This window comes from Molothrus ater, chromosome 8, assembly GCF_012460135.2.
Source record: "Molothrus ater isolate BHLD 08-10-18 breed brown headed cowbird chromosome 8, BPBGC_Mater_1.1, whole genome shotgun sequence".
Classification (NCBI taxonomy): domain Eukaryota; kingdom Metazoa; phylum Chordata; class Aves; order Passeriformes; family Icteridae; genus Molothrus; species Molothrus ater.
The window spans coordinates 22180811-22460049 of NC_050485.2; the positions used below are offsets into that span (position 1 = coordinate 22180811).

The window sequence follows — 279239 nt, forward strand, 5'->3', positions numbered from 1 at the left end:
ACTGTGCCAGAATAGCAGTGCTCAGACATCCGCTGACAAGACAGAAAGCAAATTTCCATATCGATTCAGTATAACATAAAACACAACATCATTTCAGACACAGCTTCACTGAATGGTAAGCCTGCTCCATCAGTCAGGGAACAGACCTGTAGGGAGGAGCAGCCACCAAATGTACCCCTGCAGGGAGAGAGGTGAGGGGAGAGGAGACATGAACCAGCTGCAATCAAACCCCAAAAGTGGGTTTAACTCTGTTTCAGTAAAAGTGATGAAGGGAACATGGGGAGTGAGGAGATACCTAGTGAAACAGGAACAGCACAACAGAAATAATCCCTTAGATGGGGCTGCCAATTTCGTAGACTGAGGCACTCAATTCAAAGTAAAGGATGGTGCACTACAAATCAGAAGAAACTGCTGCTAAAGGTGAAGATCAGTCCCAAGGCTGGAGAGGAGATACACGAAAAACTGGCCAGGCTGCATCAGACACAAGCATGACCAGGCTGCAGGACAGGTATTAACCACAGATTCTGAGAATAAGTTCAGGCTAGTAAATCCATTGGTAATTTCAGAAGAGCCATGTGCAAGCTCCCAAAATGCAGAGGGAGCAGACGGTTGGGAGTTATTGCAAGTGCTGAGAGTAATAGTTCCTCGCAGGGGAAGAAAGGGACCTTGACCTTGTCAAGGGATGAGGGAAGCAGGGTGAAATTTAATGGCAGAAAGGGCAAATTAAACACTTGGGGACCAGCAGCAAGGACATTTGCTACAAACTGATGAAATGAAAGCTCTGAAGGAATAAAAAGACCTTACTGCACTGAAGGATGAATATGAAGCTGCGGCATGATGCTTCTGTAGAAAAGGAATGGCACTATGCTAGGATGCATCAGACAAGTTATTTTTAGCAGAGACAGAAACATTATTGCCATTGCGCAAGGCATTGTGAGACTTCCTCCAGAATATCCTTGCAGCTCTACATCCAGGAAGGATAAATTTCCACTGCACAGAGAAAAACAATTTGGATGCTGAGACAAACAAACACCAGCTGATTAAGAATCTACTAAAAGAGTTTGGTTTCTTCTAGCCAGACAGGCTGAGAGGGGACAGATGTATTTCCGAAGAACCACCAAAAGAAAATTATAAATAAAATTGTTATGAAAATATGCAAGATGTACAATAATGGCAAAAAATATTTAATAAGTTTAGATGGTGAATTAGAGAGCTTATACCCCTGCCAGGATTAATGTTCTGGACCAGCCTTCTGAGAAGGGTAATGAGGCAGAAAAACCTGCATCATTTTAACACACACTTTGTTAGAATTCCCTCCATTAATTTGTAAGTGAAGGAACCCTGGAAATGGGCGGCTCAGCCTGGGATACAGATCCAGGTTGGCCAAGGAGTCAGCAGTACTAAGGGTGTTTGGAGGAGATGCTGCTTTACCCCAGGCTTCTGGGTTTCTGCTGGGCATTGTGATGATGAAGAATATAATTTCCCCTCTTAATTTGCTACTAAAGGTACTGAGGTTTTCCTTCCTTTGGGAAACTAAAGGCAAGCTCTAGGTCTCATGCATTGGTGCTCAGCATTACAGTCCCAGAGGTCTGCTCACACATCAGGCTTAATGCTATTGCCAGATTAGGGTCAGGAGGGAATTTTCCTAGATTGACAGAAAAATTGCGGTTGCATTTTTTGTGTGTGTGTGGTTTTGACTGGGGCCTTTTTGTTTTGTTTTGGTTTGGATTTTTACTTCCCCAAGTTCACATCTATTTTCTAGACCTTATGTAATTTTTTTCATTAATTCTCTGCTATTGCCAAGCTGCAGAGCAGTGGTCCCTTAATCTTCCTGCCTGCTTCCTGTAGCATGTTACAGCTGCAGGTCTTTTTCTGAGAGGAGTCAGAAAGCACTTGTAGCACCTGGTTTGTGAGGTGAGGGGAGCAGGTGTCCAGACTAGAGGCACCAACAGGATGTTCACTGCATGTTTACTCCCAGCTGCAGACACTGGACTACAGGGTGACCCTGGAGGACTTCCCAATGCGAACACAAGCACACACAGTAACTGCAGCAGCGGCTGTGAGAGGGAACAGGGGCATTAACCCAGCCTCTCAGCTCTACAAGCACAGATTTAAAGGACACACAACCACTGGCTGACCTCCAGGGCTTATTTACAAGCAGGCAGGCAGGGATTTAGGATGAGGAATGTGTAAGAGAGCAGAGAAAGTGTGGTGAGTGAGGGAGCCCCAAATCTGAGGGTGCTACATGCCAAAGTGGGGTAAGCACCTCTCCCAGCTCTCTGTGGCTCCTCTGAGCCCACCTGCATCAATCCCAGCACCAGACTGGGATCGATGGCCACTCTCAGCAGGCACCCTGGAGCTGGGTACCCCTGTGAGGCTCCTGGTGGAGGGAACCCAGGTTGGGGAGGCACAGATGTGCCACAGCAGCAACCTCTGCTTTGGGTCAGGAGCCCTGAGTCCTTGGGTGTGTTGAGTAAGTCTGAATCTTGAGGACTGGTGGTCCCAGGGTCTGGAATGGGTGTCAACAGCAAGGACCATAGCCAGGTTCCTGCCTGGCACCTCTGCCCACAGGGGTCCCTGTCAGCTTTCAGGATGAGTATGCTGAACTTCTAAGTGTGAGTATCCTAAGTGTGAGAAAGCACACCCACCTCACAGAAATGTGGGTACTCCACACCCGGCAGCACCCAACTCCATGGACCCGGAATAAACTTTCCTGAGGATATGGGACTGTGCTGTTGCTGAGAAAATGTTGAGCTCTGCAAAGAAATGAAGACAAGGGCTGTGCAGTCTTCAGCCCTGGGCAGAGATGTGCAAGGAGTGCTGCTGTCAGACTCTTCTGCTGCCCCACTGCCTTCTGCACATAGGCTCCAAAACAGCTTATGCACAGAACACAAGTCCCTCATCTTGTGGGTTTTACCCACAATGAAAGACCAATTTGGATGCCCTTCTAGCTGCTTTCTAGCTTGGAGATCATGTTGAGAACATACAAATGCAAGAGAGAATTAAAATGGAAAGGGAGAAGGAAGATATGATATCAGCATCAATCCCTTAGAGATTTGTTCCAGAAGAAGACTGTAGATAACAGGGCCTGGTGCAGAAAGGGACAGCTGCTGGAGATTAGAGTCTGTAGCAGGAACAGAAAGGGAAAAGCTGAGAGTGCTTTGAAGAGAAACAGAGTGAAAACCCCAGCTCTGCTTAGTGACCTCTCATAAAACACCCTCTGTGTGGTTCCCAGCCATGGGCTGCTGCACCTCGGGGCAGAGCCACTCGCACAGGCAGCAAAGGCAGCTGCTGCTTGCAGGAGGAAGGTTGGCTATCCTATGGTAAAGTGGACTTGTTTCCAACAGAACTGGGGTTCCTACAAAACCTCATCTTTGCTCCTCACCTCTGGCTCGCCTGCCTGGATGAAGCATATGCTCCAAGTGCTGCTCCTTGCCACTGTCCCCAGTTTTCTCCAGACAGCTTCCACCAGCACTCCTGCTACCAGAGAGCTGCTGTGCACTGCTTTCCATGCTCCTGCTCCTGCCTCCTCTTTGCAACAGTGCCTTTGCCGCTGGCTGGACAGCAGGAAAACACCTTTCTGCAACTCTCACACCCTCCACAACAAACCTTAAATCAATAACCAAGAACACAGGGATAGGTTATTGCTAACGGAAACCATTAAACTGTAACACAGGGGAATAAAGCCAGCCTCTAACACTCAGAAGATTTATAGGGCACAACAGCAGGGTGTTAATTCTTTTGGCAACACAAACACTTTCATACCCCCTGCCTTTCGTCACCCACAGGAGCAGTGGGAGGAGAGGGGACCATGTGCAGCCCAGCTGTAGGAACACAAGGACACAGCCTTGTTCATGCAACAGTCAGCAGCACACATATTTGGGGTGATGCCATGCTCACAGGGCTGCCCAAGTGCATGGAATAGCATATACTCAGGGGTTCCCAGGGTTGCTGACAGCAGACATCCCCAGTGTCCAACTCCTCTTTGCCTATAACACTACCCGCTCCTGCCTGCCTCTTCAGATGCACCACAGTTTCAAGGAAAGGCTGTAAAGAAACTTTCAGATCACCTAAAGTATTTGTAGAAACAAGCCCAGCTCTAAGGCATACAAGAGTTTCCTCAGGTCTGAATCACCCAGCAGCTGGAGAGTGTTTTCACAGCTGATTTAAGAGATGCTCTCCCTGTAACGCTTGGATCCACATCTGCCACTCCTGTGGCAGCTCTGAGACCAGGGAGATGCTGGTCAGCACCACCATCAGCCCAGCAGCTCTGGGCAGGAGAGGGGCTGCAGGTATGCTGCAGCCACAGGGCTTTGCATGAACTCACAGAAAGGGACACACATCCTCCCCACAAGACCCCACTGGGCCTTGGCTGTCACCCCCTCCTTCAATGTCGCTGGAAGAACTGCATTGCTGATTAACAGCCCCCTGCCTGCCTCCCTCCATCCCACTCACACCCTTGCCTGCAGCTGCCTCCTTGGACCCTCCCTTGTGCAAAGTCCAGGGCCAGGAGGAAAGAACAGGGTGGGAGCTCACTCAGGGCCCACCTGCAGGCAGCCTGACTGTACCCCACATCCCTGCATACTGCAGAGGCCTCCCTGGGCTGAGCAGTGCAGCAGCACAAGTCACCAGTGTGCAGGCAGGAGCACCTCGCTCCACCTAGGAGAGCAGCGAGGGAAGAGGTGGGCTCCAGCCACAGTGCCAGTCCATAAGAGTGCTGCAATACACCCAGGCACAGCCACAAAGGGCTCAAAGCCTTGAACATGATCCAAGTGGCAACATCAGCATCAACTTGGCTGAACCCCCCACCCTGGGTTTATTGCCCCTATTCCCCTCCCTGATCTCACACTATTGGAGTGGGTGCTGCCTCCACCAAGTAAGGGATCTCTGACCAGCCCCTGTCCACCCCAAACACCATGAACAACCCTGGGAATGGCATGGGGGTCCATCCCCTGCCCATCACTTCCCTCCACACCTGGGCAGCTGCAGGCTTTCCTAACCCAGGGTGTGCCAAGAGAGGGCTCAAACACTGCACCCCACCCCAAGCCTGTCCCAGTCCTGAAGCCAGGGTACTCGATGCCATCTCAGCATTCCAAATCAGCACTGCCACCTGCAAGGGATGCCCAAGCTTGTCCCAGCCCAGAAACAGTCCAAGGCACAGCTTTTCTCTGACTGCCAGCACAAGAGCAGGGAGCAGAAAAGATGCTTGGCAGCAGGCCCAAGCCTGCTCCCTTGGGGGCTGCCTGCGATCGCTGCTCTCCTCCAGGAGCTGCAGTGCACTGAGAGGGCCCAGACAGGCACCATCCATCCCTCCCTGCCTGCCACTGGCCATCCTTTCCTGCCAAGCACCATGCCCCTGCAGACAGCTGTAATCCCTCTGCAGTCACACAAACAGCTCTCCCTCAGGGGAAACCCAGAGATGAGATGTCTCCCCTCTGTTTCTGGCGAGCCGGAGCAATACCAAGAAGCAGGCTCGAAGGGCAGTGGGCTCGGAGCGAGCAGAGCCCTGCCCGAGCTCTGGCTGAGGGCTGAGCCGGTTCCCAGCCCACTGCTGGGAGCGGCGGTGGAGCATCTTGCACTGCCCCCCCGTGGCCATTGCGGGCGGTGCAAGTGGCCCCAAAACGGCTGGGAGCCTCGGGGTGCCAAGTCCTGCAGTCCAGCAGAGCCCAAGAGACTGTCAGAGGGGTCCTCAGAGAGGCATTCACCCCGTGCCAGGCCATTGCAGGCTGCCATGATGACAGTCACACACTCGGTGACCTCAATCCTGCCCCACTCTCCCCAAAAATCCCACTCCTGTGCCCAGTCTATGACCTGTGCAACATTTGATGGGGCCATACCACAGGCAGAGTCCCTGGGGTCTTGAGGGGGGCACAGCCTAAGCCCACACCTGGGAATAGCCCATGCAAAAGAGGAAACAAGGCAGTGCTGCTGTTTGGGCATCCGTATTTATTATATGTCTGGGGCAAGCCCAGGGCTGCGACTTGCCTGGACTGCTCCAGTTGAAGGCCAATGAACCATCCTCCTTAAATATTGGTTATAAAACAAATTTTTTTCCTTTTTCATTTTATTAAAAATCTCATCTCTCTCTCCATTCTTTTTTTGCCTTTTGTATTTGAGTATAAAAGTGGGGGCGGGTGCTCCGCCTTGCCTGCCGCTACCTCCGCAGGCTGCGCTGTGCCTGCCGCAGCAGAGTGTCAAAGTCCAGGGAGTCAAACTTGCTCTTGACAGGAGCTGGGTCAAAATCCTCACGGTTTGAATCTGGAAGAGATGGGGAGAGGCTGTCTTGAGCTCATGGAAACAATGGCACAGTTCTGGCCATTCCCACAGCAAATTTCTTATCTTGTTTCACCTGCCAGCCTCTAGACCCAGAATTGGGCCGGCCTCCAACACAGTGCTGGAGAGACAGGGAGCCCCCATTCAATCCTTCAGGGCAGGACAGTTCCTGGATGCAGCTCTGCTGCCAACTCTGACTGACCCCAAGGATGGGGACTCCTATGCCTCTGGAAAGAAGAGAAGGACCCAGGGAGGCCAACCCCCAACTTGGAGGTTGTGCAACTCACCCAAGTCAGCATAGTTCCTCCTGCAGAACTGCCTGCGGCCACCAAAGCACAGGTCGAAGGGCTGCTCATCTGGGCGCCGCAGCTTGTGCCCACTCTCAATGGCAGCAAAGGCTTCCTCAGCATACCGGTAGGTGACAAAGCCATAGTTATCCCTGACATTGGAGGAGACCAGCAGCAACAGTTATGTTTGTCCCCCCTTGGTCTGCAACATCCCCTTGAGTAATGGGAAAAGGGCCAAGAGGAGTCATCCCTGAGAAGGGACTGACCCATCTCCCCATAGCTCTTACCCCTCGGAGCGGAAATGCAGGGTACACTCCTCAATGTCCCCAAAGACAGAGAAGCGGTGCCGCAGCTCTGACCGTGTCATCCTGCTGGGGATCTTGCCGATAAACACAACTCGCCGCTCCTCCTGCGGACAGGGATGCCCCATCCATGAGCAGGACCTCTCGCACAGAACACCCTCCCTGCATGGCCTCCCACCACACTGTGCCTTGGCCAGGGCCTCCCAGCAATGCTGCTGGCAAGGCTGCACCCCCATACAGAAACCCCCTGTTTCTGAAGTGACGGGGGGCTGTGAACCCCCAAATTTCCAGTCCCAGATTCCCAGCCCTCCATCACTCACTATTGCACGTTCCTTCTGGAGGATCCTCTGCCTTTGGTAGTGGTCCTGTGCATCATAGCTGTATCTGTCAGGGCAGAAACCAGACACATGAGCTATGGAATCATGGGGATGTCAGAAGAGTGATCCCAAACACAAGGGAGATCTTGAAGGAATGGGTCTATCCTTCCTCCACAGAAGGCTGGGAGATGGGTTGGGGAGAGTTCACACCCCTGCAGGATGGCCACGCTCACCTTCTCCACCTGCTACTCCTCCCACGGGGCGAGGGGGAGCGGGACTGGCTGCGGGATGTGGACCTGGATGAGTAGGAGGATGTTGATGATGAGGATGAGGACCTGTCCCGGGACCTGCCACATGACCCACAGCTGGAGCGACAGGAACTGTGGGAGCTGTGGGAACATCTTGAGCGGTACCTGGGGGAAGAAGAGATACAGCTGAGCCCTCCCTTTGTCCAGCATCATAAGGCTCCAAAGCAGGAAAAGATATCCATTGTCCCCACGGTATTCAGCATCCCAGTCGGACAGGACCCGTCCCCAGCATGGGGAAGCTTCTGCCCAAGACTGCCAGAGCAGCAACACTACAGAAATGTTGCTCCATTTGGTTCCCAATGCCACAGAGAAAAGAGAACAGGCTCATAGGAGGCACAGCTTCCAAGAAATAGTCATGGGGAACTGTGAAGCACAGGGCTGTGCCTGGGAGGGCTCAGAAAAGGCTGGGATTTCTGTGCTGAGCCCCACACAATGCACAGGACAACACTATATCCACCTCGTGCTCAACAGCCATGTGGACAGACTGCAAGAGCTTCTCCAGCAGGGCCAGGGAAACCTTAAGGACAGCAGGACCAAAACACAGCTGGGATTAAGCTCTGCTTTGTCCAGCCAGGAGCACAGTCACTCTCCAGACATGCTGGCCATAAGTGGTCCCTGCCACGGGCAAACCCTGGCAGGGCATGCTGCCTGGCTTGGCCACATATTCCTATGCCACATTCTCCTGGAAGACAGCAAATCAGGGTGGCACAGTACATGGGGACATTTTCCAGCACATGGCCAGCTGATTTGCTGGAAAGCCAAGCCAGATGTGTTGCTTCACAATCCCCAAGCTGCACATCCATGGAACATGGCACTTTTATATCTGCTCTTTCCAGATCCAGCCTCTGCATTTACTGGCTATCAATGAAGAGGTCTTGGTTGGACAGGCCCCTCATGCCCAGGGACATCTCCAGAACTGGCTGAACACCAAGAGAACGACAAAAAGAGAAACCCTTCACTACCTCCAGTGCCTCCCAGCCCAGCTGGACAGGCTACACATCATTCAGATGCACAAGGACTCCAAAAGAAATGCATCCCACAGAATCCAAGCTGTCCCACTTTCCTACACAGCCACCTGCATAAAGAGAACAGGGAGCCCCTGAGGCAGCCAAGCCAGACAGGTTTTTCCCTGCTTGCCTCCAGCAGCTCCTTGGGGAGCTCCACTGTGGCTCCTCTCACTTCTAATACCAAGGGCTGCAACAGCCCCACAGCACAAATATGAACACTTGCTGTAATACTCCAGAAAAAGCATCCAAAAGCAAAGATGCAGCCAAGGACTTGTAACATGGTTTGGATGTTCCAGAAGTAGGGAAGTCTGGCTCAGTGGTGGCTTTGCAGGCATATGGGCCCAGATGTGGGCTTCAGCCAGAACTGGATGGGCAGCGTGTTGCTGCAGCTCCCCCACCCTCTGTGAGCCAAACATCTCTTCAGAAGGGTCACAAGGACAAAAGCATCAAATCCAGCCATCTAAGTAGGACCATAAAGATGTGTCTGGGCTCTTGCAAAAGACCAGCCACTGGACAACTGCCTGGTTTAGGTTGCAGTGAAAGATGTAACCAGAAATACTACAGGTATTCTATCATCACCTGTTGAAACCAGGTGGAGCAGTGTTCTTTATCTCCTCCATGACCCATCCTCCATCCAGGGAAATATCTCCAGTTAATGGGCCATTGACTCGCTGCATAAAATTACATCATCCCATTGTGAGATGCTCCACCCAGGGGGAGGAGCCAAGCATTCCTACCTAAAGAAAAATCTGATATTTGGAAACCCAGGGGAGCCTTTTCCCACAGGATTCCCAGAGGAAGACCAGGCCCATCTACACCACCACTGGACCTTCAGAGGAAAACTACACCCTTCTACAGGATCGCTGCTTCAACAGAACCACCCACACCTGTCACTCCAGGAGGACAGCAGCCACCATTCAATGAGGTTGTATTCTGACTCTGTCAGTGTTTTTTTGTATTACTGCATTTTTATTTTAATTTTCCTAGTTAAGAACTGTTATTCCTATTCCCATATCTTTGCCTGAGAGCCCCTTAATTTCAAAATTATAATAATTTGGAGGGAGGGGGTTTACATTTCAAGAGAGGCTCCTGCCCTCCTTATCAGACACCTGTCTTTTCAAACCAAGACACTCCTCAAGAGCAAGCAACAATCTGCTGCTTACCTTCGCCACCGCTTGGGAGGTGGGGAGAGCGACCGTGACCGGGACCGGGAGGACGAGGATGAAGATGAAGATGAGGACTCGCTAGCTCCATCCGAACTGGAGCTGAAAGAACGGCTGGCACGGCTCCGGCCAGCCCTCCAGCTGTCGGTAGAGGGGCTGGGTGAGTCCTGGGGTCTCCGGTAGCAGCGCAGGGACCTCTTGGCAGCAGCATGGCTGGGCTGGGCACTGGGAGTCCGCACCTCCTGCTCCCGGCAGGGGGATGCAGCTGGAGACAGGAGCACTGAGGTGGGGGGACTGCTGCACCCAGTGGTGGCCTTGTTGGGGATGGTAGTCCGATAATCCAGGGGAGCTGGGCAGGCCATCCCCAGGGGCTCCGGGCTGTGCCCCATGGCGGTGTCGGGGGCTGGTGGGGTGGGCTCAGGTTGGTCCAGCGTCCGTTTGGTTAAGGAGGAGATGGGTTTGATAGTGATGTCCCAGTGGTGTTTGACATTCCAGCGGGAGCCACCTTCGGCAGGGGGCTGCGTGCCAGGGCTATTGCTGCTCTCGGGCTGCGGTGCACCCAGGATGCAGTAGTCGTGGTCTCCCGAGCAGACATGGCTGGGGGCTGTGCTGGCAGGGGCTGGCACCATGCTCTTCACCTGGATCTTGTTTGGGAGCAGTGGCTTGGCTTTCATTAGCTTGGTTGACTTCTGGGGCCCTTCCTGGGGCATGGACCCAGGTGACTTGGTCTTGGCCAGCAGTGAGACAGCAGGCAAAGGCTTCCAGAGCTGGTGAGGAGGTGTCGCTGGGGGCGTGAGGCCTGGGAGAGCACCAGAACACTTACAAGAGCAGCCCTTTGCTGCAACCCACCAGCTGGGGCTCCCTCATATCCCAGCCCCTCTCACTCCCCAAGATGTCCCCCCAGACACACAACAGCCCTGCCACGACATGGCACACTACCCTCCCTTGTCCCAAGTATTCTTTACCTGCCACATTGGCCAGCTCAGAGGCCTGCAGCCCATCTGGGGGCTTCCTGTCCTGCTGGGTTGGTGCTTCCTGCTGGGTCTCAGGTCTGAGAATGGGAAAAGAGCTTTGTCAAACACAGCAAGCAAAACCCAGCCCCACTCCCCAAGCCTGGGGCACCCACTCAATCTGCCCCACTGGCCAGCTCACGAGGACAGAGGATCCAAGAGAGCTGCAAGGATAAAACTTGCACAGCCTTGTCATGCCCATCACTGCTTGTCCCAGTTTTTCCCTAAGTGCCAGCTCTGTCCCAGTCCAGCAACAAGCTCAGCCCCTCCTGGGCCAATGGACACAGCGCCACCACACTTCAAATCCTGCCAGGACTGAAAGCTGCCCTGTGCCCTTGCTCTGCTGGGCTCCATGCTGGGCACCAGCTGCCAAGGTTTTGATACTCACCCAGAGCTCCCTGTCAGCTGCCTTTCCTCAGGGGGCTGTACAGGAGTTTCCTCCTTCTTGGCTGAAAAGAGAACAGGTAGGTGAGAGTGGCAACAAGTAGGGCTGAAGGACAGGGTCAACAAAGCACCCCAGGAAGAGCTTGGAAGAGCACAGCTCCTGAAACTCAGCTCCCTCAAGATAGGAGCTGCACATCCTTTTTCCTTCACAGACTCTTCACCACCCCTTTGGTTGCCATGGGGACCCCCAGATATTTCCACAGGCCAAGGAGATGGAGGCAGAGAGAGCCGCAGGACAAAAACACCCAGGCAGGGTAACACGAGCCCACAGGCAGCAGCATCACAGCCCTCCCACTACCACCCTGACACAGGGAGCATGGACAGCCCAGGGAGGCCAGCATGGCACGGAGGGAGCCCTGCAGGGGATGGCATGCCAGATCCGCACCTTCAGACTTCTCAAACTGCTCCAGCAGGCTGGACAGGTCGGTGGCTTCAATCCCTGAGCCAGGGAGAAAGCACAGCAAGTCAGATCAGCTAGAATTCCCCCAGCACCACAGTGATGCACCCCAAACCCATTCTCCCCCTGCATCAGCCTCCCTGGATGGTGGGACAAACACTGGGGAGGAAAAGCAGTAACAGAGCCTGCAGCAGCTCTGTGTCTCCCAGATGGACAGGAGCTGCCAGCTCTGCAGTCCCAGAAGGAAGTAGTTTCAGGACAGCCAGCCCAAACCATCCATTGCAGGCAACATCCCAGCAGAGTACTGGGAAGAGACTGCAAGCCTGTGGGCAAGGCTTTGCCACCCTCACCCCCAGAAGTGCCAGGAACCGGTCCTGCTACCCAGGCTGCCGGCAGCACTGCAGCCTTGCTGGCTGCTGACACTCAACCCAGCGTCCTGCAGCCCTCCCACTCACCGATCTCGCTGATGAAGGCTTGCACAATGTCCTTGCTGCTGTCTCTGGGCTGGGCTGAGCTGAGGAGTGGCTGGTGCCTCCATGGCCGCACAGTGGGTGCCTTGGTGGGAAGGCTGCTCTCTCGACCTGCTTTCCGTGGTGGTGCCACAGCCTGGGAGGTGGATTTTTGGCCAGGCACCTCCTGCCCGGCAGCTGCCTTGGGCTCCAACGGGGCTTTCTCCGCTGCCTCCTTCCCTGGCTCTACAGCCTTCTCTGTGGCATGGGTGCCAGGGGACTCCCCAACAGGGGCAGGAGACACCTCTGCTGGCAAGCAGACGGCAGCTGGGGGGACCTTTGGGAGCTGGTTGGGAGTTGCAGCTTGGGACTCCTCCGGAGGCTGGGTGGGGACAGCCTGGGGGACTGGCACTGCAGGAGGGACCCTGCTGGGCTGGGCAGTGGCAGCTGAGGGGGCTGGCAGGGGCTGGGCTGGGGCTGGGGCCAGAGGGGCCTTGAGGAGGGAGCTCTCTCCTGCCAGCCGTGCCTGCCTCCTGGGATCTGACACCCTGCCAGCCGCCGGCCTGGCCGGGCCACCTGCAGGCCCCATCTCGCTGCTCGGGGCAGCAGGTGACTGGGCAGGGAAGGCTGGTGGCTCTGGGCAGCTGAGCATAGGGGCAGCAGGAGACTGCCCATGCAGAGGGCCTGTGCCAGGGTGGCTGCCAGCTGGGAAGGCAGTGGTGGCCTGCACGGCTGCTCCAGGGTCCCTGTACGCAAGGGAAGGCACCGGAGGTGGCACGGGGATTCCAGGCCAGTAGGATGGTGGTGCCCACCCAACTGGGGCATAGGGGCCACCTGGGCCAAATGGAGGCGGGGGTGGCAAAGGTGGAGGGGGCCAGGCCATGGCTGGAGGCGGGAGGCCAGGCACCACGTGAAAAGCACTGGAGGAGCTGGCACTGGGTGGTGGGGGCAAACCATGGCAGCCCATGGGCTGCGGGCTGAAGCAGGGCCAGGAAGGCACTGGTGGGTAAAGGGCATAAGCACCGGCAGAGGCTGGCGGCATCCCAGTGGGAGCCACCCCAGCAGCTGGGGGCACGTTTGGTGCGACAAAAGGCATTGGTGCTGATGGCGGTGGTGGAGCTGTGGCAGGTGCTGGGGCTGAAGTCAGAGCGGTGGGACCTTTGCTGGCAGGAGAAGGGACAGCAGCAGGGCTGGTGGGTTTGTCTGGTCCCTTCTGAGCAATGTCTGCCTCTGTGGCGGAGCGCATGGGTGACACCAGGCAGGGGATCTCCGCCAGCTCTGTCGGAGGCTCGGGGACACTGGGCCACTTGCTGGCCACTTGCTTCTTGCCTTCCTGGCTGCCACCCGCGCTGGGCTGACGGTGCAGCATGCGGATGCGGTACTCACGCAGGCTCAGGGCCTTGGGTTTGGCTTCCTTAGGCAGGCCCTCACTTGGCTCTGCTGCTGGCACCCTCTGGGCAGGCTCCAGCCCAACACCTTGCTCTGGGAGCTGAGAGGCAGCCTCCGAGACCCCACTGCTCTGTCCGGCAGATGGCTGCACATCTCCCTGGCCCTCAGCCTGGTCTGTCGGGCTGGGACATGCAGCTGCTGGCTGCCCCTCCACGCTTGGTGCAGTCTTCTCCAGGGACATCAGAGTCTTGTTCTTCTCCAGGGCCACATTCACGGTTTCTGGTGCCGGCTCCTTCTGCAGCTCCTGCTTCACCTTCTTGGGCAGCAAGGCCCCAGCTGTGCTCTGAGGCCTGCCCCGGGGCCGAGGTGCCCGCTCAGCATGCAGCTCCATCTGCCCCTCCTTCCGGGCTCGCTCCAGCTGCTGTGCCAGGAAGTCTGAGACCTGAACAGAGGGACACTCTGCCCGCTGCCTGCTGACGGCTGGCTGGGCATGGGGCTGTCCAGAGCCAGCGGAACGGAGCCGGTGGGCTACACAGTCCCTGCCAGGCCTGGCCTGCTTGCTTTGGTCCTCCTCTGCTTTCTTTTTCCGACTCTTCCTTGCTCTCTCACGGCCCCGCCCCTTCTCAGAGCATTCACGTTTTCCACCTGCTGGGGCTTCTGTGCTGTGGCAGGAGCTCTTGTTGGGACCTGAGGCACCAGGTGCTGCTGTCTCCAGTGGGGAGGTGGCCTCTGGGGTAGTGCGTGAAGGCTCCTTCCCAGGCAGTTTTTCCTCCTTCTCCTCTTCCAACCTATTTTCCTGGGTTGGAGCTCCTGGCAGCTTCCCACGATCTTCTGGGATTGACTCACCGGTAGTCTCCTCTACTCCCAGGAGTTGGGGCTCCAGGTCAGCGGAGTTGGGAGTCAAGGGCTGCAGAACTACAGGGATCTCCACACTCTCTCCCTCTCCAGGCACAATTTCCAGCAAGACAGGACTGCTCAGAAGCTCCTTGGCCACAGGCTCTGTGTCAGGGTCCAGGCACACAGTGAAGGTGGGCAGGCAGTAGGGGTGCATGGACTTCACCAGCTCACTCAGGGATACATCACCTGTGTTGATGATACAGGGGTCTTCATGCTCCTCCAGCACTGCCCCTGCCTCGCTCACACAGAAATTCACAGCTTCCATGCTTCTGTCTAGCTCCAGGCTCAAGGCAGCCTCTTCCTCTTCTTCCTCCCCATCACTGCGCTGTGGCAGGGGCTGCTCTCGGGCTCGGTGCCAGCTCACCTTCCTCTCCACTCTCGGGGTACTGCAGACTTGCTTCTTTGGCAGCACTGGGTCCTCGAGGCCATGAGTAGCACGGTCCCAGGCCACATCTGTGTCAGTCTGGGAAGGGGGATCACAGCAAACATCAGCTCCTGAGTTTTTAGCAGCAGTCCCCCAGGAGAGCCAACTGGGTCTGCTGCAATTTTACAGCAAAGCCCCATGGCTGACAAAAAGCTGGGACACATCTGACCTGCCCAGTAAAACACAACAGAGCTGGAAATCTGACGCTCCTATGGGAGCATCCTCAGTCCCTGGCACCCACCACATGAGGCAGACCCTGCTCCCACTGCCACTGGTACCTTGCAAAAGCATCGTCTCAGGGAAAGGATGCCTGTGCCAGGAGGGAAGGCCAGGGCTAGGGGCTGCAGCAGAGGCAGTTATCCCAGCACCACCCCAATAGTGCTGCTTCAGCTTGCCCTGCTCAGCTGCTCACCTTCCCAACCACAGAGACACTGCTGCTGCTGCTGAGAGGCCTGAGAGCCTTAGGCTGCTCCAGGGTAGGGCTCTCACACTCCAGCAATGGGCGGGATAAGGTGAGAAACTTCTGAAACTGGAAAGATGGACAGAAGATTAGACAGTGGCAGGTCTATGCTGCTGGAGAGGACAGGCCACCCCCAGCCCCACAATGCTCACACACTTCACCCCACAAAGCCCAAGAGCAAACAGCCCTGTTTCACCCACACTGCACACAGCTCCCACTGGGGACATGCTGCTCCTCAAAGCCTCTGGCACAACTCCGGCTCTTTATAAAGACTCAAGGGGGACGCATGGCCCTCCAGAGCACTTCCTCACATTGGAACTGTCATGAGAGTACATCTCAGGGTACTGGGGACCAGGGTCCTACTACTTCAGGACACCGTCATGCTAGGACCTAGCAGAGCCCTGCCAGAGCATCTTCCCATGGGCTCTGGGGTCAGGCTGCATCTGCCCCCGACTTACCGAGGTATTCTCCCGCTCACGAGGTGAGGTCAGCAGCTCTGCATCCATGATGGTGTCAAAGGGGGACAAGGTCTCATCATCTGTGCTGTCCAGGATCTCTGTGATGGCAGTCAGCAGGGACAGCTCGTTCTGTGCATCCAGGCAGGCCTTGCTCTGCTGCAAGGGTAGGGACGGTCTCAGAGGGCGATGGGACACAGCCCTAAGACCTGGACACTGAGGACACTGCCATCACCCCCACCCATGCCACATCCCACATCTGTGTGTGAGCTCCCACCTCACTCAGAGAAAGATCCTCAATGATGGAGATCACAGAGGAGTCAAGATAGTTCTGCATTGTGCCCAGGATCTCTTCAGCCTCTAAGATGGTCTCTGCATCCAACGATGTTAAGTTCAGGTCATCGTCCTCAAGGGAAAAGCACTGTTGAGGAGCATGGGGAGCCAGGTAAACACTTTGCACAGCCCCACTACCAGCACTGATTTCCTCACAGTACACACGGGCTGTGAACAGCCTGTGCTGCAAACAGTGGCTGGGGACCCCCAGCACCCTGAACACGCAGGGGAAGCAGGTGGGACGCAGCTGCAGGTCAGAAGGTGGCACAGGGGACCTTCCTCCTTGCTTTCAGGAGAGTCCACTGCACAAAGGCCTGTGCTGCTTTCAGCCCAAGACCCCTCCAATTACCCAGGATGCCTGCACACTGAAAATTTCTGCCTGATTCACTCTGCAGCTGCATGACTGGGAAAGATGAATGGATAAAACACCAGGCTCTACCCAACACCACACATGGTCCTGCAGGACAGGGAGGGGACAGGCCAGCTCCAGCCACCTCATGGACTGTCACGCGCTCCTCCAATTCCGGCTGTTGGTGCTTCAGATAAGCCCAAAACCATTACGAAACTCATAACAAAAGTGCAGGAGTCAGCAAGAGGGGTGCAGCCAGCTGCCACTGCTGGAGCCCTACCCCAATACCTCTGCTGCAGGCTACGAGAGGACATGGTCTGTGCTTGCAATCCAGGACCAAACCAGCTTTGTTACTCTTCCTCCTCCAAATTCCCAACCCCACATCCTTTCCAGTCCCCCAGCCACCTCCAGGGATGCTTGGGTAACTTCAAGAAAGTTTTGCACTGCACTCCAGGGTGTCACACAGCCATGCTGCAGGACAGCCAGGAAAAGCCAGATGCTGGGCAAGGGAAGGGGCTGCAGCCCCCAGTTGAGCAGAGTCACAGGACACACAGAGCAGAGCAGCGGCGCAGGCCACCGGCACGAGACAGGATGCGAATTCCTGTTTGTAGATGGGCTTAGGCTGAGAGATAATGGAGGCTGGGAAGATAAGGGCACCAAGGACAGAGCCCTGGGAGAGTACACCTCCCTCCCAAAGCTAGCCAGGAGCAGGCTGTGACCCATCTTCCTGCCCTTGGAGCAGCACCAGCACCGTGAGAATACAGCCGAACCTTGGGGGATGCACATATGATGCAGTTCACCTCTGTTTCATGTAGGTACCAGAGCCTGCGTGAGCCTGTGCCCATGTAGAACAAATTGTACCTTGTCCCTAGAGAGAATCTGCTAATACTTTGAAATCCTCTTCTAGCAAGCAGTAAACTGCACCAGAGAGACAGCAGGCATTTCACGAAATAGATGTTTCTAAAATACAACAGCACCAAAGCCACGTGCCCAAACCCCTGGTCCCTGGGGCTCTTCAGAGACTTCCTCTGATAAGACTAAGCAGCAGCTCCTGGCCACAGCACAGCCAGGAGCCCTGTGCAACCCCAGAACACAGGCACCCCAATACCAGGCTGAGAATCAAAGCCAGGACATCCACAGCAATGCCCCAAAGCTACCTATCCCAAATTCCCCCAGTCTGTGACATGACACCCTAAGGACCAGGAGTCTGCAGTGGTTTGGGGCTCAGCAGACAGGCTGCCAGCCCAGACCAGCCTGTTCCAGGGCCCTCTGCCTGGAAGTGGAGCCCACCAGTGACACCAGGGCACCACTCCAGCCCATCATGCAGTTCAGGCTATGGAGCAGTTTTAGAGCAGTTTCCCTGCTCAGCATCCCCAGTCCCCTCCCTCGCCGGTGCTGGCTGCTGGTCAGAGCACAGCGCAGAGCCTGCTGGCAGCCCTCTAGGCGCAGCCTGGCTGCGATTCCCGACCAATCCTCACGCAGATACTGGGAGGACATCCAGGCTCACACGCCCAGCCCCGAGTGCAACCCTGAGTCAGCGGTGACCGGCAGGCAGAGGTACCCGGGCCACCGAAGGAGCCAGCAGGATGGAGCATCAGCAACCCAGGGACGCAGGGACCATCTGACCCCTGCCTGTAGATGGCAAAGGGATCCGAAGGACACCCCGGGGCTGCACAGCCCTGCTCATCTGGCCACAGGGCGGCTCTCCCCAAAGAAAACATGTAATAAAAGGTTTCCAGCTGTGATCAGCGCTGGACATTAGGAGGGAGGGAAGTAAAACCCTCCCACTCAAATGGCCTCTTCCTGTGGCTCCTTCCCGCAGCCCGGGAGGGAGGGCGGGCAATCTCCCATGCCTTCCTCGACTCCCTTGACTCAGCGCCTTGCAACAAGGAGTCTCACAGCCGTGAGTCACCGGCCTGGGCTGTGTTCCCCCAGGATTCCCTTTGATCCACCTGGGGACGGGCACCTCCTGCAGCCGTCATCACTCGAGCATCGCTTGTGCGTCGGGGCGGGGGTACGAACCAGCCCAGCCTGCTCCAGCGTCCCTGCCCGCGCTCCGCCCTGCCAGAGACCCCTGTCACTCCTAGCCCGGAGGGAAGGGGGGAACCCGCCGTGCCTTCCTTCACAGCTCCCTGTGCTTGCTTTAAGCAACGCTGCAGGGAAAGAGGGTCACGGGAATGTTCAAGGACAGGCTTCGGCTCTGGCCACGCTGTGGCCAAGCAACCAGCACTGCCGGGGAGAAGGGAGGATGCCCACAGCCCCAGAGTGGGTACCGGGACTGGAGCTGACTGCTTGCAATGGACACAGTCTAAGCGAGGCCACCAGCTCCTCCGGCACCCACCCGGCGCAGGGTACACTGCGCTCGCTGCTCTGCTCCCCGGAAGGGACAACGGAGGCCCCCGCAGGCCGCTGCTGACACGTGTGCCCGGCGTGCTGCGGCTACGCCCCGAGCACAGGGCGGCCATGGTCCCCGGCTGGCTGCCAAGGCTGCTCCTACAGCGCCAGAGCTGCCGGCAAGGGCGCGGGGTAAGCCCGGGAAGCCGGGGGGCTCCGCCCGGCCAGCGCGGCACAGCCAGAGGATGCTCCCTGGATTCCCCCGCTGCTTTCAGAAAGCATCAGGCGGGAACACACCTCTCTTCCCCCATACGCAGCCCACTCTGCTCGCGTCGGGGAGGGGCGAGGCGGGCTTGGCGTCCTCCAGCTCAGGGTCGGGATGGGGGTGTCTCCCCCGCAGCCCCTCAGGACCCTGACGGAGGCAGAAGCCTAGGACCTTCCCCAAAAAAATCCCGACAAACGCACAACGCAGGTGCCCCCGCGTCCATTCCCGGGGTGCTGCATCCCCGCGCTCCCCACCCAGACAGCAGGGCACCCGCGCCCAGCCCGGCCCCGGCAGGCGCCCACCGGGGCCGGTGACAGCGGCAGCGCTGCGCCCCACACCTGCCCCGGCGCGGAAACCTCTTACTAAGAATAAAGCCCCGCTTCCCGTGGATAAGCTCTCGGTACGGCTGGGGGAACCTCCTCCGGCCCGGGCCACGTTCTGCAAATAGAGCTCCTGCCACCGAAACCGGCGGGTGTCCCAAACCGCGCCAACCCCAGCTCCCCGCGGCCGCAGGTGGCAGAGAGCGGCGCCGGGATGGAAGGACCACGGGGGAATGACGCGAGCGGCATCCCCCTGTCCCCCACTACCCAAGGCCGGGGTGTCATCTCCCGCAGGGGACACCAAGCCACCCGTCTCGCCGGGTCCCGTGGCCGTGCCGCGGCCCCTCTAACCCCGTAATCTCCCCGCGCCGACGCCCCACGCCGGCGGGAGAGCTGCGGGCACCCCATTCCCCCACCCAAAGAAAGGGCGCCCCACTCCGGGAACAGCGGAGGCGCCGCCGGCCCGTGTTGCGACCCCTGCCCGCCGCCGGTGCGGCGGGCCCGCTCCGGCACACGTGGTGCAGCGGCCGCGGGAGCCGCGCCCGGCCTCCACGTGTCACGGCACGGCCCGCCGCGCCCCGCCGCCCCTTACCTGCAGGGGACTGCCGGCGCGGAAAGGCGGCTCGCGCAGGGCTCCGCCGTTCGCCAGGCCCCGCGGAGCGGCCGCGGCGGCAGCGCCACCGGCCCCAGCCCCGTTGGCGGCGGGCACCGCTCCGCCCCGCCGCGCCGCCATCTTGGCGCCTCTGCTCCCAGCGCGGCCACTGCCGAGAGCGCCACGTGACCGCCGCCCACCCCGCACTACAGCTCCCGGCGACCCCCGCGCCGCCCCGCCCGCGCGCGGCACGCTGGGAGCGCACCCTTTCTCCGCTGGCCGCGCGCCGAGAGGCGGGCAGCAGCCTTAGGGGGCGCCCGGCCCCGGCAGCGCGGGCGGCCATCTTGAGGGCGGGCAGACCCCCGGGCTTCTCCGCCATCCTTGCGGCGGGCGAGGGCGAGGAGGGTCGGCCCGGCCCCGCGACGCGCGGTGGGAGGGGCGGCGCGGGCGGGACTGGCGGGAAGCGCCCCCTGGGGGCGGGGCAGGCGCGCATTTTCCCGCGGCGCCGCGGGCCCGCCCCGGCCCCGCCGGCGCCGGCGCACACGTGTGCGCGGCCGACCCGCGCGTCCCCGCGCGTCCCCGCGCTTTCCGGAAAGCAGGGGCAGAGCTGCTGTGGGCTCGCCGTCTCCTGGCTGTGAGCAGCGTTCCCTCTGCCTGAGGTGCCTGTGCCATGGTGCTCCATTGAGCCCGACCTCGTGTGGGGCTGGTGGAGGTGAGACGCACGTGTGGTGGGCACAGGGTGGATGAAAGAAACTATCGGGTATGAAAGGAGGGATGGGCACCGTGAGCTGCCGTGCAGCCTCCTGGCATGGCAACGGGGCAGGGTACCCAAGTCACTTCTTGTGTTTAGCTGTGCACTGTTCTCCAAAGCTGGCACACAGAAGATCACCTGGAAAATGTGAGGGAGCCAAACTGGGCTCACTGGACACAATTGCTATCCAGCCTGGCTCCTCAAGAAGACAAGGGATGCTGGTGTGCACAGGTGCTTGGCCTGGCCCTGCTTTGTACCCTCTGTTCAGGAAGCCCAGAGTCCCTTTGGGGACTCTTTGTCACTTCCTATGGCTCTTCTGGCTTCCAGACGAACAGTAGGATCATCTCATGGAGTTCAGGGATGTGCTTACAGCAGCACAGGTGCAGTGTGGACATGTCACTGGAGCCCTGAAGTGCACGATTTACCTGGTGGGGAGCAATTGCCCCTTCCTCTACATCAGTCACTGGAGCACAGGCCTGCCCTGGCCAGATTCCCTTGGGGATCCACAGGATAGAGCTGCTTTTCTCAGCCCTGTGTGCCTGCTCATTGGACTGAACTATGTCTGACACATGGAGCCTCATCCTGCTCTCCTTCCTTCCATCCCTGCCGCAAGGGACTTTAAAGGTGATCGCTCGTCACTTCCTGCCTCGCAGGGGTTGCTCCTCCCTAGCCACAAACAGGCTCTGTCCAGGGGAGCTGCTCCCCTCCACCTCCTCATCCAAGGAGCCCATAGTACTTCTCACCAACACTTGTATCTGGCCAAAATGCTGTCTGAGCAGCAGGTGGCTGTGTCCTTCTCCGGGGCTATGGATCCATGTCTGAGAGCTGCAGAGCACACCACTGCAGTGTGGGGGATTTTGCTGGATGTAACTGGCTCCTCAGGCCAGCACCTGCTTCTGGCACTGCAGAAGAAGCTGGGGAGGCTGGGCAAGTGTTCTAGGTTCTCTGCAGCTCAGGTGTGGTCAAGGAACAAGTCACTTTTCAAATGTCAACGTTTCTGTCCACTGGCCTGAGGAGAAGCTGCTGGCACACAGAGAGCTGCTGACAGGGATGTGGAGCAACGTTCCCCTTGGAGCCCTGCAGCTTTCCTTATCCTGCTCCACACCCTCCTTCCCTGTCATGTCCTCTCCCCTGGGCACATCCAGGGCATGCAGTGACCTGCCTAATCCCTCTGTCCCTGCGTGTGGCAGGACCCTGCGGCACAACAAGGCTGATCTGACAGAGCAAGCCTGGCCTGGTGTGCATCCTGTAAAGTGGAACCATATTCCTTGCACATAGGGTCCCTGGAGTGTCACCATAGGGAGTCCCACCTGCACTTATCTCCCTCCCCCAGTACAATCCCCAGCAGGGATGCACTCCTGGCACAGGGCAACACCAGGCATTCCTGCTGGTTTACAAGAAAAACAAACAACAAGCCAGAAAGGAATATGCGCATTCTACATCCCTGGCTCCCCTCCTTTCCCTCTCTGTGTTGTGACCACTCCCTGGCCAGGCACAGCCAGATGCTGCTCAGGGCCATCCAGTTTCAGCCTGTGCAGCACCCAGGGTGGCAGCTTGCTCAGGGCTAATAGGCACAGTGTGAAAAGGAGAGCCCAAAACCCATGTGATGCTTAAAGGACACTCCACTCAGTAAAGAGGAATGTGTGTCCCAACCAGGCAGGAGCAGATGGCCAAAGTTGGCCCTTCAGAGAGAAGAGAGGGCTTTGGCTCCCTTAGGCAGTTTGCTCAGCCCAGGACACTGCTCCCATCGTGGGGCTGGGACTGCATCTTGGCAGGGCAGTAGAGGGACAGTGCTTGCCTTTGCAGACTGGGCTCTGGCCCTACAGCTGGTGTGCAGGAGCAGAGCTGCGTGGGGCTGGGCCAGGATTCCTGGTGAGGTCCTCTTGGTGGGTGTCCCCCAGAGAGACCCTGTCCGTATGGCACTCTGCTCCTTCTGCCCTGGCATCTCTCTGGCCCCCAGCCTCACCTGGGATGCTGTCACATCTCTCCAGCATAGGGTACAGCACAGACCAGAGCAGCTCCCAGCCTCCTGTCCAGCAGCCTCTGCCATCCCCTGCTGCACAAGGCACAGCAATCGCAGGTCACACTCTCTCTGACTATGCAAAGCGCTGCTGCGAACCCCCTTCCTTCCTGCCCTCCGGCCCTCTCTGCCCCCTTCCCTCCCACCTACAACCTCCACAGCGCCGTCTTTCCCGTGCCCCGGGGCTGGGAGACTGGCAAGGTCCCAAAAAGCACAAGCCTTCAGCAGGCTCCTCCATGCGGAACAGCCGTGGCGTCCTCTCCTCGTCCCCACGGCCTCCCAGGTGGAAACCCCAACGAGCTGCCCGGAGACACTCGGGGCGCTCATCGGCCACCCCGGGCGTGGGTCCCTGAGCACTCGTCCCTCCACTTGAGTCCCTCTCAGGCCCTGGGAAGAGCAGCCCCGGCCGACGGGGGGGACGGAAGCCTCAGCCCTGCGCTGCCCCCGGGAGCCTCGCAGCCCTGAGAACCCTCACCCACACACGGGGCTCAGGGGAGAGCGCTACCCCCGCTCCAACGGCCGCAAACCCCAGGGGGCAGCGCCGAGAGCCTCAGCAGAGCGGAGGGGGGAGCCTTCACCCTTCCCTTCATGTCCTCCCTCACGGACCCCCCCCGGTCACACACCGGGATCCCCCCGCCCCTCACGGCGAAGGGGGGGAATGGAGGGGGGGGCGCGTGCGTGCGAGCGCGGCAGCGGCGGCAGCGACGAATCGGGGGGGCGCGCACGCACGCAACACGCACGCGCTCGCGGAGGGGGGGAAAACGGGACGCCCCGCGCACGCGCAGAGGCGCCCCCACCCGCCCGCCGCCGGCGCAGCCGCCCCCGCCCCGCTCCCGCTCCACCGCCGCGGCCCCCGCCCCGACCGCCCCCGCCGCCGCTGCTCCTGCTGCCGCTGCCGCCGCTGCTCCGCCGATTCGCGGCGCGCCCGCCCGCCCGCCTGCCTCTGGCCGCGGCGCTACCCGCCGCCCGCCGCGCCGGAGCCCGCGGCGCGCCGCCCATGCGAGACCCCCGCGGCCCGGGCAGCGCGCAGCGACCCCCGGCCGGGCCAGGCATGTGAAGATGTCAGTGGGCTGTGCATGCCCTGGTGAGTGCGCAGCGGCGAGGCGGGGGCTGCCCCTCGGGCTGGGGTCCCCGCGGCATCGGGCTGGGTGGGGAGCTGGGGGCCACCTACGGGGTGGGGGCCCCAGTGGTGTCGGGGTCTGGCTGTGGGCTGGGGTCCCATGGTGTTGGTGTTGGGGTCCGGCTGTGGGGCTGGGTCCCCTGAGAATGGGCGCTGGGGTCCGGCGGTGGGGCTGGGGTCCCCACTGCATTGATGTTGCTGTCCTGCTTTGGGGCTGAGATCTCCAGCTACGGGACTGAGGTCTCCGTGGCATTGGTGTTGGGGTCTCCGTGGCATTGGTGTTGGGGTCTCCGTGGCATTGGTGGTGGAGTCCAGCTATGGGGATGGGTTCTCCATGGTATTGGTTCTCCATTGGTATTGGTGGGACTGCATGGCATTGGTGCTGGGATCTGGCTATGGCGCTGAGGTCTTCACGGTGTTGGTGCTGAGGTCTCCATGGCATTGGTGCTGGCATCTGCCACTAGTGCTGGGGTCTCTGTGGTACTGGTGCTGGCGTTTGGTTATGGGGCTGGGTCCCCGGGGCATGGCTGCTGGGAGCTGACTACAACACAGGGGGCTTTTCAGTGTCGGTGCTGAGGTTTGGCCATGGTGCTGATGCTGGGGATAAGCTATGGGTGTCAGTAAGGTGTGGGGACTGGAGTCCTAGTCACTATGGTGTGGGTGTTGGGTTCAGCCATGGGGGTGAGGTCCCCATGGTATGGGCTGTTGGAATCCAGCTGAAGGGCTGGAGTCCCTAGAGCATGGACGCTTGGGTCTGACTGTGGGATTGGAACCCCATGGCATCAGTGCTGGGATGTGGTTGTGAGGCTAGGACTCCATGGCGTGAGTGCTGGGGTTCCTCTGGCATGGATCCTGAGATCTGTTGGACTAAGAGATCTGGGACCCAAGAGCACATGGATGCTGGTACCAGCCTGGAACTGGGACCCCACAGGCAGAGTGCTGCAGGGGCATTGGGCAGGCATGCAGGTGGCGCTGTGAAGAGTGACCCCAAAGCACCCCTGTGGCCAGAGCAATAGGTCTGTGGGGTGCCACAGCTCCCCATGTAGGTGTGAGGCACAGTGTCCCTGCAGAGGCTTTGCAATGATGCTGGTGGACATGGATGCTCTATGGCCCCCCAACATGGCCATTGTGGGGTGTCTGTTGGAGAGCTTGTTCCTAATTCTGGAGCCTGCGGGCTGGCAAGGCTGCAGGACTACATAGGAGGTGTGATGAGTTGGTGAGGTCTCAGCACCTAGGAGGGTGCTGCCGCAGGGATACTCATCTGCACGCCTGGGCTTGGGGGCAGGTTTGGGGCAGCTGGCCCGGCTGCATCGCCTGCTGCTGTGAGCAGAACGTTGCTGTGCCAGGAACAAGGCAGGGCAGGGGTCCCGGAGGGCTGCTGGAACCTTGTCCAGCACCAGGTCCCCGTGGCGCTGGCCAGCAGACAGGGAGCCAAGTTTGGGGGGCCCTGGGGAGAAGGTTGTGCCATTTCCCTGGGCATCTGGCACATGGGGTCCCTGTGCAGGGACGCCCCTCAGCCCAGTTCCCGTGGCAGCATCCCTGTGGTCCCGAGAGAGCCTCCTGCTAGGCCAGAACCCCATGCTGGGGGGCTGCTGGAGGCAGTAGGGCGCTGTGACAGCACACGGTCCCCGTGCCTCCCCCGGCGCCGCCTCTGCCGAGGGGTCTGCAGCTGGATGAGCGGGGTGGGGAAGGGGTGCCCCTGCGCGGCGGCCCCCCGCCCCTGCGCTGCCTGCGCCTCGCCGCCGTGTTTCTATGAAGCCAGGCGGCCCCTTCCCCCATCCTCCTCCTCCTCCTCCTCCTCCTCCTCCATCTCCCACTGGAAGCTGCCAGAGCGCTGCTTCCTCAAGCAGAAAGTCACGTGAACCTCCCTGCGAGCCAGGCCGAGCAGCCACAGCACCCGCCCCGCAGGCACCCCGCACCGGGGGCACGGCACCCCTCCGACACCCGCAGCCTCGGCGGGGCTCCCGTCGCGGCGGGGCAAAGGCCGTGTGACGGCCAACGGGGGGTCCCTTCATATTCCCCGGGAGCTGGCCCCACGCCACTGGGAATATCATCGGCATGTTGGTGGGTGCAAAGAGGGGGGTCCTCCCTCGATCGGGAGCCATGGGGTCACCCCTCACCTGAGAGTATCCTTCGGGACGGCTTCATGTGTTGTGTCCCCCCCACGCCGCCCCTGCCCGCCGCCCCAGGGCAGGGAGGACACGAGGCTGCTGTGCAGTGTTGCCGTGCAATGTACATGTGCCCCCCGCGTCTTCCCCCGCTGGGGCTGGGTGGCACATCGAGAGCCTGCGCCCCCCTCCCCCTTCCCCTCCCCGGACTGTTTATCGGAATATAGAAAAAACAAGCTCTGCCGCTGGCCTCCCGCCAGCCAGAAACATTTAATGAGCCTCTCTGCCCAGGCTGCTCTTCAGGGCTGCATTAACTTGGAGGAGTTTCCTGCTTGGGAGCTGCTGCCGGGGGGGGGTTTGGCTGCCCCCCTTCCAAGTTGTGCCCTCCCAGAGGGATAATGTACTCCTTGCCATCCCTGGGGGTGCATCCTGCCCCGCTGCAGCTCTTCTTGCATCCCTCCAGAGATGTTTCCCTGCTCCTTTCTTCCCCTCTGCAAGAGCTTTGGAGCAGGGAAGCTGCTCAGCTGGGAAGCTGCTGCACTCTTGTCCCCGAGGATAGTGGGGAGCTGCTGGGGCCAGTGGAGGCCTGAGGGGGCTTTGCCCCCCACCTCAGATATGGAGAGGTGAGCAGCAAGAGTGCAATGGGCTCAGAGAGGAGGTGGCAGCGGCTGGGGCAGCAGCTGTCTGGTGCTGGTGCCGGTGGTGCTGTGCCCAGGGCTGCTTGGAGCAGGGCCGGCAGACAGGTCTTGGCATCCAGACCCCAGCGGGGCCCTGACCCCTGGGGGCACCTCTCACTCTCCCAGCATGCTCTGCACTTTCTTCCTTAATTATTTTTGTTATTATCATTGTTTTTCCCCCTGTAGTGATGGTGTCAGTGCAGGGGGGGAGGAGGGAAGCAAAGCAGAGTGGAGCTGTTCTCCCTCCCTGCGGGGCTGGCTCCAGCTTCATGGCAGGGAAGCAACTTTCCCAAGGTCAGCCCCTTCCCTGGGATACCTTGTAGAGAACTAGCCTGTGCACCCCTCTGGCTGGAGGGAGAGCTTCCCAGGGCACATGCTTTGGGTCCCGGGATGGACACGTCCAGCCAGGGCACGGCCCATTGCCGTATCCCTCCCTTCTGCCGAGCTGGCGCCGTGCATCCCCCACTGTCACGAGGCCGAGCTGTGCCACATGCCTTCTGCGACAGATGCGCTGGGAAAGGGATGGCAGCGAGCGGGCTGAGTGCCGCGGCGGGGGGGCCAGGCAGCCCTGACCTCTGTGGGCTCTGGCTCCCAAACACCCCCGGGGGTGCCTGGCACCTTGGGGTGCCCCTGGGCCTGTTGGGGAGGAGGGGAGCAGTAGGGGTCCTGAGGCCTCATTGTGCATATTGGTGTGCTCTAGTCCAGGCTTTCTTCACGTTACCAGTGATGTTTGGATGAAACGCCTTACTTGCCCTGTCCCCCTCAGCAGCACAGTGCCTGACACTGATACAGTGTGTGCTGCGTTGCCTGCCCGCTTATGGCATGCTGTGGCAAGGTCGTGATGGGTTTGTGGCTGTCTGGTGCTCAGTGAGGGGATTCCTCAGGGGTCCTGTTGTTGGTGTGAGGCCCCATCACAGCGCTCCTTGGGGCCAGTGTGAGCTCACCCAGGATATGCCTGGAGAATCCTGCATGGGTTAGTGCCACACCAATGCCAGCGGGTTCAGCACTGTGTATTTGCACTGGGCCCCAAGTTTATTCCAGGAATGTTGTTACCTGCTCAGCACAAACTGCTGTGAAAGCTGCTCCCTGGGGAGTGAGGGGATGCCCCTGGGGGATGGGACCTCCAGGACAGAGAGGTACCCTTGTGGCCAGGAATGCACTGGCCAGGTGGCTGTGTGCCCCCAGGCAGGGCAGGAGCTCAAGTGTCCCCTGCCCATCCCTTTCGGGTCAGATCACTCGATTTCATGCCACCCTCCCCCACTCTGCTCTGGGATTCTCTCGCCATATCCATGTTGCTAGAGCACGCAAGGCATGGGTCTGCATGGTATGCCAGGAGCATGCTGGGACACTTGGGAGCATGGTGCCCATGCACAACAACTGTTGGTGTGTCCTGGTGCACCAGCTGCACTGTCAGCAAGAGCCCCCAGCTCTGTGCAGGGTGACACTGGGCCCTGGGGCTGCTGTTGTGCACGGTGTGGGTGCACCCATGGGGCTGGGGAGCAGTGGGTGTGGGGACAGCTCCCCGGGTGGTGGGGTGCAGGCAGGATGGGGCTGGGTGACCGTTATCAGCTGCCCGCAGGCTGCGGCTGTGGTTTCCTGCTGGTGCTGGGGGGAGGGTGCTGGGGAGCAGGCAGGGCTGCCAGGGGGCTCCTGTGCCCCACCTGGAGCAGGGATAGTGGCAGTAGTCTGCCCCTCTCCCAGGATCACTGCTGGGCACGGTTGGGGTGGCTGCAGCAGGGGTGATGCTTGGCAGGTTTTTGGGAGGTTCACTGCTGCGTGCTCATCGGGGTGTGGGAAAGTGGGCTGTGCACCATTGTTGGATGTCCCTTTTGAGCAGGAGTGCTGGCGGGGCTCAGGAGTCTCTAAAGCTGTCAGATCAGCCTCCCAGTACAGCTCACCCCCTTCTCTCCTGGGCAGGTCATGGATGGGGATGAACGTTAAACCCGAGGCGTAATCTCCACTGTGGCAGGCGCTGGCCCCTGTCCAGCCCTGACCCGCCCTGCCCGCAGGGTGACCGATAACACCCTGCCCGCACCCCTCTGCTGCCACTTCCTTTGGGGGGCCCTGTGGCATGTAGCTACAGCCCCCGTTTTGCAGGGTGTCTCTCTGCCTCGGCTTTGTAGAACCCACAGTCAGGTAGGAGAGCTTACCCTGCACCAAGGTGACGGTGCCTGTGCCCCAGGATGGACCCCTGGTTGAGAGGGGGGCACGAAGGGGGTGGGAGGGCCCCTGCTCTCTGCCAGGAGCAGCAGCCTCAGGCCCTCTACTACACACCAAGGGACAGGTGTTGTGTATGCAGCCAGGTTTCTGCAGTACAGCTCAGGTGGCTGTACATAATGATTGCAGCTCAAGCCAAGCTGGGACATTGGTGGTGTTGGCTGGACTATTCTACACCAGCCAGTTGCACCAAATTCTGCTCTGCTATGTGCATTCTCCTCCAACCAGGGTCTTGTGCAGCCTGGGGGTCTGCCCTCCAGGACAGAGGTTGCCCCTGCTTGCTCTGAGTAGCAGCAGGGTGGTGGGTGCCAGCTTTTGCCTACACCAACTCCTGCCTCCCTACTAGGAGCCCATGGCAGCTCATGGCATTGCAGGCACGCAACTCTGCTGGGCATGGGGCAGGTCCAGGCACCCTGACCTGCCTGCTTCAACTGGCCCAGGGCGGGCCCGGGGTGAGCCCGGGGCAGCTGCGGGCAGGGGCAGGCAGGAGCACAGCAGCGGGAGCTCTCTCCCTGCCGGGGATGGCAACGCAGAGCTGCTGAAGGAGCTGATGTGGTGCAGCATTGCATGGAGTTGGGAATGGGGGTGCTGCATGGGTACAGGGAGTGCCAGGCTGCCAAAAGTCCTTGCAGAGGGGCATTTCCCTGCTGAGGCTGGGGAGATGTCCTTATGCTCCTCCCAGCTTGGTGCCCCTGCCAAATCCTTTGGGCAGCCACGGCATGCCATCGTCGCTGCCAGCGCGTGCGCAGCAGGAGGCTTGGACGGTGGCAGGGTTCCCCCCCAGAACCCCAGCCTGCCCCCGAGTGGCATAGATGGGGCTCTGTGTCAGTCCCTACAGGAACTGGACCTGGAGCTGTGGGAGCTGCCATCACCATCCCACCGTGGCCGTGTCCCTGCTTGGCCTAGCTGGTGGGGAGGAGGCAGCTGCTAACAGGAAGGACACGCATGTTAGCAACAAAAACACGGCAGTGAGAGGAAGCAGAAGCAATGCATTATTGATGGAGCTATTTGATGCTGCTATATTCGGAGAGCTGCTCGGGAGTGTTCAGCAGCACCGTGTGGGGGGGTGGCTGAGGGTGGGCTCAGCTGCTGGAGTTACCTGCTTCGAGTCAACCATGTACAGCCATGGCCCTGTAAGATGTCCCTTACCTTCTCCCAGGGGAGCTTCTAGTGTGGGAGGGCACAGTGACATGTGTGTACCAGGAGGGATGGCTGCCTTAGTGGGGGGGAGGGGGGGGTTTGGTGGGTGGCAGCTCCTGGCTATGTAAATCTCTTATGGATGCCAAGGGTCCTCTGTGGCTTGGGAGACAAGAGTGGAGGAAATGCAGGGGGAACAGTGGGCCAGAGACCAGGATGCTCTCTGACCAGGGCTGAGTTCCTGTAGTTGCAGGGCTGGGTGTTGAGGATTCTGCTTTGGTTGTCTTTGAAGCGGCAGTGCCTGTCCCTTGTTGGTCTTCTTGAGGGACAGAGGGCAGGCACAGGATGCTGGGGCTGTGCAGCCATGCTGCATGTCACCCCCTCCCTGCTGTGGGTTCCCAGGCCAGGAAAGGAGCTGTAAAACGAACCATTCTTGTAACATGAGAGAATCCACCTGGAGGCTCTGGAGGAGCCTTAAAACCCTGCAGCTCTGGCAGGCTGGCCCCGGGCTTCTGCAGAGGAACTGGGGCTCACTGCTGTGGGTGGCTATGCTGGGGATGAGGTCTTGCAGGACGTGCATTGCGATGTCTCAGGGACAGGAACACTGTGGGGCATTTCTCTGTGCTAGTGCCACGGGGAAACCCCATTCTAGCAGGATGTGCCAAAGCTGGCTTGTGGACTGCACCTTCCCCTTGGAGCCTTTGGGCAGCCCAGTGGTGCTGAGGCTGACCCATGCCACCAGAACAAGGTGTGATGTGAGGGTGGACACCCCATATGAACCTCATGCACTCTGGGGTTCTGCACCCCACAGTAACCTTTCTCCATATCCTCTTGTTTTGGAGAGGATAGGCACCAATATATGCATTTGGTTGCTGCTTGTCCACTGCTCACATATTCAGATTGATTTCTCTGTCCCATGCAGGATGCTCAAGATGTGGCCCTGTAACTTCTCATTCTGCTCTGGCAGCTTTTCCCTAGCCCCTTGGTTTTATTTCTGCCTCTGGGTGTCTGGAAGTGGTTCTGGCTTTGAAGGGTTAATCCCAGGAGCCCCCAGGATCTGCTGCCTGCCTGGCATGACTCACCATGTAGTTTCCAGCCTCCCCCAAACCTCCTCTGGAGAGATGGATCTGTGGCTTCTCCAGCCAAAAACAGGGGCCCCTCCTGCTCCAGAACTCCCTTTTTATCTGGTCTTGCATAGCTTTAGGGAGGAGAGAAGCCCCTCCTTGAGAAACAGGGAAACAAAGCATATTTCTGTTTGAAGGATGGTAGGATTTGCAGGGTTGGCTCTTGTGTTCTGGAAAGGGGGGGCTCCAGGACGCATGCAGTGCTGCAGGCTGCATCTGCATGCGTGCAATGGTGCCCAGGTCTGGCTGCTCTTTGGACAAGTCCGTGAGGTTTGGAAGTGCCAGGCCAGTCCGTCTCCCGGTGCAGGCTGTGCTGTTTGCAGAGCTAGCAGATTTTTATTATTATTTTTTATGTAAGCGTGTGTCCGCGGCCCTGCTCTAGGCCTGCTATTGCCAGGGCCCCAGCCGGGTGTCAGTGTGAGCATGCCCTGCCTCCTGCCCTGCTTGCCTGGGATCCCTCAGGCACACTCTGCAGGCACACTGAGCCATGGCACAGGGATCAGAGAGACCTGGGCATCCCCTGGCTACCCTGGTCCACACCGGGCTCTTCCCATCCGTTTCCCTGGGAGGAATCCTCCTGTGCTCACTCCTGCTCTCAAGCTGCTGCCAGCTCCCTGGGCTGAGACCTGTACCAGGTGTTGGATCAGGGCTGCACTTTGGGGAGACCAGGCAAGCATGGGGCCCTTGCTAGGAGGAGAGTGGAGGCTGTGATCTGGGGCATGGAATGCCCTAGCACAAAAACTGGGTAGCCCTGTGCTCCCCTCACATGAGCACTTGGTGAGGAAGGGGCTCCCCCACACCGTTGCTGCCACACACACTTCCCAGCTGCATCCCAGCCCTTCTGCTCTCCATCCAGCATCTATTTAATTATTAACTCGGCTATAACCATAAACAGCTGGGGCTGCTGCAGCCACGTGGACCAGTCCAGTGCTGTCGTCAGAGCTGAGCAGGGACACGTGAGCAGTCCCAAAGGGCTGCTGAGCCCCGGGATAAATTGCTCCAGGCATGTTTGCTGGGGATGCACAGGGCCTGGGGATGAATGGGGGCTGCTCTCTGATCCCCTGGCCATGGCACTGGTGCCAGGAGTCTCTAACATGGGGACAAAATGACCCTTTTTTCAACCCTTTTTTCACTGTTTTGCAGTATTTTGCAGTAGCAGCGTGGTGTTCAGTGCTGGTGGGTGGTTGTGCCTTGTGTGTCTTTGTGCCTTGGAGTGGGAATGGGGTGCGGGTGGACTGCGTTTAATGGCAATCTTGGCCAGGAGGACTGTGCCATCCCGTAGCTGTCACCAGCATTGCAGCTAGCACTCTTTTTGGCCTAATGATGGTGGGGGTCAGCATGCTGCAGGCCCATCTCACCCAGCACCACAAGATTTGGGCTGTCTGGAGGACAAGGCAGTGAAGGGCTGGCGTGCTGGGGCACTCACAGCATCCCTGTGCCCAGTTATCAAGGCACTGACAGCATGGGTACCTCCAGCTGCATGTGCCTTTCACAGAATAGGGTGTCACAGAGCTTTTTAGGTTTACAGTGAATTGTTTTCTCTGTAAATCTGGGGTTTACAAAGAGTTTTGGTCTATTTAGCCATGTGGCTGTGGAAAATGATACTTTCAGGGTAGCCTGCAAGAGGAAGGGGAAATCATGGTGGTGCAATGTGGAGCAGGACAGGATTGGAGGCTACTCAGCCGATGAGTGTGAGGGACAGGAGTGAGGGGATGGTGCCTGTCCCTCTGCAGTGCTGGTCCCAGACAGCCACATGTTTGGGGAGCAGGGGGCTTCCCCTGCTCTTCTGATGCAGGGCTTTGGGGGTGCACAAGCACGGAGGGGAGGAAGCCCCCAAAACCTCATGGATGAGGTTTTGTACCAGCCATGTCTGCTCTGTTGGGTGGAGGGGGGGTGGGGGGAAGCAAGTGTGCTTGGCAGGATCCAACTGGTTGTACTGCATTACCCCAAGGCTCGGGGAGGCGATGAGGAGCGGGCCTGGCCCTGCAAGCAGGGGGATGTGGGAGGGTGTGCATGCCCCAGGCATGGGTGCACACCTAGCCGGGGCTGTGCCGGGAGGCCTTCGGGAAGGCATGCAAGTGCATGCCAGCCCATCGGCCTGAACAGCAGCCCATGTGTGCAGGGTGAGCTGTACCAGCACACGTGTGTACGTGTGTCTGTATGTGTGTGTCTGTGTGCATGCACTGAGCCCCTGGGCTTGCCGGCTGGGCTGGCAGCAGAGGTCTGTGCCAGTCTGACTTACCAGGGCAGGAGAAGCTGCAAGGGGCAGATGTGGGGCAGAAGGGGAATGGGAAAAACAGAGTTTTTTATAACGGAAATTTTCATAATGGATTTTTTTCCCTAAAATCTCCTAACTAGAAGAGGTTGCAGTTTTATCAAGGAAAGGAGACCCTGGGAGTATGATGGCAATTGCAAACTGGAGCATTTTATTTTTCATCCCTCCTTCACAAACAAACCGGTTGTATTTTTCTTTTCTCGTCTGAAACTGGGAGAAAGGGAAACAAGTTTCAAAAAGAAAAAAAAATCCTGAAAAAACTTCAGATACCCCGAAACCAAGCTAGGGAAAAGGTGTATTTTTATTCAAACTTTCGCAGTAGGGAAAGAATCCTTGCCCCGGCTGGTGCCGAGCTCCTCAGCAGGACGCGGCTCCCTCATCCCCATCCCGGGGAGTGCCTGTACCGGCACCGGTCGGGGGGGGGGGGGGGGGGACGGACAGCTCTCCGGGGACCCCCATTCGGGCGTCAGCCCTGGCCCGTGGGCCCCCGGGCGGCGCGGGGCGGGGGAGCCGGTGCGGGGGGAGCGGGCCCCGCTGCCGCCGCCGCCGCAGCCATTGTGGTCCCGGCCGCGGCGCAGACAAAGGAAGCGCCCCCGCCCCGCCCCGCGCCCCGCCCGCCCCGCCCCGCGGCGGCCCCGCGCCGCCCGCCCGCCGCCGCCGCGCCGCCGCCGGACCCCCGCCCGCCGCCGCGCCGTGAGTCACCCCGCCCCCCCGCGCCCCCCTTCCCCCCCGCGGAAGTTTCCCGGTCCCCCCCACCCCGGTGGCGGCCCCGCTCGGGCGGCGGAGGTGAGGGCCGGGGTCCCGCCTGCGCCGCCCCCGCGTCTGCGAAGTTGTGCGCGGCCGCACCGCGCCGCCGCTCCCCACCGGGGCCCCGTACGGCCCGGGGTCCCCGCGGCAGCCCCCTGCCCGCTCTCTGTTCCTCCGGCCCGGTTCTCCCTGTCCTCAGCTCCTCTCTCCTTCCTCGGCTTCCCTCTCCATCCTTACCCAGTTCTCCCGTTCCTCATCCCTCCCCAGCTGCTCAGTGCATCCTTGGCCCCTCAGCTCGTTCCCTCCCCTCTAGCTCCCATGTCTGGCCTCCCCCTCCCTGCCTGTGGTGTTCCTCCCCTCCCCTGGCTCCCCTTTCTTTCCAGCACGTATTGGCTTTTGGAGCGGCACCCCCAGCGTGGTGGGGTGCTGCCAGCAGCCCCCATGCCCTGCTGTGCCCTGCTCCATCCCAGCCTGCAGCTCCCTTTGTTCTTCTCCGGGTTCCTTCCCCTGCCGAAGCCCCTTGACAGCTGCCCCACGCCCTCCTGGTCCCCCTGCCTGTGCTGTCACGGGGTTTACGGGGCCAGTGCCTGGCTCTTGGGGCTGCTCGCCTGCCGCACCTCACTGCTTGCTGCAACTTCATCCTTGCTCGCAGCTCAAAGGGTCCCGCCAGCCTCCCACAGGTGCAAAGGGAATAAAAGGTCCTCATGTGCAAACACATGAGGGCCACACATTTTTCAGAAGCTGCCTTGCTGGGTTCAGGAGGCTCAGGGGGGTGTGGGCATAGGGTGCTCATTCTCCCTGGCAGACAAAGCACTGGCTTTACCTGGGCCAGCCAGAAGTGGGGACCAAGCTGAGGGTGAGCACAGCATCCTCGGGAGTGGGGAAGCCTCAGCAGCTCCAGTTTAGGAGTCAGCATGCATGCCAGAGCTGTGGAGGGGTGTCTTAGCTTGGCAGGTGTTTTCCTGGAGCCCCTTTGGTAGAACCTGGTAGGTGGTAGGCTGCCCTGATCTCGGGTGTCTGGCCTAGTAGTCCCTGCCAGCCTGCCCGCTAGGGATGGGTGATAAGCACTCCTGGTGCTCCCTTGGCTTGGGCAGTCTCCAATCCCATCCCTGCAGCCTTAGCTGGCAGGCACCATGGCAGGAACCTGCTGAGCAACTGCTGTCCCTAGCCAAAGCCAGTGCTGCAGCAGGAGCCAAAACCAGAGGTGTCAGCCACTCTCAGGGTGAGGTGTGAGCAAAGGGTTCCAAGGCTGTGGGGTCTAACAGGGAGCCACCTTCTGGGGGCACACAGTGTGCACTTATCCCACACTGCAAACTGTCACCTGCTTTCTTCTCACCAGGAGGGTCTGAGCCTGCTCAAGGCTGGGCCGGGCAGGTGTGAGAGCAAACACCCCTTCCCAGGGTCTTCCCAGTTGTTCTCCACGTGCTTTCTGTAGCACCTTGTCTGAGCAGTTTTGCAGCGACTCCTCCAGTGCTGGTCAGGTATCAGCTCTTACTGCTTCTGTTGCAAGTATGGGTAAATATCAGTGTCCTTGTTCCTTTAAAGCCTTAGGTTTTGGAGTGTTCTCATTGTGGGGGAATTATGGTTTGAACTGAATATGGTCTTTCCACTCCTGATGCTGTAGAAATCCCAGGTTTGTGATCTCAGCACCCCTTAAAGACTGAGTAGTGCTGAGCAGAATGACATAAAGTTGTGTTGCCTCAAACTGCAGAACTTGTGATCCAACGGGACAGGCTGGTGCTGGAAGGTTTGATGACAAAGGTTTTGCTGCCGTTTGGTGACTTTTCTCCTCACCAGGAGCAGGTCACAATCCATGTAAAATAGGAAAAGGGCAGTGAAAAGCCACAGAAGTTCAGTTGAAGCAAAGGTTCCCCAGGCTAGGGACCTGGAGCCTCTTTCAGCTTCTTTTCAGAGAGCAGCGATAGCTGGAGGCCCTGAGCTTGCCCAGCTCCTCAGGATGCGGGAGCAGAGGGTGATATGGACCAGTCCAGCCCCAGGACTCCATTCCTGTTCCATGGCTGGTAGGGTGGCAGCAGTGCTTGGCCCTGAGTGGTCTCTCTCAGTGTGCCCTCTTTCATGTGCTTGCGGCTCTGCGCTGGCGTGAGCTTGACATGGCCATTAACAAGACAAACCTAAAGTGTGGTGGCAGAGCAGGATACTGCTTCTCCTGGCCCTCTCACTTGGAAACCTCCCATCCTCTGAGTGATCTGGGGACAGAGTGCTCCTGCTGTTGTTTGCTCTATGTGTGTTTGTGGGTTGTCACGCTTGCCGCAGTGAGGTTTTGCTGCCCCGTGGGTTACTGTTGTGTCGGGTGGAGTTGTAACCAGGGATGTCGGGGTAAGAGGGTTTCCCTGGGGCTGGGTTCCTCGTGCCTTCAGGAGCACTGGGTAGGTGTGCTTGACCATACCGTGTCCTTTTTCTTCCTGGGGTTTTGGCCCTGTCTTGCACTGGTTGTCCAAAGGCCTGACACCAGTGGCAGCTGCCTGTTCAGAGGTGGGAGTCCTGCAACCACTGCATTTGCCCTGTCCCCAGTGCTGCCGGCAGCCTGCCTGTCCCTTGTTCAGCAACTCCCAGGTTGCCTTTGAACCAAGTACTGAGAAGAGAGAAGTTGCCTGAGCAGGAGGGCAGAGGCTTGCCTGGCAGCTCGAAGAAGCAACGGAGGTGCTTTGTGAGCTGCACTGAGAAGGTTCCTGCTATGCCCGCACTGTCCCTCCTCTTCATGGGCATGTGTGAGCTTTCCAGACCTTGTTGCAGGCGCTGCACACCAGCGCCATGGTTCGCCCCCGGGCGCATGCTGCCCCAGCGAGGCCAGCTGGATCCTCGCCGCGGGAGTTATCCAGCTTGTTTCCCCCCTCCGGAGCGGGCGTCTGGCCGGCTGCCAGGGCTGCGGGGCTCCACCTAGGAGGCAACATGGAGCAAGGCGGCCGGCGGCGGCAGGGCCGCGTCTCCGGAGACTACGCGTCCCAGCGTGCAGCTCTCGGCGCCTGGCAGCGGCAGGGAGCGAGGGGAGCGGTGCATCCCGGGATCGCGGATCTCCATGCGCCACGTGGGGCTGACAGCCTCCTGCGCTCCGAGGCAGCGGCGCTGGGGGTCCTGCCGGCCTGGAGGGTCACTGTGAATCCCCCTCTCTCAGTGTAAGCACAGACCTCAGCCTCTTGCTGTCACTTCCCTGCAGTGTGGCTCTCGGCTCCACCTCTCCTGGGCAAATCTTGTCTCTGTGGAGGGCTGCCCTGACCAGCAAGCTCACAATACCATGCAGAGCTGTGTAGTTTTGCTCCACCATGTGCGTGGCAGGCAGGCAGCTGTGAGCGGGGATGTTGGCTTCATGTTCTGCAGGGCCATCGGCATGGTTAGCTATAACTGAATTATTCTGTGTTGCCGCAGAGCCTAGAAAACCTTTGATGATGAAAATCCTAGTTTGTCAGGAGGCTTTTATTCTAGGTATGCTGACAGGGGTTTTTTTCCAGCCCCATAGTTCCCACACGACATTGTTTGCCAGGGCTGCACCGATGCGTGCTGCAGGAGGGATGTGAGAGTGGCAGGGCCCCAGGGTGAAGGGGTCTGGGAGAGAGGGAAAGTGTCTGAAAATTTGAAAGTGCATTTCTGAGGCTGAAACCGACAGCGTTTGATTATGGATCATCTTTGAGACAGTGAACTGAAAGGAGTAATTAGGGACTGTGGGATATTTCCCTGAGAGTTGCAGGAAATGACTGCCTCGTGGTAAGTTGATAGTAGTGGAGCTGAAACTGGGTTATCTGTGGGATTGCATCTGGGGCTTGCAGCCGTGAACGTGATTCAATTTTCTGGCTGTTTTGCAATTGGCAGGGTGTGCTTTTCTCCCTTTTTCCCTCCTGGAGAATTCCCCGTCTACGTGTCTGAATCATCTGAGGAAGAAAATTGGAAGGGGGAGACTCCTCCTGTCCCTAGACACTGCAGGAGACCATGAACCCTGGCAGAGCTGAGGCTGTGGGACTGTGCTGAGCCCTGACCTGTAAATCCACATCCCGGACAGGTTCTCTTCACCTGATGCTTTCAGATAGCACTGCTTTGCAGCCTACATCAAGATTGTCACTTTGTCATAATTAGCTGCAGGTAATTGTCCCTTCTCTGGCTGTCCCCCTAAATTTGTGACCCTTTGTGCAGAGAAGAGCACCCTTGGGTTCAGATGCTTTGTGTGCTGCTGTGGGGGACTTTTGCACTAATATTGCAGGATTTGACCTGGGGCTGGGACACCATGCATATGGTGTGGTGTGGGCAGGGAGGCAGCTTGTGGTCCAGATAAGCTCTGTGGATGGCTCAGATGTGCAGCTTGGGAAAACAGAGAGAGCAATCCCTGCATGCAGGTGGCAATGCAGGTTTTGCTCTCAGACAGGTCAGGGCCAGGCAGTGTCCTGGCTGGGGTCAGCCTCTGGATGCCACTGAGTCCGTAGCACATGGTCTCCTCCAAAAGTGGTATCTCCTCTTCCCTGGAAAGCCCAGCCTCGTGGGAGTTTCAGCTTCACCAGTTGTGCATTTTTAAAGCATTTGGGGTTTCTGCAAATTGATATTGTCACTAATAATGTCTCAGGCTGTGTCTTGGTGGGTTCCACCTGGGCTCCTGTGGGCTTAACAACAGCATTGGAGTTTGCAACTGGCCTCTCCCAGTCCCCTCTATTCCAAAGAAAAGGAGAAAGAAGAGGTGAAGGCAAGCTTGTGGGGGCAGACCATGGTCTGCTCCATGTGCCTCTGCCTGTCCCAGTCACTCTGAATACTTCGTGTTTGCCTCCCAGCCCTGCCAACTTCCTGGACACCAGGCACTGTCACTGGGCAAAACCACGTGAATTCTTTGAGACGCTGCCCTGCACCCAGTCCCAGATACCACCCTCATGCCAGCGGTACTGGCCTGGGAAGATGTATTTCTTCCCCTATCAGGGCGCCCACACCCCATCGAGGCAGCCGTGCGAAACAATGCCGCTATTTACACTTCAAAGCCTCGTTAGGCAGCACGGAAGCAGGCACGGAGCATTCCGGGAAGCACCAGCCCGGCCGGCCTTTTCTTCCCGGGCTGCTGGGCAGAGCAGGACACTCCCCAGCTGAGCTGTAACCCTGCAGCCCCTTTCAAGCCCCACTTCTTCATTTTTTTCATCATTGATGTTTTAGCCTCTGCCTTGTTGGTGAGCTTTGCTGCTTACACAGAGAGCACACTGACTGCCTAACAGGGGACAGACAGGGGTGGCTCCTGTCTGGTAGGGGGGCACCGATTCCTGCCAGCAGTCACAGGTATAGGAGGAAGAAGATGATGCTGCTTTGCCTCTGTCCTCAGCAGTTCTTTGCTCTTTGATGGTGAACTGAAGGTATGGGAGTTCAGGCAGGGCTTTTCTCCCTGCTTTCCATGTCCCTTGCCCAGGCAGGCAGCTCCAAGGTGCTGCTCTCAGCTCACAGTACCCTGCTATCTCCTGGCTGTGTTGGCTCTGTGAGGTGTCCACCGTGCTTTTGGTGCCTTGGGAAATCTGATGTTCCCCAGCTCTGTGAGCTTGGCTAGGATGTGAATCATTCCTGCTCCAGCAAACTGGAGAGTGCACCAGAAGGGCTGATAGTTCACAGGCAGGAACAGCAGAGGAGAAGGCATATGGAGGGTTGGGCAGTGCTGGGCTGTACGTGAGTCATGGGCAGAGCACCTGCCTTCTGTTCCCTGGGTGGGTGCCCACCTGGACTTGCCCACGCTTTTGTGGCAGGTCTGTGGACCTGGCCTCGGCCAAGGATGCTGAGCTGTGAGATCCCTTCCCGGGGTTCCCTTCTGCACCTCCATGCTGAGGAGGAGCCATGGAGCCTCCCACCTGGCCACGAGCACTGTGCTGTTTGCCCAGACCTGCCTGGGCTGGTAGCTCACCAGCTGCAGCGTCAGCCTGATTTTTTCCCTTGCTGAATGTTTTTGTGTCGCTAGGGCCAGCACCTGTGAGCGGCCACAGGAAGCATCTCCTGTTGCCTCATGTTCCACAGGGGCATTGCATGCTCAGCCACCAGGCAGCACCCCTGTTTGCACCAAGCCTTCCTGCATCACCAAGCCTGCCCTGGTCCTGTGCTCACTGCAGGAGGCAGAACAGGGGCATGCAGAAACAGCAGCTAGGGCCAGGTGCTTGGGACGGGCCACATCTGCGTGTCTGTGTCACTGCACCTGGCTGGACAGGGCTTGCAGGCAGCTGGGGCAGTATGAAGGAAATAGGTGGTGATGGAGGGATGTCCTGGACCAGGCAGCATGGCCTGTGTGTGAGTAAAAGTTGGTGTTCCTGCTGCTGTAAAGTAATTGTGTTACTTCATGTTATGTGTGTAGTGTGTCTACAGTGAATGTAGAATTTGGACAGTTTGTATCAAATCCTAAGGCTGTTGTTAGTATTATTTCAAACCACTGAATCCAGTGACATATTTTACACTGCATTAAAAATAATACTTGGTCAGGATGCCAGTCTTGCTGAGGTCACATAACAGGCTTCTCTCCACTCCTCTAGATCCTGGCACAGGTCACTCAGGGCTCCAAAAGCAGGGTGTCTCCATGTTCACCTGCTGGGAAAGGCCCAGGGTAGAAATGGAGGCTTGGGTAGAAGTGATGGCCTGGCTTGTCTTCTGTCCTGTCTCCAGCAGCATGGAGCTAGGGAAGAGCATGAGAAGCACAATGGATGGAGAGTGATGTGTCTCCCTGGTCTAATCACACCAGGAGACCTTCCTGCACCCTGAAAAACAAGATGGGGACTGAGGATAGCAAGAAGCCTTGGGAATTTAGTTTTCCCATGTCTCATCAGTGAATAAAAACAAAGAATTGAAGGATGAGACCTGCTGGGTCTGATTTTTTTTCTGCCCCTCAGGACATGATGACCAGAAACAAGCAGTGCATCAGCCACTGCTGTCTCTGCCTAATGAATTGGTTTGTTTTCAACAGAAGTTTGGGAGTTTTGGGAAGTTTCCTATGTGCTGTACATGCTTCAGTGTCATGTTGTATAACAACAGAATGGAGGAAATAGAAATGCTGTGTTTCTAGTACAGTTTGGGGTGAATTATTGTCTGTTAGGCACAAATGGATGTGGATAAAGCAGAAAGCAAAAACTCCTCTGCAGCAGCAACTGACTAGCACTGAAGTCTCTATTAAAAATTGTTTTATCTATGAAAACATTCAGTAAGAGCAAGGAGCCGACATTATTAGCAGCCGTATGAGAAATTGTGCCATGTCCCACTTATCCTCACTGCAGGCGGGCAGGAGTGGGAGCAGTGAGCCATGGCTGAGTGGCTGGGCTGGCTCCAGCCCCACAGGACTGGTAGATCCTGGTGAGTGCTGGAGAGAGGCTGGCTTCAGCTGCTGTGGGGAAACATGGTGAAAAGGCCCCCAAGAAAACCAAGAAGTAAAAGCATTCCCACATTGCAAGTTGGATTTAATGCTCGGGAGGTGACCCCTTCTATTTTTGACCAGCCCTTGCTCAGCAGTGTGTGCAATCCCTGTGACTGCTGACTTGGGGTCCCAGATGGCTCGGCAGGGGTGAAGGTGATACCTTGGTTGTTCACCTCTGTTGGCTAATGAGCTCTTTGTTGCAACAAGCTGGACATCTTGGGTCCCTGTGCTGGTGGCACTGCTTTCCTTGACTCTGGTGCTTTTTACTCCCCTCCTGTATCCATCGTGGTCGAGCTGCTGCTCCGATCCTGTCCCGGCACCCTTCTGCACAGCGTGGCCGTGGAGCCCAGAGGGGCAGTGGTGTCTGGCACCTCTGGGACCCTTCCCTCCGCTGTCGGGTTTGCTTTCTGCAGTACCGGGTGGCAGTCCTGGCGGTTGGTGGGCGTTGGGAAGTGCCTGTCCCAGGGCTGTGTGCGGGCGGGAGCCGATGGGGATCCTGCCTTGGCCCCGGCTGCCGCGGTAGCCCGGCACGGCCGGCTCCGGGGCCCCGCCTGCGGCGGGACGGGGCAGACGTGTCTGTGCTCGGCAGGGCCGGCTGAGCCGGTGGAGCCGGAGCTGCCTGGCAGCTCGCCCACTGCTGCGCCCCATCCAGGTCAGCCCGTCTGCCCGCCTGCCTGCCGGCAGGGAGGGAGCCGCGTGCCTCAGCAGCATCCTGGCGCAGCGTGCCGGGTCCTGCCGGCCCCGCGGGGCTCGGGAGCAGCGCTGGCAGCCGCTGCTGCCGGGAACCTGCCCTTGTGCTGCCAGTGGGCTGGTGAGTGTGGGAGCCCCTGGCTGCCCCTAAGGAGCCTGGATGGGGCTGGCTCTGCCCGGCATACCTAATGTCCCCTACTGGCAGGTCTGGGGACCCCCAGGTTGCTCTCAGAATGTGTGCTGGTTTTGCACATCGTGTGCTCTGTTGCAGACCCCATCACACCCCATGCCCCTCTCTGGGCTCTTTGTCCTTTGCCCTGGTGGGCAGTGAGGCTTTGGGGTGGTTTGATCACAGCTGGGGGCTGGCGTGTGGGATCTGTCAGTCCGCCTGGATCCGGGTGGCCACTGGCTTGCCTGAGCGGCAGATGGTGGCTGCCTGGGGACCTGCCATCCATCCCTCTGGGCAATTATTCACCCGTCACCATGACGATAGAAAGGTCAGCAAAAAGATCCTGTGTGATTCCCGGGTGGGTCGGTCAGTGGGATTAGGAGCAGTGTGGGAGGGAGGGCTAGGGCCCAGCCAGCCCCTCTTCAGGCTCACCAGCTGGACTGTCCCCCTCGGGCACATCCCCAGAGCCCAGCCAGCTGAGAACTGACAAACTTGGGGTACCAATGAGAAACCCTTGGGATGCAGGTTGGGCCCCTCTGGCTGCTGATCCTGAGAGCTCAGCCTTGACCCTGTGAGTTCCATCCTGCACAGGGGAGGCCTGGAGCTGTGTGTGGGATGAAGGGAGTAGGCTGACATCCGGGGGGAAGCACAGGAGGGATGGGGCTGTGCTGATGGAGTGCATCCTTCCTTCTCCTCCTCCTCCTCCTCCTCCTCCTTGCAGCAGCAGCAGTGTGTCTCTCCTCACAGGGTGCCCCTGACTGACCCATGTCCCCTCTCTCTCTCTCTCTCTCTCTCTCTCTCCAGGCTGTTCCTCTAAGTCATTCAAGCTGTACTCGCCAAAGGAGCCCCCAAACGGCAACGCCTTCCCCCCCTTCCACCCAGGCACCATGCTGGATCGAGATGTGGGGTGAGCTGGGGCCCAGGGAGGGGTCTGCAATGTCTAGGACACTCTGCAGTTTGCACCCTAGGGTCTCTGTGTTATGCTTCCCAGCAGCAAACAGAGACTGCAATGCATGGAGTTCAGTTAGCACAAGAGCAAAGAGGGAATTGGAGCAGGCGCATATGATAGTGGGTTGAGAATGAGTGATATTTGGAATGAAGGAAGCCTCCAGGTCCTGAGCTCTGTGAGGCCAAACCCTTTGCCTGACTAAGCCCCTGAAATGAAAGGGAGCCCTCCCAGCTCCTGCCAAAACAGCCCCTTCTTCATTGTCTGTCCTGCCTGGCACCAGTCACTACTGCAGAGGAGCTGGGTATGTCCCCAGGGAGCAGTTGGCTAGGTCTCAGGGGTGAAGGAGCCAATGCTGTGGGATCAGAGCCCAGTTTTGGGCTACAGCTCGCCCCATGGGGCTATCAAATATTGGCAGCCAGAGTACAGTCTGCACTGCGGGGAGTCACTCAGCTCCAGTGAGCCTGACTGCCTGCTGTAGCCAGGGAAGTAGGAGATGTGGTGAGCAGGGAGATCCCTGCTAGCCCTGACATGCCTGCATCTCTTTCCACTGCTAGACCTACACCTATGTACCCACCGACGTACCTGGAGCCTGGAATCGGGTAAGCATGGGGGGCTGGTGTGGACCCTGCTTGGGGGGAGCTCATGCCTGTGGTGGGGGTGCCTCAGCAGGTCCAGCATGCTGGCTGGCTGGGGCTTTTGAGAGGATTGCTCAGACTCTGCCAGCCCTGGAGGGGCTGTATGTGTTCCCCCTGTGGGCTCAGGAACCCTCCACACCCTGTGGCTGTCTTCCCCTCTGATGGCTTGCTGTGCTCTCTGGGCAGGAGGCACACGCCGTACGGGAACCAGACCGACTACAGGATATTTGAGCTCAACAAGCGGCTGCAGAACTGGACAGAGGTAGGCAGCTGGGAGCGTGAGGGTTGGCCAGGGCAGTATTTCAGCAGTGGGGGCCCCCGCTGCCTTCTCCCACATGTGGCCGTGGGACAGGGCTTGTCACCCCCATCTCTGAGCACTTGGCTCGGTGCACAGTCTTCCCTGGGTTAAGCACATGGCTGCTGTGCCTGGCAGCCAGTGTCTGTCTGTCTCTCTCTAACTTAGCATCTCTCTGCCATCCCCAGGAATGTGACAATCTGTGGTGGGATGCCTTCACCACAGAGTTCTTTGAGGATGATGCCATGTTAACAATCACTTTCTGCTTGGAGGATGGACCAAAGAGATACAGTGAGTACCAGCTTAAGTCCTCCTTCCTAGGGGCATTGCAGCAGTTGTGTGCTACGGGGGATGTGGGTAGGGTGTCAGAGCTCAGCTGTTTCCAGCCAGAAGGTATGGGGGGACCCTCTTCGTGTACATTTCAAGGAACATCTGGATGAGCTGGGTTTACTGACCTTATTTTCCTCTTTCTCCTGCTGCAGCGATTGGTCGGACTTTGATTCCCCGTTACTTCCGCAGCATCTTTGAAGGGGGAGCCACAGAGCTGTACTACGTGCTCAAGCACCCCAAGGAATCCTTCCACAACAACTTCGTCTCGCTGGACTGTGACCAGTGCACCATGGTCACCCAGCACGGCAAGCCCATGTTCACCCAGGTACTGCCAGCACCCACAGCTTCTGCTGCTCTCCTGCCTTGGTTTTTTGTGCCCTCTTGGTGACTGCAGTCCCACGGGCTGTGCATTTTGGGCTCGTGGGAATGGCTTCTGTGAGAAGCAGAGGCAAGCCACTGTGAGTGTGTTCCAGTGTGCAGCAGGGGATCTGGGCTGGGGGAAGCTGGGGCAGCCTGTGCCTGACCCTGTGCCCTGCCCGCCCAGGTGTGTGTGGAGGGGCGGCTCTACCTGGAGTTCATGTTTGATGACATGATGAGGATAAAGACGTGGCATTTCAGCATCCGCCAGCATCGAGAACTTATTCCCCGCAGCATCCTTGCCATGCATGTGAGTACAGCTCCATGAGCTCCCCTGGGCATGAACAACACAGGGCTGCTGAGCTCCTCACTCCTCAGGCTGTTCTGCAAGTGGGGGACCTCAACCCAGTCCTGCATCACAGGCCAGGGCATGGGAGGGCTGTTCCCAGCCTGGATGCAGCTGAGCTTTCTGTCCCTCTCACTCCTAGGCACAGGATCCCCAGATGCTGGACCAGTTATCCAAGAACATCACACGCTGTGGGCTCTCAAACTCCACACTCAACTACCTCCGAGTAAGTGTGCGAGAAGAGGGGAGTTGCAGCTTTGCAGCTCTGCCACGTCTTGTGCTCTCAGCTGCCTGAAGCCTGGCTGCCCTGGGGTGTGGGTAGGCTGCAAGGCTGGCTTTGCAAAAGGGATCTTGCAGAGGGGCTGTAGAGGGCTATGGGTCTGTCAAATCCCACAAACTCACAGCGTGGCCTGGGGTCGTTGCAGCACAGACGCCTGCCAGTAGAGGTGTAGGGTTAAGGTTATGGGGTCTCCCATTTTGCTGAGGCTCAGAGCATCGCAATCTAACCCAGAGTCTGTCTGCTCTCTGCAGCTCTGTGTAATCCTAGAACCAATGCAGGAGCTCATGTCACGGCACAAGACCTACAGCCTCAGTCCCCGGGACTGCCTCAAGACTTGCCTCTTCCAAAAGTGGCAGCGGATGGTTGCTCCTCCCGGTGAGTCTCACACTGCCTGCTCTGCTGCCTGCTGGGACTGCCTGTGAGTGCAGGCTTCTCACAGCCCCAGAGCTGTTCTTGGCTTTGTTTCATAAGGCTGGGGGTGGTGATCAGTCATTTGGCTCCTTTCTGTGCTGGTCTGCCTTCCCCGTGGGGCAGAGCAGGGCTGCAGGCAGCCAGTGCCCCCTGCCTTGAGGCTGCCAGCTGCCAGTGGAAAGCAAAGCAGGGATGGAAATGACCTGCCCCTCACCTGTCCTCTGGTCTGGGAGGACAGCAGAGCTGTGGAGGTGAGGAGGGTGGTGATACAGCCTGGAGGAGAATGTGTTCTTTGAAGAAGTAGGGTTTGCATAAAAGGGGCTAGGGGGCACCAGCTTCCTCTTGCTGGTACTGACCATGTATGTCTCCATCCTTCACCAGCCGAGCCAGCACGGCAGCAGCCCAGCAAGCGCCGGAAAAGGAAGATGTCGGGGGGCAGCACCATGAGCTCTGGTGGGGGAAACACCAACAACAGCAACAGCAAGAAGAAGAGCCCAGCCAGCACCTTTGCCCTGTCCAGTCAGGTACCTGTAAGCATCCCGTTTCCATTCTCTCTTCCTGCTCTGGGGTGGAGGGGGGGGTTCTCTGCCCCTGCCCCTGGGAGCTGCTAGGGGGAGACCCCCAGGGACTGCCTATCTGAACCACCCCAGTTCTTCCCATGTGGTGGGGAAAAGAAGGAAGGGATGTCCCAGCTGCCTTCCATGAGTCCCTTTGCTCTCATGCACGGGAGTGAGGATGTGTTTGCCCCACTCAGTGCCCAAGCTCAGGTTCTGCAGTGGAGATGAGGAAGTGGCCCTACAGCTGGGCAAAAAGGGGCTGCGTTGATGAGAGGGGGGTCTAGCGGCCCAGGCTCCCCCCACCTCGATTATGTTTCGGGACCGTCTCCCCTTTCAGGATGTGATGGTGGTAGGCGAGCCCACGCTGATGGGGGGGGAGTTTGGGGACGAGGACGAGCGCCTCATCACCCGGCTGGAGAACACGCAGTTTGACGCCGCCAACGGCATCGACGACGAGGACAGCTTCAACAACTCGCCCGCGCTGGGGGCCAACAGCCCCTGGAACAGCAAACCGCCCTCCAGCCAGGAGAGCAAGTCAGAGAACCCCACGTCGCAGGCGTCGCAGTAACGGCCCCCCCGCCGCCCCGTGGACTCAGTCCCAACCAATCTACCTGTACATTTGCAACGGAGAGTGACTGGGAAGCGGCGAGGTACCGGGGGCGGATCAGCGCCACGTGAACGATGGGGTGCACGGCCCGGGGTGCACGCCAGGCAGGCAGCCCCCACCGTCACCCCCGCCGCCTCCCCGCACCCCCACACCTGCCTCCCCGACGGACCCCAGGGCAGGGTGGCTTTCCGGGGCCGTAGCTTCATTATTCCCCCTCTGCTCTTCTTTTCTGCTTCTTGCCCAGAGAGCTTCTCATCCCTGTCCCAACATGCCCAACCCCTCCCTGCCGACCGAGGGGGAATTAGTGGGGAGGTGTTGGCAGCGGTTGGCGTTACCAGATGCCGTGTGTTGGGGTCTGGCACAGCACAGAGACCCTCCTCCTCCCTGGGCCCTGTGGTTGGTGTTTGCTGAGCAGCCACTTGCAGTGGGGTTGCACATCCCCTGTCCAAGGTGGGGCTGGTTGGGAGGGGCAGTGATGGAAAGCCTTCCCTGTGCCTCGGGCTCTGCCATGGAGCTTCCTCCTGCCAGGGTCAGATCCTGCAGTGCTGGGATGGTGTTGAGGATAGGGTCCCGTCGCATTTTCCCACTCTCCTGCACCTTCCCCTTCCCCTCGCTCCCCAGAGCGAGGGCGCAGCACAGCCATGGGGGGACTCTTGTATATAGGAAGTGCGTGGTGGGGGGCTGGGGGGGCATGGGGTCCCGCGGCTCTGCTGGAGCAGCCGGTGCCCTTGTTCCCTGCCTGCAGCCCCTGTGTTTCCCTCCACCCTGCGTGAGTCTGCCTGGGGCCCCTTTGCAACCCCTGGCTCCTGGTACCTCCTACTTTTGTCTTTTTTTAAGAAAAAAAAATAATATTATTAAATTGTAAGTTTAAAAAAGAGAAAGAAAAAAAAAAAAAAAGGAAAAATACCCCCTCAGCCCCCTTTCCCATTCCCCCCCTCCTGTCCTGAACCCTTTCACCCTGTCCTGACTTTTGTACAGGCTTCTTCTCATGGAAGTCTCATTTTATATCCAGTTCGGAGAGCTTCAAACCAAGGAGAGACTTTGCAGACTTCCTTTCTAATCCCTCCAGAGGCTGGGGAGGGCAGCCCCTGCCTCCCTTCTCAATGTAAATCTTGTGTGCTGTTGTCCCTGCTCCCCCCTCGGGTTCGTGTACCTCGTGCTTGTACATTTCCGCGCTGTAGACAGTGTGTACGATACTGTTCTTTCAATGTGTTATCACTAGAGCAGGTGCCTCCATTGATGTTAGGGGAAACGACGAGAAAAATAATAATTTTTGGGGTTTTTTTTTGGTTTAAAAAAAAAAAAAAGAGAAAAAAAAAATCCCTTCCAAGGCTTTTTCCAAGGAGAAGATGGGAGGTGCCGGGGGAGGGTGTTTGTGCTAACTAACCAGTTCATCCCAGCAGCCTTGGAGTGGGGTTTTGGGGGAAAGTGGGAGTCTGGGCTGCCTGTGGGAACCCCGTGGCATGCCCCATGGTGGGGTTGCAGCAAGTGCTGCTGTGGGAGGGGACTGCCCTAGTGGGGGTATAAGTGTGTGTAAGAGTGTGTGTGCGAGAGTCTGTGTGTCTGTCTGCGTGCGTAAGGGAGCCTGGGGCAGGCAGAGCAGCCCTGAAGTTTGGGGGAGTGAGAGGTGCACTCCATTCTCTCTGTCAGACACCCCCAGTTCCCTGCTGGGGATCCCACAGTCTGTGTCCCATTGCCCCATGAGGCTTGGGGCTGGTAGGTGTCACTGAGGGCCTGCCTGTGCCTGGGGCTCTGGCTGCTGCAGGGGTGCTACTAGCACTCCATGCTTTGCCCACTCCTGGGTGAGACTGCAGGAGGTTGCTGAGATGGGGTGGGGGTCACCCTGTGTGTCCTCTCCTTCTGCTGTCCATGTGGTTGGGCAGGGAGACAGAGCCTTGAGTCAGCCCTGGTGTGATCTCAAGCTGAAGATCCCTGGAGAGATGCCTGTGTTGGCTCCTGGGCCCCTCCCTGGGCAGGCCGGAGCTGGGGGGCTCAGCCCCTCAGACCCCCAGGCACAGGGGTCCCCACAGCCCCTTTGCAGGCAGGGGTGAGAGCCCAGTGTGGCAGGGAGGGGGGCTCTGCATCACAGTTAAGGTACGATTCTCCATGCCATGCTGCACGGCTGCTGTGGAGAGTGCAGAGCCCTCACTGCCATGGGCACACTGTAATGCCTTTTTGTTTCCTTTTTTTTTTTTTTTTTTCCCCTTTCCTCCCCTCCATAGTTTGTGCCATTTATGAGTCATGTATGGTACCAATAAAATGACTTTTCGGTTTGAAGCTGTCCTGATCACTTACATCTGAGCATAGGACCAGGCTGATGTGGACAAGGCAGAGGGGAGTTGTCCCCTCATGTCCCTGGTACCCTGGCAGGGAGTGTGGGCACAGGGCTCACTGTGTTCCCTGGATGATGCTGGCCTGCCTGTGCCTGCTGGTTCCCAGGCACGCCACAGTTGGCTCCCTGCCATGCCATGGAGAGCAGAAATCCCAGCAAGGGTAAGGTACTGGGTTGCTGGGAAATGGCCTCAGTCCCCCAGGCAGAGCAAACAAGCAGCTCGAGGCCTGCCAGGACACCAAGGTGATGGGCACGTTCCCTGGGGAGCAGTGGGGGCCGTGTAATCCTGCCTGGGAGCAGGGCAGGAGCAGCTGAGCACCATGGAGGTGTCCTGGGGGGAGCAAAGGAGGGACAGGGGACTATAACAATCTCCTTCAAGAAGCTGGGGTGCCCTGTGCCAGCTTTATAGGGATGTGGGGGAAACCATGCTTGTAAAACAGGGCTGATGCAGCAGAGGGTGAGAGCAGGATGGGCCTGTATCTTCCAAGTTGGAGCAGGGGTTGGGTCGAAATCTGCAATGAGGGACATCACCAGGCTGTGACGGGGCTGAGGTTGGGGGGCTGCAGGACCCAGGTGCTGTGGTAGGAGCTCATGGATGGGCAGGTGAGGGGAGGGTGGCCCTGATGAGTCCATGGTGTGGCACCCAGAGCTGAGGCATCAGTAAATACCCTCGTTTCTGACATGCCCGAGCTCTGGCAGGCTCAGTGGGATGCCCTGGATGGGAAGGGAGCAATGCCCTGCAGGAGCAGATCCTGCCATCTGTGATGGATCCTCCATATGCCTGGCTGGATCCTGCACGTGCACCCGAGAGCTGCTGGAGGGCCCCAAGGCAACACTTCAGGCTTGAGGTCCGAGCTGGAAAGCCCAAGGGTACCTGTGAAGCTCCCAAACCTCCTTCCCCCACATCAGCTCCAGTGCTGTGGGAAACCCACTAGTTGTTGCTTTTTTTTTCCTCTCTTTTTTTTGTTGGGATGAATCTGTGCCCGCTGCTGCTCTGCCCAGTGCCAGTGCTGTGCCAGAGGGTCCCACATGACACTAGCACCCAGCATGGGCCAGACCAGGAAGAAAACCTGAAGCAGGACTGCCCTCCTCCCTGGGCCACCTTCACCTAAGGTCACGGAGTGCAGTGATGCCCGCCTGTGCCAAGGAAAGTTAAGCAGTTACCGGGAGGTGGCCACGGGCAAGCCGTGAGTGCTGGGGAGGCAGGGAGGCCCCCATGCAAAGGTCATGCAGGTACAGCTCACCCAGAGTCCCTGCTGGTCCCGTCCAAAAGCCTGGGGACACATGCAAGGACACAGGGCAGGGGCCAAGGACCGTGCTGGGGGCTCCAGCTACTTCGGGGCAGGAGGTGGGGGTCACAGCAGAGGGCTGTCACAGGGGCAAGGTGGGCAGCGGAGCAGGTTCTCGGCAAGGGTGCTGTGGCGGGGGCGCCGCCGGAGGGGCCAGCAGTGGCTCTGGCAGTGTGGGGTGAGTGCTGCTTCTCTTAGACAAGGAGGGAGCATCCCCAGGCAGAGGGCTGGTGGGCGGCCGGCTCTCCCATGCGGGACAGGGCAGGGGCCGGGGTCTCTGGGGGAGATGCAGGGTGTCAGGATGGGCTGGGGCCAGGAGCGGGGCTGCCCCTCGGGTGGAGGAGGGCTGCCAAGGTGCAGCGGGGAGGGGTGGGCAGAGGGCTCCCCCTGGGCAGAAGAGGGGCCCGGCGTGGCCGGACAGACCCTGGCGGGCCGGGGCGGAAGGGGCGGCTCTGTCCGGCCCTCCCGCACCTCCCGGAGCCACCCGCGCCGCGGGCTCGGTGCGGAGCCGTGCCCCGCTGGGGAGCTCCGCCTGCCGGGACGGGACCCTCGGGCCACCTGCCCCGCGTCCACCGGGTGCGTCCGCGGCACAACCGGGAGCGACCTCCGGCCCCTCCCGCCCCTGCCTCCGGCTGCGGTTCCCGGAGCTCCGGCGGCGGGGCGGGGGATGGAGCCACGCGGCGTGGGAAAGCTCCGCGGGGAGCGGGGATGGAGCCCAGCGGGCGCCCAGCCTTTGGGGAAAAATGCTGTCTGGGGACCCCTGAGGCTGTTCCCCGCTTGGGGGGACCGGGACGCGTCTGAAAAATGCCGGGTTTGCCGCAGTGCCCCATTTCGCAAGGTTTTTAGATGCAAAACCTGCTTCTGTGGCTACAGCTGGTTTGTGTTGAAACTCTGAACGGCTCCACGCATCCCATCCCGAAAGGATGCAGATGGTGTGGGGCGGAGCGGGCGGGACGGCTGCCCTCGGGATCACCCCGGGCCACCCAGCTCCTGGGCTGGGGCAGGAGGAAACCAGCACGGGCAGGGGAGCTTAGCGGAGAGGGAGGAGAGGGACTCTTCCCCATGCCTGCGTCAGGACAGGTCGGTGGTGACCCTGACCCCGGTATAGGGAGGCGGCCCGAAGCGGCCGAGTGCCAAGAGCCGTAAGGGGCAGGGTGGGGCGATCCCGGCATCGCCGCCTCCCCCGGCAAACAGCTTGTCAGCAATCACCGCTGAAACTTAAACCACAGACCTGGGCGCTGGCACGCTGCGGCCGGACCCTGCCGCAGCGGTGGGTGCAGAGAGGTGTCAGAGGACTGGGTGAGTGCTCTGAATCCACTCCACCCCCACAGCCCCCCGGTCCCTCGTGGGCACCTCCTGCTTGGCTTCCCACCCCACTGCTGACAGGGGTGGGGATGGGTGCACCCATCCTTCCTCGGTGCTCTCCCGCAGCTCTGTGCTTCCGGGCAGGAGCGGGCAGGTGCCTGATATTTTTTCTCTCTGCATTTCCTGGTCGGAGGCAGGGCAGGCTGGCTGGTCCCGAGCTCCGATGACACCGACAGCTCCTCTCGGTGCCCAGGTGTCCACAGGAGCTGCTGCGATGGAGCTGGGGAACATCTGGAAGCCCACGTACGGCCCTGGCCCCGAGGCGCCGGGGAGCAGCACGCCGGGGCTGGTGGCGATGGCACACGGCTTCTTGCGGCTGGTGCAGCCCAACGCCTTGCCCACAGGTGGGTGCATGGCAGAGGGGGCTGGCAGGGGTGCAATGGCTGGGGTCATCAGGAATGGGATCCCAAGGATTGCCAGCTGTGTCCTGCTGATGTCCCATACAACTGTGGGGCCATTAGCTGGGCCCCAGGACAGGTGTTAGAGGTAGTGCCACCTTGCAGAGTCCTGCCCCATCCTCCCTCCAGGTAACTTAATCATAGGCTCCCAAAAATGTGCAGAGCAAACCCCACTCTGCTTGCAGGCTGTTTGCCTGTCTTGCAGCCCTCTGTGTTTGCTGGCCACCAAGAGCAGAGTATCCTGGTGCCAGGGGCAGCACCTGTGTGCTCTCCCTGTGCACTGCCCTGCTTACCAGCACTTGCTGTTCTCCTGTCGCTGTCACAGCTCTGTCCCGATGCAGCTGCAGGTTTGCACAGGTGATACCAGGACCCTGCAGCTGCTCCATATTCATGGGGGAAGTGCTGCCCACCTGGAGGGAAATGCCACTCTGGGTACTGCCATTGTGCATCCTTCACTGGCTTCGACCCCTGCTCACAGTGAACGTGCTGGCAAAGGTGTGGCTGGCAGCACAGGTCCTGCTTTGTGGACCTGTGTCACACAGACACCAGGGTACAATCAATTTCCCCATGTGCTATCAAGGCTTGTAATGAGGGCATGTGGTACAGGGAGAGAGAGCCCTGGGAATGAAAGAGGCAGTGTGGCAGTTGGCCTTTGCCCCCAGTACTCACTCCTCACTGGCAGCGCCCTTGGGTTTCTCTGCAGGAGGGCAGCCCCAGGGCAATGTCCCTTATGCCCACAGTGGTGAGGAGCTCCCTTGTTCTGTGAATCCCTGAGAGCCTGGGAGCTGGCAGAACTTTTCCTGGGTGCAAAAATGCTGCATGATGTGATGGCTGGGGAGGGGAGCTGCAAGGGAGAAAAATGCCATACTCAGAGCTGGTCTGAGCTGCAGGTGATGCCTTGGGCTGGGAGGGTTGAGCAGGGTCTGGGGCCCTCTCGGAGAGCTCCATAGGGCCCAGCACCTATTCACAGCCCTCTGTGCTTCTTGTCTCCCAGAGCTGATTAATTTTGAGCAGTCCCAGAGTGGGTTCAGCCAAGATAACATCAATAAGGTGAGCAGGCAGGTGGGGTGGGGAGCTGGCAGCCCCAGAGCATCGTGGACTGGGGGATGCTGGTGGGTGCTGCTCTGAGGCTGAGCCCTGGATGCTGGGTGGCAGCAAGGGGACATGTTCTGCTCCCTGGGGGACCCATTTTGTCTGTTTGGGTCTGGACAGGGTGTGCAGAGCTGAGGGACCTTTGGGGACACCAATGTTACGCTGCTTCTCATTCTTCCTATCCCAGCTGCTGCTCTATGAACTGGGTTTCCTGGTCTGCGTGGCCATTGGAGTCCTCCTCATCATCCTGGTGCCGCTGGTGGGATGCTGCTTCTGCTGCTGCCGCTGCTGCGGGAACTGCGGGGGCCGCATGTACCAGAAGCAGCGCCGGCGGATGCGCTGCCGGCGCCGGGCGCTCTGGGCCTCCGTCCTGCTGCTCTCCGCTTTCCTCCTGTGAGTGCGCGGGCCGGGAGGCTCCGGATGGAACCCAGGGGTGGCTGGAAATGCCGGCGCTTGGCGGCCGTGCCAGGAAACTGCCATTGTTCACGAGTAGATCGCGGCACGGCGGGACAAAGGAGAGGAAGCAGCGGCGGTGGGGAGCTGGCCCCGGGGGGCTGCGCACTGCAGACCGTGCAGCCCTTTCCCGACAGCTTCCCCACGGCTACCGGGCTCTGCCGTGCCTCAGTTCCCTGCGTCCCTCCTCTCTGGTCCCTCGGGGCAGGGCACGGGCTGGGATGCACTGGAAGCAGGAGTCACTGGTGTGCTCCAGACCCTGCAGGCTGGGGTTTGTTTGGGTGGATTTGGAGGGTGCTGGGGGGAGCATTGGGACTGACCTTGCCACCCGTCCCTTGCAGGGCTGGTGGTGTCTGTGCCCTCATCAGCAACACCCGCTTCTCCCAGGCTGTGAAGAGCACCTTCCCCAATGTGAACAACACTCTGGACAACATCCACACCTACCTGGCCTCCATCCCCCAGGCACGCATGGCCCCCTGCCATGTCTTGGGGGCGAGGGGCCGGGCGGGAGGAGCAGCCCAAATAGCCCCCTGGGGAAGGGCAGCAGAGAAAACTCCCCACCCTCACTGACACCACACCTCTGTCCCTACAGCAAGTTGATTTTGTCATCGACAAGAGCGATGTCCCACTGAACTATGCCAACCACAGCCTGCAGGGTGAGGGTGTGCGACGGGAGGGGCTGGAGCATCCCCAGGGCCCTGTGGGAGCTGCCCCAGGGCTGGGGGTTCTTGGGCAGTGCGAGTGTTGTGTGGGTTTACCTTTCTGCCCTGTGGGTGGTTGCTGACCCTGCAGGCCTCTGGGCTTGTTCTTATGGGGATGTCTAAAGGGTCTGGGCCTGGAGGCTCTCCCAAGCTCCAACTCTGCTCCAGTTTCTGCTTTCCCCTATTCAGGCTCCTCTCTGGGAAGGGTGATGTGGGTGGTGGGAGAGTGAGGATATTCCCATTGCCCCCCACCTTGGGGGTGGGTGAGGGAGGGCTGCTGATGGTGTCAGTGTTTTCACCAGCTTTCCTGCAAGCCCCAGGACCTTGCAGGGATCCTGTTTTTGACACCACCTCTCCCATCTCTGCAGACATTGGGCCCAAACTGGGCAATATGATCACCTCCCACATCAGGAGCAGCACGGATGGGGCTCTGGGATCTCTCCAGAGCCTCTTGCAAGGTACTGGCCCTATCCCTGGGAGACTGGCAACTCAGGGGGATTAAGAGATAGGGTGGGTGCATGTTTGGGTAAGAATCCCATGGAGGTGGATCCCTTTGGCCTCCCAGCTACACCCTGGGACAAGTGCCATGACTTTGGAGGTGCCCCTATGTTGCATTTTTTCATGAGTTCCCAAGGTTCAGCTGGATGAGAAGGAGTCCCTGCCACAGTGGCAGGATGAGGCCCTGAGCTCCCTGCTCTCTCCCCAGGGATGGAGACACTGAACGGCACCTTTGCCAACATTGCCATCAGCCGCTCAGACCTCGAGGAGCTGCAGAGCAACTACAGCCAGGGGCTGGTCAGCCTGAGGGACAGGATCAATGGCACCCTGCAGAAATGTGGCCTCCCCTGCAGCCAAGTGTCCCTGGAGGGGCTCACCTTCACTGCCAACTTCAGCACGGTGAGGAGGGGCAGGGTGTGGATGAGGGGCCCCCTGCCCCAGCCCCCACAGCTTCCTCACTCCAGGCTCTTGCCCACAGATCCCAGGTGTGGTGCAGCAGCTGGAAGCACTGCGTGAGGTCTCCGAGTCAAACATAAAGTCTGATTTAGAGGAGGTATGGGGTGTCTCCTTTGCCCAGGCACAAAGCTGGGTGCTCCTGCAGCTGCTGAGGCTGTGCTGACAGGCTGTGGGTTGGGAAGAGCTCTGTCAGGAGTTCAGTGTGTCACACGGAGGGAAGGGCTGGCCAGAGGTCTGCTCGCTGTCCCAACCATCCCTGCACACTGGTAGGGTGGACTGGTGCTGTGGGGAGCCTGGCTGTTGTGTGCTACTAGTATCTGGGTTCAAGGGGATGTGTTGCTCAGCCCTGGATTGCAGGCAGGGATGTGAGTTTCATGCTGTGCTTCCCTGGATGCAGGTTAACAAAACACTGGGCATGACCCCTGACAAGGTGCAAGAGCAGTCCCAAGAAGTGGTGGCAAGTAAGCAGGGCTTTGTGTGCTGGCTTCTCCCTCTTCGAGGATTCCCTCCTCCCTTCTCAAGCCATTCTTTCCTGGAGGCCTGCAGCCCTGGCTGTCCCCAGGGGCCATCATGCCAATGTCATCCTTGGCCATGACTGCCCCTTTCCTATCCTTCCTGAGTCCCCTCTGCCCTGCAGGACCTGGGCAGCAGCTCAGAATGTCAGTGTGTCCCCATGCCTTGCAGAGAGCCAGAACCAGCTGCTCCTCATCAGGCAGGAGATCAGGAACTTGAAGGGAAGGTTGCCACTCTGGGATGTGGAGCAGAAAGTTGGGGCCTTTGTGAACAATGCCACATCCATGCTGGAGAAGTACAGGGAGCCGATTGTGGCCTGGGACGGGCTCAGGTGGGCGAGGGGCTGGACTCCATTGTCTGGGGGGTTTTAAGGCTCTTCCCATTGCTGGAGGTGGGGCCTTGCTGGGTGGTGGGGTTGGGGGTGCAGGGTACTCAGAGCTGTGCCTTGCAGACACACATGCCCCTTCCCTACTGTGGTGTCTGGGACCCTTTTTCCTCCCCACGAAGGCAGCCAGTGGGCTGCAGGGTGCTGCTCAGGGTCCAAGGTTCTGCTGCCTGACTCCTGCCCTTTGTCTTGCCCCAGGTTGATCGTGTGTGCCCTCCTGTGCTGCACAGTGCTGCTGGTGGTCCTCTGCAACGTTTTTGGGCTGCTGCTGGGGCCCCTGGGGCTGAAGGAAGGTGTGCTGCCCACACAGCGCAGCAGCGTCTCCAATGCTGGCGGGAACTTCTTCATGGCGTGAGGCTCAGCTGGCTGCCAAGGACACGTGTGGGAGCGGTGGGATGGGTGGGCAGGGGTGCCCTGGGAACACTCGAGCTCCTAAATCATCACTTTACTGCAGCTTAATGGCCTGCCCCGGGGTGACTCCCCGTGCAGGTGGTAAATTGGTCAATCGTGGTGCTGGTGAGGCATTTGAGGGGAGCCTGTTTGCCCTGTAATGGCAGCGAGGGCTGGCAGTGTGAGCGTGGGTCCTGCAGCTCTGCGGGGCAGCGCTGGCTTGCAAAGCTGTGGGAAGCCATTCTGGAGTCCAAGCTCCAGGGCAGAGCCTGGTCATGCTCTGAGGTCTGAAGGCAGAACAGAGACAAGCTTGTGGGAAGGGTGGTGTTCCCACAACTGTGGGGTGTGCAGCCCCTGGGCTCTGCGAGCTGGGGGCAATGCCAGCATCAGTGCTGGGCTGCTGGTGGTGATGGCATTTCTGTCCCGGCAGAGGGGTTGGCTTCAGTTTCATCTTCTACTGGCTGCTCATGCTGCTGGTGATGATCATCTTCGTGCTGGGGGGGAACATTTACATGCTCTTCTGTGAGTCCTGGCGCAACCAGGAGCTCTTCCAGGTAAGCTTGTTGTGGGGAAACTGCCTGGAGACACTGCTTCCTAATGAGGGCTACTGGTAGAGCAGAGGCAGCACTAGCCATTTAAGATGCTCTTCCAACGTGTCCTGTCCTGCACTATGTCTAGTTTCTCCATCTCTTTCCTTGCTTTTAGCTCCTGGACACCCCTGGCAAGATCCCTAACTTCAATCTCTCAGAGCTGCTGGGCCTGAAGGGTGACATGACAAATTTCTCAGAGATATACAGGTGGGTCCCAGCCCTGACATTGTGTCCTTGGTGGGGGTAGAGCTGCTCAATGCCCTCAATAATCTCCAGGAGCAGGGCAGCTTGCCCTACCTTCCTAGGCTGTGGGTAGGCACTGATCACAGGGAAGGAGCAAGGTGCAACCTACCTGCACAGGTGAGGACATGCTCTTGAGAGAAGGTGGCCCTCACCTGCCCTGTTTTACACCCCATGCCCCCATCCTGCAGGCAGTGCCAGCAAGATGCTTCCCTGTGGCAAACTCTGCACTTGGACCAGAGCGTGTCCCTGGATGAGCTCCTGAATATCAGCCAGGTGAGTGTGGGGGTGCCAGGGTCTGGAGGGCAGGAATCCAGAGCAAGGGCTGAGGGGACAGTGAGGGGCGAGCACATGTCCCATCATGGCCCCCTTTGCTCTGGCAGTATGCAGGAGACATCTCCACAGCTTTTGAGAAGATGGACATCACCTTAAGCCCCATCTCCCTGCTCAACCAGAGCCAGACAGACCTGCTGCTGAGGGCCAGTCGGGCTGCACAGCCTCCCAACTTCACCCTCACCCTGGAGCAGGTGTGCTGGGTGTAGCCTGGTCTTGGGATCAGGGTGGGGGTTTGGATGTGGGTTGAGGAGGTCTATTGCACTCTCCTTTTTGCTGCTGTGAGAGTCCTCTGCCATCTGTGCAACCTGTTAGGGTAACAAGGCACATCCTCTGCCTAGAAGGCCCTGGCTCCACTCTGTCCCAAAAAGAAGGGGTATAGCTCCCCTTGTGAACCCCATTCCTCATTCTCATGGCTCTGTCTCTGCCTTTTCCAGCTGGATCAGAATATGACCCAAGGAAGCCTCCTGGATCTGGCTGCAGAGTTGGAGCAGCTGGTAAAAAAAGTGGTGAGAGACCATGAGACCCCAGGGCCATAGCCACCCTGTCCCCAAAGCCACTGGTTACTGGGCTCCTCTGTGCCTGCCTGGGTGCTGAGGGGAGCACAGAGCTGGGCACTGCTGACTGCAGCACTTCCAGGGCACAGACGTGAAGAAGGACCTGGAAAATAATGCTGGTGAACTGAGGGAGCTGGAAAAGGAGATGCAGGCGAGCTTCTCTGGGCCACTGGTGAGCGACGCTGGGGCACGTCCTGGGGAGGCTGGGCTGGGCTTCCCTAGAGCTCAGAGCCTGCTGGCACGGTCTGGGGTCCGCACCTCTGATCCCCCTTCTCTCTGTCCCCAGCAAAGTCTGAAGGAGAACATCCACTCAGTGCAGAGTGGGGCTGCCCAGCTGGAGGTAAGCTGCACAGGGGGAGTGCATGCCAGTCCCGGGCACCCTGCAAAGCATCCTCGAGGTCCTGCAGTGGAGGTGGTGGGGCTAACCTGCAGTCTGGGGGCTGCTGTGGCACTCTTCATGTGCTGCAGGGGCTGTTCATGGGGTAGAGGGAGGGAGGCCATGGACCCTGCCAGGCACAGACTCCCTCCACCTGAGGTACCTGGCACTACCAGCGTGTCACTGCTGGGAACACCACAGCTCTGAGAGGATCTGCCCCAGGGAGTGCTGCTAGCAGGGCTGGTGAAGTGCAGAGGCCCCGCTTAGATCACAGTGCTGAGAGCAGCTTTCACCTCAGGGACAGACAACAGCTGCGCTGGACAAAGCCAACAAAACCCAGGAGTTCCTGGAGAGGGAGATGCCAAACATCATCAAGAACGTGAGCTTGCCTTGCCCTGCTGTCAGGTCACACACCATACCCCCTCACCAAGACCTCCCTCTATACAAGGAAGCCAAACCTTGTCTGGCTGCTCATCCTGCTTGCCTTCCTGAGTGTCTCTTGCACCTCTGGGTGCCCCCTTCCCTTATGGCATCCCTGGCAAGGGACTGGGGTGGGGTGAAGCATTCAGCCCTGTTGCTGCTGGGCTGAGGTGGTCTGAGAGTCCTGATCCTGACATGGAAGGGACATGGGGCATGGAGGGGGCTGGTGGTGCAACATCTCCACTCTGTTCTTGCCCCTCCAGGAGACATTGGCCTTCCTGGAGCAGCTGTTGGATTTCTTTGAGACCTACATTTCATGGGCCAAGAGCAGGGTAAGCTGAGCCTTCCTCAGTGAGGTGCAGAGAAGGGGAGAATGAGCTGCAAGGCTTGGTGGATGCTGACATATGCTGTCCCCATCATGTCCCCAGGTGACAGAAGATGTGGCACGTTGCAAGCCCATAGCTCAGTCCTTGGATAATGTGGAGGTCATTGGCTGTGACTATATCATGGACTCTGTGGTGAGTGGGGCAGTGGTGTGTAGAGTGACACACACATGTGGGGTGGCAGTGAGGTGCTCTTGTCCTCCTCATGCACAGGATAAGGGATGCAGGGAAGGATCAGGGATGCACAGGAAGCAGTGCTCAGCTTCTGCCCAGCAAAGTGCTGTGGCTAAGAGGAAAGGCCAGGCTCTGAGGTGTGGGTGGTCATTGGGGAGCACTGGGAGCAGAAGAGATGCTCCTAGTCACTCTCTGGACCTAATAGCTCTTCCTGCACCCTATGCAGAATGCCTTCTGGTTCAGCCTGGGCTGGTGCACCTTGTTCCTGCTGCCCAGCATCATCCTGTCTGTCAGACTTGCCAAGTTTTACCGCCGCATGGATACTGCTGATGTGTACAGGTGAGGAGCAGCCCCACCCCCTGGCACCACACTGGGTCTGGGGTCCCCCTGCCACCTGCTCCTTCATGTCCTGTGGTAGCCTGTGGGGCTCATGCTAAAGCAATGTGGGCTGGGGAGAATCTGAGAGGTGACTTGGGGTCCTCAGCCTCTGAGGATGGGGATGTTCTGGAAGGAGCCTCTAAGAGCCAGTGCTCTCTGATCAGATCAGACAGCCAGGATGGAGGGACACAGCACCCTGAAGCCCATTTGCTCTCCTTTTGTGACCCATGGGACACCCTGTCCTACTGTGAGATGTTGTCCTGTCCCACAAGGCATCTTCTTGCCCCACTAACACTGTCCCCTCTTTTTTCCTCCCCTCTAGGAATGAAGACTTTGAGATGTAAGCAACTTACACTGCCAGGTCCCTTTGTGGGGTGGGGGGCAGCCCCTGTAGGTACAGGGGGGTTAGGGTCAGGGGTGTAGGTACAGAGGGAGGGGGTGGGGACCAGGGTGAGTGCAGACCAAGGAGTGTGCTGGTACCAGGGGATGGCTGTGAAGGTGGGACTTTTGTAGTGCATGCAGTTGTGGTGTCCCCTATCATCTTCCCACACTCCCAAGACTGGAGGTGCTGCTGGTCCCACTCTCCCAAGCTGGTGGGTTTGGAGAAGCTGTCTCCATACCCTATTTCCTATGGGGCTAGGTGATGGGAGTGGGATGATATTTGACCATCCCAGTGCATCCTCAGCTATCCCTTACCCCCCTCTGTGGTTAGGGGTGACATATGTGACCTTGGTTTTGCAGGCCACCAACATTCAACTCCTACAAAATCCCCAGGCCTTCCACAAGGCATTAGTTCCCATCACCCACAGATGGAGGAGGAAATGGACAGACTCCCCCCCACTTGAAAAATGTGACTATTTATTTTTGCAGGGAACCTGCCTCTTTCCAAGGCTGTAATTTTTGGTGTCAAACAATAAATGGTGTGTTTGTGTGCACTGTGGGATGTGACTCTGCTCCTCAGGTCTAGCAGTGATGGAAGTAAGCAGGGTTAGGGGCTGGAGGGTTCCCCACTGCTGGCACAAGCTGAGGCTGTGCCTGGGACCACAGGGCTCTTTCTGGTGTTCCCAAGTGTGCTCTGCCCACAGCCAGCCTATGGGTGGATACAGGATCACTGCTCAGTGTCACCAAGACTGGGTGATGTCCCCTCACTGGGCAGCCCTTTGCACCTCTGACTGGGTGCCAGGTCCCTCCCTGGGACAAGCCACACAAAGAGCCTCCTGCCTATGAAGTGCCACCCCAAGCTGTCCTCAGCACATAAGCCCTTCCCTCTGGCAACCCTAGCATGTATCATCTATGGATTTCCAGTGAATTTGGGGTGAATTCCAGGGGTGCCTGCAGCCCACACCTCCTTCTCTCTGCACCGGTGCCATGGGTACTTTCTCTGCTCACCCCTGCACACACCGTGCTCTGCACAGATAAATCAAGGGTGACGTGGTCTGGAGCCTTGGGCTGAGTTCAGGTACTGCTTTGTGCTGCCCTTTGGAGCAAGCGCAGGGCCCATCCCGAAAGCTGTGTCAGGCACAGGGGATATACGTGAGCAGCTTGACTCATTTCCTTTGTTGCAAAGTCCAAGTTTCTCTGGAGCAGAGTGAGAGGGCCAGGCCAGCTCCCCCTCCACTATGTGCATCTCTTACTGTTTTTTCCACTTGCCTTAGGATCTAATTGCTAGTTTTTCCTTTGGGCTTTATCTGAGGCTGCACCGGCCTTACCTCCTGTCCCCCCCCAGCAGAATCTGACTGCAAGAGAGAGCCCTGTGCTTGCCTGTAAGTCAGCTCAATGTTTCCTTCAGATTGCTTTGGCCCCTGCTTCCCCCAAGGATGCTCACCCTTCCTGGTTCTTGGTGTGAGATATCCAGCAACCCCTTGGAAAGCACTCAGCTCTGTTTTCTGCCCTGGACCCTCAGCCTCCAGAATTCTATTTCCTGTTTGTGTGGGGCCCATACATGGAGGCTTCTGCCCCCAGGCCTCAGGCTGTCCCTACTGTGTCATGTTCCCACTTCCTCTTCCCTTGCTGTGCCTCGGGGATGCTGTGTCTTACACAGCACTGCTGCTGGCTTCACTTTCTGCTTGCTGGCTTTGTGGGCTTTGCTTCTTCCCTGCTCTGTTTTCTGCAGAGCCAGTGCTGGAAGGCAGGGAGCTTCACCCTCATTCACTGTGTCACTGTGGCTACCTGCATCCAAACCCAGCCCTGGCAATGAAGATATCCCCCCCAAATGACTGCACAGCCTTTGCCAAGGTGTGGGGCTTGCTCTCAGCGGCTCCCCATTCAGTGCAGCTCCAGGGCAGTGTTCCAATCTCTGGAGCCAGGGCTCTAAGAGGTGCTGGGCTCCATCCATGACCTCCTCCCAAACAGCCCTGGGAGGGGGGTGAGACCAGAGTCAGGCAAGGCCACCAGCTGCCTAGAGAGGAGGCAAGGACAGTTCTATACAGAATGCCCACAGTGGATGCCACCAGCTCTCCTTTCAGGCCCCACTCCCTCTGCACATGTGTGGCAGCTGCCAGAGTGAGAGGGAATCTCACAGCGCCCCATGGCCACAGCACAAGGACCCCCCAAGGAAGGTCTCATCAAATACCACCCAGTCTCTAGGGAACCATTGCAGCACTTCCTCTTAGTCAGGCCTTTTTCCACCACAGGGACTTTCCACAGCCAAGCCTTTCTCTGGGGGAGACCCTGCCACATCTTTACAGTGGTTTCACAAACAATAATCTCTCCAACGGCAGCTCTGACACTGTGCCTGGCAGCAGGATTTTGCTGGGCCAGCCAGGTGCTCTCTGTTGCTAGTTTTCCTAAAAAATAGAGAATTTGCAGCTCTTGAGAAAAAAAATCCTCCCTTCCTCAACTCTGTTGGGCCCAGCCACAGCTGTGTATGGCCTGGATGGCTCTTCCCTGTGGCACACAGCTGCAGCCTGCCTGTGCTGACTCTGCCTCCTGTGGCTTCATAGTGGTAAGCAGCTAAGTACCACAGAGGGAATGAGCTGCCTGGGCATGCTCTCTGAGCCCAGCTCTACCAGTTGTGAGCCATGCTGGGCAGCACCAGAGAGATGAGCCTGGCCACTTTTTGCCAAAGGCAAAACAAGACTGCCCTCCTCCTAAGGGTGTGTACCCTCATAACATCCACCACCACCTCAGCAGTGCTTTAGGAACCTTTATGTTTAAAAGGAGTCTGTCTTCCACACTTAAGACCACTCTCAAGAGGATTAATGCAGGTCAATCTCCACAGCCCAACAAGGCACCAGACAGCTCCTTTACACCAGAGCCCAGAATGCAGGGGCAAAGCCACAGCGAGGGTCTCCCTCCTGGCGGAGGGGACCAGGCACGGGGCACCTGAGAGAGGCTGGAACCTGGATCTTCCTGCACAAACTGCTCTCAAGTTACATCGATTTTGCAAACAGAGGCACAATATGAGCCAGACAACCCTGACAAAGCCCCTTTGTATGCAAAGGGCAAAGGTAGAGGAGATGGGAACAGAGAGCTCGGGTGTCCTGCAGCATAATCTTAGCTTCCACAAAGGAAAGGGAAAGGCAGGGCCAGCCCCAAGCTCTCATAGCCTGCTGCAAGCTTCTCAGCTCAGCAGAGAGTTTGGGTACTGTCTGGGACAGAGAGATAAGGGAATTAGGCTGCTCTTTTCAGCTAAGTAGCTGCAATCAGTCACAGCTACAGGACTGATCCCAGAGGAGCTGTGGCGAGACGTGTGGAGTGCTGCAACTGGCAGTGTGTGTGCTGGGATCCCCAGTGCCATGGAGCTGTGCCACACTGGCCTTTAGCATCTGACTGAGCCCAAAGCAGCAGCACTCAGTGACCCAGCTGCAGGAAACATGCCGTTTCTCACAGGCAGAGCTTGGAGGTACCACCCAGCTCACTGAGCAGAGAATGGGGAGGAAAGACTGTGTACTGCCTACCACTCCACCACCAGTACCAGAGGATCAGGGAAGTAGAAGTGGAGCTAGAAAGGAGCCAAACAAACCGAAAACAAAGTGCTTTGGGCAGGGAGCAGTTCTGTAGTTTTGTAGTGCAGCCAGTGTTTTCATCTGCCAATGCACCTGGCATTTGCTCCTCCACTGGCACATACACAATTGCACTTGCTAGGAATAACCAGAAAGTCTGCCCTTCCTCAGAGATCCCCCAATCTCAGCCACCCAACAGGCTCTTCGAGATGCTGCAGGGATGCTTCAAAAAGGAACAGGCTTCTGTACTGCCAACACAGGTAGGATTTCCCTTCCTTGTGCACCCAGGGCTTAGGATGAGGATGACATTGTCCGTCCCCCCTTCACACAGTGTCATCCTGTAGCAGTGCTGAGGGTGAGGAAGTCCTTGCCACAGATGGCTGAAGAATATCATCAGCCGCTGCTTTTGAGGGGATTTTGTGCTCTCGGGGTGGGGTGGGAGGGGGGAAGGTGCTGCTCTGCAGGGCATCTGAGTACATCTCGTCCTGGACACTGGGACGCTGCACAACCCTTTGCAGCAGTGGCTTAAGCAAGCCCACAGTCAGCTGGTTTCCCTCGGTGGAGAAGGGCACTGGGTCCTCCTGGGAATGAGGGAGGTGCTGCAGGACCGTGGTGAGGATGTCTGAGGTGGTGAGCTCAGCAGGGCACAGCGGCCACAGCCTGTCCAGGTAAGGGTCCAGCTCCCGGTGCTGGGCAAACTCAGCCAGCAGTGTGATGAATATCTCCTTGTTAAGCAAGGGGCTGAGTTTGGAGAACTTCTCTGCCACCTCCACCACCCGCTGCCACTGCTTCAGATGGATGAGAAGGTGCAGAGCTTGCAGAACAGCCTTAGGTCTCTTGCTGCAGAGCAGCAGTTCCAGCTCCATCTCCTCATCTGCCTCGCCGTGTTTGTTCTTTCGGGCCAGCACTCCCAGTGCTCTCTTGTACAGCGGCACCCGGCCCTCTGGGCCCTCCTTGCTGCCGTATGACCAAGAGCTGCTAACGTACTGCTGGGTCAGCTCCACAAAGCTGGGCAGCCACTGGGGTTTGAACCTCAGGAAGGAGGCACAAATAAGCTCAAAGAGTGGGACCATCCCATTCTGACCCACCTCCTCCAGCTGCGGCTGACACAGGACCTTCTTCCATACTTCTGGGGTGGCCCTGGCTACCAAGAGGCCATCCCCATTCTGCTGCAGCTGCAGGCAGCTCCTTGTGGCCTTCCAGGCAGCCTTGGGGAAGGAGGCAAAAACAGAGTTCAGGTAGGCCAAGTTGTCTTTGTCCATGTCAGACTGCAGAATGCGGCTGACCTCCTGCTCCACCAGCTCCTTGCAGTAGCTTTCCACCTCACTCTCTGGGGCACACACCACACAAGTCTTGAGGAGCTCCAGGCTCATGTAGCTCTGCAGCTCCAGGCTCACTGTGCTCAACAGCTTGGCGTAAGAGTCTTGTAGGCTTCGGGCTGGCTTCTGCTTCTGGTGGAGGCTGTGCTGCAGGATGGCAGCGAGGACCACAGGAGCCTGGAACGTACCACCTTTCTTCAACTTCTCCACCGTCAGCTTGGAGCTGCTGAGGCTCCTCCTCTGATAATATCTGCAGGCCTCCTCAAACACCATCTCCACCAGGCATGGCTCAGGCCTGCTGTTGTCCTCAGGTTTGGAAAAGCTAAAGCTGTAGATGCCACTCTGACTGAGGAGCTGGATACTGTCCTCCTCTCCCTGGGACTCCAGGAAATGCACTTCTTTCATGCTCAGGACTTCCTTTTCTACAAGCCTTCCACTGTTCTGGTCGACAAGGTACAGTACTCCAGCCAGCACACAGGCCAAGATGCTGCCAAAAGTCTTCAGCTGGACAGGACTCCCTTGGGCCAGAGGGCCACCCTCCAGGTCAAAGATATGCCTCTGTGTCCCATCTGGCTCCACGATACTCACAGAACCCTTTGTGCTCACCAGCAGCAGACCCCCACTGTTGGACACAGTGGAGGTGTGAATGTCCAGAGGGGCAAAACCTGAGAGAAGACCCACAGAACCCAGCAGGAGCTTCTTGAAGTCTGACTCACTGCTGGAGCGCAGCACCTTGCTGTGGATGAAGCCTGCAGAGGGGGCTGTGATGGTGAACTCTGCCTTCTCTGGATGCCAGATGAGGAGGAATTTGGAAGTGGTGGCAAAGCCGGCAGCAGCAGGCACTAGGAAGACATGCTGGGGAGAGGCCAGGACCTGGTACTCGGGGCTGTTGTGCAGGACTATCCTCGCAGTGCCCAGCCGCACGCCTTGCTCCCCCAGCTCCAGAGCACGGGCACAGACACAGAACCTGAAGGCGCACTTGCTCACGTCCGAGTGAGCGCCCAGCGGCGGCCTCTCCTCACACCACACCAGGCTGGCTCCCTGGCTGCACACGGACACCACTCGTGCCCGGGCACCCTGGCACAGCTCCAGCGTCTGCAGCAGCTGCCAGCCCACGGCCACCACAAAGTGCCACACCTCGGTCCGGCCGTGCTCCCACACCACGGCCAGCACCCACGAGTCCAGTACCACAGGACTCTGCAGGAAGAGCAGTCCCACAGGGGCTGGCTGGGGCGGCTGCCAGCTCCTCTCCAGGTCGGCTCCAGCGATGCTGTGGCGCTGGAAGGCCACCACCCGCGGCAGGGCGGGCGGGCCGGCTCTTCTGCAGGAGCAGGACATGCTGCCCGTCGGGGCTGGACTGGACGTGGCTGGGCTCTTCTCCGCGGCACAGCAACTCCCGCAGCCAGTGGCCTCGGCTGAAGTCACTCAAGTCGGAGACCTGCCGCAGCTTCATCCTGTCAGCGACAGCGTGCAGCAGGGCGAGCTGGGGCCCGGAGCCACAGCCAGCACTCAGTTCCCTCCCGGAGCCCCGCCACACCCTGCTCCCGGCACCCTGCTCCCTCGGCTCTCTAGGAGGCCCCCACGGACACCTCGGGCACCTTCCCCCCACGGCGAGCTGGTTCCGCGGCAGCGACTGCCAGGGACCGGCCGCGCCCGGAGCTCTCCGCACACCCAGCGCCGCCCGGGAGAACTCCGCGCTGCCCCGGGCACACGCCGGGTCCCCCTCCCGCCGGGACCCACCTGCCGCGGCGGCAACTGACGGGCCGGGCCCGGGCCCGGGCCAGTGGCAGCTCCGCTCGGCGCTGCGCAGTCACGGGGCCGCGGGTTTCCGGGCGGAGCCGCTCCGCGCCGCCACGGGCCGGCCCGCTCCTACTTCCGCCGCCGGTGCGGAGCGGGCTGCGGGGCCGCGTACCGAGGGCGACCGGCGGGTCCCCGCGGACAGCGGGGCCATTTGTTACCGGCGTGCGTGTGTACGTGCGTGTGTCGGTGCCCGCGGGGCGAGCCGAGCTCCAGCCGGCCCGGGGAGGAGCCTCCCCCGCCCGCCCCGCCTGCGGGAGCCGCGGCCGCGCGGGGAACCGGCGGGCGCACGCGCGGCGCCTGCGCGGTGTGCGGGGAGCGGCTGCCCGCAGGTGAGTGCGGGAGCGGCGGGGGGGACACGGGACCCCGCCCGCGGGGCCGGGCGCCCCCCGCTGCCACTCCGGCACCGGGGGCTCCGCCGCACCGGGGGCTCCGCGGGGCGGGTGCGCTCCCCGCCGCGAGGGGCCTCGCCGGGTACCGGCACCTCATTCCAGGGCCGCTCCCTGCCCACCCCGGTTAGCTGCGGGAGCGGCCGCACGCAGCCCGTGCAGCGGGAGGCGCTTCTCATGGCCCGCCGGTAACGGCGCGGTGCCCCGGTGCGTGCCCCGGGTGCCGGCCCCGAGGAGGCCTTGGGGCCTGCCGCAGTCCAGCCCTTCGGCGTTCGTGGGCCGCACCGTCCCCGGCTGCCTGCCGGTGGTTGGGGCTCGAGATAACTCCTAGGGAAAGAACGAGCATTCGCTGATCATTCGGTTGTGTGGTTTACCTTACCCTTCTCCGAACACTTGTGCGGGCAAAGCAAAGGGGAATAGCAATAGGGGCAAAGCAGTGGGAGCTTGCAGTGTTTATTGTGCTGAAGGCAGAAGCACTTGCTGCACGAGCAAGCTGCGGCCTGGGTCAAACCCTGTTGCGTATGTCACTGTAGCAAAGTTTGTTCATCAGCAGAGACTGTAATCCGAATGTATGGTGAGAGCCAATTAGGGGGAGCGGGTGGGTGGAATATGCAAAGCAATGAGATAATTTGAGTCATTGCGATACGTGGTGGCTGTAGTTCACCAGCTGTTTGAGCTCTAGTAGGAAATGTGACAAAAATGTAGAAGAGGAATTTCAAGGGGAGGAAAGGACAACAGTTTGGCTTTCCAGTGATAATAGGCTGATCCACTGTGTCATTTATGGCACTTTTGCTGTGTGCAAAGAGATACTGTGGGCAGGGTACATACAGTGTAAAAAAGTTAAACAGTTATTAACTAGCATGCACAAAAGGAACAGTGAGGCTTTAATGGGCTGCTGGGCTAAGCATTCATCTGCTCCCTCCCCCAGCTAACACACCAGGCAGCCATGCAGACATCCCTTAGGAGGGGAAGGGTCAGCCTCTGCTGCTCAGAGTTGCTGAGTTGCTGTGTTCTGGCTCCCTTTTTTTTTTTTTTTTTTTTGAACTTACACCTTTTCATGTTTGCATTTTAACTCCTGAGTACTTGAGTACTTGTGCTGCTGATGGTCTGTATCTCAAAAATGCTATGCACTCTGCAGCTCTACCTTTCTTATCTTGGCATGACTGTACTGTGCAGCTTCTTAGAACATAGCAGCTACCTCAGAAGTCAGAGCCGAGGTCATGCAGCTGCACTGTATTCAGCATGGGCCTTGGATCCACACCACCAGCTGAAGCCATGGGAAAAGGGCAGGGGAAGGTTACAGGGAGAGTGTTTTTCTTCAGAAGGAAGGCATTTGAAAAAATCTGCAGGTGACATGAGCTTTTAGGTGGGAGTGTAAAGGCAGTGCAGAATATTTCATGATAAACTATGTGGGATGGATTCTAAAGAGCTTGAAAAGTGAAAACCCAAAGTCATTTTCTGACATGAGAGAGCTGGTCATGGTAGCCAGGAACACAGAGAGAAAGTGTGGTGAAATGAAAAAAATTACCTTGTATGAAAATGGTGTGAACAGATGCTGGTGGAAGCATGCAGCACTTGTCTGGATGGACTTGACAGGAAGAAGTGTAGCTAGTTGGTGGTGTGAAGTTGATGCATTGGGTGTTATTTTAACTGGACATATAGAAATTAATGCAGTTATGCACGAAGTGTTAATTGTAGCTCAAATGTTACTCTTTTATATCATTGCTAAAGAGGTGCAATGGGAGAGGTAGCATGTGGTTGTATTAGCATTGGGAAGCTAATTTTCTAATTTTTTGAGAGGTAGAAAATAGGTCAGAAATGGTGTAACTAGATTGTACTATGTAGAAGCACATAGACTGCTCTGAGTGGGATGGAAGGAATTTCTAGTACTATATATATATATACTGTAGCTGTGCTGGGGTTGTTGCTTTGTACTGCAGAAAAAATAGGATCTCTATGGGTTTTTTGTCATCAGCACACCTTCAGAATATGTTTCTCATTGTGTACTGCCTGAAGGCACCTGGAAATTCTGCAGCATGGCTCCAAAGCTGGTATGCTGTGTTACTGTTTCCCTTGTTGGTGGGTTGAGCACCTTACAGTTGTAGAGGAAAGCACAGTTTGAGCAGTTTTTATTCCAATGGCCAATATACAAATGAAATTATAAACAATGGATCAAATATAAAAGCAGTGTGGATGTACTTGCACAATCTGTAACTGCCAATGCAAGAGTTTGTGGAGAATAAGCTGCAAAAGGACTTATGGCAGAAATTTGGCCATGGTGGTTTCTAAAGCATTGAAAAAAGCCCTATGTGTTCTTGACCTGTTTGTTTTCAATAGTGGTCTGCTGGGCTGCTGATGGGGAGGTCCTGAGGTTTTTAACAGAGGAGCTGGGTCCAGGCACTCCCTGTGCACTGGGATTCATAAATTCTTGTGCTGGATACAGGTTGTGTGTTGCTTCCAGCGATGGATGGGCTCTGACTGTGTTGTAACTGCCTGTTGTTCAGGTCCAGTATTCACTCTGCACATTCATCACATGGATGAAGTGCAAGTTTTTCCTGGTACTTCACTGAAGTATGAGTGCTTAGCTTGTAGCACATTGCTTTAGAAGCTGTGAGTTAACTTTTACACAGCGGTTTATCCCCTCCTCTTGCATGATGGAGGCAGTTTTTGAGCAGCTTTCCTTTAATCCTGAGTGATGTACCTGCAGAACACCTTGAAAGGCAAAGTATGCACACTGAGTCCCAGGTGTGCATACACTCAGGGAGGGAGGAGGCAATTGCTGCCTTTGAAATGTTTGAACAGGTGAGTCCAATCTCAGTAGCTCTGGCAAGTCAAGGGACCCTGGATTTGAAAAGCAGAAGTATCTTAGTTCTTATTCAGAGTCTTTATAAAATTGATTGAGGTTCAGGGCTTTGACATTAACAAACTAATCACATCATTTGCACAGCCTTTTCCGGGTAGTGAATAAATGGTTTGCCAAGTAAGTCTTATGTGAAAATACAATTTTGCATCATCTGTATTCTTTTTGTCTAGCCAAGAAGTGTTGCAGTATATTTTGTGAGGGGTCCACACTGGAAAAAATACACTTATTCATGTTTGGTTGTATGTGGGGGTTGTGTATGTGCATTTATAATCATGAAAACTTTCAGGTTTGTTAGCCAAGGCAATTGAATACAAAATGCTGTGCTTGATGGGCTGCATGCAAGATTACACAAGTTACAAGTTTTGGATCCTGATGTCATTATGGTGTAGATGTGCATTAGTGTTATCCTCTTGACAGTATTTTTGCTGTTAAAAGACAGTCTGTGGAATACTAATAAGTCTGTACAGGAGCTGAGTGACAGTGTGAAGCATTGTGTAGCAGTTCTCAGTGTGCACAAGTCTGAGTAAATCTCAGACTCAAAATACCAGGTTCATTTTCCCTGTGGCTACTCTAACAAAAAGCTAACAGAGCTGTGTTCATCGGAATGTCGTATGTTTGGTTGGAATCTCTGTTACGAGTCCTGGAGTGAAACAGAAAGGAGGTGCATGGTTGGATGTGCTCATCTCTTCTTGACTGGATCAGCTGATCCTGGGGTTGATGAGAGATAAAGCAAGAGTCTGCCTGGACTTGTGTCTTTTATCTTCCTGCCTTTGAGCTGCCAAGACTCGTGCTCTGTCAAGTTGTCTTTTAGTTCCCGACGAAGCATCTTGGATCTTCTGCTGTGCAGCAAAGTGTTTGTTGTTCTAAAAATCCCCATGCGCGTGCTTCTCGTGGCCCTGAGGGGCAGTTCTCCTGTGCAGTCAGTGAATACAGCAGGATTCACTTAGCAGCATGTGTTAATGGGAATGACCTATTGACAGAATAAATTATCCATTTGAACCTAAAATGTGGAAAATGCGCTGATGTCTTTTAAATGTGGTGTTTAAAGGAAAATTGTTAATTATCATCAGTGTTGTTGTTTTCATAAGCTGTCAGGGCATCATGATAATTTGACACCTCTGCAACTTATTTATAAATGTTTTGTGCATTTAACTGTTGTTTTCTGCAGCTGAGTAGAAGGTCTCCATTAGCAAAATGCAGTTTTCTGTTTGTCTTTATGACATCTAGAAAATGTAATTGCATAAAGTGAAAAGAAAAAACCATTTGTATGACCTGATCATCATAGGTCACAAAACAAACACAACCTAATAAAGCATTGGCATGAGAAGCATGGTTTACGTTTCTCTCCTTGCTCCTCCATATGCTCATTTGTAGAATAGCAAATTATAAACAAGAACATTATTTAATCCTTGCCTCTGGCAGTTGTCTTTGTATGTGCTCTCTGCAGCTTTGATTGAGAGAATGTGAATCCTAAGACCCATTTTGACAGAGACTAGAATTTTCACATGATCATGTGATCCTTCTGGTCCTCACCCTTTGTATCTTGATGTATTTCAATTTTTCTGTCTTTCTGGAAATGGAGGAGAAGGGTTAAAATACAGCTCTGGAAATCCAGGGACTAAGCAGAGCTTATTGATCCCCTCCCATTCACGTACACATTTGATGTGAGAATGCTGACCTAGAAGCACTGAGAGTTAGTTTATTAGTTTTGACATTGGGATTCGTTAGCTGTAATTCAATTAGAAGCACACTGATGGATGTGTTTGTATGCTGGGGCTGGCAGCTGTTTCAGGTTCAGAAACTTACAGTTCTAGTAGGAAAATTGTTTTGTGCAGTCTTACCCAAGATTTGTATTCCTAGGCTAAAAGTGACATCACTCTTGATTTGGTTTTTAATAGATTTCTCAGTGTTTCCAGTTGTGTTTCTAATTAGAATAATGTCTTATTTCCCTCGACAGTTTAAAAATAATGCAAAGTCTTTAAAAGTGAACCTATCAAGATGATTGAATAATGTTTTCTTTTTTGTTTGTTAGTTGGAAGCTTCTTCCATCTTAGTTTGATACATGGACCTACTAGGCTACAGGAATAATTTTGGTTTTGACAGAAGGTTATGGTGCAATTGTTGCTAAGCTTTCTTCAGGGTGTCTTAGGGCTCTTTCCATCTCACCCCAGCCCATAACCAGCCAGCTGGTTCCCTTCCTAGTGGGAAGACAACACCTCTCTCCTTATGTAAATGTTAGCTTTTCAGGTGTGAGATCTGCTGCTCTCTGTCCTTTCCCATCCTGGCAAAGCTCCTTCCCTTTGCACCTGGGGCAGGGTCTTTTGCAGCAGAATTGTTTTTCCAGGCCTGAAAATGTTTTTCTGCCCCTTAGAACCAATATTTATGGCTAAAGGGATGGATGTTTGAATAACTGTCTCTGGAAGCCTGAGAGTCCTAGTTGAGAACAGAGTTGTAAGTCAGCTAAAAATTGCCTGCAGTAGAAAGAATGTAGGGGACATTTGGAACAGGAATTCAGTAGTTGGTAGAATTTGGTCTTTGAGGGAAAGGCAGATCTAAGTCTGTGGCAGGGGGTTCAGGCAGTCTGGGATTGAGGCTACATCCAAAGCTCCCTCCATGACTGCCAGCTCAGAAAGCTCTGGGGTCCTGATTGGAACAGTGAACTTCCCTCTGTGTCCATGATTTATCATGGCTGGGTGCAACTACCACAGGAGCCTGCCTATGCTTTCCTGGAGTGTGACTTAAGTCAAGCCTCTGTGTGTGGGATGCTGTTGCCATATGTGTAATTACCTTTGGGTGTATGGGAGAAAGTCTGGGAGCTCAGGGACGTGAGAAGGGATGGCATTCCCTTTCTGCTGAGTACTTGTGACATTCTGCAGTGATGGAGGAGGTTAGAACAGTGCTAAAGCTGTGATGCTTGCCAGGAAAATCTGTGACTGCAGATAAATGTGTATTTGCGAGGTCAGAGTAGTGCTGCACTTGGTAGCATCACACATGAGGTTGAGAATATGTGGCAAGTTGTGTGTTCTGACTCAGCCCCTGGAGTGGGTTGTCTCTCACAGCAGGCTCTGGACCACATTACTTTGTGTAATGGCTCATTTTGTAATAAGGATACTCCTTTTTTTTAATAGTATAATCAGTAAAACAGCAATTAATGATAGTAAAACTCTGTGGTTTTAGAAAACCCTTTGCTCTCAAATGGATAATTAAATTAATTTGGTTAAAAAAAAAATCCCTGTAAAGCTTGTCCTCTCTCTTGCATCCTCCTCCCAAAACTGAACCACATAGAATGCTTTTGGGGTTGGGCTTCCTCTCTGGCTTAACTTGCAGAGGAGCTGGCCCAGATAAGGATGCTAAGGTGCAGGGGGAGATGTGAACAAGGGTGGCAGGAGTGCTTTATGGAGGCTTTCCTTGTGTTGGATGCCATTTCAGAGTACAAAAAGCAGAATTTGAAGTGCTTTGTTAGGCAGCAAATTAAACAGAAAAGAGAAGACTTTCTAATAGTTTCAGGAGCTTCATGTCACCAGATGCTTTTGAGGCTTGACCAGCATCAAAAAAGACTGGGTACCTATTTGTTATCAAGTATCACAATTCCTCCAGTGAGATTAAAAAATACATACTCTTCTAAATATAAACTGTGTTGGTCTGGATAATGAATCAGTTTCTAATAGAGAAGAATTAAAATTTATCCAGAAGGAGCTTATTCTGTTTCTGCCTGTGTGTGGAATTCTGCATGTCTTTGAAATGGGATGTAGAGCTAGATGGGTTCTTTGATCTGAGGTATAGTTATAAATGCCCCTACTTAGAGCTTGTGAGACACTGTTAGTATTTCCGTGCAGTGAAAAAAATCTTTGATGGTTGAGGCAGGCCAGATATGCCTTGAAGAAAAGTTCAAGTTTTCTAAGCTTTTTTGTCTGTTCTTCCCTTCAGGGTATACAGCATGGCCCAAACAGAGAAGAAAGGTGGGCTGCTCCGGAAATCTTCAGCCTCCAAGAAGCCTTTGAAAGAGAAAGTGGTGTTGATGTATGATGAAATTTTCACGGTAAGCAGTTGAGCCTCACTTTTTTCTAAAGGGTTGTGTTAAATTTTCTTGGTTTAGTTTATGCTGAGGGTTTTTTTCCAGTGGATTTCTTTCCTCAAGGTAAGGCCTGCACAGTGTAGGCACGTGCTCCAGGCTCTCCTGTTGTCCTGCAGAACTCTGTATTCTGCTCTTTTCCAAAATGTCTCTGTGTCCTGTTGCTTACCAGAACCTACCATCTCTGGAAAGTCGTGGCTTTCCCAGTGTTTCTCAAATAACAATTCAGAAAATAAACAGAGGCATCCCAATTGAGAGCTGCTTCTCTTGGTCCTTCTTTCTTCTGGTAATCTCTGTAGCCAGAATTCTGCACTTTGAGACCTCTTGGTCATCTGGCAGGTGATGCTGACTCTGAGCTACATATGATAAAGACTTTCTTTAAATTCTGCCTGAATGATTTCTTTGCCCTCATGCCTGTTTGTTTTCCTTACAGACAGAGGACCCCAGTACATGCAACCCTAGGTTTTGGGAGGAGCTATTTCTCATGAAGGTAACAGACTGTGAACATCCTGTTGCTGTTCTGCCTACAAAGTGGCAGACAGACAGTGTAAGGACTTCTATTTCTAAGGTGTTGGTGATGGTATAATGTGCCTGAACTGCTTCTTAACATGACAGGTCAACCTGGAGTATCTAGAAGGCAAGCTGGAGGCTCTGGATGGGGAAGAATTAATGAAGATAAAAGACAACATCAACTGCTTGTTTCAGCACTGCATCCAGGCCCTGGGTGAGGAGCACCCAATCAGAGTGGTGAATGCATTACAGGTACCACGCTGGGGGACAGGGAATGCGCTCTTTCTGCTTCTGATGAGGCCATGTGTTTGTTGCTGGTATCGAACACCTTGTGCTTGTTTCTTTGTTACTGAGAAGTGATGTCTACAGGGTAGTTGCTAATTGTTGTCTGTGGAGGTTCCAAACATTCATAGTGTCCACTCTTGGCACAGCAATAGATTGTTTCAGAATTCATGAGGATCTGGTGATGGAGGATGAAGTGGATGGCAGTGAAGAATCAAAGGAGCTTGTTCACATTGCAGGCTGTTGGTTTGGGGTCTCAAAAGTACTTAGGCTGTGTAGTTGTGTTTTACTTTCACCTCTTCTCCCTTATTTCAGCTGCCTTTTTCAATTTCCATTTGGGTCAAAAAAGAAATAAAGCTATGGAGAAGTTAAGTGTGAAATTTACGCAGGAAATTGCCTCAGCTGGACACTTCCTAATTGGAAGCTGTGAAGAATTATCACTCAGAATTCATAGCCATTTTTGTGCAGATTGTTCCTTACCAAAGCTCTGCTGCTCCATATCTTGTGTGGGAGACTCCCCTCGTCAGTTTTGATATTTGATGTTACTAGTTCTCAAGCTGATTCTCACAGTTTGGTGAATGCATTTGTTTTAGGAGCATGCAGAATGCATTTCAGCTTTAGGAGTACAGGATATGAAATTCAGGTTTGAAGTCATCTGTAGGAGACTTTGGACCAGCAGTGAGCTGGGAAAAGTTGATTTAAAACAGAGTATTACATCTCTGTACAATCTTGCATTGTTTTATTGTTATTTTTAGAATTAGTTTGAAAGGGTGCTACTAAGATTGCAGTTATAGCTACATAGACAGCTTAGACCAACCTCAAATTCTTAAACTTCTATCCATACTCTTGGAAGAACTTAGGGCAGGTCACAAGAATCCTGCTGTATGCATGTAAATAGGAACCAGGTAACACATCCTGAGCTCAAACTGGGAGAGTGTCCCCTTAATCAGACTATGTTAATGTGGAAAGTGATCCTGACAGCCAAAACTTACTTCAGCAATCCTTTTTTTTGAGAATCAGCATGGTGACCAAAGACTTGTTTAGCCCAGGATCTGTTTCTGACAGTAACCAAAAAAAGAATGTCTACCTTACCTTCTAGCTTTTGTGTGGTTCTAGAGATCTGCTAATTCCATCAGGTCTGTTTTGTCTCCAGCTTTACATGTGAAACTAATTACCTCTCACTGGTGAATTTAAGCTGGAATCTAAAACTGCAGTGGTTGTATTCCTGCTCATTCCCCTCTTCACAGGCCTGAGAGGTGCCTGATGACAAAAGTCACCCCAGACATTTTTGTCTCTTAGGACAAATGAGTAATTTACTGCCTATAAATTTTCCAGAGAGTCTGCTGATAGTGTGCTGATACCTGTGTATCTTCAAGAACTTGGAATGAAACAGTAATTAAGCTGCCTGATAGACTTGGAGCCTTTTTCTTTTTGGTGGGAAGATTGGTTCTTCTTGTTGACAAAGACACAGTTTATTGGTCCAAGTTGGTATAGCAATGTGGTAACCAAACAGAAATTTGTGCTCAAACAAGAAAAATATGGACAAATATATTCTTCTCCAATTTTTACAAATTTTCAGCATCCAAGATCCCTTTTAGAAATGCCAGAGCTGGAGGAGAGGTCAGACGAAATGTATGGCCTCCAGGCTGGTGGTATGAATTTCAGTATCTGCCAGTGCTAGGAGAGGATCATGCAGTGGGTTTTGCTGTTGAGTTGGAGGTGTTGCCTTACATCTCACCTTCTGTTTTTTCCCTTTGCAGACTTTGTGTGCATTGATCCGGGGTGTCCATCAGAAGAACAAATCCACTTCTGGGTTTGACATCATCAACATGCTTGTGGGTTTTGACAAGGCAGAGCTGTGTATGAAGGTGAGGCCCTGGCAATGCAGAGAAGCAGTTTGCACAGCAGCTATGTTGCAAGGGCAGTGAGTGTACATGGGTGTGTCTACCAGGCAGCAGCTTTTGGGGGAAATATTTGAGCCACTTACTAAAAATAGTTGTACCTGCCAGTAGTACAGACATTTGGGGTCCCTGGGTTGGTTAGTAATATAATAAAGCACGTTCTTTTTCTTTAGTTCCACACTGCGTAGTCACTGTTAAAGCCAGAAAAGGCTGTCACAGGTGATCACCACCTAATATTGAACCTCACATCTTTTTCTTTATCTGAGTGTCATACCCTGTGTTCTCATCACTCCATCAGCATATGTACTGTTTTAAACCTACTTGATGCTCTTCACTGTAAAGATGTTAAGTTTGGGAAATGACAAAGTAACCAGTGATAAAGCTGAATTCTTGTTGCATCTTTCATCTCTCTACAAGAGTAGCAATTTTTCTTCTCTATACAACCTGTAGTATATTTGGGGAAAACATTAAGTAGTAGTTTGCCTATCAGATTTTTAACCATAAGCTATGTATGTATTGTTAATTGGAGCTGTGCTGCTGCATCTGGAGGAAACTCATGGAAAATGATAATGATGTTCTACCAGTAGTCATTAAGCTGTAGTTAACACAAATAGTGTTGAGAAGCAGTAGTATGAATATGGCCTGGGTAGCAGTAGTAATGGCTCAGTTACTGATTCTGGAATAACATGGATTTATATTGGTGCTCTGCTACTTGAATCTTCCAGAAGGCTTTATATAAAAAACATTTCAAGTAATTTAAAGTACTACTTTTAAATAATGTGACTGTTATTCTTTAGAATCTGATGGAGAGCTTGGATTCCCTCCTCTGTGCAGAAGGTTCTGAAAGCCTCAAAAGCTTGTGTCTGAAGCTACTTCTCTGCTTGGTGACAGTAAGTAATTAACAGCTGTATAATAACTTAAGGGCTTATATGAGCCACATCTGAGGGATGGAGCTGTTTCAAAACTTGAGCAGAATGCTGCAGTGTGAAGCTTAAGAAGGAGAAAGAAATGGTGAATGAGAGCCAGTGTCAGTCCAGAATATGCATGATGGCTCCAACCACAATGCCAGTGCAGACTAGCAGACACTTTTCATCCTGTTAGATAGGTGCCAACTGGGGCTGAAGAGGGAGAGGCAGGAGGAAGTATCAGTTGGATTCACAGGTGTGGGTTTTTTTAAAGGAAAAAGGTACTTAAGAAGTCTCAGATAAATGGAAAGGAAGGGAGAAGGGTGGAGGCAAGACAGAAGGTGTGGAATAGACCAGAGTGGTGAGGATGTGAAGAATGAGGAAATTGTAATAAATTGCCACTCATCAGCTTTTGGAGATGGTCAACTGTGAATTATTTTGACTGTGATAAGAGATAACTGAGAGTGGTGGAGCTCTTCATTGCCCTCTTCATGATGGGAAGGTTCTCAGTGAATCATATGTGCCCTGTTTTTCATTCTCTGCCTCCTGCGTGGAGCCTGCAACAGCTGATGGCTGTTGTCATTCATGCAGCTGTGTAAAATACCAACGTGTGGAGGAGTGGGGGAGCTCTTGGTCCGTGGGTGGTGCTTCTTGGCAGAGAGAGGGCTGGCAGGCAGGACAGATTTCTTTTACTTCATGTCTAGCTCTATTGCTAGTCACACCTTGACTTGTGAAGTGTGAGATTCTGGATAAATGTGTCCATCTGGAAGCAGAACTCTCCTGTTCCCAATGTGTGCCAGAGGCAGCTACAGCACTGGGGGAAGTTTTGGATGAGCTTTTAAAACTTGTGTTTGTACTCAGGTGACAGATAACATTAGCCAGAACACCATCCTGGAGTATGTGATGATTAACAGCATATTTGAAGCTATTTTACAGGTAAGGGTTCTTCCTTCTACTGTGGGGACTCTTCCATAGTGAGAACTTTCAGTAATGTGTTTGCTTTTCAGCTTTTTCAATGCAATGTAGTTCACTGGTACTGTTGTTGCATCCATTCACAGCTCAGTCATACATATATTTTGTAATGTTCTCTCCCCTTTACTCTAGTCTGCTGTTTTTAGTCACTACTGACTATTTAAAGTATTTTCACTTGAGACATTTCTGCAGTTAGAATCTGAACAGATTTCTGGGCTAATTTCATACAGAATTTCTTTACTGCAGAAACTGTTTTTCAAAAGGTAGTGTGGATATATTTTTTCTGCTCTTGGATAAATTATATTTTTTTCAGTGAAACTGAGCCTTGGAGAAACCCAGAACACTTGCACAGTTCATGATGAGATACTATACAATGCTGTTGTGAAATATATTTGCCCTTTATGCCCTCAAAGCCTATGTGCATCCTGTCTGTGATAAATGAGCTTCTCTGTGTTCAGAACTTCCTTGAGGCACTGACACTACCTTCACCCAAATACCATCTTTCAGACAGGACAAAATTTGCTCTTACACGTACATTTCATGGCTGTGCTCTGAGTCATTTCAAGCTTCCTGCAGGAGGCCTGACAGAGCAGTGTGGTTGTTTATTCCAGATCCTGTCCAGCCCTCTTAGTCGCAGGGAACACGGGTATGATGCTGTTGTCCTTCTGGCCTTGCTGGTCAACTACAGAAAGTATGAGGTAGGTGTAGAAACATCACTTCTCTCTACTTTATTCATTTAGAGTGGCCTCTGGATTATGAAGGCAGCACACAGTGCAGTTTTTAGCAGTGCACACTGTAGCATCAGGGCATCAGCATGGAGCAGGAGAAGCTTTGCAAGGCAGCCCTGTTATGCTCCCTCTCTCTGTCTCTGATGTATGTGTACAATCAAATGTGTATGGTACTCCTACAGCTCCTTCTGTGCCAGCATGAAAGAAACTACCCAGGGAATTTGCATTTCCTTTGTGGAGATAGTCTGAGGAAGGTCCTTTGGAAAAGTTGCTGTTGTGCCAAATCACATGTCTGCCTCTGTGTGTGTGTGAGTCTGTGGTTATACATAATCTCCAAAGTAAAATGAGCTGTCAGTCATCCTGGGCTTCAGACTGAATTTGTGATTCAGGACCTGACTAGCTGACTGAAAGAGCACAGATCCCCAGAAGAGATGGTGAAGCTGTGACCAAGGAATGAACTGAAACATCACAGGTAGTAGTTCCAAGAGAAGTCTCTCTCTCTTTGATGGATTCCTCTTTGAGGAACTTTATTCATCATCCTTTTTATGTTTATGGTATATTCCCATTTTTTTCTGTTATTCATCAGCTTGAAAAAAAACATTTCAGAACAACACCTAATGTTGGCTTTTCTTTGTATGAGGCATGATGCTTTAATGATCTGGGTTTTTTTTTTTTACAAATAGGAAAATCTAATATACTTCATTAGGCAGCAAATAGGAAAGTTCTGGAATAACCTGCCCTTCAACAGAATTACTAGGAGGGAGCAGGCTTCAAAACCTACCTGGTTTTATAATAGATCTTGTTCTGAATTATGAATAGACCTAGAGAATATGCAAGGACAGGAACTACACTTGCTGTCAAAGTAATGCCTGTCAATTTCTCATTCCTCTCAATGATGTCAGAATCATGAATTGCAGATTCTCTTCAGCATTCTGTGCTGTGGTAGCATGGAACAGGAGCATGGAGCCTGATTTCAGGATATGGCTGTGAGGGAAAACTGTTGGGAATTATCTGTAAGTTGGGTTACTTATGAGGGTGGAATGGGAAGACCAGAGGTGTCACTGCAACATTCAGACAAATGGTGGAGAGCTGTGCAATGCCATCCCTGAGGCAGGGATCCCTGGGACTGCAGTTTATGTCCTGAGTCAGGTAGAGTGCTGTGAGTGCAGGAGGCTTGTCCTTGGCTTTCTGGGGAGTATTGAGCTGGGGTCAAGTGCTTTGGAGAACACTCTGAGACATCTTGAAACTGGGCACTCTGAAGGAAGTTGTGCTGATGTTTGAAAAGTGCAATCCATACAATCCAACTGAAGCAGACTTGTAGCAAGGGGAACTTCAGCTCAAGCAGCTCCTCTGGCAAGGCTGAAAGTCACTCCCAGGAGGGTTTTATGTGACAGCTGCCCAACACTGCCCTTGGTAGCAGTGCTACAAGCCAAGCCTCCAGTAATGCAGCCATAAGCTTTGTCCTTGAGTAGCTGCTTTCATTTGCTGTTCTTTGGCCCTTAGGGTCAGTATGGTGGTTGTCAGTCAGTTGTAGCACACTTTCATGCCTCGGGTGCTTTGGAGTTCTCTTTTTAGTTAACTGTGGTGCAGCTGAAAGGTTCTCTTTTGGTCTGAACTCCATTGGTTAGGTTGTGTTCCCAGCTGTTTAAGAAAATCTAATAAGGCTCAAAATTCATTAGCTTACTCTGATTTTGTGTCTGTTTTTAGCATAAATACCAGTGTGTCTTACATTAGGATGTTCTTTTGTGTTTTTGGGATGTGAATTTTGTAATCTCTCGAATTCCTTGGAGAGTATCTCTCCATGTTGTCACTATCCATGTTGATGAGATCTTGGCTTGCTTATTGACTTCTGTTCTAGGGATTTCCATCTCTTTACTTGGAACCTTTAAAGGGATGCCCGTGATTGAGATCCTAATAGTTTTTAGAAGTTGTTCCAACTATATACTTATCCAGGTCTTCAGCTATATTTTCTTTTTTTTTTTTTAAATACTAGTCCTTATTTTAGAGAAAATGCTTCTGCATTCATACTGTGAGAAAGAAAATGCTGTGAGAAAAAGTATTTATTTGATCACTTTCCTAGTGTTTTAAGGGATGGCTCATAGGATAGCAAGTTAAAACATAAAATCAAGTAGTGACTTTTGAATACATGCTCATTGATAACATCTAGGCAGAAGTTTGTTTGCTTCATGTTCAACTTGCTAGAATTACCTTGTCTTTTCTTAGAGCTGAAAGAAATTAGTTAAAATGTGAGGGTTTCCCTTTGTGTGCTTGTCTGACAGCATATAGTGTATCCAACAGCCCTTCATGTCCAGTTTTGTGCACTTGCCTCTCCTTGGTATAGACAACTACAGGTGCTGAAAGTCACAGCTTTGGAGAATCAGAAAGTTCATGTGTTTTTTTTTTTCCCCAAAGATCTTGCATAACTTTTTTTTTTGTTGTTGTTTGTTTTTTTTTTTTAATTCTTTAACAAAAAAGTAATTATTCAAGCTCCAATTCCCTGCAAAATGACCTGCCTGCAGATGAGACTTTTCTTCTGTGTCTTGATTCAAAATCAACTTTTTTAGTTTTGCACTGACACCCAAAAACCAGGAAAAATGTGCATTGCTAATCTGAAATGCTTTGGAAATTATTAGCATTTGTCTTTATAGATGAAGCCTGTGTGCTTTCTTCAGCTAAATTCAAGGCATTTATATTCTCTAGAGACTTCCAGCTCTTAGTGGTGCAAACAAAGTGTTGCTCTCTAACCCAGCAGCAGATGAGTCCAGAATGTTGTCCTGCCTTCCTGGGGGCTACTTTAAGGAATCTGTGCAGGGTGCTGCAGAAGGGGGATAGCAGAGCACTGATGCTGCATCCAGTCTTACTGCCTGTTCCTGCTGCAAAACTGTGTGTGTGTCACAGATAACAGGCTTGCAGGATGGCTGCTCCACTTTCCAGACTGACAGATGAGCTGGTGGAGGGACAGAAACTCCCTCCTCAATAAAATCAGGAGTCTGCCTGGCTGAGCCAGTAAGGGGAACATGTCCCTGGCCTAGTGGTCTTAGCATGTGCTGTGACTCTGCTTATTTATGTGTATTCTGTTTTATGGGACAGGACAGAGATTCTTCCCAGGTGGTTGTGTAAACTTGGAAACATAATAGTGTTTTTCTTCCCCTGAAGGCTGAATTTAAAACCATTTTTCTTTCTTCTTTTTTGCCCCACCTTGAGCAGTCAGTGAATCCCTACATTGTGAAGCTGTCCATTGTGGATGATGAGGCCACACTCAATGTGAGTACTTGGCTTGATTCCTCTGTGCTGCTGGAGATGCTCTTTCACATGAGGTGTAGGCTAATGGATGCCAGCATGGTGTATGGTGGAAATCAGGTCTCAGAACAGTGCTGCTCTAAGGAGCAGCAGTGCAGTGGTTTGTTCAGCCCTGTGTTCTTGCAATAGGTTAGGCAGCTCATGTTTTGGACAGTTTGATCACCAGTTAAATGGTGATTAAAAGCTAGGTAGCAAGGAACATGCTAAAGTTGATCTATTATGCAGTCATGAACTGTCTGTACACTCTTTGCTGTCATGTACCAAAGAGGCACAGGATGATTTATGCCAAAGGGAATCTCATTTCAGGTGCTGTGTCACTTGATTTTACCAGTCCACAAGTCAATTCTTGTAACTCAGTAGAAGCTCGTAACTGAGTGAAAAGTCCTGTAGCATATTTTGGGTTGTAGCTACAGTCTGAGTTTTATATCCAGGCCTGGATCAAAATTGACAGCAGACTGAGTTATGTGAGTTCTGGACTTGGAAGCTGCTCTTTAGGCATGAAGTAGAAAGCAAGCTCCATGCTAAATAAGGGGTGAGAACTGTTAGTAGTTCTGTAATAGTGGAGGCTGTTTGCAAGAAGTCAGAGGTTATTCGTGTCTATGACTCTTTGTTTTGACTTTTTGGATGTTCTTCTTCTGACATCAACTTCTTTCTAAATTTCTTGATGCTTTACTGAGACTTCTTGAGTGAGAGCTCTATCTGGAGGTCCAAGAAGAGTAAATGCTTTCTGTTTAACTTAGTAATTAAGTTTCAATTTTGTTGTCTGGGTTTTTGTTATAATGTTGTATCATAGCACATCTTAATAGTTCAAACACCTTCAAGGGAAATTCTGCGTAGCCTGCTAGGTTATCTAGTGGGGGGGGGAGGCAGCACTGCAATGTGTATTCAGTGTGTGATTTTCTCCCTTGAGATTTTAATGTGAAGTTTTTTTTAAATGCTTTTTTTTCAGGGAATGGGACTTGTAATTGCCCAGGCTTTATCGGAATATAACAGGTAAAACCAAATTGTGTCTTGTTTTTCAATACATGATAGTTACTGTACATTTTCACAAACTTTATTTTCTGTTTGTGTTCAAGCACTTGTTTATCACCTGACAGCCTTGATGCACCTGGAGAGGCAGGGAATAATGTTATTTTTTGAGGTACTTTGCTTCAGTTGATGCAGTCATTGCAAGTCTCAGTGCATCTGTACCAGCTGGGCTAATGTGCTTCAGGAGAGATCTTACTGTAGGGGAAGATATCCATTGTCTGTTTTTACTGTCATGGGTTTTACCTCTGTATGAACTCTGTGTAAAATCTTCGTCACAAGTGAAAAGATAATAATTTCCTGACAACTTCTCTGTTGAAAAATTGATTTAGCTGAAACACTATCTGCAACAAACAAACAAACAAATGTATCCAGGGCTGTTGTCCACATGCCAGATCAGAGATGATCTTCCAAATGGTGGAAAGCAGTAACTCCTGCTGAAGAGAGAGCCAGAAATTCAGCAAAAAGGGTAGCATATTCTTAGCCTCTACTTCATAAGTAGAAGCATAAAACATGCAAGCTTTTCTAAGAGGAAAGTGTTTCAGAAAAATTTGGAAACTTACAGCAATTTCACCTACGAAACTCAAGATTTTTTTTTTGTGCAGTAGGATTCTCAAAATAGCCAGAAAAATGTTTTAATTCCTTTGAAAGCCTGCTGTGATAGTTAGGCAGCTGACTTGCAAAATCAGCAAATCATGTCGATGTATTTAACAGAGTAAATGATTAGAATAAAGCAGAAAAAAACTTCACCCACCCAATTTCCTTCATTCTGACAACAACTGTCTCAGATCATGGCCTGTTTTGCTTAGCTCATTCCTTCCCGCTTTCCCAAGAATTTAGAGTTGGTTTCTTGGCATGTTACATGTGTGTGATCAGATTCCTGTGTGACAGACAAAATGAATGGCCGTGTGAGCTTTTGCTCCCTTTGAGTGCCAGATGAAGCAGTGTAGCTTAAATTTGAGGTACCCAACCTGTTTGTTGAATTCACTTGCTCTCGGAAAGTGGGATCAGGCCATGAACCATAAAGGTCCATGTGGTTTCTGCTGGCCATTTCTACTGGTTTCTTTCTGCACCCAGTAGGGTGACCAACTCTGATTTTTTCTGTAGTGGATGAAATGAAACTGTTCAGTGGTTACTGACCCTGTGTGCTCGTATGGCTTATTACTGTTTGTCCAGTGCAGGACAAAATTTCTGAAGTCATTTGATCCCTTTCCTTCAGAGTTAGCCCAAACTGCTTGTGTCCTCTGTAACAGCACAAGCATTGTTCAAGTTTCACATCTTTCAGCAGCCTCACTCCAACTCTACCCAATTTACAAATATTTTAATACCCTTTGTCTCTTATTTTGTGAGTTCTTGAAGAAGGCTGTTGAATGTTGAACTTTCCTCCATCCTATAGTCTTGTCAAATAAGACTAACACATAGAGATTTAGGGGGAAGTAACCCTTGCTCCATTTCTAACCCTGAAACTTCATCCTTATTCCTTTTTGTTCAGGCAATACAAAGATAAAGAAGAGGAGCATCAGACTGGTTTCTTCTCAGCCCTCACTAACATGGTAAGCAAGGAAATGATGTTTTTCCAGTCTTAAAAAGGTGCATTCATGCAAGTTCAGCAGGAGAGTGTTTCTAAAAAGTGTGAGTTTGGAATGTGAGTTCTGGAGGTAGAGATGGATTGAACAAATCAAAACTAAATACAACTGAAGTGGATGTATTCTGAGGAGTGTGTTGTCTGGCTGAAAAAGCTCTTTCAAAGGATGAGACCTCTACTCTTGTGTTGATAGCTGAAATTCTTTTCCTGCATCTTCTTTACTCTAGGTGACTTTATTTTAAAAATCACCTTATTTTAAACTTTAATCATTTTTTAAACTTCTTAATCCTTTTAAACAGCTATGCATTTTTAAAAACTACTTGCTGCTCTGGTGATGTGGCCTAAAACATAGTGGCACATAGTCTGGAATGTCACTAGTCTTTGAGGTTCTGTTTCTTTACTGTTTTGTTTCTCTAGCATGGATGCACTTTAGCTATGGAGTAACGCTTGGATTCTGCAGTGGGCACTGTCTGCATTTTTGAAGGGGTACCCTTCAAAAACAGTTCTGAATTTCTTCCTTGTAAAGAGTATCCACTGTTCCCCTTGTTCAGTTTAGCTTTGCTTTAGTCAGAGATTTCATAGTATTCTGAGATCTGACTGACAGAAAAATTTCCTGTAGGTGAGGGTAGTTCAGTGTAGACAGCTCTCTGTCAGGAGTGACTTTGGTAAAACTGCACCCACCCTGGGGCAAGCAGGTAGGAAATAATCTCTGTTGTCCTCTTAAAAAATGGCAAACTAATCCAGGCTGGGATTCAATATCCAGTATTTTCTTTTTTTTTTTTTGTTCTTTTTTGTGATTTGACACATTGGTCAGTGACAGTACAGCAAAATAAAATGTGTTTTAGTCCATATGTTGTCTCTTGCTGTTTAATAGCTTTCCCAAATTCCTGCTGTGCAATGCTCTCTCTTTCCATAGGTGGGCAGCATGTTCATAGCAGATGCTGATGAGAAGATCTCTGTCCAGTAAGTGCACAGATGTTATTTTATTTACACAGTGGAGTGGTTGGTGCCCTCCGTTCCCTCACGGAGCTGTTTAATGTCACAAAGCACACTAGAGGAGCAGACTCTCCTGTCACTAAAATGGTACCACACCCTGCAAACTGTGGATTTGCCCTCCTGTGGAAGGGTACAGCAGGAGACACGGCTGAATTGCTTGTAATGAAGTCTATAAAAAAAATCCAGTGGTTTTTATGAGGTATTTATGACATATAATAGGTGACTCAGAGGTGGCACATGAAAGCAAAAGTTTGTGCACTCTGACCCTCACCAAAGTATTTTCTAAATTAAGGAGGCAAGTGATAAATACGAGGGATTTTAGTGTCTTTAGGACCCTATGCATTTAAAGAAGAGGATTTCAAATGGAAAACACTGAGCAACTAGGGACATCTTCAGTGGGAAGGCAACAAAGATTGTAATTGTGCTCTAAAAATAGCTATTTTTGTGGGTTGCTACTACTAGTACTATTATTAGTGCTACTAATATTTGGAAGAGCAACTGGATTGCAAAGGTAGAGTTTTCCGTAGTTGAAAAAAAATTCTTATTTTTTAGATAGGCCATGCTTCTGAAAAACTTGGCTCCTTTTATTCTGATCACTGACTGTGCCTTTGTCTGTATCCTTCCCACAGAACAAATGAAGCAATCCTTCTGGCCCTCTATGAAGCTGTTCACTTAAACAGGAATTTCATCACAGTTCTGGCACAAGTGAGTTTCAGTGAAATGTTTCCCCATTTCTTTGTAGTGGATGTCTTTGAAATCAGAGAGCCAGAAATGCAAATGGTGAAAAGATAGTTTCCTTTTTTTTCCCCCTTATGTACTTGTCATAGGATCAGCATGAAAGAGCAGAAGCAGGCCAGGACTAGGGGAAGAATTTTTATGATATACTTCCCACCTTGACAGTAAATGAGAAGAGTTGTGAGGTCACAGTTCATGTTGGAATGATTAATTTTTGCCCTTCCAAATGGGAAGGGCTGCAAGGAGTGCATTCTGTGCCCTATTGATAGTCCACTTAGGGGCAGGATGGAGTGAGCAAAGCAGTTGCTGTAGCTCTCAGAACAAATCACAGTTTTGTTAAGTTAGGGTTGAGAGAAAGAGGCTGATTCAGCTCCCAAATTGGATGGATTGTCCTGTATGTGTGTGCATGGACTGTGTATTGGGTGTTCTTCACTTAGGGACCAATTGGCATGTGACAGTTGTTTCAAATACTATTTTGTCCTCAGACTTCCTTGAAGAGCCCAGCCCCTTTGGCCTGGGAACCAGTTGTTGGAGCATAGCGTTTGTCCTTGGGCTTTTTATGGTGGAGAAGCAGCCTTCTGAGAGGCTGCTCTGATCACAAGTCTCTGGATGCTTTTCTAAACACTGTGTGAGTTTAGGGAGGTGGTTGCTGCTGGGAGGCAGATAATGAGCCTGTCTGATGCAGTGATTGTGCTGAGAGGGTAGCCTGATGGACCTTCAGGTTCAGGCTTTTAATTTTGGTTTGGAGGTACTGCTTGTAATCTGTGAGAGGAACAACAACAACAACAAAACAGTGAACACCTTTCCCAGTTTGTTCAGGTCCTCAGAGTGCAGCCATAGATCTCAGGCTCAACACTTGGCATGATAGAGGAGACCTTTGGGGACTCCTGACAGTAGTGGTGATGGAAGAGGTCTGATAAGCAGATCTACAGCCTCTGAAGAAAGCTTCTGTTTCATGGGTGGTTAATTTGCTGAAGTTCCCTGCTTGTCTTTTCCCAGGTTATTCATTCCTACCACTTCTCAGAGATTTCTTCTCTTTCATTTCTGTGTAATACCAACTCAGGCCTTTCTGTGTGCAAGATACTCCTGAGGGAAGAGAGGCATTTGGCAGGGAAAAGAGCAGAGCAGAAAAAGATCAGCTAGAGATCAGCTCTTAAAAATAAAAGGATAGACTAGTTACTTGTGAAAGAAGTTGAAGCAGCCACTGATCAGTGGGTTGAGTTGGAGAACTGATACTCTTGGGTGGATTGTCTGTAATCCTTCATTTTAGAGAGGGCAGGGTAGGTCATGTCATGTTGAAAAAACCTCATAAAAGGTGATGAATGCTCTTGCCTAAGCTGGTGTCCATTGCTTGGGGCTGCATGAATGGCTTCCTGCTGCTGTGTGGCACATGGGAAGAGCAGGGACTCAGTTGTGTGGGTATCTGGAGCGTTGAGTGTGTGCTCACCAGCTGTGGGTACTTGGGTTTGCTGCTGGGTGGCACTCTTGTCTCTCAACTGCCAGTCATTGTTCTGGAGAAAGAAGGTAAGCCCCCAAAACCTGTCTAAGGAAATCTGGCTAATGGAAGACTTTCAGTGAAAAATTGTATTTTAAATGCAACTTGGTAGCTGTAGGGATGTCAATTGTTTTTGAGTTCTAGTATGTGTGTCTGTGCTTCCTATAAAATATATGCATTTATAGTTGCTCATAAAATGAGATATTTGAAGGCAGTGTGGAGGATATCCACTTGTGAAAAATCCTATGGAACTAACATCAAATCAGCAGTTCTGTATCTTCCTTTTATTTTGAAATTGTGATGATATATTAAGGCAGATGATACATTTATGTAAAACTTGCCCTATGAAATGGACCCTTTGCTTGGCAGCCAGGCTCAAAAATAGCATGGCAGATTGCCTGCACTCCCACCAGTGTGGATGGGTCCGGAAGCCTGCAAAGAGTGAAGTCAAAGCAGTAATTAGGCAGGCAACTATTAGCAAAGATGAAATAGGGAGAGTGACTGGCTGATGGAAGCTGAGAGGATCAATAATGATAGTATTATTTATGTTATGCACTGTTTTCCTGCAGTGTCTTTCCTGCAGGGCTTTACAGTGAGACAGGAAAGTAATAAATTGCTATTATCTTTGAATATGAACAGGTGGGGGGCAGGAGCAAGGAGAATTTGCTCTTAGAAATAGAAGTAGAAGGATCGTGGAGGAAGATTTCAAATGCACATCCTTGGGTTGTTTTAGGGGGAATTAGAAGCTATTAACATTGTAGGCTTTTGCAAATCTTCTCCCATTCTACATTAGGGAAGGGGATTTTTTCTGTCTGCTGGAGAGAGCCACTACTTTCTGATGTATTTTTGTTTTGTGGAGTAGAGAAATTGATGTACAGTTTAATTGTTAGACATCCAAGGTCAGGAACCATGGCCTGGCTCTTTGGAGAAGAGGTTGAAGTTTCTTGAGACTTCTTCAGTCATGTCTATTGTGCAAGAGCATGGAACAGTACAAGTAGTGGTCAGTGTTTCTAGTGCCTGGGGAAGCAGTTGACCTGTGCATTTGTGTTTTCTCTTAGAGCCATCCTGAAATGGGCCTGATGACATCACCAACGAGCCCAGTTCCAACCACACCTGTCACTCCACTTGGAACCACCCCACCTTCTTCAGATGGTAAAAATGCAATGATATCCTGAGGAAAAAGAATTTAAAACTGTTAAATAACTAGCAAACTATTTTCTGGAGACTACAGCTAATGAGGTCTGTCTGGAGCAGATGTAACCTTGGTGGTCTCTTCTTGGAGCAATATGCCTTGCTAAAAATGAGCAAGATTCTTTGACTCAAATTTATTTTTATTTTGCCTTGTGTATTGCTCAATGCAATTATGCTGATATTCCTTCTGAAAATAGTACTGCCCCAATATTTGCGTGAAAGTACACCCAGCCCATTAGTTATTCTGTGTAGGCTTTTACTTAAGAATATTTCTAGTGTCAGGTCCTTTGCCTGGGATTATTTCTCATTGGAACAGATTTACAGAGAATTGCTGTGGATTCCTGCTTGTCCTTAATGCACTTGTCTTCAGCTTTGAATTAATTGGGATTTGAATTCAGTCTGGGTGTGGAAGTATTCCTCCCTCTTATTGCCTTTTCTTTGATAGGCTTTGTAAAGGACTGCTTAACCTGAGATCTCTCTTCTAAATGAGATGTTATGTGTCCACATAAATATGCTTTGAAATCATCTAAAATGAAACCCTTTCATTTTAAGGTATGGATGGATATAGCCTAGTTGAAGAGAAGAAATGAAATGGCTGTTTTCATGTACTTTAATGGCGTCTGGGCTGAAGAGAGTTTAATGAAGGAACAGAGTCAATTTGAATAGAGCACAGTTTGGAAATATTTCTGGGGAAAAGCAGCCTGGGTTACTCAGTTATATCAGCTATTCAGGTCATTTGATACCCTAGTTAAGGATGATCCTCCTCATGGATGAATTCTATCTGGTTGCCATGGATAACAAAAGCTTCAGATAAAGAGTCCCCCTGTGTGCATATAACATAAAATGTGGAGGGATGGGCATTTTGTGGGCTTCTGTTCAACGTGTTCATTGCAAATGTATCCACCCCCACACCATATTACACAACTGACAGAATTTGTGCTTACCTACATCTACAGCTTGCTTGCACTTTTTTTTTTATTTTTTCATTTACCACAAGACAAACCAAAATCAAAGCAAAACCTCCATCCTGCTTTCAGCAGAGGCAGTGATCTTGAGAAGTTTGAGGCTTCTTGTGGCTTGTATGGTTACTAAATTTAAGAAAAGGATCTGATCTCTATGTGCAGCAATTGCATTGGGAAGCTTGCTTTATTTTTATCTGCTGTCACCTTGTTGATCCCTACAATGTGATTTTTTTTTTTTTGTGGCCCTTGGCTTGGTTTAGTTTGGTGGTGCTTGAGTACTGTTGTTTTAAAGAGAATGCAGAATTTTCCTCATTTAATAAGGTCTTGCAACTCAGCTGTAAAATTTGCCTATGGCTGCCAGTTAGCAAGAGGCTTTTTGGCTTTGGAATGATAAGATTGCTTTCTCTTTACCGCACTAAAATAATGTGTAGTTGAACTGTTTGCAAGTTACATTAACATGTAGAAATCCATCTGTGAATTTCAGGTGCTTTTCTTTTATGCTGTCTGGGATAAAAAAGGGGTTCATATTCTAGTTTGAAATTTCTCTGGCTGTTAACCTATAGTCTAAATTAAAACCTTGTAAAGTTTCAAAATGTGTGTTAAAAAAGGTCTGTATCATGAACCAGGATAAGCAGAGATGTATGCTTCAGAGTGATTTCTTCCTTTTTTTTTTTGAGAAATGAGGCTTTTGCTAGAAACTGTTTATCCATAATATGTAAATCAAGTGTGCCTGTCACCATAGTTATCTAAATGTCAGTTTGCTTACTGTTGTTAAATATTCATTCACTACGTTCATTGTAACAGCTCAAGAAGGATCCACTGGGGATATAAATACATTTTTCAGACTTTTAGCTGAATCTTTGAGCTATTCATAATATTGGGAGTGAGAAAGCTTCCAGTCTCATTGCACAGACTTTGCCAACAGACATGGCACATGAGTAATGTGTCAGGAGCCCCAGGTCTTCAAGACTGAGTGGACTAAACGAAACAGTTCATGCCTGGGAATGTGCAACCTTTATAACCTAAAATCCCCATTATGTTTTTTTATGTGATTCAAACAGTGAAGTTACACTGATCTATTTGACCTCTTGTTTCCAAGGGCTACAGTTTTGTATTGAAGGTGATTGTGTAATCCTGAATTCCATGAGAACCTCTGCTGTACTCTGGGCCTCTCGCTGCACAGTTTAAAGAATCCTGCATTTTACTCTTGGCTTGTCTCCTTCATCCTTCTGTGCCTGCTCTTGCCCCAGTTGAAGCCTGACTTGCTTCATTACAGGGTGATGAGATACAAGCCTTGAATTTTGAGAGGTATTTTATATTAAAGCAGACTTTTCTCTGAACCAAAATACAGTTGTGTACAGGATGAAATTCCCCTCAGAGCCCCCAACCTAGTCATCCAACAATCAGATGTAATTCCTCACTTCTTAAAAAGTCCAACCTCATGATAAATGCCCTTTTCTTTCCTATAAGTTCAGAAAAGCCTTAAGCATTCCTGAGGATGGGCAGAAAAGACATGATAAAATACTTAAAATGTGTGTACTAGTGGTCTGCAAGTCTGTTTCCAGTGCAAAAGGTGCCCTGTCTTAGGCTGTTTTTATAGCATGGGAAGAGAGAGACTTTGGTCAATCGTAATTCAAGCCATCTATGACCTCCTAAATGTGAGAATCTGTGTTTCACTCCCTAGGCAGCCAGAACAGTCATGTTACTGCCATGTCAGGACAGCTGCATAGAGCTGGAAAAGGTCTCCTTAGCTCTTGAGCCCAGTGCCCTGTGCTTGCAGGCATACAATCCCTTGAATTTATCAGGCTCTGACTGAATCTGTTAAATTTGTTTCCCAGTAATTTCTGTTGGGGAGCAGTTTCAGCATCTTGTTCCTTGGTAAGAAATATTCAACTTTGCAACCTGGATTTCTTGTCAATTCATACCCATTTGTCATGGTGTTAAGCCTCCCTTGAAACAAAGGTTGCTCTTCTTCACATGTGTGTGTTTTTCTGTCTCACAAGAAAGGTACTCTCTTCTTCTGGTCAACACACTAGCCTGTCTTTAAATTTGTTCAAGTTTAAGTTTGTCCTCTTTGAACCCGTCTTGTGCATAATGATGCAGAGTGGTTGAGACAAGGCCTCACCAGCACCTAGTGCAGGGCATTACAGTGTTTGTCTCTGCTGGAAGTGCATTTCTGGATATGTGTAGGAGTAGAACTGCACTCCTCAGCCCTTCATGTTGGTAGCTTGTCACCTTGTCATCTGATCATGATATTTTGTTTGCAGCTGATGAGCTCTCAGCTTGCCATGGAAATAAATCCCCAAATTCCTGACCCTATGGCTTGCATTGTTTAATTTCATCTTGTGTTTATTATCTGTTCTTGTTTTTATCCCATTCTTTGTGTGCAGTCTGATACTCCTCTGTATTTACACATCCCAACTTTCTGCCATTAGCAGTTTCATTATCAAGCAATTATGTCCAGGTTTGTTTCTTATGTCCAGGTCACACAGAAAAACAAAGAATTATTCTCTAAACTGATGTCTACAGAATTCAAGCAGTAATTTTTTCTCAGACCAGTACTTTCTCCAATTGTATCTTGTTTGCCAGATCTTTGATGTGAAATAGAAAAGAAATTTAATTTAAATTCAATTTCTTTACGGGTTCCCACCTATTTCCTTCACTTTTAATTTTTTTAATACAAAGTTGTATTAAGTACTCTACTGAAATGTTCCTAAGCTAGCTCCATCAGCTTGGGGATTTTTTTTGTCTGAGCTACTTTATCTTAAATGGTATCAGACTTATCTGACAGGATCTGGAGGTAAATGCATGATGCATGTTTCGCACTGATCTTTCTCCTCCCTTTCAATATTTCTTGTACAGCTTTCCAATTGGAAAGGCAGAGAATGGCCCTTTAGGACAGCTCAGGCTCAGTCATCAGTAAAAATGTGGCTCAGTCACATGATAGAGGCTTGACAGCTCATAAACTCAGTGCTTCAGATCCTGCCTGGGGAATGGGGGAATGAGTGAGGAGGCACATTGTGCAATTAGCTGAGGAGATGAAACAGCTTCTTGTAGAGTCTAAGGCTGATGATGTCCACGGTTAGGGTGTCAAAAGTACAGCTGGTGTGCTAGAGAAATGCCAGTGAACTGCTGAGGGTATGGAAGGTACAGTTCTGCTTCCTGCTGGGTTGGGATGTACCTAGCACAAGCTGTGACTGCTTTTGCTTCTTGGTTTTTATAGATCTTCTGTTTCTGCCTTCTTTTTCTATCTCTTTGGTACTGCAATAATTGTTACATTATGTCTTGTGTGTTGCTCCTGCAAGATAAACTGTTATTGAGAGGGAAGAAGGGAATTGACATAGACCTTTGGAACTAACATTTCAAGATTGCTGAAACAGGGAAGGGCCTTTCCTGGGCACGTCTTTTTACAAAATGGGAATTGTGTGGCTGTTATCTGTGTTGCCTGTAAGAATTAATTGGATATCAGTGCAAATATCCTGATTTCCCTCGGCTGGGGATGTTGATGAGTGCTAAAACCGTGGGCTCATCTCCCTGGGAGGAGGAGCAGGGGCAGCACAGAGAAGGATATCCCTTTGCAGGGTACCACAGTCTGTGCTTAGAGCAGGAGAAATGGTCTCTGAGGCAGTGGTACCAGTCTTCATAACAAAATCTTTCCTGGGTGGTCATGGAGGAGGAGGTCAGGTGGCCCTGCAGGTAGGCTGATCCTACCCCAGACCTGTGAGTCTGTGTCTTAGTTCTCTGTATAGTTATTTCTTGTATTTGTATAGGATAAATGTGTCTTATCTGCTTTGTTCCAGTTATAAGCTCTGCAGAGCTGCCTTTGGATGCTGATGTGCAAACGAGCAACCTGCTGATAACCTTCTTGAAGTACAGCTCAATTGTGATGCAGGACACAAAAGGTAAGTGAAGTCTGTGGATGCAGCCAACAGTGCTTCTGAAGTCAGGAGGGCACAAGAACATGCCTAGTGACTCCAGAAATAGAAGTGGAGTCTCTTTATAAAAAGATTGAAGATTTCACCTTTTGAAAAAAATTAAGTGATTTCTTATTGTGAGATAAGACTTATGAAAGTAGGAGAGAGCTAATACTGGCAGGAGAGATGTCAGGTATGGAAAGAATGTAATAATAAAAGATAATACCTAATAACCAAGCCTGTCTATGTGCCAAAGGTGTGAGTATATCTGATTCACAACTATCTGTCAGAGAGGGCAAGTCTGACACCAGAGCTGTATTTCTAAGAACACTTAGAAACTGACACAGAGGGCAAAGCTCAGCATTAGAAGGAAATATTTCCTTTGTCCTTTGGTTAAACAGGTTGTTCTGTTATTATAAATAGGGCAGCAGCAACTTAGACTGCACTGGCAGTAATTTGCTTGAGAAAGTATCTGTCTGTGTTGTGCTTTTTGTTGCTCCTGTAGTTCTGTGGGGGTTAATTTCAGCTTGCTGGAGCTGAAGTATTGCTTAATCTCCTGCTCAGGGTACCCAAGGGTGCTGTTTTGCCCAGTGGTTATAAGGGCAGGACCACAGTGTGAACATAACAAGTGATCTTTGTGCCGTATTTCAGGCTGTTACTGACTTTTGTCGTTAAGTTAGATATAACAATAGAAATATGAAGATATCTGCAGAGCTATGATACATCAATTACTGAATTTCATGAATGCTTAGCATTGAATAAGAGAGCGGGCGGTTTCTTTTTATCTAGCTTGCAGTGAAATTGTGTTTGGCTATCTGGCACTTGTTCAGTAAGTAAGCTAGTTGAAGAAAAAGTAATAATTGAAATTAGGACTGAAAGGAACTTCATGCACCCCTATCTGGTTTTGGCTGGGACAGAGTTAATTTTCTTCTTAGTATCTGGTACAGTGTTGTGGTTGTGGATTCAGGATGAGAATGATATTGATAACACACTGATATTTTGGCTCTGGCTAAGTAGTGCTAATCCTGCGTCAAGGACTTTTCAGTGCTTTGTCAGTGGGGAGGTGCACAAAAAGCAGGGAGGAAGCAGGGCCAGGATAGGTGACCTGAACTGGCCAGAGGGATATTCCACACCACAGAATGTCATGCCCCGTATATAAACGGCAAGAATTACCCAGAAGGGGATGATTGTTGTTTGGAGATGGGATGGGCAGCAGGCAGTGAGAAATTGTATCATGAACTGTATTGTGCATCACTTGTTTCTCTTTGGTTGTGTTACCCTCTCTCACTCTGCTGATGATTATTATGATGATCAGGATTATGATGATGAGGTTTCAGTTATTAAATTGTTCTTATCTCAACCCACATGATTTACCTTTTATTTCCAATTCTTCTCCCCTCTGTGGGGAGAGGAGAAGCATTGTGAGTGATTGAGCAGCTGCCTGGTACTTAGTTGCTGTCTGGGGTTAAACCATAACTCCTTGGAACCCAGGCAGGTGTACCTGTATCTTTTCTCAGGTTTTGCTGACAGGTTGGATGAAGATACTGTGATAATGGAGCACCATTTTCAGACTATCCATTCCAGTGTTTAACTGTCCTTACTGTGAGAAAGCCTTGTGTGCTTCCTAAATTCTTTGCTGTGATTTAAATTAATTACTAGTTATCTTCTCCAAAATAGATATTGAGAATGGATTATTTCTTTTTTCTATATGTCATCCCTTACATATTTGAAGACTGCTTTCATGTTTCCTTTTACTTTCGTCTTTTGAACTAAACCACATCAGTCTTGGCTCAGTCATTTTAATAGATTACACATGTGAGGAGGACTTACCAGCTCTCTAATTTGCTCATTCTCATTTGCTTTTCTCAGGGTCTGTCTTGCTGATCCAAGACTCTTGTGGAACAATTTTATATTTTTCAATTTAACTTCTGCCCTTATTAGCCACTGTAATATGGAAAGTCTGCACAGGGCCTTGGAAGCTGCCACACAGGATTAGTTTCAGATAGAATGAAATCTGATAGAAGGGATTCCTTACTAAACAAGCCAGCGAGAGACGATTTGTGTTATGAGACAAAAGTTGATGTTTCTTTCTTTCTTTACTTTGGTTCTAGCTTGTATAAGGTCTGAAATTTGTGTAGCTGATAGACCTCCTTCCCACTACAGTAGTTCATGGCAGTGAGCTCCACTGATTGATCATTTAAAAAGTGTGCCTTCCAAACTAATACTTATTAATTCTAGTGGGTATGTTCCTGTCCTTCTCTTTTGATTATAGATGCAGCACTGCCTTATTTTTTTTTCTTGTATAAGATCAATCATGGAACAGACTGCCCAGGGAAGTACTCGAGTTACAATCCCTGAAGATATTTAAAAGACATGTAGATGTGGCAGTTAGGGACATGGTTTACTGGGAGGTTTGCAGTGCTGGATTAACACTTGGACTCCGTGATCTTAAAGGTCTGTTCTAACCTAAATGATTCTGTGCTTCTATGTGACACCAATATAGCAAGAAGAATGAATAATTCTCATTTGCTCCTTGTGTCTTGAGACTGGTGGGAACACTTGGAGGGGAAACTGGTTTCTTCCACATCCAGGACTAGACAGTTGTTTTGGTCCTATCCCAGAGAGCCTAATTTAATTGGTTGTGTTTGCTAGATCCTTCTCTTGTTATCCTCCCTTGTGTCAGCTAGAGGCAGCTGCCTTGGGAGAAACAAAACCTCTGTGCCATTTTCTCCCATCTGCAAAACAGGTTTTGTGGTGCTATTCCTCCCTGTAGAAATTGGTCTGCTTTGTTGCTTTAATGAAGGTTTCTGTGAAAGTGTGAAGTGTGTGTGCAAGTAACTGCTTGCATAGCTGTCCCACAGCTCCTGAAAATGGTCTGATGTTCACAATACACTGGCAGAGGGCAGAGTCCATGGTGTGGCACAGGAGCCTTTAAAGCATGATCCCCAGAGAGAGAAGTGGTAGCAACACCTACAGAAATATACAGGGAGGCCTTACAATATAAAAATAACAAGGCTCCTGCGTATCAGTTTTATTCTAGGTCATTTCTCCTTCTTGCTGAAGTACAAAACTTCACACTTAAACGTTTTAGCTGAGGTAAGGAGATGGGAGAGGCTTTTAACTCTTCCATTCCAAAATTCCTCTTCATCTTACTTAGTGCTGCAAGATGAAATCAGCACACTTCAGGGCACATCTTGTTAGTAAATATCTGTCCCTGAGCAGCATAGAAAAGCAAACAAAACAGGTGTCAAACTAAACAGAACAGCTAGCTAAGCCCATTCTATCTGCTTTTATAATTACCATATACACACCAGCTAGCAAAGTGTTTGTCAAAGTCACCTGCTAAGAAGGAATTTGGCTGGTGCTGTCTTCTGCTTTATATGAAAATGTGTCTGACTGTTTCAGATATCCCTCTCCTTGGAGTTTGAGTCTAAGGCAGAAGTCTACGATGGCACGTTTAGTACTCCTGTGCTTTAGAGCAGCTTTTGGAAATCTTGGGAATGTGCAATGTGGAGCCTTCTCAGAACTTAGTTATGAGTGTGTTGTTTTTTGTTGGTTTATTTTTGGGGGTTTTGGGGGTGTGTGGTCCAGGCATGTTATTTTTTAGAATGAAGGTTTTTAAATGTGCTTAATTTGACAGTACCTTCTACAACATGATCTTACCTGATCCTGCTTTGAGCAAGGATTGAACCAGAGATTTCTTCTATCCCGTGTTACTCCATGACTATATGTATCTTGGGATTTTTTTTATATTCAAGGTTAAAATTGAGAGGAGTTTTAAATAATCCAAATAAAAATTGCATTCTTTTGCCTTAGCCCCTCTGTTTTGCTCTAGCTGTCATTCAAGGCAAAAGCTGTTTGAAGTTGTGAGATGAATAACAAGTTGTGGAACATGATCAGGGTGAAACTCTTGGCTTAAAATGCTAAGTCTTTGCAGAGTCCCTTCTTTCATGGTTTTGCAAAGAGCAAAGTAGGTCGTGTCTCTCAATTTTGGGGTTAAAGCTTGGAACTTAGAGCATAATGTCAGCAGTTGTTTTGCTACACAGTGCTGTGCCTCTGTGAAAGCTTTGCTGCTTGTTTCATAACCTACAGCAAAGGTGATGTTTTGCTTTCCACCTTGTCTAAGAGAGGGAACACTGTGTCTCTGCTGTGACAGAAGGACAGTATTTAGAATATCTGTGCAAGTAAAACTGAATGTGACAGAAGCCCATGGATTGTTACAATGCTGTTGGAAGTTCAAATCTGAACCTTTGCTGTTGGAGCAGACTGGTGACAAGTGGGTGGGATTTAGTGGCCAGGCTGGAGGGTGAGTGCTTAATACTATTAGCTATCATGGAGGAAGTAGGACTGTGAAGAATCTCCAAGCTGGGCTTTTCTTTTGCTGCAACAGCTGTCTTGCTCTTCAGCCTTGCTAGGCTTGTGTGGCTCATGGAGAATGTGTTTTCTCTCCTTTGCAGATGAGCACCGGCTGCACAGTGGCAAGCTGTGCCTCATCATCCTGACATGCATAGCAGAGGTAGGTTTCTCCTGTGAAGCTGCTCAGCTGATGGTGTGTTACAGGGCTTTATGCCCCTGCCTCCTGTGGGCCAGGAGCTGAATATCCACAGTAGTACTGAGTGGTGAGGTCCTCAGACACTTACTTGGTGCAGTACTGTTAAAGTTGACTTGAAACTTGAAAATTGGATCATCTTATTTGAGTTAGCCAACTTCTGGGGATGAGGAGAAAAAAGAGTGAACCTAAGCCTTTTCTCTCTAAGCTTTTGAGTGACCCTGTGGTGTGGCTTTTAGATGAGTAATGTGCTAATGGCTTTCAGCTCTGAGCTGTTCATGGCAAACACGGGCTGTGCCATATCCCTTCTGCCAAAGAAGGATACAAGTCTGAAAGTAAGTCACATGTTTGTAGGTCCCTACAAGCAAGACAAGTAGCAAATGTGGTAGTAAGGTGAGAAAGCAACATCACAGAGTTCTGTCAGCAGTCCTGGCTGAATGTGGCCCTGTCACATGGGGACTTTGTTCTAATGGCTGACTGATGTCCTGAATGGTGGTTGTGTTTGTGTGGCATTTACATTTTGCTTACTTGCAAATAAAGACCTTTCATCCTTAAAAAATAAAAAGCAGTGAGGTTGATAGCCCTTGTAAGGATTCTGTAATAATGTTTCTTCAGGGTGCAGCCTGAAAACGAATCATCTACATTTAAAATTTTTCTATTTAAATGGTTTTGGCACTTGTTCTTCAGGTGGCTGCATAGATAATAGAAGATAAGAAATTCTGTTCCTGCATAACAAGGACATTCTTTGGTTCTGATATTAAAGAGAGGATATATTTATTAGCTCTTCTGGCTGTGCATTATCTGGAGAAGTCTCTTTAATTTAGAGGTGGTGCTGGAATGAGATTTGCTTGAGGGGTAGACCAGCTCATAAACCTATCTGCTAGTACTGTAGTAGCTTCTGGAATCAAAATACCAGAAGAAACCTTTATCCACACAGTCACAGAACTGGTGCTGGAGACGCACCTCTTGTATTATATACCTGGAGCACTTGTTAAACTTGTGACATTATGGTGTGTACAGTCCAGAGTTTAAATGAGCAAAGGGGGAGAAAGTAAGACTGAACTACTGCTTGTTTTGTTAGCAATTTATTTTTCTAAAGTGGAGTTGGGATCAGGAGGGGTTCACTTTTGTGTGACTGAAAACACGGGTGGGACAAGAAGAAATGCTTGGTGGTTGTATCTTGGGAGTTTGACACTGAAACACATGTGATTTGAAAGGCAGCTGTAGGATGTTGGGCTTTTCATATCTCCTCCCTTTTCTTCCCCTTTTCAATAGGATCAATATGCTAATGCTTTTCTTCATGATGACAACATGAATTTTCGTGTAAACCTACACAGAATGGTGAGTCTTTTCCTCCAGATTGTTTTCTCTTTAGAATGCAAACACAGAGGATTTGAGTATGTATGAAAAGTATATGTTGAAAATTGTGTCACAGACATCTAACCTACACTGCTAAGGCATGTGGAAATACTGACAGAAATGCAGTAGCTGCAGAATGATTTTGAAGTTGCTTTCAGAATGTCTCCATTCTTCAAAGAACAAAGAGCTCTTTGCCCTGTCAGTGAATTCGGAGGCCTGTCTAGCTGGTGAGGAGCTGTGTATTAGGAGGTCTCTGAGGAAATCAGTGCTAGAGAGAATGTTCTGCCGTAATCTCCAGCAATCATTAGCCCTCATGTGATACATAATAGCCAGCTGGAGTTACACTGAGTGCTCTTATTTGGCTTATTCTGGGTGGAGTAATTCACCTTCAGGGAGGAAAGTGTTTTTTCCAGAGCTTTTTCCTGTGATGGAAGTGTCCTTACCTGGCTCATGAAGCTCTGCACTTACAAGTAACTTGAATAGTTATCCTAACTTGATGCATTCTGTCTTTGTGGTACTGGCACAAAGTTCCACCTCATCTGACAGTGAAGCAGCAATTGAAAGTCACTCACTGTTCAAGAAAGAAACAAACATCTTACTTTATGGAGACCACACTGCAAGGATGCTAGTCATTAGCCCTTAACAACAGATTTGCTCTCCAGTTTGCCTTTCTGGTCTGTTTCAATGAACACCAAAGCCACCGACTACTGTACACACTGTTAAGAATGCCAATCAGACTTCTGGGTCAGAAACAAATCAATATGTTAACCAAGGGGGAGGAATTTCTGTGTGATTTGTTTTTTGTCTCGGGGTCCCTCCCCTCAGTAGAACAGTGCCTTCCAGGTACACAGCTAGAGAAACAAATCCCCAGTATCAGCATGCTGGAAAACAGACACAATTTTGCTCCAGCCATGGTCTTTAGGATTAGTATGTATAAGATGGCATTTGGAGAAAAAGACAAAAGGAAGCCTGTGCTGATTGTACTATTTGCTTGAAAAATACAGTAATACAGACTGTCACTTGAGGCTTCTGCTGACTTCTTTTCATCTTTGTGTGTTTGCAGCCAATGAGGCATCGGAAGAAAGCAGCAGACAAGAACCTGCCCTGCCGCCCGCTGGTGTGTGCAGTGCTCGGTGAGTGTTGTCAGAGCACCTGGGTGCTTGTGGCTCCTGAAGCATCTCTTGTTGGGCAATAGAAATACGAGATTTGAGGATTAAATGGAGCAGTGGATGGACTTAGAAGAAGGACAGTTACATACTAAAGATGTTTTCAGCAATCCATGCCCATCTTTGTACATAGCTACCTTGCAGACAAATCCAAGATTGCAGCTCTGTAGCAATAAATCCTACATACATTTACAGAAAGTTTTACAGACACTGCTTGGTCCATTTGAGCTGAGTTTTTAGTAAGAGGGAGGGCAGTTGATTAATAAATTCAGTGTTTAGGTGAGTGTGGCAGCAGCGACAAGTACTTTATAGATGATATGGTGATGGCAGACCTATGGTTCACAAAATCATAATTGTGAACGTGTTTGCTGGGCATTGAGCCTTTTCTGAGCCAAAAAACAACAGGAATGTTAGTAGCTAGGATTGGTTTTGCCTTTGGATATGGAGGCGTAGTTGAAAGCTTTTCATGCAGCACATGATTAAGTTGTGACTCTTGTTACTGTGGAGGCCAAAAGCACATGTGAGTTCAGAAATGGATGGAGCCTGGATCCCTGAATGGCTGCTGAGCCTGATGGTACAGGAGCAGTCTTAGACTTCAGCATTTTCAAATGTGGTTGTTGAAGCTAAGACACAACAGCTGCATGAATAATCTTTCTAGAGCTCTCAGATTCCATACACTCCTCACCTGCACTGTTTCTAGTTACTGTTGAATCACACTGCTGGGCTCTTACTGCCCTAGGAGGTTACAGCTCATGATTGTGGCTTGGTATAAATATTTTGTGCTGAAGTTGGGTTGAACATACCCCCACACATATTCAGTTGTCATTGGTTAGCTTCTCTCAATTGTATTTCTATACTCTTTGCCTCTTATCTTCATACTGGAAGCCCTTAAATGTTAGATACATTCTACTTTTTTCTTTTTTCCCTGAATTAGTCTTAAGCACAAGCTTAGCCTGTGTTGAGATCAAACTAGCTTTACTTGCTTCAGAATTTGTTTTAGGAAAAATAGGTGTTATTTACAATGTCTCTTTAAGTAGCATCTAGGTTGTGCATTGTTTCTGAATAAATTTCTAAAATGTGCTTCTTAATGGAATTTGTCATTAGTGACAGGGCTTGAAATATGAGAGCAATTCTAAACATCAGAAGTCATGATATAGTCTTTATTTAGACTAATAGTGGGGGAAACCATATGGGGAAGCAGTGCCTCAAAGCAAATTACAGTATGTACCCTCAGTTTCCAGTAGGTTCTTTTCTAGTTCTGGCAAATGTCTACTGTTCTTTAGAACAAACAAACAAAAAAGTGAAATCCCTTTCATCTAAGCAGGACTATTGTCTGGTAGAGATAGGTAGGTGGGGCAGTTTGACTTCCTTGTAGTCTACTAAAAGCTAACAGTAGCCAGCTCAATACTTACTTTATAATTTTCTTTTCTGTCAGATTTGATGGTGGAATTCATTGTAACACACATGATGAAAGAATTTCCTATGGATCTCTATGTGTAAGTGTCTGTGGGGTAACTCACTGTGATTTCATTTGAAGTTTGAATTTAGGTAGAATCCTGCCCGTAGAGCAATCTTCTGGCTGAAATAACACTTTGTGGCTGGTGGGGAGTGGGATGGCTTTTCATGAACTCTTCCAGTAACTTTTTCTTCTTCAAAAATCCTCTGTGTTCCAGAAAATATAAAGCAATTCAATTTCAGACTGTTTCCCTAATCTACTTGATCTAACACAAAGAGCTTTTCAGTCTAAAAGAAGTTTCATAACACAGAGTCATTGCAGCAATCCCCACTTCCCAGAAGATGAATCTTGGTCTAGAAACAGAAAAGACAGTTTTGAAAAAGCAGGGATGACTGGCACGAGGCCTGGAAGGCAGTGTGGAGAGGAAGGGAGGGAGGAGGGAGGGAGGGAGGTTTAAGCCTGAGATGGCTGCTAGGCAGCAAGGGCTAAAACTCAGCAATGGGCAAAAGGGGACCAGAGACAGAGCTGCTCATGAGCACTCCCTGTGTCCCACAGGAGCCTCTCCAATGCTTTGTACTGCTTTAGCCTGGAGGGCAGAAGTAGGATTTAGACAGTTTGTTGGCTTGGCTCTGGCTGTTTGTACAGTGCTGAATTTCCCCAGGATGTGAACAGCACTATATTCTGGAGCAAAGATAAAGACACATAGGATGTTTTCCCTTAAGGTAACTTTTCAGCATATTCTGGTTTTGCCCAAATAACCTTGCAATTACAGCGCCTTTTCAAGGGTTGTGCAGTTCAACTGAGTTTGTGAGAATTTCTTTTTTTTTAATGACAATTGCAGAGCTAGTTGTAGATGGGTGTAATGCTCTGGAGTTTCACAAGAAAGGTGTGAGATGCTTGGACTCAACAGTAGCATCACATCTAGAAACCCCATGACATTAGAAATAATGAGCAGTAGCAACCATCAGTGGACATTTGTATCCATTTATTTTGGCATGTTTGTGCAGTCCTTTCACTCTGCTCCTGTCTGAAACCATCCCATAGCAGACACAGTTATTGCAGACAAAGCAGGTGTTCTGAATGCACAAGTAGTGTCATACTTCTCTGCAGTACATTTAAGAGGTGACAATATGAAGCTGCACAAGGCTGGGCATATTAATATTTAAAAGAGAATTCCAGGTTCTATAGACTAAGAGTACTTTTTGTCCATTATTTGTATTATGAATCCTCAGCACAAAACTTTTAAAAACCAGAGACACCCCACCAGGACAGATAACTTCATAACTTGACTTACAGCCAAGCAGATACAGAGGTGAGAAGGTGCTGGGCATTGTCCAGTACCAGTAACATCAGAAACAGGAGATTTCTCCCCATAGGGGTTCCTGTTCCTGATCTGAAGACAGCTGTCTATCCTAGCTGGTTTGCTTCCTTTTCTTGGTTGAATTTATGAGAATCCAATTTGAATTGCAGCACTTAATGTCATGCTCAGTGATTATAAATAGTGTTACCTTTCTTCCAAGTTAGTTTCAGTTCTTGCCTTATTGTATTTTTGGGATTATCTATGGGTCTGAAAAGAATAATGCATACCTTCTGCATATTTTTTTGCTACAACCTTGTTTTAAAGTCTCGTCTTGAACTTTTCACCTCATTTTGAATAATTTCCATGCAAATTTTTAGAATTTAATTTCTCCCTGTTTATCTGATGTGCAGTGTCTTTCATCAGTGTCTTTTCAGAAAGATGTGGGTTTTAATGAGATAACTTTTTTTTGAGAAATAGGGATTTGGGGGGAAAGAGGTGTTTCTGTTTTGTAGTCTTCCTTCTATTTTTTCTCCATGTTGATAGCTAAAAATAGCTTGGCCTAACAAATTCAAATTTGTATATATTTTTTGTCTTGTCCATAATGATAGTGTTAGAGAATTTACTCGTTGTACTGTATTTTTGGTTTGGACTTTATTTGTGAAGAATGTTTGTGCACCGAAGAGTCTGGATGAACATTAGATGCTTTAGAGACCTACAGGATTTGGAGACTTGAGAAGTGCACTTCTTGTATGTTGGGGGATTCCAAAGCTTGCCATGTGTATTGCACGAACATTCCAAAGCTCATACTTAAATTACGGAGACTGGAAAATTTGATAGAAATATATTTCTTTTATTTTTTAATGTAATTAAACCATACACCTCAGTCAAACTAAAAATCCTGTAGTTTTTCTGACACCCTCATTTCCTTTAGCCTCATCACTGGGGCCAGAGAAACAGAGAAGCTTCATTGTGTCCAAATTTTACAGTAGCTTCAGTATCTCACTGCAAGTTAAGTAACTTGTTCTGTAGAGTTTGAGGCCCTTAGGTTAGGGTAGCAAAAGGTGAAAAGTATTTATTAAACAGCAAACATGCATTTGTGGTCAGTCCTATCCTATTGTGTGTAAACTGGCATACAGGCCCCTTTTTTCATTTGGTCAGATTCTTTCTTTTGTGAGTGTTGATTCCCCTTAGGAGGCAAAAGTCACAACTCCCATCATCCTCTGATAGTCTTTGAATTTGTCTATTTCTCTGCTGCTGATTTCAGTGATATTTCCAGGCTTGCTGTGGAATTGTGGGAAGATACAATGTCATTAATCCTTTGCCCTCTCTTTTCCAGACGGTGCATTCAGATTGTGCACAAGCTGCTGTGCTACCAGAAGAAATGCAGAGTGAGGCTTCATTACACTTGGAGGGAGCTCTGGTCAGGTACTTGGCCTCTGCAGAGACAGTCAAACAGGAAAAACGCACAGTGATGGTTGTTTTGTGGCCGTGACTGCTTGTTCCATTGCTGCTGGGTTGAAAAGCAAGCAGCAGTTCTGTTAAAGCATCTTTATGTTGCTTCTTAGTTGCTGCATGCAAATTACCTCCTTTGGAAAGCCAGTTCATTATCATAATGGTAGCTAATTTACTTCCTTGTCTTCCATGCTCACTGTGGTATCCAAATGTCTTTGTTTTTCTTTTCCATTACTTGAATCTCTCTCTACCTGATTGGAGAAAATGGAGTAATGTTTTATGGAGTAGTATCTCTCTCTCAGGTATTTGTGAGTAGAAAGGAGGTAGGCTCTTGGGTAAAGGGAGATGGACCTTGCTTTTCCTTTTACTGCAAGAGATGCTCATGCATTGAATAGCGTATGCAGCTCCTAAAGAGAGCAGCCTTGAAATGTCAGTGTGAGGCAAGAGAGGCTTTTAACTCTGACCTTTGAGTTGATGGTAGATAGTCTGGTTCATGCTGCTTGCATCCCAAGATGGATAAATAAGTATTGTGGAGTCTGACATAATCTAGTGGACAGCTTTGTAGGACTCTTATGTGAAGCAGTCATTGTGTGGGAGGTCTGGGGAGGGGAGTAGCAGAATGGATGATGAGACCTAACAGGCATCTTTGGTGGATATGGTTTGTGCTTCAGTTGTTATCTAGCCAGTGAAGTAGCTCAGCCAGGAAAGTACTGTTAATCCGCTTGCTGTTGTGGCTTAAACAAGAGCTTTATGAAAATTCAAGGGAACATGGCCCTAATTGTGTATTCCTGGAGCTGTGCTTGAGACCTAGGATCAGCGACTTGCCTGGTGTAATGCAGCTCTCATCAGAAATTTGAGAGGATGGCTTTTGAAAGAGGCAGTGATCAGTGGTTTGTGAAGCTCTTCTCAATTGACACTGAGTACTTCCCTTCAGTAGCCTTGCCCAGCTGAGATGTAGGTACTGAGAAGTGAACCAACAACCTGAGTCATTTTCAGTTACTGAATTTTCACCTCGTGTGACATGTGGCCCATTCAGACTTTCTAAATTATTCCTGCAGAAGGTGAAGTGGGTGCCACTAATTAAGGGATTAGCAGTTCCTTTTCAGTTGTTTTCCTCAGAACAGAGCCCCTAGAGGCATGGATGTAGTGTAGTGCCAGTTCAGGAGATGAGTGTGTAGAATGTGGATGTCTGTTGTGAATGAAAATTGCATCTGGCAATGTGTGTGATATCTTCCCAGCAGTTACAGTGAACCAGAGCCATTTCTATTTGGCCGGGCTGGAATTTTCTGCTTTTCTATGCACTGGCAGAATGGAAGTTTGAAATATAGCACCTTTTGCTTGAAAGTATTCTTCCACAGTTCAGGGAGCACACTCATTGGCATCTTTAAATCTCTAACTTTCCCTGTTTTAGAGAAGGAGAAAAAATTAACATACTCACTACACACTGAGATTCAGCATCTTGGGATATTCTTGTTAGCTGTCTCTAATTAGCTGGTGTTTATATAGACCTTTGGAAGCATAAAGTGCCTCAGAAGTATTAAGTACTGCACATGCTTTGAAAGCAAAGCAGTAATATAAAAACACTTGGGTTGGTCAGGTTTCTGTGAAGGAACTCAAACATTGGCTCACCCGATGTAGCTGAAGAGCTCCATGCTTACGATAGATTTTTGTGTATTTTAGGTGATCCTCTTCTGAGAGTAAACTACTGTAGAATGTTTCAAAATTATTTTTTTAATAGGATGTTGAGGTGAACAGAGAGAGATTCTTCTGTAGCTGCATAAGTGGTTTATACAGGCTAGAAGACCGTGGGTGAAATGGTGCATACACCTGTAAAAGGGCAGGTCCTGGCTGCTCCAGGTGTGCTTCTAGAATGCTATATAAGTTGCAGAATAAATGCTAATTGCCAGCCCTGTCTTGAGATCTGTTTCATACTTAACTCTGACCCTGTCAAGGTTGCTCTTTGATTACTCAGAATGCTGCTGCCTTTGATGTGAAAGAATGTCTCTTTCTGTGGTCTTGATCTATGTGACAGACAATTCCAAACGAGAGCACAAGACTTCTGAAAGAATTTCTGCCCTTCATATGACCATCAGGCTTTTGTTTTGGATCGAAGAGTTAGTTATCACTGCTGGATGAACAGCCAAAAGAGAGCAGCTATTCACTGTAAGGTCTGAGATACCTGGTTGCCCCATCAGGTGTGCTTCACAGAAGGTCTTCAAGCCCACACTTGTCTTCTAGAATGACAAAGTCTGTGATGACTTAAGCAATGCCCCTGTGGTGTAGTGTGGATAATAGCAGTGGAGGCCCCCCAGCAGAGCTGAGTGGAACAAAGAAGCTGGAGAGAATTTGTGTAAAGAAGTATTGGAAGAAAGGGAGAGAGTTATACCTGGCACATAAAAGGAGGAGAGTTTTTTCAGGCAGAAAATTGAGTGGGAGAAGAAGACAAAGAGAGAATACTGGGGGCAGGGAGTCAGTATTGGGTGTGGAGGAACTGAGATAAAGGCTGGAGGTGGAAGCAGTAGCAGTGTATGGAGCCTTCTGTTCGCTTGCCAAATCTAATGTTAGCTAATCTCTAATTAAGGAAAGCCGCTTGAGTGTCATCTGATGGATTGATGCTCTTCCTTTGTGGATGCTTTGTCTTCAGTATGGAAGGCCAGCAGCACTTTGAGAGTTGCTGCATTTACTGTTTGATTTTAATTTGCAGTGATGGCAGGGAAAAGCAGTGGAGCCAGGTGCTTTGGCATCTCTCAGGACACGTATCATGCTGTTTATGCAGTCTGTAATACTTTATGCTTTTTTGGATATGCCATTATTTGGCATTGTTTCCATATGATCTTATTTCTGTTGAACTTTATTCTGCAACATCTGAGCTTAAAGAAGAACAATATTGTTACAGTCTTTGGATGTGATCCAGCCTGAGCTTCTCTATTAGAATAATTTTTTCACATTAAGTTAAGGGACCAGGGCAATGGCACTCAAAGCAGTACAAATCTCTGGCTGTGCTGACCAGATGACCAAGAATGTTTAGGTGACAGAGAAAGATGCAGGGATTTGAGAGCTGGAAACAGGATTGACAGAAAGAAAAATCTGTGGTGGCAACAGTAGTGTGTGGAAGCAGGTTCTAGCTAAAAGCAGTGTGAAAATACGTATCAGATTACTAGTGAAGCTAAATTCTGGAACATCTTAAAAGGAGGGCTGGAGAGTGAAAAGCTGTAATCTGATTAACCTATGAAAGTGATTGGCAAAGGCCGTTACTAGACCAGACATTCAGATAGAGAAATGTCTGTTGATCTTGGTTCTTTTTTAGTAGCCCTCTTCAGCAGTCTGTTCACTTCTGTTCCACCACTGATTAGTGTGCAGCTCTTCCCTTTGAGTGCTAAAGAAAATCTTCAGGTTTTTTGCCACTGACCAGATACCATTGCTGGTACCAGCCTGGAAATTTGGCCAAGGTCAGAACCTCTAAGTGGATATTACTCTGTTGACCTGTTTGCTTGCAGACATTTCAGCCACCTGGAAGTCTCCTGGACTGCTATGCCAGGTACCTTATTCTTTTTAAACGCTGATTAATTGAATGTCGAGTGTAAGGTGCTTCCTAGAGCCAATTAGGAAACTTGGGAACAGCCAGTTCACTGGTCTCAGAAACAGCCTGTTATGCCCAATGTTCTTGGGCTGGTTTGTACAGCACTTGAGTGATGGACCGTGCTATATGTGTTGTTGTTGTTGTCAAGCATGTATGAGCTATGCCAGAAGAGTTTTCATGAGTCATTTAAGCTTTTTATATAAAAAGACCTCATTTCTTCAACTCCTCCCACTTCAAAATTAGCAATGCTTGAGCAATTCACGCTGAGCTTAGGGGGTGCAGGTAACTTCTTTGCAGTTGCTATGGTTTGCTTTAAGCAAAAGCTATGTTTAAAGAAACAGAAAAGCAGTACTAATAAAGACTTCTAATAGCAAGAATAGAGACTAAAAAATCTGAATTATAATAATGGTGAAATAGCTATTTACTGGGGTAGTTGAATGCAAAGTAGGATTAACAGTGGGTATTACCATTAGTAAGATCAGTTGAAGATCAGTTTTCAAATTGTTTTAACATAAGGCTGTAGTTCCTTATCTTTAGCTTAGTTAATTTAGTAGATGCAGAATGCACTGTTAAAATAAGGGTACTTCAAATATGTAGCACCATTAAGAAGTTAATTTTTCTCCTTTTCATTTTAGGGTTATCAAAGCAGACTTCTACAATGCTACTAGACAAAATACACTTTTTTTTTCCCTTTTTGTACACTCCTCAGATCTTTTTGTCAGGTTCTGTATTTATAACAAGAATAGTACTGCATTCAAAAAATTTTGGGTGCATAATCAAAACATTAAAGGTTCCTGTGTGCAAGATTCTAAAATAAAGAAACAATTTTTTGTGGAGGAGAATGTTCCCCCCCCCCCGAATTTCAATATATATAATACTGCCCTTATGCAGTGCATATTTAAGATGGTATTGTTTAATCAATTTGCTTTATTATTTTTGTGACTGAAATGTTCATTACTGAGAGTGTTAGCTATGTAATTTCTGGTTCTACAACTGTGGATCAGGTCTGCTTCAACCCTCTGATTTATGTTGCTGAACAGACTGGAAGTCAGGTGATGTTGTGTCTTCCCTTCATCTCTAATCCAGCTGTCACTGTCACTTTCTGCAGCACTTATCTGGCAAGGGAAGCTTATCAGCTTGCAGCTCTTGTGGAGGCAGGATTCACACACTAGTGTACCACACGGTCGAGTTCACTGGCAAAGTTCCTGGTCACTGGATGCCATGAGAGTTTGGAAGAGCATAGAGCTGCTTGGCCAGTTAGCAAATGGCTTGGTTTCTCACACAAACTAAAAGTTGTAACTGTCTTGTGTGCCATGGAATACATACTGGGAGTTTGCAGCTCTTAGGGGTTCCTATTTTCTTTATTATAGGAGTGTTGGTGCTTGTGATAATGTGGTACTGTGTCAGCCCAAGCTGGGTTCAGGAATGCAATTGTTAATCCTGTTATCTATTTCACAGTGTGATATATCTATGATACTGAAGGAATTCAGGAAAGGATTGAAATTGAAAGATGGTTTTATAAAATAATTTTTGTTTATAGTAGTGGTCTGTGTTGTGGGTTCATAGTTATTGATTTATTTAATTTGTACTCCTGGCAGAACTTCATGTTACCCCAAAGAAAACCCCAGGCCCATCTTACACAATTCACTTACAGGCAGCAAGATGGGAAGGTCAAAAGAAAGACTGCAAATGTCTGCTTGTAGTATTCTGCTTTCATTCTCAGCTGGTGGGACAGTGTCCTGCTGACCTTTCCACATTACCTCCTCAACCAAGGCTAGAATATTTTCATGGGAACGCTCCAACCATTTAGTGAAGTGCACTGGTATTAAACTCTTAAAGAAGATAGTGTAAGAAATGCAGAAACTCAGTGGCTTTCTTGTAAAGGAGGAGGTTCTAAATTCCCTGCATGGGTCATTTTAAGGAAGCATCTGCTTTTACCTAATTCTAGTTTAGTTTTACTTTATGCTAATGTATTTTAATACTGATGGTAAAGAGTTTGACCCTGATAGCTAGTGAACAGAAAAAGTATAATATAAGATTTGGGGCTGTTCTTGATCACCTGGTGAGATGAGGGTGAGAATTTCTCAACATAGCCTTGTTTAGATAAGCACAAATGGAATTTAGTAATTTGCATGGGTAAAAGTCTGGCAACGTTTTGGTCATCGTGCTTCAGCCTGGCAGATGTCATCCACACATGTTGCTCCGCTGTGTTTTAAATAAAGCTAACAAATGCTGGAGATCTTGGTTGTGGATCATTAACAGTTTGCAGATCATAGTGACCTAGTGGAGAAAGTGTGATAATTTCTCCTGGGAAATGGTCCCATTGATGATAGAAGTGTTACAGTCAGCTGCTCAAAGCTGTTTCTTTATCTGCAGGGAGGGATTGCAGCACTCAGAATGCAGCACTCAGAATTTATCCCATGTCCCTTTTTGTGTTCAAGCAGCATCACTCTTGGGTTCCTTACCTAGCAGTCTTTCCATGTTCTCACACAATATTTCTTCTCTTTCTCCAGATTCTCCACCTTTTCTGTTTTAAAACCCGAGGCAAAAATGTGCAACGTTAACTCCCAAGACTATTGTTTAACAGTGTGAACCTACACTGTCAGACAAAACAGAATTTAGCTCAATACTACCCTTTCCTCTAAAGAGGGATGATGCTTGTGGGTGTGTGCTTTTTTTTTTTTTAATTATTTATTTATTTGTAAAAAAAAGGCATATTGTTCATCTGAGCTTTAGATGAAGTTGGAAAATTTGTGTTATTTCTTATTGCTTGCTGGATTGCCATCTAGCAGCATTGCTCTGGCATCAGTAATCAGCATTTCCATTAAGCTTGCAATTTCACACTGTTGGCTCCATTTAGGTGGGAACAGTGAGTACCAGGGATGGGGGCTATATAAAGAGAGTAAAGGCTTGGAAGTGAAGGAGCCTGCTTGACTAATCCTGGGAGCGATGGCTCGTGCCAGCGTGTGCTCCAGCCCTCTGGCAAGCTGTTGATTCTCATTAAGAAAACAGCCTGCTTTCATGGATGGGCCCTTGAGAGCCAGTCATGGGGAAAAGAGAGGGCAGCTGTAGAGTGCTGGTGATGGGGAGCCTGCCAGTTGCCAGCTGCTTTTTGCCACAGAGCTGTGGTGGCTGGGAGGAGGAACTCTGCAGTGCCTATGGCAGCAAGAGGGAGGGTAGAGGAGTGTTCAGGCAGGTGATGGTTACAGCAGGGAGCAGAATGCTCCCTCCTGATCAGAGCAGAGGGAAGGAGCTGGAGCATGTTGATTGGTGATGTTGACAGAGCTTCTATTGCTTCCCCTGCTCCCGAGAGGGGACTGCAGCGTTGGTGCAAGAGTCTTGTGTTCTAATGCTGTGGGTGATTGACAGGAAGCTGCGAGTGCTGTCCCTGAGTAATTGCTTCACTTGTCCAAGGGTGCTGGGGTAGTTTGTGCCTCAGGGAGTTCTGGTGTGTTAGTTTGTAATAGCAATATAACTATTTCTCTGACAGGATTCCTATTCCTACAACTCTATCTGGAAAATGCCTCTGTAGGTTCTTTCCTGTCAAACCCAATCTGTAGATTCTCATCTCCTGCTGAGTTTGTTTTGATTACTGTTCTTCTGAGTGCCTGCCAAAGCTGAATGTGGCCAGATCTGCACCCTCTTAACACTTCGGTCATCTCAGAATGTCATATTTAAGCCTTTTGCTTCCCTAAATTCGAATTGCTTTTCAGGTATAGCATTTTCTAGAGGTGATTACTCTGTTCTGGGGTGTCTTCTCCTCATAGCTGCCCAGTGAGCAGCTTAGCCCTTGTGACTTCCAGTCTGGAACAAAAGAGTGGACTGGTCGGTGGTTATGGTATTGGCGTGTTGTGAGAATCTGCTTTTTTCACATTCTGTGCTGTAATTTCCCTCATGTAAGGGAATCATGCTGAGTTTTGGAATCTGAAAGAACATATTAGAAAGCATTGTTTGGCCTATTGTTTTTCAACAAGTGTTTGATGTTGACCATTTAGAGACAGAACACTAAGCTTAGGTGGACCTTTGATCTGGCCAGGTACAGCCAGGGCTCGTGGTGTTGCTCTATTTATACTTCCAGTGCTGTTGCAGGCAGAATGCTCCTGTTTTCTCTTGTATATTGGAAGAACTGAAGCACAGAAAGACCAGTGCTGCTTCATGGAGAATCTAATCTACTCTATTCTTAGTTGCACTCGGCCTTAACTGGATCTGGCTACAGTGAGTAGTGTGCAACCTTGCCTTGGCAGTATCTACACGTGAACAGGGTGGCTGTAAGAGGTGCAGGGTGGTTACTGTGCTGCTGAAGCACTTGTAGGCAGATGACTTCTCTGCAGCATGGAAGTGTTGCCCAGATGTCAGGATCAGCTGCCTTCTAGTGGTAGATAGGTGAGGATCCTTCTAAGGGGGTTGTGGTTTGAGACACTGGAAGGAGGACACTGAATACACTGTTGGTTCAATGGTAGCTTCTAGAGGGAATGGGAAAGTCACTGTTCTTCCTTGTGTGCCCTGAAAGTTGAGGGGTAGAAAATGGGAGAATTTTAGTAGAGCAATGGATCCTGTTAATGGATGTTATACTGCAGCTGAGGAGCCCTCACATCTCTCTCTGCCTTGCTCCTTTCTTGAGGGCCATTATATGCACCATTAGAAGATTCTTGACCTGTAAGCACAGCAGATACAGTGACAGGGGCCTCTGTACTGTGCTCAACCCATCCATCTCTCATTGATGAGTGTTTCAGGGCTTTTCTCTTCTGCTCCGTTGTGCAATAACACATCAGAGCCTTCTGATGCTCCTGGCAGAGTCTGTGCTACATTCTGACTTGCCCAGGGGATAATACTACTACTTTTTTTCCCCCTTTTCTCTTGGCCTACCTCCATGGTCCTGTTGCATTACACATGATCCAAATAGAGAACACTGAGACCCTAAATAAAAAAAAACCCAACTTTGTGTGAATCCAAATTCACCTGGGGCTGAATATACTTCTGTTTGAAACAAGGCTTAGAGGGAGAGAAGGTAAGTCTGCTATGTGAATAGGAATAGGGGAAGGAGGGAGTGAAGGGCAACTGTAACAGGAATTACCTCCTTCCTGGTAGAAGAAAATGGGAGATGGTGGCAGCCCACAGTCTTCTCACAGAGGACTGGCTTGAGGGAGGGCAGCAAATAACTGAGCAGGCGTGTACTGCTGCTCCTTAGCAGACAGAGTGGCTACAGAAGCTGATAAGGGAAAGCGTCTTTAAAAGCAGCTGTGCAGCAAAAGAGCTAAGAGGTTCTTTCACTGCAGTCATTTCAGTTTAAAAAGTAGGGAGGATATCTGTGATGTCACCTTTCATCCTTTGGAGAGAAAATTGTCCAAGAGCCAACCTGCTATATACCAGTTTTCGCATACAGCCTGTCACATGGCTCTGTGTCCACTCAGCATGCTTGTCTACTTGGGTTTGAGGCTCTAAACATAGGTGTCCAAAGCTGTGTTCTCTTCTTGTTGATTTAAGAAGCATAGCCAGTGTACTCAGCTCAGGTCACTTACATGAACATGCTGGTGGCTGCTTGTTTAGTTACAGCCTTCTCCCTTTATTGCTAAAGAAGTCACACTGTTGTATTGTGAAATTATGGATGTTCTGAGACTCACCACAGTGGGTGTTTCAGGTCCTGCTAATGAATGCCAAGAACAGATATCTTTAGGGAGGAAAAAAGGGCTCTAGAGGGTACTGCAAAAATTGTTTTCCAGTTAATGTTGAAATAGGTCTCATACCCAAACCATCCATTGCTATCAAACCCTGGAGCATAATTTGGGATAAGGTGGCTGAGCCCAAGCAAGGAACACATTTGTGTCTGCCTGTGCAGCTGGGAGACTGAATTGCTCCTCTGCTGGGAAAAAAAAAAAAAAGAAAGATGATAATTTCCTGGCTAGAAAGGGCAGTCTGCAGGTGGGGTGTGAGAGGCAAGCAGTTGATTGCAGCAGGGAAAATGTGACACATCTGGTTTGGCTTCAGATTGTTTAGGAATAGTAGCATCAGTGCTCTGTTGGAGCTCAAGGGCAGAGGGGTGTTCAGTCAGTTGGACTTTCCTCTAAAGGTTTATTTTGTGCGTGTAATTGTTGCTGAAGGGCACTAGGCATGTGAAGCCAGATCTAAAAGTTGCTAGCTCTGAAAACTTCAGGGCATAGCTGTCCTAATTTTCAGTACAGGGTCTGCCTTACAAACAAACTACAGAGACATGGCAAAGGGATTTAAAGGTTCCACAGTGTTTGTGGTCCTTAGAGACACTTGAGTAGAGGCTGCTGCAGAATGTGCTGGTATGGAAAAAGATTGGTTGCTCTTTTAGCATTGGTGTAGTGTATATCCCGGTTAGGAACACTGCAACTTTTTTAGGACTGTGTGGTTTCCTAGCAGTTGATTAAATTTTTCAGTGCAGAGCACACAGTGGCTGTAAACCTCTGATGAGGTAGTTCTTCTGACCAGCCTCTAAGCCCACACTCAGTTTCTTCTTCATGTGAAGCATGTCCCTCTCCTCCCTAGTTCTTAGGGAGGGAACAGCACAGAAAGTTTTGAGTGGGCTATGATTCAGTGCAATTCAGGTATAAATACTGATTTCAAGCAGAGCTAATCTCTTGTCTTCTTTGTAACTGAAACAGGAAAATTAAACATAGATCCATCACAATGGCTGAAACAAATGTAGGGATAGAACAGAGAAAGTTCTCCTTCAAGTGTTGTCACCGATATAGAGCAGTACAAGTGCTTCAGAGTGGTTTATGAGAAGTACTGCAGTGGGCAGTTGTAGTGTGCTTGTCCTTGTCATTTGGTGGGTGCTTGTGCTCTGGACAAATACACTTGTTCTTATAAAAATAGTTTCTCCTTATCATGGACACCTTTCATGTTCACAGTTTTTGGATGGTTGGTGGTGGCTCCTTGTCACACTGTGCCATGACCTGCTGACAAAGGCCATTCAGCAGGGCACTTGTGGGAGAGTAAGAGGCAAAGAAATGAACATGGGGCTTCTTCACAACTTGTCATAGGAAATCCAGAGCTCTGCTACTTTGCTTCCACAAAGCCAAGGTGCTGGTAATAGAGCAGCAGCACCTGGTCATGAGCTGTGGCCCTGTGGACTTTGTGGCTGGGAAGGAGGTGAAACCAAGCTTGTAACCATGAGATGGAGAAATGGCCAATGAGCTGCTGTGACAGAGATGCAGGGCAGCTGTCTGCAGTCCAAGGCACTGACTGCAGGAGACTTTTTTGCTGTGGAGGTTTGGTTACCTTGGCAACCTGTTTTTAGCTGGATCTTTGCTCCGGTGGAGAGCCCATCTGTACCTGCTACTTTGTTTTGAAACGTTTGTTTTGCAGGAAAAAACCTGACAGGGGTATTTTCAGAGCTGTGTTACTGTGGCATCCAGGCTCTGCTTTTGGTCCCAGGAGTTTGTGTGATGATGGGGTGATGATGGTATAGAGAGTTATGTGGCTGGATTGAAAAGGTGTTAATGTATTTACTTCATGAGGTGAGCTGCTGACATGGAAGGGAGAAATGCTATTGCTGATGGTTAATTCTGGAATAGCTCTGAAAGATGCATCACTTTCATGTCTGGAGTTTGCAGAGAATTTTGTTCATTCCTGGTTTTCAGTTCAGCATGAGGCACCTGCTGGAAGATTAGACAGAAGTAGCTTCTGCCTGTGATGGGTAAATACCCACCTTGGGCTGCAGGCTTCCCTTTGTGTGTGCATGTATAAACTTGTAGTACTGTAAAGTAGAGGTTGCAGGACTGCATTCAGAATTTGACAGTTTTGTTTAATTCAAGATCAGGCTGGTGTGTTTGCATGGTTTTGCTGTAGGTATTTTGATTTTACCTTTTATGAATACTTTGCAATCTTAATGGGGATGAGTATCTAAATTTTGCCCATACCTCATTCCTGTTCCCTGTGCTCTATCTCTTCCTCTTTCATAGCCTATACTTTGGGCTGAATGGTCTTTTCTGCATTCACTGTGGAGTTCTCCCTAAACCACAGTTTATTTTCTCACCAGTTACTGGATGGTGTGTGACACCTGTGTAATGGTGGGGGGGAAAATGGATTAACAGGTTCTACTTGTGCCTGTAAGAAATAGGAGTAATGCCTGGTATTGTTCTGTTGGATGAAGTTACTAATTAGTAGATAATTAAGAACCTTTTTTAAAAGATGTGTTCCAGCATTGACTTTTTAGGACATCTTAATTCAGATGTTTTAAGTCTTGAAATGTGTTGACTTTAGAAAATAGAGTACATTAACAATCTCTTCTAGTCAGGCATCAGCTTTCACTCCTGAACACCTATAATACAGAAGAAACTAGTTTTCTGAAAATTTCAACAACTAGGAAAAAAAAAAGATAAGAAACTTTACATTTTATTCAAGTGCATAGAATGCAGTTGTTTATTGTAAAGTCTGTTTGATTAAGGCATTTTTAGCCAACCTTTTTGTTAATTGCCACTGCTACTAACTGATACTGGATGGTTACAGCGGGAGCTTTTGTTGTTTTATTATTTAAGACAAGTGTGAACCAGATCTGTAATCTTTACGGCACAGCCCCAGATAACTGACACAATAAAGTACTACATCCTTCTTTTTACCAGTGCAGCAGCATTGACACAGAGCTACAGAAAAGCTGTGCTGTGGGGGTTTTCTTACCTTTTTTATTTTTTATAACTGCGGGTATCAACAAGAGTGACAGTTTGGGGCTGCCTGTGCATACATCATGTTGGTGATATATGAAGCAGAAATGAGACAGTTGGGTTTTCCAACCCCAAAGCTTGCTCCAGGATCTAGCTGATAGAAAAATCTTGAACTGACTGAGTTAACAAGGGATGTACCTTGAGCCTGAGTAGATGTGATTGGGAAGCCAGTGAAGGAGAATAAATGTGGGAAGGTAAAATCACTGTCACTTACCTGTTTGGCAGGGTATTTTAGCAACAAAAAGCGCCGCCAAACCCTACATATAAATTGATATATTTCTGAGGTGGATAGCTGACATTTAGTTTAATTTACACTGGATAATGTAAATGCATCTGTATATAAGTGACTTGTTGAGAATGGCTTTGCTTTTTATAGTATTTTAATAATACTTATTATTTTCTCCTAGCTTTGATCAACTTGTTGAAGTTCCTCATGTCTAATGAGACTGTGTTGCTGGCCAAGCACAACATCTTCACCCTTGCTCTTATGGTGAGCATCTTTAGCCTTGCGCAAATCCTCTTAATTTTAACAACTTGATTGTGAGCTAAATTAGGAAGGAATTTTAATGCTGAAAGGATTCCAGAAAGGATTTCTGGCCTGTTAAGGAGATATGAGAACGAGGCCATGAAGCAGGGGAATATCGTGGTTGGTTTCACTAGGTGTTTGGAAAGGGCAGTGCTTGGACTCACTATAGGGTTGGCTCATTGAAATAAAGAAGTCTGTGTGAGGAAAGGCCTAGTTTAATTTTCCAGATTTGTTAATTCTTTTTTTTTTGTTCTCTGCTCCTTTGTATTCAAAATAGAAACATGTGTTTCTGGCCCTAGATAAAAGAGTACTTAAGCTTCTTGTCTGTCTCCTCAGGTACTATAAGGAAAATCTGCTGCTACTGCAAGCTATTCCTTTGAAGGTTTTGGACATAATGTGTATTGTTTCTGTTGCAGAATAGATTTGGGATAAATATTCCTGTTGCAACTTCTTTTCACTTGTATAGGTTGTGAACCTGTTCAACATGTTCATCACTTACGGGGACACCTTTCTGCCCACTCCCAGCAGCTATGATGAGCTCTATTATGAAATCATTCGCATGCACCAGAATTTTGACAACCTTTATTCTATGGGTGAGTACCTCCTGACTCGTCAGGACTGCTGCTGCCTGGAAGTGAGGGTGGTGGGAGAGGGACGTTTTTGTCAAGTGTTTGCTGTCTACCTGCTACTGATGTCTGCTGTGCTGGGTGAACATGTTTTGTGTACTAGGGCATGTTGGTAAATTAGGAATTGAGAGAGGGATAAACTTAGTAAAAGGATAAGTTTTTTTTAATGTCACAAAAAAATACAAACAGGCTCCTTGCCCCTCCCTCTGTCACTTAATGTTGGAAATATAAATTTATTGTCACAATGGAGTATGTGGTATTTAATGCATTTTGTGTAGTTGTCCTCTATTACATTTGATAATTTCAAGGCAAAAAGCAGGTATATGCTGCAGAACCACCCAGCATAGAGAAACACTGAATGCAAGTATGAATTTGGAAAAGAATTTGAGAAACTTACAGCAAGAAGCTTGCTGTGCTAGACAAATCACATCGACTTCACACATTGCCAAAGCAACCAAGAAAACAACCCTGACAAACCTGCTTGCAGTGACAAGTGAATTGCTGGACTGAAGAATGTGCCCCCTGGCAAAACAGGGAGAAGCTGCCAACCTTCAAGAGAGAGGGAAGGGAGCCAAGTGTCACCCAGCAGGGAAGAGGAACAAAGAAAAGCAAGGAATGCATGGAGGCATAATCGGTCATTGTTAGACACTGGCACCTGCAGCCCGGGGTAGCTGCAGCAGCACTGGTGCGCTGCATACTTGAAGCTGTGAAAAAAAGAACATAGCTGTGTTCTTTGTTTGCTTCGTTCCAAAAGGACCTTTCATTCCTTCACCCTCTGCTCCCTTCTCAGCATGATCACCTAAGGAACAACAGGAATTGATATAAGTGTGTAAGGAGAGCTGAAGGGCAGACAGTTGGGCCACAGCCCTCTTCTGACATGGAAGAGGGACATCCTCACCTAAATGAAAGTTGCTGACTACCCCTGTAACTGCAAGCAGAAACAAACTGCCCTTTTGTATAAATTTCCCACAGTTTTCAACTGTTACATAAGGGATTGCTTGGCCATTTTTGTGCCCTCTGAGTGCATAAGATTTTTTGCTTACCCATTTTCTACTGCCTGAGTAGAGTTGCAGCTAGTAAGATGAGGTGCTTTTACTAAGTAATGTTTTTTTCAAACCCATCCCCTGTAGAAGCTGAAGGTAAGTGGAATAGAAGAATAATGCACTCAAATACTTCCTCAGTTGAGTTGCAAAAGGCAGCACTGAGCTGTTAAAACAATTCATCACGTGAATGTTTGCCATCCTCCTATGTAGAGTAAACCCTGTTGAATTACTCTTGCAGATGCCTGGATTGAATATATTACTTCAGATATTCTAGTACAGTACCTACTGTTTGACAAAACAATGTTACTCAGGGATGACAACTTTTTCCTGCAGATGGCATGTAATGGTAGAATAGAAGGTGAGAAGGTAGCACTGTCTCAAGCTAATGAAAGCTACCAGGTGTTCTGTTATCTTCCCTTTGCTTGTCAGCCCATCTCTGAGACTACAGTGACCCTTCTGTCCCTAGCCTTGGGGTATTAGCACAGATGAGAAAGCTACTCAGTCCTTTAGTTTTTTGTTAATGTGGTTGAAACTTTCCATGTTGGGAGTGGAGGTGGAATCTAATTGATTTTTTTCTCTTGTTCTGAAACTAAGCTTTATCCAGATCTGCAGGACTGAAAGCTTCTGTCCTTCAATTATAAGCATAAGTATGCAGCCACTGTGTTTAAGCATTCACTCGTAGAATCCATGTTTGGATGATCCTAAATTTGGATGATGAGCTATTCCTTCACTTCTAAATTGAGGGTGAACCTTTCTTGTGGAGTCTAACCTCCAGAAACCCCTGTATGTACAAATTCATAGAAAATTCCCTTTGTTCAGGCAAGATGGAATTTAATCAAAACATCTGCTGCAGGATCTGTTATTGTTTTGATGCTTACCAAGAGTTGTGCAAGTAACTGCCACCATAAAAACACTACATATTTTGACCTAAATAAGTATTTTTGGCACTCTGGCAGAAAAGAATTGGATTCCCTAGAAGTTCTTCCTGTTGCAGAATGTTTTTAGATCTGCTCTTAAGTCTGTCAGAGACCATCTGTGCAGGAGAACACCACCCTTCTTCCTACAGGCAGTGTTTTTTCTTTACCCTGGTGTGTAATTCCTCTCTGCAGCTCTAGATAAATGGGCATGTGAGGAATTCTTCATTGCTGGGGAGAGGGTCTTAACTTCACTATGTAGTCCAGTTCAGATGGAACCTTGCATTAGCAGGAGCAGGAGGAGAACAACTGTGTGTGGAATGAGAGCTATTCTAGGCTTGGGATGCTGCTCTTTTTCTGAGGAAAATGAACTCTGTATGTGATAGTGAAAGCAGTTTGGAGCACCCAGGTTCTCCCATCCCCTGTGGCTTAAGTCATTAATCTGTTCTGCTCACCCCTTCCATGTTCCTCATGTTCCTTAGATGGGCTTTGAAGGGAGTTTCTACCCTGGATCACAGATTCTCAAAGATTACCTTTGTTTTGATGTGGTTCCTGGACTGCCATCTTGCCAAAGCAGATTCTTTTTCCTTTTTTGAATTATGAAATTGCCAGTTCTGTGCCAGCACTGTTAACTGTCTTCTCCTTTCAGTTCTAAGGCTGTCTACCAATGCTGGTCAATGGAAAGAGCCTGCAAGCAAGGTGACCCATGCATTAGTCAATATTAGGTAAGGAGTAGAAGTTAATTGCTCTTTTAAAGTTTCTCATTTCCTATGTGACTACATTTTTATCATGACAGTTACACATTTGTTTTAATGAATGTTGTTTTGAATTTGTTCTACTTGTTGGGCTAAGTTGTTGCTCAAATAGGGCTCACAGGCATAAAGGAATGAACACCAGGGTTTGATTGTCCCCTAATAATTCTCTCAGCTCTTCTATAGACTGAGTGCTTCCAAAGTGTAGCACAAACTATAATGAATGAATCCTCATATCATTCTTGGGAGAAGTTATACAGTGGAGAATAATGCTGTGCTGGCAGAGCAGTTGTGAACCTAATGGATTTCTGTTGCATGGTTCTATAGCAATTCCATAAAGCTATGAAGGGGACTGTAAGCCTGCTGTAATAAGCAGATTTGAGGCCTCTTAACATTGCAAGATTTTTGTGTGTTTAAAACTGATTATTTAAGGACATTTCAATGTTCTCTTAAACCTCCACTTCCTGTTCAAGGGCAGAAGGGGAGAAATTATGCTTTACTTGTAAGGCTAAGGAGTGGAAATCTAGGTATGTATTCTTTCACAATGGCAATAATTTATTTTTATGGCACCTAAAGCAGCTACTAGTGGCCAAGCTGGGTACTGGGCAAGAAGATCATGGGTATGATTGATTGGAAAATGGAGGAATGTTGGGAAGGAAAATTTACTTCTTAGCTCTGGCTTATAAACAAACCATGTAAGATAAAAGTACTTCTACTAAAAAAAAAATCTGTACATCACTTCCCTAGTCACTCCAAACACTTGGTGTCTGTGCAACACCAGGTAGCTCAGTAATGTTGCCTTGCTAGTACTCATTGTTTTCCTCATTACAAAAGACATTGTGTAGGACAAACTCCCTGAGGGCATTTTTCAAGTCAATATACATCTACATGTCTGTAAACCAACTTAAAGGTTCCCTTAAAAAGTCTGTAAGCATCATATATGATTCTAGACTTATTTTGCTGCTATCCTTATTTTTGAGTTTTTTTAAACAGATGTAAGCGAATATGTGTGGGTAGATAGTGCAGTTGGAGTGAAGCAGCAGAACAGGTGGCTGTTGACTAATGTCACTTAATGTGACAAAGTGCCTGCTCTGGGAATGCTCTGTGTAACCAGCAAGAGAAATCCACACTTGGAAGGGAGAAAAACCAAGTGATCACAGAGAGTTTGTGCTCACCTCTGGTTTGTGGAACCAAGGCTTTGCATGGCTTTGCTTATTTCCTGTTGACTTTGCAATTGATTTTTGTGAAGATCAGCATGCGGTTGAGACAAGATGCAACCAAAAAACCAGCAAAACCCTCACTTTGTGTGTCCTGTTATGGTATGAACATGATAGATCTTCAAGGACAACCTGTATCAGACATGTTCATGTCTGCAATCAGTGGAGCCTCTAGTCTGTTTCTCTTCTGGATTTATGGTAGCTTTCCTCTGCTCCACCCAACCGCTCATCTATGTTGAAATTTCATGAATGACTGCTTTTCATTCAGTGAAATCAGTAAAGGTCTAAATTACAGATGATTCAAGGCCTTGAGAGGGATTAGAATTCTGAGAAGTTAGTCTGATTTATCCCATTGCCTCACTCTCAAAAAAGAGAAGGAAGAGAGTTTTGTCTTCTGGTTTGTTTTCTTCTGGTGGTAAAAATACTATGTTTGAAGGATTATTTAGCTGAATAGATTTCAGAGCAGCCAGAGAAGTCCAAAGGCTGTGTGCTTTTGTGAAGGTGTTTGACAGTGTGATGGTGACAGGGACTAGAACCTGGCTTAGCTCCCCATTATCTGGGTTTCCTGTTTGTTTGTGCCCCTTTGGTTTTCCCACTAGAAACCACTAGAGTGGTCTTAGTGTACTGTGTCTTATTTGGGTGCTTTTGCCATGAAGGAAATGAATTTAGAGAAATCCACACTGGATTTTTTCCTCCCCTTCCTTCATCTGTAAAGTTTTTATGAGCAGTGATTACCTGCTTTTTGCTCTAACTGTGAAGTGCGAAGTCATGCTTTGGTTTATATCTTGGTCTCATTACACAAGCTATTTAAAAATAAATAAACATTGCAATTTCCTTATCCTAGGGCTTTTAGTGGGTTTTAGAAATATAAAAGCATCTGCCTGTGCATGCATACAGTGGGCTTTAACAAGTGTCTTAAATCCTAGTGTACAATTTTATGTGCATTTCTGCTGGGAGAGGGGTGGTGAGTTATTTACAGTGTTTCAAGGCTGCAATGCATTTGTGTTACAGGAGTAACTATTGAGGGGACACTGAAACAGTCCTGCTTGTACCCCACAGTGCTGGACTGATGAGCTCTGCTGATTAATTGCTTAAATAGACAGGATGAGTAATGCCTAGAGAATCTTAGACACTTTCTTCTTTAAACTCAGCCACAGAGAGATCCCGCTTTGTGTGTCCTATTATGGTATGAACAGCACCTTTTAGTTGGACTAGAAATTCTCCAGTAGAGTCTGAGTTTTGTTGTTGCTGATTTTTTGAATTTTGTTGTCCTTACTCCAGTCAAAAAAGCAGTCATGAATATTCTTTTTGAGTATTAAGAGATAGGGAGACTATTCCTACCTTCTTTCCTTTCTACAGATAATTTATCATTTCTGTCCAACCCAAAGAAAATGAAAAATTGAAGAAGAAAGAATAATAATATCCTTATCTGTCTGAAAATCTTACATACCAAACCGGAATGAGTGATTCTGATTGCTGTCCTATCTCATAATAGTCATTATAATTTCTGTCTGTGGATTTGTCTCTGTGGCTTTCATAAATAATTGAGATATGATAGACTGCAAGATATAGCTGCAGCACTGATGAGGTTGAAATAGGAAGGTGCAGCAGTTGGTGGTTTGAAAACTCACCTTCTCACCTATGAGGAAATAAACACATTTTGAGACAAGTTTTTTTTTTTTTAAACTAATGAGCCTCTTCAAGATAACATTGTGCAGATTTGCATTTAATGAGAACTTTATTAATGCGGGGCTCAAAGGGGCATTTTCTGATAGACTGTTCAGTGAGCAAGGTGGCAGCTGAATCCCTGTATTCTTTTAATAGACTTTCTCCTGATCAGGATTTTTCCAAGGTGAATAAATAGATTAACTCAATGATTAATAGGGTGAATTTCTCCCTTGTCTGAAATTCAGCCCTGTCATAATTTTATTTTTCTCACTCAAACACTTTTAATAAGCAGAGAGTAAGTTTGTGCCATGGAACTGGGTGATAGGATTTTTTTTAAGGTGTTTTCTGTACTGTTGTAGCATAGGCTGCAATCCTCGCTTGGGTGCTTTCATTCACTCTTCCATTTTGCAGCCACTTTTGTTCCACTTGAGCCACCCTGTGTGATGCTTTTTCCTTGAATGGAAGGTGCTGCTTCTCCCAGGGCTCCTTTGGGGTTGTAAAGGAGAGACTGGGGATTTGGGAGGAGCACTCAGAACGTTGCATGGATGTGTATAAAATGATTATGCTTGGTGCCAGTCTACATAGGAGCACTCTGAAGGAACATTGGCAATTTTAGCTAGGCCAAATTGGACTGTGCTTGTTTGTTGCAGGACACTTGTCATCCTGGCCCTGAAGCTATAGCTCCTGATAAATTACCAGCACTCACAGAACTGCACTTATTGAAAATCTTGACAGAGGAGAAGGCTCCATTCAGATATTTGTTAGAAAGTGGGTGACTGCAAGCAGTCCAGCTAGTACCTTCAGGATTGTTCCACCAGACTGCAAGGAATTTGGCATTTGTTTAAGGAGAGAGAAGACCCAAATGCTGCTGACCTAGTCATGTTGCAATGGCTTTTATGCAGGATATGTGAAAGTGGACCTGTGATAGAGAAATCCATCTGTATTTGTGGTGTAGGTGGTGACCTACAGATTACAGTCAGCTGAGACTGTGTGCAAAATATGTGTTTATATCTGCACACACACACATTCTTCCTTGCCTCTCTGTACAGACTAATAGACATACAAACACATTTCTTGCCAATATGAATCAGAGTGAAAATGGGAGAACAAACTTAAAGCCTGTTTATGAAAAGAAATGGTCAAGAAAATCTATGTGCATATATGTTAAAATACAGATATCTGTATGAACATTATAGGTATATGCACCTATATAAATGTGAATATCCATATATGGATGTCTGTGTATATATAATGCATATATAATACTTATATAATTTAAGTGTATATATATGTATGTCTGTATATATTTATTTACAACGTACACACAGACATGTTTCCTTTGATAATGGGTCTATTGAAGCCATAATCTCTCAGCTGAAAATACCAGGGTTCTATCAAGCTAGAACCTTGTTTCTAGCCTCTCCCAGATGAACCACAAGGGTTGGCTATAGATGCTCAGGTGTTTCTTCCAGCAGTATGGTTGCACTGGATGAGTCCCCTGGGCCTGTGGGACCATGTGGAGCTGCTCAGAGCAGCAGAGGTTGCTCAGGCATGCAGGTTACAGCCCACAGTGATCTGGAGTTTATTCCCTGCAATTCTTGAAACCACCTGTGAGGACTGCACTGATGGAATAACAACTCCATTGAATTGCTCACTGAGGTGTGTTTAATGGTAATGACCTCTGACATGCTGTCACTGCTAATCAGCCTGAGCTCAGATCACAGGATAGTACAAGGCAGTCAACAATAATTTTTTTAATAAGAAAAAAGCAACAAGGTCCAAAGAGAAACTGAGCAATGTATTTTATCAGTACCTTTAAAGCACAACACAAGCTTGACAAGATTATGGATCAAATTCTTAATAAAATGATGTAAGAAAACTTCTGAACTGTATGCATCCAAGCTATTTGAAGAATTAGTTCATTGCAGTTTTCAGGTGGTAGCGTGGTAGCCTAAAAAAATTCTGATGCTGAAAATCTGAAAGCAGATTTTTAGATGAGGACTCTGGCTTTGTTCTGGTTCTTTTTTAGTGATCTGTGGTCACTCCTCACAGAAGTAGCAAAAGTAGCAGTCCCTTCTTGGCATTTCATGTGTTTCTTGTGCATGCTTTTCTGGCTGCAGAGGGACTTTGGCACAGCAGAACAGTTCCTGAAATGCCACAGTAGTTATAACAGATTTATAGTGGTTACTCAGAATTCACCTGCTATCACTGCTTGTTTTTTACTCCACCTTGCAGTATTGTCGTAGGGAAAGTTCCTTTGCTAGGAGCAGCAGATCTTGGTGTGAACAGGTTCTGGCATTAGCTGGCACCTGAACAGAGGAAGCAGCAGATTGAAAGGGAAAGACCTTATGACCAACAACATAATAGCAGAAGAATCAAAAAAGAAGGAAATTCCTATCTTGGGTTGCCATGTTTCATCTTTTCACAGCAGTCTAACACGTTTCAGTTATTTTTGTAAGTATTTAGGGCTTTCATCTAGTTGTGTAACTTCAGTGCTTCGTTTCTTGTACATGATCCGATTTCTTCTCAAGACAGAAGTGTTAGTTTTCAGTTGTTGCTCTTTATTTACTAACTGATTCATCTTGGTGTGTTTCTTTTATAGAGCCATAGCAAATTTCATTCTGCTATAATTTTCTTTCATTCTTTCTCATTTGTGCAGTGGCTTAATTAAATGTTGTCTCTGCCACTGGCCCAAATCCAGAGAGCAAATCTGTTGGTTGAGTGGCATTGTATGGGCCATTTCCACAAACACAGCAGCATGGTACATCCCAGCTCACCTTCCTGCTTTCTGCCAGTTACTTCCATTTCAGTCATGAAGGGACTCTGCCAATGTCCAGCCTGTTTTCTCATTAATGAACTTCTGTTTTCAGTAGGTTTTCAAAAGGATTGATTTCTTTGTTGCTTGCTTCTTTCTGTGGTGACTTACGCTTTCTGGAGCTGATGCTGATTTTAAGCAAAGATGTTTGTGTGGCAAAGAATGCCTCTGTCTGAGATACTATAGCCATGGCTTGCTTTCTTCAGTGCATTTGGATGCCATTCTGCAGAGATCACTAAAATTTCATCCTCAAAGTAAACAAGGCTCTTTGGATTGGAGTGGTTGGAATCTTGAAGTGATTTATTTCTAGGACAGTAGCCTCACTTAACTGGCTTTTGTAGCTTTTCTCTAAGGTCTGCAATTGTATCAGCAGCTTTCATCTCCTTTCCTCATGTCTCAAAGGTGACAGGCTGGCCTTCAGGAGGGGCCTGGGAGCACATATCTGTATCCCACTTCTGTACTTCAGCTGCTCTGTAGGATTTGCTGTGGAGGTGGGCCCTGTGTACAAGGGAAGATTGTTTGCTGGGCGGAGAGGAAACTCCTCTGCAGAGCAGGGACTGCTTGGCAGCTCTTCTGAAGTTCAGCAGGTCTCCTAGTTCATGTGATCCTTGTAAGGTGAACATCTCAATGCAGTTTGCCCAATTGTGAGCTTTTGTCCTCCTGGACATTTTATTGGAAACATTTTTTCCTTGAAATGTGAAAGATTTGCAAAGTTAGGCAGGATGTGTAGGCTGCTTATCAGTTTGGTGAGAAGTGTTGCCTCCATTGCAAATGTATTAGGACCCAGATTTCATTTGTTCTTTGTCAAATGCAACTGCTCTGTGAATAGGGAACTGTTGTCTGCAGATCTCTACTGGACTCATGGGTGCAGATTTTAGGCTTACAAGGTGGAGTTAGTTAAGCTGCTAGCAATTTTTTTTTTTTTGAAAGCTGTGTATGCAGCCCTGGAAGTGTGATGTTGGCACATTGTTTCAGTTGTTGTGCTGATGAATTTGGGGTGTGAAGCTTTGGGAAAACAGTAGAGAAGTCAGAGACTTCTCAGTGCAATTGAGGTCTCTTGTTTGATTTATGGGAGTAACTGTGCACAGCCTGGTTTGAAGAAGTGTGGCACCAGGCAAGAAATTGTTTTTTGTTTTGTTTGCCAAATACCTTTCTCTGTAGAAACATCGAAGTAGTGGAGAGTATATGTCAGCATGGGGAGTAGTTCCAGTTTATTTCAGAAGTGGATATAGTATTTATTGGTCAGAAGTTATTTTTCTATGTCATTTGCAGATATTTTGGTCTTGAATCCCAGTGCTGGACTACAGGCAAGTTATGTCTGAGCTCAGTAATGCATTAAAGCAGGTGATGCAAACCTAGGATGCAGACTTGTAAACATCTTGGGTTTTTTGTTGAACCTCAAAATCCTGAGAGCCCTGCTGTTTCTCTCTCTGAATTGTTGTATTGTTTCCTCCTGCTTATGAGAACAATCTTCATTATTTCTCTGGTACTGTGGCTGGCATGAGTTCAGTTCCTAATTGATAGATTTCAACCTTACAGTCAATGTCTTTGTTGGTTGCTCTGTTGCAGCCAGGAGGCAACCAGATTCTTTTGGCCCCAAGAACTGGCTCTACTGGAACATGATTGAAGCACAGTTTGAAACAGCTGTTTATAGCTTGTCGGAACTCCATCCATGCTGGTTTTATTCTTTGGGTAAATATAAGGGATTCTGATCTCTGCTGGTCTCAAATCTGGCTTTCAAGATTTGCTTCAGTGGAGAAAGAACATTAAGCAACTTTCTTCATAACCCAAACAATGTAAAAATCATTGTGAGCTTAAATAACACCTTTTTCCCTTGAAAAGTGATGTAGTATAATGCTGTTTTGCTCTTTCTGTTTAAAAGAAATCTGTTGCTCACAGCAGCAGCCAGAATTATTATTCCCTCTGAAAGTCTGGGCTGTGGGATGTGTACTTAAAGAAAAGCTTTTCAAAGGCCAGTAACATGTATTTCTTATTATCTTATACTAGTGGGGGGCCTCAAATTTGGATTTGCTCTAGGAATGTAAATGCCCTGTTCTCCTAATCTTCCTTTAGTACTAAACTGACAAAGTACCCACTCATTAAGTACATCTGCTCATTAAGGTAATGAAGTACCTACCTTATCTTGAACTGATACCCAGGATAATACATTGTTCGCATGACTGCAGAACTTCAGTCTGTGGTTTTTGTTGTTTTTTTTTCCTGGTGCCCTCCAGATTGCACCAGAATCTGGAGCTCTGTTCCCAGGGGACTGTGAGAGGAAGACATCTTGTTTCTAAGACTTTGTTCTTTTAAATAACTATTTCTTCCAGCTTTTAAATTGTTGGGGTTTTCTTAGGCGCTCCAGCCATGAAGGGAGAAAAGGTTGTCTTACCCTACCAATAGGTTGTCTTGCTCTATTTGTCAAGCAAAACAAAAAACAATTTCTTGCCTGGTGCCACACTTCTTCAGATGAGGCAGTGCACAATCACTCACATAAATCAAGACTGCAAAGCGGCTGACTTTGCAACTCCCAGGAAAGTAAGATGCTGCTTGGAGGGGAGAGGAAAAAAATAGAACTTTAGTGAGTGTGATTTCAACACACCACCCCCACCCCCCACCTTCCAAAATGTGAAGTCTATGTGCTCTAATATCTCTTGAGTCCACATAGAAACTCTAAGATACATCAGAGTTTCTGGTGGTCTGAATGAAATTGACTGCTTGGGAATCCTAGAATGCAACCTTTTATTCCTACTCTATGTAGTCTTTAATTTTTTTTTCTAACCCTTGCAGCTAGAAGAAAATTCTGGCTGCAAGGAAATGATGGCATAATGCTTGAGCAGTAGCAATTTCTCCCTTAGCTCTGAGGTCAGACTTCTATTGCCTGTTTCAAGGGATGCTGACTGAAAGTTCAGCAGTCAGAAATGCCCATGTGCTTGGCTGCTTCTCAGCAATCAAAGCCAACCAGGTTAAGGTAACAGTGATCTCATGAAGAATTCATCTGTGTTGGCTACCAGATTCTGGTATCTCATCCTGGTAAGGGTTTAGTTCAAGGATGTTTCTTTAGCAAAAGTGCCCCAAGTGTGCTTCCTCAGCCTGTGCTCTGTTCACTTGGGGAAGGTATAAACTGACAGAGTTCCTACCTTCTCTTCTGTGGGAGCAGCCTGCATCATTCACCTGCATGTAGAAGAGGAGACTGGAGACCTGATTCAAGACTCTGTAGGTGGGACAAAAAAGGACAAAACATTGTGTTTAAATGTGGCTCTGCTCTCAAGCCTTCATTGGATACACACATGTGACTGGTTGTATTAGCCTGCAGAGGGTGGAGGCACAAACTGCTCAGTGTTAGGGACAGCAGGACAGTCTCTCTTAGCAACATTGACCTGTTAAACTAGTTTTAAGCTGAAATGTTACCAAGTGTTCTTTATGGTTATATCCAGAGTCATCAGTGGTCACAGATGTGACCAGGGTCTAAACTTACATGTTCTCTTGCTTGTGCTGGTGTAGTGCAGGGTGGTTTGCAAACTGTTCTTGCTGTTAATATCAACATAATCATCAAGCTTTGCCTTAAGCACTGGGCTTGAGACATTAGTACTGTGAGCCCAAAAAGTGGGAACTTGGGTGTTACTGGGTCCAGAGTCTGAAGTAGGAGATCACTGACTCATTGGAGGCATCTCACTGCAGTGGAGTCCTGTTGGATAGGATATGAAAGCATGGTCTCCAAAGGATCTTATTTTCAGGGTGACCAGAAGTGGAATGACCTTAAAAGTTCCCTGGCAATCCTTTTGCCTGACTTTGCTAGAAAACTTTGAAAGCCTAAAGCTTTTTCATGTTGCTGCTTTAGTGATTAATTAGGTCATCACTTTGTGTGTTAATTACAGTGGCATTTTTCTTCTCATTAGTTGGATTATGGAAAGTTTTTGAGTCTGTGTGGGATGGGAAGTAATGCAACCTTTGTGGCCAAGGGAAGGATGATTTCAAACGTTAGAACATTGAATTTCAGTGGTGGCTTTGGGTACTGTAAAAAAATGCTGCAATCTGCTATACAAAATGTGTCTGGTAAGTGCTTTGAGGGCAGGATAAATGCCTTTTATTCTAAACAAATGTGATATTGTAGACACTTTGGATGAGGAATTTTAAACTGGATCCTTCTGGAAGGTTGTGTATTGTAGTAATTAATGTAAAGCTCTTGCTGCTGACAGAGGGGTGTGAGCATGATATACTTCATATAATGTCCTTCATGGTGTGTCTGTAAAGAGTTTACAGAGAGGTCATTAAGCAAAGCAGTGTACATGAACGAAGGCCAACTGCTTTTACTTACAATTTTTTCTAATTATTTATTGTCCTCCTTGTAATGTTGCAACACTGTTTGCTTTGAAATCTGAGCTTTACATTAATTTTTAATGATATTTGAGATGAGCTTGTCTGGGGCAGACATTTCCTTGTAAACTTAGAAAGCAATAGATCTGCCATACGTTGTTCTTGATTTCTTGGTTTGAAAGCTGTGGTTGCTTTGAGGTTAAGCCCACGTGTGATATGTTGAGCCTTGCTGAGGGAGCAGACTGTGCAATTCTTGGTGGGTAGCACCTGTTTTTCTTCCTTGTTTGTTGACTATTACTCTTAGCATGAGCTAATGTCAGAAATGAAGAGTCCTGAAACAAGAGTGTCCAGGATCTGAGGTTTGACTGGGAAATAAAGTCAGATTGCAATAAAGGAGGCTCTTCTCAGAATGAGTGATCCCATACTGGACCAGATGGCTCAGTGCAATCTCCATCCTTGGGACTTGTTCATACCTTGCCTGAACATAGCTGTGAGTGAACTGGCCCAGTGCTGGGTACAAAGTTGGACCATGGAACCTGCCAAGGTCCTTTTTAACCTAACCTCTTAACCTAACCAAGGTCCTTTTTAACCATTTGATTTTAGAAAGTAGTCTCTTCATTGCATGGTCAAATGGTAAAAGAAGCAAGAAAGCTTGTTTTCATGGAATGTGTTGTGCTGTGTGTTAACTCTGGACCTGTCTGCTAGATGTGCAGAGTAGGGCACTTAAATCAGTGGGTGCTTGGCATCTATTTTCTTTCCCTGAAAGATCTTTAAAGGGTAAAAACTAGAGAACTTGCTGTATGTGTTGTTGCAGATGCCCAGTATTGCCTGCTGTCTGTGATCTTACCATTAAATTGGATCCTGCCAATGAGATCCAACTAAAAACTCAGTCATTTGTGAGGAGAAACTGTTCTCAGTGTGATTAATGCTGTGCTTGATGACAGGCATGGAAAGCAGAGCTTTGAATAATGCCCATAATTGCACATTCCCCTGTGTGTGTGCCTTTAAAGGAAGAGGCTGTGCTTATATGGGATTAAGGGCATTTAAGAGGCAGCTAATGACAAGTGAAAATGATAGCGAGGGTGGATTAATTGTTAAATGAATTGTGCCTGCCCTTGCTGTCGTTTTAATGTGGTGTTGGTCTGAGTATGATGTTATATAGCAGGAAGGCATCAGGGAGCAATTCCATGCACTTGGGTTCAGGTCAGAGGAGTTTAAAGTCTTAGCCATCAGGAGTTTTTCCTCTACTTTAGACATCTTTTTGCAGTGTGGAGTTTTCTTCTTCCCCTCTGGGAGTACAAAAATCTTTGTTTTGATTAATTTTGGTTTAAGGAGTTTTTTTCTCCGTGCTTTTTTTGACAGTGGAGTAAAGTAGTGTTTTCTCATAATCAGTTTAATATAAGCTTTGCGTTAACTGTTTCTGAAATGAGATGATACTAACTGAACTTCGTCTAGAGCATTGCTCAGGGATTTTTTCTTATTTTTCTAAATTGTACTCTATCTCCAGGACTACATATTTAACTTTGATTTGTCATGGGGCTGCTTTATATTCATGCCTTCAGTCTGAGTGGAGCATAAGGGAAATTAAGCTGGAAGAGGACTGAAAGCAGCCAACCATAGGTCTCATCCTGTCATTACTATGAAGAAATTTGTCCTTTGAATTGATTTGGAGTGACAGTGGGCCAGGAAGGCATTGGCAGAAGTTGTATGTCTCTTGCAAACTTTTGTTCACACATGGCCAGTAGCCTCATTTGAGTGAACTTTTTTGTGTGTTTTCTAGATGAAATGTTATCACATATGTTTCAGTAAAGTTTAGTGGTCCCTGATAAGACTTAACTGTACTGAGGGGTTCTTAGGGCCCTTTTCTCTGCTCATACTTTATTTTTAAAGTATTTGCTGTGTTTGGAGATAAATCAGTTTGGGCCAAGGGCACTTAGAGGATGTGAGCTTTGATTGCTTTCAGCCTGCTAATCTTCATGATCACTCATGCAGAAGGAAAATAATGCCATCTACACAGGAAGATAGACTTTCTGTTAAGTATTTTCCTTTCCTAGGAAGAGAGGAGGCCTTCAAATTCATCTTATAGAAAGATAAACTTGTATGGGGACAGGAATCATGATTTCTTTCTGAAGAACTCTTGGTTCATGCTTTCCCAAATCCAGCAAAGAGAAAGGTAGTGGATACTGCTAATGTAGTGGAAAACAAAAGTGATGTAGAACAGCTTCTGAAGCTGAAGGGTTGTTTGTAATGGGAACAAATGGATGGGGGGGGAGTATCATGAATAAATAAAAGTTGGAAATGAAAGGTTTTCTAAAATTAAAAGCACTGAAAGGCTGGGGCACTCCTGTAATCTGTTAGAATGATGCAATCTAAACAAGGAAGGATTATTTTGAAGCTGAGAATATGAGAGACTGGGGAGAGCCAGAACCCTATGTTTGTACTAGGAGTAACCCAGGTGAAAGATGTCTGCAGAGCTTCTCAGTGAGCAGGGGAGGTGGGGGCTTTTTTGTGGGTTTGACTTTATTTTTTAATTCCCCCTCCCCCATCAGTAATGTTACCAGCCCCAGGGCGTTGGAGATGGATCAGATCATGTTGGTCCATGGGTTAAGATGTGATTCATACAGTGTGATGGATACCATTGCAGGGTTTTCTCCAGTATAAGACTGCTAAAAACTCATACCTGCTCTTACACTGTATGTAGGTTACTTGCTTCCTGCATCAGTGATTGAGAACCTGTACCTGTTAACAGGGGAGCCATTTCCAAAAGTCTGGTGCCACTCCCTCCTGTCAGTCAGGGATCACTTTCCCACTGAAGGAAGACAGTAAATGTCTTCAGTAAAATTCAGGGGCTGGCTAAGAAATTGCAGTTTAGAATACATTACAGATGATGAATGTGATCTCCTTAAAGGGAAATCTGTTCGTTTGACTTAGTGCTCTTACGATTAATTGCTTGCCAGATTAAATTGCTCCATAAAATGCTTGCTACTTTATTCCATCTCTTCATGATGAGATTAGCTGGGCTATGCTGGTTCTTTGTATGTTAATTACAGTGGTATTTTCTTCTTCAATTTAATTATTAAATTGTTTAGCACAGCATGCTTTCTCCTAGCCTCAGGAAAGTTGTCTGTATTTTTCTTTTGACCACCATTCTGTAATCACACTGCCCTCTTTCCAGAAATATTCTGGGTTCCTTTACAGAAGTATCACACTCTGTAGAGGATACATCCTGAGATTTTTCTGTTTTCTTTGGTGTTCTGCTGAAACAGAAATGGTTCAAATGTTGCACAGATTCATTATGTGACAGTCTAGGACAAAGAATGAGGAAAGTTTGAGCTGAAGCTGTGGAGGCAAATTTCTGGGGTTGCTGCACAAACAGGAATTTATCCAGATAAACTAAGCTTTCTGCTTTTATTGAGAAGTGTAAAACTCACTGAGTGGCCAGGATGTTTGCTTTTTGTCTCAGGTGCAAAATCAATAAGTTCAGTATTCTGTGCTATTGATGTTTCAGAGCAAATTTGGAGGGAAGGACCATATGTGCTTTCCTTGTTCTTGGAGGACTTCTCTGTACTCAGTGACCATAACCAAGACACCTTTTTTCCTGAAAACCTGGAAAATAGAAACACAAGAAGTTGAACAGCACTAGAATTGTGGTGACAGCCTACAGTTACTGAAGGAGGCCAGCAGTAAAAAATTTAAGGAAAATTTAAAAAAAAAATGAATTTAAGTTTTCATTACCAGACTTGTCTCAGCCTTTAGAATATTAGTTCATGCTCCCTTCCTCAGTCAGGGACCTGACTACATGGGCAGCTACCCCCCATATGCACACACAAAATAACACCCTATTCTTCTGCAGTCCTAAGACTGGGATTTGCACATAACTGAATGTTCCCACAGTAGCATTACAGAGGCTCAGTTGGAAAATTGTCAGTTTTCTTTATTTCAAAATTTTAAAATGTTTATTCTGCTATTCCACTCTAGATAAAATGTGTGATATGCATCAATTAAACTGTTGTGGTGTTCAAAATCATTCAGATCTCTTGGTCTATAATGGAGCTTCTCTCTTACCCAGCTGTAATAACTTTTTCAAAAAAACTTGCTTCTCAGTTTAACCCCTCTCCCTCAGAAAATAGTGTGTTATCTTCTATTAGAATTGATTCCCAAAGGCAAGGCCAATTTTTGTATTTATTAACCTAGTCCTTCATTTCCCATCTATACAGAGCTTAGAAAATTCAAAAGGCTATAGGAGGACTAGGAAGGTTTTAGAAAGGGGCATCAAGAATGACTGAAGGCGTGGAACCAGATGTGTTATGAAGAACATTTATATACCTGACAAGTCTTCCAACTGGAAGAAATGGCAGAGAATATATACAAGAGTTAGTAAAAAATACCAAATGTCAGAGAGAAGGTGAAGGGGAGTTGTAAGAAGAGAGTGAATCAGAAGATCAGATAAGCTTGAACCAAAGAGACACTGCTTCATCCTATGCTTAGTTAAACTGTGAAATGTCTAAAAATTATAGGAATTTAAAGCAATGATTATACAAATTAGTGGAACAGAATTTAATAATGGGTTGCTGGATCATACAGATGTCACCTCTGCTTCACATATTCTCTTGAAGTGTATTTGGCTGGAAGTAAGGGTTCTTTTTGGGGCAGTATCATTTTGTTTGTCTGCTTTTATACTGTTATCTGAGCTCCAAATTGTAGACAGTTTTGAAGTAGGGACACAGAGGTCTTTGCTACCTCAGTATAGCAATTTTAAATGTTTACATAAATTTTATCTGTCAGCATTTTCCCAAGAATAAGTTGCTTCTAAGTCTTTAGCCAAGGGTAAATCCACATGTCAGCATCTCCCTCTCACTGCTCTCAGGGTGGAGGCATTGCAGTTTGCTTTCAGTCACACATCTGGTTATGTACATGGTGTGTTCAGTCTGTCTCAGTCAGTCTGGTGCAAGTTGAGCAGAATTCCCATGGTAGGGGTCTGTAAGGGTTCATTGTTTGCTGAAGGAGTCTCCTACCTGCACTGTGACCCACACTCTCATTGTGTGCAGAAGGGAAGGCCTCCAAGCCTCTCTGTGGCTTGCTGCTCTTACTTGTGTGTGCACAGGAAATTCTGTTTCTGGTAATGTAAAACAGGGATGTCTAAGGAAGATCGTGAGCTGATCTCCTGTTTGGCAGCCTTTTGGTCTTTTGTGGGAGTGGCAGACAAGGAAATGATTTTCTGGAGCACTGGTGAAGACAAGAGTAGAATGAATAACCATGGAAGATTTTTCTTCCCTCATGATTTTACTTCAGGATTTCAGTCATCCTCACTGTTCCTTTTTTCTCCAGAAAGAGCTCATGGAGAGCTGTCAGGATCATGTACTTATAAACCTCATGAAAGTAAAACCCGTGCCAGCTGAGCAAGACATGATTTTAATTAAGACTAACAGGATTTTTTTTGTCTTTTTTTCTTCCTTGCTAGCCCCAACCCAAATATAAAGGTCTTTTAATTTCAGTGGCCTCTTGTTTGTCAGCTAAAAAAAGCTGAGTTGATGGAGCCTTTTGAGACTTCTTTGATTAAAAAAATTAAAAGTTAAAGGCCTTGTGTTTCTTTAATTTGCTTAAGGGGACAGATCCTTTTACTGCATCTGTAGAGCAAGGAGTTGAGCAGGAATATAATCAGGTTTTTTTCTGTTGCAGGTTACTGTTCTAAAGGAAGTTTGTGTTGGATAATTTATCATTCATTCCTTTTTCCTTCTGGCTACTGTAGATCCCAATGCACTGCTCTATAAATAGATGTATAAAAGGTTCTTTTGCTGCCATCTCTGAAGACAACTTTCGATTTCACTTAATCCAAAGGAAAAAAAAAAACCTAGAGTGAATTCTCAGTGCACAAGTTAGAGGAGTTAGGAAAAAAAGGGATGAGGGTCATCTGATCTCTGCTGTAAGTGCCTCAAATAATGATCTCTTCTTTGTGATGAACGTTTATCTGTGAAAACCAGCCAAGGTGAATTAAAGGAGCATTATCTGAAAGCAGGTGAAGCCACATATCCTCATGTTGTCCCCAGACTAGCTGTGTACAGAGCTGGGGAGGATTTTTCCCTTGCTGAGGAGCTGAGACCTTGTGGCTCCAGCTGGTTCTCCTGCCCAGAGCTGGTCTCACAGGCCAGTTCTCCATCCCTGCCTGTGCTCCCTACAAGCAGCACCAGCACAGAGGAGGCTGAGAAGGGTCTCCTTTGGAGCACAGTGCTGACCTGACTGAGTGCCAGGCTGAATTTGCTTCCCATCCATTTCTCCCCAGTCCATGGTACCTCTTACAGGGAAAGCCATCTGTGTTACAGCGTTTTTATCTCTGCTTGGGGAAGCAAATGAAACAGAGCTATTGTGACGCTTGTGGACTGATGTTGTGAAGCTCTTCAAGTTGCCTACTGCATGCAAACCTAGTCCTGACTGTTTGGGCTCTAAATGATGCAGGTACAGTTCTCCTGGAAAGGCTGGGTGCTGAGGGTGTCTCTAATTCCTGACTTTCTAAACAAACCTTTCCTTCTGTGGTACTGGTTATTCAGTTGAAAGAGTTTTCTTGATGTGGAACAATGCTGCTGTGGAACCCTACTAAGGCCCCATCTGCTAAGAGCTTGTATTGATTTGTGTCTTACTTTATAAAAGCCTTCAATTCACCTTGTGTAAATGCCATAAATAATGCAGATGTACTAGATGAAATGTGCTGTGGGAACATCCCAGAAATCATTTTGGTCTGGGTTGAATAGAGCTAATCTAATCATGGTTAGGAGTTTCTCAATAGCTGGGAAGCAAGAAGTGTATTGTCTTATTCTAGTTTAATGTATTAGTCAATACACAGGGGCAGGAAGATAGGTATTTGAAAGTGGTAATCAACTTTAATGGAAACAAGAGTTTTTAATGTTAAAATATTACAAAACTTCAGCTGAAACTATTTGTAGCTTATATATGTACACACACAGTGGGAGTATAGTCAAGTCCAGTCCTGCACCTGTGATTTATTTGCATAATCCTAACATTTGTATGCCTCTTTGTCACCAGGACTGCAGTGCTTCAGAGGCTATATGTATATATACTAAATAAATCATTTTGCCCACTCATGGCAAACAGCCACTTTGTGCCAGCAACATTGCAGAATGCATTTTAGTACATAGGGGACATTGATGAATATTTTGTCCTTTTGAAATTCCATGGACTTCAGGGCACCAAAATATATCTCAGGTTGGACTAGGTCCAGATGTGTATGAGAACTCCTTGGCAGTCTTGTAAAAAGCATATGGGAGTTTTAAAGGTGACCTCTTTTTAGAAATTTAATTGGATTTTTCTTCTATTCAATTATGTGTAAAGAAAGCAAAAAGGTAAAGGGATGTGGTATTTCTTAGATTGTTCAGTTAGGAATATCCATCATATCAAGGCTGATTTTTCTTCAGAGTGATCTGTAGGCATGGCATCTTGAGTTCTCTGCATTGGAGAGATCAGCTGATGTGCAGTGGTTCCTGTAGAGGAAAGAGAATGTGTGCTCATAAATTGCTTCTAATAAATGTTTCCCTGGCAGTTACTACAATTGCAAGATGAAGAATGTGTCTAGGTGCTATTAGCATTGTTAATTGAGAGGAAACATGGATGCATCCCATTGTCAGAGCTGAGACTTGTCTTCCTGTCACTTTTCTGCACTTGATGGCCCCAAAACTGCTGATGTGATCAAATAGGACATTGCAGACAACAGTGATGGGACAAGTCCAGAACTCACTAATTCTGCCTCAGATTGTTTATCAGCAAGCACTTGGTCTTGGCTAAAGCAGACAAACCATACAAACAATTGTCCATTGGCAAAGAATTTTTAGGAATTGGAGTCATATGTCAGCATTCATTGCTGAAGGTGCTCCAGGTGCATAGAGGGACTTGGAGAGCTCTTGAATGTCAGTGCAGGACAAGACTAAAAAACTCCTTGAGATAGTTGCTGGCGTGACTTGGCTTGATGTTGGTGCCCCAGGTGTTATTTGCTGACAATTGTAGCTCATCTGGTCAACTGGAAAGCTCATGACAGCAGAGAGAAGTAGTATTTAAGGGCCTTTGTGCCAGTTTTATAGCAGGGATGCCTGAGGTTCTAGGGACACGTGGAACTCATAGTATTTCTTTTGGAGCTAGTAGTGGGCATCAGTGACAATGCTGGAGATGCCAAGAGTGAATGATGTGACAAAGCACTTGTGGAGCGTCTCTAGAAGACAAGGAGGGTGCCTTTCTTAGGTGATAAGGATGAAAAGAGTGCTATATAAATTTTTCAGTGATCAGAAGGGATATAAGAATTTCTTATGAATGTTGCAAGTTACTGGAAGACTGACAGAAGGTTAAATCATGAAGTAGATGAAGCGTGTGATCTGAATTGCTTTTTAACCTGCAGTTCTTGAAATGCAGTTCTTGAAAAAATAAGTGCCAGCTTGCAAAAAGGGACTGTATCTTGAAAAAGTGTTTCAAGAAGCATTGACTGACAGCTTTACTCTAGGTCTTTTATGAAACATTCAGCTAAAGAGGTTTATTTGACCCTAGAAATATTAACAGGAGACAGAAAATGATTTTATGATTGTATATATTTTGCAGTTTTTTCTGGTGTCTGTTTCAAAAAAGGATATTGAATAATTGGAGAAAGGACAGAGAAGCCCCAGTTATGAGAAACTAGTGAAAATGCTTTCAAGATTTCAGTATCATAATCTCTTTAAAGCAAAACCTGTGGTATGCTCTTTAAAGTGTTCGAGCGTCTTTGACAAGATAAAATACCAAAACAGAAAAGGAATGTAAGGCTAGACACTGAAACCAAATTGCAGCTGCAGATTACATAACCATTTCTTAACAGGTAATTAATCACTGTAGTAAATGACTGAAAGGTTTTCTCCTCCTGTTCCTATCTGAATAGAATACCTTGGTGAAAGGTGCTCTAGCTAGCTTCTGACATGAGTGTAATGCTGTAAGGGTAATGTTGAAAAATGTGGTGTACAGAAGTTCAGATAAACTGATCTACTGACTTGTAGTGCATGAATCAGGTAGATTGGATCAAAGGTGTCATTTTGCATTTAAAGCTTAACAAATTCACTCTGGATTCTTGTGCTTTTGGCTTTTATCTTTGCAATGAGAGATTTCTCCTCCAGTACATCAGTCATAGGCATACTGAAATTTATCCATGCAGCAATTAAATAGAAGGGCAACCCTGAGAATTATTTTGAGGCATTTTTTCTCTTGAGACCACAAGACAGAGGTAAGAGTCAATGAGATGTCAGTAGACCACAAGCTTTTAATTTTTCTGCAGTTTGCAGTCACCATGATGGCTGTTCTGAGAGAGTAGGGCCCAGGATAAAGTACTTGTGCTGCAAGGAAGTGTGGAGAAATTGTTCACCAGCTTAACCTCCAAGAGAAATTATTACATCTGTAATTTGAATTTTCAGTAGTACATGTTTCAGTTTTGTAGGGGAGAAGGGATTTTTCCCATTGTGTTTCAGAATGGGAAGAGTTTTGTATTCAGTTGTAATAGCAAAAGAAAGCTAGAGTGTTTCAGAGAGGCCTTAAAAAATAAGGTTTTACTGAATGAATTTTGCTCAGTTTTCCAAGTTAAGTCTTGGAATTAATGGATAGGAGAAGTAAATCATGCTAGGAATTGTCCTCAAACCCAAGGAAGGGTTGAGTATGCTGATTATTTCAGCAAAGTCTCTCTTTTTTTTAAAGTGTATACTCTAGAGTAAGCTCTGGAGTATGCACTTTAAAAAAAGTGTTGTCTGGAAGTGTTGGTGTTCTTGAGCACTGTGATCTTGAGGATGCCAAGACAGCCTTTGGCACAAGAGGACCTTGTTACCAGCTTCAGGGTGTGAAGCCTGGCACCTGGAAGAGGCCCCCTGTATCCAGGTATCCAGATACTCTGCAATTGGAACACCACTGGCAGTCCCATAGCAACTCTTTGTGTGTAAAAGTAGGGTGGAAACTGAATGTTAATGATGCCCACCACCAGGAGAAAGGAAACTGCTGAGCTGTGCCACAGTGAATTGTGACTCCCAGCTCCTGCCAGAGCTGGAAGAGAGCTCGACCTTCAGCAGCTGTCTGACTGCAGTTTTCCTGGAATGGTTAAAAATACTTAAAAGTGATGGTGTGATTGATGATATATTAAAAACCATTAAAGGAAACAGGAAAAACAGTCAATACTTGGTGCAGATCTTTTGCTGGGTCATGAAGAGCTGCTCTGAGGGAGGGTGTAAAAAAGTCCAGGACAATCTGTTTTGGAGCTTTTTGTAGCTGCCCCAGCATGTAACTGCAGAGAATCTGCAAGGGCTGCAGGTCTGTCTTCACTCTTTTCATGCCACCCCCTAATTCTGTCTGCTGTGTAATGGCAAGAAGTGTTTTGGGGCATCAAATCAAGCTCTCAGGTTTGCCATTGCTATTCAAGAGGTTAAGCACTCTGTTTACTTCTGCTCTCCTGTGCCACTGGCATTGAGGCAAGAGGTTCTTTGTTTCTCTGCTGGCACTCCCTGATCATCACTATGCAGAATGAAAGTGTTCATCACTATGCAGAATGAAACTTGGAAGTTGCCTGAATATTAATTTTTCAGGCTTTCTGAGAACTGTGGAAAGTAAAGGTCGGGGGAAATATATTGGCTTCTATTAAGGCAGAATGATGAACACACTGAGCAGGGAACAGGCATGCCAGCCTGTAATACACCCCAAACTTGGGCCTGCTACCAGCACCTCTGGTCTCCTGCCAGGAGCCTGGCAGCAACTTGTACAGAGCAGTTGCACATCTCCTCTGAGTGCAGGGATGTTGTGTCTGAAGGCTTAGAGATCCACAGAGTCCTGCTCTCTGGCAAGAGGAGTCCTGCTAGAAAGGGAGGCAAACCATTAGTCCTTGGTAGTTCTGTTTTGTGTCTATGTGCAGTGTGCAAGCTAATACTCTGTGCTGGAGGCAGTGGGTTTATTTCAGAGATTGCTTGGAAAGAACTTGGATGTATCCATTTTCTGGTGAACAGCTGAAATAAAACCAGTTTTCAATATTTGCTAATTCTTATTTTGAAATATCACCTCACTTTTTTTACAGAGCTGGATGCTTTCAACATGCAGGTTTGTCACTTTTACCCCAAACCTTGTTTCAAAATTGAACTGAAATCTTGAATTTTGTCCAAAGTTTTGAATCATCTCAATTTACAGACAAATATGGAAGGAAAAGAAAAAACCTTTTAAATTTTGTTCACCTTTCTTATTTAGTTATTATGCAGCTTGTCTGTGAATCCAAATGCAGTTCTGCCCTTTAGATAGCATTCATGGTTTTGTTTTATTTGTTTGGGTTTATATCCTTTTTTGCTTTCCATATCTAATTTTTTTTCCAGGAAGAGGTTTATACAGTTTTAGCTTTCTTGAATAATGAGCATGCTGCCAAGCCTTGGCTCTTGCAAACTGCTAAGTGCTGTTGCTCATTAGCATCAAATGCCACAGCCCATATCACTTTGCTCCATTGCTCAGTGAGTGCATGCTGGCTGTTGTATTGGGTGTGTGTGGCAAGGGTTTGGTGGTGGGGCTACAGAGGTGGCTTCTCTGAGAAGCTGCCAGAAGCTTCCCCTGTGTCCCATGGAGCCAGTGGCAGGCAGCTCCAGGGTGGATCCACTCCTGGCCAAGGCTGAGCCCATCAGTGGTGCTGGTAGTGCTTCTGAGATAATTTAATTAAGAAGGCCAAAAGTGACCCCATGGGAAGCCCTCTCTGGAGCAGACTCCTGGAATGACCTGTGGTGCCATGGAGAGAGGAGCCCACACTGGAGCAGGCTTGTGGGCAGGATCCTGCTGAAGGGACCCATGCTGGAGCTGCCTGTTCCTGAAGGATTGCACTCTGTGAAGGAACCCACATTAGTGCAGTTCATGAAGAACTGCAGCCTATGGGAATGACTCACATTGCAGAAATTCTTGGAAAACTGTCTCCTGTTGGATGGACAGACCCACACTGGAGCAGGGGAAGTGTGTGAGGAGTCCCATTACCCATCCCTAATTTTGTTGGCAATGAATTAAACTAACTTCCCCAAGCCGAGTCTGTTTTGCCAATGTTGGTAATTGGTAAGTAATCTCTCCCTGTCCTTATATCAGTCCATAACCTTGTCATTGTATATTCTCTCACCTTTCAGCTGAGAAGGGAAAAGAGAGTGTCTTTGGTGGGCATCTGACATCTAGCCAGGGCTAACCCACCCTGGCTGTTAAAGCAGCAATTAATTGCTTTGATACTGAATGAGTTCTGTAATCATCTCACCTGTTATTTAAAATAATAATCTAAGTTCTCTAATGACTCTCATGATTTAATTCCTTCAGGAGTCTTGCAACAGATGAGAAAATTTTGCCATGCAAGCTAACTAACATTAGCTGGAGAGCTGCTGGCAAAGAATGCTTTTTAAATACAGTCAGGAAAAAGATGTCTTAAGCAAGAGCAGTGTGGGTAAAGGGAAAACAGGGTTTGGTAGGTGAACAGTGAGCAAGTCTGATTGCTTTCTGTTGCTCTAACACATTTTTTTGCTGCAAATTGGACTAGAGTTTTTGGAGCAAGATTTTTACAGGATTTTACCTGGCAGTAAATGCTGTATCAGTCAGGCTAGAGCAGTGCTGGATCTGGGTTAAGTTGTCAGAAATTTCTAAGTGTGTGCCTATCAATAGTAAGTAATTATGCATATGCTCAGAAGGAATGCTAGCCAAGGGAAAGAAGGCGTGCAAATTTTTTTTCTCTCTAAATGTGGTGGAATCTGCAGTGTCACAAAAACATGCAGTAATCATTGACAGTTTAAAACTTTGTAATAGTGACCTGTATATGTGCTGAATGCCTTTTTTTAAATATATACCTGTTCCTCCATGTTTTCTAAAATGCTTAAATTGGGCAGCTTTCCCTTCATGGCATATGACAGCACTCCTATCTCCAACCTTTCTAGTGCTGGGCTGATTTTGGTAATACTGGTTCACAACACCAGGGAAAAGATTCTGGCCCCTGGCCATCAGACAGAAGAGTGGTTAGGTGGGACAGGAGTAGGAATCAGCCTGCTGCAGTGGTTGGACCACCAGAGAAGTGCTGCTTTCAGTCTTTGAATGGAAGAGCTAAAAGGAACTGAGGAAAATCAAATCGCTGATAAGTAGTTAACACTGCATTTTTGACAATGTGAAATGACAAGTCAAAATTTCAACAGCCTTTTAATGCTTAGATTTTGTTGTTCACTAGAGCAATTCTGAATCAAATAGAACTCAGAGAAATGAATGCAACTAAGTGTGGTGACTTCCTTTTTGGTATTAATTATTTTTCAAAAAACTGCAACATGTGTGGCTTTTTTCGTTAAGTTTGGGGTTTTTTTTTCCATATTTGATTATGGATAACATGTATTTGTGTGGTTGCTGAATTGGGAATTTGTGTGTTCTTCCCCAAATGCTGAGTGTCTACAAACCTTTTCAGCACCAACTGAATACATGGATGCTTTGTGTTTCAAATATAAAAAAGAAAGGAGGTGATAAAACACAGACTGTGCTGCACAACTCAGAGGTTGACTCAAAGCCTGGAATATTGAATTAGAACTGTTGGTGTAAGAATTGTGCAGCTTAAGCTTCAAAAAGAAACTGACTTGAGCTCTCCAAAGCTGCCCTGGTTAAAACTAATGTACCTCCCTGGTGTGTAGTTGTATATTAGCAATTATAAGGAAAAAGCAGAGGCAAACCTTTAGCTCTCTTTCCATAGAGAAAAATCCAGGGCTCCTTCCTTAGATCTTTCAGATCCTCTGCCACCTGTATTATGTCACATGTAACTGGTTAAAAATCATGTGGCCTTTTTTTGCATTATGTTTTTGAAAGAGCCTTGAAAAACACTTAAATTCTAAAGCGGGAAATATATCAGTAGCAGAACACTGTAGGAGTTGGGCTTTTTGTTTGACTTGATGGATGGGAAAACATCAGTAGTTAACTTGGAAATGTTTGGTGTGCTGCTGTTTCTAAGACTGGAGGACCATACTTCACTTTTGAAATAGAAAATGCACTTCACTGGCTTTGCTTTTGCTAACACCCATACAAAGAACAGAGCAGAAAAAAAGCTTATGTCTAAATTACAAACCCAAAGCTTTGAGGGAGAGGTGAGCATGCATAGACATGTCAGGGATGATAGTGGGTGGTTTGAAAAGAAACTGAATTTTTCTGCTTCTGTGACATGGGAAAGTGTTCTCAAAGATTTGCACTTCAATGGCCGATTCAGCTGAACAGGCTTTGTCAACATCTGCCTGAAATCCACTGCAGGATAAGGATGGGTGAAGTAAAAGCAAAACCCAGAAAACCCCAGCTCTGTTCAAGTGATTCTGGAAACCCTTGGTGAGGCAGATGATTGAAAAAAAGTTCCCCCTTGTCCTCTGGGCTGTGATGAGTTGATCCCAGTCCTCCCGTGGTCTGGAACTGGGAGTGTGTGAGCACAGGAGAATTTATCTGTGGCGTTTTACTCTGCAGGAACAATGGATTTACAACATGCTTGTTGCCAGTAACTCAGTTGGTAACTTGATCAATGTCAATAAATCACTTTCTTCTGATCATCAGCTCTTAGTGAGAGTAGAGATCTCAGTAGTGTAAATACTTGTGAGATGTGTGAATATTGGGATGGAGGGAGCTAGACTTTCAGGGGGCTGGGTCAGGTTAAGGCAATTAAATGGGGAAGAAGATGGGTATACGTGAAATACAGCAAAGGAGATAAGATGGAGCTCTCCACTGGTCCATAAACCAGGTAGCCTGTCTCAGGAAAACAGAATCTTAATCAACTACAGGTCCTCCAGTCTTTCAGACATGAAATAAATATCCTGAAAAGAATACCATTCATTCAGTTGTAATGCTGTTGGACTCTAGCTTTTCTTGCCATTGAAAACCAACTTCACCTTGTCCCAGGTGATGTGTGGTGATATCTTTGTTGAGGATGTGGTATTCACTTGGGGTGTGTCTGGGGGTGTCAACAGAATCCATGCTTCAGTCTTGGTCCTGGATTTTGGAAGGATCTGAATTCCACTAGGCATTTTTCAACAAATGTGATTCTCATTTGCACCTGTCTGACAAGAAAAACATTGGGAGGTTTGCAGCATCTTGTATTTTCAGAGGATTGGACTGTAAATAATGGGTTTTGGTTGGCATGGCAGTTGGTAGTGTCTCAAAGGCTGATATTGTGAACCGTGATTTACGTGGCTGTGCAGGTACAGCCATAGCTGACACTTGGTGTAATTAAGTTAATTAAATACCGTTGTGGGACTCATTTTAATTTCCTTTGCAAAGTAGGTTTGACTGTAGCTGATTCTTGCTTAGACAACGTTCCTTCCCCTCCTCTCTCTGTAATTTAATATCCAGCTACTTCACGACTCGATTGCATTGTTCTAACTCTTCACTCACTCAACACAGACAAATGCTGATCCTTCAGGGCCTTCCTTTCCCTCTGGGACTTCTGTTGCAGGCACAGGTTTTACTCTGAGTCAGTAAAATAAGGTTGTGCTCCATGACCTAAAGAGAGAGGTTTGTCTTGCTGCCACAGCCTGCAAACAGGGTGTTCAGGACCTCATGCAATACCTGCTGGCTCACACCTGACAAAATGAGGTAATAAGAGTCATTTTCAGTGCACTCTAGATAATGCAGGGTTGATGGCAAGTTTTCACTAAGTTAATTAAACTAGCAGCCCACTCAGAGCCTTTTTCAGAGAGCTTTAAAAGGTCCTAGTGGGATGACTTATAAACTTTCTAAGTCTCACTCTTAGCTTGGATGTGTTTGGAAGCCTGGTGTGTGCATCTGTACAGTATTTTGTGCTAGATGCAGTATCCAGTAATCCAGTCTTTCCTCAAAGTTAAACATCCTGTGATGAAATACTGAGGAAGATACTGAACGTAATTTAAAAACTCCAGGTTTAGATTCTGTTTGAGGTTTTGCCATGTGTCTTGTGTCTCAGGAGGCTTGGATGGCATCCTGTAACCTGAATTATGAAGCAATGGGTAGATGCTGACCCACTTATAGCACTTGCAGAGAATAAATATTTGCCATAATGCTTTACTTCAGGTCCTAACCAGAGAGGGTGGCCATGCAAACGTGTATGAACTACTGTCAAATGTGTTTTTTTCCCCCTTTTTTTCCTTGTTTAGTTTTTCTTTTTTTCTTGCCTTCTGGATGAATTGTTCCTTCATACCTTGCTGTTTGTTTTAGAGACCAGGTTGCCTTGTACATGGGAATGAAAAGCTGGTGTGGCTGAAGGGCTGTATTTGATGTTAAAGCAGTGTTTTGTAACCCATTTCAGTGCTCTACACCAACTGGCTGTAAGAGACCATAATGCTGTTTGCATCACAGAATGCTTGGATACTAAAAGAACCACAGCCTGTTTGGCCTCTGTTTTGTACTTGTTTAGTACAGCTGAAGAACTTAGAACAAAGGAATGTACATGAGGTAAAAGAACTGGGAAATAGGTGCTGCAGAAAAGGTTGTTAAGGCTCTGAAAAATTTAGTTCCACATTAATATTGCTTGTTATGGCTCTGTGCAGATATTAAGCCAGGACCACAGCCCTAGGGCAGTAGGTACTTTTTAAAACCATATATTAAGGACGTTTCAAAGAAGGACTTCTCATTTTCAAAGTTGGCTGAATCTTCAAAATTGGTAACACGGATGTGGAAGAAGCACATTGTGCCTAAAATCCAGTATGCTGACATAAATCATGGCTGGGTCTCAGACCTGGGACATGCTAGAGTGAGCTGCAGGTTTTAGTGCTGGTGGCCTGAGCACAGAGTTTCTCTATTCCCTGACACAGCTCCAGCTCTGTTTGTAGTCGGAGGTGAGCAGGTATAGTTACCTGCTGCTCTCTGGAATTGAGGTGTAATGAAGGGTTGGCTTTTTAATGTCTGTACTTTGGTAAATGTAAACTCTTGCCAAACTCTCACCACTGCTAGCCAGCTGTTTTGTAGCAGTGAAATGTGCTATAAAATATGTCATTTGATCTCTCATAAATTACATGTTTGAGATGAGAAATGTATTTGTTACCAAGTGATAGCATTGTTGTAGAGCAGTCAATTACAGATTGGGAGATGAGCAGGAACACAGATCAGTCTGGTGCCCTGTGCTTCAATAGATATTTTCACTCTCTGTGCCTAGGTAATATTTTTTATTTTGTCATTCATACTACTTAAAATATCAGTGCCACTGGTTACATATACCTAAGAATTCTGATGCTTACTTATTGAGAAAAGGGAACAGAAATGTTTCTTAGATTAGTTTCTAGTGATGCACTGGCTGCATGAAAATAGGTGAGTGGATAAATTCCCTAAATTTATCTCAAGTGAGTCTCAAGTGAGGTTGTGCAGCTGTTCCAAAAGATGAGTTAGCTGCTCACCCATGAGGATTTCCTTAGTTAAGAAGACAAATAGAAGTTAAGTGAGGTATTTGATTTGCTTGATTTAAATTGATAGACATGGACTGTAAAAAGAGAAAATCAGCATATCCTGTAGCTGTGGTGATACTGTGTTAGTATCCAGCAAACCCTGAAGTGTCAAGATGCACTGTGTAGCTGCCTGGTGGTTCAGAATGCCCATCTTCTGCTTTTGACCCTGCAGAAGGGAGCTTGGTGAAACCATGCTGAGAAATGTGAGAAGCTCAGTTGCTGTGTGTGCACTCTTTTGTCCCCTCCTTATTACATAAATAGAGCATGTATCTCCCTCTGCCATGGAAGCTGTCACTGGATCAATAGTTTTCAGGATGGCAGAATTGAACAGGTGTAGCAGTTGCTTCTCCTCTGAAATGCTGCAGTGCTGACTCGGATATTTTCAGTGTGCTCTAAAGCAAATGCTTTTGACTAAAATACCCTTTTGTCTTGGATTCTTCCCTGCAGTTTATTATTGTGTCTGGAAGGTGCCTCCCACTGTGAGTTGTGGACTTTCAGCTTAATGTCAGTACTCATTAAATTGTAGGAGCAAAAGAAATTTAACAGACTGGAGTTAAACCACAGTAGAAGGAAGAATTTGGTGCACAGTTCCAGGGAGTTTGCTTGCTTTTAATTGCTGCGGACAGCTTAGGTATGGTAGGTATGTGTACTTCATAGCAGTGCTTCATGGATGTGTGTTAAAATAATCTAAACCCTCTCACCTCCTGCCAGGTGGGGTTGTACATATGGAGCAACTCAATCTAATTGTTGCAGGCATGGAACAGATGGGGTTTTATTGTCTGGAGTTCTGGGAGTGCCTGTGAGAGCAATGTCAGCAAGATCCTTGCCCCAAACAGCACTTGCTGCAGGAAGAAGACACAGCTTGCTGCAGGAAGATTGGCTTGGAAGCTTTACATAAATCTCCAGCAACCATGGTTATGATGGCATGTATGGGAGAAAAGGAGAGAGGGTTTGTGTTCACTTTGGTCTCTGTGTTGTGTGTAATTTACTTGCTGCCTTGTGCTTGAACAGATTCCAACATACCACATAGTAGAACACTGAGTCTTACCACCTTGGGTAAAACACTTTGTGGAAGTGATTGCTCTTATTTCCATTTCATAAAGGAGAAACTAAGATGTATGAGAGGGAGAGGGAACTGCTGTGGCAAATCACAGAGAAACTGTTTACTTATTGATTCCTGTTCTTGAGCAACAACTACTTCATCTCAGGCCTCCTTTTTGCAGTAAAGCAGCTTTGTGGAGTATGATGAAAGACAACTATGCCCTTTCCTGCTTGCCTATTCCTAGCCTTCATAATGGACGAGGCTTAGAGTCTGCTAGAGTATTTGTCCATCTCAGATCATGCCAGTTTTCATTGCAGAGGGTGAGTGGACTGGCTGCCTTTGCTGTGCATTCAGTTTTACTCAGTGAGGACTGAGATGCATTCCCTGCTGCCCAGTGTGCTGTGCTGGCATGAGCAGATGAGAAGATGAATGTCTGCAGTGAATATAAGGTCACCCTTGATTTCCTGGGAAGGGGTAAATACCAGCCAAGAGCTGCTGCTTTTCTGTTCCACTCTAGCACAATGTAGGAAGAAGTGAACTTGTGGTGTTGCTTTTATTGTGCAAGAAATGTTTGGGAATCCATAAGGATACTTTGTCAGGCACTGCATGCTGGACCTGTGAAGTAGGTGCAAAGGCCAGGTTCATGCAGCAAATGATGGCTCAGCATTCCCATCTCTATAATAAGCTTTGCAGCCTTTCTGTTCTTCCCTTAGCCTACTTTCAGCTCCTCCACAGTGCTTTACTTTGTTGCTCAGGATAAGAGGACAGTGTTGTCTTGTGGGACACTGGCAATGTAGCTGCTGTCAGGCAAGAGTGGGTATTAGACAGCTCATCTGCAATAACTCGATGGGGAGAGTCTGGAGGTCAGAGAAAACGTGCTGAAGAAATGCTGCCTGCCTGAGCATAGTGATGATTCTGCTTTCCCTACACATTGGACCCAGCCCAGCTCATTGGGAGGTTAAGGAGGATGAGGTGCCTTCCTTTCCATGGGGGGTCACCTGGGCTGGAAGATCCTGTTAATTGTGGGACCAGTGCCTTTGTGTTGCTGGTGTGTTTCAGTTCTCACACCTGATGTCACAACTAGTGGTGAATTAAACTCAGGAATTAATTAAAACTTTTCTTTCCATGCATGCCATATTACTTTTCATAGGAGCCCTTTCCAGTCAGCAGAATTTGTGTCTTCAGAAGTTCTTTTAGTCTGGGCCTCTCTGCAGGGCAGCACTGGTTGTTTCTCTATATCAAGGAGTAACACTAGGCAGTTTTTAAAGACTATAAAGCTAAGTTTTTAAGTGTTATTGTCTGTAGAGCTACTACAGCCACTGCAGAAGCAAGTCCTGTTGCAGTGAACACAGTGAGGGTAGGGGAATGCAGCTTACCTGGGGGATTCCTTCTCTCACCATAGCTCTATGTGAGAGCCACAGTGTCATGTCCCTATTTGGGGAACAAAAAATCAGTAGGGCCCACATGGAAATTCTCCTGCTTCTCACCTTCCAGCATACTGTGGTTTTGAGGGAGAAAGGGCAAATAACAGTCACTTCAGGACTGGCCAATTTCTGCAGCCTCAAGAATAGCCAAAGTAGAAACTTTCCAGCAGTTGGAGCTTTCCAGTTTGCAGAGGACAGACTGCCCTAGGATGAGTTGCTATTTCTCTGATCCTCCCTGTTCTGCAGTTCTTCACCTCTGTGTATCTTGATCCTATCTGCCCTTCTACCTCCTTTTTCCTATCTCTCTATTATTCCTTCAGTATTCTTTCTGTGTTTTTTCTGTCCATGGTTTATCTCAAACTGAATTGTTTTGTGATGCTCAGTCAGGAGCAGCACTGTTACATATTCTGTTGCCAATGAGCTTTCTGTGTTTACCCTGTTCTCTTGCATTTGAGATCCTTAGCCCCTGGGACAGAGGCTTTCCACCACTGGATTGGTACAATACCTGTTACAGTGGGACCTGCTTTTACTGTCTAATAACATGATTAATACAGCTAGTACAAATAAATGATTCATTTGCACTTTGAGGTTTCTAAATCAGGGTATTTTTTCCTGCAATCATTCTCTTCTTCGTGAAGAATTAAATGAATGCAATAAATATGCAATCAATGAAAAGACACATAAATTCAAGTGTCCTAGGTTGTTTATCCTGAGAAATATGCAGGTTCATTCAATATTTGTCTTTACATGTTTCTGGCATCACGGTGTGTAGGTAGCTTGAAGAGCTGCATGAAGAAGTGATGTGAGATGTGTGTTTTTTGGAGACCACTGGTATGCCTTGTGTATTTACTGGGAGATAACATCTCTCCCCAGGAGATTGAGGAATATAGAATGTGGAGATGGCTTGTGATCTCCCTTAGAGCACTAAGCATTAATCTCAAGACAAGACACTGAGAGCCAGTTTTTTAATTCCTGAGCCTTCTGCTTATTCAGCATCTTTCCTTTGTCCAGTCTCCTCTTGTCAGTTCACTGCTGAATTGTGGATCTGTCAGAGGAGGCAATGTGGCTGAAGTGACATCTCTCAGTCCCTGGAGAATTGTGTCCCACAGGTGCTGTGAAATTTGTGTGACACTTGGCAGTGTGCAAACATGTGAGTGCACATCCTGTGGAAGGCTGTGTGGGAACTGCAGCATTTTGTCTTTCAGTTGATATTTCACCATTTCCTTGCTTTACAAATGTGTTGAAGATGTTCACGTTTCATGAATACCAAACACAAGGGTTTTCTTTTTTTCCCCCCCCATGATCAATATGAAGATCTCAGTAGAACACATAATCACAAATCTTTTCTAAGTGCTTTAACTGCTCCCTTCCCCCTCCTCAAAGCTACTGGCTGGTATGGCAGTAATTGAGGCAATCACAGTGTAAAAATAAATCATTGCCAAGGATCAGCTGTTATGTGCTGGTGTGGGAACTAATAGTGGCAGAATCACTGGTTCTTTTCTCAATAACACTGTGTTTCAAAGTTCTGGTCTTCCATTTTCTCCAGGATCAAATTGAAGAGGCATCTCTGCAAAGTGAATTCCAGCTGTTAATCAGTGAAAATCCCAGGAGGCCAGTTGCCAGAAACATGCCGCAGGGACAAGATGTATTTTGAGAGATGGAAGAATAGCAGAGGTGTATGAGAGTAGCTGATGCAGAAAGGTGTTTTTTGGCCTGGATAGCAATGGAATTTCTCATAGCAGATGAGAAGGAGCTTCACCATGTGCAAAGCCTAGCCCTGGTGGGTGTGTTGGGCAGTAAGAACCTGGCTACACAGAGCCAGGATTGAATCCAAGCTCTTCATGCTTCTCTGCCCCAGGCTGCCTGTGGGTTCAGGAAGATATCTCTGCAGATGGCTGGGGAGGGATTCTGCATAGTTAAAACAAATTAAACAGCTGAACTTCATCTAATCGCTGAGGAGTTGTCCATTCACCTTTTGGGAAATGAGGAAGATTTGAATTCTTTTCCTTCCTTGATGTCTGTTGATTCTCACTGCAGTGGCAGCTGGTTGCTGGTTTTGCTTTCACTGGTGAATCCCAGCTGTGATTGCAGGTGCTGCTCCACTAGCTCAGATCCAAGGGGGGACTTGTGAGCAGGCAGCCCATGTTGAAGTGCTTCACAGCAGTGGGTACAAATGAGTGCTAAATCTGTTCCCTGGTAAATGTTGGAACCATGTGAGTGCACTGAACCCCTCTGAGCTGCCAAACCTTCTGTCAAGCCAGAAGTTAAGTTGTTGTAAGTCTGTGTTCCATTTTCTTTCAATAACTTGCAATGTGTCCTGTAGGGGTATAAATATGACTCCAGCCAGGCATGAAGCTTGCAGTTGAAAGCCAGAGTGCTGGAGAGGCTGGATAATGGACAGTATGATTGTGACTCTGGTCACACTGAAATGGGAGAGTCTGAGCATTGTCTCCACTTGTGTGTTTGGCCTTTTCCAGAGGGAAGGGGTTATGGAAAGCCTGGTAGAGGCACTGCTGAATTTGTTTTCTGGATGTGTCAGGGTTGGTGAGAAGACAGAAGTCCCCCAGTGCCAGGTGTGTATGGATGCTGTAGGAGCAGCTGCAAGGGTGACTGGCCCTGTGTGCTGACTGGCACCTGGTGTGTGATGAGGTGTGGCTGGGAGTGTTGCAGTGAGGGTAGCACAGCCAGGAGGGTGAGTGAGATCATTCTGTCCTGCTGCTCTGCTCTCTGAGACCCCACCTGGGGTGCAGTGTCCACTCTAGTCTCCTCAGCACAGGAAGGACATGGACATGTTGGATGGAGCCAGTGCAGGGCTGGATCCTATCTGCCATGAAAGAGTTCAGAGGGATGAACCCTCCCAGGAAAACATGCTGAGACGACTGGAGAAGAGAAGGCTGTGGGTAGACTATTGCAGCCTTTCAGTACTTAAAGGGGACTTATAAGAAAGCTGAGGAAAAACTTTCTAGCAGAGCTTATTGCAACAGGATGAGGGATAATGGTTTTAACTAGGAGAGTTGATGCAGATTATATATGAGAAATAAGTTTTAAACAATGAGGGTGGTGAGGCATTGGAACTGGGTGGATGACCCATCCCTGGAGACATTCAAGGTCAGGTTGGATGGAGCTCTGAGCAACCTGATCTCGTTGAAGATATGTCTGCTCATTTCAGGGAAGTTGTGCTAGATGAGCTTTACAGGTCCCTCTGCAACTGAAACAATTCTTTGAGTCTATGAATTGCAGATTCTGTTTGGGTTGGAGATATTTTTGGGTTGTGGGTTTGTTTGTTTGTTTGTTTTTTCCCTGCTCCCTCTCTCCACACCTTCCACACTCTTTATCTGTTTATTTAAAGAAGTAAGGATGCTTCTAGGTAGGTTTTTATCCACCTGCTCTGACTGGCACCACTGAATATCGTGTATTCCTAGACTGGGGCACAAGCTCTTGGCTGTGATGAGGTCTGGAGAAAGCAGCTGAAAGTCCTTCTGCAGGTGGAGGAATAAGGAGGAGGGAACGCATTAGAGTACAACAGAGAGGACTGGAGTGAATTTTCATGCTGATGAATATGAGAGTGGAAGCCCTGCCTGCTGCTGCAGTGTAATCTGGCTGAGCAAGTGTTCTCCAGGCACAGTCAGAACTCATCTGTGCTGAGCACTGACATGGCCTATTCCCATGATGAATATTTACCTCAGCAATGGAGCTCATGACTAATATCCCAACTGGAGCAGTTGCAAACTCTGTTCCAGGGAGTCTTTTCTGTCCTGCCATTTATCTTTGCAGCAGCACCTGACAAGCAGAAGGAAGGCCAAGGAAATGCTCCAGCTGCAGTTTGGTGGAGTTTTTTTCCCCCAGTTGTTATTTTACTTTCAATTTCAGATTTCTCACATCTGCTTCTAGATCCACCTAGAAGGGAAAGGGAATGGTGCAGATTGGTGCAGCTAGTGAGAGAAATGAGGCAGAAGAGCAGGAGTGACCAGTATTTGCTGCTGTGTTTGGGACACTGACATAAGTTATCTCTAATGATCTAAACTGGGGTGAGGACTGAAGTCATTATGGTAAGAATTCAAAATGTAGTGGTTGTAGTGATGGATGACTACAAGTCAGCCAGCTATAACGTTTTAAATGGAGTGAAAATCCAAAGCAATAAACTATCAGCTTCATCATATCAGGCAACAAAGTTTCAGAAAATGTCAGGCCATGCTGAGGGGCTGCAGTTCCCTGAGCAGGATGGGGCAGTGATGGCCAGCTTTGCTGTGGCTCTGCTGGAACACAGAGAATTTGCAGCCTGTTCCCAACAATTCCCCCTGCCAGAGCAGCAAGCTCAGGCCAGTATCTGCTGGAACAAATGCACCCAGGTGTAGGACAGTGCCTGTGCTTGCAGTTTCCAGTGAGCTTTTGTCAGGATCTGCACTGGCCTCAGCAGGGGCATGCCATCAGCACAGCAAACACTACTTTGTGGTGAGGGAAGAGTTTCTTGCAGTACTGACTCCATGTTCACCTACTCTGGCAGGGAATTTCTGCTGCATCTCTAAGCTGTTCCTGAGACCTCTGAAAATTTCCCTCCTTTGTTTCAGAGCCATCATAAATCACTTCAACCCGAAGATAGAGTCTTATGCTGCAGTGAATCACATATCACAGCTCTCCGAGGACCAGGTAAGCCAGGCATGCCATGGCCTTTTCTCATGTTGACCTCTGGAATGTGGGTGTTCAGAGTACCTTGTGTTCCCTGGGACTGATGATGTGGCAGCAGTAGGAGATGCAAGAGGGAGTCTCATGTTCCTTGTTCAGATGAGGGTGAGAGAAAGAAAAGCAAGAATTGCTTTAGCTAATTTTACCACCACATAGAGAGATTTTGGTCCCACAGATGTAGAAGGATGGGTACAAACAAGAAAAATATTCAGCATTGTCAGCAAGTGTATTTGGACACTGTGAGGATGCTGGCATTTAGAATGGGACAGGATGTCTTTGGCAGCAAACTTAGTTATCAGAGAACTGTTGAGCATAGTTTGATGGTTTTCTTTTGGTGATATTGGGGACCTGGAGCTCTGACAGCAACTGGTAAAAATTTTCTAGGATAATTGAATTCAGTTGGGTTAGATTTTAAAAAGCAGAGGTTTCTAATAAAGAGGGTGATTGTGTTAGGTTTTCCTTCCTTAATTTGCCCTGGTTTGCTATCTTCGTGTTCTGCTTGTATTGCATAAATTTGTAAACGTGGCTTTTTGAAAATAGGCTACTGTGAGTGGTCTCAGGAATGGAAGAGATGGCCTATTTCCCAAAATAAAATATCAGAATTATACATTAATCACTCTTAGAGAGATAAATGACTCTGCAGGAGCATGTGGTGGACAAAATGCAGAGCTGCCAATGAGAGCTTGGGGAATCATCCCAGATACAGCTGTATCAACAACTCTGGACCTTCTGGAGAAGAAATTGCTTATGCAGTCCAGGATAGACTTCATTTAAGTCACCTTGGGTTGTCCCTTCCACTGGATGGGATCCAATACTTGTGCATGCTAGAAGGTCCTGACTGTATCCTGCTCTGCAATTCATTTTCCTTTCTGTCCATGATATTTTTACTATTTCTTTATTATACCTTTCCATGTTTCCCACTAACCTTTTCATTTAGTAACCTACTTGATCTGTAATATGTAACACCCCAAAGACTTAGGATGAATGCTGTACTGATGCAGTGGGGGGAAAAAAAGGTGGCCCCTACTGGTTTCTATTCTCTTCTTGGTATAGTTGGATAGAAGAACATTGGTTTTAATTCAGTTTTCCTTACTGTTCTGCCTTTGAGAGTCACTGTATCCATAGCTATGCTTTGTGATGGTTTGTGTTATCAATCCTCATTCATTGATGATACACTGATTACATCAACCCAGGCCTCTAAAAAAGAAAAGCCTTTGATAGCCCAATTTAAAACTGGAGGCTTGGATAGAGGGGAATTTTGCATAGTCTTTGAGTTAGTCTGAGAAAGGAAATGAGCTTTTCACTGTCAGCTCTGTGTAGTATTCATCCCCCAGCAGTTCAGGGAGGTCAGGTTAAATCCTTTCTTCCTTGTGTGTTATTCTTTAAATAAAATCCCTAGCAGCAGGCAGATAATGAAATCAGTGCTGATGCATGAAGCATTTTGAGGAAGATGATTAGGAAGTTGAAAGGCAGACAGATTTCTCTTTTTTCTTTTCTCCCTTCATGCTTTCTCTCAACATAGGGAGAATATAAAACAAAATAAAGCAATAATAGCCCCCGATGAACTGCAGAGAAATAAGGGAGATGTCACTGTGGTGAGGGAGTGTGTGGTCCCAGGGTGCTTATTCACCTGCAATTTACTGCACAAGGAGGAGAGGGATGGAGACTTCTTGCCTCCACTTGCAGCTGTGCCAGTGAGCTCAGGTCTGTGTGTTTGGGCTGTGGTTTCCCCTCTGTAGCTGTAAGTACATGAGCCATACTGGTAGTTGGCCCAGATCAAGCCCAGGCTCTGGCTTTTGTGGGCTAACAGAATTTGCTGTTTTCATTGTGTGAGCTGTTCAGCATGTGTGTGGGAAGGGGAGGGATCAAGCTTGCCTTCTGGCTGCTGCAGTCTCTTTCCTTTTTTGTTTTTCCTTCCAGCTGTACCTTTGTTTTAAATTGTGTGTTCACTTAATTACCCATTTCTCTGTTCTCCTTAAATATTTTCTACACAGAATCCACCATCCTTTATAGCCCTGTCTTTTGAAGTGTACCACATTGAAATATTTAATGCTGACATTTAGATTGTGTCCACACACAGATGCTACTTTTGGGACTGGTCATTTTCTCCTTTGAGTTATTCCAGTAGTTTCAGAAGACTTATATTTCTTTACTGGAAACATTTGTTTTTAGAATTTTAAGGGTAAAACTTTTAATTAAGATTTCCTTCTCAGACACCAGTCTTTCTTTAGATTCTTGTATGGCTGCTTACACTCCTCTGTGGTAATCTCCTGCTGATTAGGCAGGTATGTCTGAAGGGGAATTTCCAGCTGCTCTGCTTTGTTTCAAATTCACCTGAAGCTAAGGTCTGACACCCTGTTCATGTGTTAGATTATTTATTTATTTCTTTTTATATTTTAATATCCTTAAATGTAGCTAAGTAATCAGCTGAAAGAGATTTTGCTCTATCTTCTTCTTTTCCTAATCCTATTGAAGCCTTTATTGCCTTGTTAATTACTAATGTCCATTTTTTAGTATTCTAAGTCTGTCATTTCAGGGCTTTCTCCTTTTTTATTTACAAGCATTAATTTTAACAATATTACATGCTGAGGGGATTTGTAGGGCCTTGAAAATGATGGATGTGGGATTGTTTTAAGGGTAGGCTGTTAATGCCACTGTATGTTCTCAGCCCTAGAGATTTCCAGGAGCCATAGTGTGAATATACAGGTTTCTGGTCTAGGCAAGTATATTTGTAAGACTTCATGGAACTGCTTTGCTGACTGTTGTGGGGTTTATCAAATGTTCTGATCAGAAATATTGGGAAAAGACCTTTTCCATCCCATATTCTCTCCAGCAATGAGTGGAGATTCCCAGGGACAAGCAAACAATGATCCACTTCAGTCTGTAAACACTATGGGATCCTCAGTGCCCTCTGCAAAGCATTTCCTTGCCAAGGCAAACTCAGAATCCTTCCCAGTCATTAGCTGTTTTGACCTTGCTGTAGTTCCTCACCATGAAGCAGGGAATGTCTTAGCTAGTTATTGGCATCTTTCCTTACTTGCTAATTTGTTAAACCTGACTTCAATGTTAATTTGTTGTTCTGTGGTATTCTCTCTCTCAACACATTTGGTTCCTCCCTGAACATCCTTTAAGGGGCTGAAATATGCTGCACAGTCAAAAAGATGGGGTTGGCCATTAACTGCCAATGTAATTTTAGCTCTTCCATGCAAGTGATTATTCCCATGTCTTCAAAGAGGTTTTGGTACATTTTTGAGTCAAAGGGCAAAATAGCCTTTTATGAAATTAATTCATAGGCTTATCTGTACTTTCCAGATGATTGCACTGCCTTGTACTTAATATGTTGGAGGCAGTAGACTTTCTCAGTGCCATATCTGATCTGAGAAGCTCCCAAAATATTTTCTAGCATAAGCAGTTGTAGAGAACAGGGTCAAGGCAGTGAGGAAACAGCAACACAAGAGTTGCTCCAGAAGAGCAAATGCAGACAACAGAAGGATGGAAACACAGCATGAATGGTCTAGGTGGGGTCTCACATTTGCACTTTTCTGGATGTGAAAGAGCAGCTGTTTGTAAGAAGGCAGCTTTCTGCCTGATAGCAATGTAGCACAGCTTTCCAGAAAGGCTGAAGTGAGAGGAACCCATTAGTTTGGGTTGAATCTTCTCTGAGTAGGAATGGGTTGTGGTGCCTTGCATGCCAATCAAGTCTTGTGCCAGTTACAAAATTGCTCACTGAGGTCTTGTTTTCTCTTTGGCATTTTTTCACCCCATGATTTCCTCTCTGAGGGTCTTAAAATTGAGATGTCAGACACACAGGACTGATAAAGCTTGTTAGTCAGGAACATCTCTGTGCTTTTTTTAGTAGAAGCCCCTCTTTCTTCCCAGCCACAGTGGGGACATTATGTCATCTCCAAAATGGAGGTAAAGTTCAGTGTGAGAGACTGCTGTGAACACCTGTTTTATGTCTGGTAATTGCAGATGGAAAATGCTGGGAGCCAGAAAAGATTGTGATGGAAAAACAGGACAACTCTATCACTTTTGAAATTGTGACAAATGAGTGTAATACTTGGCTTGTTTAACACTGTAGTACCTTTGTAACTCAGATAGACTCTTAGAATTGTTTCAGGTTGGAAAAGACCTTTAAGATCATGTAGTCCAACCACCAACCCAGCACTACCAGTAGCTGCAATCCAGTTGTTCAGACCACTGAGGTCATACCTCAATTACTGAATGCTCCTTCTTGCCACCCCAATCCAAATGGCCTCTCTTACCTGGTGAGGTTCTGAAGAACTAACCTGCAGTGCTGCTCAAGGAGGTTCCACAAGGAACTTGCATAGAAAGACACAAAAGGGTGTAGTTGGTTTTAGGTGCCCTAAAGTGTTTTAATTCTGAGCCATTGATGTCAGGATTTATTCAGTTTGTTCTGGTTTCTGTAACTAGTACCAAAACCACTGGCAGAAACCAAATGCTTTGTCTTTTTTTAGCACTGCTGGCAGTGGTGTTAAAAGCCTCTTGTCAATGTCTGTGTTTGATATTTTTGAAATGCAGAGTACTGTCAGTGCTAGGTGCTACCACAGTAAATCCCCCTAATCTCTTACATTAATATAAAGTGTTGTGAGGGCTTGAGAAATACTTTATAATGGTCTTGGCTTAATGGTGCTTCACTTCTGAAATGCACTGAGCTTTGGGGCAGAAGATCTCAAGCCTGCTGGTGTTGTGTTGCACACAGTAATGGGAACGTGAAACTCCAGCTAAGGAGGGATCACCAAGGCAAGACCTTAATTTAAAGTCATCATATCTTTGCAAATGAGGCAGGGATGTTGGCTTTCATGGTCTCATTACAGACACCTACTCATGACTAATGGTTTGAAACAGATTTTATTGTTTAAATAGAAAGAGCAGAGCTGCACCAGGTGAAATTGGAAAGAATCTATATAAAAAGTCTTTTGGAATTGGCAAATTGCTGGTTTGCTTAGCTGATGGGTGTTTTCTCTGGTTTAGCTATTGTCCTCTTTTTTTGTAGTTGTTGTTGCTTTTATTGTTTTTTGTTTTATCAGAAAAATGTCCCTACTATTTACTAACACCTCAGACTGCTTTATGCAATGTGCCAGACTGAATGGGTCTGAACAGGCTCCAAGGTCTGATCAGCTTTGCAGCAAGGAGATTTGGAGCTGGAGGTGAGCTTTGGAGCAGTGACTTTGTGCCGTGTAGTGCCTTTTATTAACATGCAGAATGCAGTAAACTGTGCGTCACTGGAGGAGGGGGGACAAGTGTGCTAGGCCATTAGAGAGACAAAAGAAGGACTTTGATTTTTAAAAACAGCTGCTACTGGAGAGATGCAACCCTATTCCAGTAAGAAATGGGAGAAACCCTTCCATTCCCTTCCTTCAGGCTCAACACACAGGTGCCCCAGCATCCTGCCTCTTACTATTGGTGGGACTTTTAGCTGCTCTGGCCTCAGAGGCAGCGTGACCCCAAAAAACCTGGGCTGCTCTTGGAGCAAAGGAGTCTTTCCACCCTTTGTGCACTGCAGATGCTGAGCATGCTTCCACCACTTTTGTGAGCTGCCCTCTTGGGCAGATAAGGTTCTGTCTTGAGATACAAACTAGTAACAAAATAAATCCATTAAACTTCAAAGCAAGGCTTGCCTTCAGTTCTTAGGGCTGTTTTCACATCCTGGCCTGGCTTTGCCACTACAGCAGGGACTGATACGGGCCCCAAGACTGCAGTGGTACAGGTGACCACTGAGTGCTGGGGACTTGGCTTGGAAGAGCTGCCTTGGGGAGGTGCTCCTCTCTGCTGGCTGCCACTGAATGCCGTGTCATCAATTTAAAGTCATCCAGGTGGAGCTGGATAGGTTTCTGTGCTGGGGCTGCAGAAGCTGCACTCAGTGGTGTGAGTTCTGAGCCCAGCCTGATTCACAGCTGGGAGTGTGCTGAGCATGAACCATAGGTTCAGCTTTGTAATGAGCTCCCAGTCTGCATTGTGGAGACAGGCTGATGTTGCTCTAGTCCCAGTGCTTGTTCTCTTTACCAGTGAGTTTGTTTCACAAAACACTTCTCAGATTTGCTTTATATGTGCTTCTTTTGCACATACCTGCTTTTTATTGCTTCTAAACCTAGAAAAGGGGCTGTGGGTTGCTAGAGAAAGGGGCTGCAGGGTGAGGTCTGAACTTCCTGCTGTCACTGTGCTGCTTTGAGCAAACCTTGAGCCCTGTGTCCTCCTGAGTGAGGGAAGCCAGCAGGGAGCCCTTGGGGAGCCAGGCAGCATTTGAAGTGCTGTGGGATCTGCCAGGGAAGGCTGCTGAGGAAGTGCAGAGCAGTTTTACAGATTCCTGTCACTGTTAAGTGCCTGTATAGGGCAGGGAAAGCTCCACAGAGGATTGCAACAGAATGATCAAAACAGTCTGCATTTATAAAGATTAAATTACAACTCTGCACATCTGTGATTAAAGCAGAAGCTGTCAACGTCTGGCTTGTGTGAATGCACAATTCAATTTGCATTTTGTAAAACTTCAGATTGAGAAGGTTCTTTAATCCCTTGTGAAACAGGAACAATCGGTGTTGGCTTTTGCCATAATGCCTATAGATACTGTGCAAACTTCTTTGGCTGTCCTCTGTAAAGCTGGATTTATAGCACTATGACTTGTTACTCTAGTCCTGAGCTCCACCCTAAGCTTCCTTACACTCAGTTGTCCCTGTGCTTGGGAGTCCTGAAAGCAGACAGAGCACAGCCTGCTGTGCCAGCTGCAGACAGCAGTGTGGCTGTGAGCCACCACGCCTGGAGTCACATTTTCCTCTCACAAAAGGGGACTGACTGCAGTGACTGCCAGTCCTGCTCATTCTGGAGCTTCTTTAGGGTAAAACTCCTGCCTTTAGAGACTGCTGCTCTTCCTTCTCTCTGGTAGGATCCTGCTGTTACAGATGATGTTTTTCTGCCTTCCTTTTCTGGATTCTCTAGCTGGAGCTGCAGCTGTTTCCCAAAAGTGACAAATTGGGTCAAGGCTCTGATTTCAGAGTGGGAAGCAAATGGAGCTTTGTGGTCTCCACCCCTTCCAGAGCAGGAAAGTAAATGCTGCTGAGCCAAAAGGTGCCACATCTGAACAGAGCTCCACTCAGCTGTAAGATTGGGTTTTTTTGGCTGTCTGACACTTGACATTTGGATGTTAAGGCAGTACAGAGAAATTTATTGTCCACAGTAGGGACCTCAAAGACAAACCTTCTAACAGTGGAGAGGATGGCACCCCTGATGTGTGTCACTCTTCCTGTCTTCATGGGAGATCTGGGACAGGCACTGGGATTGCTCAGGGAACCACGATGTGCCACTCAAAAGGCAGCAAGCTGGGAGAATGGATGTCTGGAGAGATGGGAGCTGGGGAAGGTGGTTCATCAGCCAAGTGCCAGAGGCTATAAATCAATCCACTGCCTTAGTCAGAGGGCCCCAGGATTCCCCCATGGCTCAGTTAAGGCACAGATAAGCTCCTGGGGAGCTAAGCATTGCTGGCAGCACATGCTGTTTGAGCAGCAGCATCTGCCTCATAGCTGGCAGGGGTGTAGGCCTGCAGAAGGATAAATTCATAGCCCTGTGTTTGCTGTCACCTGAGCACCTGCTTGGAGGAGTTCCTCTTTCACATTTTCTGATCTGTAGATTTATGTTCTCCACCAATAAATGCTTCACAGCAGGAATTTCTAAGAGGAAAAATGCATTCTGGTCTCCCGGACAAGAAACTGGTAAATTGTTGTGGAGCATTGTCTGACAGTACATAGTGTTTTAGAATAAGCTGATGTGACCCAGCAAGCATCACTGGTATCAGTGTTAACTGGTGTGTCACAGGTGTGTCACAGTTAGTTTAAACTAGCAAGCTTTTCTCTTCCATGAAAGTGGGTCTTAGTTAGGATGACCTCTGGCAGCAAGTTGGATAAGTATGGAAAATCTACTGTTACAATCTCAACAATTGGAGAGGGCAGTAATGTGCAGACTGTCACCTAATAACATTGTTTCCAGTGACTCCTGCCATATGCCTTAGTCTCATAGCTGGAAACTTTGCCACTAAGTGTCACTGTGTGCAGAATCCCACTAATGAACTGTCCTGCTGAAGGCTTATTTGTGCACAAACCCTATCGAGGTTTCCCAAGTGTATTTTCCTCGGCAGCTGTAATTTGGCAGACTGCATTTGTTTTTGAGTTGGATGTAAAAACACACAGAAAATGCTGTTGAAATCATACTCTGTGGCTTCCTGACTACTCTGAAAATGCTGGGTTTGGGTCCTATGTGAAAGCTGTAGAAGTTCTTATGAGTGCTTCTGCTATTTGTGATGGCATGAACGAGCTTCTGTCTCTGAGACAGTGGCAGCTGCTAGCAGGGACAGACAAAGCATCATTATAGCAATGAGATGTAGTGTCAGGGAGCTGACATGAGGTGGCTGGCTAACTCTTCTTGGGGTGCTTTGGCTTTAGGAAGGTCTGCAATGCCTTTTTTCAGACTGAGCTGCACTGGAGCCCCATGAGCATGTTTAACACAATGGAAAGCTGGAAGTAACAGTATTGTGGGAATACTGTGAGAATCTGAGCACTGCTATCAACTCCCCTCTGGTTCTATTTCTTCAGCATATTGTAAAACAAACTACTGCTCTTCCTGTGAGTAAGGCACCACTCTTTTCCCTTAGGTAGTGCATTGTACTTTGCAGCATTCTCCTAGTTCAGAGGCAAATAATGCTCCAAACCCAGGATGAATCAATCCGTATGTGAATCTGAAAGTCCCACAGAACCCTGAGATAGCTCTCATTCTGCCAGCAGTTCTCTTTCCAAGTGTTTAAAGGGAGAGTGTGCTTAGCTGGCTGATTAATGACTGAGTCTCCTTTTCCACTTCTCTTCTGCACTAGAAATACATATACCCCTCCCCATACCTAGGTACCAGCCTCTGCTCAGCTCTGTTATGGTGGTGGTTTGCTGGAGTCAGGCATCTGTCCAGCTTGGAGGAAACACTAGCTACCTCTGTCACCACAAAGTTTATCTGTCATTTTATAAACAGCTTACAGCACAGAACATGGTTCTAGATGGAGCTTTATGTGACTGTATCTGCAGGTGCATTTCTCCCTTTCATTTCTTTAGAAAGGTAGCTGTGAACTGCAGTGTAGAGTCCTTAAGGCTGTTTTGTTTGCAGTAAGTGCTATTTTTGTTGAACATTTTGAAACGATAGAACAAGAATAATCTTTCCACTGATGAAAACAAAAATGTGGATTTGTGAGGAGCTGAGGTAGGCATGCTGGAACTCAGACTTTGATTGTCTGCTTATATTTTTTGCATCCAGGCTGCTTTGCTGGGAATTTTCTACCCTGTCATTTATGCTCCTGAAAACTAGTGACTAGTGACTTGATGGAAGCATCTCACTACAGAGCATTAGTTCTCACCTCAGCTGTAAAGATGTGCTTTTCTATTTTAAGGGATGGACCTATTTAATTACAGTACCACCTACAAGTCACTTTATAGGCATAGAAAGAAAACTTAGGTCTGTTGCTGGGCTAAACTCCCCTTCTCAGAAGAATAAAAAGAAATCTGCTGTAATACTTCATCTCAGCCTCTTTGCAGATACCTGAGCGTGACACACTTTTTGCAGGGTAGAATATTAACATGATCTAAACCTTAATTTATCTGGTTGGTGACAGATTTCCACATCATGCAGATTTTGCTGAGCTTTCCACCCTCAGTAGTGCCCAGAGGGATAATATTCCTGGACTGCTTGAGTCCTAAAGTGCTTCTGTTGCTATTTAGTGTGTTGATGCATCAGAACTAGGAATAAGTGGTACTGGGGCTGGGCAGTTCATGTCATACCAAATGTTTTAGCATAGAGAAATTAGTCACTGACACTCCTGTCCTAATTGCTCAGGAAGTTGGTTGTTAACATGTGGTCTTGTTAGCTTTAGGCATAGCCTGGTCCCTCATTGTCACCCAGAAACCCTTCAGCTGAGCATTTGAAGATGCAGGTAACTGTTCTGTTCTGTTGTGAGATGAGGATTGAAGCTGCCATGTTTTTCATACATGAGGTCACAACTCAGCATGACTTCAGCTTAGGTATGTCATGGAGACCTTTTTCTGTGACGAGTTTGGAAAAGGTCAGGTTAAGATGCTCGAAGGAAAATTGGCCAGTTGGCTTGACCCTGATCTTTATTTTAGGAAAGAATGATGCAAAAATCTGTGAAGTTAAATCTGGGGAATAAGTGGTTTTTATTTTTATGGAATAATCTGTAGAAACCGGGTGAATGGAGGGTGAAAATCACCTGCCTACACTCTCCCCAAGCCCCTTACTTTCCAGTTCTTAACAGCATTGTTATTGAAAAGGTAAATCCAGACTCTGGGCTGTCAGCCCTCTGCAGTCACCTCACACAGTTGTACCTGGGTGTTTACAGACTGCTGCACATTCTTCTGCCCTGCCACTTGTGACTGAGTCAGGAACAGATGCTGGAGGAATAGCCACAAAACGTTTAAGACAGCTGCCTCTGTCCCTTTTCTTGGAAAGGGCGATGGGGTCGTTCTGACGCTCAGTGTCCCTCCCTGGCAGAGGCTCTGATGAGCCTGCTGGGATAAGAGCAAGTGGCATTTAGATCTCAGGCTTCTTGTGTTCTCTGTAGCTCCTACTGTATGTTCCCTTCTCTCTGGGTACTGAACTGTTGTTCTGGCACAGTGTTTGACTGGAGTTTTTTCCCTTGTTTTTTCTGTGGGAGGCTGAGTGCTGTCACACTGCTGACAGTGCAGGCAATTTGAGGATTCCTTTTCATGTGCCTTTCTGGCATTTTATGATTCGGTCTCTTTCAACATGTGATAACAGAATATAAAGTAGGTCACTTTATTTCATTTTTCCTTTTCTTGGTTCTGCAGTTCTTGTGATGTTGGAATTCTTTCTGGTATCAGTTTTGGAGACTTGTGACTGGGAGAGTTCAGTTGGTTCCTCAAGCCTTGGTAGTCATCTTAGGATTGGGCCTTAACAGGACACTAGGGATATTATTTTTGGGGCCTTTGTGTGCCTTGGGTAGCCTGTTAATTAGTGCCTTTCACATATTTTAGAGAAGAAGAAATGATGGGACCTTTCCTAATGCACAGCCATCACTTGCTGCTATGCTGCATCCTGTGGCTGCTGCCAGCCCTGCCCTGCTGTCCTCTCTGAGTTGATTGTAGATGGCAGTTGTTGTCTAGAAGCAGTAAACAAAGTGAACAGCTCTACTTATTGCAGTTTGTGAAAATACACCAAATAAAAGCTCTAGGCACAGTCACAAGCTGGGCCTTAAAAAGGCATATGGAAGAAATTCAGTCTTTGCTGAGTCAGGCCAGTTCAGGTTCCAAGAAACCCCAGACCTTTAAAGTACCTGAATTTTTCAACCTGTAGACTTGCTTCAGTGTTTTATTTATAAAGTATAAGATTTAGAAGTGTTGGGGTTAAATTATAGCACTATTTCACTGAAACTCCCTTTAGCAAATGATGCTTAAAACTGTAAGATCAGAGTCTCTACAGGGTAATTAAAAATGTGACCCCCTTTAGCTTCTGCCACTGTCTTTCTTAGCAAGATAAGCGTGGTACCAAATTATTCTGAGTTAGCTGAGGGTGAGAATGGATCCCTCTGCTTTGTCCTTAAAGGTGTGTTACTATGTGATGAAATGCAGGCAAACATTTTGTAGAGCTTCTTTGAATTGTGAGACTGAGTTGAAGACACAGAGAGACCTGGTCCAAAGCTTCCACCCAGGCCTTCTAGTGGTGCTGAATTCCTGAGGGGACTGCTCAGCTGTTGTGTCTGGTTATTCAGGAAAAGCCAAGTAGAACTTGAACCTGTGCATTAGTATAAGGTGCAGTTTCTTCTTAAGAAATTCTCTGAGCAAGCATGAAATCCTCTTAACGTATAGTCAAAAATTTGGATGTGAGAATAATATCAAGAGGGCAATGCAGCAGCATTTTGAAGAGAAGATTTTTGAAGGGAAGAGCAGGGTTTGATTCCCATTTAAACAAAAATAGTCTTGCAAATAAAACTACCAGCTGATGCAATATAAATTAAAGGTTTTTAAATCTGGAGAAAAAGCTGCTGAGTTATTAATCCCTGAACTGAAGCCCTCAAGTCCTTTTAGTGAGTGACTTCAGCTTGTCATCTAATCCCTTTGACTCACAGAAATCAGACCCAGAGTTGTTCTCTGTGGTGTAGGAAGAGGAAATTAAACCAGTGAACTAAATAAATAAATTGATTAATTGGCAACAGTAAGGAGTTGTGTATGCACTGTATCTAATTGCTTTCTTTATATTGTCTTCTTCAAACTTCTGGGAAGACATGGGTTTATGGGTTGCTCATGCAAAAATATGCTAAAAAGCCCCACCTCACCAAGGCTTTGAACCTTCAGCTTCAAAGATCATTTGTGGGTAATCATAGGTTGCTTTGGACAGTCTCTAATGGGGACATTGCTCAGCCAAGTTGAATTTATGCAGTGGAAATTCAGGCTGAAACTGAATACACCTCAGGATCACAGAGTGAATCAAATCTCATTTCCTTGCTTACAGGTGATATGGGCTGTGTGGACTTTGTTTCTCCTTCCTCTTCTTCCTTCTCAGTGATTTTTATTCTACCAGATCAGAGCTACCTTTTTCTCATAAGAAATATTGAGGAAATGGCTTCCCTGATCCTTATTCAAAAACCCATCAGAGCTAATAGTTTTCAAAATGTTTGATGTCCAAGAGGCACTTGGGAGCATTAAATCCTCACACAGGGATTTTTAGCCTGTAGAACAATGGTGTCCTCCAAGCACTGCAAAAATTACAGTGGAGATGATATTTCCATCACAGATCCTGCAGGTACTGATCCATGGAATATGGCAAAAGAGAAATATATCGAGAAAGCAGAAGCATTGGTGATCAGCTTCATATCCCCAGGACAGTGGCATTGTCTTTACCTAAGTCTTCAGCATATCTCACCTCTGTAGCCAGCAGGTTCTGTTTAGAGCTGTGACAGCAAAGGGTGCATGCTCTTGATTCAGAGGGCAGGCACTGTGGACAAGTGGTTCTCCAGCTTGCTGCTCAACTTGCTGATCAGCTCAATTTGAGGAGTCAACAGCCAAAGGTGCTTTGGAAAGGAAGCATAGGTTGTATTCTTTTGTTCTCCTCATCCTTTGGAGAGAGCAGATGCCAGCACAAGTCACCTTTTCCTTGGTTGTCAGTGGTAGGTGTTCAGCCAACACTGTAATCTTCTCTGGCCTGTCAGCAATAAACCTCACCTTTGTGTCATGTCCTTCCTGCCCATCCAGCATCTGAATGTCTGTGGAGATAAAAGCTCACTGTCATAGAGGTAAGATGCCTCTTTTCAGTCTTTCTCAGCTCCTCATTCTGAAGAGATTTGTCTCCTGGAGTGTTTGGGCTTGTTTCTGGGAGCATATGAATCGTGAGAGTGCTGGTGCTGAAGGGGTGGTAGGTCTGATATTTTAAGGACGTAAGTGGAAGAAATGTTTATGGGATAAACACTGTGTTCCAAGGCATACAAGGCTTTTTTGTTCTCCAAGTATGTTTTGATTGCAAGATGCCATTTAACCATGCCAGGACTCCTTCTTCAGAGGCATAGCTATTATCTTAGGCTCTGGTAATACGAGGATGAAGGACTAGAAACAAATGAGAGTCAGCAACCTTTGGTGCCCCTGTGTTTATTCCAGAGATTGCACATGGATATCTTTCTCTGAGAAGGACAGTAATAAGCAGCAGACAGTTTGATTTCTCAGAAACATCTGAGCTGTTTTCTGTGTGGTCCATGCCCAAGGCTCTACTCCCACTCAGCTTCACCTTGCTGGCTGTCTGCTGGCCAGCTTTCCAGCACATCCATTTCAGTCAAAAACTGTCTCAGCCTACGGCATTCATCATCTCATCAGTCCTGCCCTTGCTAGTGATTATCTTGGATAGTAGCCCCTGCATTTCCATTTGTTCCAATAGCTGTTTAAATGTTCCTTTTAAATTAACTTAGCAGTCAAGTTGAAGCAGTTCTGGTTTTGCAGGCAGAAAGCGTTTTCTGTGTTGGCTGTGGATGCAAGCATTAAGGGTCTCGTTCTGTTTCAGTTCTGGTCATTGCCCAGATGGAGTTTCAGAAGAATGACACATTCCAACAGCACAAAAGGGAATAATTCAACAAATTAAAATGTTAACAAGCTTCGCTCCTTCAGCATATCAGAAATTATTTGGTTTCCTAATTTTTGCCCTCATCACAGACTTTGTCCACTCCTTTTCCTCTGCTGTGCAGTGCAGATTAGTCTGAGATCCCAAAGTGTGGCTGGGGTTTCTGAGGAGTCACTTAGTTGGGACAGATTTTATTTTATATTGTTGTCTTGGTAGGAATTCCATAATTCTTAGAAACCTGACTTGCACAGCTGCATTCTTAGTAATTTCTACTCCTCCTTTACCTTCTCAGTCCCTCCTGATGTCAGTACTGCCTAGTCCCCAGCATCCTTGGTACTTGTGTTTAGAGCAGAGAGAGTTCTGACTTGCACAGAAGAATGTCTTATTTCTGCAGTGAATGCCCTTGAAGGAAGAACTCCAGACTCTGGATTGCAGGCTAGGTGAGCTGCACTTAGGTTGGCTTAAACCACTTTTGGGACTGCTGCCTTATAGCAGGCATTTTGCAACTGAAGTTTTCTTTTCACTACAGGATTTTCTGTAGGATAAGGATCATCCAGCAGCTTATAGCTGTCTGTTCCAACTCCAGATTTGTAAAAGCCTTAAGAGCTAGAACTTTTATGTGGGTTGAGTCACACAAATTTCCAAGCACTGCCCACCTTTCCTTATTAGCTTGCTACCTTCGCATACTGCTACTACAGTCTTTCTAGCTATTTGTAGCTAACCAGTTGAGTACAGATCTTCTGTTTCTTTTGGGTTCTATCTTTAGAAGGCATTTTTGCAGACTGAATTTGTAAGTCTCTCAGAATCATTAAACTGTAGTTTTAAGTCTTTTAGATATTGTCATGCAGGAAAGGACTCCTGGAGTCATTGTGATAAGTCTGGGAATGTTGGCTCAAGACTCAACAGTAGTCATAAAGACAAATAGAGAATTAGAAATTATTAGAGAGAGCACAAAAATAAAAGAGAAAAACTGTTGTTTTCACTGTGTAAGTCTTTGAAAACCCATGTTTTAAATCTTGTGTATTGATTCCAGTGCCCTTAGTTCATCAAACGTACCAAAGAACTGCAAAATAGTGTAAATAATCAAACAGCTGTTTGCTCAATGGGTTTCTTAACTATCCAGAGTTCTTGCTTGTATTCAAAAATTTTTATTTTCCCTGAGAACAGACTTCAGTTCATTTTCCACATGGAGTCAGGCAGGTGAGCTTAGTGTTTCTTCTTTCTTGGCTTCATTGCATCTCCTCAGGCCACTGAATGACTGCTTTTTATCACTTCCACTAATTGCTGAAATGTAAGTAGGAGCTAGGGAACTGATCTTCCTTATGTCTGCCCCTGCAAATGTACACCTTCCTTCTCCAGTCCTAGCTGGTTTTCTCTAGCGTGTCCTATATTGATTTGACTTACTTTAAATACAAGCATTCACTTGGTTTGTGGCCAGTTTTTTGGCATGTTGGTGTTTAGTTTTGCTGCTTCCTTTAATTAAATTTATTCATGCTGTGCAAACCAAGTTTAAAAAGATTTCTGATCATTAAAAAAAGAAAAAAACCTAATCTAGCATCCACTTTTTCTCAGCAAGCATCAGACCTAGGAGTGTACATTCATAAAGGCCATTGGCTTGCTAGTTGCTGTAAAAGATCAAAAAGAAAATCAAAATGCATGCCAAGCTCCCTAGCTTTTTGGAGTGTCTGTGTTCTCCTTTCACTTGTCTTGATCTTCAAGTCAGAGTCCTGGTGAGTTTTGATTTGGTTTTATCTCTATGTTAGTCTGCAATCATTATATCCCAAAGAAGTCCATGGTGGCTGTGTGAGGGGCACAAGGTCTCTTGGATTCTCCGCTGATTTCTGTGAACCTGACCAGGTGTCATTGTTCCAGAAGCCTCATGTGACTGCAGGTGTTTGATTAGACCATAACCAGAATAAGGCTCCCCATTGTTTTTTCCTTGGGCACAATTAGGTTTTGGTTTCTTTGAGCTGGAGCAGTGCACTTACTCTGTCTGGGTTTGATTGAACAGAAAGGGCTTTGTTGCATATCCTGCCTTAATCTATTCTCTAGACAGCCTTATTCCTGAGCTAACTGTCGTCTGGGCAAATTTGAATTTCTTTGCTGGAAATGAGTCTCCTCTGGCGTACATCAGGTATCCTGTTGTCATTTCACTAAGGCAATCTCAGCTGAAAGCTGTGTATTTGAGTTCCAGCATTTGCCAGGATGCTTTCTGGCTACTGGTCCTAGAAGGATTTTATTTCAAACTTTTTCTTAAAATCTTCAGCTACCATTTTTAAGGTTCTTCTATCTGTCTTTGATTTCTGTTATAACTTTGTACATCTTGGCTTCTCAGTTCAGCTGGAGCAGCAGTTCCCAACTTAAAACTCGTTTTATCTTGTTTTGGGCACCAGGGTTACTGGTCTTGCTTTGGTCAGTTAAATGGTGCTGAAGAGCTGCTGCTGACTAATTTTTTCCTCAGTGTTCAGGAGGACAAGGTCTTCTGTAAATAGAGAATTGCACCAAAGGTTGCACACAAATCACAGCATTCATTTGCTGAATGCTGGTTAGCCACTTAGGCTGAACGGGTAACATGAATGATAACAGTGAGCATAAGGATGCTCTTGTCCTCTTGTGTGATGGTTTGGTGACAGCAGTTGATTTACTGCTCTGTGAGAATGCAGCTGGTAGATAAAAAGCTTCTCCTGGAATAGCCCATCACTTTTCAGCACTTAAGTTAATTGTAAGCACAAAGGGGAAATAAAAAAATTAACGGTCCAGTCCATTGCTATCCGCAGTGCATTTCGAGCCTTGGCAGAATTGCAAGTGCTCTTACGTACCTAGCAGGGAGAAATGTTTTCATAAATGCCACCAGCTGGAGATAAGGGTTCACAACTCCAAAATGGGCTGTAACTCCAAAATAGCAAATCTGTCTATCTCAGGTTTTTATGCTCCTGCCATCATCCTGGCCTTTCTTAACACTGCCTGCCTTTCTCAACAAAATTTCTAAAAACAGGCAAGCTTAGCGGGTCTCATTCAATTTCTGGTGTATCTCCCCTTCCAGATCTAAATGTCTGCTCTGGAGACTGCTTATTTTATTAACTGATAATTTTTAAGATAATTTGTTTCAGGATCTTTGACTTCTTTTTCTCTGCCTAGGTTTTGAAAGTGCCAGCGTTATGCAGTATATGGAGGTTTGTTCCCTTGTCAGAAGCCCAGTGAACCTGTTTTCCTTCCTTGAATGGCACAGAGTTGCCTCCTTTATTTTCCCTGGAGAGCCTGCCCCTACAGTCTGGGAAATAGCACCCAGTGTCCCACAAAGAATACCAGGTTCTTTGTGCCAACTGGTATATGCAGATTACTATAAACCTACTGACCATCTTTGAAACTGGAAAAGGTGGACTGGGTTTGAGAAAAAGCAGAGTGATGCTTTTTCACATGCAATTTTGCTCCACGTGCTCCAAACCTGAATGGGTTGAGCAAAGTGCATTTAACACATATAGACATGACTGACTTCTTGAAATTCCTCTGCAGTAGAAGCATTCCTAGCATGGGTTTTCTGGTAAGGTGGGCAGGCTTTCAGCTACCTGGCAGCTGGAGCTCAGAAGGTATTTATTGTAGCACAGCACTGCCTAGTCCTAGTGATGGCTGCAGGAATGTCCAGGGTTATCCCCACATCAATCTGTTCTGCCTGTCTATACCTCTTACAAATGAAGTACCCTGCCAGCTGTGCACATAGAGACCATATGTCTGTCTCCTTGTTACTTGCCTTTGTCCTTGGTTGCAGCCTTACTGCTTCTTAAAGTACCTGTTGGTTGTTGGCAATGCCTGTCCTGTGGGAGCTTGGAGTGGGCACTGTTTTATTTACAGTTGCTTCTTGGTGGAGCTGGGTAACAGTTTTTGGCTTTGAGACGTTTCTGAAAGCTGAGTGATTTCCAGATTGGTTGGATCAGTGTGTTTTTTTACCACCATTAAATAAAATTGAACACCTAAGGCTTCTAATGGATTGTGGGTTTAAAACATTTCTGAGGCAGATAACTCTTGTCCTAAAATAGGATGCCATTTCTGCTAGCAGAGTTCAGAGAACAACAGTAATTTTCTGAGTGAGCTTATAAATTATTTATCTTTAGAAGAGGCACCTGTGGGCAGAAGAAAAAGACTGTAACCAAACCCTCACGCTCCATGGATAGAAAGTGTTGCCTTTGAGGGCTTGTTCCTTTAAAGATCACAGATCCCTGTGAGATCATTGAACAAACATCTGAGCTACTATATATCATCTGAGCCTGACAGACTGGCTCTATGCTGTGAGAAAAGGGGGTGTGAAATGTCCCTCCTTGATGCTGCTAACTAAAATAATAATAATGATAATCTTTTAAGTACAATCAAAACCTTTTCCTTGTGTAGGGAAGTGATGAGGCCTGGATTTTGCTACCACCCAAGTGCAGATGTATAAAAGCAGTCCTCAGGAAGGATTTGGGACACAGAAAGTTAGACTTACATTTGGCTGGGCACAGAGCAGTTCACTGAAAACAGCAGAACTGAGAGAAGTGACTGGCAGGGACACAGGACCAGCTAGTGGGCAGAGACAGTTCACTTCCAAACTCCAGGAAGCAGTGTCCTGGCTAATGCTCAGTCAGCTGAGCAGAGGGGGACTTTTTAGTCTGTGCTTGCCAGAGTAAACCTGGTGGGAGCTGTGTGCAGGGGTCCCTGCAGCAACCCTAGCAGGGGAGAGCAGGGTGAGGCTCCTTCTCTCCCTGTTTCCTGGCTCACTCATCTTTGCTATGAGCTGCTCAACTTTGTCCGTGTGTCCAGCTTCAGACACTGAACAGGACTCTCATGAGTTCTGTCAGCTTTGGGTTCTCTGCAGCAGGACTGGAGCATGTACTCATGTCTCTTGTTACCCTGGAGCTCATGGGGAGCTGCACCCACCTCTGCAGGCTGTGCTTCTCCCCAGTGACCTCTTACAGCCTTACTGCCCAGCAGTGTTGGTGCATCCCACCTCAGTGGCATCCTGTTTCATATCTCAGAGGAGAAATTTGCCCTTTTTAGCTTTCACTTAATCTTTTGGTCAGGCTGAACTTTTTACTATTGGAAAAATGTCCTTCCTCCAGCAATTTTTCCTGTACTCAGGGCAGAAAAGATGATGCCTTCTACTCTGGGAATGACAGATGTGTGAGCTGGTGGGGGCTGACTTGCAGGCTCATGCTCTCAGCCCACAGCATGAGAGGGCCATGGGTCCTTCACTGCAGGTAGTACAAGCTGCAGCTGCTGGATGCAGGAGATCTGGGACACCAGAGCAGGACTGGCATTGTGCTGTCAGTCTGACACATATGTGGCATGGTTACCCTTGAATCTGCAGCCCACATCTTCGTCTTTCCCATCTGACCCACTCCACATCCTCTGGATCCACAGATATGTGCTGTACATGCAGCATGTCCTGGGAATCTGAGTTGTGAAGCTATCATAGCAACATCCTCCTCCTCCCCTTCCTCTTAGCATTCATGAACATGAAAATAACAGTCATGGCTTGATCAGTGTGGGGGTGAGGAGTGGTGCTAAAGCATCAGCACTGCACTTAGCTCCAGGGTAGCTGCAAAGGTAAGGCAGTGTTGGGTCAGACAAAAGCTCTGAGCTGCTGCTAGTCCTGGAGGGATGCTTTTCTGGAAGCCAGTGGCAGTGGCAGCTGCTTCCAGCATGTGTGTGTAGCATTGGCAGCCTTAGTGGAGCCTCTCTCTGAACTTGGCCCCTGCAGACAGAGAAAGAGGAAAGGGAGAAGGAGATGAATGCAGCTGGGGTTTGGGCAGAGTCTGTTGGGAAATGTGGCAGCTGTGTGTGTGTTTTTATTTAACTTCTAATTATTTAGTTATGTTCTTTCTCTGTGGTGCTTCTGGGGATTAATTTCAACAAAGACTTCAGCCTGCATCAGCAACTTTAAAGTTGCTCTGTGAGAAGTGTGATGGCACTTGGAAAAAATTGTTTTCTATATTAATTAGAAGTTACTACTGTAAAATTGATGTCAATTATCCAGCACTTTATTATGGAGAGGCAATAGCCTCTTTGTAGTCCAGGTGTCAGCAGCCTTTTCATTACAATGAGAAATGTTGCAATTCAGTTGAATTCATGAAGAGAAACGCTCAGGGACTTTAAGTTGTTGTAGAGATTAAGGAGGGAGAAAAAGGGGAAGATTTGTACTAAACCTGGAATAAACAAGCCCATTTGATGACTGCAATGTAAAATGCACATTTCTACTGGAATAGGAAAACCCTGGAGTCTCTTCCTACAGCCTCCACCCTCTGAGCTGAGGGGACAGGCTGCTGAGTTTGCTTGTGGTGCTTTGTGCTTTGACTGGGTTTGGGAGGTGGGACTGCCAGAATTCCCTCTGGGTGTGGTACACAGGCAGTGACTCCACCACCTCTGCAGGGTGCACAGAGGGCATGTTTGGCTGCCCTCAGTCCTGCCCTGTTGTGCAGCAGTGCTGATGAGAGGTTGGCATTACATGCCCCATAGCCTGGCTGCTCCATCCTCTGGCATGGAACAGATGGGACAGAGCCTCTGGCTTTTCTGTCCTGTGGGCCTTGCTAGTCCTGACCTGGAGACCCTCCCCCATCCCTGAGCAGCTGGGAGTTGGTAAAGGGACAAAGGCATTTTAACCTGGCCATTGTTGGGGGTGTTTTGCCTTTTGCCTGATGTGAGATCATTCAATCTGTGTTGTGGTAGTTAATGACTGTCTTAGGGGCATGGAGAGGCTTTAGTGAGGTACTGGTGATGCTGACTGATTGCATTCTTGTGCTTTTCCTGTGCTAATTAAAAAGACAATGTGGAGACCTTGATTTGTTCTTGTTTCTGTTTTTCCTTCTATTTTTGTCATTACCTGTGCATGCTCCCTGGAACCTACCCACCACCAGGTCCTTTGCTGGGTGCTGTGAATTGCTGGTGCTCTCTAATTTTATGTTCCAGTAAGGCAGAGACTGCAGATGCAGATGATGAAAGATTCTGCAGGTTAAAAAGTTACTAAGCAATGAAGCAAATGATGTCTGCTAGATAGATGGGCCCTAGAGCTGCATGTTGCCCATTAGGTTTTACTGCTGGTGCAGCTCCCTCTGTGGCATTGCTGCTAACAGTAGCAGTGTTCTCCTGGGCACAGTGGGGATAGGAGACTGCTGTAATCCCTGTGTTTCTCCAGGACAGGATCTTCCAGGAGGACTGGTCTCTCCTGGGAGAATGCAGTATATTGGCTCTTGCTGAGGATCAGTCAGAGGGAACAGCTCTGCTGCAGCAAGGAAAAAGTCAGTGTATAGTGACTAGTACAGCAAAATGATGGTGTGTTTTGAATGCTGAAAATTTCAGGGCAGGGGCAACTGCTTCTGGGGGAAATGGTTTCAGAGCTCACATGAGAGGAGGCCACTGACCCAACTGACCAAGACTGTCCATCCAGTTTGCAAGGCAGTGGTAGAAGGAGCTGGTGGATGGAGCAAAGAAGGAGCCACAAACTGTGAAATAATCTTGTTCCTCTGGGTGCAGTGACCTGGTGTGGCCTGGGTGGGTTGCTGCAGAGAGCTGAGCCCCCACATCAGTCCCTCTTTGGAAGCCAGCCCTCCTGCCATGTTCCTGAGGGGATGCCTCTACTCACAAGCTGTTGGTATGACTGGGGAAGGAGAGTTTTATGGGGCATGGGCAGCTGTAGCTGCAGGAGGAAGCTGAAATCTGAATGCCAGAGAAAGCACTTGCTGTTCAGAGCAGCTCCTGAAAAGTTGGTATGGGGACACACATGCAGGGACCTGAATCTCCAGCTGTTCTCTGGAACTTCGGGAAAGCAGTCAGAGAGTGAGTGGTGATAGGGGGTTAATTTGATGGCAAATTATCTTTAAATTACAGTGGTGCAGGTCCACTGTGTTCTGGTTTGTTGCGGTGGAAAAAATGAGTGAATGTAGCCTCTGGGGCTGATACAGGTAACTGCAGGAAGGGAATTCAGCAGCCTTCCCTCCTCTTGTATTGACCCTGTCTGAGTTGCTTGCTTCCATCATAATGCTTTTTAAAGACTCTGATCCCCCTAAGGTAACCTACAAAAAGACTTTTAGATTGTGACTCCATTAGGGTTTGTTTGTTGGGGTTTTTTTGTTTTTGTTTTTTTTCCACTGTAAAGATCCAGTAAACTATTTTTAAAAAAAAGAAAAAAGCTTCCCCTGCATGTTTATCCTTGCAGTCTTAGGGGTGTCACATCAAACTCCTTGAAGATCATCTACAGTCCGATTTCATCTGTCCTTGCCTGACACTAAAACTGGTGTTTTTCCAGCTTCTCATGAGATTGTAAAAATCTGAATGAGTATTTAAAATCTGTTTGGAAGAGCAGTTAAAAATCCTTTCCCTTCTCATACTTGACCATCTTGGAATTCATGTTTTCTAGACACAAGAATTCCAAGAAGAATGGGTTGAACAAGACTTTGAAGGAGAAATGTTTTAATCTCAAAATTAAATTGCTCTAGTTCCTTTGAATCTGACAGGTGCAGATAAAGATCTTGTGTGTTTAAGGAAAAAGGCTGTTCTTCCTGCAGTAGTTTTCCTGAGCAAAAGTCAAAGCAATGTGTAAGAAGGGCAAAGGATGCTAACATACAGTCTTCTATTACACAAAGGATGTGAGGTTTTTTTGTCATCTGTGTAGGAAGTTGATGACTTTTAAACCTTCCTGTTAGATATTCTTAATACCTTCTGCTGCTCTTTGACCTGTCCTCTGTCTAGCAGCTGCATCTTAAAGAGCAGATGAAATCATCTCAAGGATGGCAGGTCCTAATCTCAGTAACAGTTTCTATCCATTACAAGGTATGAGGTTGAAATGATCTGTGAGTGGGTTTATCTCAGATCCCACGTAGCATTTTTTTCTGCGTAGCAGCAAGAAAGGGAAATTATCAGGCAGTGGGGAGAAGCTGTTTATTTTTAACTTACCCTTTCTTTTTAAGTTCTATTTCATAATTAAAGGAGATAAGGAGTGGAAGCCAATGAAATACATAGCTGAAGGGATAAGCTGATCTCAAGCTCACTGCAGAGATTACAATAAATAACAGAGTAGAGACTTTGGGAGCCTCTTTCCTTCCCTGTCCTCATCCTGAAGCATCAAACTGAGTTCTTAGCTGCCTTTCAAAGGTGATGCAAGCAGACAGATTTAAAGGATTCTGGTTACAGAGCTCACTACTGCTCTCAGAGTTTACTTCTCTTCACCATGGTTTGAGGATGCCTCTCTTGAGTATCTGAAGAGATCTCTACTCAGAGCTAGCAAGGAGGAATCCTGATTATTCCTAAAGAAACACATGCATTGAGCAATCACAACTGTGTGGCACTGTGCACACCTGTGTGGGTGGGAATACAGGGAGACTGAAGGGAAGGTTCCTGGGGAGTCAGGTAGCCCTGAATGAAATGCCTTTGCTCTTGAATTACTGGTGGAGAAGCCTGTTCAACTCCTCACCTTTCAAACCAGGTTTTTTCTCTGCAGTTTATTAATCTTGATCAATTTGGCTTCCTCTGATTGACAGGAGCAAGCTGCCAGATCCTTTATTGCTCAGAAGAAGGTGCATTATGCTATTACACCATGTCCCTAGTGGATAGTTATTCCTGTGCCCAGGTGGCTTTCTTTCATCATTGCTCTTGGCTCTGCAATACTTCTTGTAGCTTCTGCACACAGCAGCAAGAAGGGCAGGCTGAATTTGGAGATGGATGTCATTGCAGGGAATTCTTTCTGCCAGTGGAGCTGACAAACAAAACAGCATTAGGAAATGAGTGCTGGAGAGGAGGCTGTGAGCCTTTGCAACACTGGCAAGCTGTTCTTAAATAGCATTGCAGAATCAGAATCAGTGCAGTTGGAAAAGGGCTCTGAGACCTTCAAGTCCAAATCCTTATTCCTATCCCTAGCTTGTCTGCAATGCTGGAGGACAGTTGAGCTGCAGAGACTGCTGTGTGACCATCTCACCTGGGAACCATTCTGGAACCCCTTTTTCGCCCCCAGTCCTCATCTGGATGATTCCCTGTAGCTTCTGCCATCTCAGGCCCCCCTCGCATGAGTCTCTCTGTGCATCACTGCCACATGCAGAGTTTGGGGGAAACAAGCTTTTGAAGGAACCCTAAGCAACTTCAGATTTCTTAGAATAAAAGACATAAGGACAAGATTCCTGTAAAGGGCAGGAGCTGCCAGCTGCCTAAAGGAGCAGTTGACAGTAGTGCTTACACTGTTGGGAGTACAAAAGGAGAGTGTAAGGGCTCCTTGTTGTTCTGGTCATTGTTGTCTTCAATCCTCTGCAATGCTCTTCTTAGGATCTGTTCTGAGTTGTGATGCCTTGGAGCTGGGTCCTCTTCTTTTGCACCTTTTACCATTTGTCTTCTGGCTGAAGCTTGTCATGAGCTGGGTTACTGTAGTGCAAACCTCAGATGTTCATATTCTGTTTAACTCTCAGAGCAAATGGCAACAGCCTAAGAATGAAGTTCTTGTGTTTAGGAGAATCATTTCAGGCATATGTTTGCCCAGGAGTGTTGACCTCTATGGTTCCTTGTAGGAAGATTGTTGTCACCAACCATCTCATAAGTGCTTTGAGGAATGTGTCCATGCAATGCTTTAAAGCTAAAAATCATTGTGGGAGTCCCTCTTGGTGTTCCCTAGTTAGGAAAATGAATAGTTCAATAGAACAGAGATGTGTAACTATGAGTTTGCAAGTACAGCCCAATGCTGGGAGCAGAGTAGGGCTGTAATAAAAGCTGGAACTGCTTTGACTGTAAAACCCAAAGATAGTAAAGTGTCTCCTGGGCAGAAAGACCTGGATTCATGTCTTCATGTCTTTCTAAAAGCAGGGTCCATACCAAGGCTGGGCTTCTCTTAGTGCTTGTCAGAAGCTTGCTCCTACCAGGAGAGACATGCAGTGCTCTGTATGAAGCTGACTGAGCAGCTCTAGATGCGGGTGGTTTAGCAGGCTGTGACTGGTGATTCATGAGCCAGGAGGGAAGTGTGGTCACAAAACTAACCTTGGAAGGACTGTGGGACTGGGCAAATCTGTGTTTGTATTGTGCTTCTGTGTTGCATCTGGGTGTACATGTGGTAATTAGCTGCTTGGTTTATTAATATATCTAATTCTGATGACAGAAAGCTGCTGCTGTCATGGATATAGGTTTCATCTAGCATTCTCATGAATGGAGAAATTCTGTAAATTTCAGGACTGTTCCTTGGCATTAGGAAGCCGTTAGTGCCCAGCTCCATGTTGTTAATCATGAGCCAAATATTAGCTGTTAAAGCCATCTCTGTTGTGAAAACAGGTGCCAGAGCTGTGATCTATCTCAGCCCTGCTCCTCCTGTGCTGAGGAGTGTGTGGATGCTGATTCCTGTGCTGTGTTTGGCTGTTCCTGGCAGGTTTTGGAGGTGGTGAGGTCCAACTACGACACACTGACGCTGAAGCTGCAGGACGGGCTGGACCAGTACGAGCGCTACTCGGAGCAGCATAAGGAGGCTGCCTTCTTCAAAGAGCTGGTGAGCTGCCTTGCCTCTGAGCAATCAACAGCCCTCTTCAGAGCCCTTGTTATGGCCTGGGCAGTGGTATTTGGGGTGTAGCTGAACAGTCCTGTTACTCCATTGGACTGCCCCCAAAGACATGGCAGGAGCAGGATCTGGGCAGACACTGCATGTCTGAGAGCTTCCTGGAGCTCCCTGTGTGGCTGAAGAGGAGCCTCCAGGCTGCTTAGGCCAGCACTGGTCAGATGGTCTCTGTCCCTTTTGCCATGGGGATTTGCTCTGCTTTGTAGTGGTAAATTTGTATGGAGAGAAGCTGACTGAGCTGGCTGCTCCCACCTGGGGTTAATCATGCAGAGCAACTTGGCTTTTTTGCTGTTGTTAAGGGGACCATGAAGTTTGGGACTGATGAAACATCTTCCTGCTCATTGCTTTCCTCCATCATTCACAAAAAAAAGGGTTTCCAGGCATAGAAAGTGAAGGCATTCCCTAGAAATGTCTCCCTCTGCAAGAAGAGAAGACTGATGGTAGGAAGACCCACAAAAGTTAGTCTAAATAATTCAGGTTGGAAGTTATAATTCTTCAGCAAGCCAGCTTGCTTACCCTCCTCCAGAGAGCCCTGATGGAACTTTTCTTGTCCAACAGCCACATGAGCATGGAGGCAGTGTTTTTGTAGTGACTGGTGTGTGAGGGAAGCCTCACTCTTGAATCATTACAGCTTCACCAAAAGGGAGGGCTCTCTAACTTTGGCAACCTTCTCCACCAGTCTGAGAACCGATTCTTTCTCCCAGCTCCGTCCCTGCTGATTGATGAGTAATTGATGCCTGCCTACTCTATCACGAGTCTCCATGCATTTGGATGTTGTTGTGCATCCTTCTGTCAGCTCTGCTCCAGAACAGGCACCTGAAATGGTTTTGTTTCCTTTTACAGCATGCTTTTAACTCTCTTGGGGTCATTCCAGCCCTGACATTGGGTAGTATATGGGCAAAACCATTTGCAATTGCTTCTATGCTATTTTTCTGTGTTCTTTTGTGCCTGTTTTTGTCTCTCTGGCCTGCTGTTTGACACAGCTTTCCTGGAATACAGCAAAGAAATTTGGCCATAGCCTTCCTGTGACACAGGCTTTTTCTATTACTGTACTCTAGAAATAAGACACATTCCTGTTTCTGTTGTCATCTGTTCTGTCCCAAGGGCTCCCACCCTCATCCAGCATCTCCTTCTCCTTGGCCACATGACTGCTCTGCTTCCTGCATGTCCCACTTTCCACTTGGCCTGGAAGAAGCTCAGGCCAGTCATGCTAGTTGATTAAAATGACATTCTCAGTCCTATGATCATCACAGCCACAAAACACTTCAGCTAAAATTATTTTCTTCCTAGACAAATTTCCTATTTTTTTCAAAATCCCAATTTTGTATCATTTAAGAATCTGTTTATTATAACCAGCCCATCAACTCCCTTGTGAAAATTGCCCATCCAGGTACCCCTGGGACCCTCTCCTCGAGAGCATATAAAAGCCTGAATAATTACTGTATAAATGTGCTGATTTGACCCAGTTGTGAATCAGTTTAATCCACATCTCTAGATGCCCTGAGAATTGGGACCCTATTAAATGTTCTTTACTCACAGCTACAGAAAATCCCCTGCATTCCATTAAGCTGTTGCCTCAGCACAGCGGGAAATGAACCTGATACGTTGTGATTTGTCTTCAGCAAATCCACTTGGCCTCCCGGCCTCCTCGCTCTGCTTTTCTCTAGGTGCACAGTAACTGATGGCTTTATTAATTGTTCAAACAACTCATCAAAAAGACCCTAATCTGCCCTGTCCTTCCCACAGTCCCTTCAAACCAGGTACTTGCTTTCTTTTTGTGAAGCTTTTGAGATTTTACTTCAGCTTCTGTTGCTGGTCTGATGCTGGATAATACCCCCCTACCCAGTGCTTTGGGTTTAACCTTGGAGGTTTGCAGGATTTCATGGAGGGGGCAGAGGGAAGTTGCTGCAAATCTCTTTGTGAGCTGTACCAAAGGATCAGGGTTGGTAGTGAACTACAAGTTTCTGAGTTCACATTGTTCCCATCAGGTCTTCCTGGACAGGATCTGTTTGCAAGTAATTCTTTCCAGATTCTGACAGGTTTTCTTATCACTGTCTGCAAATGTTTGCATCAAAGCAAACCCTTCTTGGGTGGGGAATGACACAGAGGAGACATTTTCCTTTTCAGCTGCCTTTTTATCTCTCTTTGCTCCCATTAAGTAGGTGAGCAGAAGCTTCCCCAAGCCATTCTGGTGGCTCCTTTATGCTTAGAAATCTTGTTCTCACTCCTTTGACCTGCTTTGCTAATTCACTGCTTCACTTCTCTTGCTTTGCCTCAGTGCTGCTCTTTCTTGCTAATCCCAAAGAAAAATCTGCTTTCTTCTCCCATTCCCTTTACAAAGAGGTTTTCAAAGGCTGCGATACTGCAGCCACATTGTGGTGGAAGGTGATGTGCAGATTGTTTTATCAGCTGGGGTTTTTGGCATTTTGTGCTGCCTTTGAGGGGCTGAAGGAATGAAGTTAAGAAGTTTTCTTACACTTTTTATTTATTTTCCTTTGAAGCCTCAAGGATGTCATTTGAGGTCTGTGCTGCTTTGATAGAATGAATGGTTTGGATGTGAGCTTTTGGACCCTCACATTGCAGCTGGAGGAATGTGTAGAAAGAGATTTCAGCATCTTTCCAAAACACTGTCTTTGCAGTTAGATAGGTTTCATCAGTCTCAACATAGTCTGATTAGGGATTGATTTCAACTGGGGAAATTATCTTAATTTGACTTTTAATTAAGTGTAGTAGTCAGTGTAAATGTTCTTCCCATTGTACAAATAATTTAAGGGCTGCTTGTTGATTAGGAATAGGTTTAGTTGATGAGACTTGCTGTGAAATAGGAGTGTCGGTAAAACCTTGCACACTTCCAGCTCTGATGACACAAAACTAAAATTTAATCATGTTTTCCCCCCATGGTTAATGCCCTTGTTTCATCCATTCTCTCATTAACTCATCCTTCCACAGATGATGTCAGTATTTCATGCATTTTCCATTTTTTCAACATTTGTGGACTAATAGTAAGAAAACAATTTTAGAGCTCTTCTGTCCCTAATTCTCCAGGATACTCCGTACAGAAGCAAGAGAGGACACGTGCTCTGCTTGTACTTCCTAGCAGAATTAATATTAAAGCTCTGACCTTAATTTCTACAGTTTTGGGACCTCTATGTAAATCTGGAGGGATCTGGTAAATTCCAGGCTGGCAGCCAGGCCTGGGCTGCCCACTGCACCAAGAGCTAGGAGGAGTCTTGGGGTGTATCCTTATGGAGCAGCTTAGGTACACTATAGGAAGCTTCTGAAATGTGTCCTTATTACAGACTGACATCTCCCTGTGTAACTGTCTGGTCTTCCAACTCCAAAGGGGAGATGAGTTCTGGCTCCCTGTGCAGAGCCCTGGTGCTGGAGATAACTTGATTTAACTTTAATTTGAGCTATTCTTACCTTTTAGGCGGGTTGGCTCGGGCTGCCTGATTTCTCAGAGCAGAAGAAATGCTGGGCAGAGATTTGTGTAAACGTCACTCCTGTGTGTTATCATGCCCACTCTTCTCCCCAGTTTGTGTTAAGGCAGATCTATGTTCATCTAGACTGCTGTTGACCAAAGTTTGTGTCTAAAGCTTCTCTTGAAACCTGAAGCTCTCTTTAAATGAAACTGGCTCCACAGTAGCTTCAGGCGAGCTCCTCCAGCGCTTCACAGCCCATAGGTTTCAAAAGTATTTCCTCTTTTCCTGTGTAAATCTTCTTTGTCTAAATTAGGCTGTGTATTTCTTGCCCCATCCCTGGGGAGCCAGATAAATATTACTCACTGTTCTCTTTCTGACCTCATTTTACATAATGGAGTGTGTTTGCTCTATTCCTCCTTCTCTTTGCAAACTAATCAGGCTAATTAATTTCTTGTGCTCTACCCCATAGCTACAATTTCTGCTAAGCCCTGTGTTCTTATTGTGCCACTCCAGCCTAACTTTCTGGGCTTGCAGAGACTCCTTCTTGGAGACCTTGATGTGTATACAAGCTGGGAATCTTCTACTGCTGGTGCCCGAGTCCTGGCAGCAGTTCCTGAGGCCAGGAGCTCATTACTGCTTGTACTTTGTGTTGCTGGGACCCACAGAAATGCTTTTAGTCAGAATAAGGATACTGGCTTACACTGCTTATAGCATCTGCCCCCTTTCTTCATGCACTGATATTCCCCAGAGCAGAGAACTCCCCACAGCTCATTGCGTGTGTTCTTTCCTTCTTCTAAGAACTGACTGGATCACTGGCACTGGAGCACTTGGTAGGACTGGAACCAAATCCTGTCAGTGGGACTCCTGTCTCCTGGCACCAGGACAGACCTGTGCCAGCCAGTGTTCTGGAGACCACTTGCAGAGGTGTTTAACACAGGGTACAACCATGCTTATCTTGCAAGATGTAGTCCCAAACTATTTGAGGATGTAGTAAGTAAAAAGACACCTAAAGTAGAGAGTTGAAGGGGTGCTCCAAGGGAACAAAGATGCTTGGGGTCTCTGCCAAGCATCCTGATGAAGGAGAGTTTGTGGTTTCTGCAGATGACATAAAACTCAAGTCCTTTGTCTCTTAGGGTAGACATCTTTGCTGGTGTGCTCAGGTTGTCAGGGTTTATGCAATGGGGCTCACTGGGGTTCGTTTCACAGCTTTCCCTGTTAACCTTCCAAGTTTTGCTTTCCCTCCCTTTCTTACACATTCTACCTTTTGGGTAGCTTTCTGCCCTTTCAGTGTGTTTTTCTCACCAGGGTAGCAAGTGAGACCCTCAGCAGTGTGTATATATATGCTCTTCCAGCCCCTGGTATTGGATTCCTCATTATGCATCTATATAATTCTTCCTCCAGTGCTTTTAGAAAGTACAAAACACTAACCAGGTCAGCAACAACCTTATTATCACAGGCTCCGAGTCTCTGGGAACTGTAATCCTGTTGTTTGGATGAGCTTGTGTCAGTTTTGCTTTCTGTCACTGCTGCACAGTCGCTGACACAGATGATGTTTGACTTTGTTTTCTCGTTGCCAAGTGCAGCTGAGACTGAGCCCAGTCTGGGGCCTGCATATTTGGCCAAGGAGTCTGCTGGCACGAGGGGGGAAGGGAAGCTGCTGTCAACAGGGCTGCCCAGCTCTTCTTTGTGCTCTGTGGGTGACCAGAAGTCTGGGTGTCATTGAGGGATAAAGGTGTCTCTTCTTCAGAGACAGCCAGTGAGCCAGCTGCATGTGTACAGCGCTCAGAATACACACAGCTGGCTCTGAACCCAGGGGTTTCTGCCAGCCTGGGTGATAATTTGTGTTTACAGCACAGTGGCATGGCCTCTGTCCTCTCCTTCAGTCTGTATCTTTGGCTCTGTGGGTTCTGGAGCAGGACAGAGGCCATGGCACTGCATTAATCTGGGAAATGCTCACTGGAAATGCTCTGGTGGGCATTGATAAAATATGATCTTTAAGCTGCAGCCTGGGAGTGCTCACTTCCCCCATCTCTTTGCCCCAGAACAGGAGCCACATCATAGCTCATGCATCCACACAGAGCATCTTCTCCCATCCCTGTCTCATTGGGAATTTACTCTCCTTGCTGGGATGTCACTGTAGACATTGCTGTTTTTCCAAGAAACACCTGAACCTCAGTGTTTCCTTGCTAGGCTGGAGTCTCAGTGAGAGCTTGCTGCAGCAATTGCTGTGCAGCTGGAAACGCAAAACAGCTTCATGCTGAGCATGGAGGTCAGCAGTGTCAAAACCACCAGGCTCATGAGGAGCCAGGACGAGTCCCGTGGCTAAAACATCTCGTTTTGTTTCTGTCAGGTTCGCTCCATCAGCATCAACGTGAGGAAGAACCTTGCTTTCAACACGCTGAGCCAGGAGCTGCTGCTGAAGGAATTCTCGACGATCTCCTGAAGCGGGGACGCTGCGGCAGCGCGGGCGGAGCCGGGACGGCCCCGGTGGGCAGGGACACTCGGCTCTGCGGCCGGTCGCCTCCTGCCTGCGGAAGGGACTGTGTTTCTTTTAGGGGAACGCCTTGCTGCTGTGTGTTTGATCCCAAAGGAATGTGTTTAAACAGAACTTGGGCTGAGGAGAGCTGATTGGCATGTTGAGGAGGAAGCAACTTTTTATGGTGCCACGGGAGTGGGCAGCCATTCCTGTGACATAGCAATGGGAGATTCCCTCCACAGCCTCAGGGAAAATGCACTGGAAACCTTTGTAGCAGAGCTGGGGAGAGCTCACAACTGAAATAATAAAACCAGCCCAGCTGTGTGAAACTGTTCTGGGTAGAGATTGCTCACCTGCTCTATGGGGAAAGCTCTTTGGTCCCAGGTGAGGGCTGTTCTTGTCCATCAGCCTGGGTCAATGTGTCCTCCTGTCATGTAAGTCAAATCCATTGCCATCCCATTGGGAATGGCTTTGGATTATAAAACAGTTTCCCCAAGGAGCAGGCCTTGCTCACTCCTGTCTCCTGATGTCAAAAGGTGTCACTTCAACCAAGCCATTGAAAAAGGGGAAATTTTGCTTCCAAGGCTGTTGGCTTGCAGGGTCCAGTGTGAGCCAGGATCCAAGAATATGGGTCATCAAACAGAGCACTTTGTCACTGGAGACCAGCTCTGCTTGGGGTCACTGTTGCTTCTGGTAGCCCCAGCTCATCTGCTGTTTCTAAGGTAGAGGGACATTTTTAGATATTTGGTTTTCATGGGGCAGAGGCTGACTCCTTCTCCCCACTCACCTTGTTGCCCATCAGAGACCGCTTTGCGACAATCCTCCTCTTCCTCACAGGAACATCTGCCTTGCACATGTTTGCAGGTGCCTGGTGACCTTCATAAATGAAGAAGTCTCCAGTTTTTCCTTTGTGTGTAGCACACAGTTAAAATGCATCTGGAGAAGTAGTGACTTCACATTCTCGCCCTCCTGTCTTCACCAAGCGACGTTCAGCCGTGTCTGCTGAGGGCTTCCCAAGGAGGAGCTCTGGGATGATGCTCTGGGGCACAGGCAGACTCTGCTCCCAGAGCCAGTGCTGCAGAGGTGCCCACATCTGGCAGAGCCTGTTTAGAGTGCTGTGTCAGGCTCCCAGCTCAGGAATACACAGCATGAACACCTGTTCCACACCTGTTCCCTGCTCATGCATTTTCAGCTCCCAGCAGTGATGTTATGATATTAGGATCTGGCCTGACTTGGTGGACTGAAGAATAGAAGTTATTTACATCCCAGATCCACTGGTTTTTTTCCTCCCCCTAGAAAACATGTTTTTTTAAAAAAAGTGCCTAGTCCTGCTCTTAGCCTTGTAGGTTAGTGTGAGTAATGTGGATGTCATGCTCATTTACTACCATTTTTAGGCAAGGCTTTTTTCATGCTAATGTGCGTTAATTGTGTTAATGTTTCATCTTACCTGCTATGAGCATGGGAAACTGAAAGCTGTGTCCTTGGCCACCCACTGGGCACAACGCCGATGACATCCCTGTGCTTTCCTTGGGAGCACTGGCTTCTCTCAGCAGATGATACTATTCCTCAGCAGGGAATTGTCTGGCTTTTAACAGCTAAGCCAGACATTTCTTTGCTTTCTGCCATGCAAGTGTATGGGAATGTGTATGTGTCAGAGGGACAGTGCTTAGGGGAGAGCAAGCAGGCTCCATAAAATCACTGCTTGAGAACAGACCAGGGCATGTAGAGGAGGCAGCTTCTCCAGTGGAAAATGAGGAACAGATGTTTGCAGTACGTGGTGCTTGTCTGGGGGGATAGAGGGGGATCTCACCCTCTGAGGGGTGGGATCTCGCCTTCTCAAGGGGACTTGAGGTGCAGCCCCAGCATTGTGACTGGTGGAGCATTGAGTCATCCAGCTGTCCTCATGCCTCCTGTTCTCTGAACCCATTTAGGCTGAGCCTAGACACATACATGAGAGAGTTTGGGATGAGTCTGCTTCTGACTTGGCAGCCTCTGGAATTTTCAGCTTCTCACTCTGGGCTCAGCTATCCTGTCTCCCTGAGGGTGCTCCCTTGCTGGGATGATCATAGAAACCCAGGCATGTGTAGGATCAGTTCCTGAGCCCAGCCCTCACCCAAGTCTGAGCTGGGGAAGACTGTGATACATGTCCTCTTGTCACACTGTCACTGAACCAAGCACTGTAAATGGATGTACATACAAACCTAGAACTCAATAAATAGCAGAGCCCCATCTGTCCAGAGTGTGCAGTGTTTGTCCTTCACTGGAGGGAGAGTGGGGTGGTTGGGGAGTGGTCCTGTCACCATTTGGTGGCACACTGGCTGCAGCAGGGCTGTCACCTGTCCTTGGGCTCTCCTGCCTGTGCAGAGGGAGGCTGTGGTGCTGCACAGTGATGCTCTGTCCTTGTGTGCAGGTACCACCCTGTAGTCAGCATCCCTCTTCCTCCTATGTGTCCCTGTGGCTGGCACTAAGGAAACCATGAGCAAGGCTGAGCCCATGAGCGAGGGATGCAGGGACCTGCCTGTGCATGGTGTGATGCTCTCTGTTGCTGGTGTCAGCAAACTCCTGCTCACAGATTCTGCTGCACATTTGTCTGCTTTGTTAAACACCCTACTACAATTTGTGTTTTGAGGCCAGCTTGAACTGAGCAGAAAGTCATTTAAATCTTAATGTTCAGCTTCAGGATGTGTGTGACAGCCTCCAGCTTCCCTGTATCTGATCTGAGCAGGTGAGTGTATTTTGTTATATCTAATTCATAACTCTGTCTGTTATTGGAAGAGCTGTTTCTGAGGCTTGGGGAGTGTGGGGAGAAGTCAGATTGCTACCTTTAAATTATGCAGCAGCTGCAGAGAGACAAATACTTTACAAAATAATGACCTGGAAGAGAATTGAATTTGAGCTAAACTTTGGAGGGAGTTACTAAGAGTTGTTTTGTAAGTGTCACTGATTTTTGATCTCTTTTTCCTGAGCTCTTACAGGTCCCACTTTTCATGCAGACTTGAGAGGGGAGCAGCTCCTCAGGAGCTGAGTCTTCCCTGCATGGGCCAGCAGCTCCAAAGGGTGTTTTGTGTGTTCTTAGGAGCTGCCAGGAGCAGGTAGTAGCAAGCCCCTGATCGTGTGCTGCAGCCAGAGGGCAGGGTGCACCTTTGCCCACCTGCTGTGTTTGCTTTGCAAACCTCTTTGTCCTCTTCCTGGTGATGGCTATTGCCTGCTCTGGTCCTGTATCCACGGCACAGGGGCCATTCCTCGGCAGGATCGAGCTGCCTTCCATGTGAGCGTGTCCTGGTGTCTGCTGTGGGGTGCTTTCCTCAACCCCACTTGAAGAATTGGACACTCCCTGCTCTGGGGTCCTGCACACTGTTCCATGGTGGATATCAGCAGAAGTCCTGGAAAGAGACATCTCCTAGACAGCGCTTGCACAAGGGACCAACCCCAGCGCGCTCCACCTGCTTCCCCACACGTCCTTGTCAGCATGGAGCTGCTCTCTCCCCTAGCGCCCCTTCCAGTACAGGGCAGGCAGAGGGAGTGGCTGTTCCCCCTGCCAGGTCACAGCTGGCACTATGTGTGTTGGGACAGTGTGTGGCCAGCTGTCAATGGTAAGATTTACAGCTGGCACTCAAAAGCAGCTCTTGGTCAGCACTGAGGACTTTTGGGTATTTCTCATTATTCTCATCTCTTGTGGGGCTCTGTTTTCCTGTTTGGGGCTTGTTGGTATGAGCAGGGTTGTGCTGGATAGAAGTTTGATGGGTTTCTTTGGCAGATGAGGCATTGCAGTAACCTGAAAGAGGTAAAGCCCAGCTTTGGAAAGAGTAGAAATCCAGAGGGGTCGGTATAAGACGAGCTTTTTCCATGGTGGCAACTTATTAATGCCTTTGCTGATGCTTTCAGGGGGAGGGTTAGTGATGAATGGAAGTCTGGAGCAGCAGTCTAGAGAAGGGCTGGTGCAAGGCTGGTGGGACCTGGAGGCCCCTGGGGCTGCTGAGAGTCCTTTGTGCTGGTCAGAGCCCTGGTTCTCCCACCTACAGCACAGAGTGGTTGTGCCCAGGGGGACACTGATCAAGCAGAGGGGTGATCCCAAATGTATCTGATAGGCAGCACCCTCGAGGGAGCATTGCTGAATGCTGTTGTCTTTCTAAAGCTTCTTTGGGCCACCCTGGCAGGTGCTCAGGGCTGCAGACCTCAGATCTGACCCAGTGTGGCTGCCACCCCTCAGGGTTGTGACTGGCTGCAAAGAGAGATGCTCAGGATGGGGCTTCCCCAGCTGTGCCCTACAGCTGCCCACATCACCCAGGACCAGCAGCTTGTGCCCAGAGGAGCTCCTGCTCTCTGGGACAGAATGGGGCTCCCCTGGAGCTCCTGACATCTCAGGTCATCCCAGAGGGCCAGAACAAGCACAGGGTCCAGTGCTGCCCTCTCCCAGCTTGGCAGCTGCAGAGCACAGGCTGGACCATGCTCTGCAGCTTCTGCTCTCTGTGCTGTCCCTCCAGGGTTAATTGAATCATGTGGCTGGAAATTGAATCCAATTGAATAGATTAAATGAGCAGGGCTTGCCTCTCACTGCAGCAAGCTCAGAGCCTTGCCAAGCTGCTGCCAGAGGCTGGGAGCTCCCAGGAGTCCTGTGGGGGCAGGAAGGGGCTGGGGGGGCTGCAGGGATGGACACCCACTGTGCTAGGCTGCTTGTCCAGCTCTGCTGTGACAGATGGACCCTCGGCCATTTCTCAGTGATGTGCAGCCTGGCTGTGTCCCAGGCCCGCAGGTCACTCTGCTACAGGCACACAGAGGTTGGCTTGGCTCCTTTCCCTTCTGAAGCAATTAATGACTAATTAGCTGGAGCTCCCCTGCTCCAGGGTTCAGCCAGGGCGCTCCCAACAGTGTTCAGGGGCTGGGATGTTCTAATGACCTGTGGCTGCTCAGGAGTTCCAATCCTGTTGTTCCCCCAGCCTACAAGTGGTGCTCCAGCAGCACTCCAGCCCCATGCCCTGCTTTCAGCCCCTTGCTGCAACCAGTGGCAGGCCAGTGGGATGGGATAGGATGGATTGGGATGGGCAGCTGAGACCAGAGTCACAGTGGAGACATCCCTGCCCTGTCCTGGCAGAGCAGGAGGACACGTGTCCGCAGTGTGGACTCACTCGTGACAGAGATGCACATCTGTTCTCCTAGCAAACCTGAGCTGCTGAAAGAGTCCCTGGTGTGGCATCCAGCGTGGCATAAATGAAGGTTGGAAATAGTATCTAGTTCCTCTTTAATTAAAACTTGAGCCCACAGGCACTGAGCACACAAACATGAGACACTTTGTAATGCTGGGAGGGCTTTTGGGACACAGGGTTTTGTCCTGAGCCCAGGAATGCTCCAGTCTCCACTTCCCAGACAGAAGTATTTTCTTCACACAGACTTTGTATCTGTTGTGCAGAAGTGGCAAAGAAACATTCTGGGTGGACACAGAGCCCCCCTGCAGCCCACCAGCAGTGAGGCCATGCTGGGGAATCCCTCCTTGCTGGAGGGATAAGCAGAGGCAGGTGCCTGGCTTTCGAGGATACAGAGTGTGATGCAAAGTCCTTTCTCCCTCCTGCACAGCCAGATTTCTCATACCTGCTAGTTTGCATTTGACAGAGGAATTTCCCTTCCTTCTGCAGCATTCCTGCTTGCAAGGCTCTCCCAGCAGCTTGCAGGATCATCTGTTCCTCCTCCAGCTTTGCAAGATTTTTCAGCAGCTGAAATTCCCCCCAGGTCTGAATCTCACCGTGGATCCCACCTGCCCATGTGTCTCTGCAGGGTGGGTTAGTGGAGATGGGAGCAGCCCTCCCCTGTGTGTGTCCTGGCTGATGTCCCCCTGGGGCATCACCTCCCAGGGACCTGCTGGTCTGCTGCTGTAGCTGTTCCAAGATTCCCATCTCTGCAGAGACCGAGGGGCCCGTCCTGGTCTCGTGTCACCCAGATCCATTTCCTCTGCAGATGTAGTAAATGTTGTGGTTTATTCCTGAGTGAGGCCATTTGCCCTGCCTGGAGCCCTTCCCAGACACCTGCATGGCCATGCACAGCCAGCCCCTGGTGCAGAGCTGCTCATCTCCATCTGCTGGCACATTTACAAGGGGTGAAGCTGGTTTAAGGAGCTCCTCTTGCTTGCCCTCTGCCTCTGGAGCCAGTCCCTGGGGGCTGCATCCCTTGTCCCCGCCCGGGAGCTGCCTGGGAGCCCTCTCTGCTGGGGAAGCAGAGCTGTCCCTTGTCACCAAGTGTAAATCTGAGCCCAGAGACACCAGGTGACCACAGCCAAAATAGGATTAATGGCATCTGCTGGGAGCTCATCCCGAGGACTGCTATTGATGATCATGGCTTTAAAATACTGTTAACAGTGGATAAAGCACCGTGATTTCGAGCACTCCACAATTACATCTCTGTTTGAAATTTCCTAAAGATAGGATCAGACTCCTGAGTGCTGCTCTCTGCTTTTTCAATAGAACTAATAAGAATGGAGATTTGCAATTAGAGAGCGTGCAGGATGGTAGAGCAGATCAATGCCTTGTAGTTACCTAATGAAATGTTAAATTATGTCTTTCCCTCTCCCTGTCCCCTAATCACACCCACCCCAGGCTGCTTGCAGAGAGCAGAGGGCCTGGGGAGATCTCCCTGCATTCCTCTACCCCTGATGTGCAGACCCAAGCACTCCTGACTCCTCTCCAGGGTCGTCTTCTGTGGTTTGGGACTGTCTTGGGTTCTGTGTGGAGCCTAGGGTTTTCAGCAGGGGAGTGTAGGGACTTGTGGCCCCAGAGCTGGGGTGTCCCAGCAGGGAGTAGGGGAGGCATAGATGAGCCAAAGGATCAGTCCAGTATTGCAGGGTAAATGTCTTGGAGGAAGAGCAGGGATGGTTGTGAGTGGGCTCAGCTTGGTCCAGCCTGGGTGTGGATGAGGCTGGTGGCAGCCTAGCACAGTTCTGTCTCCAGCCAGACTCTTAATCTGGTGAATTTCCAAACTTCTTCTCTTCCCCAGTTATGACAAGGCTGCAGTGGCCCCGTGATGAGCTGGGGATGACCAAGGCTCCTGGACAGCATGACCCTGCTCGTTCTTTCCAGCCCTTCTCACCCTAAGAGTCATTCCTGGCTGCAGCTTCACTGCCTGGGAGCAGCAGGAATCCTGTGCAGATGCCCCTTATCAAAGCTCTGCTGTCTTCGACAGGGTGACAGAGAGGCCACTCAGGGACCATGCCTGGGTGATTTCCATCATGATGAGGTGTCTGAGTGGTGCCAGGGACACCTTGCCTCACACGGCCTGGGGACACCTCATGGGGCAGCACCATGTGAACCCCCAGCCTGTCTCCCTCTGTCTCCTACTCATCCCACCCCTCTGCTGGCTGTGCCAAGCCCTGGGGCTGGTTTACACGGCCCTGTTTTCCTCATGGCTCTCTGCTGCTGTTGCAGAGGTGAGTTTTGTGGACCTGGGTGCATCCACCAGACCCCTGCCTGCCCCAGCAGGCTCAATCCATCTACCTGCTACCTGCCCTCCACACTTCCCTGGCCCTGGGCTTTGGAGCATGGGTTTCATGGTTAGCCGAGCCTGTGGTGCCTGTGCCATGTGTTGGCCATCTAGAGCATAGCCCTTCCTCCCAGTTACCCCGTGTAACTGGGATCTGGGCTCTCAGGAGCTGACAGAGCTCTTTCTATCCTCTGGAAATAGTTAATCCAGTGACATCTCCGCAGTGCAGACCACCAGCCCTGCCTGCAGCTGGCTCCTGCCCATCCTGAACCTGCTGATTGCTTTTGTGGTGGATGTGGCCAGCAGCAGCCAGGCTGCACAAGGCATGCTTTGATTAAAGCCTCAGACACTGCTTAGGTGATTTTCCTCAGCCTGCCCCGTTCTTTTTGCATCTGCAGCACGTTCCGGTGAGATTGAGACATGTTGCAAAGGATGCTCAGCATTCTGGGGTGACTTTGCTGCTGTGCCTGTCCCTGTCCAGACACACTCACTGAGGCATCTCTGCGCCCAGTGCACCCACAGCAGGGCACCTGTCTGGGTCTGGACAGGAGGGCAGAGACCAGAGCCATTCCTGCTGCTCCTCCCCGGGCAGCCTGCAGACCCCCACCTGCCAGTGCCCAGAGGAACATTTAGGGGAGGATGTTGTATTTTTCCCAAGCAGAGAAAGGCTCAGAGGCTGTGAGTCCTGGCAGAATGCCCAGCCCTCATGTCTGCTACGAAAAGGAGCTGTAACCAGTGATCAAGTGAGTTGTGTCCCCCTTTTTCTACACTGTGGGGGGGGGGGTGGGATATGTTAGCCTGGGCCTGGGGCTGTCTCATCCTTCCATGTGGTACCCACCAAACCTCCCAGCTTCCCCCCTCTCCCCAGCCTGGCAAAGCATCTCTTGCTTGCCTGCTAGAACAGGAGCACTTAGCTAGGATAAAAATAGCCATGTTTGCCTCCCAGTGGACCAGGGATGGCAGAAGGTGAAAACTTCCCTGTGCAGCTCTGCTGGGCTTGCCACATGCATAGCAGGATGGACCCCGAGGAAGGTGCAGTTGGTGGGTGAGCCTGGGCATGGATCACACAGTGCTCCCAACCCACCTCCCTGGGACACTGCTGGTGCCCAAGGCAGCCAAGGAAATGTGGGCAAGCACGTGGTGGAGAGGGTGGAGGATGGAGGCTGAGGAGGCCAGGGAGCAGCAGGATGGACAAGCCCAGGAGTGCAGGGGCTCTGTGGGCTGGCCAGGCTCCAGCTTTGCTTGTCAGGCTAAGCAGAGGGGGCACTGCCGGAGCTGTCCCGGGAGTTTCCCTCCAGGCAGTCAGTGCAGGCAGGCTCCGTGCATTGGCCGGGCCACAGGGAGGGCTGGGGGAATGTGTTTAGTTCTCTGAGCATTTCTCCACTGCGTTTTCCTTGCTAAATGGCTCTTATTTTTAGATCCAGGCAGTTGCTAAGCATCACTGCCTCGCTAAGGCGGCTTCTTTCATGGCTTGACACCAAAGCACGCTGACAACATGCTGCCTCGTGAGCACGGCCCTCCCTCCTCTGCTCTGGATTCCCTTCTGCCCTGCGGCTCCCGTGTGGCGGGCTGGCACAGGGACCAGGAGGGATGCTTTGCCTCCTCCCGCAGCCCCTGCTCTCCTCTGTCTCTCTGCATGGGTGAGAGAATGAAGAGAGGAGCGCTGGGAAGCGATGGGAGCTGGACGGCCCCTGAGACGTGCCCAGGACCCCTGTCATGGTGCGGGCAGTCAGTACTCAGGCAGCGGCATGACAAAAGCCCCTGGCTTTGTCCATGGAGGGGACTCTCCAGCACAGTCGGCATCCCCCGGGGATGGCTTCGTGCACAGATGGCAACAAATAACCAGGGGCAGCAGCGGGACATCAAGTTCCCAGTGCCAGATGTACCGGTGGGCTGTGAGCTCCTCTCTTGGCAGCACCGTGCCTGTGGAAGCCTCCCCAAGTATGCAGCTGCTTCATCCTTTCCCTGGGGCCGCAGGAGATGGGGGTAAAATCCTGCTGAAGACTCCAACCCTGCATGGAAAGCCATGCTCGGGATGGGGACGGCAGTGGGATCCGCTTCTGTGCTTGGCTGCAGGCAGAGGGACCTGGCCGCCCTCCCCACCCCTCTCCTGCATCTCCTGACCCCAGCCCATCCCCTCTGTCTCGGGTCGGTTTCTCATCCAGCCTCTCCCCCCGGGCGGAGGTGCAACAGCCCCGCGGGAGCGGGCAGGGCTGGGGTTTCCCTTCCTGGGGGTCGCAGCCCGGGATGGGCGCTGACACGCAGGGCTCGGGGCACCATCGCTCGCCCGCAGGGGCTGTGGGGGTCTGCACCCCTCCTGCCCCGCGCCTTCTCCATCTCTGTCCGCTTCTCCGTCCCTGCGCGGTGCCTGATACCCGGGGCTCTCCCGAGCCCCTCGAGCCCGCACCTCGCTGCGGTCCGGAGCCGCTCTCTCCCTGCCTGCCTCTTCCCGGGAGCGCCCCCGCTCTCCGCCCCCCGCCCGTGCCTCAGTTTCCCCGCGGCGGCGGGGCCGGGCTGGCGGTTCCCGGGAAGAGGCGGGGAAGGACGAGAGGGAGGGGGCGGCCGTGCCCAGCCCCGGCGGCGGCGGCGGCGGGGACCGGGGCGGCTGCGCGCTCCTGCTGCCGTGCCGAGCCGTGCCGAGCCGTGCCGAGCCGAGCCGTGCCGAGCTCCTGGCACCGCCGGCCCCTTGGCGCTGCCGCGCTGAGCGGCGCTGAGCGGCGGGGCGGGGGGAGGCGGCGGCCGCGGGCAGCCCCTGCCCGCCGGCGCAGCCCGTGCGCCCCGTCGCCGTTCCCCCCGCCGCTCGGCGGGGCGGGAAGATGCGGAGCAAGGGCAGGAAGGAGAGCCTGTCCGACTCCCGCGACCTGGACGGCTCCTACGACCAGCTGACGGGTGAGTGCCGCCGCCGGGGAAGGTGCAGCAGCCACTCGGACACGGCGCGGGGCGGTCCCGGGCAGCCGCTTCCAGCCCCGCTTCCAGCCCCGCTCCCAGCCCGCTCCCTGCCCGCTCCGCTTCGCCGCACGCCTTGCTCGGGGAGAGGGGAAACGGCCGCGACCCCGGCGCTGGAGCAGGGGAACAGTCCCGACCCCCGGGGGGAGGGTGCTCCGGGGCGATAGGGCTGGTCCCAGCCTGCAAGGGCTGTCCCGAGGCAAGGAAAGGGCCCCGGGCGGGGGGTGGAATGCTTGGATCGCTTTTGGCCGCCCCCAGGTTCACATTCCCGCACTGTTACGCCCAAGCCCCTCGGGACACCAGGGTCTGGCGCTGGGCTCTCTCTGCCGTGCCTTGGGCCCCCGCCGCACCCTGGGGTGGCACAGCCGCATCCCGGCAGCAGATTCCCCAGGGAAGAGATGCTCACTCCTGTCAGAAAACCCCAGCAGCACCACGGTGCCTTCACCCATCACCCGGTGTCCCCTAGAGCACCCCTTGAGATGTCCTGCCCCTGGATGGGATAGCCGTGGGACAGAGAGGATTAAGTCAACCCATTTGTGACCCTATTGTATTCCCCTTCATCCTCTGCCTAATGAGGGAGTTGCCGAGCATCCCACATCCCACAACATCTGTCCGTCTGTCACACCTCATCTTCCACTGTCCGACAGGGAAGCAGCTGGGCTGGAGCTCACAACACCCCTCCTTCCCCACGTGCTCTCCGCAGATCAGGCCAAATCCTGTCCTCTTTCAGGGCCTCTGTTGCAGCTGTGAAATGGGGCAGCAGTTCCCAGCTGCCTTCTGGGACCCCGATGGAGCCGAACCTTTCCTTAGCCAGTGGGGTTCGGTGTCCTTGTGCCGCAGGCACTGTTGTGTGGGCACAGGCAGCTTCCCTGAGTCCCAGTGATGCTTTTCCTGCTGAAGTCTGGAAGGGGTGGATTTCAGGATTTGCTCTAGAATTTCAAATAGGTGGTGGTAGCAGAGCAGGACCTCTGCTCTGCTTTCCTGAACAGCCCCACACATGGGAAACGCTGCTTACTGTCTGCCCAAACGTGCTGCAGGGAAGATATTTTTGAGCTGTGTAGGAACTTGGAACCCACACACAACTTTTGGTTTCTCCGGTAACTTTAAAATGTCCATATGGATTTAAATCAAATCAAAGTTAAAAATAAATTCGTCTCTCCAAGACTGAGACCTTTTATGCCGGGGCTTACCTCTGAGCCAGCTGTGCAGCAAACATGGATGGAGTGGAGCTGTACCACCATGCAAGTCCCTGCCCACAGGGATGGGGCTTTGGGGAACAAGGGTGGAAATATCTGCCCCATTTCCCAGAGTGGGAAACAGGCCCTGTAGGGCATGTCACTCATTTCCCATCTCTGTCAAGTCAGTGACCTGCCAGGGCAGAGCCTGCAGTAGCACCATGGAGGAGAAGGAGCTGGTCCCAGATTTCCCCTGTGCTGGCTGAATGCACTGAAGCTGACCACCCTTATGCAGGGAAAGCTGTCTTTCTCCCAGAAAGTGTGGAAGTGATGCAGGCATGGGATGCAACCTTAACTCTAGGGAAGGTTTTCTAGCTTGACCCCATGCCTTCTGACCTGCTCTTGGCTCTCCTGATAGCCTGGAGATGTGTTGAGGAGCTGGGACCTCCACAGGGCTGTAGCAACGCCCTGGGGTGAAGCTGGCAGTGCCTGTGTGGGCTCTATCTGCAGACAGGAGGGTTGCTGCTGGCACCTGCTGTTTGGTAGCTCAGCTCTGCTTGGGGTCAAGCATGAGCAGTTTGGGGTGTTCCTGCAGCTTTGGAGACCCCCATCCACCAGGATGTGTCAGAGTTTAGAGGAATCTGCCATGCAAGAGCTGTTAACCAAGAGATGATTTGGTGCCAGGCGAGGTGGCAGCCCCACAGCAGCTCCAGTGTGTTCAGGGACAGCAGCTCCAGTGTGTTCAGGACAGCAGACAGAGGCTGCCTCCCATCACTGCCCAAAATCACGGGTGACAGCAATGTGATTCCCACCTGTGCATGCCCACAGAAGGGTTAGCACACCCACTTACAGAAGGAGAGGGGCTAAGCAGGAAGCAGGACCCCTATCCATGCTCAGGGTGGATACACTCCACAATGTCCACTCATTTTTAAATTTAAAAAGCTGTTGAAAATGAGGGTGCAGTGACAGTCCCCACCCCCTGCAGCATCTCCAGAGATGCCCAGCTGCCCTGACTACGTGGGCACGTGGATGTGTGTGTGAGAGGCCTGAGTGAATGAGAACTGCCTGTGTGTGAGCAGTGGGGAGAGCAGCAGCGCTCCCTGTGCGTGGGAAACACAGAGAGGCTGTGCTGGGTGAGCCAGGACGGACCCTGCCTGTGCTGACCCTGGTGTGGTGGCACGGGGCAGGAAGCAGCCATGCCTGCCTGGCTGCTGAGCCTGAGGCTGGGCACCCACCTGGGTGCTGAGGAGAGAAATGTTTAGGTTACACCACCAGGAAATTAAACTGGTCCATTTCTGGGATATTTAGATGACGCTAGCGAGAAATAAAAGCCATCCATAAATTACATTATTCCTCATGCCTCTAATGGCATGAGCAATTAGTGTGCAAGCAGCGCCCAGAGCCAGTGTCTCAGGACTGCTGTGACCATGGCTCTCCATGCAGAAGAAATGGGAATCCAGAGCCACTTTGTCCTGAGAAGCGCAGGTGCCACATCCCTGACCCTGAATGCCGGCAGTGTGAGAGGTGAGTGAGCTTGGAGAAGGGTTTCCCTCCCGCCTGATTCTCCACAGGGATGTGTGGGCATCACAGCTGCCCTAGCTCCAGATCTGGAACAAGGGTGGGTGGCCTGGAACTTGTCGTACCCTATTGGACAAACCCCTCCCAGCCATGCTGTATCCCATGAGCAGGACAGCATGTGCCAGCACAGGGTCAATGTCCAGGCTGTCTGGGGTGGGCAAAGCCCCTGCCTGCCTTTTGGGAAAATGAGGGATTTATCTCCAGGGCTGTCCCCGAAAAAGGGTTAGGAGGCTCACTTTTCACCCTTGCTTTTTCACCCCTGCTTTTTTCCTCCAATTGTCATGATCTGGGGACTTGAGCAACCGCTTTGCTCCACCCCAAAAGCAGCTGCAGCGTTTGCAGGGTTGAGCAATTGCTATAGAGATCATCTGCAGAGCTTTGGGATCCTCCTGTCTCCAGAGGCACAGCTGATGGATGGGGACTCCCCAACTCCTAGCACTTCTAGCAGCCCACCCTGTGAGATGGAAGCCTTAGGCAGCAGCGTAGCAGCAACACAGCATCTGGCTGAGCTCTCCTCCCCACCTCGAGGGAGGGTGCTTCAGAGGTATTTCTCCCCATGGCAGTAAGAAAGGAGAGGTGGGGCCAAGCTGTCCCCCAGAGACACATCAGAGGGAGAAGAGGCCAGCTGGGTCGGTGGGAGGACAGTGGGAGTGGGGTTCCAGTCCCTGCCATGGGATAAAGCTCAGGAGCTGTGTCCTGGCAGTGCTGCAGGAGGGCTCCAGGTGATGGGCAGAGCTAGGGCTGTGCCACGGGCAAACCCAGCAGCTTCATCATGTCTGCTCACAGCCCCTGAGCAGCCAGCTGGGGGGAACACGTCCACCAGCCTTCCATGGCGTAGGACTTCCATCTGCATGGGGGATAATTTATTTCCCAGAGTGTGGAGGAGGTGTCAGTGGTAGCCTGTCCCAAATAATAGTGTGTGTAGGGGGAAGCACTGGGATCTGCAGCTGGAAGATGGAGTGACAGGATCATTGGGTGGGAGCAAGGGCATGAGCAGGCAGGGGCTGGCCAGGAGCTCAGCTGCAAGTGTGCATGGCAGGTTGTGTGCTGTGCCTGTGTGCTGGATGGATCCCAAGGAGGGGGACTGGGGTGGGGACTGTGCCCAAAACCAGCTCACCCACATCCAGAATAAAGGTCCTTCTCTTGCCCAGTTGCTTTCTTGAGAACAGCCCTGCACAGCCCTGTACAGCCCTGTCCTCATGGGTCTGGCAGGCCCAGCTACCTGCATCCCTCTGGTCACTGTCAAGCATGGGTTGTCCCCTCCTCCTAACAGCAGCCCCCAGGAGGGGTGACTGCCACCAGTGTCCTTCCCCTGGGTGTCTGACCCATGGGAACTGTGTTGCCCATCCACCTGCTGCCCTGCTAACCTGCCTCCCCTCCTGCTGCTGCCCCATGCAACCTCCCTCTGCTTGCCACTTCTGCTCCTGCAGCCTGGCAGTGAGGCTGGGCTGGAAGCCACACTGACCCTCGAGGCAGGTCCCTGAGCTCCCAGGAAGTTCTCTGCCAGGGTGGGGTGCTGTAGGGAAGGGTCTCCCCTCATGTGCCAGGTTAGGGGCTCCCGTGGGTCATCTCTGTGCCAAAGCGCCTGCCCTCGGTGGCTGCTGCACCTTCCCGGGGTGATGGGACTGTTGCCTGACTCTGCCTCATCTCTGTCTGCTGTCTCCCTCCTTCTGGCACCTGTACCCTCTTCCTCATTCCTCTTTGCTGTCCTGGCTTGTCTGCAGTCCTCTGATGCTGCTGACTTTGATGACTTCTCTCTCATGGGGTGTTGTGGCGTTGCTGAGATCCTGAGGGTCCCTGGTGGAAGGGATGCTGCTCCCAGCCACACACAGGGCAAGGAGCATGTGAGTGATGCTGCTGGGTGCCACTGCTCACGGGCAGGTTGGATTTCGCAGGTGGAAAGGCTGGAGCTGAGGTTTTGGCAGCCGCTGCTGCATCCCTGCAAGCAAAGGCAGGTTGGAGTCCATGGGGAATTGGTGGCCCAGGATTAATTGACAGGAAGTTCCTGGGTTTGGTTGGGCCGGTTAAACAGCTGATCTCTACAGATGCTGATGCATAATTCATGAATTGTTGCAACTTTGGCCAAGGGATACAGCTCCTGCTGCACAGGGCTGACCATGCACAGCCTCTTTCACCAGGTCTGTGTCTGGGCAGAGAGTTTTTCCTCACTGTTGACCATGTTACAACTGGAAAATGTGTCTCGACTCAGTGGTGCTGTTCTCATACTGTATGTTTTGCTGAAACCAGTTGCCCTCAGAGCTTTGGGAGCCAGGACGGGAGGAGGTTTGGTCCCTGGAGCAAGCCCTGGTTTCTCCTGGCTCTACTGGGTCAATATGTCCCAGCTGACCTGAGCTTCATGTATTAACAGCCTGGATGTCGGTGGGTCGCCCCAGCCCTGAAGGACAGGAGAGACCCCATTCATGGAGCTGCCTCTGCCTCACTTCTCATTAGTGATGTTTTCATTAGGAGAAGTGGTTTGGTTTTGTTTAAGCCAAATTGCTGTGCCTGGGAGATGATAAATCCATCTGCTGCAAATCGCTCTCCTGCCGCCGGATCCCAGCCCTGCTCTCTAATCACGCCGCAGATAAATGAGCCCTCAGTGAAACCAATCTCCCTGTCGTGCCTCGCCGGGGGGCTGAGCTGGGTGGTCTGATGCCATGGTGAGAGCTCTGCCTTGAGGTGGGGAACCACAGCCCTTCACTAGCACTGTAGAACTCTGAGGATGGTTATTGCTGAGCAAGTGAGCTGCTGGGGTTGTTGCGAGCAGCTTCTGTGGAAGCAAAGGGGCAGAGGAGCCCCTTTCCATGGGGCAGGGTCTGTGGATGGGTGCAGGGGTCACGTTCAACCCCCTGTCCGTGCCAGAGTGCTCTGCTGGCAGCTGGGGCTGGGTGCATGCCATGCCATGGGGGTGAGTGGCAGGGTACAGGGGACGAGTGACCCCGGTCCCAGCGATATTCCCCTGGAGGGCTTTGCAGATGTTCTGTGGCAGCCAGGCTCTGCTGGGTGGGAGGCTCTTACTGGGGTCCTCCTGTCCCCGAGCTGCTGTGGCTCTGGCTGCTTCTGGCTTTCAAGTTAACTTGTCTTCGTCTTCAAATGAGAAGGGGCGGTGCAGCTCCTGGGGAGCAGTGAGAATAATTACCTTGTTTGGAGACACAGCCCTGCAGGAGGGAGCTGGGGGCAGGATACTGCTGCCTTCAACAGGAGTTGGCAGAGATGGGAGATGTGGAGAGCTGCCACCTTCACTGCCTCTGACCTGGGCTTCCTTGAATGTTTCCTCTGTGATCCAGACAGGGCAAGTCACCTATGGACACTGCTGGGCAGGGAAGGCACTCGCTGCCATTGACGTGCACTTGTGTCTGTGCCTTGTGTGCCTCTCCAGCCCCAAAGGCTCAGCTCCATCAGGTTCCAGATGACTCCAGCCCCATTTTGGCAGGAAGCACTCTGCTTTTGAACCTGTTGGGTTGGAGATCCCCTCTGTTTAGGGAGCTGGCACGTCTCCCAACCCCAGGCTGGTGTTGTCATTGCTGCTGGCGATGCTGGGCAAGAAGGTCAATGTCCCATCCATGCTGCTCCTGCTCACTCCACCTGGGGACATGGGGGGCCTTGAGAGGTCTGCAGGATGTACAAGCAGGAGCCCCACTCTGAGCGTGTGTGATCACCTGATTCCTGCTCCAGCTTCATCCACAGTGAGTGTTTTAGGGGTTGTGCCCTGTGCCAGCAGGGACACTGCACACCCTGCCTGCAGGCAAACCTGCTCTGCTTAAAGAGCCCTGGGCTGGACCTAGAACAGGCAGATGGCTTTGTCCTGATCAGAGGGAGGTGTGGGGTCTGGCTGCTCACAGAGAGTCTGTCAGGGACCATGCTGCAGCAGCAGTGCCTGTAGGAAGGCAGGGACCACTCAGAGCCCCAAGGGGCTGCCAGTGGAGATGGACAGCTTCACCTCTGGTCCCTCTCTAGGGAGCAGGTCAGGGACAATGATGGAGTGACTAACTCAGAGGTGGGGTGGTGGCACAAATCTACTGCCTTAGCTCTGCCCTGCAGAGACTTGAGAACTGGATGGGACTGGACACCCTGGTCTGTCCTGTTGTCCCTGTGAGACATATCCCATGGCAGTGACAGTCCTGCTGGGAAGGGGCTTTACAGTCTGAAGCAGAGGCAGGCTTCTTGGCAAGATGCTCCCATGAGAGACTGTCATGGCCTGTCACTGAGCCTGTGGGGCAGAAACTGGGACCCTGCTCCTGGCTTCAGGCACTCACCCCAGCAGCAGAGCAGAGATGCACCAAATCCCTTACCTGTCCTCTTCCTGTTATCAACCACGCATCTGGACACAAAAAGTGCTTTTTAGGAATGGAGTATCATTGGGGATGGTCTGGCCAGGATGAGAGTTGCAGGGAAGAGGGTTTTCCTTCACCCAGATGGGGAAGGTGTAGCCCTGTGGGATGCAGGGAGGCACCAGGAAACTCTCACCCATCAGGAGCCTGGTCAGGAGCCAGGGAAGAGCCATCCGTGTGCTTTCACCAGTTCCTGCAGCCCATGCAGTGGCAGGGTGAGTGGGAACTGGCCTGCTCGCTAACGAGATTAGACAGGCGAGCCATTGCCCTGGCCCCTTTGGTTAATCGCTTCTTCCGAGATTGAATTTTTAAAAATTGCATTGCTTACAGAAAGCCCCTGAATGGTTTAAAGGCAATAATCCACCTGGCCCTCTGCCACTGCAAGGGCCCCCCTGGGGCTGCTGGGCAATGGGTTGTTGAAGTCCCCAGAGTGTCTCCACATGTCTCTGGTGTCCCCAGGAGGTGGCTGGCAGCACTGGCCCTTGACAGCTTCTGATTTATTCCAGGAGGGAATATGCATTAATTTTTAATGGTGTGATTTAGTGAAGTCTCCAGAGGTGAGGGAGAAGGGACTGGCTCAGATGCCAGGCTCTGTATTGCAGCACATGTGGCAGGTCCCTTTTGCTATCCCCTCCAGCCCCTGCTGCCTCAAGGGTCGTGGCAGGCAGCTGCCCATCCTGCTAGGCTATCCAGGGGCATGCTGGATTTGGGTGGTTCAGTGATGTGGTACAGCACCCCCAGCCCTGGTTGCCCTTGGTTGAGGTCTCATCTGACCCTGGAGCAGGGAGGGACAGCTGCTGGTGCCAGGTTCTGGGGTCGCAGCACAGGTGGAAAAGGGGTGAGAGGCTTGGGCAGCACAGTAACAGATGTTATAATATGCTGTGGTTTTGACTGATCCCAGCATCTCTTGGAGACATCTCAGCCCTCTCCTGAGTGGTGGGATCTGCCCCTAAGTACCTCTTTATTTCCCCTTCACTCTGCTTCTAGCAGTTGATCTTCTGAGCCCATCCCCAGCCCTCTGCTGATCATGCTGACCCAAACAAATTTCCCCTGGAGCCCGCCCTCCCCGCTTGCTTCCCCTCCATCGTGCAAAGTGAGTCACTCCCGGCACCAGGAATCATTCATGTCATTTCCCCCTTTGCCGCAAAGTCATTAATGCGAGTGGAATAATTTGTTGCATAACGGAGAGGATCAGCGGGAGCGCTGCTCTGGCAAGGAGTTCCTGGCCCTGGCCACCACTGCCCTGGGAGAGGGCAGCTTGATGGGATCCTGCTGGTCCCACAGCTGCACCATGCTGGCACCAGTGGGGTCGGATGCCTGAGGCGTTTTTCCAAAAGCATCAAGTCTTGCCCGAATCCCAGCCGAGGGGGATGGACCTGTTTGTCATGGCCTTGGTGTCTGCTCAGCCTCACACAGATCCTCCTAAGGGGACATGTTCCAGCTCCCCCACAGTGGCAGAGGCAAGAAGTGTCCCCTGCATTGATCAGGGTGAGGATTGTGGCACTCTTTGTTCTGGCCACATCCCTGCCTCCTACCCACTGCAGCTCCTCTGAGCTCCCCACGCTGTGGGTGTCACAAGAGCTTCCTACCAGCATCCAAATCCGTCCTGACTTCTTGCTCCAGAACTGGGGACCCCAAAATGTCCCAGCAACGGTGCAGGCAGCTCTGGAACTGCTCCCAGTGAGTTCCCAGCTGGCTGTTTTTGGTGTAAACCCAAGCACAGCTGGCAGACCTTGCAGCCTCCCAAGCAGAGGGCTGCCCAGAGGGGACTCTTGGCACCCCACAAGCCAAGGGCTGTGGGGGCTGAGAGCCTGTGCTCGAGGGATGCTCACTGTGATTGTGGTAGATCCTATGTCCCCCCTGCACATCGAGTGGGAGAAGGGAGGGAACAGTGCTTTAGGTGATAAGAGGCATTGTAGAGACTGCTCCTCCTCCCCAGGGTTAATTTCCTTCTATTCCACACTTGGCCAGGCATTAATTTAAGGATGCTGTAATGAGAGAGGAGAGCTTAAGAGGATTGGGCTGAGGGCAGGAGGATTTAACAAAGGGAAGGGATGTGGCTGGGGCTGGGGGCTGCACAGGGTCTGATGGTGCAGGATGGGCAGGGAATGCCGTGCACTCCTCAAGACTGAGCCACCCTGATGTGTCCCAGCTGCCACTGTGATGGCACCCATGGTACCCTCCAACAGGGAACATGGAGTGAAGCTTTTCCCCTCCTCAGGGAGAGCTGCTGGTGGCTGGGGGGGACAGGGCTGTGAGCTGCTTGTTTGCAGTGTGGCCGTGCCTCTTGTTCCACCCATCTGTGCTTTGTGTGAGACGCCAGGCACAGGTTCAAAGCCCAGCCTGGAGTAACCCAGCAGGAGAGCATCATGCCTGGATGGGGGGACTGGGGGGAAGGAGCAGGCAGAGCCCCTTTGGGTGCCTTGTCCCAGCTGGGACTTAGTGCCCTTGGCTCAGCTGGGCAGCCAGCCCCACAGTGCAGGGGGCTGCCCTGAAGCAGAAAGGGGAAGAAGGAGATGGTGTTTAATATTTCCAAGTGACTCACTGAAAACCTGCTGTTCCTTGGGACTGGTCATCCCCCAGCATCCCCCAGGAGGGGCTGGGATCAGGGTCATCCCACTGCAGAGTAAGCTGGAGGGAGAGGCTCTTTTGGGACCACACCCATGGAGGCAAAGGAGCCTTTTTTCCTCCTCCATCCCTCACAGACTCCAGAGTCCCACCTCTGCCCTGGACCACAGTGCCAGGACAGGGACGTGGGTCCCAAGGGATTGTGGTGTCCCCCAGCCCTGCACCATCCTGTGCCTCCCTCAGCACTGTTTGTTTTCTCAGCCTGCCCTGCTGTAATTGCAACCTGCTGTCACTCTTTGGATAATACAACTTCTCTTTTATCATTGCTTAATTAAATAATGGGGAAGTGAGGGGCTGGTAACCCCTTGTTTGCTGGGATGAACAACCCAGTGGCACTGAGGAGGTCCCCTGGGGCTGCCAGAGGAGCTGGGTGGGGATGGCTGTGCCCTGGCAACAGGGCTGAACATGGGGTACCTGCATGCCCTTGGGAGGGATGATGTGCTGGCTTTGTTGTTCATGGGCACAGGATCTCTGGCACAGATGTTTCCAGGCCAGCCCTGAGGAAGTGCCCTGGATGTGACCACTGACACCCCATCTATAATTCTCCCCTCAGTTTGGAGCCTTGCCAGCTACCAGGCTGGGAAGAGTGTGTGGTCAGGGTGCCTGCTGCCAGGCCAGCCACCTCTGCCTGCAATTAGTTGGTGCTAATGGTGCTAATGAGTGTCCCTGGCAGCTGCTGCCGGGGCAGTGGTCTCTGACAGAGTATCTGCCAGGCTGTCCCCCCGTGAGACCAGACACATGGGTCCCACTCCCTGCTCAGCAGAGCATCCTCGGTTGTGCTGTTGGTCCTCAACGCAGACATGGCTCCCTCTGCTCAGTCTCCATCCCTTCCTCATCCCTCTGCTCTTTGCCTTTGCACCTTGCCCTGAGGCTGGCCCCAGTTTGGGCACTGTCAGTGGTGCACCTCCAGGTACTGCCCTTGTGTCTTTCTGCTCTAGGTGCTCCTTTCTCCCCCTCACAGCCACCCCACAAGCTGTTGCAGCAGTGGAAATGGAGTCTGTTGTCAAATCCTCAGGAGCAGGATATGGCCCTGTTTACAAACACATGGGCTGGGGTGGTAGGAGTATTCCCCTGGGCACTGCTCGTGCTGCTGTGATAGATCAGGGAGCAGATGCAGACCATGTCTGACTGGGGTAGACTGGGAAATGCCCCCACTTGAACAGCCCTGGCTCTTGGGGTCCTGGCTGGGAAACCATCAGTCTGGAGATGGAGCAGGTTTAGAGGCACTCCTGGTCTTTGTGGCAGGATGGTGTGGGGAGCTGAGTTCCGTGGTGATGTAGGGGTTGTGTGCAGATGTGGAAGCATGGGATGACCTGCAGGCTCAGGGTAGCTCTCCTCCTGGTGTGCTGCCCATCCTCACAGCCCGTCCCCCTGCCTGCCCTGGATTTGCAGCTCCAGACTCGATTTGCACAGATCAAAGCCCGGGGCTATCTCTCATCTTGGCTTACCTGGGTCCCGCCTGCCCCCAGCCTGGAGTGCTGGAGGTAATCCTTGCAGACTGGCTAATTATAGAGAACCTCTCACTTCCTGGGAACCACGGCAAATTGTCCCTCGAGCCCTGGCAGCAATGGTACAAATCTTCCACTAATTAGACTTGAAAGTCCTCCCGTGAGCTCAGACACAGGATGGATATTTGATTATTAACATATTTATTTCTGAATCTCTCAGCAGGTCTTGCACTGGAAGCTTGTACTCCCCCTCCATAATTGCCAGGCACATTTATTCCTATCAAGAGTGCCTGGGGGCTCCAGGGAGGGGGGTGCTGTTCAGGTCTGTGTGCTAATTTTTGGGATTGTCTCATTAAGGTGTGTAGAAGAAAAGCTGCTGATGCTGAGAAGGTCTTAGGGAGGAGCAAGGCCCCTGGGCTCTGCCCCATGCCTCCCAGATGGGATGCTCCTGACCCTCCTGCCCACCTGGGAACCCAGGGTTATCTTCACATGTGCTCCCAAGCACAGTGGGTCAGGAACTGGGCAGTCAGAGGAGGGATGAGGATGGCCCAGTGGTGCAGAGCTGGTGCTGGGCACCACAGCCCAACACAAAGCTGTGGCCATGGCACCTCCAGGGAGAGCATCCTTCCCTCCAGTGGAGGCAGACAAACTGCAATGGAAACAACTGAAAATAGCTTTCCTGTCCCCAAAATGTCAGTTTAAAAAGGCAGTCTTTAGGGCCCCCTTGGGTTGGCAGTCACCTGGGCAGGTGCCCTGGAGATGCTGAGTGGGCGGCCCTGCTGCCCCGTGGGGCAGAGAGCAGCAGGGTGGAAGGCTCCCAAGTGGGGAGAGGGTCAATGCTGGCATGGGGGGCCATTGGCCCAGCCATGGGGATGCACTGTGCCTTGGCTTGAGGCTGCAGAAGGGCGCAGGTGGGCTGTGGGCTGTTGGAAGGGCAGCACTGACTTTGTGTGTCTGCCTTGCCCTGAGCCCCCCAGGTCCACTCAGCCACCTATCCAGGGGCCTCAGGCCAGTGCTGGGGTGTTGTTGGCGTGGGGACTCCATGGGCTTGGTGAGGAGCCATGGGTCAGGACCTCAGCCCCACGTCCACACCACATTGCTCTCACACCCTGCCTCGTTGCTGTGTCTCCCTGAGCCGAGGGCACGCTCCTCATTACAGCTCTGCAGTTATTAATAGCAGCAAACACTCCCGGTGCCTTCAAGCCAAGTCCATTCTGGGGGAGATTCCTGCCGTTTGAAGCATCTTTCCCCTCTGGGCGTCTTATCTCCCTCTCGCAGCTGTGCAGGCTGTGTGTGCGGAGCCCCTGGCTAAGCGGTGGCGCTAACAGCCCGTGTCACTCAGTGTGACAGCGCCCGCCTGGGTGACACACGGGGTCCCACTCCCGGCCCAAGGCAGCCCTGAGCTGCCTGAACACGTGGGAGCCGAGGTCGTGTCCCAGCCTGTTCCCACTGTGCTTCCTCCTGTCACCCTGCCGAGACAGATCTGTTGGTGGCCAAGCGAGCGCTGATTGCGAGGAAATGAGCCTGGTGCCACCTCCAATTTACTGGAGCCCAACCTATGTGTGATTGCACAGAGCTCATTAATTTGCCACCATCACTGTGGCTTGGTGTGGGGCGGTGAGGGTGGCAAGGCTGGAGAGATGCTGAGGACAATGTCCTCTCTGGAGCAGGCTTGGGAGCAGGGCTGGCATCACTTGTGACCAGGCTGAGATTTTTCTCAGCTTCTCAATTCAGGAGACCCTGGTGATGATTGGAATGGGTGCTGGAACAGGACTGGAGCTAGAAATCCCTGCTGATTTTCATGGGGTGCCATGGGCCTGGAGCAAGGTGGGCATCTGAGGGGCAGAGAGATGCTGGTTTGGGATAAGGAGATGCTGTGTCTGTGCTGTGCCCCAGTGTGAGCTGTGCACCCCTGTACAGCAAAGTGCACACTTGTGAGGGCCACGCTCTTTGGAGCTCCTGGGTGCCTGATATACCCTGCCTGATATACCCTGGGTGCCCCCAACACTGCTATGCTTTTCAGACACAAAAAGCTCTGAAATGCCCCCAGATGGTCCAGGCAGGTTATGGTTCTACTCGCTTACAGCTGCTGTCTCAGTGTGTCAGCCCTATAACCAGGGCTGGGTTCAGCTCCTGGCTCTTCTCCCTTCCCTGTGCTTCTGTTTCCCTGCAGCTTTGGTCCAGTTCTCTGCCCTCCTGTTGCAGGACATGGAGATGCTCGGGGTGCACCCCAGGAGCCGGGGTGGGGGTTGATGAAGCCGTTCCCCCAACTTTGTCCTCTCCTACCACCCTCCTGTTCGTGGGGTCAATGAATTATTCATACCCTGGCAGGCGGGGGCGTGTCTGGCCGCCTGTGTGATGCCAAGGGGGCCGACATGCTGCTGAGCACAGAGAGCTTTTCTGTGTAAATACCTAAAATATTTAGCAGAACTGACGAAAAAAGATTCGGCTTGGGAGCATTCAGTGTCTCAGTGTAATCTGATGTCTGAGGGCCACCATGAGGGTTCTGGGGGTGATGGACATGCCAGGGTGAACCCTGTGGGGCTCTGACTTTCATCTTGGCCTGACACACACCACCCAAGTTGGTGGTGGAGTTTGTGTCTGTCTGTCCAACCACCCATCCGTTGGGTCTTTCTTTTTGTCTCTGCCATCAGAGAGTGGGGGTGCCCCATCCCTTCCCTGCATTGCAGGGATGCTTTGGCATGTGCCATCCCTAGCGAGGTGCCACAGAGCCAGGCTGCTGCCCCTCACCTGCTGCCTGCCAGCTGCTGGCAGGTGGGTGCTGCAGGGCCAGAAACCAACCCAGCACAGCACTGGGCTGGGCTCTTTCCCTGGCAGCGCCTTCCCGAGCAGACAGATCACGTCACATGCATTTCTTAGCAAGATCCACCAGCTGAGAACGAGCTGAGCTGTCACTGCACGTTTGTGATCAAAGCCAGACGTGCCCTGGCAGCCCTGGGGAGAGTGGCCCTGCGTGCCATTCCTCTCTGTCACAGTTTACTGGGCACAGCAGGTCGGGGATCCATCCGTGTCACAGGTTGCAGGTATGTGCCCCTGCATCCCTGAATGTGCCAGGATGGCCAGTGCCCTCCTGCCTGCTGTGGTTCAATGACTCCTGACCTGAACAGCTAAGGGTGGGTGCAGTTACGGTGCAGAGCTGTTGATGGAGTTATGCTTCATGCACAGTCCTACATCCCAAAAATTGCACCTTTTGCTGGCAGTCAGAATGAGGTGGGTTTGCTGGCAGCAAAGATTGGGGTAGAAAAGGGTTTGTGCTTGTCCGGGGATGTGTTTCAGGCCAGGTTTACAAGGGAGCAAGCAGATGTAAGGGGTGCAGGGAGCTGTGGCCAGCTCTGGATGGAAAAGCACAGGGAGCCAGCTGGCTGTGACAATGTAGGGCTGCCCTGCGAGGAAGCCTGGGCTGCTGGCAGCTTTTCCTTGGCCTTTGCAAGCTCGTCCTTTCATGGATGCTCTCTGAGCCTTGGCAAGGTAGGAGCTGAGTGCTGGCCCACGATCTGTGCATCCCGGGGCCAAGCCGCGGGCTGCGTGGCCTAAGGCAGGAGGGGCTCACGGTTAGAGCACGCAGCTCCTCCCAGGCCGTGTGCCCTGCTCCGAGCCTTCCTCCACCTCCTCGCCGGATCTGCTGCTGCCCCCTGGCCTCCCCGGTGGTGGTGGGGTGGGCTGCCTGCGGCGGGTGCCTGCGCTGTGCCCGTGCAGCACGGCTGTGTTGAGTGTTTCCCTCTGCAAGCGCAGCAGAGCCCTCGGGCTGAGCTTCGCTGTGACAGCACATCCCATGTCAGACCCGCTGCAAATCCTGACTGCTAATAGCTATGCAAATTACCTCATTAGCTGCTTTATTTATTTTCTCTGGCATCACGTTTTCAGCACTTCCCCCAGACCCGGAGGCTGCGGTTTCCCCGGGCTGGGAGGAGGCAGGAGCAGAGCAGCAGCACGCAGGGCTGGCTGGGCTGAGCCTTCCTCTGCTGGTGGCAGGGGTGTCGGGATCCCACCGAGCCACCCACCCCGATGTGGTGTATCTGGAACAGAAACTCATGGCTCCTGAAGTAATCCCTGCTGCTGGGATGCCCACCTCCTTCTCCCTCATCGTGTCCTGGCTCTGGGGTGAGTCCTACTGAGCTCTCCCTCCAGCCAGGACCTGCTCTGTCCCTGCCAAGCAACTGTGGGTCTGGCATTGCTGGCATGTGTATGCCCTCCGTCTGAAAAAAAAAAAAAAAAGAAGTGAGTTTGAATTATTTAGAGAGAGAACAGAGCATTTGCTCAGCTGCTGTGGGCCTGAGTGGTGGGCTGAGGCTTGGCACAGGGTCGCAGGATGTCCTGCATCCTTCCCACTCTGATTATCCTTCCTTGGTAATGGAAATTTTCCTCCTTCCCGCCCTGATTGCCCTTCCTCATTACTGGAAATGTGCCTCCCATCCTGACAGCCCTTCCTCTCTGAGAGAAATGTTTGCATCTGCTTTCTGCCAGCCACAGGATGACCCCAGAGAGCTCACAGATGCCCTGGCCAAGGTGCCCTGGGCTGGGGCCCTTTTCTGCTGTTGTCCCTGAGGGCTGTAGCCCAGATTGAAATACTTTGAAGCCCAGGCACCATCCAGGGCTGGCACAGGCACAGTCTCTGACCACCAGCCCAGCATGGTGCCCCTTGGTGATGTGCCTGTCACAGGGCATCCCTGTGACATGCTGGATGGCAGGCACATCCCTGCCCATGCTGGGTGTGCCTGCAAGCTCTGCTCTTTCCTGGCTGCATTTTCTAAGGGTGTTTATGTGCCCATGACATCCATTACAGTGAATCAGGCTTTGCATGGACACCAGGGGACCCACATACTGGTGTGATGACTGGTATAAAGACCTTGATTCAGCCACTCCATGGGCTTGTCAGTGCCATGCTGAGCTGCCTGCAAGCATTATGTCTTCTCCCCCATCCCCTTCTGTTTATCTTTTATTTCCTCCCTTCTCTTGGCGGCTGTGCTAATGAATATTTCATGTCCGGGAACCAGCGTGAATTCCCCCGGCAGCTCCCTGTGCTCCCTCGCCAGGTACAGCCCAAGAGTCGGTGTTTGAGGAAGGATGCATCTGCCAGGAAGCCATCTCGGGAGGAGAGGGCCCGGGTAGGAAAGCAAGCAGCGTCTCTGGTGTGGGCAGGTGTGTCGTGTCCCCCTCCTCGGCGGTGTTGTCACTGTCTCTTCAGCCTCCGAGGGACTGCCAGGGGACCGCGGTGGCCGCACGTCCGTGGTGGCCGCGTGGCCTTTACGGTTCCCGTGCATCCTCTCACACGCGTGCAGGGCCACGCTCCGACACAACAACACGTGTCCCCTGCTGTCCCCCGTGTGCCATCAGCTGCCACAGCCGTCTGAACGAGCCGTGTCCCCGGCTCACCTCCCGCCGCTCCGCCGCTCTGCTGCGCTGTACCGGGGCTCCTCTCAGCGTCGGGCGGCGGCACCGCGGCCGCACGGAGCGAGGGGCACGGAGCGAGGGATAGAGAGTGTGGGGCACGGAGTGTGGGGCACGGAGCGTGGGGCACGGAGCGTGGGGCACGGAGTGTGGGGCACGGAGCGAGGGATAGAGAGTGTAGGGCACGGAGTGTGGGGCACGGAGCGTGGGGCACGGAGCGTGGGGCACGGAGCGTGGGGCACGGAGTGAGGGGCACGGAGGGCACGGAGTGAGGGGCAGGGAGTGTGAGCAGTCCGTGTCCCCACCCATGACAGGGAGTGTCTCATGGCCTGTACTGCCCGCCCTGGCTCCTGTGCTTCCAAGCTGGAGGTGTCCCAGCACAGCCAGCAGGCAGCCATGGGACTGGGGCAGGGAAGTGTGGGACAGTGTTGTTCTTCAGTCTCTCTGAATTTGCTCTTTATCCCCTAAGCCAGGCTGGTCCCCGGTGCAGGCTCAGCATTAGGAGGGGTGGGCAGTATCTCTCTTTGCCAGGGTCAAAGCACATGGGGGGACCACGTGCTGGAGCTGGAGGCAGAGCCTGGAGTCACAGTCTTCCTCCTTTCCATTGCTGCAGCTCCAGCAGTGGCATGTCCCCTCTGGGGGCCCAGCAGGTGCTCTGGGGACACAGGCTCACTCTAAGGATCTTTTTGATCTTTTTGGGAGATAGTTTCCTTTGCCCACAGTGAGGCACTGCGGGGAATGGAGCTCACCTGGGGCTGCAGCTGGGGCAGGGTGGGGGAACCACTGGCCTTCTTAAGCAGGGAGCGGGTCTGGGAGAACCACAGGCTGTGCTGTGGGGCAGGAGGCTGGCAGGATGCACCCTGCAGTGGCACCCGTGGGTGGGTGTGACCCAGGTGGGGTCTTTAGCGAGAAAAGTTGTGTAGGGGTGGGCTCAACAGCCCTGCCTTCTGGCTTGCTTTTGATTTGTGCTGAATTCCTACTTGGCTTTCCAAGGAGGAGCAGGGTCAGTGACCGGGGTGGCCAACATCTGATGATCTGGAAGGGACAGGAGGTCCCCTGTCCCGCATGACCAGGGGGAACAGGATGGCACTTGTCTCACCCACCCGGGACATGCTGGGATGGAGCAGCTTTCCCTGGCAGATGGGAACTGGTAGGGCTTGGGATGGATCTGCAAACTTTGTGTGCTGCCACGTACTGTGGGCTCTGGCACCCTCCTGTGGCTGTTGTGTCGCCTGTCCTGTGTCCCGCGGGCCTTTGGGATGCTGCAGCTGCCCTGGTCTGGTGTTTGTGCTGGCTGGTCCCAGTAGATTTGGGGACACCGTGCGTTTACGGGATCTGGCCTTGTATCACACAGCTCATGGGACCTGATCGCTGCAAGAAACTGTCCCAATGTGTTTGTGTTGTGGGGTTGAGCCAGGAGCAGAGCTCCTGGGTACTGTAGACATGGATGAGGGTCCTAAACCCCACACCTGTTCCTGGAAGGTGTCAGGAGTGGACTGGGCACTGCTGGCTCCCCAGTCTCTGAACTTTCAGCTGGGGCCACGTGGTTCACAGGGGTAGATTCAGTCAAGGTGTTGCATTCACAGATTGTCTCTACATCAGTGTCTCTGTGTGCTGAGCTGCCCAATCTGCCTCAGCTGGCCTGGCCTGGCCCCTTCCTCTTGTGAGGTTGATGTCCCTTGCAGCCCTTCCCTGGCCTGGGGCTTTGTGGATGTATTATTAAAGGGTTGCATGCCCCTGCTGTGCTGTGTGTTGTGCCTTGTTTAGGATCTCTCCAAACCTGGCTCAGCTATGCAGTGGCCAGTGCAGCATCCCCTGCTGCAGGTCCCCTCCCTCTGGGACACTGTCCTGCTGTGGTGTGGGGACACTGCTGGGCAGCTGGCCCCTTTGGCAGGGCCACAGCCTGTATAAGAGAGAGGGGCAGACAGAGGGGGCTTGGTTTGGAGGGAATGGCCTTTTTTTGGGGAGCAGGAGGTGAGGCTCCCCTATGCCAGCCCGAGTACAGGGCTGGGGGGAAGTGGTGGTGCTCTTGCCCCTTCCCTCTGGACTCCTTCTTGAGGTACTGGTAGGGACTGGACAGTCTGGCTGTTCCTGGCTGTATCATGGCTCCACCCTCTTTTCCATCCCTGAGGGAACAGAAGCTGTAATTTCCATCAGGTCCCTTTTTGTTCACTTCCTTCCCTATTAATAAGAGATGAAATTTATGAGATTACAGAGTCTGGAATGGATTCAGAACTGATAGAATCTGCTGCTGTGGGGTGTGAATGCACTGTAGAGATGGAATACAGCTGGGAAAATGGTACTAGGGGAAGGGACGTTGTCTTGAGTCTACACAGACAGTCTCAGACTGGCTCTGGGAGCAGGGAAATCCCACTGCCACCACACTCCAGTCTGTCTTCTGGCTCTGACATACTGTGCAAGTCAGCAACTTGCTGCCAGGCTGAGCTTTGGAGTGAGCAGCTCTTAGCCTGGGTGGTCTCAGAGTCTGACTCCTCTTCCTCCTATCCTTGCATCCATCCTTGTCTCCTCCCCTGTGTGGAGCCAGCAGAAGTGGATGCTTGGAGATGCAGGACTGCAGGACGCTTGCAGTAATGAAGGACCAATGCCCAGGGATGCAGGATGCTCACAACACTTGATTGTGGGAGTGGGTGGCTCCTGCTCGAGGATGCAGGATGCTCTCGGCGCCGGCTTCCCTCCGGAAGGAGCATCCTCGCTGCTCTTGGAGAGAGGCGGCCCTGGGATGCAGCGGTGCCTCATTGGTCAGCGGGACCTGTGGAGTCTGCGGGTTGCCATACCAACCTGCCTCTGGTTCCCGGCCAGCCGGGGCGTGAAGTGCCGGGTCGAGCTGGTGCCAAGGGGCGGATCAGGAGCCGGGGGCAACCCGAGGCTCTGCCAGCCAGGGAGGCGTCCATCCGCTTCTGCCGGAGGGCTGGCTGGCACCGCCGGGCTCCCCGGCACCCCGCATCGCCCCGACGCTGCTCCCCGCCGCTCCCCGCAACTTTGCGGCCGGCGGGAGGGCACGGCCCGGGGGGGGCGAACCGGGACATCCCGCTCCCTCTCACCGGCCGGCTTTCGCCAGCTCCAGCCCCGGGAGCGGCACCGCGGCCCAACTCCGTGTCCCGCTGCCCTCCTGCACCGGAGCATCCCCGCGCAAAACTTCCCGCTGCCCGCCGCCGGGAGCGGGGCTGGCGGTGCCGCGCTGCCGGGGCTGCCGCTGCCCGCTCCGCCGGCCCGCAGCGACGCCGATGCCCGCAGGCTCGCTCCGGGCAGAACGGCTCGGTGCTGCCCCGGGCATCGCCCGCTGCTCGCAGGAGCCGGGGGGCTGCTTGGCGGCCGGGAGGGGGTGCGGCTGGGTCCCTCCCCAGCGCTGGGAGCTGGAGCCATGAGCCACTGCCAGCAGCGCTGCAAGAGGCAGCTGGGCCGGGTGATCCGCTTCTTCTACCAGTTTGTCACCGGCACTCTCTCCCAAGGTAAGTACCGTCCTGGGGGACACGGGGTCTGTGTTCTGTGACAGGGGATGTCTGTCTGGTGAGCTCTGTGGGGTTATTTGGGGAGGGGAGAAATGCTGCTTAAAAATGCTGGTGGAGGGGTTGCACTGAGCTCCGTGTGGAGCAAAGCTGAAGATGGCTCCAGGAAGCAACAAAAGCCCCTGAAGGCCCCTTGTGGACCTGGGGTGAGGGGAATGTTTTATTTGGGGAGGGGACTGGTACAAAGTGGAGCATGAAAGAGCTGCTGTACAAATAAATTGCAGCTGGTCTGATGGTGCCTGACATGCCAAGGAATCTGAGTTCTCTGGGGCTGGAGCCATGACCTCCATCTAGCTGGACAAAGATGGGTGTGCCCTGGGTGTGCCCCATGAGCCAGGGCAGGGACACACCCTGGTGCCTGCATCTACTGGTGCTTTTGTCCTGGGATGCTTGGTCCTGGGGATGGAGCTGCCTGCTGTGTGCTCCTGGTTTGATGTCACTGCCATGGCAGGACCCTCACCCCTGTGCCAGCCCCTGCACTGCCCTGCCAGCTGCCCAGTACCTCATCTTCTGGATGTGAACCCAGCACTGCCTCCTGAACCCAGTGGGCATATCCTGGGGAGGTCATCACGGGCCTGTGTGTGCTGGGAATCTGGGTGCCCTACTCCCACCCCTGTCCCTGCGTCCCTGTGCAGGGACAATGGTGGCATCCCCATGGACTTGCCGTGCTGAGAAGCACTGGGCTGCCCCTCTGGGCCCCAGCAGTGCTGGCGAGGGATGCACGATACCGTGAGTGCAGGGAAAGCCTTGTTAGGCCAATGTGGCAGCGTCACGCCTCAGAGCAGGGCTGGGACTTGCACTGCTTCTGCCAGGACTCAGCCTGCCTGGAAGGCCCCTCCCAGGTTTTGTGCCCTCCTTGCCTGGGGAAACCTCTGGGCCTGCACAGCCTGTGCCTGTCCTTGGGGCCAGAGAAAGGCAGGAATAGCATGGAGCACTTGGCACAGCCCGGGAGGATGGGATGTGGGAGCAATATTTGACCTGTGTCTCCAGCTGGCATGCTGCCTTCCTGCCCACAGGGACCCAAGCCCTGGGGCGGAGGCTCCTGGTCAAAGCAGAGGACAGTCCCCAGGCCCAGCAGCATGCCAGGCTCTGGAGGCTGGGTGTGCCACACGCAGTGCCAGCTCCATCCCCGCTAGCTGGCTCCATTGGGCACCAGCCAACTTGCCTGGAGTGGAGGGGCAGAGGATGAGTCAGCTGAGTGCAGCCCAGGGCACGAGGGGCAGAGCTGCAGGTGATGGAGCGAGGAGGGAATGGGACCTCGGGATGCTCCCAAACCCCACCACCTGCAAGGATATCCTGCAGGTCCTTCTCCCACTGTCCTGGGCTTTACAGCTGGGTGCTATGGCCTTGGGACTGTAGCAGGTGTCCCCTGGGACTGGGTTTCTGGAGTGACCATTTGTGGTGCTGTGCAGGACCAAGGGCTTTCCCTACAGCCCTGCTGGGTGTGCATGGGATTGGGATGGGCACAGAGGGCATGGCTGGCCGTGGGGCACTGACTACCCTCACCGTCTTCTTGGTGTCCTCCCAAGCTCTGAGACAAGCCAAAGTGGGGTGAAACCCAGAGCTGGGCAGCTCTGAGTTGGGTATGGGATGTGGGGCTGCACAGCCTTCTTCCCTCTGCAGCTCCCCTCCTCCCCAGCTGCTGCTCTGATCCTTGGGTCACCAAGATGCTGACCCCTCTCTGGCTGTTATCCTACCACATCATTCCCTTTTGGGAGGCAGTGACCCCCTGTCCTTCCTTCATAGTGAAGGAGGTCTCCTGGAGCTCACTGCAGAAGGCACTGGGTGCTTGACCAGGTGGGCCTGGGGCAAGGGGCCCCCTGGCTGGGTGCTCTGGGGAGCTGGCCAAGGACGGGATGCCAGAGAGGGCAAAGAGAAATGACTCAATCAATTAACCAGATTAAAACTGTGACTTCACCTCCCAAAAATAGCATTTCACCAATATTTTAATGTGCTTATTAATAATCTGCTCGCGCTCTGATTAGCAGCAAGGTAATAAGGGATCAGCTTTAACCTAAATTTAACTCTCCCTAATGGATGATGGCCCCGAGAACCAAAAAAAAAGGAGAAATTCCTATCCATCAGGCTGGCCCCCCAGCAGGTCAGGAGCACCTGAGACTTGGGCAGCAGCTGTCCAGCTGTGCCTAGGGACCATCACCTCAGTGTGACCCAGCAGGTCCCGTGGCACATTTTGTGGAAGTAGTGTCCTGACACCCTTCTGCATTGAGTGAAGAACACTTTAGGGGCAGCCACAGGGGTGGCTCTCAAGGAGAGCAGATCCTGGCTACAGTCAAGGTGCATGGTCCCCTCCTGAAGAGACAGATCCCTTGACGATGGATGATTGCCCTGCTCTGTCCCCATCTGCTCCATCCTGCAGTGGGGGACAGTTCCCCATCCCCAGCTGCTGGTAGTGCTGGGAGGAGGATGGAGACAAGGCCCAGCCACCTGGCTACCTGGGTGTGCTTGTGGCATGCTGTGGACATGGAGCGGCTTTTTGGGCAAGAACCCCCTTCCAGGAGTTATTTATACACCACCCAGCAGGTGGCTGGCAGGGTGTTTAAATATAGCAGTGTGGCAGGGCTGTGCTGCTGGCAGCACTGGAGAGCCAGGGCAGGGGTGGCTGGGTAGGGGACACTTTGTGGCTGTCAGTGTCACAGCCCAAAGTGGGACAGGCAGCATGGGCTCAGTGCCAGCCTGGGCTGCCTGGTCCTGGGGCTGTGTTACAGAGCCTGCAGCTCTCCTCAGTGCTGAGCCATGGGCATGTGCCAGGGCCACTTTGCCATCCTGTCCTGTGTCACCTGTAGATCCTCAGAGCCATTGATCTTGGGGGAGAGAGAAGGGAGGGAGGAAGGAAGGGAGAGAGGGATGGATCTGCATGCTTGGATTCTGCTCCCTGAAAGGGGCACAACTGGGGCAAACTCCTCACACAGTGGGGTGGCCACAACCCCTGGCTGTGGGTGCAGGGTAGGGATGTGACATCTCGTATGCAAAGAGGCTTTGGGATTAAACACTGGGGTCGAGTGTCCTCCTCACCCGTATGTTCCATGGGACAGCAGATGGGGCCAAGCACTGTGCTGGGGCCAGAAGTGTCTCAGGCATGGGTGCAGCTAATCCAGCGTGGTTTGGCATCTGTGAGTGAGTGTGCCCAAACCCACAGTGGCACTAAATGCACCTGGCATCATGGAGCAGGAGCCAGGCTGGCTGGCTCTGACTCTAGGCTGAGAGAAACAGATGCTGATGGCAGACATCTCTGGGGAGGTGCTGTTGTGGGACACAGGGAACAAGATGCCAGACCCAGCTCTCCAGGATGGCAGAACTGAAGAAACACCTTCCTTCAAGCCCTTGTGTCTGGAGCAAGGACAGACACAGGCATCAGCAGAGATCCTGGCAGCATCATTCCCTAGGGAGTCCCTTTTCCAGGACTCTCAGCTTCACCTGTGGTGTGGCAGCAAGGAGCTGAGCCCTGAGGATCCCAAGATCATCGGGGAACTCTGAGCAGCCCTTGGGCTGTGGTGATGCCTTGCTGGCCCCATGGCACTGAGACACAGCCACATGTGTAATGAGCCCCATCTGTTCTCTGCCCCCTGCCTCCTTCTCCTGGCTGATGGTGCCACTCTCCCCCCGGGCCAGGAGGGTTATTTTTAACTGTTTGCCATGTGCTGTCTGAGCACAATTAAGGTAATTGGTTTGGGAGCCTGGCTCTCACACAACGCTCCCAATTACCTGCCTGCCTGCCCGTGCGGCCCCCCGCCTCCCTGCCCGCGGTGGCCGCTCCTCTGGCGGGGGACTGCCGGGACAGGGCTGCCCCAGATAGCACAGCGGGGCACGGGGCATGGAGCCATGGAGAGGACATCCCTGCACAACGACAGCCTGCTCTATGCCTCCCTGATTGCCATCCTCCTCCTCATCTCCTATTGGTTCACCACCCGCTGCTTCAAAATCATCAGCGGCATTGAAGGTACGGGGCTGGGGACATGGGGGGACAGGGTGGCCTGGCCCGGCCACTTCCACAGGCCAAGCGGTGAGGCGGGCCACATGCTTGGTGTGGGAGAGGTGCACTGGGGACTCCCTCTCTGGGAGAGCTCCATCTCCTCAGTGACTCCATTAGTTCCTCCTGGCCGTGGTCCTGTTCCTGTGTGTGAGAGCAGCCGGTGGCAGCCCAGGGCTGAGCTGTGGCTCAGGGCTGTATCCAGTGCTGCTCTGGGTCCACCATGCTGCTGGTGTTGGTGTGCTGCTGCCCCTCACTGTGAGGTGGGGATGCAGATGGGCTCTCTGGAGCGTCCCACTCTTGTAGGGTGCCCACAGCTCATGCTCAGGCCTCAATCTGCGTTTTGGGGCTCTGGGTCCCTTTGGGCGTGACCCACATCTTTGGTGCTCAGCTGGTGTGTTGGGGAGCTCTGGGATATGGTGGGGGTCCCACTTTCCCCAGTGAAGGGTCTCTCCAAGCCCCAGTGCAGTGGGATGTGAGTGTTGGGGGTTTGCAGGGTGAGACCCCAAGGCAAGGAGTAGGGCAGGAGGGGTGAAACTGGCATCACGTGTCTGGGGACGTGCAGAGCCTCTCCTGCCCGGGGTGTGCATTGCTCCATCTGTCTGTGAGCCCTCTGCACAGCTCAGCCAGAGCCTTGGGGCGCTTCCCACAGCATGGCCAAATGCTGACTGGCTGCAGGGGCAGGGAGCACCCCTGGGAGCGATGCCCCTCAGTGGGATGGGGGGCAAAGCCCTGCCTCACACTTCTGTGGGTACACGGCTCTTGAGCATCCCTTGCAGGCAGCTGTGGGTCTGGCTCCATTGGTGACCTCCCACATGTGGTCCCATGTGTCTCCTGCGTCCTGGGGACAGCTCCAGATGGAGTAACATCCCTGGGGACCTTGATGAGGTGAAGGGGTGCTCCTTTGTCACACCTAGCCCTGCTGCCCTGCAGCACTGCTCTGCTGGGGAAGATGGCTGACACGGGGGAGGCACAAGGGCAGGTGGGGAAGCTGTCACTTGGTGACTGACCTGCCACTGCTTCAGCCCCAGCATCCCACGATGCTGCCAGAGGCATGAGGGGCTGATGACAGTCTGTTCACATGGGTTGAGCAGGTTCCCTTTGCAGAGAAACTGCCCTGAATCCTCTGGATCAGGCTGGAAGGGCTCCTCTCCCTCTACATCTGGCTAAAACTATATTGCAAAAATAGACTCATGGCTTGCAGGACAGGCATCAGTGCTGGAAGCAGCTGGAGGCTTGAGGAGAGGATGGGTTGTAACTGGGGCTCAGCAAGAAAAGTGGCTTTAAAAACACTTGACATCAGTTGGAAACGGAAACTTCCTGCAGGCATGCAACAGGTCTGTGCCACCCCAGCCCTCAGGGATTGACTCGAGGGCAAAACTGGGAAGCAGACACATGAAATCCAGGCTCAGTGCCTGGAAACTCAGCTCTTTCCAAGAAAAGGAAATGTGAGGTCTGAAAACTTCCAGCCTGGAGAATGTTTCCCTAGGGAAGGCTTTCAGCTCTTTCACCAAGAGACCTCTGATGCATCTCTGGCATCTTCTGCTGCTGTTCGATCAACCTTGGGAGCGTGCCCCAGGTGGGCAGGCGATGCCAAGCCCTGTGGCATGGAGCCACTAGATAGCCAGGCTATGCTGTGACCCGGGACTGAGACACCAGCCCTCCCCATCCCCTGCCAGGGGACAAACCTGCAGCCTGCTGGGCTGGAGATGGGCGTTCCTGGGAGATTGGTGTGAGGCAGCCCTGCTGGGAGCTCTTGCCAGGGGTCTGCTTCATATCCTAGATATGGCAACCCCACCTGTGGCAGCTGGCCTTGCTCCTGGGGTGAACTGGGAGGCAGCAGTGGCATGGGGGCAGCCCTGCTCCCTGCTTACCACACCAGTGCTGGAGTTAGGACTGGTCTTGCATCATGGGCCATATGGGAATTGTCTGCCTGGAGATGGGCAGTGCCAGTGGCATCCATGGGAGAAGCGATGGGGAAGATCTCAAGGGGTGCTGAGCCCGGTGATAGGCAGTGACCACAGGTACCTGGATCCCCAGTGATCCCTGTGTTTGTGATCAAACAGCCAGGCAGGGGCTGGAATGCTGTTAGAAAAGAGCTAAATTTAGCCCCATTGGCTGTGTGTGGATGTGTGCTCGAGGCACACATGCACAGGTTCACCCTCTGTTTCCAGCTTCTGCGTGACCTCGGCTGGGTCCCTAGCCCCTGCTTCTCCTCCTCTCCTGCTATTGTCTTGGAAGTCCTACATCACAGACTCTGCTCCCAGCCTGTTCTCCCTGACCTGCTCCCCATCTTCCCTTGGTGTTCCCAGCAAAACAGGTGGACCCATCTGCCTGCTCAGAAATGGGGCAGATGGAATTGTTGCCCCAGACACTCTCCAGGAGGGAGATGTTGAGGTGTTTAGCCAAGCTGGTCCCCGTGGGGCAGACACATGTCTGGGGCACAGAGGACAAATCTGAGTCATGCCCATCCTGGATGTTTTGCCAGTGCCCAGCGTCCTGCCCCTCCCCGTGTCCCCCCCTGGGAACTGAGTGCCTTTTAATATCTGTGGCCCGTTTCCTTAGCAACTGCATTAAGCAAATCGATGGAGGTGGTGTCATTGGAATGGGAGGGCATGCCTTCTTTCCCCCTCTGACCCCCCCCATCCCCGCCACCCCCCACGCCTCCCTGCACTTGGCCTCTCTCCACTCTTACTCACAGGCACGGCCCTGCTGTGCCTGGGCTCTCAGCTGTGGCTCCCAGAGCCTCCTGCCACAGCCCTGTGCTGACCCCTCGCTTGCCCATGGCCGATGGCAGCTGTCCCTGAGTAGGGGGTGACGGCCAAACCCCCACCAGGGACACGGGCCCTGGTCCCTGGGGATGCGAGGTGCTGGGGTGAGGGGGCTCCAGGACTGTGGCAGGGAGGGGTGGAGGGGTGAGGGGCCATGAGACACCCCCACCATGAACCTGGAAGGCCTTGAGATGATTGCAGTGCTGGTGGTCTTGGTCCTCTTCGTCAAGGTGCTGGAGCAATTTGGCCTCTTCGAGCCTGTGTCCGTGGAAGGTAACGGGTGTGGGTGGTGCTGTCACCTCTGGGGACATGAGGGGCAGGTGGTGGGTGTCCAGAGCTGCCCCCAAGGATGCTCCAAGGCTGCTGCATCCATCAGAGAGTCCTGGTGTCCACTGGCTGCTTATAGGGGCGTAGTATGGAAGGAGCAGAGTATCTGCCTGTCCCAATGGCTGGGGATGTAGGGAGGGGACCGGGCTGGCAAGGTGTCTGCTGTATGGTGGTGACTTTCATGTGTGCTGGGATGCTGGGGGCTGGGACTGTGTGTGACAGTGTATGTGGGCACCAGGGTGTTTTCCAGCACCTCCACAGGAGCAAGGTCTTACCAGAGTCCATGGTCACCTCACCCTGCACGTGAGGTGTTGGGCTGAGCACCAGTCTGCACAGCAGCCAGGCTCAGGCAGGATGGGTGCATGCTGGGCTCCGTGCTCCTGGCTCTCCCAAGGCTCCCTGTGGCCCTTGGGCAGGGTGGGGGACACAGAGGGAGCTGTGCAGCTGTGGATGGGCTGTGTGAGGTGCTGAGTGCTGTGCATGGGACACACTTGGCAGAGTCTGGATCCACCCGGGGACTCTGCTTTGTTCATGGTGGGAGTGAGGTTGAGACTTGCTTGGCTGGGTGCTCCCTGGCTCCCGGGGTTATGGTTGTGTGAGGGGTCCCCAGCCCCTGCCCATGCCTGCACACACCTCTCTGAAGGATGCTGCAGCCTGCCTGGCCCTTGGCATCGGGGCATGCACAGGGTGAGGAGGAGACACAGTTTTCCTGGTCCACTGGTGCCCTGAGATATCTGCTGTGCTTCTCCAGAACTGGGTGCCACACGGGCTGGGTGTAGTGGTGAATGCTCACCTCCACAAGCAGTGAAGCAGCCAGCACCCAAGGCTGCACCTACAGGATGGCCGTGCCTGGGGATAGGGAGGGAGAGAGGGGACAGATGGGGGATCTCTCCCTCTGATCCTGTGAACCTGATCGCAGGACAGGAAAGGTGGTTTTCATTACCCAGAAAAGGCTGAAGTTTTCATCACTATTTAACTGCTGTTGCATAGGTTGCTGCCCCTTCTGACTTGAGAGGCAGCAGCTAGGATTTTGCTCTCCAGGGAAGGTCCCAGGCAGTGTCTAGGGCTGGTAAATACTGTGTCCCCTCCGGGGGTTGTTTACAAGCCATGGGTGGGTCAACAGTGACAGCCTAGAGATGGCAAAGAGCCTGAAACCAAACACTAATGGCTTGGGTCTGCTAATGGACACAGGGCTCTGCCCCCTGCTCCCAAGCCATCGATGCTGCCGGCGGTGCTTCCCTGCTCCAGCTGGGGGCCCAGGCCCTCCCTGCCCCATCCCTGCTGCTCTCCTGCCTGCAGCTCTTTCTCTGCCCAGGTTGTGCTTTGCCACCACAGTGATGGGCTGGGAATGGAGCAGCTCCAGAGGGGACCAAGCCAACCTCTCTAAGTCTGGGGGAAGGGTTCAGTGGGAGCATCTTGCAGTGAGATTCTGGGGGAGTTCCAGGCTTGCTGGGTTCCCAAACTCAGCTGGATGAGGCCCCAAGGACCCCATCCTTCATTTGGAGCTGGCACTTCCCTGAAAAAGGGCTTGGACAGAAGTGCTGACTGTCTGCAACCCCTTGTCCTGTCTGCTTGGCGCTGTACCCCCGGGGACCTTGCCACAGCCTTGGTGGCACGGGCACAGCCGCTGTCTGGCAGCACCAATGGAGCATCCCCATGATTGCTCTGTGCTCCAGGATCTTCAAGGTGATCAATGCTGGAACTGACGTTGTTTACCAGCTGGATAATCAATGATGGATTGTGTCATCCCACCTCTGCCCTGTGCCATCATGGCTGTCCCCAGCCCTGAAGATCTGGCAGACCCATGCAGGAGGCTCTCAGACCTCTGCTGAGATCTTGCTTTGGCCAAGCGCTCAGGATGGGGCAGGTGGAGAGAAACGCTATCAATTTTGCCTCTTGAAGTGCAGCATCAATAATTCAGCTCAGAGCAATCGGTCCCGGCTGGGAGGAGGGGTGGCGGGAGGGAGAAGGCGGGAGCGCCACCCGCGTAGCCCAGCCACAGATTAATATTGAATGAAGTGGCAGATTGCTGTCGGCAGGATAATTGGTGCCTGCCCAGGGCTGTTCCTGCCTTGGCTGTTCAGGGTACGTGCTGGGGGACAGGCAGGACTGGGGGTGTCTTGGAGAGCCCCCAGCATAGGGTGTGCTGGCCTCTGCCTTCCCTGGGGGCTGCTGCTGCTGTAGAGCTCAGGATAGGGAGAGAGAAGCAGGGCTGGGAGGGTGCCAAGCCCTTCCAGAATGTGGGAGAAACAGGAGGGAGCAGCAGCATGCCTGGGTGCCACCAGCACCCCGAAAGGTGCCAGGCAGAGGGTGGTGGCAGTGAGCAGAATGGACCCTCCTTACGGCTGGCTCAGGATGAGGGTCCCTCTGGAGAGGGGAGAAAGGAAGCATCCCCAAGGTGCCGGTGAGAGCAAAGTCCTGTGCCAAGCCCTGGTTCCTCCTGCTTTCCAGGAACCTCTTTGTAAGGAGTGCTGTGTCTTGGCTGCAGGAGGGACTGGCCCTTTGGGGTGTGATGTTTTGGTCCCTGGGCTCAGGGTGTCATCCAGCCTGGTGGGTCTGACAGACCCAGAGGTCAAGGTGAGCTTGCTGCAGGGCAGTAGATCTTGGAGCATCAGAAGTCTAGCCTAGGATAGCTGCAGACACTCCAGGTTGAAGTTTGGGGTTCCCTGGGCTGGGCTGCACCAGACATTCCTTCCCCCTTCTGCACTGGATTTAACCCTTGCTCTTCCATGGGCTAGCAGGTTTGTCAGCTGGCTCTAGGGCTGGGCAGGGCTGGCTCTCCCAGCAGCCCTGAGCTCCCCAAGGTCCACAGTACCTGTAGTGCTCCCTGTGCCTCTGCTGCTGCGTGGTGACATGTCCTGCTCAGCCCAGCCAGACCTAATTAGCTTGTTGAATCTCTTCCCCCTCCGGCCTTGTGTTAATCACTTTTCACATTGCTTCCTTCCCAATTCCCTCTGGCCTGATTTGCTCCTACTGTTGCTGATGTGCCTGGAGAGGGGAGCAAGGAGATCCAGCTGGACATGGGAAAGGGCCCCCACTCTTTCCCAGGATGAGCTCTGAGCCAGCAGATAGATGGACCAGAGATCACTTGGCCACAGGGAAGTGAGAAAACCACAGGCTGGAGAAAAAGCAAGAAATGTAGAGATCAAAGGAGCCTATTAGAATAGATTGCCCTTCTTTATAGTCCTGCTCTGTTGGTGGAGGGTGAAACCTTCATGTCCAGTGGGAGAGGCTGTGGCTCTCTAGCACAAGGTTGTGTTGGGCTCCAGGGTGCTGTGGGAGCTCATTGGGATGTCCTTCACCTCTCCCCTGTGAAGGGCAGGATTAGACCCCAGGACTGGGCACAGGTGGGAAGAGAAGTGCCCTGGACTGGGCTCTAGGAGTATGGAGTCCCTGGAGTGCTGTTATTGGGATGTCAGATGTGCCATCCACACTTGGCTACAGCATCCCCTCCCACGGATAGAGGAGAATGTCTCATTCCCCCATGGGTGCCTGACCTGGGGCTTGTTGTACTACTGGGGCAGGAGGTGGCCTCATCAGAAGCAGCTGTTAGGTGAGAGATGCATAGACAGCTGAAAGCCACTTTCTGACAACCACTGCTGCCAGGCTGGAGTCTCTCCTGCTGCCCTCAAAGCAGGATGCTGGGTGGGCTGTGGAGAGCACCCACCCTGGCTGTCCCAGATGTGCTGCCCTCCCTCCAGGCAGCGCACTGTGGAGCACATTTGCACCCTGTAGGGCACATTTTCACCCTATGGAGCACATTTCCCTCCAGCAGCAAGCAACGTACCCAGGGCTGGCAGCTCAGCTGTGCTGTGACTGACTTGCTGGTGCAGAGATGCAGAAGAAGAGGGAGGAGATGAGGGTTGCAGATGTCTGTGGAGGTGATCAGTGGACAAGGCTGAGCTCCAAGGCAGGGAACTTGTGCCATGCAAGGTAGGGACACTGTTGGGGGGAAGGTTTGGTGGTTTGTGATGGGGCAGAGGGGATTTCCTAAGCAGAGCTGCCCTCCAGGCTGGTGACAGCAGTATCCCAGTAGCGTGTGATGAACTCGAGGGTTCCTGCAGACTGCTCAGCTCCAGTGCCACCACAAGCTGTTGTTGGGGTGGAAGTCAGTGTGGCTGAGCCTCCGCCACCTCCATGCACCCACTGGTGCCCACTGTGCACCCCTTTGCAGGTTCCTGTGCCAGGCTGTGTAGTGCAGGGGTGCCCTGCAGGAGAGCTGCCTTGGGCTCTCCTTCCCTGCAGCCTGGGTGCCCCGGGGGACCCCAGAGGGTGCCAGGGCAGGAAGAGGGAGGGCCAAGGCAGGTCTCTCCTCCCCTGCCCTCCCCTCTCCTGCGTTGCTGGGTCTGCCAGAGCAGCTGCCGGCTGGGGCTGTGTGTCTGGGGATGGCGCTTGCTGAGGCACCCTGGGACCTGCAGGGGCTGCAAACCGTGGGCATCATCCTGCTGCTCTGCTCCAGCCTCAAGATACTCCATGCCCTGGGCATCATCGACCTGACCAGGGGAGGTGGGATGGGGACAGGGATGGGGATGGGGTTGCAAGGAGATGAGAATGTGGTGGTGGAGGTGCTCCTCCTATCCCAAGGGCTTGCAGGGTGCTTAGGGGAGTTTCTGAAAGATTAGTGTGGTTTAGGGCTTTTTTTTGGGGGGGCAGGGGGGCATTGGATGTCTGGCAGCATTAGGGTGTAAGGAACTGCGGAAGTGAGGGTGTCTGGGGGTGTTTCAGAGTGTTAGGATATTGGGTGGGAATATTTGTGGACATTGAAATGTGTGGTGTTGGGTGCAGGATGCTAGAAATTTAAGGTGTCTGGGAGCTTTAGGGTGGGGGATATCTGTGTGTTGAGGCACTGGGATGCAGTGACATGTGGGGTGCTGGGGGAGGGAGACTGTCTGGGCTATTGGAGTCTCAGGACAATGGGATGCAGAGGACTGGGCTTTGTCAGATGATGGGGAAAAGCACTGCAGGTAACTGAGGCTGAAGAGATAATTGTGAACTGGGAGAAAAGAGCCATGAATGTGGGGTGCAGCACCATGCAGGGCAAAGCTTTCTCACTGCTACAGGAATTGGTGGCTATGGGGAGAACGTTTGAAAAGAGCCGAGAGCCCCTTTGCCCTCCCTGTGGGGCTGTGCCAGGGCTGGGGAAGGACGAGGATGCTCTGGGTGTTGGCCTTCCTGGATTGGCAAGTGGGTACTGAGGACAGGGCTGGATGTGGCCAAAGAAGAGGACCCAAAATATGTCAGAGCAATGGATACACAACCTGTTGGTTGTGCTTGGTGAGGGTGGGAGTGCAGGGAGCTGCATGGTGCTGATGCCTTGTTTCCTCTGGCTCGACGGTGCCACAGACAGTCCCAGCTCAAGCAAGGGCTGCCAGTGGACTTTGCATGAATGTGTTTTTTTGCCTCCATCCCCTCTTTATCCTTGCTGGCACTGGGGATGCTGTGAAATGAAGGGACTGCAGATCACATCCCCTTGGGTAGCCAGATTTCGGAATGGGAGGTGTGTGGTCAGGAGTGATCAGAGGAGCAACTAGTATTAGAGCAGAGAGAGAGAAGAGGATGGTGCTGTGCTCAGGAGGTGCTTTCAACCTCCTTCTGATGGAGAATGTCCCTGAGCTGCCTGGGATCTGGCTGGGGTGTGGCTGAAGCACATCCACTTTTTGTCCCTGTACCTTACTGTGGAGGGTATGGATGACATCTGGGTAATGGACTATGCAGAACTCTAGCTCTCCTGTGGAACTCGCTGCTTGCAGCCAAGAGGAGCTGCTGCTCCACTGAGGCATTGTTTTGGGCAGCTCCTCTGGCACCTTGGATGTGCTGGTTCCTGCTGCCAGAGGAGGTGCTGACGGGGGCAGGATGTGTCCCTGTGTGTGGGTTTGCAGCAGGGTGATGCATATGGCTGTCCCAGTCCTGCAGCTTTATCTGCTCCATTTGGGGAGCCCCTGAGCTCCACTGTCTCTTGGGATGTGTATCCTTTCCCATTCCCTTCTCACAACATTTTGTGCATGGTGTGGTATGAAGACATTATGATTCTGCAGCATCTCCTTTGGGCACAGCCAGGCTCTCTGGGAGCACTCTCACAGGCTGGGGATGGCAATGGGGACAGCAGTGCTGCGAGCCCCACTTGACTCTGTGCCCCGTTCTGGCCCGTTCTGCTCAGCACAAGGGTTGTGCAGCTGATTCTCTCTCTGGCACCAGGGAATATCCTGGTCCTGAGCCTTTGCTGTCCCACAAACTGCAGCTTGCTTGGCAGCTTTGCTGCTCCCATCTCTGTCCCACCCCCAGGACAGGGACTCTTTGGCCCTGGGAAATGCCAGCTGTGATTTCATTCCTCTGATGGATGACTGTCTGGCACCTTTGCTACACTTGGCTCTGTATTGCTGACTGATGAGGGTCATTTGCAGAGCTGCTGTTGGTGGGACACATCCTGACTCCCCAGGGGAGACTCACTCTTCCTCAGGCTGAGCTCATTGCAGACCCCAGAGAGCAGTGGCTGATGGCACTGCCCGAGGCTGGGCACTTCCCTGAGTGGCTGAGCCCTGCACAGGGGTGATTGTCAGCCACAGGTTTTAGGGGCAGCTGGGTTCAGATCAGCCTGGGATACCAGCTCCTCCTGCCTCCAGTGGTGCCCACAGGGACGAGCAGGGGCTGTGATGCTGCATGACTGGTGGGCTGCTGGTGCTCTGCTCCCCTCCTGGAATGGTGCTGGGGCTGGAGACACTGGGGGGGTCTTATTGTGGGATGCACATTTTCCACCCATCATGATCATGCATTTATTGACAGGTTACTGAGAGTGATGGGGAAGTTTTGGCACTGCCTGTTGGTTTGTTATTGAGGGTGTATTCTAGCAGGAGGGTGCTATGGGAGGGGTGGGTTGGTCTCCCCATCCAGCTGTCACTGGAAGGGCACTGTGGCTGTGGCTCTCTGGGAGGGCAGGGACATTGTTATGCACCTGACTGACTCTGTCTCCTGCTTTTCCTCTTGGGTCCTCTGTGGGAAGGGGGTGTCAGCCCAGCACTGGGGTAACCCTCAGCATGGTGGCATGGGCTGGATCCAGCCTCCAAGGACACATCAGCTGCTGGTGGCTCCATACAAAGTGGTCTGTGGCCATCCTGATGGCAGTCATTGCTGGGGGCAGGGATCTACTACCCACTGTAGGTCCCTTTGGAGCCAGCCTTCGGGATTCATTTCAACAGCGTGTGAAGATGGGGCTGGGAAATCCCTTCCCCTTCTGGTGCTACTCAAGGATGGAGTGTCAGCTTGTGTGTGTTTGTGTGTTTTGAAGTCGCTGAGCTGCAGAGCGATGCATGGGAAGCGACAAGCCACTCAACGCGGCAGCCCTCCCGCTGCAGACAAAGCCCTGCCAGCCCTTTCTGCTCTGTGCTGGCCGCTGGATGGCCCTTGCAGGAGGGTGGAGAAGGAGCTGTCGCTGGCAGGGACAGGGCTTTGTGCTGCAATGTCCCTTGTGTCCAGAGTGGCAGCACATGGTTGAGCTCTGCTCCTCGTCTTTGGGCAGAGCTGTTTCCCAGCAAGGAGCAGCTCCCAGACTTGCTTGTGGTATGGATGCTGGGGACAGAAAGAGGGTGGTATGTCCTACTCAGCAGAGCCCTTGTGTTCACTAAAGCCAGGACAGCAAAACCCCAGTCCTGGTCACCCCTCTCCTGTTGTTAAGCTGCATGTGCTGAATGTGCTCCCCCCTGCCCTGAGGGACCCTGGAATCGGGCCCCCTTTGGTTTCCTCCTTGAGAAAACGCCCATGTTCTTTATTTTTTTCTTTTTCCTTCTTTATAACAAACTAAAGTGTAACTTGCACCCGACCTGACCTACTGCACGTGCCTATACCTGCTGCCCCTGTGAGTCCAACCACAGTTTACTCTCTGTTGCATCTCTCTCGCTGTGTGGTTTCCTTCCTGCCCTGCTCCCTCCTGGGTGCATCACCCTGGCATTGGGCGTTGCTCTGCCCACCCTGTCCCTTCCCTCTCAGCAAAGGGGATACTTCTGCCTGTCAGGTCTGTTCCCACAGCTCAGCTCTGCTGGAGGGACCTGGCCCCAGAGCATCCTTAAAAGGCTGAAAGGTGCAATTTCCCTTTCCCTCTGCAAATTAAGGCCCTTTTGTAGCTGGGACAAAATCATGGTTTATGTACAACTGATGCCCACTTCTAGGAAAGAAAAGTCCTCTTTCCTCACCTGCCTGCAAACCCTGGAGCAGACAGGAGCCAGGTTGTGCTGTTCTGCCAGTGCCAAGATCCTGGTCCTCACCCTTGACCCTGTCACCCCCTGACAAATGCCAGGGGATGTGTTGGTTCATCCCTATAGTGGGGATGCCGCATCCCTGGGGAGAATTTGCCCTCTTTGAGTGGCTTTTTGTGATGTCCTGCTGGATCCATGACCTCCTGGAGCTATTCTCCATCCCCTAGAATGGTGGAGCTGCCTTGGTCTGAGCTCAGAGGGTGCCAGGTTCTGCTTGTGAGCACTTTGGGGCCAACCTGCCTAGAAGTGGCTGCTGGATGCAGACCCATGTCTCTGTCTTGGAGCTGGGTACAATACAACACCATTTTCCTGGTATCTGGGGCTCAGCTTAGTCCCACAAGGCTGAGAAGGAGCTTCTCTGGCAGCTTTTGCTAGACCCTAGAGAAACAGCCCCAAAAAACAGGGCTCAGGATGTGTAGGCATTGTGACCTGCTGCTTGCAGATGTTCAGGATGCTTGGAGCAAACACAGTGACAAACCAGAGCCCCAAAGGGACGTTGCACCTTTTGTCCCATTTGTCCCCATGCTGGTGTCTGCCTTCCCTCGGAGGCTGGAGCCCAGCATGGCCTTCATCCCCTCCTCCTCCTTTCCCCACCTGCAGCATTAGTCCTGCGCTGAGTTTGCTGGCTTGAGACACTGTGGGAAGGGAGGGAGGGGGTCTGCAGCCATGGGGCAACACCAGCTGGGAGAGATGGGGCTGAGTGAACCCACTGGGGTCCAAATGGGGGAGCAGGGGGTGGCAGTGGGGTCAGCACAGTGAGGGGACCTACTGTTAATGCAGGGTGACTTGGATGCAGTGGCCATGGCCAGGCTGTTGTGGGGAGTCCCTCACCCAGCCCTGTAGCCTGGCCAAGGCAAAGCCCCGTTCCCCTTCTGGCTGTCTCAAAGCAGCTCCCTGGGCTCAGATCCCAGTGTTGCACTGGGGTGGGGGTGCATGCTGCAGTCTGGGCTGCATGGGGGGGTCTGGTGCATGCTTTGCCTTCAGCCCTTGGGTGCCAGCAGGATCAAACCCAGCCTGAGCTTAGCGAGGATGCAATGCCCTGGTTCCTCCACAGGCTGTTTCTTGAGCTTCATTCTACCTTGCCTCCCTGCAGAGCCTCTCGAGAGGGTCCCCAGGGTGCAGGTAATTGTTCTCAAGGCTAAAGGACAGAGTCTGGCCCTGCCATTTCCTGACTTTCTGGGCTACTGGAAGTCTCTAGGGCACCCTGGTATGATGGGGGTGTACCAAAGTGCTGGGTGTGTGTAGCCTAGCAGGGTTGTTCTCATCCTTCCCAAGGATGGATACTCCAGTGCTGGGTTTGTCCTGGGATTGAGCAGGAAGGTCGACCAGAGCCTGGGCTGGGTTTTGCCTTCCTGCTCCTCCAGCCTCATGCTGCATGTGCTGCCTCCGCTCAGATCACCCCGTGCCGGGTGCCCAACCCTGCTGCCCGTCGGGACCAGGGGCTGATGCTGTGTTAATTCTTCTGCTTGGTGACTCCTTCTTTCTTCCAGGCAACCCGCCAGTCCAAACTAAAAAAGCGCTGAAGCAGCGATTCCTCAAACTGCTGCCCTGCTGCCGGCCCAAATCCATCCCCTCGCTCAGTGAAAGCAAGTGCTTCTTCTTGCCTTTGTGTGTGTGTGTCCCCGGCGGTGCTGCTGCCTGCTCTCCGCCCTGGCCCTGCCTGCGGGAAGGGGACGCCTCCACCTCTCCCCTGCCCTGGCTGTCAGGATCAGCCCTGCCCCGGAGGGGTCCGATCCCATGGGCTCTGCACCCACTTCTGTCATTACCTGCTCACAGGCTGGTTTTCTCCCTGCTCATCTCCCTGGAGCAGCTCCCACGGGATGCACAGCGGCAAGAACTGCTTGGGAGCTGGCTCAGGGAGCAGGGCCCTCCCGGCACTGGTCTGAGGGATGGGGAGTTGTTTCTCTAAGCTGAGGGTTGGTCTGGAGATGGAGGTGTGATGGAGTAATGAGAGAGGCTGAGCAGGGTGTGAGTGCAGAGTCCCTTAACCCCCTGTACTGGGTGTGCTTGGCTCCTTGGAGAGTCCAAGCCCCTGGTCAGGATCTCTCCCAGCTCCACGGTGCAAGCCAATCCCCCCTGGGAGAAGGTGAGTATGGAGGGGCAGGGTCTGAGCTGTCCCATGAAGAGGGAGTACCTGCTGTGTGCCCCTCTTGGCTGAGTGGGATGTAGGGGTGCTGGTGCTGCAGGCAGGGGTTGTGCAGCTTGGCAGGTGGTGGAGAGAAGCTGTCAAGGAAGGTGAGAGGAAAGTGGGTAGAAAAGAATCTGGAAAGGCTGGGGCGGGGGTGGAATTTGGGGCTGGGGGTTCTGAGGGGCAACTCTCCTACTGGATGTGAGCCCTGGTGCTGCAGGACATCAAGGGTCTGAACTCCACGGGGCAGATGCCTGTGCTGGTGGGAGAAGGGCAGGCAGGGAGGGTTTCAGCACTGGGGGATTTTCACACCTCTTTTGTGCCCAAGCTGGGCTCTACTGGAGGGGGGTTGTTGCCAGTGTCAGTCCCTGGTCTGTAGCCAGGGTGTCTCTGAGTGTCCTCTTCTGGCATAGACCCAGCTCTGGCTGAGCAGAGCACCCCAAAAATGCGTCAACCTGGGCAGGTGTGAGAGGACAGTGTGTGCTGTGCAAGGTGCCTCTCTGCCCCCTGGCATGACAAGATAGGGCAGGACAGTGCTGGCCTCAGCCACCCTCTCTTCCCCTGGGTTCCTTGCAGACAGTGTTGAGGATGAGTTTGAGCTCTCCACCGTCTGCCACCGCCCTGAGGGGCTGGAGCAGCTCCAGGAGCAGACCAAGTTCACCCGCAAAGAGCTGCAGGTCCTGTACCGAGGCTTCAAGAATGTGAGTACTCCTTGACCAGCTTTGATAGCCCCCACCTCTGCTGCCATGTCCACCTCGGGGTACTGCTTTGTGTGTGAAAGTTTTTGGGGTTGAAGTTTATATAAGGCTACAGCCTGATCTTACCTCCAAGGAGCTCAGTGGGGAGACCTGATCCTGTGCTGTTTCCTTGGGTACAGAGAGCCCCTTCCTGGGTGCCTAGGATTCAAAGCCCCTCCAGCATGTGGTGCAGCCCAAAAAATCAGGGAGATGCTCTAAGCAGCCTTTCTAGCCACCCCACCAGGTGCACAGGGCTGGAGGGCAAGGCAAGGCAGACACAGGTTTTTAGGGGGTGTTCAGCCCTTTTTGCAATGTGGAAGTGACACTGTGACCTTGCCCTGGCAGGAGTGCCCAAGTGGCATTGTCAACGAAGAAAACTTCAAGCAGATCTATTCACAGTTCTTCCCTCAAGGAGGTGAGTGCCCATCCCTGTCCCTGTCCCTATACACATAGGTGCCTCTGCAGGGCAGAGGGTCACCCAGCACCCCCTCATGCTGTCTGCCTCCCTGCAGACTCCAGCACCTATGCCACCTTCCTCTTCAACGCCTTTGACACCGACCACGATGGCTCCGTCAGCTTTGAGGTGAGCTGTGGCCAGGGAGGGGGTGATGGCGTGCAGCAGGGCAAGGAGAGCACAGCCCTCCAGGGACCATGGACTGGGATCAGCAGTGTTGTTGTTGCAGATGGATGAAGAGTTGGCAGGCCTAGTGGAGTTTATTAAATTCCCAGAGGCAACAGAAACTAATGCAAAGCATAAAAAAGGGGCTTTCTGTAATTTCTGGGTAGGCTTGTGTAGGGACCCAGACTGGCAGACACAGCCATGGCTGGGTCTTGTTCACACAAGACTGAACACATTGTCCTCTTGGTTGCTGTGACCCAAGGGAGTAGTGTGGAAAATGTACAGTGTTAAGCAATTTTTTCTCCCCCAACTCTTTTTGATACCCAACATTTTGCCTTGTCAGCCCAGCCCCAGGGCATATCAGCTTTGGGGCTGAGTTCCTCCCTGCTGGAAAATCAAGCAGGGCTGTACCCTCTGTCTCTGAGGCCCTTTGTGGCTGTAACTCCCATTTGCCTGCCTTGTCCATCCTTGCAGGACTTTGTGTCTGGGCTGTCCACCATCCTGCGGGGCACCATTGATGATCGCCTGAACTGGGCCTTCAACCTCTATGACCTGAACAAAGATGGCTGCATCACCAAAGAGGTGGGATGGGGGGGGTCCAGACTGGTCCACGGGGCCAGTGCAAGTCTGCACCTGGCAGGGACAAGGGCAGAACTCAGCTGAGCTCTGGAGAAGGGCCTAGGGGATCAATATTTAACTGAGCTCAGCTTTGCAAATGTCCCTCCTGGCCCCCTGGCACTGGTGCGACTCTGGGATGGAGGTGGATGAGTGGTGTGCAGTTTTGGGGCTCCATCACACATGCACACACGGCCCCACACTGTGCACAGAGCCAGCAGAAACACATTTGAGCACCCCACAGGTCCCTCAGGAGCATCAAGAAAAAGGTGTGGGTTGGGGACCAGGCGGAGGCAGAGCCCCATGTTGACACTGCAACCCTGCTCCCCTTCCCATCAGGAAATGCTGGACATCATGAAGTCCATCTACGACATGATGGGCAAATACACCTACCCAGCCATGCGGGAGGAAGCACCCCGGGAGCACGTGGAGAACTTCTTCCAGGTGAGCTGAGCACATCCTTAGGAAGCATGAGCACTGGGGAAGCAGAGCTCCAGCACAGAGCTGCAGGGGGTGCAGTAGAAAACACCCCGCTCTGGGGATGAAGCAGGGCTGTGCTGGTCCTGTTGGTGCTTGGGCATGCTTGGGGCCAGGGGTGCACTGTGTCCAGCCCCTGTGGGACCTTGGCAGGGGGTACCAGGTTCTCCCTAGGGCTGGGGCTGTCCTTGCAATGCTCCCTATGCTGTGCTTGTCTGCAGAAAATGGACCGGAATAAGGATGGTGTGGTGACAATCGAGGAGTTCCTGGAGTCCTGCCAGAAGGTAAAGTCACCAGCAACTCTTCTCTGAGCTAGGTCACCACCCTCTTCCTTGGGGACCTTTGTCCCTCTTGCTTCCTTCCTGCAGAGAGGGAGTGAAGCCAGGGTTCCCAGGGGCAAGGCTGGGGCTCTGCTTTGGGAACTGTACCCATGCCAGTATCCTTGTACAGATGAGGAAAGCCATGGATCCCACTAGGGCTCTGTAATCCCTGGGGCTCTTGTCCTATGTGCCAGAGCTGCCATGAGGGTGAAGCAAGGTTTGGGGGAGCTGCCCAGATTGCTGTTCTGTGCCCAACTTGCCTGCTTCCCACCTGCTCCTGACAGGATGAGAACATCATGCGATCCATGCAGCTCTTCGACAGCGTGATTTAGCTCCCGGACCTGCCTCCAGATGAGCTCTCCTGACACTGGGCCCAGAACCTTCTTCTCCCTCTTGACTTTTCCTTTGAGACTCCCCTCCTCCAGCTGCACAGACACCTTCATGGAAAGGGGCCTTCCTTCCTTGAGATGCAGTTGGTGCCAAGATCTTCCCTTTCCCCTGGCCCAGCTCTGCTTTCCTCGGGGAATCCCAAGCAGGTGCTCCCAGATGTTGGAGCATGGGCATGGCTGGCACAGGATGAGAATTTCACCTGGATGGACCTCCCTGCACCCAATCCCGGTGGAAAAGATGCATCCTTGGGCTGCAGTAGAGGTTTTCCCCATGCACACCACCCTGTGCAACCACAGCTCGCCTACCCTGATCCTCCCCAGCCCCAGGAGCCCCCGGTCCCAGCTCCAGCCCAAATCCTCCAGCAACACTGTCTAGACACCAATAAAGTCTTGCAATGGGCACAGCCAGTGCCTCAGCTTCCTCCCCTGCCCTGGCTGTGCCCTGCTGTGGGAAGATGTCCAGTGTGTCCACTGTGAGCCACCGGGCACCCTCCCTGTCCTGAGCCAATGGGTGGGCAGAGGGGCCGTGCCTGGAGAAGGCAGCCACACAGGCCCTGGGGGTTCATTGCTGCATGAGCCATGGGGAGCATCCCCTGATCCCAGGGATCCTGCTTAGACCTACAAGGCTCTTCCTGACAGGGGCAGAGGCTAAAGGGACTCCGAGGTGACTTGTGGCACTTGTCCCCCAGGACGGATGATGTAAGGCTGGGAGAGCTGCAACCTCAGCCCCTGACCCTCAGGTTTGGGGTGCTGGCACAGGGGGACCCCCAGGGATCCACTCTGAGGCTCCAGTGGAGAGACACCCTTTCCAACCCTTCCTGAGGATGTGACAGCCATGGTATGGGGACATGTGGAAGAGGGAGATGGGCTGGTCTCTGGTGGCCATTCTGGCTCCATAGGGCTCACAGTCATGCTCCTGGCATCACTTGCTACTGACCTTGCCCTGCTCCTGTGCCCTGGCCCCTCCCAGCCCACCTGCTGCCCTGGGAACAGGGGAATGAGCGATGAGGCAGAGAGGTGTCCCCACAGGATAGCCCTGTGCTGGTGACATGGCTGAGCTGGCAGCTCCTGGAGGAGAAAGTCGAGGCTGGGGTTAGACAGGAGTTACTGCCATGCTTCTGGCAGGCTGGAGGGTCACCTTGGGGCAGGGGACTCTTCTCCTTTTTCCAGCATGGCTCTGTGTGAGAGCTTGCCTGGGGACCTTGGGGATGGGGACCCTGGGTGTTTTTGTCACCACCAGCTCCTTGGAGATCGGTGTGTGCAGACAGGCCTGTCCTGCCCACATACCACTCCAAGTCATAGCTTGGAGAGTGATGCCCATGGGCTAATGATCCCATGCCAACTCCAGAAGCCCCTCACAGGCACTGGGAACTTACCCAGCCCTGGCAGACCCAATTGTGGCTCCGCTCTCTGTATCCTTGGCCAGGGGTGGTTTGGGCTGGCCTGAGCTGTGATGTCTGGGATCAGCACTCATGCTGGGCCAGACCAGGGCTGAGGCCCTGGGGCTGGAGACATTAGAATTTAACCCCTGGGGCTCTGAGCCAAAGCTATGGGGCTCCTTCCCAGGGGGACTATCCCTGTCCCAGCCCTTGCAGATATCACATGTTTTTTAGGCTCATTTGACACGTTATTTATCTTGCAGACATGATGTGTTTTTTAGGTTCATTCAACACATTGTTCATCTCACAGACCTGTTTCCAGGTTTGCTGTGGGGCTGAGCTCCCACTTCCATTCTCCTAAGGGTGGGAGGGCCTTACCCCTCCATCTCTTGGCCCTGTTCTCCCTCCTCCCAGCTCTCTGGGGTACCCATTGTTCGCTGCCATGTGGAGCACCTGCCGCCTCCCCGCTCACGCTGTAGGTCGCATGGTGTGACCCCCTGTCCCGGGGCATGGTGACCCACAAACCGCTTGGCATCTCCAGTCTGTATATTTTGTATTATAACAATTATATGAGTTAAAAAAAAACAAAAGAAAAAACCAACAAAAAACCAATAAAATCTAACCACAATCGCTATGCACACTACTGTTCTGTCTTTGCATCTGTCAGCTGCCTGGGATGGGAGCGCAGGAAAAATGAGGGGTCTCTGCAGAGGGCTGGTATCCTCTATGGGGTGCTGTGGTTGCAGGGTGCTCTGCATGGGTGCTCTGGGAGGTTGCATGGGGGACAGGGTGCACACTGAGCTTAGCCATGTTGTTGGTGGTCCTGTAAACACAGATTTTTCTCCTGCTAAGAGGCTGGAGGTGTTAAGGTTAAAAAGCTCTTGCATTAAGTGTGTTGCATTTCAGGAGCCAGGCTGCCAGGTGTGCTTTCAGCTTGCCACAGATGCTGCTGGGTGAACCTAAGCTTGGGACCAGGTGACCCTTGTTAGGATGTGGCATTTTAGGCTGAGCTAACAGGAACATGGTCGCCTGCCACCTTGAGGAGTTAGGTATGGATTGGGAAGGGGTTTTCTTATGGCAATTACTGGTTGTTGGAAAAGTCCACCATTGAAAACTGGGAAAAATTAAGTAAACAGTCATGTAAGTAAGAAAGTAGCAGAACAAGAGAGCGGTGGACCTGATGTGGGACAGCAGAGTGGTCCAGCATTCTACAGACTGATCCAGGAACTGAAAGCTCAATGCAAAGAGCTGCCTGGAGACCAAACAGAGCCTTAAAAGGATGGGCTCTGGCTGTGGGGGGAATTACCATTGTGGGACTGGGTAAGCAGCAAGTCTGATCTTTCCAAAGCCTCTGACTCTCCAGGGACCTTTTTGGGCTGCTGGCCATCACCCAGGGCTGTGTATGGCAGTATGAATGGGCCTGAGCACATTTTCCCCTCTAACCCACTTTCCCCGGTATATCCTATCCCCTGAGCTCTGTAGGGCTGGTTGCTATTTTGGGCAATGACATCCAAGGGCTTGATGTGCCCTCTTGTGGCACAGGGATGCTGTGAGCCACTGATGGGATCCCGTGGGTCCTTGTCCCCAGGGGAAAAGGCAGGAAAGAGGCTGAGGTGATACTGGAAAAACAGCGCTGTGGGGCTCAGCCTTGGAATGCTGCCATAGACTTTTCACATCAAATGGGAAAAGGTTTGTGCGGGGAGTGTAGCTTTTGGAGGGGGGGTGGGAGAGCTGGGAGTCGAAAATAATCTGTTTATCTCTACCCAAAAGGGGCCCTCAGGAAGGGCCTGAGGGCAGGGAGGCCTGGATCCTTTAGGTGTGCCTTCAGCTTGCCATGAGAAGCTGCCGCGTGAGCCAGGGCTTGGATGACCCTTGTTAGTAGGAGGTGGCATTTAAGGGTGGACAGCCAAGTCATTTGGTCTATAATGAGAACAGAGAGAAGAGTTGATGGATCCTTGGAAAAGGCCAAGTTTTTCACAGCTTTCAGAGGAAAAGATAATAGTAGCTATGTGGTAAAACAGCTGAGCAACTGGATGAGGCAGCTGATGCAGCCTGGGGCAGTGATTCACTCCAGCATCCTGAACACTGCCTGGAAACACAAGCATTTTGTAAAAGGATGAGATTGCAACACTGGGAGAACTATTACTGTAGGATTATTTTGCCATGATCAGAGATATGAGCACCCCTTCAGGGTCTTATGTGACCATGTGGTTATCACCAAGCTCTGGAGGTGTGTGAAAGTCCTGTGTGTTCTCCACCCAGATTCTGTGCATTTCTCCTCTCTAACCCTTCTGTAAAGTCTGCTCGTGTGTCAATACAATTTAGCTGGCTCCTATTTAGGGTATCTGTACAATTTCTATTTTTGTTCCTTGAAAGCTTTGGCCCGCTGATGGTGGTAACTAGAGATGCCCCTTGGCCAAGGCTCATTGCCGCTGCAGGAAACGCAGCCGCCTTCGGTTTCTCGTCATGCCCGAGCTGCTGTCAGTGGAAATGAGCGGAAACGTGGCTGAAACGTGGAGTGTCTGCCCTGATGTCTGCAGGCCTTGTCCAGCCCTTCCTCGCCAGCTGGGGTTTGCGGCAGCTCTTTATTAACTTGTTCCTTGTTGGCTGGCACCTGCTGCAGCCTCCCCAGTGTTGGGAAGGCTGGCAGGATCGCCTTGCCGGAATTTCCCCACAATCACAAGAGAGGTCACCTCAGCCCTGGGGTGCTCCCCTGCGGCTGCAGCAGGAGAGATGCTGTGTGACCTCACAGCCCTCCTCTGATCTACTGATACCATCCCACCACGAGGCATTCTCGTGGCCTCTTCCAGGCACGGACACACCTCCAGGCGTGCCATCGCCCGTGCCGTGAGGGTCACAGCCGTCCCCCGCCCCCAGCCGCTCGCTGTCCCCGGCGGGCCCTGCTGCGCTTGCGCGGCAGCGCGAGAAGTAGGGCACGTCTCACGGGAGCCCGCGCGCCCTCCGCTCCCGCGCAGGCGCGCTCCCGCCGGGGCGCTACGCCGCGGAGCGCAGGCGCAGAGCAGAGGTAAACACTTCCCTCCCCACCCTCCTTCCCCCCTCGGCGCCGCTTCCCTACACAAACCCCAGTGCGCATGCGTACTATCCCACTGCCGCTTCCCCCTCAGTCCCTGCGGCCCCTCGCGCGTGCGCCGCGGGCGCGCGCTGCCTCCCCGCGCAAGCGCCCTGACGCGGCCGCGGCCTCGCCCCTCCCGCTGCCGGCCCCGCCGAGCACGCGCAGTGCGCGCCCTCCCGCGCCCCGCGCCTGCGCAGACCGCGCGCGCCGCCCGCCCGCCTCATTCCCCGAGGAGCCTCCCGCGCCCCAGCCCGTTGTTCCCGCTCCACCGGCGCCGTCCCGACCGCCCGCGTCCCTCGCTCCCTTCCCGCCGAGGCAGACGCTTCCCCTGCCCCCGCGGCGGTCCCGCGGAGCGGGGCGGCTGCGGGCGGAGCGGCGCGGACCGGTTGGGGCCGGTTCCCCGCGCAGGCGCAGCGCTCCGTAAACAGGAAGCGGCGGCGGCGGCGGCCCCGGAGCGGCGGAGACAAAGGGGCTGCAGAGCGGGGACGGCAGGGATCCGGCTCGGCTCGGCCCGGCCCAGCGAGCGGCGGCGCTGGCGGCGGGCGGCAGGATGGTGCAGAAGGAGGGGCAGGCGGCGCTGGAGGAGCCCCAAGGCAGTCCCAACCCGGCCGGGGTGCCCGGCGCCCCCTTAGAACCGCCGGGCGCCGCGGCAGGGCCGGTCCCAGGGGGCGAGGAGACCGACACCGAGACGGAGACCGCGCTGGGCTCCCGCCGCTTCCTCTGTGGAGTCGTCGAAGGTGAGAGCTTTCAGAGGGGGTCTCCCCTGGGAGACGGGGTGCGGGAGAACGGGGGGTTGGGTATCCGCGGGAGACGGGGGGTGGGCTGGTCCCAGCTGGCTTTGCTCTGCCGTCTCCTCCCCCGCCCGGAGGAGCGCGCTCGGCGGGGAGGTGGCGTGCGGCTCTTGGCCGGGACTCCGCCAGGGTGGGGAGGAGCCGCGGCTCCCGGGCGGGGCTTCTGCCCCCGGGGCTTGTGGCGGAGCGGGGAGCGCCCTTTGATGGCAGCTGTGCGGCGGGGCGAGGGCAGGCCCGGCACCCAGCGCGCCGATGAATCCTCCGAGCGGCTGAGGCGGTGCTGGGGCTCGCTTGCTCGTACGTGTCTAAAGGGGGAAGTGGGAGAGCAGAGCTACCGCGCGATTATCTTGGCTGTACGTGCTCTTCCTGCGCTCCAGAGGCTCACATTCCGTCCTGAGTAGGAAATAGGTGATTCCGTGGACTTCTGCTCAAAAATTAAATGCACTTTGTTCTCTAAAATGTTTTGGCGTCTCATTTTAGTTGTAGAACAATCCTCTGTCTTTTAGCATAGTTGCACCATTAAAAGGTTTAAATTGTTCTTGAAGCTGCAGAATAAAGGGACTTTTTGTTGTTCTTAGTAATGCATTTCTGACAGGTCAGTTAAGGTAGGTAGTTGAAAGTCAGCAGGAAAAATGGTTTATTCCCAGCGTAACAGTTGGTTTTAAATAGTTTTATTTCCTATGATCTCAAATTATTTCTGTACCAATAATGATTTTCCAGTAGGAAAACAAAAATTATTAGCAGATGGAATGGAGAGGGAAACAGGCCATTTATCAAAGTCAGTATCTGCATTGCTTTGCAGACTGTTTTCTGTTTGTATCTTTTAAAAAATCGTTCGGGTTCTGTAAATATGACCGTGAGAGGTGAATTGGTAAGGCTTAAATACAATCAGTGTAGAGAAAAATGCCTTTCTTCTGCTAATGGACTTAATTCTGTGAAGGTAGATACCAAATTGAGGGCTTTGGAGACACATAACAGTGAAGAAAAACACAGATTGTAACAACATGTTTTCTCATGTTCCTGCTGATACACCTGGAACATCTCTTGTTCATCCAGGTTTCTGTTGGAACCACTGAGAATACCATAATAAATTTTCTTGTCATGTTAGTTACATCGTTGGTTGCCTCAGCATATATTTTGTTGCAGGTGTTCCTGAGTGTACTGTGCACAAAACAAAGCAAGAAAATGGCCTCTGCCCAAAGAAGCCGTCAAACACTGGTTAGGAGTTGCCAGTCTGACAATAATATGTGTATGGGGAAAAAAGGAATAGGGGAGTGTTGAGGAAAAAGGCAAACAAAAAACCACCACCAACAGAAAAACAAACTTGTGGTGAAGGAGGTAAACGGTAGTGAGTGAAAACATCTGTCTCATTAGTGACTCAAGGGAATTATAGAGTTAAGGGAAAAACAGGAATTAACTTCAGAAGTGTAGATAAATACTTAAATATAAAGTAGTGGTTAGCACAGACTAAGGTGTGGTGAGGTTAGAGTGCTGAGATGGAGAATTTGGATCTTGGTAGAAAAGGCAGAGGGCAGCTGGCCAAACAGTGGGTGTGCCCTCTAAGAATGTGAAGAGTGTATGCCACTTAGCAAATTCACTCTTTGCACAGTAATAAGGTCTAAGAGATTGCTGAATGCAAAGCTTTGGTGCACTGCCTCTAGGATGTCCTGACTTTCAGTGATGGAGAGCATGGTAATAGGATGAGGTATTTTGGCATAATCTGTTGACTTTGTATTAACCTGACACACAGTCCTGAGGGAGTAATACAAAACTAGGTCGATTTTTTTAGTTAGACAGAAAGATCCAAGAATTGTACTTGGCTGGTAACAGTAGTAACCTAAGAAATGTGGTGACAGAGTATTGCTGCAGATTAGCCAGTTCTGTTCAGCCTTATTTAATAAGTTTTTGATAACTGGTTTTCTTTTTTCCTTTTTTTAATAGTAGGCTGTGCTCTGTTTAGGCTTGTAGGTCTGAAACAGTAGTATTAAAAGTAAAGCAAAAGTATCATGAACAAGTTATGAGGCATAGGGGAAATTCTTTAGGTTTCACAGGATTTTACTTCTTCTGTGAGTTCCTGAGCTTCCTCAGGGCAGCATCAGCCAGAGTTTGGAAACTATAGTGAAAATAAGAAATTCCTTCTGGGTGAAGTAAACTAGGAGGTTTTCAGGCCTCCCAGCTCTCTCTTGTTGCTCCTTGTTGCACTGGGCAGTTGTGATGAGGAGTAGTTGCTCAGTTTTGCCACGTTGTGGTGCCAGGCAGTTTCAGATCACTCTTAGAGAGAATAATTCTTAAAACTTGAGCCTCTTGTTTTAAGCTTCTTAAAAGAGCATTGTACACTTAGCATGTAACTGAAATATAATATATAGAAAATGTCTTCAGTTGCACCAGTTTGGAGTTTTTGAAGGTAGAAGGGTGATTGTGTCCTCAATGAGACTGAATATTTACAGATTTACAAGGCTGAATAGCTTTGGAAATGAAGATACTGTTTACCTTTTGAACAGGTGTTCTACGGATACTTCTGAGCTTTGTGTATTAGTAGTATCATTCATCACTGAGTGCCCATGCTGTTTGAAAAGCAGAGCTTATTAAATTTCATGTTATTTTAGTCTCTGGTCTTTGCATGGGCTGCAAGCTGAAGCTTTGTTTTGAAGTTCCCACTTGTGGTTGAACTGTTTGCACATAGGTCTAAGTGAGTTGGCTTGACTAAGAGGGCATTGAGAGTGCTTTTTTAATGTATTGTTTCTAGAATGGAAAGATGAGATTTAAAGCCAGAAGCAGTTGCAATTTCCATGGAATTGTATGACTTTGAATACACTCTAAAATCACTTGGGTAGATGCTTTTATATATGATTATTCACAGACATAGTATTAGCTCGTAAAATGTGGAAATGGTAAAGTAGGATATCACTTTGCAACTTTATTTTGACAAAGATCCTATTAAACAGAAAAGAAATAAAATCCTAAGCATTTTGTTGACTCACTTGCACATTTTTTTTAATTACACATCATCTTTTGCAGTATGTATTTATATATTCTGCTTATATAAATCCTTGTCTGTACCACCAGTTAAGCATTTTTGAGCTGGTAAATATTTTCAACTGTTTTCAATGTTCACCTTAAAGTCAAGTCTATTTTGTGGGTGTCTGGTGTAGTAGTTTAATTCAGATACAACTGTTCAGTCTGCTGCTGTAAAAATGCTGACTTGACTTGTCAAGGGCATATGCTCAGGAACACAGTTTGCATTCTGAAAATTAATTGCTTCAGTGGCCAAAATTATAAGACCTTAGATCATAAGAAATAAACGAAGTTATAATTGCATTTTAAATTTAGATCACTTTAGGTTATAACACTTTCCTCGTGCTAACTAATTTTTGTTCCTTTCTGCTTTGGAAAGCTTTTTGACAAATGTAGCAAAAGAGGAAGAAAATGGTGGGTTGTAATACAAAGTTTCATGAAGCAGGCATAATCTAACTGGATAATTCTAATCTTGTTGCCCATAGGATTTTATGGAAGACCTTGGGTGATGGAGCAGAGGAAAGAACTTTTTAGAAGGCAAGTCATGTTTCCTCTTACTGCAGCACATTCCATCGGAATGTAATCATAAACTTCCACTTAAGTCTGGAAAGAATTATTGTTCTAACCTAGAGCAACTTTCTGCCTAACATCTGTATTCTTGGGATTTGTATTCACCTTTTTATCTTGCATATACCAATTTTGTCCAATATAATTTGTGCTTAAAGTTATTGTGACTTAATAATATAACACAATGTTCAGTGAAGAAAAAAAAATCCGATTGAGTAAAAAAATAACATGAAGTAAAACACAGAATTCCTGAATTTGTGGGCTATTGGAAGGCTTTTTTCCTGTGTTTTAGGCTTCAGAAGTGGGGACTGAATACATACCTGTATGCTCCAAAGGATGACTACAAGCACAGGATGTTTTGGCGAGAAATGTACTCTGTGGAGGAAGCGGGTAATTGCCTTTATTTCTCCTCTGTGCTTTCTAGAAGTAGATTTTTGAATGAATTGGTTATTGCTATGTATACTTGTGTGTGTTTAATCACAGTAGCCATTCCCAAAGGTGACTGAAAGCCTCTTTTAATACCTTGCAGGTGTGTTTATGGGAGCTTTGGAACAAGCATGGATTTACTTCTTTTAACTATAACTGCAGATGATTTCTGAAACTGCTTTTAAGGCTTTGTCTTACAGGATTTATTTTTTGTCACAGGAAAGGTTGCTTAGACTTATTTCTCTGGCTCTTGAATGTCTTTTGAACATTTTTTGAAGTAGAAATTATTTGCTTTAGGAAAGGAAAAAAAGATTGATGAGCAAATAGCATGTCCTTTTATGTGATTCATTAAGTCCTTGTCTCAATGAAAAGAGTACCTGTTAGAAAAACAGCTCTTGACCAATTAGTCAGAACATAAAAGATCTGTTCACACTACTGAGAGTTGTTTTATCCACCTCTGGTGTTTATGGGATTTATGATGCTGTATTAGACTGAAGGGATTATAGTTTTCCTTGGGTGAGGGAAAAATTAGACTCTCTTGAAAGTAAATAATCCTTCTTGGAGGCCTCTTTGTATCAAAGCAGAAAAATAAAAGATACTGCAAGGTAATACCTAATAACAGCAAAGATTGTTAAATATTCTAAAAATATTTATTCATTGTATTCATATTATAAAAAATATTTATTCATTCTGTGAAAGATTCAATTGCAAGTTTGTTTCTTAAGGAAACTACTGCACATGAAGTAGTAACATGGTGATGTTATGCCCCACTTTTTCATGTGCCCAAGCTTCAGTCATATGAGTGGTGTGTGAGCCTCTGTCACATGGGGTGATATTACTGCAATAAATTGTTAGTATGTGTGGGAAAAGTGAGTAATAATTCTAGAACTGTTGATGTATGTACTGTGGAAACAGATTATAGCCATATTTGTCGCACAGTGTTGAGATAAAGAAAACTTCTAAAATATTTATAAAAAATTTAATATGGAAAATGAGAATACAAGGACAGTTGTTGTACTCCTTTTGGCATGATTGCTGAAAAATCCTCCAAATAATTTGGGGTTCTTTGCTGTGTTAGTTTCAAGAGATCCCAGCAATTCTTTTTTCTAATTATGACAGAAGAGGCATCTGCACTTTATAATACACTTTAAGATGATGCCTGAGAAATTTTTGAGTCCTTCTGAAATATTTTAATTTAATTTCCAGAGCAGCTAATGACTCTAATATCAGCTGCACGAGAACATGAAATAGAATTCATCTATGCAATCTCACCTGGACTTGACATCACTTTCTCCAATCCTAAAGAGGTATCCACATTGAAACGTAAGCTGGACCAGGTAAGGATGACACAAACTTAGCACAGTTCCAGTGCTGCTTAATTTGGAAGCTCCAGTACCTTGCTCACTCTTGCAGCTTTTCACCAGCTTCTTGAACCTTTTCAGCACTTTTCAGGTGTTAGTTTGGATGTCTCTGAATGATTCCAATGGTTGTGTTCAAGTTGCATTGCAAAAGTAGCCAGCGATAACCTTGATTTTAAAAAAAAATTCTCGTATTGGGTGCTGAAGGCTATTTTTGTCTTCAGAGTATTTCAGAATCTTGAAGCCAAGATGCACTGCTAAAGCAAGAACTCTAGCCCACAATAAATGCCTTTGCAGACCTGACATCCACATCTTCTTTGTTCTCCTGACTCCTCTCCTTTGTCCAAGAGCTGTTACAGAATTAGCTTTTTCCCCAGCTGTCCATCCTGTGAGATCAGCTTTGGATGGTTAAAACTGGAACAGATTGCAGGTCTTTAAAGATCTAATCTTTGAGAGAAGCAGAGCTATGGGTCAGAGACAGACATTCATTGTGAATAGAACGATATCTCTGTTCCTGTAGCTGTCTCTTAGGTTAGATCTAAAAGTACTACAGTCTGATTAGAAGAAGCAACAATAATTTAACAAATTAAACATTTTACTCTTGTCTCTTGTATTAGGTTTCTCAGTTTGGCTGCAGATCTTTTGCACTGCTCTTTGATGATATTGATCACAACATGTGTGCAGCAGACAAAGAAGTTTTCAGTTCTTTTGCTCATGCTCAAGTCTCAATCACAAATGAAATTTATCAATATCTAGGAGAACCAGACACATTCCTTTTCTGTCCTACAGGTAAAACAAGCAGAATATTTTCATTGAGCTTTAAAGGAGGGGGACTGTTATCTTACTGTTTGAAAACCTGGTTTAACATTTAATAACTGCCTTAAGGAGTATTTTGGGGTTGATTGGAGAAATTGTTTTACAAAGAAAAGTTTGATTATTCAGATGTATGCAAAGATTTTTTTCAAATTTATAAATCTCTGAAAGGCTCAATGCCAAGGAAATAAGGCAGCTTGATAGAACAGTTCAAGAAGTTTGAACTGAGAATTAGACTAATGGAAAATTTATTTTTTCCTAACTTGAACTGAAATGTTTGCTTCTTGAATTAGCAGGTTGTTAGTTTCTAAGAATTTTTTAAAGTAGAGGTAGTCTGTGCTTATGGCCGTCACTGGTTCCTATTTTTAATACGATTGCTCACTTCACTAGTCACTGAGTTGCTTTTTTTATCAAAAATTATTTTTAGTTTGTCCTCTTACACTGTGGTTCTGTTGCAGACCTTAACTTTAGAGATATATGTTCCAGTATTGCAGTTTTTAGGTATTTGCACTTTGTGATGAGTGTTGGGATTTTCTCATTCTCTTGGATACTATCTGCTGTAACAGGCCTTGTACTTAAGGACTTGATTTTTTCCTAATTTTGACATTTGAGCAATTTAAAATAATTCTCTACCATTTGTTTCTGATATTTATGCTGAATGTCATTCATAATGTCCTTTTTATTTATACTTTAGACTTTTGGCCTTACTTGATTAATTTAATAAATGTTTTTCATTTCCAAGGGTGGTATTCTCTCAATGTGTTTGTGGGACAGTTGGGTATGTTGTCACACATGTGCATCCTTCTATTGACAGTGACATTCTCTTTTCCTGTGCAGAGTACTGTGGAACTTTCTGTTATCCAAATGTTGCTCAGTCACCGTATTTACGGACTGTAGGAGAAAAACTGCTCCCTGGAATTGAAGTGTTATGGACAGGTAAAGACTGATAGCTTATTTCTTTTATTTTGTTGGTGTTAAGTATTTTCTCATACATATTTTGTAAACTAAACTGTCCAGCTACTTGGGGGTTGAATCTTCGAGTATATGCAAAGCCCTCTGATCATCCTCTTTCCTGCTTAGGTCCGAAAGTTGTATCCAAAGACATTCCGGTAGAATCCATTGAAGAAGTTTCTAAGATCATCAGGAGAGCTCCAGTTATCTGGGATAACATTCATGCTAATGATTATGATCAGAAGAGGCTTTTTCTTGGGCCTTACAAGGGTCGGTCAACTGAACTCATCCCTCGACTCAAGGGTGTTCTGACCAATCCAAACTGTGAATTTGAAGCCAATTATGTTGCCATTCACACGCTTGCGACCTGGTACAAGTCTAACATGAATGGAGTGAGAAAAGATGTGGTGATGAGTAAGTATGTGTAACTGTTTGCTGGATCTATGCTTAACCATATAAATCATACCAATTCTCTGTGTTTTTAATGATTTTCTCTCTTCCTCACCAACTTTTTCTTCTTATGATCACCTAGCCTTTTTTGTTCCATAAGTAAATGGCAGTTGCCTGAAAGATAATGATCTTGCTTTACTGACTTCCTGGGGCATATCCGTAGCACATGGTATCAAAGAATTTCTTAGTCTGGAGAGGTTTCTGTGGTTATGTAATTAACGCTTTTGGAAAGCGAGTTTAATGCCAAAGTTTGAAATATGTCCATGGATATGATTTCATTGGAAGAAGCAGTTCAGATCAGAAGACACGCTGAATGCCAAGGTGTCGCGTTCTGCATTGACATTGGTGGTGACCATAATTTTCATTTTTTTCTAATTAAAATCTAGTAACTTGTCCTTTCTGTCAAGTAAGCCCCTGAGTTACTGAATGCCTTGTCTGACATCTATTTTTGCTATATTAAATTAAACTAACGTGATAACTTTTAAAATTTGTCTCCGTAGCTGATACTGAAGACAGCACGGTTTCGATCCAGATTAAATTGGAAAATGAGGGGAGTGATGAAGATATTGAAACAGATGTTCTCTACAGCCCACAAATGGCCCTGAAGTTGGCCTTAACGGAATGGTTACAGGAGTTTGGAGTACCTCAGCAATACAGCAGTGAGTATGATTTGGTATCATTCTGGGACTGGTAGAAAAATGGTGTTAGATGTTCAGTATTTGTGCTTTGATTAAAGCTATTTTACAGATCCTGGCAATTCATACACTTCTGCTGGAAATATTTTCTGCCTTAGTAACTGGGGAACCTTAATTAAAGAGTAAGAATGCTTGATGTTCTTCAGTGTGCTTGTAATACTCTGACTGATCAACAAAAGCAGTCTTGATGTATTATCTTTTGGCATTTCTGATAGTAGGCAGGAAAGGGTCCAGATCTTGCTAGTCCCAGTTCTTACTAGGCTTCAGTGGAACCTGTGAGAATAGGAAGTACAGTTGGGAATTCTTTTTTGAGTTGATGTTAGATTGTTTTAAAAGCTAGTTCTGGTCCTGAACGCTCTGTGTTCTTCCAGTTGTTTTAAGATAGTTTTACTTTCCTGAGTTTGTCTGCATAAATCAGCTGAGTCCCTTCTGGCACTGTACACCTTTTTTGTACAGTGGGAGCTTGGGATATCTTGAGTCTAATGACCTTGGTCAGGGAGGGTGAGTTAGAGCATGTTGTCCAAGATTATATCTGGTAAGGTTTTGAATGTCTCAATTTTCCCCAGGTTAAAGACAGTTTTGAATTTGAAATATTTAAGCATCAGCTTATTATATTAAGCTTTTATTATGAACTGTCCTTTATATTCAAGTACAACTTTACCAAGTCATTTGATGCGGAGGGGAAAATAGTTACTTGGAGAGCTTTTTATTCTGATGGCATAGTTAAAAATAAATATTAAATCATTTTCCTACCTTTTTCTTCATCGTATATTTGCTTACCAGTTATGTGAAAAGGAAACTTGCAAAACTCAAAGTCAGTAGTTAGAGTTACATTGACAGAAGTGAACAGGCGAAGTACCAAAAGGAATCTGTGCTGATGGGATGCTGTGGTAACAAAATCATCCACCATTTGCAGGAGTTGCTGATTTGAATGTTAGTTGGCAGATACTGAAAATTAAATTTGTTTCTTCTTATTCTCAGGTAGGCAAGTGGCCCACAGTGGTGCTAAAACCTCTGTAGGGGATGTAGGGCCGCTGGTGGCACCATCCTCTTTAAATGCAGCAACAGTGGTTACCACGGTGTACCAGGAGCCCATCATGAGCCAGGGTGCAGCGCTGAGCAGTGACTCACCGGCCTTGGCCAAGGAGGAGGAGAAGAAGCAATCTGATGAGGAACCAATGGACATGGTGGTGGAAAAACAAGACGATGCAGACAAGAATGCAAACCAGATACTGACAGATATTGCTGAAGCCAAGATGGCAGAGGAGCTGAAGCCAATGGATACCGATAAGGAGAGTATAGTTGAGTCAAAGTCTCCAGAGATGTCTATGCAGGAAGACTCTGGTAGTGACATTGCACCTATGCAGACTGATGAGCAAATTAACAAAGAACATTTTGTGCCTGGGCCGAATGAAAAGCCTCTTTACACGGTAGAACCAGTGACTTTAGAGGACTTACAGCTTCTTGCTGACTTGTTTTACCTTCCTTATGAGCATGGACCCAAAGGTGCACAGATGCTGAGGGAATTCCAGTGGCTTAGAGCAAATAGCAGTGTTGTCAGCGTAAATTGCAAAGGAAAGGATGCTGAAAAAGTGAGTGCAAATCTTGTTTCTTTCCTTTTATGTCAAAATATAAAGCAATTTTATCTGTTGTCTGTAACAGAGACTGGTGTTCTACTTAGTAGGACCTGAAGGGTAGTGTATAATGAACCACGGGTCACAGTAATTTTCATTCCTCCAGTGGAATCTACTGTTTTAAGCCCTGTAGTGCCACACAGCTATGAAGGCAGCCTAGTATCTGCATTTGACTAGTGTTCCCTGTACTGGCCTGACTTCTAACAGCCATAGAGACTATCTGTGAGTCATGTGTGGTGTGATAGTCCCTCCTGGTAAAAAGAAGTGGTGAATTGTGTAGTCTTTCTCCGTATTTAGAGTACCACTCCTCTCTAGGAGCCTGTGTTTGATCTTGTGGATCTTTCTCATAGATAGAAGAATGGCGTAACCGAGCAGCCAAGTTTGAAGAGATGTGCAGCTTGGTGATGGGCATGTTCACTCGCCTCTCCAATTGTGCCAACAGGACAATCCTTTATGACATGTACTCCTACGTCTGGGATATCAAGAGTATTATGTCAATGGTGAAATCTTTTGTGCAGTGGTTAGGTAGGTGCATTGGGAGCCATTATAATCCCAGATAGATTATTTTTTATGTGTGTTTTTAATTAGCCCACGGGGAAAACTGAAGCATTAGGTGAATGTGTTTTTTTGGACAGGGGGTCTAGTTTGACCCTGTTTTAAAGGTTTTCCTGTCTTGCTATTTGAAGCAATGCTTGCAGTGAGTTTGCTTTGCTATTAAAAGTGAAGTCTGCTGGATGCTTAAGATTGGAGACCTTGATTTTCTTCTTGGGCTAATGAAACTTGAATCTCATCTGACACGTAAGTGTTGACTTTAACTTACTCTTGACTGAATGCACACTGGACTATGCCATGTTACTCCTTGGATGCCCCGCTGTTTGATTGGAAATGACACTACGAAATGTGATCACCTCAGCCATCTGCTGTTTGCTCTGTCTGATAACATTATTGCTGTCTTCAACAGACCTTTCAATGGGCCTGGCCATGAGGAAGGTGATCCTCCCAGCCCCTGTGCGCATGCGAGCTTTAGCATAAGGCTATTCTGGTGCAAAATCATTTCCTTTAAACACTTTCCAAATTGCTGATTTTTTAATTTTTTTTTAAATCTATATTTTAGTTTTTGGTAATGGATGGAAATTGTGGAGCTCTCTGGACAGATTTAGTCTGAGACTTAAAATAATCTTGAAACAGTATTTTTTTTTTTAATGTGTGGCACTTTGTTTTGTTTTGTTGCTTTTTTTCCTGAAATATTTTTGAGAGATCCTAAGTTGGCATATAGCACCAGCATGGCCTGGGTAATTCTAGTCACCTCATTTCACTTTCAGGTTTCAATCCAACTGTAAGGAATATGCTGTGGAGTTGCTTGATATACACAGCAGACAGCAAAGCTGATGGTCTCAAGTCACACTTTCTGTAGCTGTCACAAACCTCACAGTGGCTAACCGTTACACAACCTTGGTCTAATCCTAGTGTTTGGATTGTCTTTAAATTATATTCTTAAATACTGACAGATTTAAACAGGGACAGAGAAGACCTATTAAATGATCAACTTCATCTATGCCCAACAAATTCCTAAGTTTTGTGCTTATTAAATATCTGATCCCCAAACTCATAGTTGATAAAGAAGAGAGCTTTTAAGACTGCCTACTGCAAAGCACAGAGAAGAAAACATAGTGGGGGAGGAAAACTCAGCAGCATTGTAGTATGATAACATTACTTGAACAACTTCATGCTGTTTTTAAAGCCTTAGTTTGTGCATTTTTAAGTGTAACACATCTCCTCCAACTTTACTATCCTTGCTGTATGTTGACATTTAGCTAGACAGAATGCTCTCTTCTTGATAACTTAATCTGCTTACAACTCTAGGCCAAAGCTCTATAAAGGGAACAGTGGTTCTTGTAGTCTTCAAGGGCCCAATGCAGACTGCATTTCAGAATTATCAGACTATGTACTAAATTCAGCTGAAATTGTTTTCAGTGTCCCTGTAAAGTTAGATTCAAGTCTCTAAGTGCATCAAATATTTGGAGTGGTTCACAGTAGAAGCCAACTTAGTAAACACCAACTCTGTTAACTTTGGCACTGTTCTGTTCCAGTACTCACACTGGTATTAGATAGTTGGAAAATTAAGATTTTTTCACATGTACAGTTTAATACTCTTACGCTAACAGTGCTTCTGTGAGAGGGGCCATTTTTGTCTTCAGCTTGTCTTTTATCACTGGTGTAAATACAGAGTAAAGGTCTTTGATAAAATACCTCATTATATAAAGTCAAGTACATTACAAATCCAAACAAGTTAGTTTTCACAGTGGTGTGCTCAATGGTCCACTGGATGTTCACTTTTTTCACCTCTCCTCCCAAGTCCAGCTAGCATTCAGTCCCTTAAATTAGTGTGGCTGTACAGTACTATGGATTACTAATGACTTCTATTGTCTTCTTCCCCATTGTGTACAGATGGGAGAATCCTCAGCACAAGTTTCTACTGCTATTGGATGGACAGCGCCAGATGTTCACAGCGCGTCGTCATTAATTAATTAAAATGGAAAGGTTTTGTCTGTGAGGCAGCTCAGATAGATTAGATGTACAGCAGGCATGAACTGAAGTCACATTTGCGCAGCGACTAAGGCATTAACTATGATTTTCATTTATACAGCTCTTCATTCACACAGCTCTTTACTGTAATTATTGGAAGTGCTAGTTAAGTTGTAGTCTCAAAGGACAGACAGATACTGTCTTCCAAGTTTTTGACTAGATCTCTTTGGGAAGGATCTTTTCTTATGTGAGAATTCTAAAATGTGGGAGTGAACCAAATTTGAGTTTTGGTGTTTGGATTGTTTCTGAAATTTACCATACTAAGGATAGTTTGTATTGAACCTATTTTCCTAAACTCGCATAAATGTCAAACTTGGCACACTTTGGGACTCTCTGACTAGCACAACATACTTGTCTGTACTGATCTGAGACTGTTACTTGAACAGGAGGTAGATTGCTGTCCACAAAAGGAAAAGAGTATTTGCGCTGCTCCTCTTGTCAGAAAACTAGGCAGGTAGTTGAGATCTCCACTTCAGATACCACTTGGCTTTTTTTGTCTCTCCAGAGCTGTCATTTATGTTATTTGGCAAAGGCTGAAGTGCCTTGCTGGCAGAACGGTGTTAAAAATCAAACAGCCAATGGAAGTTTCTTTTCTAAAGCAAGTGCAAGCTAAAGCTAAGCACTGCAGTGGGCCTGCTGCTGCTGTTGGTTGAGCAGCAGGGTCCTTGGTGCATCCAGTATGCTTGTGGAAATAAAAATCAAGATACAAAAAGCAAAGCTAGTAGTGGCCACCAAGGTGTATTAGTTAAATTGTGAGTTAATTCCAGTTAACACTACTTAGCTTTTTAATGTGCCAACAGTATTGTGAAGGTGTTGCCTGGATTATGTAAATCTCTGTAGTCTCTTGCAAGAATGCTGTTTCATACAGCTGTCCTGGCTGCCTCATCTGTTCCAGACTATTTACATATATTGCTAGTCCTAGTTTTCTGACAAGATTAGAAACAATCAGTACTAAAATGTGACTTCAGAAAGGTCCATTTTTTTTTTCAGGGGCTGTGATAATGGCATTTGTTTGATCTAAAATTTATGGTAGTATCTATTGAGCCACATAGCTTCCAAGATGTCAGATTTTCATAGATTTAATGAATGTTTCTGACACAAATGCCCCAAAAAAAAAAGTGTGCAAAATGTGTGGGAAGAGTATGTAGTTCTGCATGGCACCATTTTTGTGCCTTCTGGTCTAGAATGAAGTGTGTAGCTGAATTGTCTCACCTGTCTGTTACAGGTAATGAAAAAAATTTTAAGTACCACAGTTAGTGCACAAGCACAAAAGCTTTATAAATGATACATTATTACAGCCCCTCCCCTTCCCCAAGCCCTGGATTCTAGCTCAGTTAGAGAGCTTTTTCCACAAGTGTATGTTAGCTTTTTGGACATGTAAGACACCCAGGAAATCCCCCTTCTCGTAACATTCTCCGCTTGGATCTGATCTCAACAGGGTGTCGTAGTCAATCTTCAGCACAGTTCTTAAGTGGAGACCAAGAACCCTGGGCCTTTAGAGGTGGTCTAGCAGGAGAGTTCCAGGTATCAATATGACTTCACAACTGAATGACATTTTCTTTGTTTTATGAGAAACCTTTTGTTGCACATCAGAGGTCTGGAAGGATTGGTCTGCCGAAGGCTTTCTGGTCCAAAGCCCATTAGCCTTACAGCTTGGTTTAAAATAATTTTCCTCCCCTTTCTACAGTAATTTCTCAAGGAGATGCTGCCTGTCCCACGCGCATGCGAAGCGCAGCGGCTTTAGTTGTACATTTCACATTGTTTCTTTGCAGGTCGCACAGCATTTTTACCTGCGCCCGCAATTGCACAATGCGCGCATGCTTGTCTGCCAATGGGAATTCCATGAGCAAAAGGGATCGTCCTCCAAATTTTGGTTCCTCTGGAAATAATGCTGTAATGTGCTTTACTGCAAGGAATTCAATTGGCCAGTATTCCTAGCTCGCTGTTTGTACCATGTGCAGATTTGTTCATGGATTTTTCAGGCGCTGTACTTTTCCCCCCTCACAGGTGCTCTGCGCGCAGCAAATTGAATCAGCGCATTGCTTTTGGGATAAAGCGTCTCCTCTGGCCAGTTAACCCTCTTCAGACCAAACCTTTCCTCCTGACATTCTGTGTTCTTAGACAGTGTAGATGTGATTGGTAAAAAGTTTTTAAAGCAGTTAAGATTAACAGACTCTTAATGTGCTGTTTCAATTGCATATTTTAGAACACCAATTGGATATTTTCTATTCAAATAAGGTCTTTGCATTTGTAAAGCATACCAACCCCAGCTTCTTTTGGGGTAGCAAGTAGCAAATGTTATTTTGGGAGTCTGCAGTGCACACCCAAGAGTGATGGGTTTTGTTGTTCATACAGTTATATTGAATATTTTGTTTTCACAGCGTTTGCTGCCTATTGATGGGGCAAATGACCTCTTTTTTCAACCACCTCCATTAACACCCACTTCCAAAGTGTACACCATACGACCCTACTTCCCTAAAGATGAGGTAACTGCTTTTGACACTTGTCACTTTTGCTGTGAGTGATGCACTTTCTTTCAGGGCAACAGTGATTATTGCTGAGTCCCATCTTCCCTAATGAAGCAGTTGTCCTGATGTCTTGCACAAAGTACAAATGCCAGCTCACAGGAGAACTGAGGTTAAATGATATGCCTCTGGTTCAGCAATATGCTGTGCAACACTTCATGTACACCCACAGCTTGATTCCCAGCCTCCCACCCCCTCATCCTTTTAAATCTCTGAGTGCCTTCCTTATTTATGAAAGACAAGTTAAATTTGTCCAGCTGGTAGAAAAATTCTTGCCGCAGGGAAACATCCAGTGAATTAACCTTAGAAGGTGGGTGTGTATGCCTGTTTCAGTCAATGGTTATTGTGGTACCTGCTGGTATTTGCAGAGCTGTATAGGCAGAACATTGATACTGCATCTCAAAATGGAGCTGAAAAATGAGATCACGGTTCAGCCATTCTTATCATTTTAGTTACAGTTGGAAGCTTTTTGGTCTGATTTTGAAAGAATGTTGTCAAATCTGCTTTGGAGTGTTTGGTACTTTAAAATCAGGAAAATTTCATTAGTCATTTTTGATTAGTGCTTTTTACCTTTCCTGTTTTCTGAATGGATCTCTAGTATAGTTTCTTTCCTATTAGCTTGGCATGGAGAACACTTGAAAGTGAAGTATCAGCCAATAGTTAATTAACTCTTTATGGATGCAGTTTAAACAATGTAGGGGTTAATGCAGCTTGAGATCTTGTGTTGGTAGGTAGACTGAGATGAAACAGGAGTTTCTAGGTTGAGTTTGTAGCATTTCAAACAAGTCTTAACTTTGAAGCCAGTCAGACATACTAGGCTGACACATGAAGACTCCTTTTCCTGTCATTTCTGGGCCAGCTCTATCCTGTGCTGTTACACGAGCAGTAAAGCAGCCTTTTCCAAACTTTCATGCAGGACTCCCCCTAAGCTGACTTGTTCTTTGGTAGAAAATGGAATTGATATTTCTAAACCACCTTAGCAATGAGAGGTGCAGCTGAGCATGCAGCCATAAACTGTATTTCTTCTGAGGAGTTACCCTTTAACTAAAGGAAGAAAGTGTCAAATGCAGAGCATTTTTGTTTTTTAAAAAAGTGAAGTTTCTTATTTAAGATGGGAGTAATTCAAATTTGCTCTTTTAAAGAGATGCAGGTGAAACCCTTTTAACATGCAGGATGTATCTGTCCTTTGCAGACGTTGAGTTGCCATACTGGAGCATCAGAGGTTTTGTGAAGGGACTTTGTAGCAATGGTGGCACTGAGTGTTTAGGTATCTGCCCCTCAGAATTAATCTTGTTACAAGAGCAGGAGGTTCCCCTCCAGCCTTTCCTTCCCAGCCATTCAACTTAACTGCCGTGTTTTTGAAGGCAACTTTGAGTTACTTTCAGGGAAGAGGTAGAGGGAATGCCATCCTTTTGCATAGATGGATACTTTTGATCTCTGGTGACTGGTGCCTGTCAGTGCTAGGTTACAGTGCAGCTGCTAATGACACACTCTCTTTTGAATGTGACTGCTCAGTTTGAATAATCTCTTTTCTCCTCTTAGGCATCTGTATATAAGATCTGCAGAGAAATGTATGCTGATGGAGCTGATCAACCCTTCCATAGTTTACCAGATTTAATTGGAGACAAGTATGTATTAGCAACAAGTGTCCTTCATTCTGAAGGATGAAGTCCTGATAGTGTATTTAATTTGAATTTTTAGGATTGTGTGTGGGAAGAATACAAAGAACATTTGAAGCAGATAAAATAATTTACTCTCAGGAAATTGGGGTTTTGATTTCTTAGAGACTGTTGACAGTTATGTCTCAGCTCATGTGCTTGGTTGCCTGTTGTGAGCTATTAGAAAATAAATTTAGCTGAAACCTCTATATTATGAAAGGTGTGCATCACAGTATCTTATTTCAGATTTTGTGAAAGTATATCATGAGAGTGTCCATAGTCTGTAGTTATCTTCTGGTATTTTTTCTGACCTACTAGAGTTCTTAAAATAGAATTGACAGTTTTTGAGGTGCTGTCTCCCAGCCAAGTGCCTCAAGTTTTTTTTTTAAGTACATATACAAACTTTTTAAAAGGATAAGCAATGATAGATGAAGTTTAAAAAAAATGGGGCATTAAAAATGAGCTGTAAAATGAGCTACTAAGAGCAAAAGCTGAAGAGTAGTGTGTATAGAATTAAACACTTGAAGCCTGAGGTGCAGATGTTGCTCACAGCTGAGTTTTGACAGCTGATCAGTCAGTTAGTGCTTTGTTGGAACTAATTCCATACTGGAGGACTCACTTCTTTGGTTGACTCTGGAGTCTCCTCTGTGGAACCTGAAGAGCATACTTGGTCAAACAGACCTTCTTTTGACTGAATTTGTACTTTTTTCCTGCAGGTTAGTTGGAGGTCTGCTCACCCTCAGCCTGGATTACTGCTTCGTCTTAGAAGATGAGGATGGCATATGTGGCTATGCTTTGGGAACAGTTGATGTAACTCCCTTCATTAAGAAATGCAAAATGTCTTGGATCCCTTTCATGCAAGAAAAATACACTAAACCAAATAGTGACAAGGAGCTGTCTGAAGCAGAGGTTGGTATAACCTGTGAGGTCAGAACTGTATGCTGAAGTCTTTCCAAAGTGGGTCTTTGCTTTTTGAGCTCACATGAAATTCAGTTTTTTCACCTTTCTGAAGACTTTGAGCATGTATTAAAGCATCTGATGTATCAGAAGGAGACAGTAAAATTATTCATTGCCAGTCAGCTACAGCTATGTGCTCTAATACACCCATGAGGTGTACTTGAGTAGTAATCCATGCAGTAAATATAAAGCACCTTCATCTGGAGAAAATTACATTTGAAAGTAAACTATTGCTCCTGCTCTGTTCTACTGCAAAATGTAGTATTAGTTTCCCCATACTGCAGGTAGAGCACTGAAAGTCTTACCAGTTTAAGTAGGGAAAACAAATTCAAGAGCACTTGGTTTTGGTGTGAAAATCTCTGAGCTGTTTGTGGAGTGTGACAGCTGTAAATGGTGCAAGGCAGCCTAAAACTGCTCATTAAAAAGGCAAAGAAACAAAGATGAGTATCTGTGTGCAAACTGCTGGTTATGTGTTGGCTTATGTTTTCTTTCACTTGAAGTATGGGTCATTGAGAAGGAGCTTTGCATGCCTCCTTTGATGGTCTGAGAAGCTTTTCTAGCCAGTCTTTTTGTCTAGAGTACAGCAGTTCAACAGATGAGGAACCAAGTAGCCATCAAGAGGTGTAGCTGAAAAGCCTGCTGGTTTGGGGGTACACTCCATGAGAAAAGCAGTCTCCCCTGATAAAGATCAATGAAAATGAAAAGCTGGATAATTATTAAATACCTGTTTCTAATATTCTTTTCAGAAAATAATGCTAAGCTTCCATGAAGAACAAGAAGTATTGCCAGAATCGTTCCTTGCTAACTTCCCATCTTTGATAAAGATTGATATCCACAAAAAAGTGACAGATCCAAGTGTGGCCAAAAGTATGATGGCCTGCCTGCTCTCTTCTCTAAAGGCTAATGGTAAGTTTCTTGCACTTAGAAATCCTTTTTTTCCTAACTACATGTCATTTCTAGGGTGCCAGGCAAACTTGGGAAGATGTGGGTAAATAATTACAAAAGCTTTATGAACAGCTGACTTCTGCTGCTGCCTTGAAAAGGGGAGCTTTTCATTTTAGCTATTATCCTGCAAATTAGAAGATAGGCAGAACTGAGGGAGCAATTTGGCACTGAGAGCACACATCTTTACATCTTGAACACTGCCCAAAAGTCTATATTTTTCCTGCTGGCATTGGCAATGATGCTTTTTTTAAAGTTTGGCTGTGTGCACTGGTGGGTAATTACCAAACCTTCAGTATGGGAAGTGCTTGGCTGCCTGCCCTGACTGTGCACCTCACACTCACACTTTCTTTGTGCCACTTGGTGCCCTCCTGCAATGCTGTTTTTGGAACCAACATTAGGTATTTTTGTGTGCAGTGAAAGGTGTGCAGAGGGTTTGTTCGGACTGATGGATGCCTGCAGTGTGTAGTGCTGTTAGGGATGGTCAGCTGTGCTGCCATAAATCTGGACTCTTGGCCACTATGCTCTGTGTGGGATTGGATCACTGATTTACCACATAAAATTGGTGGGAACTCTAGTAATATTTGATGTCTGTGCTTTGTATGGTAACTCTTCTCCTACAGTATTTTGTTTCTTTTCTTTCTTCTTCAGGCTCCCGTGGGGCTTTTTGTGAAGTGAGACCAGATGATAAAAGAATCTTGGAATTTTACAGCAAGCTGGGTTGTTTTGAAATTGCTAAAATGGAAGGATTTCCAAAGGATGTTGTTATCCTTGGAAGAAGCCTTTGAAGTGCTTGAGAGTGAACTGTTCCAGTACTGTAGACCCTTAACAGCTGGGCAGGTAGTGGTGGGGATCTTCATATGGTCTTACTGCACAAAGCCAGCAATAAGCCAGCTTGGTAAAAGGGGCTATGCGAAAATCACCCATCACACATTCAGACTGTCATTTGTTGGAAGGGGATAATGCTGCTGAAAACATTGTTAAACAAAGAGAAACCCTGTCCTCTCCTGGTCCTGTGTGAAGTGCCAAGGAATCTTGCATGGGCTATAGCTTCTCAGAGGAATCCCTCTCAGTCGGTGCTGTGGTTGATGACAGTTCTCTGCGTTCAAGTGTCAACAGAAAATTGGTCTCTGGCAGAATGCCTATAAAGATGCAGGTTTTGTTCTCTGTCATAGAGCAGGATGTGCAATTGCAAGTTGCAGAAATCGGAGGGGTTGCTTGTGTCAATCAGCATTTTTAAAGATAAGTAGTTACAGTTCTATTTTTTACTACCTTTATGCTTGTTGATAAAGCAATGACCCGTTGTCACTTCTAATGACCATTGGTTCAAGCTTTTTGTTTTGTTAGGGACAAATGTGCAGTGGTCTGTGGCAGAAGTCACTCAATGACAAACTTGTAAATCTCAGTGTATATAAACCTAGATGTATGCTGACTAACTTTTTGTTTACTGGTTTTTGTAACTTTTTCTTTTGAAAAGTGAAATGGTATAGGTCCAAGATGGCACTTTTGAAAAACCTAAAACCACAATCGAGAACAAGTCTGTCCTCAGCACTGACCTTTCTTACTGTGCCTCATATCCAGGGCTAGGTACTGACCGTCTTGGGAAAGGGGAGCAGATCCCAACTGACCCTTCCTTCAGATAGCAGTTTGTCACTGCTCGAGGGTATCATTCTCCTGGGACTGAAACAGCAATTCACAGGATGCTTTGCTGAACCCGTTAATTTTGGTAATGTTCACATGGGATTATGGATGAAAGATGGTGAGAGGGAGAGAGAGCTGGCCCACAGCTGGGATTTGTCCTTGGAAGAGTCACCATGTTTCAAAGCCTGTTCGTACTAGTTTGATTAAATCAGGGTCTTCAAGTCCTGCACATTTGTATCAAATAACTTTTCTATAAGAAATGCCACAATAAGCACATTTTTACACATTATTTAAATGGTTATCTACTTTTAAATGTTCCAAGAGTTTAATGTTTTTACCCAGGATGGACATGCTTGGTGATGGGATGGAACTGGCTTCGTATGGGACCTGGTATTCAGGTAGTTGGATCATTTAATGGAAATGGTACTTTGCAGTAGTCCCAGTGTCCCAGACAGGTGATTGGACAATGGTATGCACTTTGCAGTACTTTGTTTCTTCCACCTGCTGCCATAAGCTGTCTATATCTTACGTTTAAATTTTCCTGGGGTTTTTTCAGTGGTGCACAAAGGAAGCTTGGTTGCTCTTACAAGCCTCCAGCTGCATAGAAGTTGATTTGCAACCTGTAATGAATGGCATTAAGATTGCAGTAACGCTCTCTGCAACCTGTAAGGAGATGCTGTGTTTGGCCTTCTGGTGCAGTCATGTGCAAGATGTTTGGTTTTTGTTTTTTTTTTTTTTTTTTTTTCTGCAGAATGTGAATGATTTTTAATGCGGTAGCAAAGTATTTAAGTTGAAACAAGTTCATTTCATTTTTAGAGAGAGGTATGGGGTTGTGCTGTGGGATTTCATTAAGTCCAAGCTGAATGCCACTAGTTTTTATACAGCTTTGAGTGCATGTTGAGTAGCTGATAACCTTGATTTACCAGGTGGGAGAGTTTTGTTTCTTCATGGATACCAGACTCGACTTACTTCATCTGGATGCATAACATTACAGCATAGGATGCTTGTGGCCTTATTTCTTGGCTTTTAAGGAGTTGCCACATTTTCTCTTCCTATGAATTTGTTATTATTATAGAAGTTAATTGTCTAAGCCTATGGAATGTCAGGCCAATACCATCATTCTAGGATTGTAAAGTGATATGTTGACATATCTTTCATGGTTATGAATTTTCATTAAGGTTGGAATGCCACTTTCATTAATCTGTTTTAGATCAACAGTATCTGTAGCAGAAAAAGACCTGTAAAACTGTATTTGAAGACCATGCGAGAAATAGAATAAAAATTGAGAAGTGAATGTAAATAAATGTGTATTTTGTGTATGAGCTGGTCCAGAACCAGAAGTGGTTCAGCAATGTACATTACATCACACTGTAAGTGTTTGATGCCCTTGGGATCAGCTGTCAGAGACTTGTGTCTGGTTTTGGTGTTGGCAGCTGCACATCCACACAATTTAACTTGGGAAGATAAATACTGAGATGCCTAAAGCAAGTAGCTTCCTGCTTAGAGTAACAGCTAATAATCAAAGGGTATGAAAAGCAGCTTTTTCCTAAGGCCATTTCACAAGAGTTTGTCCACCTGCTGCACGGGTGCACTCACTGGTGGTGGCTCAGAAGCTGTGCAGTGTGAACAGGATAACACACAAACCAAGCAGGGAAGTTATAAGGTGAAAACTTTTCTCCTGGCCCAGTAAATGTTCTCTGTTAAAGTAATGTGTTGCACATAGGTGACTATGTTTTCTTAAAGCCTATTTCATGAGGTTATGACAGACTTGTCTCTCTACAACACATGTGGGCCTGGGAAAAGGGATTGGGCTCTGATGTTGCCCCAGACTCTTTTCCTTTAAGGGAGCATAATGCAGAATGGAAGCTCCTGCCTCCATCGCGCCGGGGTGGTGGCTTCAGACGGGTCAGGTAGGGTCAGGTGGCTGCGCAGAGCAGCTGCTGAGAAGCACATGGGTGTGCTTGTGTAACCATTGCTGCACGAGCACTTGCTTCTTTCTGGGACCTGGCTCAGCTTTTCAAACCTTCAGTCAGGTTTTCCTTGAATCTACTCCAGCTCGAGCAAAGCAAGTGGTTGGCTAGCAGAGGTCTCTGCGGTAGGAGCAGAGCCAGGTTTGTCCCCAGAAGGCAATGTGAGCTCGTTGTTAGTGGGGTTTGTTTTAAGTTGGTTGCTCCTCTGCAGCACCAAGCAGACTGCTTCTCTCTCTGCTTTGAAAGACCAGTCCAGCCCTCTCCTCCTTGCTGTAGGTTTTGAAGTAGGATGTTGCCTTCTGTTCTCAAATGCTCCTGTGCCGCAGTCCCCCGTGTCAGGTCACGCTGCTCTTGCCCATGCTTAAAGGGATAGAGATGAAGAGCTCCCTCCCTCTGCCGTCCTGCTTCCATCTTTGTCACCCTCCTGTTCCCCCGATACTCCTCTTCATACCCTCAGTCCCTTGGGGGGCTGTGCATGTGCCCTGTGTCTCCTCCCCAGTGCTGGGCGGCTGCTGCCGTGGGCCAGGATGGTGCGATAGAAGGCCCGGAAGGGCGATAGATGAGCAGCCGGTAGCAAGGGCCATTTTTCCGGTGTGGCGTTTCCACAGCTGGCGGTGGGGTCAGTAAATGCTGAAGGCCCATGGTGGCCAGGAAATACCCTGATACTGGGCTTTCCGGCGGGGCGCTGCCGCAGGACCCTTTGGTTCGGTCCCCGGGGGGCGGGCACGGGGCGGAGCGGCTCGGCTCAGCTCAGCTCGGCACAGCGCTGCACGGCCCGCCCCGCTGCCAGAGCGATCCCAGCGCCGCCGCCTCATGGAGCCGCATGGGCCCGCCGGTCCCGGCAGCGTCCTCTTCGGTGAGCGGCCCCGGGCCAGGGCGAGGGAGAGACACGGGGGGTCACAGATGAATTGGGGAGGTGACACACGAGGCGGGGGTGTGGGGACGAGAGAGAGCTGGGGGCAGGAGAGAGACGGGGCAGAAGGAGACTTTGGTGAGTATTGGGGACGGCTTGGAGGCTGGAAAGGCACGTGTGGGTGGGGGGGAACACGTGTGGGGGCAGCTGGAGCCGGGGGGCAGTGTCAGAGAGAGACCTGGGGCAGCAGAGACATTGTGGAGGAAGGAGGAAGAGACACGTGGGTATGGAGACACACGTGGAGGGCATTATCGTGCCGTGGGGGAAGGACGGCGTGGAGACGCACGTGTTTGGCCGCGCTTGGGAGGCAGCAGGCACTGCTGGGGGTCCCGGGGCGGGTTGAGGGAGCCGCGTGGGGTTTTGGTGTTCTGGCGGCTTTAGAGGGCTGGGATTCATGGGGCGGCGGGTTGGCAGCCCCGGCTCCCGCGGCCTCTCCCGCTCCTCCGGTTCACCCCCCGCGCTCCCCCGTCAGCGTGTCGTGGTCGCCTGTCGCAGGGCGGTGGGGCCGGGCCCCTCCGGCGGGAGGGGTTTGCCGGGCCAGGCGAGGCCCTGCGCTGCTCCCTCACCCGTGTGAGCCCGGGCCGGGCCGCGCGGCTCCGCGCACTGCGGGAGGAGCGCAGTTACAGCTTCCCAGGCCTCTCAGGCACCTGGGTTCGGCCCTCCCCTCGGTAAGTTCAATATATAAGCATGGGGGAAAAAAGCGGTCCTGCCCCGGGCTGCGCTTGTGAAGGCTGATTCCTCTCCCTTGGAGGTGCTGGCGCTGGTATGCAGTGCTCAGCTCTGTGTTTTTCCGGTCAGCCTCACGTTGGTGAATCATCCTGCAATAAGTAAACGCACCCAGGGCAGTTTAGTCCCTCCCTTTAGTCGGCTGAATCCTGATCCTAAGAGCTAAGGACGTAGTTATGTATCTCCCTTGTTTTTGTAATTGTCTGAGGTATTTAATAAAATATGTCTCAAAACTTCTCTTGAGGCACTCCAGCTCCCTGCAACTTGGACCCATCCTCCCCTTGGGTTGTGCCTCATCATTCTGGTCTAGCACTCTGTGGGTGTCTCTGCTTCCAGACTCCCATTCAAGAAAAAGTTGTACTGGTGATGGCATGAGCAGAGTCACTGTTTTGTCTGCTCCCTCCTGTTTCCCACAGTGGTGTGCCCTGACTGTTCTGCTCTCTGGAGGGGAAGAACCTTGCTGTGCCAGTGCTTGGGAACCTTGGGTGCCCATGGGCATTGCTTCATGGCAGCCTGCTTTGGGGACACCAGGTTTTGTCCCTGCATGGGGCAGAGGCAGGTGTGTGGTTTTCTGAGACCCTGGAGCCCAGGGTGCCCTGGTCTGATGCTGCTCCTCACATGAGAAAATAAAGAGTTTTAGGGTGCCATGTGCATGCCTGGCCAGGGCTGCACCTCAGGACCCTTTACCTGTAGTAAAACTGTTGTTTTGTAATACTTGCTAGTGCTTTTTTAATCTCCTTTTAGGCTGTGAGCTGACTGCCAGTACCAAATCCTACACATTTCAGGTGGATGAAGAAGACAACTCTGACCACATTTTAGCACTGTCTGTGGTAAGAAAAATATTAATTAACTGTGCTTGTTCTCTCCTGTAGTTGCCCATATCCTTATGCCCATTTTCCAGGCTCATCCTCCTTGCTTGGCTGGGCTGGATCGGGGGACTCCCTTGGCTGAGGTCCCAGGACTGGCTGCTCTCAGGGCACGACACAGAGTGGTCACAATTATCCATCATACAGAGGTGCCTGTGCAAAGCCTCTAATGTCAGGAGACTGCTGAGTAGGGGAATGCTCCAGGCAGGTGGTGAAGAAAAAAAAGGTATCTGACCTTGCTGGAGCTTCCACCACATCCACACCAGCTGGGTCTCTGGCTTGTTGCTCCCCAAGCCCAGATAGGTGCAAGGCTTCATTCCTGGCTCTTCCTGGGGATGTTTTCTGTCCTGGGAGCACAGAGCCTGTCAGCATTGGTCAGATCAGCAGAAAATGCAGCCTAGGTGCCATCCCTGTAGGTGACTGCAGTAACAGCTGTTGCAGCTGGGAGAGGCACAGAGCCCTCTCTGGGGCAGTCAGTGGACATTTGCAGTGGGGTTGTTCAGTGCTCTCCCTGTTTTGTGGAGCAGCATCCCCACACCTTACATGACATCTGGGCTGATAGCATTGCTGTGGGTTCCTTGTCCTGCGGAGAGCTCCAGCTGTCCCAGATGTGTCCCTTGGAAGAGCATTTGTTCACAGTCTCCACTCCCACCCAGGTCTGCCTCACTGATGGTGCCAAGGACGAGTGCAACGTGGTGGAAGTCGTTGGGCGAAACCATGAGAACCAAGAGATCTCTGTGCCTGTGGCAAACCTGAAGTTGTCATGCCAGCCCTTGGTAAGAGGCTGATTTAAAGACGCAGGGGTGGATGGCTGCAGGGAACAGGACAGCTCTGGAAGTTTGTGGATCCTGATCTAGGATCTGCAGCTCACAGGCAAATGCCCTGGGTACCCTTGGCCTGGCTGCAGGTGCCCTCAGATGGACATGTTTAACTGGGCCAGGTGCTGTACTGGGAGCTACAGGATATTCTGCTTTTTGCCTCTGTCCCCAACTCAGCTCCATCTCTGCTCTTTGCAGCTGAGTCTGGACAACTTCAAGCTGCAGCCTCCAGTGACCTTTCGGCTGGCAGCAGGCTCTGGCCCAGTGCACCTGGCTGGCTGGCACAGGATCAGTAAGGACTGAGGGGTGGGGAAAAGCTTGGGAGGACTGAGGGGGATAAAGGGGCTCCAGTCTCAACAACATCCAGGGAGCTGCTGGGAGATGCACTGGGTGCTACCTCTGTGCTGGTTCCCCAGGGGCCATCTCAGTGCAGGGATTCCTTCCCTACCATAAGGCCTTGCATGGGAAAAGGGATCTGGATGTCTCAAACTGTCCCCTTTTTTCATGTCTGCCTGTCACCATTCCCCTCTGAGACCTCCCTCCAACTGGGATGCTGCTTATTTCCCACTGTTAGCTGCTGTGAAAGCTGCTTCAGAGCTCCTTGGGCTGCTCTGCTCCTGGGGTGTTTTGTGGGCCAGCTGTATTTGCACAGACATGCATTGGTGAGTAACAATTACTTGTGTGTGTCCCAGTGCACAGGGAAGATGTTTCCTTTGAGGAGGATGATGACTTATCTGAGGAGGATGAGGAGGACCTTCCTCCTATTATGCCAGCGAAAAAGTAGGAGGAGGAAGGAGTAACTTGTCTCCAGGCAAGGTGAGGGGCCAGGCTGCCTTGGAGGAAGGATCTGGGTGGCTGTAATATGGTGTGGCAAGTGTGGGTGGAATGTGCTGCTCAAGTCTGCTGATCTCACCCTGGTTCTTCCCCTAGGTACTCACTGGGACTTCTCTCCCTGGATGATTTTTACCTTGGATACCTGTTGCCACGGCTTCAACGTTTGCTGTTTTGTTTTTTTTTAATGCTGTTTTAACTATTTTGGGAGCAGAGGCTGCTCCTGGCACTGAGGTGTCTCCTTTCACACAGCCCTGGGAGGGTGATCCCAAAACTGGATGGATGCTGCTGGTATATCCCCTCTCCCTGATCCCTGTTCTGGGAGCTGGGGATGGAGGAGGTGATCCTTACCCTGTGCCTTTCTGCTGTCCTGGACCTCTGCTCTGTGCACCCCCTTTCCCTGGCTGTGAAACACTCAGTCCTGGCCCCTTGTCCAGCAGATGGGTGTAAAGCCAGTATGGGACAGTCACTTTCACTGATTCTAATGTGTTTGCTTTTGCTTACTCACAGTTTGGTGGTTTTTATACTTGGAAGTGTAAAATGGGGCCCATGCTCTGTTCTCAGCTGCAGTTATGGTGGGGTGGGAGCTCACAGCCTCTCTGATTTGCGGAGGTTCTGGGTCAATCTGCATTGTAAAGAACTGTTCTGACACTCAATAAAGATCTCTCAGGCATCAGGTCTGAAGAAAGGTCCCTGCTGGCTGCAGGTTCTTCCCATGCACGCTTCAGTGGGGCAAGTCTGAGCTGTACCCTTTGCTGAGGAGTTGTGTCCCCCTGCCTGGGTACCTGGAGAGGGTTTGATCCTTTCTGCACTTCAGCCAGGTGGCATTTCTCACCCATGGTGGCTGGTTCTGCCCTTAAATGTTTCTCTGGCAGTTTGTCTGCAATCAGTCTTGCATTCTTGGCCCATGTGTCAATGCCTGTCCTCCTTGCCTGAGACACTGGCTGTTGTCCCTGAGAAGCACCATGGACTGTTCTGTCATGCTGGCTCTGTGAGTGCCCTGGGACAGTGAATTTCTCAGTAGCCTGGACTCATGTAGGAAATCCAGGGTGGATCCTCAGCTCAGGCTGTTTTCTAGATTATGTTTCTCTCCTCTGGAACCTGTGCAGCTCCTTTGTGCCTATTCACTGTTTCTTTCTGGCCCCAAACAGACCTTGCTTAGCTCTCAGAATGAGGCTTCAACGCCCCGAGCAGCAAAGGGAAAAGGACTGAAGAAGAGCTGGCTCTGGGGAGATCTTCCTGTGGCATTTCAGTGCTCAAAGGGAGCTTGTAAGAAATATGGGGACAGATGTTTTAGCAGGGCCTGTTGAGGTTGGACAAGGGGTAATAATTTTAAACTAAAAGGGTTTATTTAAATCAAATATAAGGAAGAAGGGCTTTTTACCACCCTTGAGGGAGGTAAAACAATGGCACAGATTGCCCAGAGAAGTGGTAGATGCCTCATCCCCAAAGACATTCAAGATCAGGTTGAGCAGAGCTCTGAGCAACCTGATCTAGTTAAAGATGTCCCTGTCCATGGCAGGGGGGTTAGAATATATGGCCTTTAAAAGTCCCTTCCAAGCCAAAAAATTCCATATCTCTAAGACCGCTGGCATCCCAACTCCGGGGAAGGCGATCTCGCTGCCTGGGGGGCACCAGCCGGCCCGGGGGAGCTGAAGCCCGGCAGCAGCGCGGCGAGGATGCGGGGGCCGGAGCGGCGGCGGGGCCAGCGCGGCACCGCCAGGGGGCAGGCGGGCTCTGCGGGCCGCTCCGGGGCACCGCGACCGCCGCTCCCGCTCCGACTGCCCGGCCCGCGGGGGCTCTCCCCCGGCAGGGTGCACAGGGCATCCCGCCCTGCTGCTCCTCGTCTCCCGTGAGAGGCCGGCTGTGGCTGGCAGGGCTCCTGTCCCCCCCGCCATCCCGTGTGCCCGGGGCTGGCGCTCGGTGCCCGTGCCCACAGGCGCCACAGGATCTCTCGGCAAATCCCGTTGCCCTGGGAATGTCCTAAGTAGCGGGACATTCCTGCAGCCGAGGTGGGTGAGGCGAGGCAGTAGCATCGCCCTGTGGGGCAGTGGATATTGGAGAGGTGTCGGTGGGCACACGCACCAGTGCCCTGTGCTGATGGCACGGGAGAGGAGTCCTGGGCTTTGGATGGAGCCGTGGCTGGGACAGTGCTGGGACAGTGCCCAGCCCCTGCCAGGGCTGGCACCCCATCACCTTGCAGATTTGCCTGGCTATGTGCACCTAGAAGGGGTCAGGGATAATCTGTCTGCCAGACCTTGACTGTGCTTGTGCCCCGCGGAAATGCAGCCTGACTCCAGGGGAACGGGAACCAGCAGACCATTTTTAACAAGGCACTCTTGGAAGGGAGGGTTGGGGGAGGCATCTGCTTCCCAGCCTGATGGGGAGCGATGAGTGGAGGGAATGGGCACTGCTCGATCCTGGAAGGGTGATACTGTTGCTTCACACAGAGTGGAAGAGGCTGTGTGGGCTAACGAGAAGGAACATTTGGCCTCTTCAACAGTGAAAGGAGATTATTCTTCATCAGTAAAAGGAGTTTATTTCAGGCTGCTGATGTGTGTACTTCAGGGTGTCTAGGTAGCTGGAGCAGAGGCAGGCAGGACTGTCCTGGCAGGTGGCAAAAGTGGCACCATGGGGGACATGAGGGTGGTGGCAGGAGGCTTGAGGAGACAAAGCTTGTACACCCCACTGTAGGACCAGCTCAGCTCAAGACCTTTCCACAAGTGCTGGCTGGTCCCCAGTGCTGCTGTAGGGAATGCTGTGGGAATTGGGTGCCCTCAACCCAGAGGGAGCAATAGAGGGGCTGGGGCGTGTTGGTACTGCCAAGCCCCTTTCTAAATGACTTTGGGAGGTTTGCTTCCTGCTCCCCAGCAATGTCAGAGCCTTGATGTGCTCAGCTTGGGGAGAGGGAGATAAATGCTGAAATGTCAGGAGGCTGGGAGGGGGGATGCTCACACAGCACTTAATGGGGAAGGATGGGATTACAGGGGTCACGCTAGGTGAGCAGCTTCCTTGGTGGAGCTGATGGTATCAAAGCAGGTGCCCCCGGCTGCAAATACCTTGGGCAAACAAACAGGGCTGGCTAAGAGCAGGTGGGCTCGGGCATGGCTGGGCTGGGGGGCACTCAGGGCTGGTGGGGGGAAGGAGGCTTTCTGTGCACAGGGAGTGAGGCTGGGGCTCCTGGTGTGGGGCTGCCTTGTCTTCCACAGGGTAAGGGGTAATCCACTGGTTGTGTTTCTATGTACAGACGTGAGCTCCCCATGCTGGAGACACACCTAAGGGTGTGGAGGTGCCAGTACCTGGGGAGCCAAATGATGCCCCAGTCCAGGTGGGACTAGGATTGCTCTGGGAGTTGATTTGATCTGAGCATCCCTCCTCTCTGCTGCTTCAGGGCTCTGCATGCTGGTACAGCTGGCCATGGATCCCTCCCTGCTCTAGCAGCAGTGGGTAACCCTGCCCCTGGCTGAACCACACAGCAGAGAAATGGAGCTTAATGTGGAGCTTATCTTGCATGAGAGTGGCTGTGCACCCATGGTGCCACACACTACAGCCCTCCCAAACCAGCCTGCTGCTCCTGGTGAGAGGCTCAGGCTGCTTGCTGCAGGGCCTGGCTCAGGTGCAGCCTTGCTAGGCTGGGGCTTGGCTGCCTTCTCCCTCTGGGTGGCTGGGCCAGGCCAGCAGCTCCCAGAGGATGCTCTGATTTCAGAGGTCAGGTCTGAGTTGCTATTTCAGGGATGGAGGAGCAGGATGGGGAGCTGCTCTGCTGAGCGTGGCCAGGAAGTGGTTTTCCTTTTGATGCCCCAGCGGGTCCTGCCCTATCAGAGTTCTGGCTGGGTTTCAACTCTTTGTGGCTTAGACCACGGTCCCAGGGCAGCTGAGCAGCACAGCTGTGACTGTGCTGTAGGTGGGGCTGGTCTCCTGCTCCATGAGCTCCCTGTTGCTGGTTCCCACGCTGATCCAGGGTAAAGCTCTTTTTCTCTGAGTCTTGGCTGCCTGGGCTTCGAAGGAAGCAAGGGGGACACCCCAGGAGAGGCAGCATCCCATTATCCTGGGGTGCAGCAGCTCTGTGAAGGGGACAGAGAGCCATGTGGCACCCTGGTGGCAGCAGGAGCCAGAAAAAGGGCCAGCAGAGCCACCTTTAGCTGGGACTGCCCTGATGGTGGGTGTGATGAGTGTCCTGTTCTCCAGAGTGTTAGCTGACTGTGCCTTCCCTGCTCCATCCTGCAGCAGTGGGCACAGGTACCTCTGCTATTGCCTCGGGGAGCCAGGGCAGGCCTGGGTGGAGCTGAGCTGAGGACAGATTGCAAACAAGGGAGGCAGCAGCAGGATCTGGAAGGGCCAGGCTGCCAGTAATTCCCATTCTCTTCCCATCAATATACCTTGCAAAGGAAAATGGTGCTGGTGCACTGTGTGGGAATGGCCTTCTCTGCTGGAAAAACTGAAGTTCAGGTCTGGTGTCATCTCCTGCATGCTGGTGCTCAGATACATGCTGGGTCCTCCCCAGGCTGCCTCAAGTTTGCTGGGAGCTTGGATGTGTGGCTGTTCACCCACTGAGTGTTCTGTGGGAGGAGAAGAGGTTCCTCCTGCTCCCAGTTCCACAGCAGATGTCTGGATTCACACCCTGGCACAGGGGTTAGCTCATGCCCGGGGTGGTGGCAGGCTGTGATAATGCGATGTGGACTCGTGTCCCCAGCCCCACAGTGCTGCCCAGAATGCAGGAGGGGGCCGATTCCATGAAGGTGCTGCTGTGGCTTTTTGTTGTGCACCAAGGGCACAGCTGGAAAAGCACGGGACAACGTTGGAGCAGGGGTTGTGTGAGTTTAAATTCACAGACACCCACAGACACGTAAAGCAGGTGCTAAAAGTGAGTGTGGGCCGTGGCAGAGAGCTCCATGCAGGGCAGCCTGGGTTGAGCCTCCCTGAGCTGTCCCACACTGTCCCCTCCCGAGCCCCTGCACAGCCACCTCACACCAGGGCAGTGCTGGCAGCTCTGTGCTCAGCACCTGCAGGTCTCCTGCCCTCGAGGTGCAATCTGACCACTCTGCTCTGGGCTGTCCCTGGCACTGGCACAACTGCCACTACTGGCCACATGTCCCTGCCAGGCTGGTGGCATCCAGGGGAACGGGGCCTGCATGGAGCATCTGGGCTGTGTCCCAGGGGGATTTAGGATCTCTCAGAGTTTTTCTCTCAGGGATGTCAGTGGCAGAGCCCTGGCCTGGATGGGCAGGATTTATCTTCTGTGGTATCCTTGCTGGTGATGTCTCTGCAGAGGGCCTGGGGGACACCTCACACCACTCCACACCTCCATTCCCTGCTCCCCTGAGGTTTTGGGGCTGGATAGGAAGGGTTGTTGCTGATGGGCAGAGTAGAGGATGAGGAGAGCAGAGGGGACAGGGACCTTGTCTGTGGCAGATCTGTCCTGCTAGACCTCCTAATGCTCAGCTTACAGGGAAGGCAGCATGGTCTAGCAGTGGGGCCTGGCCATTGGGAGGTAGGATTTTGGCTCCTGGAGAAAAAAATGGAAGTAGAATGTTTGGAGAGCTCTCAAACTCCATCTGAACTCCCTGGGCATTTGCACCTGTGCCTAGGCTGACTCCCTGCAGCCCTGAGCCACCCCTGCACATCCTGGAGATGGTGTTGGCACCATGATGGCAGCTTGGGTTGTGCATGCCATGGCCACGCTCCAGGGTGGCATGAAGTGCCTACCACAGCTGGAACTGGGGAGAAACCAATTACAGGCTGTCTCCAGGCTCTGGCTGTTGTTTTGCCTGTGACCATATGTTCCCCACCTTCCTAAAAAACACAGAGGGCTGCAGGGCAGCACAGAGACCAGGCATGACCTGGGCATGGAAGCTGGCAAGGGGCACAGTTCCTGTGCCAGTGGGGGCTGTGGAGTTGACAGAAGATGAAGGGCTGGGCATGGATAAGGACTAGCAGGGGGTTTGGAGCAGGTCTGTGTTGTGGTGGTCCCCAGAAATGTGGGGGGCTGCAGCCAAGCCTGGACAGCAGCAAGTACCATGTGTGCCCACCTCAACGCTCCTTTGGGGTTCGCTCCCTCTGGCCCCCTGTGTCCCCATGGCCATGTGGGGTGCCCTGGGGCCTGGCTCCTCTGGGCCAGGGTCAGGATGAGCTGAGGCTCTGCTGGGCTGGGATGTCAAAGGGGCCATAACCCTGATGTTTTGCAAACTCCTGGGGTCAGCAGTTCAGCTGCCACTGACACAGAGGCCCAGAGACACACACGGGCATTTTGGGTGGATGCTGTAAGCAAACAAACGAAGGTAGAGTTACAGCAACGTGGAGCCCCCCCGGGCCATGCTGTTGGTTTTAGGCTTAACCCCACTGCAGGCTGGGTGTAGAAGTCCTCTTCCTAAGAGGACCCAAACCAAGCCAAATTGCCTGATGGGGCTGCCTGGGAAATGAGGAAGAAAGGAACAGCATTTTGCATCTCTGTTTCAGCTACTCCTGATCCTGAAGGAGCCACAGACCCCATCCCACAGACAGGACAGTGACACCTGGCATTGAGTGATGGCTCCCACCTTCCTGGGTGGCCAGTGGAGCCCCTGCCTACCCAGCCTGGCTTTGACCCCCCCCTTTCCCAGCCCTGCCTGATGATGTGTGGCTGGAGACCCCAGCTTGGGCTGGGGCTGTGATGCTGGGGAAGTTTTGCCAGCCAGGAATGCCTTGGGAGCAGGTTTTGGAGGTGCTGTTTGCTCTGTACAGGGGGGTCAGGAAGGGAGTGCAGCTGCCCAAGGGCCATGAGCACACCCGTCCTCATCCACATGTCCATGGGTGCGACCCCTTCCCGTGCACGTGTCATGGCCATTCCTGGTCAGGCTGCTTGTTTGCTGACCCCTGTTCAATGCAGAGCAGAATTGCACAAAAATACTCAGCCTGGGTTTTAAATCCTGCAGGGTTGGAGATGTCACCTTCTCCCTGAGCTGATGCCATGTGAACTGCCCTCGCTGGGACCCTTTGGTCTTTGTTTCTGGCTTGCTTAGTTCAAGGACTCTGTGTGGACCCCTTCCTGAGCTGGGTAGTTGCAAAGCCATCCCGTTTCCCTCTCCTTGCAAATGGATGGGACCTGAGCATGAGCCTCCCCTGCAGTGCCCTCCACAAGGCTCTTGGTCTTGCTCAACTGCCAGATCATTACCCATGTGCCTGGCTCACCCCACATGCTGGGTGGGGATGCCAGAGATGAGAACAGCACCAGCCTCAACAGACCCAAATGCAGGGGATGCTTAACACCATTGGAAAATCCATGTGGGAATCCATGGACCGTCCTGGATGACAGGAGGATACTCTGCTCTGCCTGGGAGCCAGGAGTGAAGCTGCCACAGGCTGAGCCACCCAGGCTGCCCCTGCTGTGCTGGCAGCCCTGCTGTTGTGAGTGGTGAGCTCTCCTCCACATGGCCCAGCCTGGATGGAAAGCAGAGCCCAGCTTTGCCTTCTCTGATCTGCAGGAGCATCGCTGCCTGGGAGCCAGCACGGGGCCACTGGGGGATGGTGAAGCCAATATTGACACCTGCAATTCCAGGAGCACAGACTGAAATTATGGAAGCAAAGGTCGTGTTTCTAGAAAGCTGCTGGGTAGGAGGGACAGGAGGTGGTGAGGGGCAGAGGAGTCAGCCCAATTCCCTGAAAGGAAGCTGTGAGAGCAGGCTGCTGAAGAGTGACAAGAGAGGGCCACCTCATCCAGCCTGGTCCTGCACAGGGGGTCCAGGGGGCTGTGACCAGAACACAGGGACAGTCTCCTGGCCCACAAAACATGCCTCAGTCTTGCTGCTAGTAATTGAATAGAGAGAAGAATTAATTGTGAGTGGGCTGTGTCTCCCCT

General features: G+C 49.9%; 8 protein-coding genes across 12 annotated transcripts; 6 read left to right on the top strand and 2 right to left on the bottom strand.

The window, feature by feature from the left end:
- Positions 1 to 5926: 5926 nt before the first annotated feature.
- PPRC1 (PPARG related coactivator 1) lies at positions 5927 to 16092 on the bottom strand. Its single transcript, XM_036385947.1, has 13 exons — positions 15860 to 16092; positions 15586 to 15741; positions 15080 to 15196; positions 11964 to 14706; positions 11497 to 11550; positions 11056 to 11116; positions 10623 to 10708; positions 9658 to 10456; positions 7413 to 7592; positions 7183 to 7246; positions 6848 to 6969; positions 6561 to 6712; positions 5927 to 6258 (listed from the first exon to the last, which is right to left on the bottom strand). The coding sequence occupies exons 1-13, from the start codon at positions 15917 to 15919 to the stop codon at positions 6155 to 6157; spliced, it is 4698 nt and encodes a 1565-aa protein (XP_036241840.1). The 5' UTR covers positions 15920 to 16092; the 3' UTR covers positions 5927 to 6154.
- A 7420-nt stretch (positions 16093 to 23512) lies between these two features.
- Positions 23513 to 49211, top strand: LDB1 (LIM domain binding 1). 2 transcript variants are annotated; one of them, XM_036385885.2, is made up of 11 exons: positions 23513 to 23630; positions 42972 to 43074; positions 43671 to 43715; positions 43938 to 44013; positions 44235 to 44337; positions 44529 to 44701; positions 44921 to 45043; positions 45222 to 45305; positions 45611 to 45734; positions 46152 to 46294; positions 46665 to 49211. In XM_036385885.2, the coding sequence occupies exons 1-11, from the start codon at positions 23606 to 23608 to the stop codon at positions 46893 to 46895; spliced, it is 1230 nt and encodes a 409-aa protein (XP_036241778.1). In that variant the 5' UTR covers positions 23513 to 23605; the 3' UTR covers positions 46896 to 49211. The 2 variants fall into 2 exon arrangements, with proteins under 2 accessions (XP_036241778.1, XP_036241777.1); XM_036385884.2 differs by having other exon boundaries at positions 23516 to 23630; positions 46152 to 46300.
- Positions 49212 to 51833: 2622 nt separating this feature from the next.
- LOC118688092 (prominin-1-A-like) lies at positions 51834 to 61197 on the top strand. Its single transcript, XM_036385442.2, has 25 exons — positions 51834 to 51854; positions 52054 to 52264; positions 53313 to 53368; positions 53598 to 53803; positions 54205 to 54325; positions 54456 to 54519; positions 54933 to 55022; positions 55271 to 55461; positions 55541 to 55615; positions 55916 to 55979; positions 56203 to 56362; positions 56615 to 56767; positions 57237 to 57360; positions 57512 to 57603; positions 57828 to 57912; positions 58020 to 58163; positions 58407 to 58478; positions 58609 to 58698; positions 58813 to 58866; positions 59201 to 59281; positions 59586 to 59654; positions 59751 to 59840; positions 60106 to 60218; positions 60580 to 60597; positions 60999 to 61197. Exons 2-25 carry the CDS (start codon positions 52084 to 52086, stop codon positions 61048 to 61050), a joined length of 2445 nt encoding a protein of 814 aa, XP_036241335.1. The 5' UTR covers positions 51834 to 51854; positions 52054 to 52083; the 3' UTR covers positions 61051 to 61197.
- Positions 61099 to 67573, bottom strand: HPS6 (HPS6 biogenesis of lysosomal organelles complex 2 subunit 3). Its single transcript, XM_036385441.2, is given in 3 exon segments — positions 61099 to 66832; positions 66834 to 66974; positions 67261 to 67573. Coding segments are annotated over 2 exon segments (2448 nt in total). The 5' UTR covers position 66974; positions 67261 to 67573; the 3' UTR covers positions 61099 to 64524.
- Positions 67450 to 190934, top strand: ARMH3 (armadillo like helical domain containing 3). Its single transcript, XM_036385444.2, has 26 exons — positions 67450 to 67649; positions 74497 to 74608; positions 75075 to 75131; positions 75257 to 75403; positions 77194 to 77301; positions 78132 to 78224; positions 79101 to 79175; positions 79823 to 79909; positions 83147 to 83203; positions 84189 to 84232; positions 85758 to 85818; positions 86767 to 86813; positions 87476 to 87551; positions 90135 to 90228; positions 95030 to 95131; positions 99601 to 99659; positions 100968 to 101033; positions 102115 to 102184; positions 103653 to 103713; positions 106310 to 106398; positions 119100 to 119182; positions 119685 to 119811; positions 122451 to 122526; positions 157019 to 157097; positions 182617 to 182733; positions 188572 to 190934. The coding sequence occupies exons 2-26, from the start codon at positions 74507 to 74509 to the stop codon at positions 188662 to 188664; spliced, it is 2070 nt and encodes a 689-aa protein (XP_036241337.1). The 5' UTR covers positions 67450 to 67649; positions 74497 to 74506; the 3' UTR covers positions 188665 to 190934.
- Positions 190935 to 198869: 7935 nt separating this feature from the next.
- On the top strand, positions 198870 to 241837 carry KCNIP2 (potassium voltage-gated channel interacting protein 2). 4 transcript variants are annotated; one of them, XM_054515560.1, is made up of 9 exons: positions 198870 to 199050; positions 236026 to 236125; positions 237244 to 237364; positions 237746 to 237815; positions 237913 to 237983; positions 238494 to 238601; positions 238974 to 239078; positions 239333 to 239395; positions 239716 to 241837. In XM_054515560.1, exons 1-9 carry the CDS (start codon positions 198978 to 198980, stop codon positions 239761 to 239763), a joined length of 759 nt encoding a protein of 252 aa, XP_054371535.1. In that variant the 5' UTR covers positions 198870 to 198977; the 3' UTR covers positions 239764 to 241837. The 4 variants fall into 4 exon arrangements, with proteins under 4 accessions (XP_054371535.1, XP_036241392.1, XP_036241390.1 ...); XM_036385499.2 differs by lacking the exon at positions 236026 to 236125 and having other exon boundaries at positions 237240 to 237364; XM_036385497.2 differs by lacking the exons at positions 198870 to 199050; positions 236026 to 236125 and adding an exon at positions 218410 to 219146 and having other exon boundaries at positions 237240 to 237364.
- Positions 241838 to 244531: 2694 nt separating this feature from the next.
- OGA (O-GlcNAcase) lies at positions 244532 to 266575 on the top strand. The gene is made up of 16 exons (XM_036385455.2): positions 244532 to 245009; positions 248564 to 248615; positions 248938 to 249035; positions 250278 to 250408; positions 251047 to 251218; positions 252080 to 252178; positions 252323 to 252607; positions 253144 to 253302; positions 254320 to 254930; positions 255323 to 255497; positions 258997 to 259082; positions 259940 to 260044; positions 261626 to 261711; positions 262458 to 262650; positions 263445 to 263604; positions 264292 to 266575. Exons 1-16 carry the CDS (start codon positions 244823 to 244825, stop codon positions 264426 to 264428), a joined length of 2736 nt encoding a protein of 911 aa, XP_036241348.1. The 5' UTR covers positions 244532 to 244822; the 3' UTR covers positions 264429 to 266575.
- Positions 266576 to 267920: 1345 nt separating this feature from the next.
- NPM3 (nucleophosmin/nucleoplasmin 3) lies at positions 267921 to 272093 on the top strand (the record flags this gene model as incomplete). Its single annotated transcript, XM_036386233.2, has 6 exons — positions 267921 to 268107; positions 269635 to 269720; positions 270413 to 270532; positions 270773 to 270866; positions 271267 to 271390; positions 271505 to 272093. Coding segments are annotated over 5 exons (579 nt in total), but the record flags the coding sequence as incomplete, so codon positions are not given.
- Between the last annotated feature and the right edge of the window lie 7146 nt (positions 272094 to 279239).

Bases quoted from the DNA above. Each gene is read 5' to 3' on its own strand.
- PPRC1 (XM_036385947.1), bottom strand. From the start codon at position 15,919: ATGCAGAACTATCTTGACTCCTCTGTGATCTCCATCATTGAGGATCTT. The intron at 11,551-11,963 runs GTGAGTGGGAGG...TCCCTGGCTCAG, and splicing joins AGCCTTCATCAGCGAGATCG to GGATTGAAGCCACCGACCTG. The intron at 7,247-7,412 runs GTGAGCGTGGCC...CTGCCCTGACAG, and splicing joins AGGAGTAGCAGGTGGAGAAG to ATACAGCTATGATGCACAGG.
- LDB1 (XM_036385884.2), top strand. From the start codon at position 23,606: ATGTCAGTGGGCTGTGCATGCCCTG. The intron at 44,702-44,920 runs GTACTGCCAGCA...CTGCCCGCCCAG, and splicing joins GCAAGCCCATGTTCACCCAG to GTGTGTGTGGAGGGGCGGCT. The intron at 46,301-46,664 runs GTAAGCATCCCG...CTCCCCTTTCAG, and splicing joins CCCTGTCCAGTCAGGTACCT to GATGTGATGGTGGTAGGCGA.
- LOC118688092 (XM_036385442.2), top strand. From the start codon at position 52,084: ATGACACCGACAGCTCCTCTCGGTGCCCAGGTGTCCACAGGAGCTGCT. The intron at 55,980-56,202 runs GTAAGCAGGGCT...CATGCCTTGCAG, and splicing joins GTCCCAAGAAGTGGTGGCAA to AGAGCCAGAACCAGCTGCTC. The intron at 56,768-57,236 runs GTGAGGCTCAGC...CTGTCCCGGCAG, and splicing joins GGCGGGAACTTCTTCATGGC to AGGGGTTGGCTTCAGTTTCA.
- ARMH3 (XM_036385444.2), top strand. From the start codon at position 74,507: ATGGCCCAAACAGAGAAGAAAGGTGGGCTGCTCCGGAAATCTTCAGCC. The intron at 78,225-79,100 runs GTAAGTAATTAA...GTTTGTACTCAG, and splicing joins TACTTCTCTGCTTGGTGACA to GTGACAGATAACATTAGCCA. The intron at 122,527-157,018 runs GTAAGGAGTAGA...CCTTTGTTTCAG, and splicing joins CATGCATTAGTCAATATTAG to AGCCATCATAAATCACTTCA.
- KCNIP2 (XM_036385497.2), top strand. From the start codon at position 218,417: ATGCAGCGGTGCCTCATTGGTCAGCGGGACCTGTGGAGTCTGCGGGTT. The intron at 237,365-237,745 runs GTGAGTACTCCT...TTGCCCTGGCAG, and splicing joins TGTACCGAGGCTTCAAGAAT to GAGTGCCCAAGTGGCATTGT. The intron at 239,079-239,332 runs GTGAGCTGAGCA...GCTTGTCTGCAG, and splicing joins ACGTGGAGAACTTCTTCCAG to AAAATGGACCGGAATAAGGA.
- OGA (XM_036385455.2), top strand. From the start codon at position 244,823: ATGGTGCAGAAGGAGGGGCAGGCGGCGCTGGAGGAGCCCCAAGGCAGT. The intron at 252,179-252,322 runs GTAAAGACTGAT...TTTCCTGCTTAG, and splicing joins AATTGAAGTGTTATGGACAG to GTCCGAAAGTTGTATCCAAA. The intron at 252,608-253,143 runs GTAAGTATGTGT...TTGTCTCCGTAG, and splicing joins GAGAAAAGATGTGGTGATGA to CTGATACTGAAGACAGCACG.